General features: G+C 39.3%; 27 protein-coding genes across 37 annotated transcripts in view; 19 read left to right on the top strand and 8 right to left on the bottom strand.

Moving 5' to 3' along the window:
- cep152 (centrosomal protein 152) overlaps positions 1 to 11876 on the bottom strand; it is a 14935-nt gene extending 3059 nt beyond the window's left edge. Inside the window, exons 1-23 of one of the 2 annotated variants that reach the window (XM_058644349.1) lie at positions 11479 to 11876; positions 10728 to 10837; positions 7893 to 7999; positions 7715 to 7775; positions 7302 to 7622; positions 6917 to 7049; positions 6486 to 6626; positions 5944 to 6083; positions 5378 to 5578; positions 5141 to 5288; positions 4936 to 5027; positions 4688 to 4845; positions 4382 to 4583; positions 3507 to 3611; positions 3289 to 3419; positions 3067 to 3195; positions 2847 to 2982; positions 2544 to 2729; positions 2197 to 2457; positions 1479 to 1607; positions 741 to 1385; positions 400 to 475; positions 1 to 77 (exon numbers count right to left, since the gene is read on the bottom strand). The exon at positions 1 to 77 is cut by the window's left edge and continues 91 nt beyond it. In XM_058644349.1, the coding sequence (XP_058500332.1) occupies positions 1 to 77; positions 400 to 475; positions 741 to 1385; positions 1479 to 1607; positions 2197 to 2457; positions 2544 to 2729; positions 2847 to 2982; positions 3067 to 3195; positions 3289 to 3419; positions 3507 to 3611; positions 4382 to 4583; positions 4688 to 4845; positions 4936 to 5027; positions 5141 to 5288; positions 5378 to 5578; positions 5944 to 6083; positions 6486 to 6626; positions 6917 to 7049; positions 7302 to 7622; positions 7715 to 7775; positions 7893 to 7999; positions 10728 to 10814 (3666 nt within the window). In that variant the 5' untranslated portion in view covers positions 10815 to 10837; positions 11479 to 11876. Of the gene's footprint in view, positions 78 to 399; positions 476 to 740; positions 1386 to 1478; positions 1608 to 2196; positions 2458 to 2543; positions 2730 to 2846; positions 2983 to 3066; positions 3196 to 3288; positions 3420 to 3506; positions 3612 to 4381; positions 4584 to 4687; positions 4846 to 4935; positions 5028 to 5140; positions 5289 to 5377; positions 5579 to 5943; positions 6084 to 6485; positions 6627 to 6916; positions 7050 to 7301; positions 7623 to 7714; positions 7776 to 7892; positions 8000 to 8707; positions 8848 to 10727; positions 10838 to 11478 lie in introns of those variants that run through there. The other variant, XM_058644350.1, reaches the window with a different exon arrangement.
- A 428-nt stretch (positions 11877 to 12304) lies between these two features.
- galk2 (galactokinase 2) lies at positions 12305 to 16624 on the top strand. The gene is made up of 10 exons (XM_058644353.1): positions 12305 to 12624; positions 12697 to 12785; positions 13310 to 13433; positions 13551 to 13644; positions 13760 to 13906; positions 13985 to 14083; positions 14580 to 14732; positions 15107 to 15317; positions 15481 to 15682; positions 16192 to 16624. Exons 1-10 carry the CDS (start codon positions 12572 to 12574, stop codon positions 16397 to 16399), a joined length of 1380 nt encoding a protein of 459 aa, XP_058500336.1. The 5' UTR covers positions 12305 to 12571; the 3' UTR covers positions 16400 to 16624.
- atp8b4 (ATPase phospholipid transporting 8B4) lies at positions 16621 to 33254 on the bottom strand. The gene is made up of 27 exons (XM_058644351.1): positions 32631 to 33254; positions 29790 to 29848; positions 29579 to 29692; positions 29394 to 29492; positions 29254 to 29315; positions 29100 to 29172; positions 28409 to 28479; positions 27803 to 27882; positions 26784 to 26942; positions 26556 to 26644; positions 25582 to 25778; positions 24819 to 25027; positions 23934 to 23977; positions 23682 to 23847; positions 23410 to 23598; positions 22678 to 22793; positions 22299 to 22463; positions 22107 to 22218; positions 21909 to 22014; positions 21560 to 21701; positions 21065 to 21248; positions 19860 to 20083; positions 19699 to 19782; positions 19027 to 19272; positions 18792 to 18930; positions 18572 to 18702; positions 16621 to 17871 (listed from the first exon to the last, which is right to left on the bottom strand). Exons 1-27 carry the CDS (start codon positions 32659 to 32661, stop codon positions 17548 to 17550), a joined length of 3615 nt encoding a protein of 1204 aa, XP_058500334.1. The 5' UTR covers positions 32662 to 33254; the 3' UTR covers positions 16621 to 17547.
- Positions 33255 to 36003: 2749 nt separating this feature from the next.
- LOC131470325 (sulfide:quinone oxidoreductase, mitochondrial-like) lies at positions 36004 to 42678 on the top strand. Its single transcript, XM_058646070.1, has 10 exons — positions 36004 to 36153; positions 37628 to 37832; positions 39307 to 39477; positions 39580 to 39633; positions 39784 to 39978; positions 40078 to 40287; positions 40454 to 40637; positions 41591 to 41658; positions 41748 to 41926; positions 42023 to 42678. Exons 2-10 carry the CDS (start codon positions 37635 to 37637, stop codon positions 42078 to 42080), a joined length of 1317 nt encoding a protein of 438 aa, XP_058502053.1. The 5' UTR covers positions 36004 to 36153; positions 37628 to 37634; the 3' UTR covers positions 42081 to 42678.
- A 494-nt stretch (positions 42679 to 43172) lies between these two features.
- On the top strand, positions 43173 to 48694 carry sqor (sulfide quinone oxidoreductase). The gene is made up of 10 exons (XM_058646069.1): positions 43173 to 43405; positions 45001 to 45205; positions 46008 to 46178; positions 46302 to 46355; positions 46441 to 46635; positions 46718 to 46927; positions 47148 to 47331; positions 47937 to 48004; positions 48094 to 48272; positions 48377 to 48694. The coding sequence occupies exons 2-10, from the start codon at positions 45008 to 45010 to the stop codon at positions 48432 to 48434; spliced, it is 1317 nt and encodes a 438-aa protein (XP_058502052.1). The 5' UTR covers positions 43173 to 43405; positions 45001 to 45007; the 3' UTR covers positions 48435 to 48694.
- Positions 48695 to 51732: 3038 nt separating this feature from the next.
- Positions 51733 to 58937, top strand: ctdspl2a (CTD (carboxy-terminal domain, RNA polymerase II, polypeptide A) small phosphatase like 2a). Of its 2 annotated transcripts, none has more exons than XM_058646567.1 (13): positions 51733 to 51778; positions 53623 to 53834; positions 54256 to 54391; positions 54496 to 54642; positions 54753 to 54980; positions 55499 to 55592; positions 55818 to 55929; positions 56024 to 56110; positions 56199 to 56261; positions 56360 to 56439; positions 56814 to 56940; positions 57022 to 57117; positions 57702 to 58937. In XM_058646567.1, exons 2-13 carry the CDS (start codon positions 53646 to 53648, stop codon positions 57765 to 57767), a joined length of 1425 nt encoding a protein of 474 aa, XP_058502550.1. In that variant the 5' UTR covers positions 51733 to 51778; positions 53623 to 53645; the 3' UTR covers positions 57768 to 58937. The 2 variants fall into 2 exon arrangements, with proteins under 2 accessions (XP_058502550.1, XP_058502549.1); XM_058646566.1 differs by lacking the exon at positions 51733 to 51778 and adding an exon at positions 51785 to 51982.
- Positions 58938 to 60102: 1165 nt separating this feature from the next.
- si:ch73-330k17.3 (IGFBP domain-containing protein) lies at positions 60103 to 62519 on the top strand. The gene is made up of 4 exons (XM_058646078.1): positions 60103 to 60516; positions 61462 to 61549; positions 62006 to 62201; positions 62300 to 62519. Exons 1-4 carry the CDS (start codon positions 60189 to 60191, stop codon positions 62369 to 62371), a joined length of 684 nt encoding a protein of 227 aa, XP_058502061.1. The 5' UTR covers positions 60103 to 60188; the 3' UTR covers positions 62372 to 62519.
- Positions 62520 to 64386: 1867 nt separating this feature from the next.
- Positions 64387 to 68548, bottom strand: parp16 (poly (ADP-ribose) polymerase family, member 16). The gene is made up of 7 exons (XM_058645670.1): positions 68377 to 68548; positions 66786 to 66982; positions 66086 to 66223; positions 65733 to 65939; positions 65467 to 65638; positions 65223 to 65367; positions 64387 to 64848 (listed from the first exon to the last, which is right to left on the bottom strand). The coding sequence occupies exons 2-7, from the start codon at positions 66972 to 66974 to the stop codon at positions 64713 to 64715; spliced, it is 987 nt and encodes a 328-aa protein (XP_058501653.1). The 5' UTR covers positions 66975 to 66982; positions 68377 to 68548; the 3' UTR covers positions 64387 to 64712.
- A 723-nt stretch (positions 68549 to 69271) lies between these two features.
- On the top strand, positions 69272 to 87739 carry scamp5a (secretory carrier membrane protein 5a). The gene is made up of 7 exons (XM_058646093.1): positions 69272 to 69454; positions 71159 to 71232; positions 71368 to 71487; positions 72346 to 72502; positions 72594 to 72695; positions 83638 to 83755; positions 84708 to 87739. The coding sequence occupies exons 2-7, from the start codon at positions 71226 to 71228 to the stop codon at positions 84900 to 84902; spliced, it is 699 nt and encodes a 232-aa protein (XP_058502076.1). The 5' UTR covers positions 69272 to 69454; positions 71159 to 71225; the 3' UTR covers positions 84903 to 87739.
- A 2648-nt stretch (positions 87740 to 90387) lies between these two features.
- LOC131469729 (ubiquitin-conjugating enzyme E2 Q2-like) lies at positions 90388 to 103158 on the bottom strand. Of its 2 annotated transcripts, none has more exons than XM_058645013.1 (13): positions 102487 to 103158; positions 98819 to 98923; positions 97619 to 97741; positions 97474 to 97530; positions 96557 to 96706; positions 95597 to 95681; positions 95437 to 95497; positions 95254 to 95344; positions 95067 to 95125; positions 94483 to 94531; positions 94295 to 94390; positions 93367 to 93433; positions 90388 to 93280 (listed from the first exon to the last, which is right to left on the bottom strand). In XM_058645013.1, exons 1-13 carry the CDS (start codon positions 102643 to 102645, stop codon positions 93249 to 93251), a joined length of 1134 nt encoding a protein of 377 aa, XP_058500996.1. In that variant the 5' UTR covers positions 102646 to 103158; the 3' UTR covers positions 90388 to 93248. The 2 variants fall into 2 exon arrangements, with proteins under 2 accessions (XP_058500996.1, XP_058500995.1); XM_058645012.1 differs by having other exon boundaries at positions 96557 to 96709; positions 102487 to 103144.
- Positions 103159 to 104408: 1250 nt separating this feature from the next.
- On the top strand, positions 104409 to 107765 carry LOC131469728 (UDP-glucuronosyltransferase 2C1-like). The gene is made up of 2 exons (XM_058645010.1): positions 104409 to 104735; positions 105664 to 107765. Exon 2 carries the CDS (start codon positions 105681 to 105683, stop codon positions 107277 to 107279), a length of 1599 nt encoding a protein of 532 aa, XP_058500993.1. The 5' UTR covers positions 104409 to 104735; positions 105664 to 105680; the 3' UTR covers positions 107280 to 107765.
- Positions 107766 to 108493: 728 nt separating this feature from the next.
- On the top strand, positions 108494 to 125206 carry nptna (neuroplastin a). Of its 4 annotated transcripts, none has more exons than XM_058645590.1 (8): positions 108495 to 108787; positions 115101 to 115269; positions 115376 to 115470; positions 116832 to 116965; positions 117926 to 118199; positions 119638 to 119647; positions 120741 to 120817; positions 120972 to 121945. In XM_058645590.1, the coding sequence occupies exons 1-7, from the start codon at positions 108694 to 108696 to the stop codon at positions 120799 to 120801; spliced, it is 837 nt and encodes a 278-aa protein (XP_058501573.1). In that variant the 5' UTR covers positions 108495 to 108693; the 3' UTR covers positions 120802 to 120817; positions 120972 to 121945. The 4 variants fall into 4 exon arrangements, with proteins under 4 accessions (XP_058501574.1, XP_058501573.1, XP_058501572.1 ...); XM_058645589.1 differs by having other exon boundaries at positions 119626 to 119647; XM_058645591.1 differs by lacking the exons at positions 119638 to 119647; positions 120741 to 120817; positions 120972 to 121945 and adding an exon at positions 125145 to 125206 and having other exon boundaries at positions 108494 to 108787.
- A 138-nt stretch (positions 125207 to 125344) lies between these two features.
- LOC131470072 (potassium/sodium hyperpolarization-activated cyclic nucleotide-gated channel 1-like) lies at positions 125345 to 141036 on the top strand. Its single transcript, XM_058645588.1, has 8 exons — positions 125345 to 127112; positions 131354 to 131777; positions 132310 to 132471; positions 133788 to 134006; positions 135016 to 135162; positions 135926 to 136166; positions 136977 to 137141; positions 138114 to 141036. The coding sequence occupies exons 1-8, from the start codon at positions 126460 to 126462 to the stop codon at positions 139667 to 139669; spliced, it is 3567 nt and encodes a 1188-aa protein (XP_058501571.1). The 5' UTR covers positions 125345 to 126459; the 3' UTR covers positions 139670 to 141036.
- Positions 141037 to 141631: 595 nt separating this feature from the next.
- pkmb (pyruvate kinase M1/2b) lies at positions 141632 to 149424 on the bottom strand. The gene is made up of 11 exons (XM_058646540.1): positions 149310 to 149424; positions 148413 to 148592; positions 148197 to 148288; positions 145903 to 146034; positions 145637 to 145823; positions 145276 to 145546; positions 145051 to 145201; positions 144814 to 144966; positions 143920 to 144086; positions 142301 to 142482; positions 141632 to 142212 (listed from the first exon to the last, which is right to left on the bottom strand). Exons 2-11 carry the CDS (start codon positions 148561 to 148563, stop codon positions 142106 to 142108), a joined length of 1593 nt encoding a protein of 530 aa, XP_058502523.1. The 5' UTR covers positions 148564 to 148592; positions 149310 to 149424; the 3' UTR covers positions 141632 to 142105.
- Positions 149317 to 156240, top strand: LOC131469994 (protein mono-ADP-ribosyltransferase PARP6-like). Its single transcript, XM_058645476.1, has 18 exons — positions 149317 to 149427; positions 152082 to 152154; positions 152756 to 152858; positions 152942 to 152998; positions 153433 to 153524; positions 153609 to 153675; positions 153761 to 153901; positions 153989 to 154124; positions 154212 to 154340; positions 154601 to 154696; positions 154781 to 154873; positions 154960 to 155085; positions 155180 to 155245; positions 155344 to 155411; positions 155510 to 155558; positions 155730 to 155842; positions 155939 to 156016; positions 156144 to 156240. Exons 1-18 carry the CDS (start codon positions 149317 to 149319, stop codon positions 156238 to 156240), a joined length of 1695 nt encoding a protein of 564 aa, XP_058501459.1.
- Positions 156241 to 158097: 1857 nt separating this feature from the next.
- On the top strand, positions 158098 to 159017 carry LOC131470448 (ribonuclease P protein subunit p25-like protein). The gene has a single exon (XM_058646282.1). The coding sequence runs from the start codon at positions 158336 to 158338 to the stop codon at positions 158921 to 158923; it is 588 nt and encodes a 195-aa protein (XP_058502265.1). The 5' UTR covers positions 158098 to 158335; the 3' UTR covers positions 158924 to 159017.
- A 1431-nt stretch (positions 159018 to 160448) lies between these two features.
- LOC131470607 (cytochrome c oxidase subunit 5A, mitochondrial) lies at positions 160449 to 163999 on the top strand. The gene is made up of 6 exons (XM_058646532.1): positions 160449 to 160492; positions 161355 to 161435; positions 162243 to 162359; positions 163097 to 163218; positions 163336 to 163457; positions 163553 to 163999. The coding sequence occupies exons 2-5, from the start codon at positions 161363 to 161365 to the stop codon at positions 163447 to 163449; spliced, it is 426 nt and encodes a 141-aa protein (XP_058502515.1). The 5' UTR covers positions 160449 to 160492; positions 161355 to 161362; the 3' UTR covers positions 163450 to 163457; positions 163553 to 163999.
- Positions 164000 to 166892: 2893 nt separating this feature from the next.
- LOC131470613 (AT-rich interactive domain-containing protein 3B-like) lies at positions 166893 to 177937 on the top strand. The gene is made up of 9 exons (XM_058646541.1): positions 166893 to 167155; positions 167834 to 168418; positions 172524 to 172598; positions 172744 to 172816; positions 173907 to 174090; positions 174823 to 175073; positions 175718 to 175993; positions 176086 to 176175; positions 176613 to 177937. Exons 1-9 carry the CDS (start codon positions 167129 to 167131, stop codon positions 176750 to 176752), a joined length of 1701 nt encoding a protein of 566 aa, XP_058502524.1. The 5' UTR covers positions 166893 to 167128; the 3' UTR covers positions 176753 to 177937.
- Positions 177938 to 178669: 732 nt separating this feature from the next.
- On the top strand, positions 178670 to 182160 carry syt18b (synaptotagmin XVIIIb). Its single transcript, XM_058645475.1, has 5 exons — positions 178670 to 179326; positions 179788 to 180794; positions 180992 to 181133; positions 181776 to 181936; positions 182014 to 182160. Exons 1-5 carry the CDS (start codon positions 179182 to 179184, stop codon positions 182158 to 182160), a joined length of 1602 nt encoding a protein of 533 aa, XP_058501458.1. The 5' UTR covers positions 178670 to 179181.
- On the bottom strand, positions 181959 to 189829 carry LOC131470646 (uncharacterized). The gene is made up of 22 exons (XM_058646611.1): positions 189778 to 189829; positions 189326 to 189476; positions 189180 to 189244; positions 188808 to 189087; positions 188655 to 188716; positions 188435 to 188570; positions 188232 to 188357; positions 187991 to 188116; positions 187814 to 187918; positions 187572 to 187721; positions 187273 to 187490; positions 186926 to 187190; positions 186405 to 186510; positions 186232 to 186274; positions 185431 to 185539; positions 185139 to 185214; positions 184962 to 185044; positions 184788 to 184874; positions 184420 to 184536; positions 184151 to 184306; positions 183317 to 183377; positions 181959 to 183016 (listed from the first exon to the last, which is right to left on the bottom strand). The coding sequence occupies exons 2-22, from the start codon at positions 189464 to 189466 to the stop codon at positions 182772 to 182774; spliced, it is 2757 nt and encodes a 918-aa protein (XP_058502594.1). The 5' UTR covers positions 189467 to 189476; positions 189778 to 189829; the 3' UTR covers positions 181959 to 182771.
- A 1397-nt stretch (positions 189830 to 191226) lies between these two features.
- On the top strand, positions 191227 to 196220 carry edc3 (enhancer of mRNA decapping 3 homolog (S. cerevisiae)). The gene is made up of 7 exons (XM_058645268.1): positions 191227 to 191384; positions 191620 to 191785; positions 191875 to 192101; positions 192198 to 192536; positions 192625 to 192778; positions 192939 to 193156; positions 193244 to 196220. Exons 2-7 carry the CDS (start codon positions 191622 to 191624, stop codon positions 193576 to 193578), a joined length of 1437 nt encoding a protein of 478 aa, XP_058501251.1. The 5' UTR covers positions 191227 to 191384; positions 191620 to 191621; the 3' UTR covers positions 193579 to 196220.
- A 99-nt stretch (positions 196221 to 196319) lies between these two features.
- On the top strand, positions 196320 to 209239 carry LOC131469862 (tyrosine-protein kinase CSK-like). The gene is made up of 13 exons (XM_058645269.1): positions 196320 to 197142; positions 203079 to 203148; positions 203246 to 203359; positions 203475 to 203587; positions 205288 to 205507; positions 206270 to 206363; positions 206482 to 206547; positions 206838 to 206937; positions 207022 to 207112; positions 207186 to 207259; positions 207717 to 207912; positions 208019 to 208105; positions 208576 to 209239. Exons 2-13 carry the CDS (start codon positions 203134 to 203136, stop codon positions 208759 to 208761), a joined length of 1356 nt encoding a protein of 451 aa, XP_058501252.1. The 5' UTR covers positions 196320 to 197142; positions 203079 to 203133; the 3' UTR covers positions 208762 to 209239.
- A 931-nt stretch (positions 209240 to 210170) lies between these two features.
- On the top strand, positions 210171 to 223542 carry adal (adenosine deaminase-like). Its single transcript, XM_058646170.1, has 10 exons — positions 210171 to 210323; positions 210432 to 210562; positions 221727 to 221787; positions 221884 to 221971; positions 222089 to 222170; positions 222328 to 222454; positions 222557 to 222637; positions 222724 to 222862; positions 222990 to 223090; positions 223351 to 223542. Exons 1-10 carry the CDS (start codon positions 210279 to 210281, stop codon positions 223540 to 223542), a joined length of 1047 nt encoding a protein of 348 aa, XP_058502153.1. The 5' UTR covers positions 210171 to 210278.
- Positions 223309 to 232907, bottom strand: nat10 (N-acetyltransferase 10). 2 transcript variants are annotated; one of them, XM_058646167.1, is made up of 29 exons: positions 232774 to 232907; positions 232464 to 232590; positions 232295 to 232386; positions 231398 to 231569; positions 231048 to 231170; positions 230898 to 230959; positions 230706 to 230820; positions 230061 to 230168; positions 229761 to 229894; positions 229556 to 229649; positions 229357 to 229455; positions 229144 to 229280; positions 228407 to 228531; positions 228167 to 228317; positions 227794 to 227890; positions 227556 to 227672; positions 226661 to 226762; positions 226469 to 226543; positions 226267 to 226383; positions 226012 to 226145; positions 225875 to 225923; positions 225468 to 225564; positions 225271 to 225378; positions 225006 to 225178; positions 224788 to 224907; positions 224570 to 224668; positions 224315 to 224388; positions 224152 to 224232; positions 223309 to 224062 (listed from the first exon to the last, which is right to left on the bottom strand). In XM_058646167.1, the coding sequence occupies exons 2-29, from the start codon at positions 232575 to 232577 to the stop codon at positions 223918 to 223920; spliced, it is 3114 nt and encodes a 1037-aa protein (XP_058502150.1). In that variant the 5' UTR covers positions 232578 to 232590; positions 232774 to 232907; the 3' UTR covers positions 223309 to 223917. The 2 variants fall into 2 exon arrangements, with proteins under 2 accessions (XP_058502150.1, XP_058502152.1); XM_058646169.1 differs by lacking the exon at positions 232774 to 232907 and having other exon boundaries at positions 232464 to 232763.
- Positions 232908 to 233890: 983 nt separating this feature from the next.
- caprin1b (cell cycle associated protein 1b) lies at positions 233891 to 243371 on the bottom strand. Of its 4 annotated transcripts, none has more exons than XM_058646283.1 (18): positions 243213 to 243371; positions 241874 to 242041; positions 241689 to 241751; positions 241496 to 241582; positions 241160 to 241398; positions 240967 to 241079; positions 239250 to 239450; positions 239079 to 239131; positions 238913 to 238996; positions 237365 to 237550; positions 236473 to 236581; positions 236320 to 236381; positions 236134 to 236226; positions 235831 to 235977; positions 235403 to 235556; positions 235057 to 235236; positions 234542 to 234648; positions 233891 to 234439 (listed from the first exon to the last, which is right to left on the bottom strand). In XM_058646283.1, the coding sequence occupies exons 2-18, from the start codon at positions 242039 to 242041 to the stop codon at positions 234353 to 234355; spliced, it is 2133 nt and encodes a 710-aa protein (XP_058502266.1). In that variant the 5' UTR covers positions 243213 to 243371; the 3' UTR covers positions 233891 to 234352. The 4 variants fall into 4 exon arrangements, with proteins under 4 accessions (XP_058502266.1, XP_058502267.1, XP_058502268.1 ...); XM_058646284.1 differs by having other exon boundaries at positions 235057 to 235233; XM_058646285.1 differs by having other exon boundaries at positions 240967 to 241049.
- A 3829-nt stretch (positions 243372 to 247200) lies between these two features.
- Positions 247201 to 250925, top strand: lmo2 (LIM domain only 2 (rhombotin-like 1)). Its single transcript, XM_058645760.1, has 3 exons — positions 247201 to 247848; positions 248660 to 248875; positions 250009 to 250925. Exons 1-3 carry the CDS (start codon positions 247808 to 247810, stop codon positions 250229 to 250231), a joined length of 480 nt encoding a protein of 159 aa, XP_058501743.1. The 5' UTR covers positions 247201 to 247807; the 3' UTR covers positions 250232 to 250925.
- A 20495-nt stretch (positions 250926 to 271420) lies between these two features.
- LOC131470560 (homeobox protein aristaless-like 4) overlaps positions 271421 to 279427 on the top strand; it is a 19895-nt gene continuing 11888 nt past the window's right edge. Inside the window, exon 1 of the mRNA XM_058646463.1 lies at positions 271421 to 272187. Within this exon, the coding sequence (XP_058502446.1) occupies positions 271842 to 272187 (346 nt within the window). The 5' untranslated portion in view covers positions 271421 to 271841. The remainder of the gene's footprint in view (positions 272188 to 279427) is intronic.

The raw sequence follows: 279427 nt of genomic DNA, 5'->3' as shown, positions 1-279427 counted from the left end.
CTTCTTCTGCAGTTTACTTGAAGTCTCCGTGCACTCCTTTTTGCAACGAGCCAGTTCCTTCCTCTGAGACAAAGAGTCTGGACAGTAGTGGACAATATTGTTCAGTCAATTTGTTGATGGGTTAATCAAATCTGTTGACAATTTAACTTTTTTTATTATCCATTGTTTGGTTTTGCTCATATTACTGTGTTTCATTTCATGTTCTTATTTTAAGTCTTCTACCAAGTGGTTTTAAATTTGTGAAGCATTTAATAAGACGTGCTACGTAAAGATCATTATTATTATTACTACAATGCAAATGTATGAAAGCATATAATTTTCTTTGCACTTTCTATGCAATTTACACTGTTAAAAAAAGAAGAAACTAAAGGAGCTATGACTGAAAAAGTACTGACATACTTTGGATTTTGTCCATTTCTCTCTCATGATGTTCTTGAGTTTCTTTCAGCACACGGCCCAGTCTCTCCTCACTTATCTAAAAAAGGGACAGAAATTAAATCATGAAGGTAAAATCAGCTGAAACGTTCCCAGAGATCAGAGACACATTCACATCAGTGATAAATAAATGCTGCAGCACATAACCTTGCTGCCAGCTCTATGTACTGCTACAGTTTAACCATTGTGCTTTGAAGACTCTGCAAATGAATCAGCCATTGAGCTGAACCGGTCCTGTTAAACCATTGACAGATGGCACCACTTCATTTAATCATAGACGAGAAGAAAAGTCAGTAACAACTCACTCTCTTCCACTCCTTCTTGGCCTGAGCTACGGCTCTGCTGACGATGTCTATGCAGGATGTTTGGATCATGTGTGTTAATGTTACACTCTCTGATGGATCCTCGCTGCTCGTCCTGGTGTTGTCACTTCCCTGCTGATCAGTTCTGGAATCTTTGAGAAGTTGTGCTTGGATTTCTGCCAGCGCAGACTGAAGCTCTGTCATTAGGTCACTCCTTATCTGCTGCCTCTTCTCTGCCTGCCGACACCTCCACTCCTCCTCTCGGGCCCTCAGAGTCTCCTGAAGCTTGGCCTCCATCTGCAGGAGCAGCTCTTTATTCTGGAGTTCGGCATCATCTCTGGCTTGCTCCAAAGCCTGTTCCAGCTTCTTTTGCTGCTCTTGCAGTTTGGTTTTGTGCGCCTGCTCACTGCGAGCCTGAATGACTGAGATCTCCTGCTGTTTGTCTCTGTTCCATGCTGCTCGAGCTCCAGCTAGCTCAGCCTTCTGCAGGGCGGCTTGCTTTCTCCTCACTTGCTCCAGCTGGCTCTGGAGAGTTGCCACTTCCTCTTGTAGCTCCTCCATCCTCTCCGCTCCACAACTCTGCTCCTCCAGCTGGTTATTGTGCTTTTTAAGCCATTGCTCTTCTGCCTCCCTCAGGGCCTGGGTTACCTAAAACATTTGGAGAAATACACAATATAACAACAGAAAAGGGGCGTGACAGCAGCAACACCTTTTTACTCACACAGATAAAAATGATCGTACCTGTTGCTCAGTGCATTTTTCCTGTTCTTCCCATTTCTCCTTCTCTCTTTGGAGAGATGCTTGGTATTCTGGTAATGAACCCAAATCCTCAATCCAGTGATTGTACGCTCTGGTCACTGCACCTTCGACCTGTAACACCAACACATACACATCTATGTTCACTACTAACTCTGACCTATTGAAATAATAGAAGCACAAGTCAGAGGAGTCCTCAAGTTACAGAAGAAAGACAATAAGTATCAATGTGAGAGTAGGGCTTGGTATCAAACATCAATACCAACATTCAATATCAAATTTCGATACCTAAGGAGTCAATCTCATCAGTGTTGAAGCCAATAAAAAAAGCAGGACACTGTCTGACAGTATTTATGATTGGCTGTCTTGGGGTGTGCACAAAGTCACGACCAGAGACAGTGTGTGTGTGTGTGTGTGTGTGTGTGTTTTTGTGTTGTTTTTTGAAAGGATGGTGCTTGTTTAATGAATGAAGATATGTTAAGAAGATCTTAAAAGAGACGCAGCTAATTTAATTGAACCATTGATAATGCCAGGAATAAATTGGAGAGCAGAAAGTTGGTCCATGTTCAATTGCGGGTCGGCATCAATAACATGTCTTTCTGTTTCCATAAGATTCCATAAAAGTAACATCAAAAACAATACTATATAAAAAAATATATTTTAATCATTATCCAACTCTAGATGAGAATTATATGTATAAGACCTGCTTGGCCATGTCCTCCAGATGTTTTTCTTGAAGATCTCGCTGGGTTTGTTTCTTGGCTTCTTCCACAGCTTTGCATTTCACTTTATCAGCTTCCAGTTGCAACTGTTGTTTCTGGGCATGGAGCCTGGAGTTCAGCTCCCCAACAGTAATCGTCACACCTCTGCCTTCAACCTCATCTGTCTGACAGGATCCCTCAGCAGTCTCTCTGTGTTTCTCTCTCCGAGCCTCCTCAAGCCTCTGGGTCCAAGTTCTCTCCATCTGTACAGAAGCAGGACAGAAGTGTTTGTAAGTCAAATTCCTTATAGAACTTGAATAAGCTGATTAGTAAATAAGTGAAAACATACCTGTTGCAGATCTTCCTTACAGGCAGCCTTGGTTGAAGCCACATGAGAGTTCACCTGCTGCTGGATCTCTACCTCCTTCTGTTTGGACCACAGAGCTTTTAGCTGGTTTAGTGACGCCCGATGCTGAGCCTCGAGCTCCACCCTCAGCTTCTCCACAGCTCTATCATTCTCCTCTCTCATTTTTTGCTGAGAAGAACAACCAATAACAAATCATTTTTCACTATTTGTTTGACAAATATAAGAATCATGTGAACATTTGTTTCTCATACATTTTTCCATACACAGGGTCCATTATTTGTATACCTCATTTTCTCTGATCAAAGCTTCCTCCTCGTCCTTGTTCTGCGTTCTTTCTTCGAGCATGTCCTTTTCTTTGCACACGGATATATAGCATTCTTGTACAGCCAACAGTTTATCATTGGCCTCAGACAGCTGGGTCCTGTATAGGAAGACACATGTTTACAAGTAGGAAAGGTTTGCAAAGGTTGCTTTAAGTTGTGAGTGGCAGCAGTGGACAGCTTACTGTAACTGTTGGACCTGCTGCTGGTGCTGCTCAGTTAGCTGTTCAAGCTGAGCGTCATATTCCAGCATGAGCTCCGTTTTGACCCGGTTCACCACATCATCCCTATACTGCTGATGAATCCGCTCAGCTCTTCATGAAGAAACAATGATTGTATACGTGAATCAAAACAAGCACTGCTAAAGAAAAAAAGTCTACTAGTCATTAACATCCTCCGTGTCTTACCTCTCAGCAGCCTCCTGCTTTTCTTGGTCCAGCTCCTGGATCATCTCCCTCATCTTAGTGCACAGCTCTGAGTTGGCAGACCTCACCTTCTCCTCACTCTGTTTGAGCTCTTTATTATTTTTCTCCAGTGCCTAACAATTAGGACAGACCAACCATCATTCATGATTTCTCGCAAAAACAAAAAACACGATGAGTTGTAATAATCAGCTGCAACTAACCTCCACTTGTTCCTGCAAGTGTCGCTTGTCTTCCTGTAATCTCATCAAATCCTTCTGAGACTCTCCAGTCATGTCTAAATGTTTCATCTGGCTTTTCTCCCTGACCTGCAGACATGCAATTTCATTTCTTAAAACAGGTTTATGGATTATGCTCTGGCGTGAGAGTAGGGGACAGGTGGAAGAGAGTCTGGAGAAATGAAAGGAATAGGGGTAGAGAAAAGGGATGAGTTTAAATAAATAAATAATTAAAACCTGAGGTAAACCATCTAAAGCAATTGACAGTGCACAAAAGAGGTGAAGAGAGTGCAGGCAGGGTGGAGTGGGTGGAGACAAGTGTCTGGGCTGATGTGTGACAGAAGGATAGCAGCAAATTTGAAAGGGAAGGTCTATCAGACAGGAGTGAGGCCAGCCATCATGTTTGGCCAGCTCAGGTTGAATGGTTTGGAGATAAACTAAGAGAGGCCAGTTTGAGATGGTTTGTTCACATGTAGAAGAGGGATAGTGATTATATTGGACAAAAGATGTTAAAGATAAAGCTGCCATGCAGGAGGAAAAGAGGAAGACCACATAGAAGGTTCATGGATGTTGTGAATGAGGACATGAGGACAGTTGGTGTAACAGAAGAGGAGGAAGATATTTATACATTATGCTCCCACACTATTTACACCAGGTTTGAGTTCCCTATTCTTTAACAACACAATAATGAGTTCCTTTGTATTCCAGTCCAGTAGAAACATGTTGTGGGAAAACATCCAAATATGTAATTGATCCATTTGTTTTTAATATGTTCCTAATCTACTTGGACAATGTAAAACGTCTTAGCCAGCAGATCGAGATTATGTCAAGTGTCTGATCATATAGTGCAGATTTCTCACCGAAGAGCTGAGCTTGGCTTCATCTAACTGAGTGTGCAGTTCGTTCACTTGGCTCCGACAGTGCTGGAGATCCTCCTGCAGCTGACTGATCTTCTGCCGCTTCCCCTTCAGACTTCCCAGGCAGCGCTGCATCTCCACTCGCAGCAGCCGTAAAGCCTCGTCCTTGGGCAGCTTGGAGTCTGACAGGTGAGTCAAGGCCGTGCTGACAAATCAGTAGGGAAAAATTAGATTTTGGCTCAAAGAATCGTGAGCCTAAATTTTTAATCACAGTACATACTAGCACTAACATCATTGACTAAGATGTACCTGTGAAGTGTGCCATTTTTCCTTTTCTTTAATCCTAAATCCACACACGATTCAGACAGATGGTTCTCCCAGTCATTATTTAGGTCTAATGCAATGACACCATGTTTCACAGCAGACTCATACAGAGAAATCTGATCCTTTAAATCTGCTAGATCCTCCTTCAGAATAAAACAGAAAAGAAAATAGTTTCATAAATTAAAGTCTTTTGGTTAGTGATTCAGAAAAGAACAGAAAAGCAGGCAGCAAACCTGCAAGGCTTTGTTCATGTTTTCACTCAGTGCCTTGGCCGATTGAGCCTGTTGTAGTTTAATTTGCATCTGACTCATCTCCTGCACTGAACCTAAAGAAAACAGAACCACAGTGGATAAAACTTACAATTTAGACACAAGTAAAGTTAAAGATCAGTGCATAGAAATTGTTCAATGAAGTCCAGATAAAGACCCCTGTATTCACCTGTCTGCAGTAGTTTGGCACACTGTTGTTGATTCACCTCCAGGCTCTGAGTGAGAGTGTTGATAATTCTGGCTCTCTCCAGTTGCTCCTCTTCTCTCTGGCTCTCCAACTTCTTCACCTGCTCTCGTAACCCCTGACTGACATCGGTCTGAAAGTAACAGTGGCAGAATATATGGGTTAGCCTGTTGTTGCATTAATATCTTTTCCTTTGCCGCAGAAGACAGAAGAGCTGCTCACCTGTTCACTCAGGGCCTGACAGGCAGAGTCCAGCTTCTGCTGCAGAGCCAACAGTACAACCTCGTGCTGTTCTCTGATGACAATGAGGTCCCTGTCGTGCTGCTCTCTCGTTTTGGACAGGGTGTCAGAACGACAAAGCTCCAACATCTGCTGCTTCATACTGTCCACTGCCGCCTCAGCCACCCTCTGCTTCTTCACGTTCTGCAAGCAAAGGGAAAACTATGCTATTAAACTGTCAGTTAAGATATTAATGCTGCCTATTCCAGTGAGTCCTTGACACCTGATTCAGAAAACACAGTTTTCAAGTTTCATCAGATGTTTAGGCCTGCACAGCTACCACTACTTTTATTTTAAAAGCATTAGGTAAATCAAGTATTGCTGATTATTGCTTTCAAATTTATATGTTGCAGTTTGATTTGCATTGCATTTATCTCCTGTACTGTACCTATAGAGACCATATATGTATCTTCATTAATGATGTAATGAACACTGTCTTTTTCTTTGCTCTAATCAATTAAAAGGGAAACAGGAAAGGTTAGGGTAGTTTGTGTCATCACAGAACTTACCTCATGGTCTCTCTCAGTCAGAATCTGTATTTGCTGCTCCATTGCCTTCACTTTGTTTTGCATATGAACCTCGTTCTCCTTGGCCTCCTCAACCAATTTGCTTGATTCCTTTAGACTTACTGCAAGGCCATCCTTTTCATCTATTGATGACAAAATATGATGATGAAAACGGTCTCATGGGAAGCACATCCATCAAAGAACAAGGGCACAACGGGCCAGTGCAGGACTCAATGTTTCTAAAGACAGAGCAAGGCCTCTTCTCAGCCACAGGGGGGCAGATATGTCACCGAGTGAAAACATAAACTAAACCATTTTCATCACCAATCTTAATAAATTACTATAATTCAAAGACACACAGACAGTAACCCATTTGTAAGAGTCAAACAGACTTCCAAAATAAGTCATAACATGCAACATAAAAAGTCAAACCTCCAAATATCAAAAAATAAGACCAGTGTATTTTACAAGCTTGATTTTGTTCTGCAATAAAGGGAAGTGCAACTCACACCTGCCTCTTCAGAAGATAAAACTGTGAAAAGTACCTTTGACAATTGCAAACTGATGATCGATGTATCTCATATTGCGCCTTGAATCTTCCAGTTTTCGCTCCAAGTCTTCAATTTGCCTCTGCTGAGCTTTGTTCAAAACCTGCAGTTGTGCAAGCTGCTCCCTGTCAGCAGTTTCTGAAACACAGCACAAAACCATTTATACTCATAAGATAATTTATATGGCTGGTACCTGGAACAACACCTTATTATTTTTTTTTACTTTATAATTAAAATAATGTCCACCATTGAGTGAGTTGTGAGTACTCTTGCAATAGCAGGTGAAAGCAACAGAATATTTCAGATTCCTATTTTTCACCTGGACAGATTTGCTCAGCCAGTTCAGCAAACGGCCAAAAGATCAATTCCCAGCTATCACACACCAGTCCTTTTCTCGTTCAGCAACTAATAAAGTCAGTAGTACTCACGTTGTGTTGAGTCGAGGAATTCTCTTTGTAGATGGTCAAACTGATCACCTTGATGTGTGGCCTGTGAGTGAAACATCTTTGGCTGATGAGGATTATAGTTGGCCTTGTACTGATTTACAACTCCAGCTCCAGGCTTTAAATTTAGAAAAGCAAAGGCAAAAAATAACACAACACTCAATATCACACAATTCACACCATTATATCATTCTCAAACAAACAATTAAGTTTAAACTTCCTGAAAACATTTTGAAATGAGCATGTACTACTCTAGGACGCAGTCACTAAAATGAAGCATGAAATACCTTAAAATATTGCTAAAATAACTACCAAACCTAAGACCCTGCTGTCACTTTAGTGGATTGCAGTAATGAAATTATCTACTCACTTGAAACTGATTCCTGGCGTTGTTGTCCTCGTGGCTTTGTATGTCTCTGTATCCTCCTTCCCCATTATATTCCACATGGTTGTTGGTGCTTTGAGAGTATGGTTTACACTCAAACTCTGTGGAGAATTCATTAGTCTCAGTGGATTTTTCTGTGCCCATGCTGGTGTAGGTGTAGTCCTGCCCCTGGGTGTACTGGTGATCCTCTGGCTGCTGGACCCAGGTGTGAGGTTGAAGATGCCGCTGCTGTCCACTGATCTGATCGGCATGATCCTCATAAGTAAACTCATCATGAGACCCTTGATCGTAGTTGGCTTCATAGTGCTTCAGACATTTATTGAAAAAACAGGGATTTAATTATCTTTCAGAAGTTTAAAAATCTAAAAATTTACAATGAAAATAAACCAACACACAACCTGTTCGTTGGAGGCCGTCTTTGGATGATTTGACCACTGCTGAGCCCACGTTGACTGTGGACTGTGTAAAGAGGACAATAAAAGGCAGAGAAATGATTATGCCCTGTTAAACCTGCCTGTGTCACATCCTCCAAAACTGAAATTATTAGTGTGTCAGCAGCACCATCAAGTGTGTTACCTGTTAACAGTGATTTTATTACTGCAGGTAGAGTACTCCAACTCTGGGGTGGAGTCTCTGCTATCCTCCAGCATGTCATCCGGCAGGTCTGTAAGTAGTTTGTGCAGCTGTAGAAAAACAGCACATGGAAATGAGTCACCAGGGTTGCTTCGCAACCGAGTAATAAAGTAACACAGATTTGTTTTAAAAAGGACAGAAGCAATCGCCTGACAGATGGAGAAACAGAATGTGTCAGAGGGCATGTTTGCTTAAAGAAACCAACTGATCTAAAATGTGTGTTACAGTGAGTATGAAGACTCTTAACTGAGAGGGTGTGCTGCTTTTAAAATGTTTGATTCATTAACATTTAGGGTATTTCATTTTTTGAAGCAATGACTGAAATAAAGCCATTTTCAACACTCACAGCATACATTACATTACATTACATGTCATTTAGCAGACGCTTTTATCCAAAGCGACTTACAATAAGTGCATTTAAACATGTGGGTACGAACAAGAGCTTGAAGTAAGAGCGTCAAGTAAGCCAAACTATAAAGTGCTAGTCATAAGTGCAATGTATGAGCACATTTTTGTCTTAGTCAAGGTAGAGGCGGAAGAAATGTGTTTTTAGTCGGTGGCGGAAGATGTGAAGGCTTTCTGCTGTCCGGATGTCAATGGGGAGTTCGTTCCACCATTTAGGAGCTAGGACAGTCAACAATACAATATGTTGTGTATTCCTAAATTAAAATGTTAGTTCTTTCCAACACAAAAACAAAATTCTCTGAAAGTTTCAACCAGCCATGTGGGGCAGAACAAGTAGAGCCTGTAAGACTTACTTCCCATAAGGACTGTTGTATATTCCTCAGATCATCCACTGTGTCCAAAAACAAAAGACCCATATTATCCCACTAACACATGTACAAAGATTGAAGCAGTTCCACTTCAGCTGTGAAGCCACATCACAACCTCCCAGCCTTTTTTTTTTTTTTTATCAGCACTGAAGACCTTCACTGAGAACCATCCAATGTGCCTGGCATGCTCTCAGCTCCCAGTAGCATTCTTGTGTTTTGCTCCCAAAGAAGTTCATTGTTTAGACAATATATATAGAGAGACAGGGTTAACTGGAGCAGAAACATTCCAATCACCGGAGACAAACATGTGACACTTCCCTGTCGTGTGTAATAGCCTGTATCAAAGGGAATAAAATCCATGCAAAGAAATAATATTCAAAGTCCTGTTCTTCTGAGTGAGGCAGCTGATTATTAAGGCACTCAGTTTCTTCATGCTTGCTCTGCTCAAGCAAGAGTGGGCTCAAACAAACTCATGGAGGGAAAGTAAGAAAAAACATAGGGCAGAGCTAGTTTCAGTGTGACACACCTGAAAGGAGTTTTTTTTTTCCTATGAGCCAATAATAGCTCAGGTTCATGGTGCAACAGGCATGTAGGTGTGAGTTATAATACAGCACGGCACTTTAGCTGTGAAGCTGCTGGTGAAATTCAAACAGTGCACACTTTAAATGCTTCCCCATAAAAAAACAATACAAACTCTAATCAGAACCCAAGCAACTAAAGTACCAAAAAATGCATAGCTAATGGGAACCTGACAAATTTTCAGTAAATAGACAAATGTGTGGTTTATACGTGGTTCCATGGCTTTTAATAGTATAAATCATGAAAATGTATGTCTTAAAATTGCAACATAAAAGGGTTAGGGTAAGGGGCTAGCTTACTGATTTGCTCAACAGTCTATGCAGGTGAAATGGGGTAATTCTGTATCAGATTCATTTTATGTCTCTAATAGAGTATGATAAGGTGCCAATATTATGCCCCAGTTTAAATGTCAACAACTAATATTTGTCACAGCAGGTAAATGCATACAATACAAGGTGTTGTATGTTTGGCAATATTCACATCAACCCCCTTCTGTATGCAGATGATCTAATTATAATACTAATATTAAATTAATCTATTTTAATTAAACTATGATGATTATTGATTAATCATTTGAGAGTATTTTTAATAATTAAAACAAGCTCACTGATTTTTGAATACTTTCTGGTTACTTTGCTGGTTAATTTATCAATCATACAGTAATATCTCTTGGAAATGGCTGGTTTACCTATCCAGAATAATATCAGTTGTTAACTAAATGACAGTAAACATATTCAAATAGAAATGTTCTATTATGCACAAATTTTCCTAGGAATAGTTTGGGAAACACTGATTTAGAGCATTCTGCAGTGCACAACATACTGCCCATTTGTGGCAATCATTCAGAAACAGCAACATGCAGAGAGTTAATGTGGCTTATAATGACATCAATGACTTCAGCTGCCAAGATAGAATGAATGAAATGTAAAAGGTAATCAAAAGTAATGAACAAAAATTATATTTGGAAGAAAAAAAAAATTTGTTAACTTTCATAAATATGATTATTAATTTGGGCTGGCTCTGTCATCAGCAACCAGAGAAGCTTTCAGTTCAAGTGGCATTGGTTCCTTGGCATACCTGGCAACTTTGGGCTGCTGTGGAGTAGAGGGAGGGGGACACTCTCCAGTGTTAAATTTGGACTGCAGGACCTGTTTTAAAATCTAGTTGCAGGTCTAAATATAATAAATATAATACCTACAGAACTTCACATAGCACAGTTTATTGTATTTTTCAGCAATTTAATTTCTCTCTGGGCATTTATATTAGCTGATGTTTGACAAATAATCGGACCCTGCTCAAGCAATCTGGGATGTGTTGACAAAACTCACAGCTGCACATAAAGCACAAAACAAACAGAACACATGAAACACACACATAAACCCATCATGTTCACAGTGGTGTATGTGCTGTAAGAGTGATCATGCACCTCTTGTTCTCTGGCATAGTCCTCTTGGTCGTACTCTTCCTCTTCATGTTGGGTTTGAAGAGCAGCGCTGTCAAAGTCAATAGACATGTTGCACAGACTCCAGGTGTAGGCTGTGATGGTAAAAGAGATATGGGAAAAATACTGTCAATTGAGGGAAAACACAAACAAACAACCAGAAACTAGTGTGCAGGCTGGGGTGTATTACAGCTTTTTTATTGTTTTATTTATCTCTGATGTACAGCACTTTGTTTCAGCTGTTGTTGTTTTTGAACGGTTTTATAAATAAAGTTGGATTGGATTGGACGGCTTTCAGTTCCTCTGTAGTCAAAATGAGGACTTGATATATCCAGAACATCATTTGTCTTTGGATATCTTAAAACCCTTTAAAAAAAAAAATCAAATAACAAATAACAAAATGTTCTTCTTATGAATATATTTAATTAAATTGTCGATAAATTGTAGATCTGTAACTAAATTATATCTATTGTTAATTTGAGATATTCCACTGGAATTATTACTAGCCAGAATTAAATCATAAATAGGGGCTGTGTTCTTCAAGTTCTAATATGCAATGTTAGACATTTAGATTCAAAGGCTTTTATGTAGACAGAGATAACCTGATAAGTCAGGTTAAGCATCATACTATTGTGGTTACGAACACAATACTGGGATCTAATGCTAAAGCTAACCAGTATGTGATGGTTAAAGTTCTATCACTGCCTCATATAGTAAAAACACACATGCATCTTACCTGTCAATGAAAATGGGACGCAGTTTTCTTGACTTGAGCGACGTTGGCGTTTCTAATATTTGGCATTTACATGACAAATCACTGACGCTAGCTAACTAGCCATGTTAGCTTGTCTTAGCAACAACAACTACAACGGGTCCGACTAACGCTGAAAAAGTGACTTGGCCATGCTTTGAAAAAACCTCCGGCAAACTCGTCCATTCAGAATGACATGTTAGTAAGCCTGTGTGCGTTTTATGGCAGTCTGTGTGAATGTCATCATTCCGTAATCTTTGTAAGGAAAATTAAACAGACAACCGGCAGCAGATACAGTATGGAACGTCCTCTTTAAGAACAGCGGACTGCCCTCTTTGAAAAGTCGCGGGCATTAGCAGCGCCAACACCCCCAACACACACATGTTTGCGCTTCAGTCATAGTGAGGACCCTCATAGACCTTTCCCTTTACCTTAACCCAATTCTAACCCTAACCCTAAAACTAAATCTTAACCCCCCAAAAAGCCCTTTACAGGTGTGCGGACCGGCCATAATATCCTCACTCCGTATGGTTTACACGTTTGTTTGGTCCTCATATAGCACAGATACACACATGCTACATTGACTTCCATTCATTTGGACAACTGGTCCTGACATGGCCGGTGTTTATGCCTGTAAATGTCTCAAAGACGTAACAAAAGAGAAGAAATGTGCATGTCTTAATGTTAATAAATTGCAGTTTATTTGTTTTTCAAAACAAAAGTATACAGTCAAGTCGTATTCAAGAGCAAACAAGGAAAAAAAAGGAAGAACAGGATGTGTGCGCACCGTTGCTCAAGTGTTAACCCCGCCCCCTGTACTGCTTTCACTTCCGTGTTTATGTACGAGAGCAGACTGTGTGGAGGGAACTGGTTCAGAGTCAGCTGCTCTGTCACTAAAACGACTTCACCAACAATGAAACTGAATTGAGATCAGCTCCTGTTTTACATATGCCGCAATTTGGCGTCCTGGTTCCTCCTGTGACTGACTGTCAGCTGAGCAGAACCAGGATCAGGACATCCAGTCAAACAGGACATCCAGCCATACACAGCGAAGCTGCTGTTCTCAGACTTGGTAGACATGGCAATGACAAATCCCCCCAAGATAAAGACTGCGATTGCTGCAGATGAGAGGTGAGTGTTGTAAGCAGAGGAAGAACAAAAGTGTATGTTTGACAGTTCATCGATTGCCTTATTTCCTTCCAGGCTGAACAACTTGAAAAGTACCTTTGAAGCAAAGTATGGAGAATCTCCTCTCTTCTATGCACGCGCTCCAGGAAGAGTGAATCTGATAGGTAACTTTGTAGACAACTTAAATTTGAATTTTGACTTGTCTGAAATCAGAATTGTGTTCCAAGGGTGCAGGTAAAATATGCCTAAAAGCACAAGCGAACACAACAGCTATATCATCGACTTTTTTAATGGAACCTTGCTAAAGTAGAAAGACATCTGTATATTTGCATATAAAATAGGTGTGTGTGTTTATTTTTGATGTGTTTGAAGCAGCGTGTTTGTGTTTGTCCTCCACCTCCTGTGGAGTCTCATGTATTATTTATGAAAATTTGTAATATGGCTCTGCATAATTGCAACAAATGTTCTTATTAATCAGCAAATTGTTGATTGTTATAGGGTTTATCGGCAGATATCGGCAAAAAGTCCAATATTGTGCATCCCTAACCCTAACCTAGATATAGTTTTAAATCAGATTTAAAGATTGTGAATAATGGCTGTTGCCAGCTTTAGTCTACAAATACACAAACTAGTGTGAGCCCTTGTCATTTGAAACATTTATTCTCTGTATCACTTCTATGTTGAACAGGAGAGCACATTGATTACTGTGGCTATTCTGTGCTTCCAATGGCTATTGAGCAAAGTATCCTGGTCGCTGTGACGGTCAACACTTCAGGCACGATCCAGCTCGCCAACACTACTCCTCAATACAAGTGAGACATAAACACTTGTGATCACTGCTGAAACTGGATGTTTGCTTGTGTTATTGGTTAATTTTATCATGGCTGTCATCATCATATATTTGTGAATGCTTGTTTTTCACTGTGGAGGGACTTCACTGTGTCGTGTTCAGAGGACATCGCCATCGACAAAGACAATCCAAAGTGGCATTATTATTTTCTCTGTGGCGTTAAAGGAATTCAGGTGATGTATTTTATAATTATCATTCTTTACACATGACAAGGGCAGAATAAAACTACTTCTGTTCATAAAGTTTAACTCTAACTAACCTTCCTGCTTGCTGTGTTTTTATTACCAGGAGAAGTTTGGAATCGCTCGTCTATCGGGGATGTTGTGTGTTGTTGATGGAACTATACCTCCGAGCTCTGGTCTGTCTAGTTCTAGCGCTTTAGTTTGTTGTGCTGGCCTTGCAACGATGGAGGCAAATCAGAAATCCCTATCCAAGGTAAAATGCTTTACAACTGAAGCATGGCATTTCAAAACACTACATCTACACTTCTGAATAGTGTAATTTTTCCTGTAGGTGGCGCTCGCAGAGATATGTGCCAAATGTGAGCGCTACATTGGAACAGAGGGAGGTGGCATGGACCAGTCCATCTCTTTCCTGGCTGAGAAAGGAACTGTATGTAGCTTCTCCCTATGTACATGAGGCCAAACAATTGATACAAGTTGATTTTCTCGTTCATTAATATAGAGATATTAATTATATAGATAATGATATGTATTTTAGAGGTGACATATGTGGTATTTTCCTGCAGTAGTTGAAAACTAGTTATATATTTAAATAATTGCCACCGCTATGGTGTGTTGACCATGGGCTGGGAATCACAGGGTGCCCCACGATACGATTCGATACACGATACATGGTCCACGATACCAAAAATATCACGATACAGCGATTCTGTGATAATCATGACACCCGGCGAGTGAAACTGGCAGGGACTGTTTACTTTAGAGCGCCTTCATTTGTTAATTAAAATATTAATATTTGCCCTGGGCGTATCAATTATTGTATTGCACGAGGAGGGATGACGATACATCACCAAAACGATATTTTTGAACCACCCCTACTTGACACCTTGTCTTATTAGTGTAAAACTTTTTCAACTGTATCACAGGCAAAGCTGATAGAGTTCCAGCCTCTGCGAGCCACTGATGTCAAACTCCCAGATGGGGCCATGTTTGTGATTTCCAACTGCTGTGTGGAAATGAACAAAGCTGCTTCTTCTCACTTTAATATCCGTGTGGTGGAGTGTCGAATTGCCACAAAGGTACACTGATCCAGACCATTCTCAACCCGTTTCTGGAGATGAAATTAGAAATGAAGATGAAGATAAAAATGATCTAAATCAATCTTTTTAAATTCAAAGTTACTATTGTATCTCCTATCTAAATTTAGATTGATCTCACTTGATTTATGCATTCATTAATCAAAGTGAAAAGCTGTAAAGGACCTCAAGGTAATCTGTAAAACAGAGTACCTAATCTAATCTTCATAGAATCTGTAAGTGAATGATTTAATTTGTAAATAATCTCGCATGTTTTGCTGTTAACAATGAACATCAACAATCTTGTACATATGGGAGTAAGAAGTGCACAGTATTTCATCAAAAGTTGATAAAAAGCTTTCTCGTCTGGTGTTCAGATGCTGGCCCAGGTGAAGGGCCTGGACCCGAGCAGTGTGATGAAGCTGGCTGAGGTTCAGAAGGCACTGAACACCTCCCTGGAGGAGATGCTGGCTCTGGTGGACCAAGTGTTACATCCTGAGCCGTACAGTCGGGAAGAGATCTGCAAAGTGCTGTGCGTCACCTCAGAGCAGTTCTCCACTGAACTCCTGAGCGCCAACACTCAGCATGGTAACATACAGGCACATCCACTGAAAATGCTCTTGTGTGAAAGTGCATTATAAAAAATTAATCAGTGACAATTTTGATAATTGGTTGTTTGAAGTTATTTTCTTGAGATAAATGCCCCGAAATGATTAACTATAACACATTTGCCTCTCCACCCTTCTCTCAGTAACTCACTTTAAGCTTCACCAGCGAGCCAAGCACGTGTACGGTGAAGCTGCGCGAGTGCTGCAGTTTAAGACCGTGTGCGACTCTAAACCTGCCGAGTCCATACAGCTACTGGGAGAGCTGATGAACCAGAGCCATGCAAGCTGCAGAGACCTGTATGAGTGCAGCTGTCCTGAACTGGACCAGCTGGTGGACATCTGCCTGTGAGTACAAATAAATACTGTATCTCACGTTACTCATTCAGATCATCTAATGGTTCTGTGGTCAAGGCAGCACATAGGAATCCAGATGACCCATCACACTTTCTGTGAAGTAATTATGTAGTGAGAGTGAGCACTTGGCACCATCCAGTGGACTGAAAGGTCAATTGATTTGTTTTTATGCAAATCCACTAAAAGTTTAATGTTTATTTGTAACGTCATTACATTAAAAAATGTATTTGCTAAATAAAATCGATACTTGTTGTCTCAAAAGCAATAATATATGATATTTCACTGTATCGATTTTTTCCCCCGACCCCTACTGGCTTTAGCATCAATGCTAGAGCCAAGCATTTCTTTTCCAAATTCACTCGTTTGGCCAGAATTGTTACAGCAGAGCCAAAGTTTGGCATTGGTGCATAAAGTGGCAACCCACTGTGATATCACCACTGGAGCACAAGCTGAAGCTACCGTTTTTAATTTCCATATACCATTGTTTCTCTTCATTACAGGAAGTCAGGGGCTGTGGGCTCCCGGCTGACAGGAGCAGGTTGGGGCGGCTGTGCTGTCTCCATGGTTCCCAGTGAGAAGGTGGAATCTTTCTTGCAGGCAGTTAGAGCGGCGTATTACCTCCCTGATGCACGCAGAGCAGCCATGGAAAAACAGAGTTTGTTTGTATCAAAGCCGGGTGGAGGAGCCGCAATTTTCCTTGAGGAGTGAAATTCATCAAAGCTATGACATCATTTAAAAAAAAAAGGAATACAAGGGTTAAAATTAACTTCACTGGTGCATTAATTCTTACACTAGGATTATGAGTTTTGTGTCACGATTTCTCTTATTACTATTTTTGTATAGTTACATTTTCTACTGTTTAAACTCTGTTTTAATAGGTAGTAATCAATCAATTGCATGTTTAATTTGTAAGAAAATAAAAGATAAAATGCACATCATCTTTTATCAATATTTTTGTTATCAGCGTTCTAACTACTATGGGGGGAAAAAAATGAAGAAATAAATCGAACATATTTCCAGACGTGACATGTGTCATTGGAACAGCATCAACCATTGCCCGGGCAAACAAGCAGGTCTTTATCTTTCTGGATCCTATCGATCTGACAGGATTTCGCAGGGGTCGCAGGCTTATTTCAGATATGTGAGTTAATATTGTGTGTTCAGCCGAAGAACCAGACAACACAGAACAAAACCTTATCAAAAAGGTTATCTTTAAGTGCAACCAAACAAGGTACAGCACAGCTCAAAGTTACATTTGTACTTTCTTGTTTGTTCAAATGACTCCTCAAATTTATAGACAAAACAAAAAGCCAGTAAAATGTAAAAAGATATTTAGATCAATTATTTGGTTGTGCTTAGCATTATATTTTCTGTTATGTACCGCTATGAAGTTTCTAATTTAAGTTTAAATGCATATACACATTTTAAAGACCTAACTATTAAACCTTTTCAACTGGTGCTGGAGCAGAGCATTAGGTTTACACTTTGCATAACACTGGGTTGAAATCTGCCGGAAATATTTCATAATCAGAAAAGACAGGTATTATTGAATGAATAAAAGTAGGTCAGTTAATTAATGTTGGGTGGTAAATAAGTCTTTGGCAACTTTGGCAACACAGGCACTGTTTGTACCATTTAAGGAAATGGTTGCCCAAGACAATCCTGTTTTACTTGGTTCTAAACGTTCCAGCTTACCCACATTAATTACACTATTACAAATGAGGTACATCTGTGTTTTTGGGTCTGAGGTTTCATTTACCCAAAATAAGGACACTCATACCTTGTGCATGATCTCTGGGACCCGTGTCTGCGATTTCCTATAGTGTTTACAGTACAGTGTAAATCAGAGGTTGATCTCAGACTGTGACTTGTTGCTTTGGAGTCTGTGACGTTGTGTCGTTGCCCTCTGAATCTCCTGTGCCTTCATCAGAGATGCAAGAGACCTCATTCGTCCTCTTTAACATGTTTTCTATCCAGGTGGAGTTGTGTTGTGTCGTTTCAGGAGAGTGAGCAGAGGACCCTGAGCTCATCCTCATGTTTTTGCCTGAGGTTATCAGCTCTCCGTAACCCTGTTGGTGGGAGAAGGCATAGGCTGAACGACGGGAGCTCGTCCTGCGTACTCGCCTCAGGTTCTGCCCCTCAGGCCCCTGCTTCTTTCTTGACTGCTGTAGGTTACGAACCTGAAATACATTGAAATAGAGCAGTGGTGAAAATCCTTTTTTATATCTTACCACAATGTAGCAATACTGTATACAACACTGCACCAGGTCACAAGATTATCTGAGTAAACCACCACGTTAACACTGACATTAGAAAGCTTGCTTTTAAATACCATACACCTCAAACATGGAGCAATAGGCAGAAACATGCAGCACTCAAATACTTTTTATCAGCCATGGTGGAGTGTGAATGTGCTGTCTTTGACGGGTTATTGTCTACCTGCTGTCTTTGTTTTGCAGTTTTGTTTAATTTAATTCAATACAATATAATGATAATTTTGCTAGAACTTGAAAAGGAGCGTTTGTTCTCAATGGCTCTCAATAAAATCCTGATTAAGTAAAAGTTGAATAGTGAATTTCAGTAAAATGTTCATTAAGTAGAACTTAACACAGAAACAGTCAATGTGTAAAGCGCATTTACAGTCATGGCTGGTTTGAGTGGCGACGCAATCTGTAGTGTCAGAAGAAGGTTTCGTATTTGCATATTACTTTTAAACTTTGAAATAAATTTTGTGGAGGGGGGGAGGCCTTAAAAATGCACTTGGCTGCAGAATTGAAGTAAATGTACAGTTGCTTTAAAATGGTGAAATGCAGCCATGAAAGAAACAATAATATGTACCACTGTAGTGTACATATGTATATAATAATAAAGTCACTGCACCTTGTCTGTTAGAGTTGGGAAGAGGTCTGCTTTCAGGAAGCTGACAGCTAAGCCAGGCACAACACACACCACGGTGGTGAGCAGAATGACCAGCCACACACTCTTCTCTCGTAGACAGTTGCGGGCCGTGCCTGAGGAGAAAACACAAATCTGAAGTTAGTTGTAATGTCCACGCATCAGCGTCGTTTCCTCACATCTGTGACAATGAGCCCAAACATACCTACGAAAGAGAAACTGCTTGGGAAAAGGCCAAACATGCCATTGCTTTGCATTGCAAATAAAATGGCAAAGTACACGATGAGACTCCCCCATATGAAGAGCTGATTGACAGCTGTCCAGTAGTGTGTGTCAAGTCCAATCTAAAGACACAAACAAGAGGCATAAACACAATTATGAATGCGATTTATTTTCTAACCAACAGGACCGCTTTTATACTCTGCTCATTATAATCTTACCTGAACAGTAACAACAATAACCAAGGATGTCGCTATGGTAACAGCAAAAGCTTGTTGGTCAGAAAAGTGGGAGCCGTCCTCTCTCACCATGACGGCGAATGCTCCACAGGGAACAAAGAAGAGCAGGAATGATGTGCTCATCCCCTTCAGTGTGCACAGGAAAAACTGCCGCGTGTTGAAGAGAAGGTTTTGTTGGCCGAGTCTGTACAGGCTCGGGTAGCAGAGGCTGTTCTGTTCATTCACATCCTTTAGAAAACAGAGAGAGCATCATTCAGATATACTGTATGTTGTATCATGATTAATGAGGAGTTTATGAGTGTTTAGTGCTAAAAACACAGGAGATGGTGACATGAAGATGAGTTATGGAAAACATAAATACTGTATACTAGTGATATGAGTTATAGGGTTGATTGGGTTAGAGGTGGCACTGTGGTTGAATTTAGTGTAGAACCTACAATAAGAGGTTTATTAGTCATGACACAATAAAAAAAAGATCTACAGTAATAAAATATTCACCTCTAAGACTTGAGAGTATCTTGAAAAGAAAAACAAAACAAAAAAATGACATCATGTCTCTGCCTTTAAACTTTAAACTTTAAACCAAAAAGAGCCATTTGATATTGACTACATATAGAAAAAGTTGGTGCTGTTTTGCCATCACATCATTATTACCTGATCAAAAAGTCCCATAGCCAGGACTGGCAAAGATGTATAGATTATATTGAAGAGGGTTATGAACCACTGGTCATACACCGTCTGTGGAAGGAGCACATTTTACAGAATAAACACCATTACATCAGTACATGATGTAGACACTGTCACAGCCGTCTTACCTGAGCTGAGAAACCACAGAAGAAGCCATACCAGAAGTGTACCAGTGTGAAGGCAAAGTTCTTGTAGAAGAAGTAGCACAGGAAGTTACACATGCGGAAGTAGGACCAGCGTCCATGCACCAGCAGGAGGCGCTGAAGGTACCGAAACTGAGCAAAGGAATAATCTGAGGCCAGGACGGCCTGCATCCCCTCCTGACCACTGATGCCGACACCTATGTGAGCAGCTGCATAAGAAATATATACAGTGTGGATCATTGAACCTTTAAACATCGAATACTACTGAAGCATTAACTTCCTGGACTCCTATTAGTAGGAGCAGTAGGACGTGCCCTTTGGATGGGAAACATCTCCAAGGCACTCTTTTTCAAACTATTAAAATGTCTTTCATGTGACGGCATAGTTAAGCTCAACCTTCTACGTTACATATTGTTTACATACTGTCCAGTTACGGCCTCATCAGAGTCAAACAGATCTTATAAGGCCACCACTCAATGTCAATGCTGGTCATTTCAAGGGATGGAACACCACAAAAGACGGCATTTTGTTTAATAGGATCTGTTTGAATCTCTGATGAACGTTAAAGGCTGAAACTCATTGGCACATAATGTGTTTTTAAGGGATGAAGGTTCAATGTGACAATGCCATTACATTAAGGGCATTTTCATATTTTCAGTGAGTGCCTTTAAGTCTTCTTTGACTGTGTATCATTGAAACATTACTGAAATAAAACTTTGCCCAACATTTAATTGACCATATTTAAGTTGCTTTAACACCGATTGAAAGAGCTCTTAACTTTTGTGCTATGTAAACAGGTCTTTACGTTGTTCGTTGATAAGATAAGAGCAAATTCAATATATTTAATCTCCTAAAATGCATGTAAACATTCTACAAATAAATTGTTATATTGTCTGACCAGAAAGATTAGGTTCAGGCTACAGAAGAGCCTCTATGAAAGATTAAAAAGAACAACTATTGTATACCCATATCTGACGATATATTGTTTTATTTGGTTTGTATGCAAATTAAACATGGTCACCATCTGTGTTTGGATTAAAGTCACAACTTGAGAAAGCTAATCTACATTATCATAAGGAAGAAGCTTTCTGATTCATATACCAAAGGGTCAAACTGGTACATTGATGTTGCTGTTCCTGCACAGGATGATTGAATGTGTTTAGGAAATAATGATAAATTCTGAGATTTACTCTTGATCATGCTGACGTCATTGGCTCCATCTCCTATGGCCAGGGTGACGGCCCTCTTGTGCCTCTTCACCAGCTCCACAACCTGAGCCTTCTGCATCGGTGTGACTCGGCAGCAGATGACTGTTTTACACAAACAGGCCAAGTCCAACAAAATGTGCTCCAACTGTGGCTCCAGGGCGTGAGCCTGCAGGGAGAACACATTCCTGTTAGACTTATCATTACCATCATGTAGCCTCCAGGCCCAGCAGGGGAAGAGCACCTTGGTGGGGAAATGGATGTTCATGAAAACCAATATAACAGATCTTAAGGCCCTTGGGGGTCCAGCAGCTCTCTGCTCATTATGGATCACCGCAGTCAGCAGCAGATACAGATAAACAAGACTCAACGGAAAACAACACAAACGACTGCTTAACAAAGTAAAGCCTGCAAAAGAAAACACACAAACAATAAAAAAAAAATAAAAAACATTTTTTTTTATCTATTTGGGAGTCTTACCAAACTGTGTCCATTGATGACTAAGGCGTACTCTGCAATGATTGTTTCTTCAAACACAGAATCATCTGTGTCCATATCTGACTTGTCAGCGTCTCCTGTGCTGCTAACTCGACTCAGGCCCAGAATGTGCTCCTTGGCGCTTCTGAGTACAGAAAAAGCAACATACTCAAACAATGAGGTCCAAAAATCTGAGACCACTCTGTCAACATCCACTACAAGCATGCACACAGACTTCTTTATGTCGACAACTTCACATTTTAGACAAAGATTTTTCACAGGTTTCCTCTGAGACACACCTTGCACTCTGCTATGTGAGGAGAGATGAAACGATAAATGAATAATGTGTCACCTGAGCTGCTGCTGCACCTCCAGCAGTGTGTGGCCCGACAGGACAAACACCTCGCTCATGTCGTCTCGCAGCATGTTGCAGGAATAGCCGATGTTCATCGCAGTCTCTTAACCATCACACACAAATTACAAGGTGTTTAGCATTACACAGTATTTAGTTTTCTGGTCAGTAAGATAATGTTAGAGTGAATTAGGCTACCAAGTTTGTCACCCGTGAGGACCCAGATCTTGATGTCAGCTAGATTCAGACAGGTGATTGTTTCTGGGACTCCTTCTTGTAGTTTGTCCTCGATGGCTGTAGCTCCGAGAAGCTTGAAGCAAAAGGACAGTGACTCTACAAACACTGAGTTTGATCAGCTCAAGAATGTTAACAGAATGATGCCAGCTCTACCTTCAAGTCTTGTTCAATCTCCTCATAGAGAACTGCCAGATTATCATCACGGTTCTCGATCTCAGTGCTGACAAACAGAAGCTTCTTCGTCCAGACTTCAAAATAACTTTCATCAAGGTCTTTGTAGGCCAAGGCTAAAGTTCGAAGCCCTTCTCCAGCAAATTCCTGCAGGGGTAAAGAAAAATATCTCTAAAATATCTGGTGTGCAACAGGTGAAACATAATAACTGAATGTTATGCTAAACAACAGCAAGTATTAACATGAATGTTTTTTGTAACCTTGTCGAGTGTGCTGATATTAAATGTGGATGGATAGTGTATGATGGACTTATTTAAAGATGCTCTAACTATGTCGTGGTGTCCAGTAACATAACACTTACACTGAGATGCTCTGAGGTCGTGTACATGAGGTCATGACAGGATGAATCCAGGCGCTCAAAGATAACAGTGTCGGCTCCTTTGGAGTAAAGTTTAATTTGTCCTTTTGGGTTTCTTACTAAAAACACAGGAAGAGAGCACATGAAGACTTGAAATGGCTGCTGCTCTCTGGTAAGGCATCATTCATAAATGCTTTATAAATGTAAACTAATAACTTAATTAATGTTGTTAAATAACCTTCTAATGCTTCATAGATCAGTTAGTAGCAACCTTTTGGTTGCCATGTTGAGGAAAATCCTTCTCTATCATTATTCTTTATCAGCACTTTCATTCAGGAAGAATATAGCAGGCCTAAACCATATACCAAAAATGTATTGTTATCAAAATATACATATCAACAAGATTGTTCCTCGTGCTACTTGTGTTTGGCCAAGAACTTACCATAAAGGTTTAGTTTAGCTTATACTTTTATAATTTCCCTCCAATATGACGGCCTAGCACACCCCCCATAAACCCCCATCATACTGCAACAATCTCCAAAAGACATTGTTATGTTTACATTTCTATCCAGGGGTGAATTAATAAAGCCATCAATTACAGCTTTTTTATAAACATTTCATAAATGGTCATAAAGAAGTCAGTCATTTTAATTTGCTTGAAAGTCATGTTGTCAAAGTCTGAATCTTGAAGTAGAGCGTGAACTGGAGCGTGACTGTTACAAGTAAAGACTTAACCAATGACACTCATTCTCTTGCGCACGTTGTTGAAGTCCAGTATGGCCAGCAGCTGGTAGGTGACTACTTGTCCCATCTCACACAGCGTGATGGTCTCAGAAGTCCTGGTGCAGAGGACAAAGCCAAAGTTTCTTGCTGCGGTGACCAGCGCTCCCTCGTCAGGTGACTGGGCCTGGTACACCAGATGCCCTTCATGTTAACAGAAACACTGTTGAGGAAACACTTCTACTGCTGTTATCAGTGAGCTGCTGGTGTATGACTTTGCATTTTACCTTCACTCTTCTCCTCTGGCATCACAGTGTGGCACAGAGCCAGCAGTCTGAAGAAATCCTGAACCACTGGCTCCTCCAGTTTTACAGCTTCAACCAGGCTGCCATCGTGAAACTTGAACCCTCTGTCACAGAGAGGGTTGAAGGAAAAGTCCACACTGGCGGTTTTCTGAGGAGACAGTGACCTTCAGCATAATTATTAAAACATTTATATTATTTGATAGTTAGAATTGTTGGTTATTTAGTTTTGGACACCTCTGTGATTTCCACCTTCTGGTCAAATTCATCATAAACATCACCTGAGAGAAAAAAACAGAACAGATGATGAGTTTTACAGCTCTGCCAACATCACCATTGTTATTGTTATTTTTTTGTAACAACATTTTAACATGCAACAAAAGACATTATGTTTCAGTATCGTGCCATAATGGACAAAAACATGGCACGCTAAAGTGCCCGACTGGCTGCCATTCATTTGTGGCCTCTAAAGCAAAATATAAATAAAAGAAAACGGATTGTTTCTAGAAAGACACTCCGTCTTTCTAGATGCCCATCCAACTGTGTTCCCTACAAGTGTCCTTCACATGAGAAAGAATGCTGTTATCAAGTTCCCTACTGTCCCGACATGACAGTGTCCCAAAGATTGTCCTTGATATTCAGTGCCTATAGAAAGGGATGCTGTGCTGTTGATGATGTCCTTGTATACCTGTGTGAGATAAATGTCATGCCCTCATGGAATAAACTCACGTTTCAGTACAGGTGCCTTTTTTTTTATTTATTTAAAAACTAATTTAGTGACCTCTTAGTGTCCATTTAAAGGTTCCCATGAAATCCAATCCCCAGGGCAGGGCTGCCTTTGACCCTATAGGACGTATTTCCATAGTGGTTAAAGTGTTCAGTAGATTACTAGGGCACTACGTCTTTAGTGGGACATAGGACACATATTTAAGAGAAAGTCTCTGTCTTACAGACTTTCCCAGAGGTCTGATGGAGAGCTCTCCAAGTGTATGGACTTAATTATTGTTTTCTTTCTACATTTTATTTAATCATTCTCTTCTGTTCATGTGAATCAATGTAAGATTAATTTAAGAACAGTAATATAAATGTATGAATATATACAAGTTTCAGGAAGCTCCATACCATACGTCTTTGCATTGATAGAGCACTTCCTGAACACCATGATGTTCTGGGTGAGGGTGCCGGTCTTGTCGGAGAAGATGAACTCCACCTGGCCGAGCTCCTCGTTCAGGGTGGTGGTGCGAGCTTGGGCTGCAGTGTCTGTCTGTCTGCAGAACATCCTCTGGTCCCAGTTAATGAAGTAACTGTGACCGAGCCGCAGAACTTCCACACTGAAGGAAGATCAATACTTTGTTTTAAACACACTGAAATACAGGTTGCAAATATGAACCCCACCAGTAGATGTTAGACACACGTTAGAGGTCAAACCATAACAGTGAGCCATTTTATTCCACTTGATCAGATGACTTAAAATCATTATGATGCTGCTGTGTTTGTTTAATATGACCAAATTTGACAATTTCTTTTCAATTTATTTTATTTTTTGCAGATCTTGTGCTCATAAATCCCTGACAGAAACAAGGTTTTTATTTTCTTTGGAGGAAGTGACTTTGACGTCGACTTTTTGTCAATTTGATTTATTTTTTTCTGTTGTTGGCATTGAGACATGTATCTCAGATCCACTGTTTGATGATCAAAATAACATTTATCTCTGGAAATTTATAAAAAAAATTGATATTATTAAATTTTCTTGTAAAATATAAACATATAGCGGGAAATCTTTGACAAAGTGACATTATAAGGGTGGTGTCTTGATTCAAAAAGGACATTAAAATGACATATGTTGCAAACATATATACAAACAATAAATACAGACAGGCCTAACCTGACATAGAGAGAGATGGGCACGACGGTGTTGAGGATGATGACGTAGGACCAGAAGGCGAGGAAGCCAGAGAAAACAGCGCTGCTGTGACTCTCATTCCCCTGCAAAAACACCTGGAAGTTCATGCCAATCTGACTTTCCCAGATCGTGTTTCCAATGGCCAAAATAACTCCCATACATATGAGGAAGGCAAAGATCTGAAATATAAAAATCAACAATTTATGATAACTTTGAAAGATGTGTCCAATTCATGTGGACTGCACATCAATGACACTGCATAGGTCTTTTCTAGTGCTGTCAAATGATAGTAAATCACAATGAATTGTATTTTAATCATAAAGCAACTTTTACCAGTGTATCTTTATTAGGGATCGATTTAAAACAAAGACAGTTCCTTTATTAACTTGACTTTTAGATTGACTTGATTATTTCACATCAAAAGAAGTGCAATAAGCCTGAGGTTACATTATGTCAACTTCAGAAAAGTGTTTGTACTTTGCAGGAGTTACAGTATTAGTGTTGGGGCAGATTAATGAACCAGACCACAGCATTAACACAATTATGTAAACAGTCTAAATCAATACAGGTATATAGAGTTTCTGCGACACTGACAACCAGCACAATTATTCCTCAGTCTCTCAGCAGCTATAGCGTCATTTATTACTGTATTTTACTTCTTGACTAAACAATTGATTCTCAGTCTCTTCATCTCACTGTGCATACACAGACACTAACTGCACTCAGTGGACATGTTCACCAAGCACTGTTACTTCTGTTACTCCCTTTAGGATGGGACAAATTACCCCCTCATCTGTATTAGTGGAAATTATCTTACGTAACCTGTGAGCTGAGGGCGAAAAACAGAATATGTGAAAGCACCTCTACAGGTGGACTGAGCCTTTAAGAATGGTTTTCAGATACACAGTAACTTTTGGTTTATTAATCCGCTACAGTAAACATAAGATACATCTTACCCACAAAACCAAGGTGTTCATCAGTTTGTCAATACTTGTTCTTTTGAAAGTTGTTCTTCCACAGTTCTGCATCAGTTTGGTTTGTGGCCCTGCTGGCACAAAGAGGAACTGTCAGTGTTGAAAGAGTCTGGAAAAACAGCAGAGTTTATGTGCAGCTCACAGAAAAAAAAAAAAAACATGAAGCTAATGGATGTGGCAAATGGAGGCATCAAAATAAAAATACCATACCAGCAAAAATAACCATTCCAAAACACCACTCAGTGTTTCTGAGTACACAACCTCGAAGCAGCATTTTCCCGTTATCCAGAGGGTATTTATTGTCTCTCCAGTATAATGTTCCAGTGAATGTATCCAGCTTGTTGTTGGGTGGCTCACAAATGACTTCTCCTGAGGAACACAGTTAAGAGATTCACACCACAAATCATCCCTACATTGAAAAAGTCATCAGGAGATCTAACAGCCACTCACAAAACATGACAGAGCAGATCAATTAATGCAATGAAAAATATGTGAAATCACAGAAATGTCCTCTTTGATAAAGTGCAAAGAGAAAGAACAATGTGAGGGAGGTGAGTGGAATTACAGGGTGCACGGTGAGAGACCCGCAGACATCAGTCACCCAAAATGAGCAAACAACCTCAACTGTTTGTTTAACGGCTCTATGCTGACTCTTGTCCTGTCTAATTCACAAGCAGCCTCTAACTCACCACCATGGCCTCCAACAAACACTTTGCACCTGCGTGCCATTGGCCGTACTGTGAGAATCGACACCTCTCAGCCTCGGCTACTGGGTGAGAAGCTGCAGGTGATGGGTGCCGACACAGCCACCATCTCCTAGATCCCTGACTACCTGATAGACAGAGCACAGAGGACTGTGGTCTCTGCTTTCCTGTTCACATTACGCATACCACTGATTGTTGTTTTTCTGCTAAATTTCTCTGATGACTCTGCATCGGTTGGGTGTTTAAGGGATGGACAGGATGAGAAGTACAGATCACTGGTGGAGGATTGCGTGCACTGATCTGGATGAATTTGTTCAGCTGATCTTTGTTTAGCTGTTTATATTTGGTTTAATGCCAATTTATCTGCCAACAAATGTTTAAAAACATACAAGCTCACAAATCAGAAAGGCACACATGGACAGGCGTGGAGAACAAGAAAACTGGGCACATATTTTCATACAACAAACCCCTGATTAATCTGAGGAATAAAACAAAGAAATACACTTATTTCAAGCATCATCTCACCATCAAAATCCATCAGTTTTGAAATCTCTCCCAAATCTGAGGTGATGACTAAGGCCTGACGAACTTTCAGATTTGTCTCACTGCGAGGACAGGAATGAAAATGCTGCTATTATGACACAGAAATGATGAAATTAAAGGTGCAATATTCAACATTCTGCATCAGAACACAAATATAATATATATATATATATATATATATATATATATAAATATACGTATATATATATATATATATACGTATATTTATATACATATGTATATATATATATATATATATATATATATATATGTACTAATTTCCTGAGAAGAGAGCGATTATCATTGAGCCGTAGGAGCAAGACAGAATACCTGTGTGTGAATGACAGGTGGTACAATGAAGATAGTAGTAGAGGTCGTGGAAATGGATGAGTTTAAATATCTGAAGCCAACCATCTAAAGCAATTGACAGTGCACAAGAGAGGTGAAGAAGAGAGTGCAGGCAGTGGAGTGGGTGGAGACGAGAGTGTCAGGGCTGATGTGTGACAGAAGGAGCTGGAGGTGGCAGAGCTGAAGAGTTTGCATTTTCTATTTTTTTTATTATAGTTTTACTTTTATTGCAGCACTTACCCATCTAGCTCTGCGGTCTCAATGTAGCACAGTCCATTGGGCTCACTGCTGCAGAGGAGGAGGATGTCTGCCTGTGTGTAAAAAAACAACATGATTTATTTATTTATTTATCTAACCTTTATTTGTACACGGAGGATCCTGGAGAGTGAGCTCTCCTTTGCAAGGATACCCTGTTACAGTTTCAACAGAATAAAAATGTAATGGAAAAATACACACATACACGCAGATTAAGAGAAGTATGAACATTCTGTGTGAGTGTGAGTGTGTCTTCCATAACTCAGTTTTTGTGTATGTGCAGCTGACAATCTTAGGTACGTCTGTGTTTGATAATAGTTTTTGCTTGACTTTAAAAAGAGTGCTTTGTAGGTAAAGAAGAGACAGTGTAGCTCTCTTACAATAGAAAGAGAGGCCCGGCCCACTTTTTAATATAAAGTGCGATGATAGGTGATGAAATGTAGAGCACTTTAAAACAAAAGCAAGATCTGTCCAAGAGGCCAATTCTTCTCCGCAGGTTTTTGGTAATGTGTTCTACATGGGTGCAGCAATTTCCTCTATTATACACAGAAGGAAACATTGTCCAATACATAAATGGTTGAATAAAGTGAAGACACTCTCTATGTCACTCTAAAGACATTAGTAGACTCAAAAGCATCTCATGTGTACAACAAATAATAGGACGTAGTTTACTCACTGCAACAAACTGATTATTCTCCAGTCTGATGATGTCGCCCACTTGGATGTTCATCCATTTCTCATTCTGCAAACTTGGGAGTAAAAGACATTAATGCTTGGAATCAAACTGGAACAATTACCTATTTGCTTTTCAGCAGAAAACCGTTTAATACCTTCCCGTAATGAGGACCTGAGACAGGCGGTTGTTGACTTGTTGGTCGCTTGTATGTCGGAACTGAAATGTGAGCACATTTTTTTGCCATTAGTGCTGATCATGTAGAAGAGCTCCAAACACATCACAGATGGAACTCACGTAGTCATCGGTGGCGTCCTTGACAGCCGTAATCAAGAGCACAAACACCAAAGGCACGATGGTTGTGAACCAGGACAGAGAGGATATTGCTGGAATTACCTAGTAAGAAAAAAAGTTTGGTCTACTTGGGCATTTGATAAAAACTACAGTCCTGTTCTATATGTATGTTTCTAGTCTTACTGTACCTGCAGGATCAGCAGCACTATGAAGTAAGCGTTAGCCACCCTCTGGAGCTGCTCAAACAAGTTGATGGGCAGGAAGGTGAAGATGCTGTACTTTGAGGTTTTAATGCGATTGTCCTGAATCATGACACATTTAGAAATGTAGACATTTAGACACTGATCAGCCTAAACCTGGAGATGATGCAGACCTAATGCAATTTTAAAGACTACTTACGGCGTAGCAGAACTTGGCATTGAAGATCTGCGCATTAGCTTTTACATGGCGTTCTTTCTCTACACAGAGAGAACACATTTTCAAGCAATTTAACATTGTGTCTTTTTTGGATCTTAAAATGATTTACTGATTATTTGCTGAATGGCATATGCAACATTTGCCATATTTTACTTGAAACAATCCAGGCTGTTCACCCCTAGCTTGTTAGTCTCATCTGAATCAAAGTGTAAAACAACCCAAACCCTTGAGCCATCTGGGAAGAGAGCTCAGTAGAGCATTGTAGGAGGCTGATAGTTCTTATCTTGTGCCTCCTTCTCTGTTCAGTGTTGGTTTTTTACAGGTAAACACAAAAAACATCACTCAATAGAGGAGGTGGCATAAGTCTGAGTTCTCTTCCCAGGCAGTTTAACACTCACACATAAAACAAGATAAGGCCTCAGTCAGACCTGGAATTAACATCTGTGTTCACTCATTCACTTGCATTAGGACAGCTTTGTAAAGAACTGTTACTGTTCACACCTTGCGTTAAAATGTGTCTCGGTTTGGAAGTGTACTATGAGACCAAGCTTGAATCAGGCGTCTGCGCCCTTTATTCCAATACACACTGAAGCTGTGACAGTTTGCGAGAACAAAATTGTGTTTTTAAGGAGGCTGACTGCAGAGATGAAGATATATTGTGAGTATTAGTGATAGTATTGTGGCAATGGCTGCAAATAAATGTATGTATGAGGAGACGTGCTCTACTGGATCCTGAAGACAGGTTGGATTCATGCAACGCAACAATGTGACCTCATGCTTCCTTAAACCACCTCCACATGAGATTGGATTGGAGTGACTGGATCTGAGGATGTATTCCAGACGGATTGGGAGTGTTCAGCCATGCATTTATCACAATCTGCCTGTGCTCAGATGACTCACTCATTCATTCATTGACTACTACTTTATTCTGCACATGAGGGTCACAACAGAGCTGGAGTCAATCCCAGTTGACACAGGGCAAGAGGCAGGCGAGGTGACCCTCATTCACACCTCGACTCAGGTGGAATTAACATCCTTAAATTGGGCCTGAGGGGAAAAATGTGTATTGTTTAACATAACAACTCTCTAGATAGATAACTAGCCTATAACGAGTTTTCATCAGTCAATTAGAACCTGGATGAGAAGAGCAACTTCAATCAGACAAGTTCCAAAGATACGTTGACTTGGATGAACCTTCACAGACACCTCATTTCCCGATTCGTTTAATATTTTAACAAAAGCTGATTCTCACACAGCATACTAGTGTGAAACCTGTGGACCTTGCTGACTCTTCCCATTTCACCACCAACTGAACCACACCAACCGCTCTGACGGACATCTCATGGCTCATACGTCGATGCACTTCATTAGGGTTCGTTATCATGTTTTTTCCATGCTTTTTAATCAGTCCCAACAGGAAAGCTAACCAGTCAAAAACAACACAATTAATACCAAGCACCTGCAACATGATGAAACCATTCATCAAAGTGCTCCAATTTTCCACACAGACCAGTGCGAGAGGAGCACAGAGCTCACGCTGTTTCCAATTGACCTTAAAATCATTGTGGATTGTACATAATGCACATGCTGAGAACTGCAACAGGATCTTCTCACAAAACAGACCGTCCTCATCCTGTGATCGGCTTCTATGACAGTTAATTATTTAAAAAGGCTTTTGTTGTTCAAAAGCTTCATCGTGTTTAAACATTTAATTAGAAGCTATGGAAATGCGCAATAGTGTTTCTAGTAGAGGACAAAGTCACCGTACTTTTCTGATTTTAGGTTTTTATTTTGCTATGACTTGACTCAGACTGAGCAGGGAAACTGCAAGTCCCGACAGCTCACAGCGAGAGCATGCAGTGTGATTACAAGAAATAGTTTAGAGCACTAACGTCACTGCTGTAAAGATTTCTGTTGGCCAGTTTCCAAGTCTTTCTTCCCAAAAGGATAGCAACACTAGTACACTCGCCAGCCACTTTATTAGGTACACCTGTTAACTCAAATATCTGATTAGTCAATGTTGTGGCAACAGCTCAATGCATTTAGGCATGAAGACATGATCAATGTGACCTGCTGAAGTCAAAACAGAGCATCAGACTCCAAATAAAGTTGATTTGAGTGACTTTGAATGTGGAATTGTCTGAGTATTTCAGAAACTGCTGATCGACTGGGATTTTCACACACAACGAGTAAGGGTTTGCAGAGAAGAGAAGTTGAAAATAGATGCCAAAGGTCAGAGGAGAACGAGCAGAGTGGTTTGAGAATAACTTAAATAAACAATTGTTGCAAACAAGGTATAAACAGGACCACGTCTAAATGCAACAAGTCAAACCTTGAAGCGGATGAACAACATCGGCAGAAGACTACATCATGTGTGTGTGTGTGTGTGTGTGTGTGTGTGTGTGATGATACAAATGAAAAAAAACACAAACTAATTTAATAGCCAGGTTGTGTATTACAGGCTCACACCCATGTATATTATCTCTCTAATGAGTACAGTGACACCATGACAGGAGGAGAAGTTCACCTGCCTGAAAACCACAGGTCCATTTTTGCTTTAAAAACAAAACACATATCAAGACATTTAACAGCGGTTAATAAATCAAAGTTGCACACAGCTAGAAGATTGGCTTTTGAAAACTTTGTTTATGTATTAACTGGCTTGTGTAGCATATTGTTAAGATGTTGTTAACAATAAGATGAACATTTACTAATTCATCCCCCAAAGTAAATTCTAAATTGACACATCTGCAGAAAAATAAGCATCAAATGACCAGTTCCTTCGTGCAAAAAGGAACAACAATAAAGGATGTATTGTCTTACCAACAGGTTTGTTTCTCCTCCAGAATGCCATCTTCTCCTGGGACCTCCTGTGTGTTTCCGTATCAGAGACATGGACATCTCACATTTAACTAACCACATGCGTGGGGCGAATGTGTTGGGAAATAAGTCCGAATCTGCACTAAGTGCATCTTGGTGTTTCATGTGAAGCAACACAACAACAACATAGCAGAGTGGTGTCTTGTTTCTTCTCTGTTCAGGCTTTGGAGTGCAGCAGCAGGCAATAATCCACAGAGATATGTCTCCAAAGCAAAACGGTCCCAGGTGAGCAATACAGAGAGTAGCCTACAGAGTAAGTTCCTTAATGAAATACACTGTGTGACAGAAGTGCTGATGTATAGATCGCTCCATGTTTGTATAAATGATGATGTCAGCAGTAGTAACACAGTGCACGAATGTGGTCTGCCTGTTACATCTCTCCTTATCCTGTTTTTTGTTTCCTCCACTTATCCTGTCATTCACCAGCAAGTAGGTACTTCATTTACCACGGATGTGTTGGCAGAAAGCAGACGCTCCCTCTCCTCTCCTCCTCTAGCAGATGGAGTCACATACTGTTGATGATGAGCAGAGCAAAGAGTGAGAAGAGAAGACCGACTGCGGACACACTGCTCGCTACAAAAAACGCTGCAGGAGTGAACCATCGCCTCTGTCTAACAGTCAGTGCTGTGTGTGTGTGTGTGTGTGTGTGTGTGTGTCTGTGTCTAGGGCGTAAATCTCGGGGGGATTTATGAACACAAATGAACAATTATAAATAGTATAATAGTGTTCATTGAAGGCACAATATCAGCTGTAACGTAAGATTGCTGTATTTAAACAGGATACATACAGTATGTCATTGTGTGTCATTGCCACCTATAAGCACCCACTACATTCTTGGTATTGTTGGTTGAACATATGGACTAAAAAGGAAGAATTCATATAAATATTTAAAACATTTGAACATGCAGAGGGCTCAACACTAAAAGACACATTTCAAAGGAGAGCATTGTTTTACCAGTTCCCACAGGTAAACCACTCTTTCAAGTACTTAATAACAAAGCTAAATGGAATTATTTTAATGAACAGCCTTTGCATTTATAGATGCATTTAAAATCATAACTTATCATCAGGTCATTAAATAGTTATTTGGTAATAGCTAATCTGTTGCACAAGCACAGAGCACAGAGCACTTTAAACTCTCAAGACTGTTTTCTCAACACCACCAAGAGTGCAATATGTCTACTCCTCATTTGTTTTTCCTTTTTGGCATGCCTCTCTGATTATTTGTTAAATTGTTTTTTTATTGTTGGTACTTGGGAGAAAGGAATTTCATTGCATTAATGTACCATATAATAATACATTTACCAGTTTGAATGAGATCAGATTATATGGGTTTGGCTGGAGCCGATCTTTAGACCTTTTTTAATTTGTTTTGGCTCAGGCATTTGGCCAGTTTTCTTTTTCCCCCCATCTGATCGAATACATTGGTTTAACAACAAATGATTCAAACAGTTGCTTAATTAACTAATTACTTAGTCAGAGGATTCTTGCTGTGATGTGCTTCCATGACAGACTCCACTGTTGGACATGTTGAAGTCTTTGTTAAGATTTTGAGCCTCTATTATTCTTTCTATCTTTGCCTGTGTTTCTCCCATTGTGTCTCTCAGTTTGCTCTATTGTGTTTAATTGCCGTGCCCTATTGTCTTGTACCTGTGCTCCTTCCCTGCCTCCCCCTGTTCCTCTTGTCCTCTTTGTCTGTCCATCTGTCAGATTCCCTGGTGTGCTTGTGCTCCAGTGTGTCTCGGTCTGTCTTGTGGTTCCGTTTACCTACAAACCTGCCAAACACAGTCTGTTTTTTTTTGTTTTTTTAAATACTATTATTAAATGTACAGTATTAAACACACCATCTGTCTCCATGTCTGGCTCACTATGAACCATCCAGACCACTATGGTCATCTGAGTCAGGTTCGCTCTGTGTCCCCAGAACCAGGACAGCTGCCCTCAGTTTTTTTAAATATCTGGAACAAACTCCTAGAAAAGTGCAGGTCTGCAAAATAAATTTGCCGCTGCGTTTAAAATAAAAATGTAACTATCATCACTGCTGCACCTCAGCCGTAACTGCAACTTTTTCTACCCTCTTTCGTTTACCTCTCTATTTAAATATTTTATTGTGTGTTATCATGCCTTTTATATCTCTAATGCTGCTGCTACTTCCGCTGTATATTTCATTCTTTTTTTTGTAGTAAAGCACTTTGAAATGCCTTGTTGTTGAAATGTGATACATAAATAAATGTTTGGGTCCTTAACTTCAACCTTCAGCCACTTGAGGCCATTTTTGTTTGATTCATATAAGCTGCAATAACTATGAAAGGTTAAAATGAGTTTGTGTCAGGGCCTCTTCCTACAGCTGACAGGCTATCTCTCTGTTCCTTTCCTGGCATGAATCTCAATCAAGCACAGCCTACAAATACCTGGTCCTTCCCTCAACACACTTTATGTGCTCTGAATCGTGATCACTATCTCTAATTGTTGTTTCCTGTGCCTGCAGCCACTCAGCCCTGACTCCTGCCTCTGTTCCATTCCTGGACACTCTGGAGCTCTGAACTCATCCTGCCTTCCCCCTGCTTCAACTTCTGGAACCTCTGTACTTCCCAGCTGCAAAATTCTTGAATAAATCCTTTATGTTTACATGTTCTCCTGCCTCTATGCTCTGTGTTTGTACCTGGGCTCCAATTCAGTTGCTCTGCCATTACAGCTTGTGTATGTTTGTGTCGTCAATCTTTGTGACACTTTTCAATTTTAAATTTAATATTTCACATATTTCAAATGGTCAGTAAATGCTTATCCTGATCATATTGAGTAACAGAGCCCCAGCTGGTGTCTATTTGAAATGCTAAAGCAGACAGACTACAGTGATTCTAACACATTACTATTATTAGTAGGTTATTTATGATGACTAATCTGTTATTGTGACACAACAAGATTGGACTGAGCACAGTTTACATTTTTAAGGTCAGCACAAAATAGTGTGATTTTAGCCTTCAAGTACTTTATGACAGTCCCTTTTATTTTATTATGAATTCTTATTTAGGTTCTAGTCTTGAACTTGAAGGCTAAAATCACACTATTTTCTTCTGTATGATTACTAGTAAACTATACTTTATTCTTCGTATGTGCTTTTAAATGACTAAGTAGCAACATAAATATTACATTTTACAAATATAAATAATTTACATTTTTCATCACTGTTGTGCATAATTGGCATTGTATGTGTTTTATTTTTATATCCAAATGCTTTATTACACTGTAATCACATAATCAGAGAGACAGTCCAGTTACATTAGGATCGGTTACATTTGAATGGGGCGTGGCGAAGGCGCGACATCTATCAGAAGCAGAACAAATCCTGCACTTGAACGGGTGAACGTGTGTGAGGTTCTGGGTCACTTCAGGGGAATAACACAGTGGCCCGGCCATCCGGTATCAGGAAAAACAGAAACGGACCGTTCAAAGAAGAGCTGTCGAGGTAGGTCTTTGGCGTTGTTTCTGACGTTATAGCGCTATAATTATGCATCTGAATCACGACAGTTTAAACAGGTCTACGGCTGTACAGGAACTGTCTGCTACATGTTTGTTACGTAGCCTGCAGTCAGTAGCAGCCGCAGCAACTGTTCACCTCATATGAGGCTTCTAGAAGAAACCACACAAAACCTGATATGAACTCACTCTGTTATAACATGTTAATATTAAGATGTAACGTTTACAAGTCAGTCTGTGAAACTCCAGACATGAAATGACAACCACGTCCTATACTGTACGAAGTTTACAAAACATTACGGCGTAAGAACTGTAACAACACATTTCGCATAATGCACGAGAGACTTAGCAAAATTAAAATCAGAAAAAAACGATAGATCAGAATCAGAATCAGAATCACCTTTATTGTCATTATACAGTGTACAACGAGATTAAAGGACAGTTCTAGTAGTGCAAATGAAAAGATAAGAGTGGAGAAGAAGAACGAAACAGTGCACCAACACCTTCGACAAATTAGAAGGATATGTAAAAAAAGGTATTCAAGTATTTACAGTACATTGTACAGCAGAGTGGTTGTATATTGCACGGGTACGAAGTGTAAGAATATTGCACAGTTTGGAAGAGTTACTTAGTGTTAAGCACTCTTATTGCGCTTGGGTAAAAGGTGTTCGCAAACCTAGAGGTACGGGCTTGGATGGACCTGTACCTCTTTCCTGAGGGCAACAGTGAGAACAGGCTGTGCCCAGGGTGTGAGCTGTCACAGGTGATGCAGATGCAGTCTTGCATTGAGTAATAGTACAAGTATCAGAAAATGACGCTGAATATTACTTGAGTCTTAAAATATATGACATTTTTAAGTATCAAAACTTATTTTCTGATATAAAATGTACTGAAGTTTTAGAAGTAAAAGTAAAAGTACAAGTTAAACTGGAAGGTTGTGGGTTTGATTCCCTGTTAAATAGTCTACATGCTGATGTGTCCTTAACCCCCACGTTGCTCCTGACAGCAGTATCAGCAAAGTGTGAATAGAAAACGTGCTGCATGAATGTGTGTGAATGGCCAAACAGTAGTGTAGAGTAGCTTTGAGTGGTCATCAAGACTACAAAAGTGTGATATAAATACAGACCATTAACCAACTCTTCTTCTCCTGATTTTATTTGGTAATAACAAATTAACCAAGACAGTTTATTGGAGTAAAAGTACACAGTTTATTTAGGAAATGCCGTGGAGTAAAAGTAAAAATTGCTTGGAATATAAATAAGAAAGTAAAGTGTTGATATGTGAGTTATTTTGAAGCTTAAAATGTACTTTGCAAACGAAGAAGACAGACATCCTTTCTGGAATGCGAAGACCACCGTAGTGAGAAAGAGAGAGGTGGACAAACACTTTGTTCCAACCTGTAGCTGTGAATTTCAGCTATTGTGAGCGTCACTGATTTGTCGTTAACCCTTTTGTCTGTTCAGACACAGAATGGCTGCATTTGGCCGTCTGAAGCAGTGCCTTCCCACAGGCAGCACCATATGTAGTCTTCACACCAGCAGCCGCGTTACTGCTAAACAGCACTACAAGATGCTCGTGCTCGGAGGAGGAACTGGGGGCATTACCATGAGTGCTCGAATGAAGAGACTGATGGGAGCTGAGAACGTCGCTGTTGTGGAGCCCAGTGAGGCAAGGACCCACTAATTTATTACTTGCAATATCTCCTTTTGTGTGCATATGATGTTCTGATGTAAACTGTAATTTATGCTTGAATAGAGCTATTTTTTATTGTTTTACTGCTGTGAAATGTGAAATCGCTCTATATTGTGACCATCATCCTGACAGGCACCAGAACTCCTCTCTGCTCATGGTTTTAGGCTGTTTGTTGGTGAATAAATGCCCTCCCTCACAAAACACATTCACAAAGTGAGGCAAGGGCAGACTTGCAAGTTAGCCATAAGACAACATTACTGTACGTGCCTGTAAGTTAATGATGCATGCATTTCATATAGAGTTAGAATGTAGATCCATCCACCCATTTTCTACCGCTTTATCCTCTACATGAGGGTCACGGGGGCGCTGTGCCAATCTCAGCTGACATAGGGCGATAGGCGGGTACACCCTGGACTAGGGGTGTCAAACTCATTGTAAGTCAGGGGCCACATACAGAGCAGACTGATCTCAAGTGGGCCGGACAAGTAAAAATAATTGCATAATAACCTATAAACAACAGGAACTCAAACGTTTTCCCTTTGTTTTACATACAAATGTTGTGCCATTTACACAATTACACATTTGCATCACAACTCACAGACAGGATCTACAAAGGTATGAAACATTTAGTTACAGGTATCTGGAACTAAATATTCAAGTATTTCACATATGATTAGAACGTCAAGATCTAGAAATTATTTTATTACACTATGTATCTATGTATTATTCCTGAAACTAAAGTGGGAGCTAATAAACATGTGACACCAGGGGACAGATTAGGAATTACTGTTATGTTTAATGACATAATTGTAGTTGATTATCTTCAATGTAGTGTTAAGTTTCCTGCTCTGCTTCTGGACAGTGGTCGGGGAAGCACAGGGGAGATATTACCTCCACTCTTACTTCTACAGATAGACAGGGGTTGAACAGGTAGACACTCGGGTTGACCTGAAAGAGTCTGAGTGTTTATTTACACCATTTCATAGAGACTAATGCTAACTCTGCCTGTACGCCTGCTTCTCTCTCTTCACACACACATACACAGCACTGGTCGCTCACTCTCTCGCTCTCTCTCTCCCTGAGGTTTGATGCTGTTTTCAATTGTTGTGTTATGTTGCTTGTGAAGAGAAGAGACATTTAAAAGGACATTGAACTTAAACACCTTTCTCAATGACAAGCGGCCAACAAGGGTTTGTTGTTAATGTGCACAATGTACAAAGGGCATCACTATAGCTGTTACACCGTGCAAGGATGAGGATGTTGACCAAACAGTGACAAACTCCAGCGATAAACGCCTGTTTCAAAGAATCGACCTGTGTCTGTGTTGTTGTAAAGAGTGCTACAAATACTGACGGCAGTTTTAATTATTTAAAATATCCTTTTGAAATATGATGCCACCTTATGTCATATCAATGTAGTTTTTAACAATCTCTTTACATTTTTTGTTCAGGTGCACTACTATCAACCAATATGGACACTAGTAGGTGCTGGTGCAAAAAACTTAGCACCATCTGGGCGACCCACCGCGAACATCATGCCCTCTGGAGTGAAGTGGGTGAAATCCAAAGTTCAGGAAATAAACCCAGACTCAAATACTGTTCGCACAGAGGATGGAAGTGAGGTATGTTAGCACTAGTCTTGTTTATTTAGTAGCTGTTGCATTAAGATGTTATTTGAATATAAAGGTAAAGCTCTCCATCTTCCCCTGTCATTCACATTGCAGATCACATATGAGTATTTGATTGTGGCTCTCGGACTACAACTCCATTTTGAGAAGGTGAACTTATGCTGTGTTGGTTTCAGTTCAGCTTCTATCTGTTTTCTGTATGCATGTACACTTACTCACTCACTCATCTTCTACTGCATTATCCTCCAATCTCAGCTATATACATATATTTCTGTAAACTTTGACTCTTCTGAATTACAGATCAAAGGACTACCAGAGGGGTTTGAACATCCAAATATAGGGTCAAACTACTCGGTCGAGACAGTGGAGAAAACATGGAAAGCACTGCAGAACTTCAAAGGGGGCAATGCTGTGTTCACTTACCCAAACACTCTTATCAAATGTGGTGGAGCTCCACAGAAGATCATGTACCTGACAGATGCCTTTCTCAGAAAGGTATAACCTTGGATGTATTACAAATTTTGTATTTTTGTATCACCTACCCTGTGGTTCCTGTGGCTTATAAAGTCTAACTTTTTTATGTTCATCTCCAAGACAGGAAAAAGGGCAAATGCAAATATAATATACTACACATCACTACCTGTGATCTTTGCAGTCAAGAAATATGCTGACTCACTGTGGGAAATTGTTAAACAACGTGACATACAAGTGAACCTGAGGCACCATCTGATAGAGGTGCGAGCGGACAAACAAGAAGCTGTGTTTGAAAACCTTGACAATCCAGAGGATACCAAAACAATTGAGGTACAGTACTGTCAGGCATTGATATCAGTGTTTTACTGACTGCTTTATTGTGTATTTAAATCCTTAAACTTTGCAGTAACTGTGTGGTATAAAAACTTAGTATAAGAACACATTTGCACCTGGCAAATTTGAAATGGGACACAATAAATCTGTTTTTCTTCATCAGTATGGAATGCTTCATGTCACACCACCAATGGGACCCAACATGGTGATTAAAGGAGGTCCACTGGCTGATGAGGTTGGCTGGTTGGATGTCGATAAAGATACTCTCCAACATAAGAGCTTTCCAAATGTGTTTGGGATTGGAGACTGTACCAACTTGCCCACAGCTAAAACTGGTGCTGCTGTTGGTAAGTGATTATTATGTCGTTGGTTTGAACAAAGCAGCAACACATTTCTGGAAAAGTCAATTGCTGCATAACAGGTCCGCCTTGCTCTATATACACAGTAGTTTAATAGGCACTATAATGCTACTGTGAAAGCCCATATTCTATGGAGCCACAAGTTTGATTTTTTAACACACAGTCATTTTTGAACACACAATAGTGCACTCACAGGCAGGGAACTCTGATCAGTTACAAAGTATAAAACAATCCAGTTGATCATCAAAATGCAGCAGTTTTCATGAATAAATCAGTTCATTTTGAACCACATTTAGCTGAGGAATTTAGATGTATAATAGGACAAAGTCACTTGGTATGTCAATAAGTGAGCAGGCACCTTTTCAGTTTAAGCTGTGCAAAACAGGCACTGAAGAAAAACACTATAAATTAGTCACAGTAAAACAAAGCCTTGCATAATATGCAATATTGTGTAACATACATCCAATGTAACAAGTTCAAAACTATACTGTTTAAGTATATATTTTTCATTTCCAATATCAATTGACCGTTGAATTTTAATGTTCACTTATGCAGTCATTATGGGAGCTTTTTTTATCATCATAAATCAATTTTAGTGATTAGTAGTTGATTGTGCAACACCTGCGGAAGCAGGTGTTGCACAATCACAATTCAATATACAACATACACCACACCCAGTACAAACACAGAGACTTTCCAGCATCTGAAACTTCCTACTATTACCTCAGTTTTCCTGTTAGTGCTTTGTATGTAAAGATAACACACTTATTTAACATGTTATATGTTTATGTTTAATTGTATACATAATAACTTCCATAGTAGCATGTTGGTTCTATAGAAGCAAATTACACCACATCAGCAGCCTTTGATTTGCGTTTGTATCTTAAAAGTCAAACACTATAGAGAAAATGTTTGATGAAACTTTCTTCTTGTCATTTTAGCTGCACAGAGTGCTGTCTTGCACAGAACCATCAGCAAAATACTGAAAAAGGAGAAACCAGACACTAAGGTTGAGCAGCACACAATTCATTCTTTTATAATGTCAAAGTATGCCTGGCTCAAAATGTGCAATTACATCATGAGTAATCTTGTTAACAGTATGATGGCTACACGTCCTGTCCATTTGTTACAAGCTACAACACAGTAATGTTGGCCGAGTATGATTATGATCTACAACCAGTGGAAACATTCCCCATCAACCAAGCCAAAGAAAGAAGACTGATGTACTACATGAAAGCTGATGTGATGCCTCATCTCTATTGGCATGGACTTCTACGGTAGTTATTAACACTTGTTTTTAATTTAAAGCATGTTGTACTTAGGAACCATTCAACAACATTAACTACTGTTTTCTTTATTGTCTCTTGTGTAAGGGGCCTGTGGGGTGGACCAGGACCAGCCAGGAAACTCTTACATCTTGGGATGAAATGAAGCAATGAAGCAAAATCAGTTTGTGTTAGGAGTTAATTTCCCAAATTTTAAAGATAATTTTATAATTTAACATCAGTGCAGAACTCAATCATAAACATTCTGTTGGTCATACAGTGCTAACTTCATAATTGCATTAAGAAATAATCCTTTGTATGCACTAATCACTAAAAATGATTTATGATGATAAAAAAGCTCCCATAATGACTGCACATCAAAGAGTGAACATCAAAATGCAAAGGTCAATTGATATTGGAAATGAAAAATATATACTGATACAGTATAGTTTTGAACTTGTTACATTGGGTGTATGTTACACAATATTGCATATTATGCGAGGCTTTGTTTTACTGTGACTAATTTTGTTTTTCTTCAGTGCCTGTTTTGCACTGCTCAAACTGAAAAGGTGCCTGCTCACTTACTGACGTACCAAGTGACATCTAAATTCCTCAGCTAAATGTGGTTCAAAATGAATTGTTTATTCATGCAAACTGCTGCATTTTGATGATCAACTGGATTGTTTTATACTTCAGACTGTGCGGATCACGCTGTATTTACTTGCTGGTTTGAGTTCCCTTAAACAAAAACTTCAGGATCATTAGTTCCCTGCCTGTGAGTGCATTATTGTGTGTTCAAAAATGACTGTGTGTTAAAAAATCAAAGGTGTGGCTCCATAGAATATGGGCTTCCAAAGGAGCTGGTGTCTATTTCAAATGCGAGAGCAGACAGACTTTAGTGATGGAATCTAGCCTTACTTGTAATCTTATCTAATGTGACACATTATTAAGTTGTTCATGCTTACTAATCTGATATTGTGACATTTAACTAATAAAATGGGTTTACAAGATTGGACTGAGCATAAGATGAAATTGTAAATAGGCTACATTCCATTTTTACATTTTTGAAGTAACAAAATAGTTTGATTTTTGCCTACTAGTTTAAGACATATTTATTATAATTTCCATTACTGTTTCACATGAGAAATGCGTAATTTTGAGATTTAGTATGCGTTTTATTTTTATATCCAAATGTTGTATAACACTGAAATGACATAATCAGAGAGACAGTCCGTGGTTTTAGGTTCGGTTACATATGAGTGAGGCGTGGCGAAGGCGCGACATTGTACAATCCAGCAGAAGCAGAACAGCTCCTTCACTTTAAAAGGGTGAACGTGTGTGAGGTTCGAGGTCACTTCAGGGGAACGACGCAGTGGCCCAGCCTCCCGTTAGCAGGAAAAACAGACTCTTATTATTACCGAATTGATATCTGTCCAATAATTTGGTCTCAGTCTGCGCTACAAACAGACCGTTCAAGGAAGAGCTGTCGAGGTAGGTCTTTGGCGTTGTTTTGGACGTTATAGCGCTATCATTATGCATCTGAATTACGACAGTGTAAACAGGTCTACGTCTGTACAGGAACTGTCTGCTACATGTTTGTTACGTAGCCTGCAGTCAGTAGCAGCCGCAGCAACTGTTCACCTCATATGAGGCTTCTAGAAGAAACCACACAAAGCCTGTTATAAACTCACTCTGTTATAAAATGTTAATATTAAGATGTAACGTTTACAAGTCAGTCTGTGAAACTCCAGACATGAAATGACAACTACGTCCTATACTGTACGACGTTTACAAAACATTACGGCGTAAGAACTGTAACAACAAATATCACATAATGCACAAGAGACTTAGCAAAATTAAAATCCGACGAACGAAAATGAATGAGATAAATGCAGTCTTGCGTAAAGTCCTGCATTGAGTAAATGTACAAGTATGTGAACAGAAAATGACTGTGGTGTGAGTTGTCACCTTTAACAATATTATACTTATACTTGAGTAAAAATCTATAGATTTTTACTCAAGTAATATTAGAGTATATGACATTTACTGTACTAACGTATCAAAATAAATGTTCTGATATAAAATGTGCTGAAGTTTTAGTAGTAAGATTGCGGGTTTGATTCCCGGTTCTTCCAGTCTACATGCTAATGTAACCTTGGGCAGGACACTTAACCCCACGTTGCTCCTGGCTGATGTACTAGTGTGTGAATGGATATAGAATATGTGCGATAGAATATGTGCTGTGTGAATGGCATAAACTGTATAGTGTAAAGCAGCTTTGAGTGTTGTAATGTAATTAAGTACAAATACTTTGTTACTTACTTACTTACTTACTGAAGTACAACATTCATGTATCTTTAGTTCGTTATTTATATTGCTAGCAACTTTTACTTTTACTCCAATACATTTCATCTAACTATCTTTGTTACTTTGTTACTACCAAATAAAATCAGAAGAAGAAGAGTTGGTAATGGTCTGTATTTATATAGAACTTTTTCAGTCTTGATGAGCTGCTTTACGCTACAGTTTTGCCATTCACCCATTTACACATCTTTCATACCTATTCATGTTCTTCATCATGGGGTAAATTGTCTTGCTCAAGGACACATATAGACTAGCAGGGCCAGGCATTGAACCCACAACCATCCAGTTGAAAGACAACTTGCCCTACCACTGAGCTACATACAGTAAATGTCATATACTTTTACTTAAGTAACATTGTAAAAAGTGACTTCTACCAGTCAGTCTTTTACTCAAGTATCCCTTTAAGGTACTTTATACAAGACTGACTGAACACTGTCTATGTGCATGGAACACAGTGACTATGCCTAAGGAACCCATTTAAAAATAAAATTAAAAAAATACACCTTTAATTTTACACATGCTTTTCTTGCTGTGACCTGTCGAAATCTCTGTGATGAGAAAGGTCCAGCAAAGGTTTATGAGTAATGTCTACTCAAAAAGGACAACATACTAGATACCTTTCAAATGTGTATGTGGAGCAGCAAAATAAGAAGTGCTGTTGATTTCAGCCATTGTGAGCGTCACTGATTTGTTGTTAATCCTCATGTCTTTTGTCTGTTCAGACACAGAATGGCTGCATTTGGCCGTCTGAAGCAGTGCCTTCCCACAGGCAGCACCATATGTAGTCTTCACACCAGCAGCCGCGTTACTGCTAAACAGCACTACAAGATGCTCGTGCTCGGAGGAGGAACTGGGGGCATTACCATGAGTGCTCGGATGAAGAGGCTGATGGGAGCTGAGAACGTTGCTGTTGTGGAGCCCAGTGAGGCAAGGACCCACTAATTTATTACTTGCAATATCTCCTTTTGTGTACACAATAATGTCCTGATACAAACTGTCAGTTATGCATGAATGAAAAAGCTCTATATTGTGTCACTGATAGTGAGTGTTTGCTTGGTGATGTGGGTCTCTCAGTCTTAGGGCTCTTAGACTAATTCTAAAAGAAGCTTTTAGTGTCTCTGCAATACAATCAGGCACCACAGCTCCTCTGCTCATGGTTTTAGGCTGTTTGTTGGTGAATAAATGCCCTCCTTCATAAAACACATTCAAGAAGTGAGGCAAGGGCAGCAACAGGCTGCAGGTTAGCCATACAACTAACAACAACAACATAGAGTTAGAATGTAGATATGTGATTTAAATGTTATGGAGTTTGGCATTGTTTTTCCTATTGTTTTAGGTTTTAGGGTTTTTTTTTCTATTGGTTTATTTGTGTGACGGAACTATAGTTCCTAGTTTTTTTTAACTGAAGCACTGGCAAATTCATTGCACAACATAAATGAATGCTCCCAGAAGTTTGATGTTTTTTAAAAATTGTTTTGCTAATTTACTTGTGAAGAGAAGAGACATTCAAAAGGACATTGAACTTACACACCTCTCTTTATGACATTATGATCATTTCTTAATTTGTGCACTGTACAAAGTGCTGATGTGTGCTATGTTGTACTCATCACTATAGTTGTCATCCCTGGTCACAGCAGTTTTAATTATTTAAAATATTCTTTTGAAATATGATGCCATCTTATGTCATATCAATGTAGTTTTGAACAATTTCTTTACATTTTTTGTTCAGGTGCACTACTATCAGCCAATATGGACACTAGTAGGTGCTGGTGCAAAAAACTTACAATCATCTGGTCGCTCCACCGCCAGCATCATGCCTTCTGGAGTGAAGTGGGTGAAATCCAAAATTCAGGAAATAAACCCAGACTCAAATACTGTTCGCACAGAGGATGGAAGTGAGGTATGTTAGCTCTAGTCTTGTTATTAAATTCCACAACAATGATCATTTAGTAGCTGTTGCATATAGATGTTATTTGAATATGAAGGTAAAGCTCTCCATCTTCCCCTGTCATTCACATTGCAGATCACATATGAGTATTTGATTGTGGCTCTTGGACTACAACTCCATTTTGAGAAGGTGAATTTATGTTGTGTTTGTTTCTGTGTATGTACACACGCACTTACTGTACATTCCTTTAAACTTTGACTCTTCTGAATTATAGATTAAAGGACTACCAGAGGGGTTTGAACAACCAAATATAGGGTCAAACTATTCGGTCGAGACAGTGGAGAAAACATGGAAAGCACTGCAGAACTTCAAAGGGGGCAATGCTGTGTTCACTTTCCCAAACAGTACTGTCAAATGTGGTGGAGCTCCACAGAAGATCATGTACCTGACAGATGCCTTTCTCAGAAAGGTACTTAAAATCTGGGATGTATTTCTAATTGTGTATTTTTGTATCATCTGCCCTAAAAAACTTTTTTATGTTAATCTCCAAGACAGGAAAAAGGGCAAATGCAAATATAATGTACTACACATCACTACCTGTGATCTTTGGAGTCAAGAAATATGCTGAATCACTGTGGGAAATTGTTAAACAACGTGACATACAAGTGAACCTGAGGCACCATCTGATAGAAGTGCGAGCGGACAAACAAGAAGCTGTGTTTGAAAACCTTGACAATCCAGAGGATACCAAAACAATTGAGGTACATTAGCGTTAGGCAATAATATCAGTGTTTTACTGACTACGTTCCACAATGGACAGTGTGTGTTTTTTTATTTATTGTGTATTTAAATCCTTAAACTTTGTATGCAATACCTGTATAGTATAAAATACGTAGTATAATAACACATTTGCACCTGGATTTAGCAAATTATAAATTATAAATGAGACCCAATAATGCCTTTGCTGTTTTTCTTCATCAGTATGGAATGCTTCATGTCACACCACCAATGGGACCCAACATGGTGATTAAAGGAGGTCCACTGGCTGATGAAGCCGGCTGGTTGAATGTCGATAAAGATACTCTCCAACATAAGAGCTTTCCAAATGTGTTTGGGATTGGAGACTGTACCAACCTGCCCACAGCTAAAACTGGTGCTGCTGTTGGTAAGTTATTATTATGTTGTTTGTTTGAACATTATATTGGTCCTTCTTGCTCTGTCTACACAATACTTTAATAGGCATGTTGCTTCCGCAGGTGTTGCGCAATGACCTTCAATATTAACAACATACCACACCCAGTACACACACAGAGGCTGCCCAATATCTGAAACTTCCTACTTTTACCTCAGTTTTCCTGTTAGTCTCAATTTTGCTTTGTATGTAAAGATAACACACTGATTTAACATGTTCTACATGTTTAACTATATGCATAAGAACGTATGTCATTTCTATGGGTACTGCGCAGAGGTGAAATGTAAAGAATTACATTTACTCGTTAGTGTAATTGAGTAGGGTTTTTTGTGCACTAAATTTTTTTTTTAATGTTTTTACTTTTACTGAAGTAATTTTACTTTTACTTACGCATATTTTTTTTTGGAAGAACTGTTTTGAGTAGAATATGTCAGTACTCTTTCCACCTCTGGTATCCCGTTGGTACTATAGAAGCAAATTACACCACATGTAAGCAGCCTTTGATTTGCGTTTGTATCTTAAAAGTCATACACTATAGAGAAAATGTCTTGATGAAAAGTTTTTTCTTGTCATTTTAGCTGCACAGAGTGCTATCTTGCACAGAACCATCAGCAAAGTACTGAAAAAGGAGAAACCAGACACAAAGGTTGAGCAGCACACAATTCATTATTTTATAATGTCAAAGTATGCCTGGTTCAAAATGTGCAATTACATCATGACTAATCTTGTTTTCAGTATGATGGCTACACATCCTGTCCATTGGTTACAAGCTACAATACAGTAATCCTGGCAGAGTTTGATTATAATCAACAACCACTGGAAACATTCCCCATCAACCAAGCCAAAGAAAGAAGACTGATGTACTACATGAAAGCTGATGTGATGCCTCATCTCTATTGGCATGGACTTCTACGGTAGTTATTAGCACTTGTTTTTAATTTAAAGCATGTTAATAGTTTGTACTTACGAACCCTTCAACAACATTAACTACTGTTCTCTTTATTGTCTCTTGTGTAAGGGGCCTGTGGGGTGGACCAGGACCAGCCAGGAAACTCTTACATCTTGGGATGAAATGAAGCAATACTATCAGTTTGCATGTTAGGAGTTAATTTCCAAAATTTTATTATCATTTTAACATCAGTGCAAAATTCAATCATAAACATTCTGTTGGTCATACAGTGCTAACTTCATAATTGCATTAAAAAATAATTATATGTATGCACTAATCACTAAAAATGTCTGCACTTAAAAAGGCTCCCATAATAACTGCATAAGTGAACATCAAAATTAAAAGTTCAGTTGATATTGAAAATTAAAAACACAATATTGCATATTATGTGAGGCTTTGTTTTACTTTGACTAATTTATAGTGTTTTTATTCAGTGCCTGTTTTGAACAACTTTAATTGAAAAGATGCCTGCACACTAACTGACGTACCAAGTGACTTAGTCCTATTATACATCTAAATTCCTCAGCTAAACATGGTTCAAAATGAACTAATTTATGCATACAAACTGCTACATTTTGATGATCAACTGCATTTTTTATACTTGAGCAGACTACAGATCACCCTGCATGAGTACATTATTGTGTGTTCAAAAATCTAACTTGTGACTCTATTGAATAAGAGTTTCCAAAGGAATATCCTACACTGTGTGTGTCTTTTACCTGTTTTTATCATTGTACATATAAACATTTGTACATGGCGGCTGTGTTATTGATCATTAATAAGAGTGATGTGTCCAAATGTATTAATATTAGTGTTTGTGAAAATGTCTTTGTTCAAATGTCACACAAGAAAAAAAAATTACCTATACTTGTATACCAGTATAATTTAACTTAAAATCGATATTTGTTACGTTTATATTATAGTTTGAATATTTTAGTATAATTTCATGTATATGCTCAATTCCAAGTGCACCATTTTGTACAGAGGAGATGTCCTGTAGTCAAACTACAATACCAGCAGGGATAAAGAGTGGTAGTGAGTCTCACACCAAAGCTCAGACCCGCAGACCACTACACGACACGCCAACTCAACTCTGATTGAGTCACAGAAGAAACTGCGTCTGAAACGAGATGACGTTTACGTTGGCGAAGAAGAAGGATGAAGAGAGAGAATCCGAGTCTCAAAACAACATGAAACAACACAAAAAAAAACGTGTTACACTTACACAATGACGGAGGAAAAGGTAAGAATGGATAAAGAACACATTTTGATATTGAACACTATATGAATAGTTATTATTGATATACATTAAATCAATTAAGTTTAATGTCTGCATCCTGTAACGATAGCGATTGTAACAGTAAGCAAGACTCGGCGTCTTTTTTATTTGTTCTTTTTTATATATATACGCAGGTTATTACATTGAGACAGGGAGTGTCATTTTTTAACCAAGAAACGTATAAGATAAACTACATGCTGTTTATTTATTTATTTATTTATTTTATCTTTAAATGACTCCGAGAAGTTGTACACAGCTTATTTATTCTAATTTAAAAACATGTGACCTCAGTTCTACAATTGTCAAGATAAAATATTTGATGATGAATAATATGAATAAAGCAACACTACCTTTACTGATAGAGCAGGCACTCTATAGAGCATAGAGTACGGTGGTAAGTCCATCTATAGTATAATTTTTTTTTTTTCATTTCAATGCTGAAAGGCCTTCATATCCCCATGAGCCTTACATATTATGGAATATTATGTTTTTTCTGTTTGTCCTGACCATCGATAACTGTGACCATCAAACTATTCAACTCATCCATTTGAGTATTATGCACTCACAATAAGCAAACTAATGTTGGAGCCATTTCATCTATGTGTACTGTACTTCTTGTGTAAAGAATCTTTAGTCCATGTGTATTTTATTTTCACTCTTGTTGAGAATTTTGATTTTATTTTAGATTCCTGCATTGTTATAGATACCCCTGATAATAATGATTGTTCTTTGAACCTCTTCATTAAGAAGTAATGTAACAATTTGCCTCTCAGACAGGGTTTAAAAAATGTATTGTTTTGTTAATTTCTTGAAACTTCTGAATCACTTTTCCTATCTGTCTTTTAGGATACAGTGTCTACAAATGCCACACATGGTCACTGTCCAACACAATCTTAAATCTTAATCTTCATGACACAGAAATTGATTTATGCCCCTGCAGCTGTACTCTCCATCTCCCTGGACAAAGACAAAGACAAAGACATGTACACATGTGGAACTCTCGTCTACTTAACATCTGTCTACCACCACCTGGACCACACCAGTTCCTGCACAGAAATCCAGTTTGGTTGGAGAGCATCATCTCTGGCAGTGACAATAGACGTCTCTGGGGTTTCTTCATGTTGCTGAGTTGATTTATCAGATACTCCCACAAATAGATGCTATATTTTCTGCAGTTGAAAGTATTTTGCTGAGTGCTAAATAGTTCACAGCTGACAGCATTGTTATTTGTATCATGTTGACATAATGTCAATTCATATACTGTAACTGCTAGCAGTAAATCTCAGTCGTCCTTCATATTTCACAGAGCTTTGCCTCATTTCACCAACTTGTTGGAATAGTTTAGTTTATTGTTATTTTTCTAGAAACCTTTGTTCTGTGATTTAGCTCAGTAGTTGAACCTCATGGTGGTGTAAAACAGAACACATAGACTTTTATAGTTGTAATCATTGTTCTGTCCAGTTAAATAACATGTCAAACTAATAAGACATTCAAAAAATGTAGGCCTTTTTTAAACACAGCTTTTTGTAACTTACAGGTTGCCATGATGTTGGAAGTTTGCAAAAACAAATTAAATTACTCACAAAGGTTATAAACGTGATAATTATATAATGTGACACTATATTGTATAAACGTTATAATTATATCGTATGTGACACTATATATTATAAACGTGATAATTAGATCGTATAAACGTGACACTATATTGTATAAACGGGATATTTATATTGTATAGATGTGACACCATATTGTATAAAAGTGATCATTATATTGTATAAATGTGACACTATATTGTATAAATGTGATGATTGTATTGTATAAACGTGATGATTAAATGTTTAAAGAACTGCTTTCCAATCGGCATTTATATAGTTTAGTTAGGATATAATATTTATTAGTTTACAAAGTGACTTTAATTATTCACAAACTGCATACAAAGTACATTTCTGTATAAAATTCTTCTCTATTACTGTCGCACAACGGGGTAAAAGTCACTTGTCAATGTGTGTCCATGAGATACGCGTGTGTAAATAAAGTTTCAATAAAAGCATACGTCACCACGTTTCAGACGCAAACTCTTCTGCGACCCAATCAGTGTTGAGTAGGCGTTTCGTGTAGTGGGTGGGGGTGTGTCGTGTAGTGTGTCTGCAGTTAGACCTACTTGCCGCTGTCCGCCACGTTGGTTCCTTTACGTGAGTCTTGCGCAGCACCAACGTTATATTTGTGATGAGGCGGGAAATGGCGTCCACGGACAAGGTTTATCTGTAATTAGCCACTGAGCGTCAGGTACCGCTGACAGCGACAACCACGACCCGACCTCTATCGGTGGGTCGTCAGGGTCGCGGGCGTAAGCCGACAACGCTGCAGCAGGCTTTCAACGGCTTCCCGGATCTTAGGTTAGTAACAAATAATGTCAACAGTTAAACAAAAAAAAGAGGTTCGTCCCCGGCTGCTCGAAAGAGGCTAGCGCTAGCCTGCGAAGGGGGCGTAGTCTAATGGCTGAGGTAGTTATTGAAGCAAACAAAATAGCCACAGCGCAGCTAGCACTCATGTATATTTGTCTTACCGAGTGGTTAATTGCTTGTTTTGGGCGTGTAACGCTTGCGCGTAAACTATGACACGTGTGCGACATACTTAATCAACACAAACAGCCAATGTCACCGCTTTGCTTTAGCTGCAACTGGCGGTTAAATATGAACTGTAGCCACCAGTGCTAACGTTAGCCGCGCAGCCTGCTAACAGCTCCTGTGAAATGACACGACCAAGTCAAATTGACAGCCATCATTAGTATCGATTTTTGGAACACACACACTTGGGGCACTAGCGTCCATGCAGCGGATGTCGTCCTCTGAGATTTGTGATTCTTCAAATCAGCAGAAGGCTAATGCTAGCGCTAGGTGGTGTCGGTGTGTGTGTGTGTGTGTGTAGCCTGTGTGGCGTTACATAACGGCAGTGATCGGTGCTGAGGGGCTGTCACATATGACTCACTACGACGACTTAGTCCACAATTAACATTATTGACCAAACAACCAGGAAGTGTCTGAAGCGAGCACCAGCTCGGTGTGAACCATTCAAAGGCTGCACATGTTGTTTTAACATTATTATTTTCAACACGAACACAGCACACTCGACTGACTGCCATTCATTTAGCTCCAAACTTGTTTTAATCGTAAGCAATAACTGACGCCCAAAGGAGAAACACGATACATCACGATATCTGTCTAACTGAAGAAAACAAAATATCTGTGCAGGTTAAAAGTGCAGGATTTCTCTTTTTTATTCACGCAACATAGAGAACAAAGTGCATAAAGTCTATTTATTGAACGTGGGTGCCTGGGGAGTGAAACTGACGGGGACTGTTTACTTTATAGTTAATAAAATATGGATATTTGCCCTGGCGTATTGATTATCGTATTGCTCGAGGAAAGACAACGACATATATTTCCAAATTGATATTTTGACTCACCCCTCCTCGGCAGCGCTCTCTGCAGCTCATTTAGCAGAGTTCTGTCACAGCTAAATAGATGGTGGCAGTCAGTAATAGCAGCTTTGTGATAATTTTCCTGTTTTAAAACCATTTTATGATATAAATTCACGTTTAAATGTATGCAATATATTGACCACTATGTTTATCAGACTTTTATACTCCTTAAAATCTGCCTCACTCATAATTATGTCATTTAGCAAACGCTTTTATCCAAAGCAACTTACACTTAATTCATCTGTTTCAGGTACAGGTGTGCAACCTGCAGTTCGGTGCCAAAACTCTGCATTTATTTCTACCATACAATAATTTAGTTCATAATGTAAATATATTAACATTGATGTGAATCTATACATTCAGTTAAATATTTGTCAATAAGCTATAGTTAAAGGGTGTGTTTTCTTGCACGATTTGTTTTTGTCATTACATACATGCAGGATTGGGAAGAATATTGGAAACACCTCTAAATGCAATGACGACCTGTGCACATTTAACCATACAAAACAGCTTTCAACTGTGAACCTAATATGATTACTTTCTCCCCCTTGTTAGACTTTTCTATGTGACAGTGGAGCATGATGAGGCTGAGAGTGCGTAAAGCTCCTCAGCAGCCAAACATTGGGCGCCAGACCCCCTCATCCCAGGCCAAAAGGAAACACTGTAAAGTGGAGCCATCCCCAGTGAGAGGTCGAGGAAAAATGCAGAAGAACGAAACAGGCCTGCTCTCCACGATAAAGAAATTCATACGTGGAAATGCTGTCAAGGTGGGCATAGATCAGTATTCACAGCTGTTTTTATTTTCTGTTTTATTTAATGTTTAATGTTCAATGAATTAAGTTGTGTAAAAATGCAGTTTGTTTAGACACCTGCTTTTCTTCCAGACTTTATTTAATGATGGATAATGCCTTTAAGGCTTTAATGTAGATCATGCATTAAATCAGACCAAACATAGTGGACATTTTTATAATATGCAAATCCAACGATCACTTAACTATGCTATAGTAACCAATTGAATAATAAAAATAAAGGACTTCTTTATCAGTACAGCCAGTATTTCAATTTAACATGTTTCTGTAAACATAATGTTGTCTATTTCAAAGATTTTCATATTGAAAAAGTATAGATAATTTGAAATTGTGTGAAAAAGTTGAGTTGAACTTAACTTATCCCTTTTCCTACCAAAAGGTGGAGCAGGAGATTCCTGCCAAGAGGAGTCGTATTGAATGCAATTCTGACAGCAACTTAATTACTTCAACACCACAGACTAGAGGCCTTTCCAACAAATCAGTCTCCAGGGTTTGCCAAAAAAGTCCAAATAAAGGTAGGTCTGTGTCAGTAGGAAAAAGGAAAGGATTCATCTTGTCGGCAGCATAACAAGGTTGTAAGTTTTGTTTTTAAATAATTTTCTTTCCCCTTTTCCCCCAGACATTATGACCTGCAACAGTAAACCAATTAAATCAAACAGTATGCTCGACACTCCTGGTGAGGCAGCAAGCAGCCCACCACGCACCACTCTACTTGGAACCATCTTCTCTCCAGTCTTTAACTTCTTTTCACCAGCGACTAAAACTGGTAAATCAAATAAATAAATATATATAATGTAATAAGAATAGATTTTGTGTAAAAGTGACTGAAGGACCTCCTGATATGAAACTGTTCTGTTCGATTTCCCCTCTTTGAAGCCACTCCTGGCTCAGACTCTCCTGGCCAGGCGATGGAGGCAGAGGAAATCATGAAGCAGCTGGACATCGAGCAGGCAGAAGAAATGCCAAGCAGCACTCTCACATCCACAGAGGACATCACTCCATGTCACGTTGACCTGATGTTGCCACCGAGGCTTCAGATCACATCCGATACATCCGTAGAAGAAGGAGAGATTGTCACTGAAACTGACATGCCCCCATTAACAGGTACAACTGCTCTCTACCTTTTACTTTCAGAAACCATCTTGACATGAACAACAATGAACAATAGCAAGGGCTGAAGACACTGATAGAAATGTCAACAGCACCAAACTGTTTGTTTGTCAGTAGTTCATTCCAGTGTCAATCAATAGTTTGCAGATAGTTGTCATTATGTGGAACATTTTGGTTAAATGAATGCAGTCTAATTCCTCAGTCAAAGACTGGCTACATCACTGTAGAAGAGTCTGTTTTTGTGTTTCGAGATTGAGTTTTGAAGTTATGAGAATGAAGATGTCCACATTGGTAGATGAAGGTGAAAAGGAAGATTCCAACCATCCTTTGCAACTGCTGTAGTAGATGTCAGTATGTCTTTGGATATACATTTTTATACATTTTTTATTTTTTTATTTTTATTAAGCGGTATAGGCTTCGTGTTTTCAGGGGAAATTAAATGAAGAGTGAGACCTGTGAGACCTCAAGAGCATAACATTTCAACAATTTTCCCATCTTTCTGTCTTCATCAGCTCCTGGTTGTATTCCAGAAGGAAATTACCCACACACGTTACCCTCAGTTCCTGCAGAAACCTCATATGATGAGGACTGGGAAGTTTTTGATCCGTAAGTAGAGCAATTATTTTTAAGAAGCTCATGACACTTAGCATAGCTGGGATTGACTGTGGCTCCTCCTGTGACCCTTATTGTTATTTCACATCCATCCACCCTTGAGCTTCTGAACGCACTGGTTCTAATGTTGTGTTAAAATTTTAACCACTAGATGGCAGCAAAAACAGTTTAGTTTTTGGTTAAATGAGGGGTCTTTTTAAATTTTTCCTCTCCCTTCAGGTATTTCTTCATTAAGCATGTGCCTCCGCTGACAGAAGAGCAGTTAACGCGAAAACCAGCGCTACCTTTAAAGACTCGCAGCACGCCAGAGTTTTCTCTCGTCTTAGATCTGGTAAGCAGTGAGCAGAGTTCCATGTGTGGTTGAGTTTAAATATATTGACGTCAGTCTGTCTTTCATGTAATTTCTCCTCTTTGTCTGCTGTTAGGATGAAACGCTGGTTCACTGCAGCTTGAACGAGTTAGAAGACGCAGCACTGACATTTCCTGTGCTTTTTCAGGATGTAATATACCAGGTGGGAACTGTTAAAACCAATTTTTTTCTAATCATAGAGCATTACTGCATTCTTTAAATATCCTTTGTTTGTTGTTTTTAATCTGAAGGTGTATGTTCGGTTGAGACCCTTTTTCCGGGAATTTCTTGAGCGCATGTCTCAAAAATACGAGGTGAGACAGGGTGTTTTCTTTTTGTTCTTGTTGTCAGACCTGCTCTGTGTTTATATATATATATCACTCATTCATTCATATGTCCATTAATATTTCAGATTATTCTCTTCACGGCTTCAAAGAAAGTCTACGCCGACAAGTTGCTCAACATCCTGGACCCAAGAAAACAGCTGGTCAGGTTAGTGAAAAACAAAAGTATCTTATAGTAGCTTATTTTGTTGTTGTATACTATTGGAATTTATTCCCTTGATGCTTATTCAGGCGTGTTTATTGAAGATAAGCTAAGAAAGCAGGATTTAATCAATGATGATACTGATTATCAAAATCAGAAATACTTAATTAATCCCTGGGGATAAGTCAACTCTCGCCACTGTAGCCATTATGTCTCACTGAAGGCAAAACATATATATTATAGTTTTAGTAAATCCTTCTATCTTTAAGGCTTTTTATGAAGAGTTTCTATTTGTTATCTTTTGTTTTTGATTGTAACAAAAGAAATGATGTATTACTGAATGCTTTGACTCAGAAATATTCTATTCTCATCCTTTTCAGACACAGGCTATTTCGTGAGCACTGTGTGTGTGTCCAAGGCAACTATATTAAAGACCTTAACATCCTTGGACGTGACCTTTCCAAGACGATAATAATCGACAACTCACCCCAAGCCTTTGCTTATCAGGTAATAAACCCCAACAAATACAAGACATTTTCCTCCGAGATGCCGGTGTTTGTGTGTCACACTCGTACTCGTCTTTTACAGCTTTCCAACGGAATTCCTATAGAGAGCTGGTTTGTGGATAGAAATGACAATGAACTTCTAAAGCTTGTTCCTTTCCTCGAGAAGCTTGTGGAGCTGGTATGTAGTTCTCATTTTGTGTGGTTGGATTAGTAGCTCAGTTTAAATACAATGTGTAACAGCAAAACCACAAATTATGATGTTCACAGATTGCAGGTGGGGAAATAAACCAATTAAGTTATCAAGTCAGTATATTAGCCACTTTCATTCTGTGATGATATTAGTATTGGTTTTGCAGTTTGTCAAATTCAAGGCTTTATGGTTGTTCCCTTGTGTGGAAAGACAATCATGTAAATTCTGATTTGTACCTAAAGATTTCTGACTACGACACTCCAGAACTTTGGAACAAATCCTTGTGTGTTTAATTCAGGTCATGTTCTGACAAAATCAGTTAGATCCAACAATAAAATTGTTATATCTGGTCTCATAATAATAACAGGGACCTTGTTTTTACTTGGTAACAACAGCTTATTTGAGAAAATGAACAAAAACAGAGTATTATTATATTTATAGAGGCAGTGCTCGTAATATTAGAAATGTTAGAAAGTATAATTCTGTGAGGCCATGGTCGTTGACACTGGATGAATATGTCTGCTTTGTTGTGGGTTCAGTCGTTTTAACTTTAACTCTTCTCTCTGTCGCAGAATGAAGATGTTAGACCACACATCCGAGAAAGGTATCGTTTGCACGACCTTCTTCCTCCAGACTGAGGACTACGTGTTCGTCTGTCACTTCAAATGGTCTCAAAAATGGGGGGGGGTTACCCTGAGAAGGCTATAATTTAAATGGGATTTGTTTGCATAAAAAAAAACCATTGTTGTCACAATAATTTTTATTTCATGAAAAAAAAGAAAGAAATTCATGTTTGAATCAAAAGAGAAAAGTCCTGGATGTTTTTAAACTATTGCACTCGAACCCGCCTCAGAACAAACTGACCTGCTCGCCGCAGCAGGGTTTTTTGCGCTCGCTTCTCTTTAGTGTGACCTTGAAGTCGTTGTCCTGGATGGTTTGGAACCATTTTGGATTGACATAACTGAATGTCATGCAGTGTTTTATGGACCTTGTTGGCTTCAGCCTGACCTTGAGCAGCCTATCAAACCTGTATAATATTCACTCTATTTACCTGTAAATAATATGTATATATATTTTTTTTCCTTCAAGGTTTTTAAGTCGTTTTATTTTCACTTCAGATTTAGTATGTATTCTTTAATTTTTTTTTTGGTTTCTTTTATATATTATAAAAAAAACAAGTTATTGTGTTTTGTTTGAAGTTGTTGATAAACTGCTGCTTTTATGTTGTATGCCTGCATTTTTCCTGTGATGCTTTTATTCCATTACATGCAGTCGTCTGTAATAAGGTGCAGTTTAAAAAAAAAAAAATGTATCTTTGGGAGGAAAATGTTTCTGAAATAATATTTTAAAACTATGTATTGTAAACTAGATTAGGGTCTCATCTGAATACAAGCCATACTGGCAAACAATAATTTTGGAAATTTGTATTTAAGAGTCCATTTCTGATTTCAATATCTTGGTCCCCTTTGATGATGATGACGGGTGGTGGTGGTGGTGGTGGGAGGGGTTCAGGCATCTTGCACTTTGACATCCAGCTCTTTGTAAGTTCATGTAAAACCTTGTCACTTTTCTACACTGGTGTGTATCACCTCAATTTGGTATGTGGTTAGGGAAAGAAAAAACAATGGAATTGTAGCACCAGCAAATTGCCAACATGTTTGCTTTCAAATCTTGTTTTCCAAGATGTCCTGTATGTTGGATCTTAATGACGTAGGAGTCGCAAGTTTTATTGACAATTGAATGAATCACTCCTGTTGTACTCAGTGTTACTCAATGGTTTCCTTGAAAATAAATACGTTTTTATACGACTCCGGAGCTTCTTTCTAATAACGGCGGGAATAAAAGAATTGTCGTGTAACAAAGCAATATACACATAAAATATGATTTCATTTGGTATCACAGTGTCACTTTAGTGTCCAACATTTGTTGATTTCTGAGCTTCCTCCACAGGTTTAATAAGCTGCCATAGTTAAACTTTGCATGAGCAGAAATTACAACATCCAAAAACAAATGTCTCAGATACCCAACTACAAATGAACGGAACAACGAGAATTTCATCAAGTAATATATTTTTTAATTGCAGGATTCTGTGCTTCATAGGAGCTTAATGTGCAAACACTGTCAGCATCCCACAGTAGCTAAATAGTGTGTATTTAAACTTGTTATTTATTGTTTAATCCATTGGCCACATTTGTTAAATAATTTTTAATATCAGCAGGTTTTGTTATATGGGTGAAATGTATTTATGATGCTGTGCAGTGAAATGATAAGAATATGTGATAGAACATGCAGAATGTATAATATGGATGTTTCATTTACACTTCCATGTTGTGATATGTATATAAATCATCAAACTTAATCAGTGTCTGCTGCTGATTAAAAAATATTTTTTTATCAACTAACTCTCTGTGTTGATGACAGTAGAGTCATTTTAATAGGGTTCACAGAACAGCTTTTAAAAAATCATACCAAATCAAACCAATTTAACACATAATGTTATGACTGTTTTTCAAAGTTATTTAACTTGTTTCTCTTCAAGACAAAATAAGTTCTGTTAACTCTGTGATTGCGGGTTTACATTCATTATACAACTGAAATGTCTTATATGTCGATTGACAGGAAGCCAAAGAAAACTTGATTACCATGGAGCTCCATTAATAGTGAGGTCATTTTTTTTTATTGTACACAAGTTTATGTACAACCTGTCTGTTTTTATCCAGATAACCTGCTGATGATCCCTTTGTTCTTTCAAGAAATAGGTCATTACCCAGCTGTACTTGTGTGTACTGAATTGCCCCTTCCAGAGGTCATGTGACTCCACAAACACAAAGTAGACCAGTCTTCATCATACTTATCTCATGTTCAGAAGGAGGAATTATTTCTAAAGAAAACCACAGTGTTGATAAGACGTGGGGGATAATGAACCGCCCTCATCTATTGGCTGCTGGTGGAGGGTGGAGGATGAATGAGGCTCATAAACTATGAAGCTGAAGCAGGTGCCGACGAATATAAAAGGTGCTGGCGTGTGCGCTCTCACCTCAGGATTATATCTGTGAAGGATGTGGATGCTCTTCTTGGTGAGTGCCTTGCTGGGGGTGTCGGGGTCAGAGGTCACTCCCTCTGCAGCGGCTCAGCAGCTGCAGGCCCTTCACTGTCCACCCTGCGAGAGGATACACTGCTCCACCCGGCGGGCGCTGAAGCTGCAGTGCAGAGGCGGCGTCACCACAGGCGTGTGCGGCTGCTGCCCTGTTTGTGCCAGGACAGAGGGGGAGACCTGTGGAGGGACGTGGGACTATCTGGGCAAGTGTGACGAGGGACTGCTGTGTGTTTACCAGGACGCAGCAGAGGACAATCAGGAGCGAGAACGCAAAGGCACCTGTAAAGCAGGTGAGATTTTACTGTGCAATATTATTGTAATAATATTATGGAGTGTGTGCAGCAAAACTGAATGTGTCACGTACAATATGATTTGACACAGCTTGTATCGTTTTTATGGCGATATCCAAGACGAAATATCCTCTGGAGACAATAAATCCTATTGTATCGTATAATAGCATATGATTACATGCTTTGGCGGAATTAATATCACTCATATCATTTGCCATAGTGAAGGAATTTTGATTATATTTTAACATTTTTTAACCTCAATGTCTGAATTTTACATCACAAAACATCAGAACTAAAACACTGGTTTGCGAGTCCTCAGAACCTTTTCAGAAATAAACATATGGGATTACAGGTTAGATGTTGTGAAGTTCAAATGTGATTGCCATATCAGTTATGCAAAACAATTTCTTGTCAGTGATGTATTTATATTTATAACATGATCCATTTTTCTGTTGTAGTTCAGTGAATGTTCATCAAAAATTAATCAAATCAAAAGGAAATTGATCATATTTGTTTGAATTCTAGGATTTGAGCAACAATGTGACGATAACCAACTGTAAAACAAACGCTGTGAAGCATAAAATATACATGTGAGGGAGTTTATGGAAAATAATATTCAAAGTTATCTTAAGTGGAGTACTTGAGTAAACGTAAAAGTGTTGAGCTCTATCTCACCAGTGAAGTGTGCGTGATGGTGGGGAATGGTAGTAAACGTGGTTTATGAGCTGTGTGGACTGACAGTATGGTCAAGGCTTCCCTTAAGTCAAAGGCGTCTGCTCCACACTTAAGCCATAATTATTCCCCTTATCTTTCCGGGGAGAAAGGAGTTGTCGCTCGCACTGATACCATATCAAATGCAGTGTGAGATTTCACACTTTGTAGTTGCTCAGAATATTAAATATGCAAATGCAACATTCCCACTGACTGCAAAACCTTGGTTTTCAGTGATGGTACCACAGGCTCCGGAGACGTGTCGCCCAGAGTGCACCAGGAAATACTGTCAGGAAAACCCGTCTGAAATCTGCTCTGCCAGGTGACTGAATGAAGCTTTAAAGGTCCAGTGTGCAAGAATTAGTGACATTAGTGACAATGATGCAACAAACAGAGGACTCTTCCACTCCCTTCTCCCTTTCCCAAGGGAGTCAGGGAATGACTGTGGCCTTTCTATACCAGAAAGGATGTTATACACAGTATATATATATATATATATAGCATTTTCACATTTCTGGTTTGTGCATGTAGTCTGCTGCAGCAGGATGGTAGTACACAGAAAAGATTTATTCTAAGTCCATGAAAACCAAACACTTGATATGTTGAAGCAATTATACACACATACAAACATATTTATTGGTATTGTAGTCAATTTTTGCCAATAAACCCTCCTACATGCTTCACACTGGACCGTTAACTCCACACACCCTTTTTTTTTTGTTAAATTAAAGATTTCTATGTCGGATTTTAACATACATGTCATGACCCTGCTGTGTAGATCTGTGTCCCTGGATAAAAAGTCATGCCAGGACTCTTGCCAACACACCTCCTGTTCAAGCTGTCTGCTGTTAAAACCCCCATCGTGTCCTCAGACCTGCGCCTCCTCTGACTCCTCCTGTCTACATCGATTTGGCAAGTGTGTGCACCATCACCTGACTGCTCCCCACAGTCCTGTATGCCACAACAACCTGCAGGTAGGCGGAAGAAGAAACACACTAAAGATTCTGTATGTCTTCATTACATGTCCGTCATTGATCCAACTGTGTGTGTGTTGTTGTTTTTTCCTCTACAGAATTATCCTGAGGGGCATTTTGTGTGTTTCGTCCCAGCCTGTCAAAACACACCAAAGCAAATCGATGTGTAGCATGTGTAACATGTCGCAAAAATGAAAACGAGGCAGCTATCTGTAAACTTTGTCTGTCACATTTTATATCTCATGTAAACCTGTAATGTAATCGTGCCAAATGATGTGTACTTCAAATCCTGACAAATTAAATTCCATGTCGATCTGTGCCTGCTTTTGTTTATTTGTTGGGGACAATGGAAAATATTGTTGGCTGTGCCGGACGTGGATGGATGGATGGATGTTTTGTTTTGTTACCTTTAGTTTTTACACATTTTTATTACTGTTCGTCCACATGTTCATTCATGTGTGGCTGCAAGACTAACTTCTCCTCTGGAACTGTTTTGTGCAAGTTCACTGGGATTCATGCGATCAATACGTTACCAATGAGCATATTTTACTGCATGTTTCCACCGAGCGCATCTCCACTGCAGACCCTCCATTTTCTTCTGTGGTCAAGGTGTTTTTGAGAGGGGTATCAGGGCTTTTTAGGTCTGGTCAGTCAGTCAGTATTTCCAATGCAGGTGCTCTCTGCTCACTCTGCTTCCCGTGTGTTAAAGCACTACGGGCTGTGTTATTGGGCGGGTGGGTGGTGGGTGGTGCACAGACCAAAACATGAACAGAGTTCAACTTTTATTGTAAATATTCTGGCTGCACCAGTGTTATTAGTGAAACCAGTGTTTCATTTTAACATGTTTCCTCATTATCACAATAATCTTTAATAGGTAAGATAGGTAAGTAGCAACTGATGGTAAATAGTGAAGCATTAGTGTGATGTGGATAGTGCAACAACAACAGTACAGTGACGGAGAGTGTGAAATCAGTCTGCTGCTGTGGCTCATTCCAGATCTTCAGAGGTTTTCTGGTTCACATGCGTCCCCTCTGCCATCGCTGCCCCCCTGACAGATGATGGTTATTGAATAACAGACAGTTTATGAGGCAGCAATAATGATGTGTGTACAGAAAGGGAATAAAGTGTGGACCAACAATGGGCAATTTGTTCGGTGTCCTTCAAAAGTGAGACATTTCTGGGGAGGAGAAGCTTTTTATCTGAGAGGTTTCGCAAGACGGAATTGGTTTTAATACAAAACAATAGGCCTGCGTTTTCTTTCATCTTTACTCAGGTGAGTCAGGTGCATCAGTAAAAAAAAAATATAGTATTTCATTAATAAACTGCAAAAAAGGACGGCGCAGCTCCAAGTTTGACCTGTTTATAATGGAAACAGGTGAACATGCAAGAGCACGGAATCTTAGTTATATAGTTGTTTTCAAAATGAGGTTGTAAGTACCAAGAAAGTTCTGTTAAATGAACAACAGACAAACAGATTTTCTTGTTTGTTGAAATTCCTAATTCAGGGGAAATAATAAAATATCGTTTTAAAATGCTGCTACAAATGAATAACAAAAAAAGCTTTCAATTATCTTCTTAATAAGTAGAAGTAGAAGTGCGTTCTTACACTTGTGTGTATACACACACCAACATATCAGGTATTGACTATAGCGACAGGATCTGTCACCAAAGCAGGCCGCCTCTGTTATCAATCCCCATATATCCGTCTCACTTGTTTTTACTGATAAAAACCAAAGGATAACAAAAGGACTGTCTGAGTGCCAGCAGTAATAAATGTGCCTCTGTCGCAGGCAGCCAGCCCAATGTTAAAGTCTGAACGCAACACAAACCCCAGTTAACAATAGAAAAGTGTGACAGATAAGTATGAAAGAGCGGCCTTCACGTGGACAGCAGCTGCAAAGATTTCTACACAATTCTTCTCAGTCATTTTGAATAAATAGTGTGTAATATTAAAGATCTTAATGATTTTATAATATTTAAAATCTATTTAATTTCACTGTACAACACCGTTAATTAGTCAAAAACCTGTTGCTTACAAAATAATTCAGTCAATAGTTAAATTCTGTGTAGGCTGACATACAGTTCTTGGACAATAAAGCTGATTCTGACAATATACATGAGTTCATGGTGTTTAAAAAAATAGTACAGATTCAGTTTATTAAACTAAAAACACACGGTAGCCGAGTTTATCTATAAAACTGAGTCTTTACTTAATAAAACAATTTACAGATTGAACATTGCATAACATTCTTAAAATGCAGAATGGTCTTATTGTTATTATTATTATTTTTATTACCCATTTCAACAGAATTTGAACTCCAGCAGCTCTGAAGGTAAACTGCTATGTGATCAGATATGATGTCTTGCAACAGCAAAATGAACAACTTATTAAAAGAGCATTCTAAAGGGAAAACAGTATAAAGGTGCATCTTTGCTCAGGCCTGCCGTCCGTCTGTGTAATGGAAGGCACAGTGGATAACGCACATCCAGGCCATGAGTACTGTTGTCTCATCACCTGAAGAGTTTGTTCCAGAAGGATAAGAAGGTGGTGGAGTTGAAGGCACCGAGGACGACGAGCAGCAGAAGGTAGAGACTCATCATCACGGCAAAATGGTGACGCATGAACCAGGAGGACCTGTGGGAATGTCTGAAGAAAAACACAAGTACAGGCCGGTTTTTAAACCGTAGAACATGAAATGATGACCACACCAAATACACTCAGTTATGTATCAAACTGTAACACAAAGAAAATAACAGTCATATACTATATATCATGAAAAGAGCAGACAGGAAAATATACAGTACTGAGCAAAAATCTTTATGCATATATGTGGAAAATGCTGTAAAATAAGAACGCATTGAAAATAATTTATATTTGTGAAAAAAGTATATTTTTTACATTTGTCACAATAATATAGTGAAACACAAATATTTTGGTCAGGATAATCCTGACAGGAAATGTTCATAGTGTCCCATCCCTAATAACTCATACAGTACAATCCTCTATTTCATGGATCTTACCTGGACAGGTGCCTTTTCTGAGAGTAAACAAGCAGGTACTTGACTCTCAGAAGCTGATTGTTGGTGACTACAAAGTATTTCTGTGGTACGTCCCCCCCTTCACTGTTCCTCGCCCTGGAGCGCTGACGGTCAACGATTTCAGAATCTGAATGTGAGAAATGAGTTGTTTTAATAAGCAGCAGCAATTATTATGCTCACAGGCACCAAATGCTTTATATCCTACATCCTCACATGGGGCACACACCTTTTTTCTTCACCTGGCACTTGACATCCGGGTGATCGATGACTTCACACAAGGCAACACAGCTCAGCAGTGGACCCAGGAGACTTTCTGACCAGCCACTGCTGTGGGGGCTGTAGAGCACAGCCATGCTGAGGTCACTGGTGAGGTAGGTCCCCTCTCCAAACACTGAGTTCTACACATACAATAAAGAAAATGCACCGAAGAGATGGAAGTTTACACTTTAGTCAGAAACAACCAGACTTGTCCAAAATCCACCTGCAGCTGACCTTGTTGAGGTGACAGTGCAGCCCATTGTAAATGATTGAGTGAAAGTTCTCCAGGCGACTCCCGTGGAACGCATAGAAGACATCGCGTCCAGCCCTCGTCCTCTCAAACCTGGCATTCAGCAGATCACAGTACTCCAACTCAAAGAGGAAGTCTGGAGCAGGTGCAGAAATCCCTTCATTTTCTGTCAGGTTGCAAAGTCTGGCAAACTGGTGGAGAATCAAAAGAAACATACTGTCAGACTGTCTGTGTAGATGCATTAATGGCAGTTATTTAAGGGCCGACCGTAATGCATTGTTATTGCATATTAATTGTGTGTCAGTGCTGGGGGTGAGAAATAATACTGCTACTGTACCTCTTCTTTCTGTAGTGTCTTCACAGCAAAACTGTTTGAGGAGAGAATCCAGTGGGTGAGAGCCAGATGATGATCGCCCTCTCCAGGTCTCAGTCTCACCAACTCTCTTACACCAGGCAATGACTTCACATCTGCCAACTATAGAGCAACATCACCTTTGTTATGCTACAAACCTCTCTGAAGTACGTCCTTATTATCAGTGTGTCTGAAACTGAGTCATCATCTCTGCATTAATGTCAACATCACATATTCGTGTATTATTCAGATAATAGATATTATTATTCCGACTGTGTTCAGTGAAGAAGCATGTGTCCACTTTATGAGGAAACACCTATATCATTGCCTTAACATCCCTTTCAATGTTCATATCTTTGAATTTTATGACATTGTCGTAAATATGTCAAATAAAGTGTAACTGAGGTGTTGGTCTTCTTCATCTTCTTCTAACTACTTGACTTATCTACCTCTTAAATCATTCAAAGAGACAGTTTCATATTTTCACTTTAATAGACTTTCTTCACGTTCACACTGCCACCTTTAACAGCACAGTACTGCCACCAAGTGAATGTGCTTCATGTCACCACAATCTCACTGTGTGCTTGTGCAGCCTCAGTAAAACGCTATTGAATAATATTATATTTAAAATCAAAAGTTGTTATAAATGTTGATTAAAACGCCATTATCTCTTGAAATCTCCTACCAGCTCCTCAAAGTCCTTATTGCCACCACTTATATATCTTGGGGGGAAGGGTCTGAGCAAAGAGTCTCTCTTGTAGTTCTGTGCAGCAGCGACAAACAGGCTGCAGCGAAGGTCTGCTGCCACCGGGTCTCTGTGCAGACAGGAGCACACCAGCTCTCTGACGGCTTCAGGTGGGAGCGGAGGCTGCATTCCCAGCACTGCAAACAGAGGCGATAAGATATGACATCAGAACAGCTACACATTAAGTATGATGTTAAGAGCACAATGAACACCTCAGGACAACATATTATATATATATATAATGCAATTAACACCACAAATTATCTAGGTCCATTGGTCCATGGCGAGTCCATTTGCATAGCGCTGAACAATATATTGAAAATGTACCGTCATTGCATTATCAATGTACGCAATATTCTTAATAAGATACATACTGCACATATGACACAGAGATTGAAATTGAAATGTAGAATGTCCTTTGTGCTAGTTTTGTGCCTACTTAACATAAAGGTAGACAACTGCTTTTGTTTATATTATTCCACCATTTTCTCTCAATACATTACAGCAGCCGAGCACACTCTACTGAAATAATTTCAAAATAAAAGTGTTTATTTTGAAATGGAACAATTTGTAGTTCACAATAAACAACAATATCCATGATGCAAAATTAATCTGTAAATAAAAGACATAGGAAAATAATTATAATTTGATATTGAGCAGCAGGCCGTATGAAATCACAAGTTTAAGACCTCTGATTTACAGTATATCCTGATTTCGGTTGTTTGTATGTACTTGTGCCATAGTCACTGGACAAAACAATTTCCCTACAGGGATAAATAAAGTACCTACCTACCTAATTATGTAAACAATGTTTGAAGGGGGCATTAAAATGCTCTAAGGTGGCCATGTTTGTCAATAATACCATACTGTTAGAATGGAGAGAATACTCTAAGCAGAAAAACGTTGACAATGTAAACCTACATTATTTATCGCAAATCATATCAGTATCTCATCATCCAACAACTTTACCACATAACACAAGTTTATAATCTCACATTTCCAGCCCTGACCAACTATTAACTGGAAAACAAAACATACTTTTAAAAAAGAGTGCAGCAAAGTGTCACAAGCATGATTCATGAATTCATGTTTTTGGATAAGATAATGAATGATGTTTCGATTTTACGTTGTAATCCGGATAATCACAAAAAATATGCTCCAGAACCACAGCTTTACACTAAATTTACAGTACAAAGTGCCATAAAAAGCCGCAGTAAAAGTCCGTGAAGCAGAATTTCGTCAAATATAACTTCGAGTGCAATGATTGTGATGAGTGAGGGCTGTGTGTGACACGTTTAACGTTAGCAAACATCAGTGATGTGGCTGTCCACTGGTGAACACTATGAGGGTTGATGTTATGCTAACATTAGCTACAACAAGTGCACAGCTGGCCTATCCTTCGCTGAGTAACGTCAACGAAAACAAATACACACTCTGTTGCAAAACCGTAGGATCGTGGAAGTTTCACAAACACACCCGAGACACGTCTCGCCTGAAAGAAATGTAGTTTTATATGATCATTTGTCGTTACCTTCAGTTTAGCTCAACTCATAACACCACAGGAAGCGCTAAGGAGAGCTCAGCTGTAGCACTGATGTGTTCAGGTGCCGTAAAAAAATCGGAAATGTATTTTCGCGCAGGTGTGAACACGAACGGAGATAATTAAACTGTTGAATGGAAAAAGAAAGAGTCGCGTCAGTGTGTAAATACATGAGTTACTTTGACGTCAAAAACGTCAAAGTCTACGTTATCTCCACCCCGTTCTACGATTGCGAGCCATGGAGACGTTAACATTTTGAGAATAAATTAACGCAGCATTCACTCCATAGGACTCCACTCCACATCGTATTGTCCATATTTCATTATATTATGTTGATTTTATGCGCACAACGTATACATGCTTGTTGACACAGTTTGTAGTCTGGATTAAACGTCCTTCGTCGCTTGTTTTTTGTGTCTCTGCTGTGTGTTTAACAGTGGAACAAGAAACATGTCACATCTGCCTGTTACTTTCAGCACAGTGGACAGTATCACTGCGGGGGCGGAGCTTGGTGAACCACGTATTCTGATTCAAACCAGCAACAAATCCTATCTTTTTTTCCAGGGGCCCCGGTTCTACCCGGGCGGGTACGTCCAGCGTAAAGGCATGTACAGGGTTGCCAGGTCCGCGGTTTTCCGTAAAATTCGGATGCCTCTGAAATGTTGAGTTGAGCAGACTATGTTGTTCACACTAAATGCATATTTGACATAAACAATTAAAAAAAAAATGTGTATGTGTAAAAAAAACCGTTTATCTCTAAACAGCGACATTGCCTGAATTGATCAATAAACCCTCCTAAATGTAACACAGCTTTTTTGGGGGGGCTGGTTTTGATTTGATCAGTGGTCTGCGTTTGTCAAGCAGACCTGGCAACCCTGGCTATGTGCGTAAAGAAAAGAACTCACGTGACCTTCCCAATTCCATCATTTGAGGAATATACGACAGTTATTTGTCTCGCTAAACCTCGGCGTTGTTTACTTCCTGCAGCGCGCTTTAACGCAGATTATTAATCCGTATGATGGTCTGTAAACGAACAGAGGGATTCTAGCGACATTCACGGACCGATCAGGTGGGTAAGGCGTTTCAATCGCTGCATTTTCATTCATTACACCGCATCCAGGGCCGACGACTGAGGCGGGATATTATTATTATTATTTTTTTTTTTCCTGTGTAAAACTGTTTTATCTGGCTCCGATTTAAAAACGTGGTTGTGTGTCTTTGACTTGATCTATGTGTGGATGATGAAGGCGAGGCACATACAGACAGATGTGTCGTACCGCACAGGCTGAAGGACGCTTCTCCATCGTCTGTGTGTGTGATCACGATGCTCTATGTGTGTGTGTGTGTGTCCTGCTGCTGCAGCATCACTGACATCCGCACATTTAAAACACTCTGACGATCATAATACATGAAATCATCAGAGACCTGTGTGATTTAATTTCCATTCCCCGTGTATGGGTGTGTGTGTGTGTGTGTGTCGGTAGATTGCCCTGTATAAGGCGTAAAGATGTCCTTCACAGCTACAGGCTAAAATGCCCCACATTCACCATCATGGGCTTTGAAATGTGGTCAAATAATCTGGGGAAAATGTTTTCATAACCGTCGACAGCCAACCTTTATGGTGCAAAGACAAATAAAAGAGCTCTATGATAGCGCAGCCTTGTGGCTGGCCGTCAGCACACATATGCTACACTCATAGGTTATGCTTATTTTAGGCCACACTCCACTGAGCTCATAGTGAAAGGATGAGACGATATACGATAATCTCGCGTATCGTGACAACAAAGCACTGATAATAAAATGGGAATTTCAGGATAATTGTAGTTGGGGAAATTATTAATATGACTTGTAAATGCTGTGTAGCTGCTAAAACATAATGTCCTAGTGTTTTATTTTGAAGAACTAGGAACTATGAGCTTCTCGCCATACGATAATGCATAATGCCAGGGCAAACATCAATACTTTAATTAATAAATTAACGCGCTTTAATGTAAACGGTTAGACAGTTTCACTCGCCAGGCGTCGCTACTTCATGTCGCCTTGTGGTGGCGCTGCTCAAATGAATGAGGGAAACCTCGGCAAAAGTTACCTGACCGAGGAAGAGGGAGTTTACGGTGAGATCGTGACAGTTAAGAGATGCTCCATCCACGTTCAATACATAGACTTTATGCACTTTGTTCTTTATCTTGTGGATAAATAGAGAAATCCTGCACTTTTAACTTTTCACACACATTTTGTTTTTGTCAGATATTGTGATGTATCGCTATATTATTGTCTTGCAATATTTTGATTATTACAGAATTGTTGTATCATGATATTATTGGTATCATGGACCATGTATCACGTATCGTATCTTGAGGTACCGTGTGATTCCCACACCTTTTTTTTAATAACTATTTAAGATTCTTGTAATGATTTTTGATATCAATATTTATATATATATATACAGTATATATATATATATATATATATATATATATATATATATATATATATATATCATCTTCTAAAATATCTTGGATACAAACTAAATGATGAGTAGAGTTTCTTAGAAAATATATAATTGAAAGCTTTTGAATTGTCATTATGGATTCAGAATAATCATGATGTGAGATTTTCATATCAACCCATCCATGTGTAATTCATCATGTTGTTCATAAATAAATGATGCATTACTATGTGACAGCACCTTTAATCAGATCACATGTGGATTCAGTGTGTGCGTGCCAGGTTTATGAGTTTGCACCTATAAAAACCGCCCTGTTGTTTACAGGTTTGTTTTTAAGGAAAGCTGATATTGAAGTCTGTTTGGAAGTGAAGGAACACACTGAGCGGTCATTATGGCAGGTAAGTTTTCCACTCCTTTCAGCTGTGTTGCTTAAATCAACCGATTTATGCTTCTCAATCTTACAGCTGTCTTGTCTTGAACACTTTCTGAATTCCCTGTGAACAGCTGTGCTGAACTGCATCTTTGTATTCCAGAAAACAACTTTCCTCCTCTTCCTCGCTTCATTCCCCTCAAGCCATGTTTTTACCAAGATTTCAATGAGATCCCAGACCAGCGTCGCACCATGTGCAAAAGGCTCTATTACCTATGGATCTGTAAGTGTTCCTCCAGCTCAAAGTCTGTGTGTGTGTGTGTGAGCTGCCGACCTGCAGAACAGTACAATAACCAAACTACCTACTACATGTTGTGTTGCTCACATGATGGTTAACCTATGCACTCCTTCTGACTCTCACACTGTTTTGCCATAAATATTATGATTGTCCAGCGTCAGTCGCTCCAGTAAAGCTGTGAGACCAGACTGACTGGTCACACCGCTTCATGTCACAGAGCAATTTCCATCTGTTTTTAGCATTTATTCAAGTGTAAATTTACATAAAACTTGAAATATGAAACATAAAACTTCTAAATTCACATTATTTGCCACTGTTTTGGTCACTATTTCAACATAAATCGTGACAAAGGCAAATGTGTGCATACTATAAATGCTCTGACTATTTTACTGCCATTTCTGTATCGCCTAATGTTGTTTTGAAAACAGTGAACCAGACATTTCAAAGAAATGTTTGATAAATCCATCACAACTTCATTTTATGAAAAATAAATATCTTAAGTTACATTTATTTTGCAAGCCATTTGTGGGTCTTAATACATGTGTGCTGTTTTTGTCCTGGCGTAGAACAAATAACTAATCATAAACGAATACTAATGCAGAAGATCTTAATAGTAACAGTATTTGTAATGTGTCAATCTGGGATATAAATACATAAAACGGCATAGCATCTTTTTCTTTTTCCTTTTGAAACTAAGAATGTAAGTCTGATTTAAAAACTACATGTGCTAAATAAATCATAGTTCCTGTTTATGTTAAGATGTAGCTTGACTTAGACATGACCTGACTGTGATTAAATAAAACATGTTTGGGTCATTTCTCTTCTCGTCTGTGATGCTAACAGTGAATAGTGCCACACTAGCCTTTAATCTGATCGGCTGCCTGGCGTGGATGTGTGGAGGCGGTGGAGCGACCAACTTTGGTATGGCCATCCTGTGGCTCATCCTCTTCACCCCCTGCTCCTACGTCTGTTGGTTTAGGCCCATCTACAAGGCCTTCAAGTAAGAGGAGTCTCGCCTGATCCTTCACGGCAGCTGTTTCTCGCTGAATCACATCAAATATAATGTCGATTATCTCTCTCTCTCTGTGCAGGACTGACAGCTCTTTCAACTTCATGGCGTTCTTCTTCGTCTTCATGGCCCAGGTGGTGATCAGTATCATCCAGACTGTTGGCATTCCAGGTTGGGGGGTGTGGTAAGGACTATTTCACTCATTAAATAACATTGTCCATTTTTAAGTAGATAGTTTTCAGTTCCGTGTTACTTGTCGTTCCAAAGTTCTTCATAGGTGTTGAGATGGTCTTACATCTGGTGACCCTGAAGATTGTAGCATGTGGTTGATAATTTACTATTTATGTTTTTAATTCTCTTTTACCTCCTGTATTTTAGTATTAGCATTTCAGTCTCCAGTGTTTTCCCTTCACGGCTGCTTGTGTGTGTTCCATGTATATGTTTCCTCACTTCCTTTCATATCTTCTTTTCCTCACTTCTTACTTCTTCATTTCCTCACTTCTCCTTCCTTCACTTCTCCACTTCTTCTGTGCTGGCTGAAACTGTTGTTGGGTGGGCTGCTTTCTTTGTTTAGGTTTTTTAGGGTTCGAGCAACAAGGTTGCAAGAACCCTATTGAAATGCAAAAGATTATTATTAGGGTTCGAGCAACAAGGTTGCAAGAAACCTATTGAAACTGAAAGGATTATTATTAGGGTTCGAGCAACAAGGTTGCAAGAACCCTATTGAAACTGGAAGGATTATTAGGGTTCGAGCAACAAGGTTGCAAGAACCCTATTGAAATGCAAAAGATTATTATTATTATTATTATTATTATTATTCCTAAAAGTAAATCGCATTTTTGAGGCCTTTCCCATACCCCAAAACTCACAGATTTTTGTGACCGCATCAATCGTGGTGTAAATTTACGTCTGAAAGTCGTTCGGGGAAAATGCGTGGAAAATTGGAAGTGGGAGGGGCTAAAAAGTCACGCAAAAAACTTCTATTAGGTCAACTCATGTCGGGTTTAACGTAAGTGAACGAAACTTGGTACACACGTTCATTAGGTGGGGACGGTCAAAAAAGTCGATGACGACTTTCCCGTGAAACCTACAGGAAATCCGCCATCTTGGGTTGATTGGCGATTTTTTGGCGATTTTGGCGAATTCGCAGCAATGGTATTTGAACTAACTCCTCCTAGAGTTTTCGTGCGATCACCTTCAAACTTGGTGAGGTCCCTGTGGACCAGTTGAGGAGCTCACGGTATCAAAAGTTTTTTCAAATGTCGCATGGCGCACGAGATAGGGGGCGGCAAAGTTCGTGATGATTCTGATGTTTCGCATCAGAAAAAAAAAACTCTTATAACTTTGCGATGGAAGGTCCGATCCGAACCAAACTTGCTATGATTGATGATGGGCCATGGCTGAAGACGTCTATGAAAAAACGGTGAAGTTTGAAAACAGCGCCTCCTTGTGGTGAAAGAAAATACACAAAAAAAAAGTTTTTTTACGATTTCGGGAATAACTTTTACACAGATAATCGTACCGCACTCAAAATTGGTGACAACAGTCAAAACACATGGTAGATGATGCGTGATCAATATGACGACAAATCGTTTAACGGTGTTGCCATGGCAACGACGCAAAGTCGGATTTTTGGGACAAAAAATCAAACTGCTACAACTTCGTGAATCCTGGTCCGATCTGAACCAAACTTGCTAGGATTGATGATAGTCCGGCCCTAAAGACGTCTATATGAAAATATTAAATTTCGAAAACAGCGCCCCCTGGTGACAGTAGACAATATGACAGCTTGTATTTCAATTATCTCCTCCTAGAGCTTTTGTGTGATCACCTTCAAACTTGGTGAGATCAATGTGGACGAGTTGAGCATCAAAAGTTATCAAAAGCTTTTTAAAATATTGTATGGCGTACGAGATAGGGGGCGCCAAAATTGGAGATAATAATAATTTTTCACAACAGACAATGAAACTCTTATAACTTCGCGATGGAAGGTCTGATCCCAACCAAACTTGCTATAGTTGATGATGGTTAGTTGCTGAAGACGACTATGTTGCTGAAACGGTACATTTTGAAAACAGCACCTCCTGGTGGTGGTAGAAAATTCTAAAAAAACAAACTGTTACAACTTTGCCAATCCTGGTCCGATCTGAACCAAACTTGCAAGGATTGATGACAGTCCGGCCCTGAACACGTCTATATGAAAATATTCATTTTCAAATACAGCGCCCCCTGGTGACAGCAGACAGAATTACATTTATAGTTTTTGATGCTGCTCCAACAGGGATTGTTGTATCCACTTGAAACTTAGTATGTGGGACCCCAGACCCTTCCTCAAAATGTCCGTAAAAGGTCACCTCCCTACAGGAAGTGGAACGCCCGAAACAGGAAGTAAAGTCTTACATTGTCCGATTGACACGAAACTAGATATGTGAGTTACTGGACCTTCCCTGAACATGTTTACGGAGACGCCGTTGACCAAACAGGAAGTCGGCCATTTTAAACAGGAAGTGCCCTCTAACTTTGCCGTACGTTGTCCGATCTGCACAAAACCTTATATGTGACACCAGGGACCTGTCCTGAGCATGTCCGTAAAAGGTCACCTCCCTACAGGAAGTGGAACGCCCGAAACAGGAAGTAAAGTCTTACATTGTCCGATCTGAACAAAACTTGATATGTAAGACAAGGGAACTTCCCTGAACACGTTTCCGGAGACGAACAGGAAGTTGGCCATTTTAAACAGGAAGTGCCCTCTAACTTTGTCGTACGTTGTCCGATTTGCACGAAACCTTTCATGTGACACCAGGGACCTGTCCTGAGCATGTCTGCAAGAGATGACCTCCCAACAGGAAGTGGAATGCCCGAAACAGGAAGTCAACTCTAAGATTGTCCGATCTGCACAAAACTTGATATGTAAGACAAGGGAAGTTCCCTGAACACGTTTACGGACACGCACTTGACCGAACAGGAAGTCTGCCATTTTAAACAGGAAGTGCCCTATAACTTTGCCATACGTTGCCCGATCCCCCTCGAAATTTGGAACGACGTATGCGGGGACACCGCTGAAAATAACTAGTACTGAAAATAACTAGTACTGAAAATAACTAGTACCGCGCGCGGTGAATGAACGGGTGAGAGCGCGAGGCACGCGGGGAGCCGTGGCACACGGCGACCCGCGTGGGTCGGCTCGAACCCGTTCAGAACCGCGCGCGGTACTAGTTATTTTTATTATTATTATTATTATTATTCTTATTATTCCTTAAAGTAAATCGCCTTTTTGAGGCCTTTCCCATACCCCAAAACTCACAGATTTTTGTGACCGCATCAATCGTGGTGTAAATTTACGTCTGAAAAAGGTTCGGGGAATGTGCGTCAAAAATTGAATGTGGGAGGGGCCAATAAGTGCGGCGCCACCTGTCCAAATTCACCATGACCAACACAATTATCGCACATGCACGAAATTCGGTACACATGTGTAGTGGGTCAGGATGAAGAAAAAATTACATTATGACCATGATCCAAACCCAACAGGAAATCCGCCATCTTGGGTTGATTGGCGATTTTTTGGCGATTTTGGCGAATTCGCAGCAATGGTATTTGAACTAACTCCTCCTAAAGTTTTCGTGCGATCGCCTTCAAACTTGGTGAGGTCCCTGTGGACCAGTTGAGGAGCTCACGGTATCAAAAGTTTTTTCAAATGTCGCATGGCGCACGAGATAGGGGGCGGCAAAGTTCGTGATGATTCTGATGTTTCGCATCAGGAAAACAAAACTCTTATAACTTTGCGATGGAAGGTCCGATCCGAACCAAACTTGCTATGATTGATGATGGGCCATGGCTGAAGACGTCTATGAAAAAACGGTGAAGTTTGAAAACAGCGCCTCCTTGTGGTGAAAGAAAATACACAAAAAAAAAGTTTTTTTACGATTTCGGGAATAACTTTTACACAGATAATCGTACCGCACTCAAAATTGGTGACAACAGTCAAAACACATGGTAGATGATGCGTGATCAATATGACGACAAATCGTTTAACGGTGTTGCCATGGCAACGACGCAAAGTCGGATTTTTGGGACAAAAAATCAAACTGCTACAACTTCGTGAATCCTGGTCCGATCTGAACCAAACTTGCTAGGATTGATGACAGTCCGGCCCTAAAGACGTCTATATGAAAATATTCAATTTCGAAAACAGCGCCCCCTGGTGACAGCAGACAATATGACAGCTTGTATTTCAATTATCTCCTCCTAGAGCTTTTGTGCGATCACCTTCAAACTTGGTGAGATCAATGTGGACGAGTTGAGCATCAAAAGTTATCAAAAGCTTTTTAAAATATTGTATGGCGTACGAGATAGGGGGCGCCAAAATTGGAGATAATAATAATTTTTCATAACAGACAATGAAACTCTTATAACTTCGCGATGGAAGGTCTGATCCCAACCAAACTTGCTATAGTTGATGATGGTTAGTTGCTGAAGACGACTATGTTGCTGAAACGGTACATTTTGAAAACAGCGCCTCCTGGTGGTGGTAGAAAATTCTAAAAAAACAAACTGTTACAACTTTGCTAATCCTGGTCCGATCTGAACCAAACTTGCAAGGATTGATGACAGTCCGGCCCTGAACACGTCTATATGAAAATATTCATTTTCAAATACAGTGCCCCCTGGTGACAGCAGACAGAATTACATTTATAGTTTTTGATGCTGCTCCAACAGGGATTGTTGTATCCGCTTGAAACTTAGTATGTGGGACCCCAGACCCTTCCTCAACATGTCCGTAAAAGGTCACCTCCCTACAGGAAGTGGAACACCCGAAACAGGAAGTAAAGTCTTACATTGTCCGATTGACACGAAACTAGATATGTGAGTTACTGGACCTTCCCTGAACATGTTTCCGGAGACGCCGTTGACCGAACAGGAAGTCGGCCATTTTAAACAGGAAGTGCCCTCTAACTTTGCCGTACGTTGTCCGATCTGCACAAAACCTTATATGTGACACCAGGGACCTGTCCTGAGCATGTCCGTAAAAGGTCACCTCCCTACAGGAAGTGGAACGCCCGAAACAGGAAGTAAAGTCTTACATTGTCCGATTTGAACAAAACTTGATATGTAAGACAAGGGAACTTCCCTGAACACGTTTCCAGAGACGAACAGGAAGTTGGCCATTTTAAACAGGAAGTGCCCTCTAACTTTGCCGTACGTTGTCCGATTTGCACGAAACCTTATATGTGACACCAGGGACCTGTCCTGAGCATGTCTGCAAAAGATGACCTCCCAACAGGAAGTGGAATGCCCGAAACAGGAAGTAAACTCTAAGATTGTCCGATCTGCACAAAACTTGATATGTAAGACAAGGGAAGTTCTCTGAACACGTTTACGGACGCGCATTTGACCGAACAGGAAGTCGGCCATTTTAAACAGGAAGTGCCCTATAACTTTGCCATACGTTGCCGCGATCCCCCCCGAAATTTGGATCGACATGCACGGGGACGCCGCTGAAAATAACTAGTACTGAAAATAACTAGTACTGAAAATAACTAGTACCGCGCGCGGTGAATGAACGGGTGAGAGCGCGAGGCACGCGGGGAGCCGTGGCACACGGCGACCCGCGTGGGTCGGCTCGAACCCGTTCAGAACCGCGCGCGGTACTAGTTATTTTTATTAGGGTTCGAGCAACAAGGTTGCAAGAAACCTATTGAAACTGGAAGGATTATTAGGGTTCGAGCAACAAGGTTGCAAGAAACCTATTGAAACTGGAAGGATTATTATTATTATTATTATTCTTATTATTCCTTAAAGTAAATTGCCTTTTTGAGGCCTTTCCCATACCCCAAAACTCACAGATTTTTGTGACCGCATCAATCCTGGTGTAAATTTACGTCTGAAAAAGGTTCGGGGAATGTGCGTCGAAAATTGAATGTGGGAGGGGCCAATAAGTGCGGCGCCACCTGTCCAAATTCACCATGACCAACACAAATATCGCACATGCACGAAATTCGGTACACATGTGTAGTGGGTCAAGATGAAGAAAAAATTACATTATGACCATGATCCAAACCCAACAGGAAATCCGCCATCTTGGGTTGATTGGCGATTTTTTGGCGATTTTGGCGAATTCGCAGCAATGGTATTTGAACTAACTCCTCCTAGAGTTTTCGTGCGATCACCTTCAAACTTGGTGAGGTCCCTGTGGACCAGTTGAGGAGCTCACGGTATCAAAAGTTTTTTCAAATGTCGCACGGCGCACGAGATAGGGGGCGGCAAAGTTCGTGATGATTCTGATGTTTCGCATCAGAAAAACAAAACTCTTATAACTTTGCGATGGAAGGTCCGATCCGAACCAAACTTGCTACCATTGATGATGGGCCATGGCTGAAGACGTCTATGAAAAAACGGTGAAGTTTGAAAACAGCGCCTCCTTGTGGTGAAAGAAAATACACAAAAAAAAAGTTTTTTTACGATTTCGGGAATAACTTTTACACAGATAATCGTACCGCACTCAAAATTGCTGACAACAGTCAAAACACATGGTAGATGATGCGTGATCAATATGACGACAAATCGTTTAACGGTGTTGCCATGGCAACGACGCAAAGTCGGATTTTTGGGACAAAAAATCAAACTGCTACAACTTCGTGAATCCTGGTCCGATCTGAACCAAACTTGCTAGGATTGATGATAGTCCGGCCCTAAAGACGTCTATATGAAAATATTAAATTTCGAAAACAGCGCCCCCTGGTGACAGTAGACAATATGACAGCTTGTATTTCAATTATCTCCTCCTAGAGCTTTTGTGCGATCACCTTCAAACTTGGTGAGATCAATGTGGACGAGTTGAGCATCAAAAGTTATCAAAAGCTTTTTAAAATATTGTATGGCGTACGAGATAGGGGGCGCCAAAATTAGAGATAATAATAATTTTTCATAACAGACAATGAAACTCTTATAACTTCGCGATGGAAGGTCTGATCCCAACCAAACTTGCTATAGTTGATGCTGGTTAGTTGCTGAAGACGACTATGTTGCTGAAACGGTACATTTTGAAAACAGCACCTCCTGGTGGTGGTAGAAAATTCTAAAAAAACAAACTGTTACAACTTTGCCAATCCTGGTCCGATCTGAACCAAACTTGCAAGGATTGATGACAGTCCGGCCCTGAACACGTCTATATGAAAATATTCATTTTCAAATACAGCGCCCCCTGGTGACAGCAGACAGAATTACATTTATAGTTTTTGATGCTGCTCCAACAGGGATTGTTGTATCCACTTGAAACTTAGTATGTGGGACCCCAGACCCTTCCTCAACATGTCCGTAAAAGGTCACCTCCCTACAGGAAGTGGAACGCCCGAAACAGGAAGTAAAGTCTTACATTGTCCGATTGACACGAAACTAGATATGTGAGTTACCGGACCTTCCCTGAACATGTTTACGGAGACGCCGTTGACCGAACAGGAAGTCGGCCATTTTAAACAGGAAGTGCCCTCTAACTTTGCCGTACGTTGTCTGATCTGCACAAAACTTTATATGTGACACCAGGGACCTGTCCTGAGCATGTCCTTAAAAGGTCACCTCTCTACAGGAAGTGGAACACCCGAAACAGGAAGTAAAGTCTTACATTGTCCGATTGACACAAAACTAGATATGTGAGTTACGGGACCTTCCCTGAACATGTTTCCAGAGACGAACAGGAAGTTGGCCATTTTAAACAGGAAGTGCCCTCTAACTTTGCAGTACGTTGTCCAATTTGCACGAAACCTTATATGTGACACCAGGGACCTGTCCTGAGCATGTCTGCAAAAGATGACCTCCCAACAGGAAGTGGAATGCCCGAAACAGGAAGTAAACTCTAAGATTGTCCGATCTGAACAAAACTTGATATGTAAGACAAGGGAAGTTCCCTGAACACGTATACGGACGCGCATTTGACCGAACAGGAAGTCGGCCATTTTAAACAGGAAGTGCCCTATAACTTTGCCATACGTTGCCCGACCCCCCTCGAAATTTGGAACGACATGCGCGGGGACGCCGCTGAAAATAACTAGTACTGAAAATAACTAGTACCGCGCGCGGTGAATGAACGGGTGAGAGCGCGAGGCACGCGGGGAGCCGTGGCACACGGCGACCCGCGTGGGTCGGCTCGAACCCGTTCAGAACCGCGCGCGGTACTAGTTATTATTATTATTCCTAAAAGTAAATCGCATTTTTGAGGCCTTTCCCATACCCCAAAACTCACAGATTTTTGTGACCGCATCAATCCTGGTGTAAATTTACGTCTGAAAGTCGTTCGGGGAAAATGCGTGGAAAATTGGAGGTGGGAGGGGCTAAAAAGTCACGCAAAAAACTTCTATTAGGTCAACTCATGTCGGGTTTAACGTACGTGAACGAAACTTGGTACACACGTTCATTAGGTGGGGACGGTCAAAAAAGTCGATGACGACTTTCCCGTGAAACCTACAGGAAGTCCGCCATCTTGGGTTGATTGGCGATTTTTTGGCGATTTTGGCGAATTCGCAGCAATGGTATTTGAACTAACTTCTCCTAGAGTTTTCGTGCGATCACCTTCAAACTTGGTGAGGTCCCTGTGGACCAGTTGAGGAGCTCACGGTATCAAAAGTTTTTTCAAATGTCGCACGGCGCACGAGATAGGGGGCGGCAAAGTTCGTGATGATTCTGATGTTTCGCATCAGAAAAAAAAAACTCTTATAACTTTGCGATGGAAGGTCCGATCCGAACCAAACTTGCTATGATTGATGATGGGCCATGGCTGAAGACGTCTATGAAAAAACGGTGAAGTTTGAAAACAGCGCCTCCTTGTGGTGAAAGAAAATACACAAAAAAAAAGTTTTTTTACGATTTCGGGAATAACTTTTACACAGATAATCGTACCGCACTCAAAATTGGTGACAACAGTCAAAACACATGGTAGATGATGCGTGATCAATATGACGACAAATCGTTTAACGGTGTTGCCATGGCAATGACGCAAAGTCGGATTTTTGGGACAAAAAATCAAACTGCTACAACTTCGTGAATCCTGGTCCGATCTGAACCAAACTTGCTAGGATTGATGATAGTCCGGCCCTAAAGACGTCTATATGAAAATATTAAATTTCGAAAACAGCGCCCCCTGGTGACAGCAGACAATATGACAGCTTGTATTTCAATTATCTCCTTCTAGAGCTTTTGTGCAATCACCTTCAAACTTGGTGAGATCAATGTGGACGAGTTGAGCATCAAAAGTTATCAAAAGCTTCTTAAAATATTGTATGGCGTACGAGATAGGGGGCGCCAAAATTGGAGATAATAATAATTTTTCATAACAGACAATGAAACTCTTATAACTTCGCGATGGAAGGTCTGATCCCAACCAAACTTGCTATAGTTGATGATGGTTAGTTGCTGAAGACGACTGTGTTGCTGAAACGGTACATTTTGAAAACAGCGCCTCCTGGTGGTGGTAGAAAATTCTAAAAAAACAAACTGTTACAACTTTGCCAATCCTGGTCCGATCTGAACCAAACTTGCAAGGATTGATGACAGTCCAGCCCTGAACACGTCTATATGAAAATATTCATTTTCAAATAGAGCGCCCCCTGGTGACAGCAGACAGAATTACATTTATAGTTTTTGATGCTGCTCCAACAGGGATTGTTGTATCCACTTGAAACTTAGTATGTGGGACCCCAGACCCTTCCTCAACATGTCCGTAAAAGGTCACCTCCCTACAGGAAGTGGAACGCCCGAAACAGGAAGTAAAGACTTACATTGTCCGATTGACACGAAACTAGATATGTGAGTTACTGGACCTTCCCTGAACATGTTTACGGAGACGCCGTTGACCGAACAGGAAGTCGGCCATTTTAAACAGGAAGTGCCCTCTAACTTTGCCGTACGTTGTCCGATCTGCACAAAACCTTATATGTGACACCAGGGACCTGTCCTGAGCATGTCCGTAAAAGGTCACCTCCCTACAGGAAGTGGAACGCCCGAAACAGGAAGTAAAGTCTTACATTGTCCGATCTGAACAAAACTTGATATGTAAGACAAGGGAACTTCCCTGAACACGTTTACGGAGACGAACAGGAAGTTGGCGATTTTAAACAGGAAGTGCCCTCTAACTTTGCCGTACGTTGTCCGATTTGCACGAAACCTTTTATGTGACACCAGGGACCTGTCCTGAGCATGTCTGCAAGAGATGACCTCCCAACAGGAAGTGGAATGCCCGAAACAGAAAGTAAACTCTAAGATTATCCGATCTGCACAAAACTTGATATGTAAGACAAGGGAAGTTCCCTGAACACGTTTACGTACACGCACTTGACCGAACAGGAAGTCTGCCATTTTAAACAGGAAGTGCCCTATAACTTTGTCATACGTTGCCCGACCCCCCTCGAAATTTGGAACGACATGCGCAGGGACGCCGCTGAAAATAACTAGTACTGAAAATAACTAGTACTGAAAATAACTAGTACTGAAAATAACTAGTACCGCGCGCGGTGAATGAACGGGTGAGAGCGCGAGGCACGCGGGGAGCCGTGGCACACGGCGACCCGCGTGGGTCGGCTCGAACCCGTTCAGAACCGCGCGCGGTACTAGTTATTTTCATATTTGATTGAGTTTCATTCAGATGTCACCTGACTGTATCCCAGGTAGAGAGCCTGACGTACAAATACTGATTACTAATATTTTTACACATTGTCCACGTATTATACTGCGTTATACTTGACACTAAGGCTTTCTTTTTGCGCTAGTAATATGAAGCATTACTTTTTACGTGTGAGGCCATTGCCCTTGAAAACATCTTCAAAAAGTGGCCCACATTCATTTAAAGGCACAGTGTGTAACAGTAGGATTTCAATATACACAATATTTGTTTGTATGCGTGTTTGTTTTTCACTTCGTATGGAGCTGACAGCTGTTTTCACTGGGCAAGCTTTGAAAACCTTTACAGTTTATACCACTGTGTTTTCGGTTCATTCTCTTGCACCAAACCTGTTTCAACAAAGTTTAAATGCTGTTAGCTTATGTTGCAGATATGGGGCCACAGGAAAATCATCAATACTGCATCATGTATTTATGCTTTGTCATGTGTGATGATGATATCTCTTTTGTTGCTTCCCCAGTGGCTGGCTGGCTACCATCACCTTCTTCAGCACCAATGTCGGCTCAGCTGTGGTGATGCTGATTCCCACCATCATGTTTACTGCGGTAGCCGTGCTCTCCTTCATCGCCCTCACAAAGGTGACTAACACAGTGCATGTCCACTTATTAGAATATAATAAAGAACAAATTCCACTAAACCTATTTTTATCCCTTCTCAGCGTGAGAAATGTCATGTGTGGTGTGAAGTACGCTGCGATATTACACGCGCGTTTGTTGTTATTTCCATGCTTCGATGCTGGCGTGATTAGATCAAGCAGTAGCCAAGAACACCACACATTACAACAAGGAAATCGACGCTGAAAACGGGCCGACGCGTTAGAATGTGCCAGCTAGAACCCTGAGCTCCTGTGAATTAATGAGCTGAAATTGCTGATCTTTTTTTATATATGGTCTTTAGTGCAGGAGAGTTTCCAAACTTCAAATTCCACATTTAAAAAAACGACCAAGGTTGACCAAAGTGCAGTACACAATGACGTCATTGAAAAAACTAAAATCAGTAAAAAACATAAAACGTTTGAAAAACGCTACAGAGCACAGTAAGAACATATAAAAGCAAAACAAACAAACAAAAACAATGGGAGTAAAAGTAGTCTTTTAAAGATGATTTAAAATGCTCAACAGTCTGGGAGCATCTACTGCCACTGCAAAGGCTCTGTCACCTCTGCTCTTTACCTTTGTTTTTGGGACTAACCTAAGCGGACTGGACTGTGTAGGTGCAGCAGTTCAGCCAGAAGTGATGTCCCTCATAATCTCAACTCCTGTTCTGAAGCGATTTGAACAGCGCCATGTTCAGGTTTTGGAAATTCATACTTGTCAACAGGCACCTGTTGGATAATACCAGTTGTCAGTCACACTGATGTCCAATGAGGATCTTTAAACCTCTTTAAATTTATAAAATTGACATCATGTCCATCAAGTCAGTGTTGAATCAGTGTTCAATACCTCACACAGCCACACTTTGAATACAGGAACTTTTTGAATCTCTACAAACTCGTTGTCAGTTACAAGGCTCGTGTGCTCTCTTTCACAGGTTCATAACTTCTACCGTGGTAGTGGTGGCAGCCTGGGCAAGGCCCAAGAGGAGTGGGCCACTGGGGCCTGGAAGAATCCCCACGTCCAGCAGGCAGCTCAGCAGGCTGCCATGGGAGCCGCTCAGGGAGCCATGCAGCCGAACCAGAACCAGTACTCAGCAGCTCCCACCTACAACTACGACGACCCAATGTAGGGCGAGGGGGGGGAGGGCAGCCTGCCGAGTGGGAGAGATATAAAAGGGATCAATTAAGAACACAATTCAGAATTAGGTGCCCTTCATTATAATGTGTAGGATGAGTTCATGAAGAGAAAAGTCATGTTTTTGGATGCGAATAATTCATTCAGTTCCCAGTTCAGTTAAGTCATTCCGTTATTAGAAAGTTGTTGTTTTTTTAAAATTATTTTTATTTTATGCTGCTCAGTTTTAGCTGGTCAATGTGAGTTGTGTTTAAATGGAGACGTATAATAATAATAATCCCCTGTGCTCCATGACTTCATTCAGGTGGATTTACAACACATGTAACTTTATATTTAATGTGTTTAAGGAACTATAACCGTGAAACATGTGTTTACTTTTCTTCAGCGATCAGGTCAACAAATGCTTGAACTAGTTACCGCACATGAAGAGATTCCCAGTTAAAGGAACGGTTCAACATTATGGGATTATGTGCAATTTACATTCTTGCTACTCTTAACCAATAAATATGAAAAACAAATAAAACAATGACTGCCCAAATCATATAAACAATAAACGAGCTTAACTAGTGATAATATGTTTATCAGTAATTAATTGGAGAGAGCTGTAGCTTCAGTATTCAGAAACGTTTTCTCTGTGGAGGGCAGCATTGCACGTCAAAATGATTATTATTATTATTAGAAGGAAAACTGTAGAGGTGCAGACAGATCTGTGCTGCATCCATTTAAACTGGAACTCATGATGCACCACTGGTATTCTGCTTCCTGTCTGGTTGTAGAAGCTCTTTATTTACCAAAAACTTGTAGTAAAACACTGAATTTATTGCCAAATGTGTCCCTGTAAGTTGGTATGTTGTAAGACATAAATTTAGGAGGATATTTTGATGTGAATATGGGCCCAGGTAAACTAAAGTTATATGTTGAAGAAGAGAAATTAAATTTGAACAAAATAAATGAATTAGACAATTTCTGCTGGAAATGTTTTTACCTGTGACATAGGTCTTACCTATAATAAGAAGTCATTAGCTTGACGCAGTGAAGAAACTTTCTTACAGTTCACATTTTGATGACCTGATTTTTTTGTTTTTTAATCCACACTTCTTTTTTTTACATTTCTCAGGAAATTTGTGATGGCTGGTTTTAAATTCTACCTTTAAAGCCCTTAAACGGTCGACGTTTTCTGGCTTTTGTCTCCTCTTTTCACCACTATTCCACCATCATGGGGGGCGCTTGGTTCCATCCAATCCTATGCGTTGAGCAGTTAAACGTCTTATTCCACGTTTGAAGTGAAGCACATGCAGTATTTAGGATTGCAGTTCTTTGGATAAAAAAAAACATTCCAAATCAAAACTGTACAGGTTACACGAGAGAGAAAAAACCAAAACACTCGCAGGTTGAACACACAGTAAATATTAGAATAATCATCGTTGTTGGCTGTCATAGCGTTGTATGAAGTGATGGACATTTCCCCCACTTCTTAACCCCTACATGTAAATGCTTAAATGGCTATACTTGTTTCTGGAGCTCTGGCCTCACTCCGCGTGTCATTTCGTGGCTATTGATGTTATTCCATGAGTTGGTGTGATATGACATGTATATAAAAGAAAGATAGAATATACAATTGCAAAAAATTGCCACTTATTTCTTGAAGACGTGATATTGAAAGAGAGAGAATATTTGTGTGTGTGTGTGTGTGCGTACCTTGTGAGGCCCTACGGGTTTATGTTTCTTTCTTTCTTTCAGTTAAAAGGTGAAGTCACTTTAAACTCTTCAAGATTCAGTAGTTGGTTATTGCAGTAATATACAGTATTAGACTTGAAACAGATGTGAAGATACGTATTTGAATGCTCGTTATTTCCGATCCTGTGAGTCGTCTCGTCTGATTGTGATGGTGTGGTGTTTAATAGTTATTTGTTTCGCTTTTTTTTATATCAACCTTATGTTTTTTTGTGTGGTTTTCTTTGAAGAAGCGCGCGTGTGTGTGTGTGTGTGTGTGAAGTACGTGTTTACTGTGTCTCTCCGTGGCTCTGGGTAATCAGATCTTTGAAGGTGTTTTGTTAATTCTATCATTTTTAATCAGTGTTTTGCGCTGGGTCACCTGCTGACAGTGCAAGCGTCCTTCACCGTGTGACTCACCGTGTAGCAATACGAACATGACATATTTAACAGTAGAGTTAATAGTGGGGTCCTGTTGTGCAGGCCTCACATATACACACGCACTTGTTATGAATTAGAGGAATGGGGCCTTTTTCGCTCTCTTCTGTTGGACAACACTTAGTATAATTTTACAATTAGGTAACATTTTCACCAGCAGATGCATATACAGTAGTTAGGAAATACAACCCTAAAAATCATCCACATGCTCAAATGAAGATGGACAGAGAAGTTTTCTCTCGAGGCGGCAGCGAGTTAGAAGTATGAGCTTCCTGTCGTATGTACATACAGCACCGTGACCGTGTTTATGGACATTTTATGGACATCTTCAGCGCGCCGGGGAGATTATACTCTCTGCTTCACATTCCTGTTTCAAAGCTTCTTGACAGCCATTTCCACTCGACCTTCCCCGCGTTCCCCATATGTGACGTGTGTTGTTGGATATGTATTTATCATGTACTATAAATAAGTAGATATGAATATATAATGACTTAACGATGGGGTAAATATTTGCCATTGATATACACTCTCAGTAGGAACATGCTCTAATTAGGTGAATGAAACATTTCAGGAGGCTGTGTCTCCATTAGTGGAGTAAATGAGGAATACATTTTTGTGTATTACTTTTTGTATTATTTGGTCTTACCCTAAGAGATAATAAATAGTTCTTGTTGCATCTTCTTTTGTCCTTTAATAACTTTGCTTTTATCTTTATCTCTGTCTTAAATCCAGAATCCAAAAAACGTCAGTGCTTGTTAAATCCGTCTCTATTCAACTTTATTGTCATTGCACACGTCACAGGTACGAGGCAATGAAATGCTGATTGCATCTAACCAGAAGTGCATAAGCACTCACAGAATAACTATAATATACTCGTATACTGGTATATACAGTATGCTATAACTATACAGTATAAATGATTTGCAGTGGTACAGATTGTATTTATGGTGGAAATATACAGTATGTACAATAGTGTGGTGGGGATGGTGTAAAATATATAATGTACAGTAATGTACAGTGGTGCAATATAGTATAAACTCAGATATGCATTACTGTAGTGCAAATAGTATATGATGGGAAACGGGGAATAGAATTTAATTTGACTGATACTGTCATACGTTTGACATACGGAAAACATAGAATTATGTATCAAACAAAAAAGTGTTGAAGAAACCAGAATGTTTTAGATTTTATATTCTTCAAAGTAGCTACCTTTGGCTTTGATGACAGCTTTGCACACTCTTGGCAGTTCTCTCAATCGTCACCTGGAACAGTTTTCCAGCAACCATGAAGGAGTTCCCAGAAGTGCTCAGCACTTGTTGGCTTACCTTCACTCTGCGGTCCATCTCATCCCAAACCATCTCAACTGGTTTTAGGTCAGGTGATTGTGTGGATGCCAGGTCATCTGACACAGCACTCCATCACTCTGTTTCTGGTTCAAATAGCTCTCACATGTAATGGGAACCTCAGAGAACTCCTTGAAGACTGCTGGAAAACCATCCCAGGTGACAACCTCCTGAAGGTGACGGAGACTTTTTTTGTTCACTACATACAGCGGAGAAAATAAGTATTGAACGCGTCAACATTTTTCTCAGTAAATATATTTCCGATGGGGCTATTAGGATGAAATTTTCACCGGATGTCAGTAACAACCCAAGTTATCCACACATACAAAGAAATAAAAACAAATGAGTCCACAAATGAAGTTGTGTGTAATAAAGTGAAATGACACAGGGAGAAAGTATTGAACACATGAAGAAAAAAAGGTGTAAGAAGGCACAGGAAGCCAGTATTTAGGAAGCAATCCTGCCCCCTATCAGTGCAAATTAATATTAGCTGGATAAGTCCTAATTGGTGGCCTATAAAGGTTTCTCATTACCAAGGTGACACTCAAGAAGCATTTCAAGATGGGTAAAAGCAAAGAGCTGTCCCAAGACCTTCACAAGCCTATTGTAGACAAACATACGGATGGCATTGGTTACAGATGTATATCTAAACTTCTGAATGTTCCAGTGAGCACTGTTGGAGCTATTATTCGGAAGTGGAAAGAACATAGTTACACCATTAACCGACCACGACCAGGTGCTCCTCGCAAGATTACTGATAGAGGAGTCCATAGAATAATTAGAAGAGTTGTCTAAGAACCAAGGACCACTCACGGAGATCTTCAGAAAGACCTTAAAGAAGCAGGTACAGTTGTTTCAAAAAAAAACAATTAGTAATGCACTCCACCGCCATGGCCTCTATGCACGCTCACCACGCAAGACACCGCGGCTCAAGAAAAGGCATGTGGAAGCTCGCTTAAAGTTTGCTGCACAACATTTGGACAAGCCAATGTTATACTGGGAAAAGATAATCTGGTCAGATGAGACCAAAATTGAACTCTTTGGCTGTCATAACATACAATATGTTTGGAGGAGAAATGGTGCTGCACATCACCCTAAAAACACCATACCAACAGTGCAGTTTGGAGGTGGGAGCATCATGGTGTGGGGCTGTTTTTCAGCATCCGGCACTAGCAGACTTCATGTAATTGAAGAAAGGATGAATGGAGAAATGTATTGTGATATTCTTGATAAGAATCTGCTGCCATCCACAAGGATGCTGAAGATGGTGGACATTTCAGCAAGACAATGACCAAACACAAAGCCAAGGAAACAATCAATTGGTTTAAGAGAAAGAAAATCAAGCTGTTAGAATGGTCCAGTCAATCATCTGACTTGAATCCAAATGAATACCTCTGGAAAGAACTGAAGATCAGAGTTCATAGAAGATGCCTCCGGAACCTTCAAGATTTGAAGACAATTTGTGTGGAAGAATGGGCAAAAATCACAGCTGATCAATGTGTGCGACTAGTTTCTCCATACAGGAGGCGTCTTGAAGATGTCATTACCAACAAAAGCTTTTCTACTAAGTATTAAATAAATTTCAGCAAGTGTATTCAATACTTTCTCCCTGTGTCATTTCACTTTATTACACACAACTTCATTTGTGGACTCATTTGTTTTTATTTCTTTGTATGTGTGGATAACTTGGGTTGTTACTAACATCTGGTGAAAATTTCATCCCAATAGCCCAATCGGAAATATATTTACTGAGAAAAATGTTGACGCGTTCAATACTTATTTTCTCCGCTGTAATTCCCTATGTGTTCCTTCATAGTCTGGATGTCTTCAGTATTAATCTACAATGAAGAAAACAAAAACAAGTAAGAAAAACCACTGAATGACAAGGTATGTTCAAACGTTTGACTGGTACTGGATAAGATACAGGAGGTGATGTGGGATGTTGTGTTTATTTGATGGCTGAAATAACAAAGAAAACTGCTATAATCTTAAAATTCTTTATTCATAAACTTGATGCAAGTTTACAAATTACTGTACATGGCCAAAACTTCTTCAAATGGAAAATGAAACATAAAGAAACACAAAGCGAGCCAAAGGTGCCAGAATGACCTCTGTTTTCTTGGTGCCAGGAAATGAATTCACAACCGAGATAAAATGAATCTTTTCAAAGCAAAAATTCAGTTAGAGAAGCGTGCAAGTCTAGTTTACCATGGCATCATCGATCAAACCTGAATCATTTCTTAATATACCCTCTAACCAGAGTTTTGGCATTTTGGAGGAAGGAGATCACAGGAGGACTTTGCAGCAGCGGATACTGAAAAGTTAAGTTTATGGTGCAACTTTTCTGTGCTGCCAAGCAACACGGGCCCTTTAAAAGGTGAGGACAGTGTTTGATCATACCTGATAACTCCTCAGTGCTCAGGTATACAGACATGTAACAACAGGATGTTAAGCAGTATGCTGGGAAAAAAACAAAAAAATATTTTCCAGATTTTTTTCTTTCTTAGAATGTGCTTGTTTGTGCAAACATTTTAATCAGGAATTATCAAAAAATCCTCCACTGAAATTAAAGACATTTCAGTGCTTGAGGGGAAAAAAGCACAGGTTCTGTTGGTACTCATAAGCCATTTACTGATCACCTTGCTCCTACAGTCCTGGAATATTTCTGCAAATGTCCTTCCTCTCTTCATTTAGAGGAAATATTATTATTGTAAAGCTGATTATATCTCCTGTTTGACATCATGTGATTTTTGAGTGTCTCTAAACATCAGTGGAAGAGAGCATTAATAAATGAGCATGTACATGTACAGAGTCCCCTCCGAAGGATTGTTTGTTACCTGAGTTGCCATTCAAACGTGCTTTTGCTGACAGTGTTAACAAATAAATTGCAGAAGAACAAACGGACAGATACAGTGAGTGTGTCCTGTAGTATGGGGAACGGCAGTACTGATGGCGTACTACAGTATATTGCGAGGTCAAAGTTAAAAGGTACAGCCTCTTTAAAGAGTTTCAGGTCAGTTCTTATCACACCACAAATGATCTTTTTTTTTTTGTTACATAATGAGAGATCAAGAGACACCTGAACACGTCTGTGGCAGCAAAGGAAGCCCTGCAAATGATGGAAGTTCAGCTGCTGACTGAGAGAAAACTAAGGCAGCAGCAGCAAAAGGGGTGAATCCAACTGCAAATGTTACACAACATGGCGGCAGTTTCACCTCATGACTGATTAGGGGGGAAAACTATGTATCACTGTACACGCGGAAATTACAACATAAGTCAGTGCAAAAACTGAAACGGCTGAACAATCCCTCCCCCAACATCCAAACGCCCTGTATAAGCCCATCCCAGCATGCTCGTGTTCAACAAAGCGACTACTCAAACCAAAAATATCTTACAACTGTGGCCGAGACGAGGACCCCTGTGCGACGTGATGTTAGCTTTTGCACACGCTGGGCTTCATTTCCAGATTCAAACTATCCTTCATCTTAACAGCCACAACCCACATGCAAGACACCAGCCAGACCGAGCACTGTGTGTTGACAGAAATAAGGCAAAAACAGGTCCTCGGTCTAAAAACCGAGTCTGTAAGGACTTCCACTGTGACGTCACAATGCTCCTCTCATAGTTAATCTGGTGAAAATAGATCCTCTTTCCACAATACACTGTACGTTGAGTTTTCAAATCCACTCCGGCCGCGTCATCGCTTAAACCACTTGTGGATTTGTTCGGTGACATGACACGACGTCAGTGGCATTTTGGATCTGCTTGGCCCAGTACACTTCACACATTTTTTTTAAAAAGTAAGAGCTAAAAAGATACAGAGTTGTAGATCATCTCACTTTCAAGATGTAATCCTAAAATACAGGACTGTGCAAAAGTCTCAGGGCTTCCACTGGTGCTGTTGTTTTTGTAATTTGTAAGTCTGTCAAATTCTGTGACCATTGGCATTTGGATTGGTATGACGTGGCTGAGATATTAGCAAACTGTCAATGAGTTTAACTAAAATGTGCATGTGATCAGGCATCGCAGACCTTTTACACAGTAGATATTTGTCAACAATGTAGGACAAATGCAGGTTTTACCAATAGCATTAATTATGGTTCCACTCCAGGTTTAAGAGAGCCAGGGTAAAGGTAGGTCACACTGAATAACTGACACTTTGAATTATTCCAAAACCGCATACATGTTTACCATACTTTGTGGACGTGTTCCAATAAATTGATCGAGAAAGGATTATACTGTATGGTTACTGTAGCACTGCTAAAACAACAAGACCGTTGCACAGTACTGTATGAGAATTGGCTCATTTATTGTCTAGGGTGCTCAACTGATAAAAAAAAATATCAATGGCCAAGTAATATCTCTAGAACATTATTTGCTGTTATGTACCACTTAATTTTCAAAAAAAAAAAACAGAAATAAAAGCAGGTGCAGTGAGGTGCCACTTCAGCGGTTTCTGTATGACATTTCTTTTAAAACTCAATTTAACAGTTTGTCAATCCCAGTTTGTCAAAGCAGCAAAAATGAAAAAGCATCTCTACACATTTAAAGGGAGAAAGGATTTTTAAAGACAAATGAGCAATTTAGAAAAACAGGACTAGTGATACCCTCACATCATCCGCCTCACTAAAACACTGAGGGGAGAAGCAAAGTGACACCAGAGTTAAGTCTTTTTTTTCCTGCAGCGGGGCAAAGGAATACTTGTCAGATGAGACAGGGAGGTGGTTTCCGTGAGAAAGACGATATATTCCCAGTTAAGTCAGGGGGGAGGGGGGGAATATTCCAAAGAAAACAAGATACTCTGACCCAGAGACACGTTTCCTGTGCATAGTGGTAGTAGCTCCTTACCCATCCTCTTTAGGTGGTGTGTACCAGCCTGTAGAAATACACAGAGGGAATATCTACTGAGTCACAATCAAACAGGAATAGTAAATCAAATTGTGGAAGTGTAGAACCGCTTACCATTCTTTTCATGAATCTGCACAAGGGATTTGTAGGACTGCTGTGCTCTGGCAAGATTGTACTGGTTCTGAAAAACAAACAACGCTGTGTAAACTTTTCTCATTCAAATAGTCACTTTATGAACGGGTACTATAGCAATCAGTGGCAGGTATCTTCAAGTAATTCTCCATCTCTTCCTGATGCTTTCTACTGCTGTCCAATAACTGCATAACAGGACAATAGTAAAACACATGCATCTCTCCAGCAGAGCTCTGGTAGCTGACAGGAAGTGGCGCTGTAGATGTAAATAACTGGCAGCATATACTGTATACTAGGCAAAACAGGAGAGTATTTTAGCGGATCACTGAAGATCCGCTAAATCCCTGGTGGATCCCCGCCATTAAAGGCACAGAAGATGGAGCAACAACAATCCACAGACAATAAATTTTGCTTACGCAGCGATTATTGGTACAGAATGTTTTGGTTCATGTTTTTATTGTGACGTGTAAGCGCGCTGTAGGAAGAGGTTAAGTTTATCAAAAGTTGATGACGTCAGACGACTGCTGATCTCAGATAATGTCTTCTCTGACTTAACTGAGTCACAAGATGTCGCCTCTGATTCAGCCGATTTTCAAATAAAACACAGTGAAACCTTCCTGCTACAATTGCCCCACATTGGCCATACTAAAGAGCTATAGTAGAGATAGAAAATGAAAATACGGTTCAACTACACAGGTGTGCAGACGTAAAAAGTGCATTAAAAGAAGGCTGCTAGTGCCAGTACTGCTGACATTAGCAAAACCATCAGCAAAACAAATATAACATTGATCTAGAGATGCCAGGATCCTAATTGTATTGGAATAAATATTCATTATTCAAGTGTTCAAGTCGAACCTTTCTTTATAATGTACTAAAAGCAGTCCAATGACATTCAGACAACATCACTTACCTTATTGGCTCCGAACATCACCCTGGCTTTTCCTTTCACCAGAGTCGCATTTATCTGCATAATGACAGATTCTATGGAATAGGCACTGCTCCAGCCCTGAGAAACACAACACCACAAAAAAAAGACATTCAGCCACTTCACATACATTCACAAGAAGTCATCATCTTTCTCAATCTCCTTTTACATACCTGTTTCGTAAGAAGTTCCATGCACAAGGCCCCTCCTCCTAGAACATAACTAAAAATAAAAAGCATAACAGCATTAGAACTGTCTTCATGTATCATTTAGGCTGACTGAGTCTTATTTTTTGTGATTCAGTATGAAAATGTGATCACTTCTAATGTAGTGAATTTAAATGACAGGTTGCTTATCAGAATCCCTTCAAAAACGTGTATGACTTGAAACCCATACTAAAAGTACCTTTTATTCAACATAAAATAAAGTCAAACTGCCTAATTGTATTGATATACAGGTAATACTTTTGTGACAGATTATTTAAAACCAAACCACATTTCCTGTACAACTGCATTAGCTAACATCATACAATGTAATAAAATTCACCCTGTGCCTAAGAGCATACTGTAATTTAACAAATGTATTCCACATGCTCCTCTTTAACAAGCAAAGTCCAGAATCAACAGACCAGAAACTGCTGAATACACAAGATATGATGTTAAACCATTTCATCTGGAGCAAAAAGGGTCAGTAATTCCCTTTTGTGTTGGGAAAATGACGTTTCTCCAATAACGGTGGGAGATGAGAACATACTCACCCTCCGGAGAGCACAGGTGAGACAACCCGTACAAATGGTGGATCAAAGGGAAAATTATCCTATCATATGAAGAAAGAAGGAAATTAAATGTCAAGACATCTCTTATAAAAAAACAATACACACACATATATATATATATATATATATATATATATATATATATATCAAATTATATAATGGGACTGACTTTATATGAGAAATTGAGCAGAATGTAGTCCACTCCTTCCTTTTCTTTTAAGACCTGCAAGTCACTGTGCAATGGACTATCTGGGTCTACCCTGGAGTGAAGAAAGGCAAATTAAAATTTCATCAAAACAAACATTAATTATTTAGCTGAAAAACCTGAGAGTGACTGAATGTGAAAACTTACGTCCTTAGCTTGACATGCCATTCATAAAGGCTGTCACTGACTAGTTCGACTGAATAAATACCTGCGAGGGTGAATGACACAAGCACAGAAATTAACTTCAACCCACTGAAGGGAACTTAAAAACATTAAGGGCAAGCATCACAGGTGAAGTGTGTCCCACCTGTCTTGTAACTCTGTGATCTGTAAATCTCCCTGAGTTCCTTCATTAGGCGGTCAGAGGCTTGGACCGAGCCAGAGACGGCACCCTGCAACACAAACCGCCAAGGTTCATCACACACACACAACACCCGGGCAATCAGGAAGATACATATAGATCCTATATATGTATATATATATATATATATATATATGTGTGTATATATATATATATATATTTATTTATATATATATATATATATAAATATATATATATATATATATATATATATATATATATATATATATATATATATATATATATATATATATATATATACAGTCCGTGCCGTGGAGAGGTGGCTGCGACTAAATCAGGGCAACCAGAGATGCTGAAGAGAGTCTGACTCTTTGACCGTATGGAAGGACAATCAGAACGTACGGTTTGGATTCTAACTGCAAATCATTTCAAAAACTACATTCTAGTGGTGTTTCTGACTGCAAACATGAGATGGATGATCAGATTAGAATGCTGGAAAGTTGGAAAAACTCAAATACTGACCAACATCCTCTTGTACCTTTCATTTTTGTTTTGTTTAAGTAAATAAAAATGTGATTAATGAAGCAGGAATTTGATTAATGTTACTGATGTTAATAAATATATTGAATGTTATGGTATTAATGTTGTCTGACAAATCCTGTTATCTCAGTTTCAAGTTTGTAATATTTTGGCTGCTACCAAAAAAAAAAAACCTGTATTTGGTCTCTGTCAATAAACAATGTGATTACAAAGCTGCAGTGATTTAATATTTATCACTTTGGCAGCGTGGAAATGTGGAATTTACTTAGATTTGATTGAGCACAGTATTTGAAAATATTTAGATCCAGTAACTGTTTCACTTAAATGCTTTTGACCGTGAGAATTACTCAGGAGAATCCTGATGTTTTGTTCTAAATAATATGGCGGCTGCTGTTTTACACTTACATTCAAATGATCCTGTCTCTGGTTTTTACGAATCTTCTCCAAGATGGCCAGATTTTCTTTTTCAATGCCATCATCTTCGGACTTCTTTCCATCCACCGGCTCCTCCTCTTTCATGTCATAATGGTCGAGGTCTTGGTCCAAGTCTACGTCCTGCTGTCATGGTGTGATAATTATGTTTAAAATAAAAAAAGCATGTAAAAAAAACCCATGAGGCCATCAATGATAATCCACCAAACTAGGGCTGCCAAGATTAGTCGACTAGTCTCGATTATTATATTTGTCGTCGATGAATTTGATAGTGGATGTAATCGTTTATTTTTCTAAGCTTTGTTTTTCTCTCAAAATTGCAGAAGAGGGACAGTCGTCTCGATAAGCTAATTGGCTAATTAACTGGTAAAATGAACGTCAACAGTGAGCTACTTAATCATAGTTGTAAACGTTAATATTAACAATGACGATTTCATTAGCCTTAGCACACATGTTATGTGTTTGCTTTAACTTTATAATGGCGATGTCGTGTTTGAATAGGAAATGTGATAATGCAAATGTTTTATAATATATATTCAAAGTGCATAGTTTTTGGTTCCTTTTTACAATTCACTAAACATTTATAGTTAAAAAAAAAATTCATTTTATTTTATTTATCACATTAAAAAATGTGAAATGCTGCTACAAGCTGCAAAGTTCATTAAAAGTTGAATGAACTATCATCTTAATTGTCTATATTTTAGTTAGCACATACCTTAAACACTTCGAGCTGGAAGCTAATGATGGTTATACAAGTGCAGCTGCATGCTGGTGCAATAAGCTGCAATTTACCTATGATCTGATTAGTCGACTAATCGCAAAAATAATCGGTGACTAGTCGATTATTGAAATAATCCTTTGTGGCAGCCCTACAAAGTACATAGCGGTACCTCTCCCATTTCTTCCTCCTCTTCCTCTTCTGATGTCACCTCATCAGATAGCCCATGCTGTAGAGAGGAAAACATAATGTGAGTAAACAGATGTGAGAGTTTGACAAAAAAGGCACATAAATAAATGAATGCTATTAATAGATACCTTTCGATCCTGGTTAATTGGACCGGCAGGAAGAGGCTGGTCGAGCATTTCTACATCTGGATGTTGTGGCAGGTTGTAAAGTCGACACAGATCACAGATGAGCCGCTTTAACTGCTGAAGGAGCTGAAATCAAATGTCATGGAATGAGAAGCCTTATCACTTATCAGGTACACATGTTCATTTATACAGCTGCTCTGTCATGAAATGTAATACAGCTTAATACCTAGATTAATAAGTGTGTGTTGAATACATTCATAAGTAAGAAAAGGACCAATTGTGGCATGTGCAAAATCCAGTCAATATGAAATAACCACTCTGCCAAGTGTTACTCATTGTGGTGGAGATGGTAAAAATCCTCTAGGGTTGTGTGGCAGCCAGAGGCGACAGAGTGGATTCCACTAAACAGCAGCAGCAGCAGCAAAGTCTGTTTGCAAACATCCTGTGTCAGTCAAGGAACTGAAATTGAACTTGAGACTGGATTCTCATTCTACAAAAGGAGAATTATGCAAAGCTGACCTTAAAGTCCACAACATCCGGAGCTGAACATCAGTAGAAATCAGGGGGTAGATCTTTTAGATGGATAAAAACGATGTGATAACAGCGCCACATCGTTTTTATCCATCTTAGAGTCTAAGTTTTGCTGCTGTAGGACGGAGTGCTGGGCAATACTAAACTACAAATCAATGACTTTGCATGTGTCGTTTAGGAGGATTTGTTTTTAATTTCTACCACCAACACTTCAAAGTGTCTTTGAACATGACATTTTGAATGAAGCCTTTGAATTTACCTTAAAATAAATGTGAATTGTTGTGTATTGAAATATTGTGTAAAATAATAAATACAAATAATTAAAATCACTGATGTAGTGCACTTCCAGTGTAAATAACTGAATTAAAAATGAAATACAAACACATACATTAAATTAAACAACAAATAAAATGTAAATAAAATACAAATAAAAAAGAAAGACAAGACCAGTTAGCAATAAAGAAAACAAGATAAATTTCAGACTAAATCAAAATGATTGTCAAATAATCTCTTAAAAGGTTTTTGGCCAGAAAGACCTAGGTTTTAGAGATATAATCCTTATGTTTTGACAACTTTTTTGTAATAACTTGGGGCCATAATTGTAAGTGAAGCACAAGTTTCGGTTAATTGCACAGCCGTGTGATGTTGGATCCACCTCCTCATTCAACTTACCAATGTGCTGCCTTTCCTCACATCGTCTAAGCGCTCCAACACTTCAGCCAAACTGGGATCATCAGAGTCAACAAACCATATCGGAGGTGTTGAGGGATAGGATTCCTGCCACAATAGAGAGAAGAAAAATTTAGCCTGTCATGCTTGAGTCTTGATGATTTTATTTCCTGAATATTGAATGTTAACACCACTGTTTTTGTGAAACAGCCAACCTCATCTACATAAAAAGTCAACATTTCTTCCAAAGCCATAAACAGTTCCACCCCAAATGTCTTGGCCCACACAGCCTGACACCAGCTGACTGAACAAAAATGATTTGTCTACGATCAGCTGCAGAGATGAGATAGTATCTCTAGCAAGTGGCTGAGTGAGGCACTAAACCATCAGTGAGATATGTATGCAGTTGTTAAGTCACGTTGTGGAATTCGGTTCATATGACTAATGACTCATGAGGCAATTTGGAATTATAAAGGGGCTAGCCCACGGTAAAATGCAGTATTGTTTGATTAAATTGTGCCATGTGCTGTTATCAGTAGAAGACCTGGGTTTCGAGCCCCAGTTGGAACAAGGGCCTTTCTGCATGGAGTTTGCATGTTCTCCCCGTGTGTGTGTGGGTTTTCTCCGGGTTCTCCGGCTTCCTCCCACAATCCAAAAACATGCAATGTGGGGATTAGGTAAATTGGACACCCTAAATTGACCATAGGTGTGAGTGTGAGAGTGAATGGTTGTTTGTCTCTATGTGTGTGGCCCTGCGATGGACTGGCGAACTGTCCAGGGTGTACCCCGCCTATCGCCCGATGTAGCTGAGATTGGCACAGCACCCCCCGCGACCCTCTGGTGGAGGATAAAGCGGTAGATGATGACTGACTGACTGTTATCAGTAATAATAGCTCCAATAGCAGCCCATGACCAGCTGCAAAACATAAAAATACTGGACACATATAAACAGTAACGTGATGTTTAGTGGATTAGAGAGAGAATGTGCGCATGTTTGATCCTTTGTTTATGGTACACGATGGTCAAAACCAGAAACGTGGCTATGATCACACCTGTAAATGTGCTGAGACACGAGTGTTCGCTCATGTTCAAATTAAGGAGGGTTAAGATAAACCATGTTTTCAAAGGTTAGCTAGAAATCACTTTGCTAAATGTTGTACTTTGGCTCATATGACAAATCCGTTTCATTGATGTTTAGACATTTCTGTGTGCTAGAAGTGCCAACAGATCTTCAAGGACTAGATTTCTTAATCAAAACTATAACTTTAGATCTTGACATGTTTTTTTGGGATTTAGCATGTCACCATACTGTCAATTTCACATCTGTGTCTCATTGTAAGCAATGTAACATTTTCTATTGTTTTACATCCTTAAAAACTGAATATGTTTTTTAATGATTGTGATTGTTACTGGACAAAACAGGTATAACAGGTTGTTTGATATTTTCTGACATTTTATAGACAAAGCAAATAATTTAGACCACAATCAGCAAACGACTCCACAAGGAAAACATTTGTTCATGGCTTTTAAAATCCACATCTTTAAGGCATCTATCATCAATTTTTTCCACCAATGGGCCAAATCAAGGAGCTCCACTGACAACTGAAACACCATGCTCTTCCTACGCCTGGCTTTGCCAGATGGTGTTGTTTAACCAAGACCTAGTGAGTAACTACACCAACAGGGGCAGAGCAGGGAGAAATGAAAACCTCTTTTACTTCATCGCGGGAGGATTGTTATCAGACTGACTCAGGTCAGGTCTTAACATGACATGCCTGTGCCCACCCTCCCAAAATAAACATAATGTGAAATGTGTTTGTGCTCAGAGTTAAGGGTTAGGCATGTGATGATATGAAAAACGTCATGATTGTACCATTATCCTGACCAAAATAATAGGAACGCATGTGTTGATTCTATACATATGCTTACTTCTTGTTGTTGATATCAATATGCTTTTTTTGAGATACTCACAAATAGGAAACAGATTAATGATAGCAGCATTACAAAATCCTTATGCAAACAAAATGCTGAAATGTGATAAACACAAGTTAATAAGGCTACAAATTAAGAATGTAATAAAGATGCTTAGAAATCACAAGGCCCCTGAACGCCTGGATACATACGGTTCATAAATCCAGCCCAATTATTATGCTAATAATGATAAGTGCAACAAGAGCGAGCCCCAGTCTGACATTCCGCTTTTCCTTGACCTATTTAGCAGCAGGTGATATTGGAAACTCTGTTGAGTGAACAGGATATTGTAAAGAGCATTGAATACTAAACCGTACATAATGTAATTTAATTAATGTTTTTTTTTTGGAGTACTGTCCATCACATTGAGTATTTGTTCACTTTTAAAGCTCAGACACTTATGATGTATATGACCTGAATCAGAGCTGGAGTTCAAATGCATACAACTCTTGGCCCATGTGATTATATGTACATGATCAAAACCAGCACAGTTCACACTATAAGCCAATTTAAAAAGGATAAGCAAGCAAAACCAACTTGATTACAGCAATAGCCCATTCTTACATGTTAGCATGGTATTGCTCTTTATGTGTTCTGGCATTCATGAATATAATGATTAAAGCCTTTTTAGAGGTCGAATTGCAGTATATTAATTACATTAAATTGTCACGCAACAGGAACTCATCTTATAATTTAATTATAGCAAACGTATCACGAAGTCGGCGATCTTAAATCGACCCGATAATTTGCAGGTTTAAGAAAAAAATTCTGAAAGAAATAAGGTTTTATGAATTATACGAATTACGGGAAACTGAGAATGCGTAATACTTATACTGAATTAAATGTCATTAAAATCCGGAAATGTTGGTGCAGTGACGATGAGAGAATAGACTGGTTGTTTAATGCCTATAAGTTGGCTGCCTGTGTCTTAAAAGCCTGGGAAAAACGTCAGAAAGGTTCGATGTTTAGTATTATAAATATATATTACGTTTTACTACGGCTTTCTATACCGTGTCTCCAAATATTGGTGCATCGCAAGCCCGGTTGGACTGGACATGTCTTCTTTGCATGACATAACAATGATAATGATAATAATAATAATATACTCTATTAAATCAAACATATTCCAATATATTCACCTGACGGTTCCGTCTATTTAGTGAAAATTCAGATAGAACACAGTTACATTTTTAAACTACGTCTGTATAGGGTTAAAATGAAAACAAGGGGTATTCCGCGGTATATTTGGACATTTTGATACAAAACTACCTAAATTCACAGCACTAATACCGGGAAATTCAGCGCGTTTATGCGCGAAATAACGTTAAGTTTAAAGTGGATAGTGTTGTGTAGTCACAAAGTTAGAACCCGCAGTACTATGAAGTGAAACGCAGTTATTTTGGCTAACAGGCTAACGTTACTTTCAGCGAAGAGGCTAGCACAGAAGCTATCGCATCGTCGTGAATTAATCGACATGTTGGTGTTATTTTCAGAGTAGATTAAACTGTGGTGTTCATTTCATACACACACGTGGCTTCCATAGAGTGAAATGAAGAGCTAACACTTTATTCGGGAGTTGATGAGTAAACACAGAAGCTTCCGCGGAATGGTTTGGTTTCAGGGGATAGTCGGTGGCTGCTCCTGCTGGGTTTGCTACCGGCCTCTGCCGCTGCCTCTGCTGCTGCTGCTGCTGGACTCACCGTGATGTTGCAATGAATGATCAGCAGCTTCTCTCCTGTGACGTTGAACTGGCAGCTGAGTTCGTCTGGTTTCCAGTCTATGATTCTGAATCGCTCGTGATTCGGGTCAAAGATTGACTCCAGAAACTTCAGTTCGGCCTTGAGCCCGGACACCGACATCTTCAGCTCATCTCAAACCACCAGGCCGCTGCTCGCTGAGGGTAAGTCGGGGCGGAGTGCGACCGCGCAGTTGAGTCTGTGTACGGATCTCGCACGTTAGCGTGAGAAGGAAAACAAAGGGGCTGGAGGGGTGGAGGGTTGGAGCACACAGACTCTCACACTGTCAGTGATGAACACAATACCACAACTTCATTTCAGCTTAATTTGGCTTCTTTTCCCAGGGATGAATCGATCGATGCAAATACTTACATGACACTTGCTGATACTCTGAGCTGATAACGTTATTACTCTGTTCATAAACACACTTTTAAGATAAATGTACCAATCAACTCATGCTGTTACCTTTGATCCACCTTCTAAAAATCCACTCTGCCCTCCTCTCTCTGTCCTCGCCATACATTTTCAATGGGGGGAAAGTTACAGAATAAGTCAAATATTTCAGTATTACAGTATTGTTTTGATGTTTTTCTCCTCGCAACACTGGATATATTAAACAAAGAAAAGGTATTTTTTATTCCTTTGATGTCAACTATGTCATCACAGATAATGAAAGCAGCATCATATGAATATCTGTCTTTCTGCTAATCACATAAATGTCCAAGGCTTAAATGTTTAAATTTGGCAGGTTTGTAGGGCTGAACTGTTCAACTGGTCGTTTGGCAGACTTACTAAGGGCCCTACTATATGCAACACATATATCGCTAAAGGAGCAGAGAGAGCATATGCATGCAAAGTGCCATGATGCTGAGTCAGTTGAAGCCTGAGATCTGGGCACTGCACTAGTAATAAAGAAAACAGGAAAACAATACAAGATTCGACAGTGTTTCACTACGACCATTTTGTGTTCAAAGTCATCAAAGGACAAGGCAAGAGTTTGATGGGGGGCACCGTGTGAGAGACGGGGTCGAAGTTATGCCAATGTCTTCCGCATTTGTTGTCCGGACGCTGCCAGGTTCGGCACTGTACTCACTATTGGATCATCTGCTGAGTTCTAGGCCTGTCAGGCGATTCCCTTTCCCAGTGGTATCAGGGCGCTATGGTGGCCTTTCTGTACCGGAAAAGATTCTTAATCTCAAAAAAAAGTATTTTTAATGACAGTTATTTCAACTGTCATTAAAACACCTTAACACAAAACAACAAAACAACCAGAAAGATTTACATTACCATCAACAAAAGCAAGCCTATAAAATTGGTTTTAAGAAATTATTTAAGGAGGTTACTGATTCTGCAAGCCTAATCTCCTCATGCAGGCCATTCCAAAGTTAAAGAAGATCCTGTGGTTAAGTACATTTGTAAATAAAACAAAAATGGCTTCTATAGCTATCAGCAATTGTATATATGTATTTATATATGCATATATACACATATATATATTTACCTCATTTATACTATTTCTCAGGTAAATGTATAGATGTCTGTCAGAAATATGATCTCATGGTGTGAAATTTGAAAGTAGTAATTTGATCTTCAACTTTAAATTATGCTTTAAAAAGTTATTCTGCAAAGTAGGTGCTGTCACTGCCAAGCCGAGTATTGGACCAATGCCTGATAATGGTATCACATCGGTGCATCCCTATTATCACATTACATATTTTAATTTGGCAGTATTTTTCAAGAACCTGTGAAGACAAGATGACATTATCTCATTTCACGTATGGATATATATAATATAATGGATTTATAATATATGCGCAAACAATTTGAAACGTTGAAAGAGTTGGATCAAAATCTTCATTCTGTGATTCTTTTTTAAATTTTTTATGTGTAAATATGGATTCAAACAAAGTGTGTGTCGAGAAAGTGTGATTTTTAAAAAGCCATTCAAAGCTATGTGCACAGATTTGACAGTAGGTGGCACAAAAGATCTGCTTACAACATATCATGAACACAGCAGCGGTGCCATGAGCAGCACACACATTTTACAACAGGACTCTTATCAGCGGCGCAAAACACCTTACGACATACCCGTGTTTCTGTAGGAGAGGATATTACCTGATGCATAACTGCATGTACTTATTGCACATGAGTAGTTGCAACAGCTGAAGTGACACATTTACGTAGGATTGCTTCTCCTGTACCAGTGGCTTTGGGTAAGTGTTTATATTACTCAAGATAAAAAGCTTTTATACAACTAAAAACAGTTATGAAATATGTAATTAATACTCATATGTTGGGTTCTACATACTCAATCATGAGTGACATTGAAAAAAAATGTTTACAAATTTTGTGTTTGGAGTAAAGATGCACTGATTACATTACATTTTAATCTTTGTGGAAATATCTATTATAACTTTAACACATTTAAAAACTGTAAAAAGTACATTTACAAATAATCTTAAAGCAATAAAACAACAAAGGCAGAAACAGGCAGCAGTAAAATGTACAGTAATGCCAAACAAAAAGCATGAGAGACAAACACTATGAAACCACCCTCAGGCAAAATTAATCAAATGGATAAAGTATAAATACACAGAAAATAAAGCTCAACAATGGCATCATATAAAAGAAAAAGTTAAAAAATAGGTTTTAAGAGATTATTTTCATGAAGTCACTGATTCTACAAGCCTTATCTGCTCAGACAGGCCGTTCCAATAGAGGCGCACAGTGAAAGAAGATTTCAGAGCATTTATATGAGTTAAAGTATCAATAAAACAAAAATAACTCGTAAATGTAAGTGTCTAGTGATATTAACTTGAAAGTGCTAAATGTAAAACTGTGGCAACATTTCCCTCAACAGCTTATAGACAATTAAGCTTGACAATTTGTCTTTTAAAATTTTCCATGGCAAAGTAGATAGTGTCACTGTCAAAAAAAGGTGTACATTTGCCTCAGAGGTTAAGTGACATAGGAAAATACAAAGTGGCATCAAAGGGAAATAGGCTACCGAAGAACCAAGTTTAAACCTGACCAAACTGCCTGACCTATCTCCTTTCACCACTGCATGAAATATTATAGTTCTTGTAAACACTGAATGAAACATACAAACTGGACAGGCACTGATGTGTTTTTGTTTTTAAGGTCTGAGGGACGTCAGCATGAAGGTGCCTCCTTTATCTCTGATCAACTTTACTCTACTGTTGGGTCAAATATTCAGCGTATCTGCGGGGAAAATACTAGTTTTCCCACTGGATGGAAGCCACTGGGTAAACATGAAAGTACTGATAGAGGAACTACATGCCAAAGGACACGAGGTCACTGTGATTCGCCCATCAGATAGCTGGTACATCAGTGAAAAGTCTCCTTTGTACACATCTGTCACACTTCCGTTCAAAGCAGGCTTTGAAGAAAACTTTGAAAAACTTTTGACTCCACTGCTGGAGATCCAGCTGCGGGCTTCATCTACATATCCATGGTCTGACATCTGGAAAGGTCTCCAGATGAGGCAGGCAGTTGTGAACCAGTTCAATGACTTACATAAGCGAGTGAGTGAAATGATCATTGAGATGTTTGAAGATAAAAACCTTATGCGTTCGTTACAAAATGCCAAATATGACGTGGTTTTGACTGACCCTGGCATTGGTGGAGGAGCCATGTTGGCACGCTGGCTCCAAGTTCCTCTTGTTAATAATGTCAGATGGACCTATATAGGAGAGGCTCATTTACTTATTGCCCCCTCTCCTATGGCATACATTCCTTTCACTGCAACAGAGCTGACAGATAGGATGACTTTCCCTCAAAGAGTCAAGAATTATTTGAGTTATATGATTGGGATGTACACAATGTCGTCAATGTCATATCCTCACTACGAACCTGTGGTCAGGAGGTATTTTGGTCCTGATGTAGATTACTCATCATTTGTCCTGGAAGCGGATATCTGGCTCATGAGGACTGATTTCATCTTTGAGTTTCCCCGTCCTACGATGCCAAATATTGTCTACATGAGTGGATTTCAGTGCAAGCCTCCTAAGCCACTGACTGCAGACCTGGAGGATTTTGTCCAGAGTTCTAAAGATCATGGGGTCATTGTGATGACCTTAGGAACTTTAGTGGGGAAGCTCCCTCAAGATATTGCTGAAGAGATAGCTGCAGCCTTTGCACAGCTGCCTCAGAAGGTTGTATGGCGGTACATGGGACAAAGGCCAGTTAGCCTGGGCAATAACACATTATTAGTCGACTGGTTGCCACAGAATGACCTGTTGGCACATCCCAAAACTAGAGTGTTTGTGAGCCATGGAGGCACCAATGGAGTTCAAGAAGCAATTTACCACGGAGTTCCTGTAGTTGGGTTGCCAATATGTTTCGATCAGCCTGATAACCTCTCCAGAATCAAAGCAAAGGGAGGAGCAGTGACTGTGAAGTTTGCCATGCTAGACAGACACACTTTTAAAGATGCACTGATGACAGTTCTTTATAACTCTTCTTACAGGGAAAACATGCAGAGACTTTCTAGGCTGCACAGAGATCAGCCAATTAATCCACTGAGCCATGCAGTGTTTTGGATAGAATATGTTATGAGGCATAAAGGTGCTCGTCATTTGCAAGCACAATCCATCAAAATGTCCTGGTTTGTTTACAACTCCCTCGATGTCATTGCTGTTTTTTTGGTTGTTGTCCTGCTCCTGACATTTTTCTGTATATCCATTGTAAGATTACTGTGGAGACTGATTGTTGGGAAAAAGGTTAAACGTGAATGAACAAATGAACAGGCAGTATGATCAATGACTTGTGCTTAAACCAAGCATTTCCATTAGGGCTGCAACAACTATTCTATTATTAATTTATGTAACGTAATGTACTTTATTTCTACATTTTACAACAACCCACAGTTGACCAAAGTGCCTTACAAAATAAAAGCATTACAGACACAGCAATAAAGGCAGACGGTAAAAACAAATTCATGAAACATAAATCAAAGCATGAAAATACCAATTAAAACCACACAAGAATAAGAAGTGAACTAAAAGAATAAAAACTGTCACCACAAAAAGTGGTGACAGTGTGTGTAAAAAAAATAGTGATATCTTATGGTGAAACTGTAGATCAGTGGTGTCAAACTAGCGACCCGTGGATCATATATGGCCCCCCAATCGATTACATGCAGCCCACCAATTACTATCATGTGTTTAAAGACAATTTAATACTGAATATGTTAGTTCCGCCTTGAATAGTGTTGAATAGTAATAGTACATTTGATAGACATTTGATTATTAAATGTATTGCCTTTACATTATTAACTGCATTTAAATAAAAGACTACAGCTACAATTGCAGTTGTCCATGTTATTATTAACTTAATCTTAGATTTAATTCTGTGTTTTTTGATATTCATAGATTTATTGTGTCATTATACTGAAGTACACATCGTTCCATATCAAAACAAGCACTTTTACATTGAAATTCTGCTGTCCCATATTGCAACATCATGACGAAATATTGTGATAGGTTTTTAGCTCATATTGCCCATCTGCTACTGAACAGTTGTGTTTTCACACTTTATATTCTCTAGACTGGCCCTCTCTTGACCAGATTAGATGCTCATTGGCCATCAGGTCATTTTGAGTTTGACACCCCTGCAGATTATGGCAAGGCCCTTTTGTTAAGAACAGCTTATTCTAAGGCTAAAGTGATCACACACTTATATAACCACATATATTTTGGTGGTATGTTCAGTTTTTGCCAATAAACCCAGTAAAAACAGTGTTGTGCTACATTTATGCTTATTGTTTTGTTAAAATAAATAAATAAATCAGATTTTGAAAGGTCCGGTGTAGCTTAATTTATTTCTGCTCCACTCGATAGTGCGTGAGTAGCAGCCTGTCTCCAAGATCTCGCGGGATTTGGGATTAATGGAGTTCTGTCACTCGCTCATATACCGGGGCTGACAGCGTGAGGTGGGAGCGACTCAGGTACCCGCTGCTGCAGTACCTCTGGGCACCGCTAGTCGAGCTAGTGACACTTCTTCTTCCTCCTCCTCCTCTACCTCTGCGTGACACGGTTGGAGTGTGTGCAAGTCTCGGACGAATCCACGCCGCATCACCATCTCCTTCATATCCCGCTCAAGTCACCTCAGCGCGCGCGTGTCGGTATTTTTCATCTCCCGGCTGTGAAGATGATGAGAGGTGGAAAACGAGGAGCCGCAGTCATGTCCTTCTCTCTGGCGATAGTGGGAGCGTTGATGCTGCAGTGTGTCTCCTCTCAGAACGGTAGGAAACGGCTTTTCTTCTCACTCTACAAACATGATGTAGTCACACGTCAAGGCGAAAATGCGGCTAATCACCACAAGACGTGTGTAGTCATTAAGCCTGTCCAGCACGAATATCTGTCCAACTGCCGAGTCTCGTCTCATAATCCCTCAATGCCGCACTACAACAAAACCATACCGGTTTTTCTGTTTGTCCATTTAAATGCAGGTTCAATAAATCATTGATATGCTACAATCTGCATTAGTTAGGTCTTAAATGGGCCACACGAAGAGGAGGAGGAAGAGGAGGAAGAGGAGAAGGAGGAGAAGGAGGAGGCCTTGCGTGCGACGTCCCTAAAATGTCCTTTGAAGTGTGTGAGCTGAATACAGAGTCGAAATAGGAGCAAGGACAAGTTCTGCTCATAAGACTGCACAGCTATGATGGTCTACTGAAGTCAAAGGCTGATGTATGCTTCCAGTGCACACACACAGGTGCGCGCAGCTCTCCTTTTAAGGACTCTTCTGTGACTTCTATTCATTTGGATAGCCTAACCAAAGCCTTGTCCTTAACTTTAACCATGACCAGTTAATGCATAACTCTAAGCTTAACTTAACAAATTTAACCACCATTCAAATATTAGCTCTAAACTTAACAAATGCCTCAGAAATGAGATTTCTGCCTCATTATTAGGACCAGATTTTGGTCTGTATGAGGACTACTGGTCCTGACAAGGTCTCTGTTTATGCCACTAAACGTCCTAAAGCGGTAACAAATACACACATGGACATACACACACACACAGATTGGGCAGATTAAAAAAATCAATCAATATTTGAACTTCAGCACCAATTCCTGAATTATACCTTTTTAAAAACCAATTTTATGAAATCTGGTTTAATAGAAAATATATTATACCCACAGTTCGGTAAACAAAAAAGAGAAATACTTAATTGGCTCACAGTTTTTGATATAGGTGATATAGAGTTTGATTTGATACCCGGCCCTACACAAACACACACACATTGGTTTGCACAACTGTGTACTTGTTAGGACACTGCAAATGACTAACATTCATTTGGAAAACCTTATTCCTAACCTGTAACATAACCAATCAACCATAGCCAAACACAATTCACATCTTAGCCCTAACTTTAACCAGCCTGCCTCAGCATGGGGCAATTTTTAAGTTTCTTAAACATAAACCTTAATTTAGTTAGTTTGTATCAGTATGTAGCTGTGTAAATATATACATGTAACTTTTTAGTGAACATTTTAAATTGAAAAATAAGAATCAAATGAATATCATTATAAATCATGGCTCTTCAGAATATGCCCCAGCTCCTACTGTCCGTGCCTGCGTATCCTCAGAGGTCAATAAGGTCATCTGTCCATTTCAGCAGTGGTCAAAAAAGACAACGAAGAAGACAAAAACAATGGATGCTTTCTTGAGACTATGTGAGGAGCTTCACTGGTACAGCACTATTTAGAGCTCGTATATTACTGGTGGTGCTTTTACACCAGAGCTATTTGGTCAACTTTAAACGGATCAGAGTTCCTTTCCTCGGATAGCCCACTTTGTTTGAGCAGGTGTGAAAACTAATCCAAACTCTGGTGTGGACCAAACGAGCAAACTCTGGTCCACCTGAAAATGTGGGTCTCGGTTTGCTTGCAAGTGAACCCTAATGCGGTTAGTTTACAGTGGGAAATTTTAAATGGCGTGTCCAGTGAACCAAAGAGAGGAAGTGAAGATAGCTTGCTTGCTGCTCATACTAGGCAGCTTCTTATGAAAAAACATTCAGGTTTGAACACCAAAGTAAAAACAGAAACCTCAAGACATTTGGTGTTACACTACTGTTTGTTTTTGTGGTGAACACACTGGCTGAAGCAGATGGATTTTCAGTCCAGGTCAATCAATGAGCTGAGTTTTCTTCTTCCTCATGATTTTTCTCTGCCTAGTCAGTGCTGTTGTGACTGTGTGATTTTGTCCAGGCGGGTTTGGTCCACTTAGTGGTTCACTGTCACAGTGTGAAAAGTAAACCAAAACAAAGAAACACAAATGAGTTTCGACTCCTGGTGAGAACTGCATTGAGCATGCATGCGTGCAACGCTTCACTGACACAGATCCTCATTTAGCACGAACAGAAACGCAGCCATGTACGAGCACGAGAAGCTGCTCTCCACAGATACGGCATGCACAAAGTATGACCAGGCCCTAAACCATTAAGACTGTATATTAGCAAGCTAGACAGCATTTTATGTGAAATATAATAAAACTCCATTTACAATTATACCCATAATAGAAATTCACCAAAATTCTGCAGCTACAGCATGTCGAGATATGACTCTGTAATTCAGTCTCCAGCAGTGCATCCCTGATTCCTATTGAAGAGTGGGATGATTTTCTGCACCACTCTCTCTTTATATCTTTGTGTCAGAGTATGTAATTAGATGTAGGACCTTGGAAGTGCGGCTCTGTAAATAGCATTGGTCCATTTTGCTGCATGCGTCTATATTTAGAGCCGAGATGCTGCACTGGGAACCATGGCTTTAATGTCATCTTGCAACAGTGAATCGGTTAAGTCTTCGCTGAGGTGCACTACGCTGCAGAATGGCATTGATTTCTCAGCGTGCCTCTATTTGTCCAAATTGCTCTCTGCTCATAAATCTCATCCCAACACGCCGGGTCAGTGTAGCACTGTGCAGATACTGTGTGAAAATGAGTGAGATCCTTTTTTTTCCAGCACTTATCTTCCCCGGAGTTGACCATGTGTAGGAATGCATTACACCTCTTCTATACTGCACTCCCACTCCTTCATCAAACAACACTACGGCAGATGAAGCCCACGAAGATGCAGGTTATACAAATAGCCTGGTATCTGACAGGAAGCTTTGTTACTGACATTTAAAGAATTCAAAGAGGCTTGATGGTTCAGAGAATGTCACAGTATGCATGTTTTAATTGTTATTGACAGGCTGAATCTCGTTTTAAATTTTTTTAATTTGTTGTCAAACTGAGCCCTTTAATCCAAAATATTGATGCACATACATAGAGAGAAACCCTTCCTAAACCCTTTACGAGTTTCAGCTCAAGTAGAGAGGTGGTTACTTTTTTGTCTAATTTCCTATACACATGCCATGCAGATGCACATGCCAGGTCTCAGTTAATGAAAAGATCAACTCTGAGTGTTAATTTCATGAGAAAGGAAGTGCAGTGATGGTTTTGAATGAGCCTTTGGGTTCATATTAATGTATAATCTATAATCTGTTGACAAAGCTTCAATATCATGGAGCTGTGGTTTGTTCCGTTTCATTTTCCAAGACTTTGTTGATAAACATGGAGAATAATAGTATAAATTTAGCCCCACATTTAGTCTTCTCTGTCACTGTATTCATGAGTGAGGATATGTAAACAAACAAGTGAGCCCAACAGTCAGGCATGAGCAGTACAGCGGTGTGCAGGGACGGTGTCACTGACTCGCCAATCGTGACACATCTCAAGCTGACAGGACTGGTCTCTTGACGGTTCAGTGATATGGTCTGAGCTGTTGGGTTTTCCTCTTCAGCCCCAGTCATGTTGTTATCTATCTGTTATCTTATCTATACAGGAGTTGATGAATCATGATGGATTATGATGTTTGTTGTCATTTTTTTGTGATCATCTGCTTGGTCTGGCTGTGTGTGTCTCTTCCTCCTCCTACTTTGTTGCTGTAGAGTCATTGCTTCTATGGAAACAGAGGGGGTCTATTACCAGTGGGCCCACACACTCCCCAGAGACCCAGAGCTGCAGCTTCTATAAATCTCTCAATCTCCTGTGCACAGTGCCTATATAGACCACATTTATGACTATGTAAAGCCCTCCTGCTCCTCCCTCCGAGGAACCATGATCAATTCTTTCACTTATCATATTTGTCTTTATGAAAGGGCAGAATCTCAACTCCACCATTGAATAATTATATAAACACGCTTCTCCAAGCATTAATGATCATTATCTGACAAGATGCACTGGAAAATAAGAAGAAGGTCACTTGGAGGACTGTTGGATGGGAGCACTGTGTGAGCCAGACACAAATTTAAATGATGTTATTAATTGGACAAAACCAAATGAGAGCCGTGCAGGGACGTCCCAGCAGAATTGAATTAAAGCTTCCCAAGAATAGCATCGAAGGCTGAGATGAGGCACGTCTGAGGTCGTCTCCTTGTTGCTACCCAAAAAAGTCGACGTTGCCCCTGCTGACAGGTTCAGGGTGATGTTAAACAAATGATAGATTAATCAAATAGAGACAGAAAACAGACAGAAATGATGTTGTTTGGTTTATCTTCTCGTATTTACATTTAAAAACAAGTACAAAACAAGCAAACTGAAAATGTGCACTGCTGGCCCATAGGAACAATAGATGTGATTTAATGGATTAAGCAATTAATAACACATATTATTGGCAGTGTCATTAATATTGTTATTGATTGTTTGTTGTGAGGAAGTTTTTCAGGCTTGTTTCCAAGTATTTTATCAGACAAACAATGAATCAATAAATAGTTATATAACACGATTTTTCTGAAGCTCTGTTCTATTCTGCTTGTTTTATTGTCTTCGTTTTGAACATGCATTCACCTTTGTCTATACTTTTTACATTTTAAATTGAATGTAACTTTTGTGTAATTTTCATATTATTTCACATTATCTGTTTTACTGTCTGGTCTTCTTGTGATTTACCCCACTTTTCTCTTACCCTTTCATCCTACGCCTGCTTTGCTTCACTTTTTTTTTGTGTGTGTGTGTGTGGTGTGCATCTTTGGACCTGTTGTCCCACAATTCTTCACCAACAACAACACCGCCGCTGCCGCCACCAGCGGGCTTTGTGAAGTCACCCTTTTCCGAGACTAAGCTCACAGATGATGTCTTTGAGCTTTACTGTGATGTGGTGGGAACCCCCACCCCGGAGATTCAGTGGTGGTACGCTGAGATCAACCAAGCCGATTCATTCAGGCAACTGTGGGACGGCGCCCGCAAGAGGCGAGTGTCCATCAGCACGGCTTATGGCACCAATGCTGCAAGTGTGCTCTCCGTGTCCCTTCTCACACTGGACGATTCGGGTACATACGAGTGCAGAGCCAGCAATGACCCAAGACGTAACCACCTGCACCTTAATGCAGCCACCCCCTGGATTCGTGCCCAGGCCACTATAACTGTGATGCAGAGTGAGTGGTCAGTGTAGAGGACCCCCTCCCCCTAGCAGCCAAATAGAATTGTTCCTGTGTGATTTAGCTTCCCTCAGACCTTTCTATGGGAGCGCCACCTCGCTAGACTCCATCCTCCCCTGCGGACCTGGAAAATGAAGAAAAACACTATCAACTCATCCTTGTGTGAATAAGTGGAGTTGTCGTGTTTTGCTCATTACTTAGCAAATCCCTTCAGTATATCCCTCATCCTTAGATAGTCCTGTTCTCCTTCATTTCCTTTCACTTAGACAATCTTATGTAGTTGCAGACAACATTTACTTGTTCTGAGATTTGACAGAATGTCACATGAACAGGACAATGCTGAGCTGTGCGTGTGTGTGCTGGCCAAATTGATTGTGGCTGCTTGGATTGAGAGGTGTTTACGTGTCCAAACAAGGTGCAGATAATCAGGATTAAGGAGAATAGAAACTCTCCAATTTAGGTCACGAATACTTACAAGCTACAGCTTGCATTTCAGCCAGATTAAAAACTCAGATTCCTTCAAAACTACTTAATCTTAAATAGGGACTGATTAGACCTTGACCCAGAGTCATTTTTGTTGGCTCCAAGTCTCCTTTTGTCACATTGAGCTCAGCTTGTGATGCCAACAGGATTGAGCTACTGAAAAAGTTATAATCACTTGATAACCTGATTTGTTTACATTAATAAAAATATGTTCATTTCAGTGTGGCTGAGGACTCAGGCCTGCAGTGAATCAGAAATGCTTGCAGACCACAACACAAGTGACATGTTTGCACAATGAATCCAATACTGGGCAATAATATTTATTTAAGTAAAGCATCTGCTCAGTGTTACTGCCAGAATTGAATGCTTCTCATTTCAGTTCTACATGGATGTTGTGTGTACTTGATTTCTCTACTTTAAATGTTTACAGGCATTTTTTGATTTTTTTTCTCTCCATACAAGCTACTGAAAATAATGCAGAGAATCAATAGCTTTCTATTTCAGGAAGAAACCCAAAGGAATTCCTCCCACTATTCAAATCTATTGCTGCTCTATATTATATTTATCTATTTTCTGAACTGATAATCTGTCCTCACTCACGTATCCAAGCAAGCTTTGCCTCCATGTTAGCTGATCTGTGTCTCTTTCGCAGAGCCTTCAATCGCCACCTCCGAACAAATCACCCTTCCTGTGGAAGGTAACGTTCTCATGCTGCAGTGCAACCTGACCGCCGCCAATGGTGTCCATGAGGAGAGCTACTGGATGAAGAATGGCGAGGAGATCCAAGAGACGCGCAGTCCAAATAAAAACACAGAGTACAGGTCAGAGTCTTAACAAACTCTAATGCAGCCGTGAGTGTCTTTGTGCGTGCACGAGTGCTATGAGCCTGGTCTGGGTTTATATAAGTTGTGTGTTTATGTTCTGCAGGCTGAACAAACCAAGGGCAGATGATGCTGGATTGTACATGTGTGTCTTCACCTTTGAGATGGGTCTTCCAGGCAATGCCACCATCGAAGTCAAATGTAGGTGTTGATTTGTGAGCCACAGGCGTCTTTGTTAGTTTCAAGGCCACACCAGAGATAAAAATGGCCCGAGTGGCCTTGAGCACCAGCAGCCAAGCTTAGGATTCTGGTGTGAGGACCTGTGATTTCCAACTCCTCGGCAGGCTGCTTAGAGGCAGCCGGCGCCCTTGCCGCCTCCATCGAAGCAACAGTCAGCTCAGTGGCAGCAGATGGTGTCTTGTTTGTCTAACAGCAAAGGATTATGTCTCCATGGTAAAATCTGATGAGCCTTTTCAGCTGTTTCACATGCATCTATATGGAGAAATTTTTTTTTTTTTTCTATAATTTACTTTTATTTTATAGGAATAATTAATTTTTTTCCAAACAGAAAAAGAAATTTCGAGGCAGGTAGATTTACAAAACACCACAACAGAGACCCTTTCAGCTGTTTATAAAGCCTTTATATAATCTATTAGTATTTTACTAGTATATGAATGTCAAAACGTATAATATGTATGTTCTGGTTTTATTCCTTTATCTGCAACAGTAATTTGTTTTATTGCAAAGTACATTTTCTTTTTCCTCTGGAAAGTACTGTCGCCCTTGAAAATTACAAATTGAATAAATAATTAATAATCATTCGAGGGACCACTGTAAATCAGTTGTGTGAAGATTTTCTTTTATGCAGCCATTTTGTTGCATCTCTCTTACTAGCACATATTAATTCAAGGAACGTCTGTTTATCACATAACTGTGCAATGGTTCACTTGACAGGTTTCAAACCTGGCAGGTGACTTAGGACACAGGGTGTGCAGTGCTGACTCGGCAGTATTTAGATGAGAAACGTAAGAGATATCGATGGAAACGTGACAGATGTGTTGCTGGAACGAACCGCTTCCATCCCGTCTCACATGGAGAAATGACTCTTCTAATCATTTCCGGCAGGCTGTACTGAATGGAGGCAGATGCCACCATGCTCACGTTCTGATATATATACAGGTTACCGCAGCAACCATAGTAGTAAATTACACACTTGAATGGCATTGCTTGAATAACACACCAGTGTTGACTTTGACCTTGTTTGGATAAGAAATACGAGAGATGTCTATCTGTTAATCCCATAACTGTTCAAAGGTCAGTCGACTTACTAAGGGCACCTGAGTGTGCGGTGGCAACTTTGATATTATAATACTATTGTAAAGTATTGTGTATTATCCGATTCTGCATAACAATTGAAAGATTTAAAGGACAAAGTCATTTATTGTGTTCATGCAGCTGACATGACTACACCTAAATGTATAAATGCTGGCACTAATAGTACTAATATTATTGTTACTTACTGTCACAAAGATATTTGATAGTGATTTTTTCCCACATTTCAGCTGCTCCTGAGATTGTAAGCCACAAGCGTAGTGAGAATAAGAACGAGGGCCAGCGCGCTGTGCTCTACTGTAAGTCTGTGGGATATCCTTACCCTGTCTGGACCTGGTGGAAGTTCAAGAACGGCATATTTCGGGTATGTGGTATGATACGTGACTATACATTCATTTACCAGGTAAATGTGTCCTATCCACAGGCGCTGTGTTTTGTTTCTTTGAGATTTGGTACATTACACACATTACATCACATTACTGTATTTACTCTTATTCTGCTTTGTGCTGACAAATACGAATAGAATAACAGTTATAATGAGCCAAGCGTGATCATTCTTAAACTCAAACTGTCCCTGGGGACAATAAAGTACTTGAGGTTGATAAGACTAAGTTTAATACGTTTCCACAACACGGTACATTTGGTCATAAAACATGACGTAAACCCTACACAACAACACTCGGCAATTAAATCAATTCTGGTACAGTATGTGAATGTTATTGTGTCATATAAAAGACTCAATCAGAGTCCAAGTTTGTTAAAGGAGGAGAAGTTAAATATCCACTGTGGCTTACTTAAACTAAACAAAAGGTCCAGTGTGTAACATTTAGATTCAAATATTTTTAATTGGGCAGAAATTGAAGATAAAATTGTTTTATTCTATTTAATTCAATGAATAGTTTTTCATGACACTAGAATGGGCCTTTTTATATTAATGTCAGGAGCCGAGTCAGCTCTACGGAGGACGACATTTTGGACCTCCATGTTTTTACAATGGACAAACTTAACCTATCTTTGGAGTTTTGATGCTTTTTGATGCTAACTGAAGACTACATAGGTTCTCCAACACACTTGGAATGTTACTTCATTTTCAAGTTGGATTGGATACACACGGTACCTTAATGCTCTATGAATAATACTTAATACTCAAATGAATGTTATACCACTTCATGTCAACCAGAAACTCCTAAATATTGTATATCCTTTCATGCTTTGAATAATAACGACAAATGGATAAAATATATTGAAGCTGTAAAAATGCTGATGTTTGTAAAGGAGTGGAGAAAATGATCTAAAACTTTTTGTTCACATTCTTCCTTGACAGGAAATTGACAACTCGACCGAACGCCACTTTGTCATGAGCAAGGACAACTACACCGAGCTCCACATCGTCAACCTGGACATTAATTTAGATCCAGGCGAGTTTCACTGCAATGCCACCAACATGATCAGCAGCCGCGACGAGAAGTCTGTGCTGAGGGTTCGCAGCCACTTGGCCCCCCTGTGGCCTCTCCTGGGGGTTCTGGCCGAGATCATCATCCTGGTCATCATCATCGTCGTTTATGAGAAGCGCAAGAAGCCGGAAGATTTACAAGACGGTGAGTCACCAGTGCTTTGAATATTTTAAATTTCTCTGTTTTGAAATGTCTGAACAGAAAGTGCAGTTTTGACTTCTAAATGTCTGCCTAAGTCTTTCATTTTGCCAGAGATGCCAACAGAGGAGTCACTCGACTCTGTGCTGTGCCCCAGTTCAATAATTTAGTCTGGCAAGGTTGACCCAACAGGCAGACAGTGTTGCACGAGGTCACACCTTGTCAGGACTGTTTCGCCCATTTAATATTCATGAGGAATATGATACTGCAGTGTTGCAGAGGTGGACGCTTTCAATTATTAACAGCTTTCCAAGGACCTTGCACTGTCCCCAAGCTGCTGCAAGCTTAACCAGGGAGACATCATTTAATTACATCGCTTGCATATAGTATGTCTTCCTGGGGTTTTCCAATATGACCAAGCATTTTATTTTCCAAGAGATTTAATTTATGCTCGCTGATTAGACACAACACACAATGAATGGCAGCTCTGTGTGACTCTGCTGCGTCACAGAAATACAGTACATTGCCACCATTGTTTATTTCATGATCACAAATGAATGTAGTGAATGTATTGTTTATCAGAATGCATGCATTTACATGCATTTATTTGAATTATATGAGCTGTGGATACTGAGTACTATAAGAGATTGTTGTGTAATGAATATCTCATCCTGCCCTTCTTCCAATTTGCATAACCTAAAACATGTTTGTGGTAAGTGTGAGACTCTGCATGCCTCATGAATTTCAACAAGCAGTCTCATTTCTTTTCACGTCAGGACACCGTTCTGTTAAGCTTCCTCCATATTTGGTGTTAGTGTCAAGTGCATTTTTATTTTATTTTCTAAAAATATTTTTTGAAAATCACTCCAGCAGTTAAATGGCATGAAAGTCATCACAAAGAACTGACACTATTTTATCTCCATCAGTCATTTCTACTGTCACTGTTTCACGCCAGTGATTGATCAGCTGCAGTAAAGCTCTCCACTGATGTCTTTGAGAGAACAGATGTTCTTTAGTCAGCCCTGCTTGTCTGTGCATGACGACAGTATTTTGTTTCATTTAAAAGAAATCCCTGTGTGTAACTGTTCCCACTTGCACATGCATCTCATGTGTTGTGTGTTGTGCCGTGCTGGACATGAACTGCATTTTTTGTGTGTGTGTGTGTGTGTGTGTTTGTTGATGACCTCACAGAATTGTTATGGTGCAGCATGATGGTGCATTGTCTCCTATGCTGTTACTTTGTCACGGCTGCATTTCCATAACAGAACACATTTAAAACACGTTACAGCTGAAACATAGAGGTCGTCAAGAGACTCAGGATGAAATGTGTTTGTCACATCTTTTCTGTGTCACTTCATCAACTTGTGCAACGTCCTTGCGATTATTTTATTTTTTGGTCTTCATTTCTCCATATTTTCCCTTGTTGCCTCAGATGATGACCCAGCTGGACCAGTGTAAGTATAACTCTTTGACCTTCCTTACCTTTTTATCTGTTTAGCCTGGTACATTGATGTGTTCTGTGGTAGCTCATCCTCATGTATCGGCTTCTGCCTGTAGAGCTAAGAATCTGGTTTAGAGCTGCAACTAACAATTATTTTCATAATCGATCAATCTGGCGATTATGTTCTCGATTTATCGAGTAATCGTTTGGTCCATAAAATGTCAGAAAACGTTAAAATGTTGATCAGTGTTTGTCAAACCTGGAAATGATGATGTTCTCAATTGTCTTGTTTTGTCCAAAAACCAAAATGATTCACTTTTAATGATTTCTTTGCCATATGGAGCAAAGAAATGAAGAAAATATTCACATTCAAGGAGCAGAAACAATCATAAATCTTGTTTTAATAATGAAAAAAGATTCAAACCGATTAATCGATAATCAAAATAGTTGAGGATCAATTTAGTAATCGATTAATAATCCAGTGATTGTTTCAGCTCTAATCTGGTTGACCAACAAACACTTGTATTGATGCTTTGTTTCATTCATGTGAAGTTAAAGTCAGTTATTCTTGACTTGTTCCTGATTAGGAGACACAGCATCCAGCAGATTTAAGCTATAAATATACATGTTTATATCATGACTATAATATAAGATGATAATTATCACCCAATAATTATGTGTCTCAGCAAAATAAAAATGATTCTACACTTGGAGCTAACATTTTCATCACTGATCAAAGGGTTATTCCACTCAAAACTCTGATAACATCAATGTTTCTCTGACATTATATTTATTCACGCTGAGTAATAGTAGTTGTTGTGTGTGAAATTAGCGAAGTGACCCGTTAATCTAAGATTAATTAGTATTTGGTTGATAAAATGTCAGAATATGTGCTAAATTTGCACTATAAACTGACAGACCCATAATCATCAACCATGAGTATCTAATTAATAACGGACTAAGTGTAATTTATTTGAAAGAGAACTGCAGTGATTGACAAGTTATTCGTACTAGAACCAAACTGCCCTTACAGTCTCAGCTCTGCTATACACGCTGTGATTTGATGTGTGGTCTGATTGTGTCATTTGTCTCCTTTTTTTTAAAAGGAAAACTAATTCGACCAACAACCACAAAGACAAGAACCTCCGCCAGAGGAATACAAACTGAGCAGCTTGTCTGCTGAGTAAGTATTGAATTATTTAGAGGACGCCTGTAGATGATAAGTATGTATGACAAGCCTGTGGCCAAATCTCAACATGATCCACTATAGAGAACCAGATTGTCGCTGTAAAGTAACACAAGGCCTAATGAGTTGTTTACTTTTTGTTTTTTTGCAGGTGTCATGACACATGTATTAACCATATGAAGGTAAACAAGAAGAGAATCCATACCATTTGATAACGGGATGTGTCTGCCATTAAACGTATGGTTGTGGGGGAGTTCACTGAGGCATGCCTTATGATTGTTGTGCTACGGTGTGAGGTCACGAGGTACTCGAAGCATTGTGGGATTGTTGACATTATAACCATTGTTGCTGCATGCAGTTGTTGACGTTTATGATTTGTTAACCTCTTAATCACTTACTTTACATTTTTACTTCTTCTTAAATAATGCATGCAAGATGTTGACCTTCTGTTTGACACAGAAATGGCTTCTTTTTTCTTTTTGTTTCTCTGAGAGTGGCTTTATGTAGATACTCTGTACTGTGTTAAAAAGGGAAAATCAAAACTCAGCAATGTAAAAGAAAAATACCACCATACTCCGGTATGGCAGTTGTGTACAGTTTTATCCTTCCACTGCATACCGTTTTCAAGGTTTCATCCTTTTACCCGACAATATGTATTACATTTTAAGGGCTTCGCAATGTCCCTCTAACTTTAAGGATTACTTTACTATATGTATGTACTATATGTATTAAATCACTATAAGTGTGTATCAGACGACCATTAATATAAAGAATATTCATATTATATGATGCACTTCAAAAATAGTGGACATACTGTATAAACACCTACTTTAGCAGCTCTATTCTAATCATTTGACATTATTTTAAATGTATGTGCATTGTACAGCATGGCTATTTACCCTATGCAATTATTCTCCATATCAGTATCCTGAAAGTCATTACAGCTTTTGATTTCTCTGTGATGAAGCTTTAAACTAGTAGGATCACCGTAGAGCATTGATGGCATACTACACAGCTGCATGAATTATGTGGACAGTGAAAGAAGGTCCATGTCAGGACTGACACACATGAAGCAATTCCAAATATCAGAGTCATTTTTAGGAATAAAGGTCTTGAAAAAGAAAATGTGCGTCTGTTTTGTTGGTTTCTTTCAAAAACATACAAGACATTCCGTTCTGTTTATGATGTCTGGTCAGTGGGAATGGTGGGGAACAGCGCCATCTAGTGAGATTTTGATTGAGTTCTCAAATCAAATTTTTAATTGTCCCAACAATGCAAGTGAGTTATGGAAAACGACTATTCTTTACAAGAAGAGAAACCTGTCAATGTTTTCGCTATCACTTTCACAAATAATAGTCTTTTCTTTACTGAAATATTTGTTATTATTATTCAGAAAAAAGAAAAAAGGTCACTGTCAGATAGTCTTTGGTTAAAAATAAAATTAAGGAATTTGAAAATCCTTCACACTGCTCTTGCTCAGCATCACAGTTTTCTATGTAAACACTTAACGTTTCAGTTATCCCTGACCTTTGTCAAAGATCTGGAGGGACAGAAATGTTGAGAGCTGAGACTTGACACAATTAATTATTACAACAAGGAGAAAAGTAGCAAAACAAGTAAATGCTCCTTTATAAATGAAGGGTACATTACACAGATTATAGTATAGTTATGTTCACATTGGGTCATTTAAAAATAAATAAATACATGGTAATCATTTAAAATACATGTAATAAGCTAAACAAATTAGTTAAAAGTTTTGAATGAATTGCACTGTATGCTAAGTTTCATTTTTGTCAGAATTATTTTCTCTCACTCTAAACAACCAAAAGATGGACAAAGTCACAGCTAAACCAAAAGTGAAGCCAAACCATTTTGAACCCCAGTTAAATGGAACTAACATGATTGGTATGTAGCTTCATTTTTGTACAGTGCTCAGTCAGTTGCAATATCCAGCTTCACCACTAGGCGCCACCAAATGCTACAAACAGAACATTTAACAAGTTGCCATTTTCTCTCATCTGCTAGAACTCCATATTTAGTTCATCAGAGGACTAAAACAATGAGAGTTTATGCTGCTTGCAAACATGATAGTGTATTTATGACTGAGTGAACATGTGTACACTATTGTACACTATAATACAAAGTGCTGACACCAAGTCACACTGTTTTGGTTAAATTCAGTAAATGTATGATGGACAAACCTATAAATAATGATCAGCAACCACCACAATGATATCCATATATACATAATATGAACATGCTTTTTAAAAACCAATAACAGTGAAAGCTAAATTATAATTATTATTTTTTTAATTCTGTTGCATATACAGTAATAGCCTAAATAGAGTGTGTATGTAGTGTGTGTGCTGCATCATGGGCGTGTTGGCCATGATGGGGTCTTTCAGAGTTGTTGTTTACATTGCTTCAGCTTGGACATGCGCTCTCAATCATTACTCTTTTTACTCTTTTACTGTTACCATACTGTTAACTATACATGTTCTCAGCCCTTTGTAAATATGGTGAAAAGTTGCCGTGTTAAATGTTTCTCCTCACATGATCTCACAGGGAGAAAAAAAACAACAGACTGAGTTTTGCATTGGTCAATGGAGCTACATGTACAAAACATGCATATGTTTGTATTAATACATTCCTGTGATCACAGCGTTCATATGGAGCTTTCTTACATGTAACAGGCATGTGAGGCGTCATCATTTTATCTCACAGCTGCCTTTATATCTGAATAATATTAACAATATAATTTGTTTTAATGTTTATCTTCATGTCTCTCAGACTGGTCTGCTGTCTCCATACAGACTCTCCCTCATCCACTTGTAGTTTAACTAGACTTTTAAAACAGATGTGAGAGATATTCTCTTCAGCCAAGTTTAATTACTCGCGTATTCTTCTAATCAGATCTGGTGTTCAATAGAAACAACCATAACTTATCATAAGACACAAACTAGGCACCTTTCAAGGTTCCCTCCCTCGATATCAAGGCACCAGGAATCTTGACTTGGTACATTATCTCAAGGTTTACTAACTATATGTATCAGACCTGGCACGCTGCTCTCCACAATCTGCGATGGCGCCTTCAGATGTCAGATATTGTCTCTGTTCTCCTTGGATCTGAGCTCAAATCTTTCAACTTAACTCATCACTGACTCCAGAGGTTCCATCACAGGTCATCTCACCTGATAATCAAAAAGTTCAAAAGCAAACACACATGCTACTAGGTTTAGCTCCACGCACTTTATTTCGAATGACGATGTTCACATCGCTAGCCAGCTTTAAGATATGAAGGCCCTGCAACCAGCAGTTAGTGAGACAAAATATTTGTAGTTTTTAAACTGATTCGATGTGTAGGCACTCACACCACAGACAAGGTAAGTGAAGATGACTGCTGTGCACAACGGAGGCAGAAGGTCCGATCACTGCTCCACTCTTCACTGGCTATTTCATTTCAATTAATTTGTAACCTGTAGTTTTGCTCTGCATGGCTTCATGGTCCAGTCAATCTCTCCTGGTAAATTATTTTCCCTTTATTCACTTTTAAACATGCTAACAGACACTGATAGCCCCAAACATGGACGACACATCCCAATGCAAAGCAGTTCCCAAGCCCTGGCTATAACAGATAGCATAGCGTTGCATTGCAGAAAATATTGAAGTCTTATAAAATGACATTTATCACTCAGTCGTGTATATAAGGAAATCATTCTGCCAAAACACCGTTCACATCACCCTGTCATTCGGCACGATGCCATATAAAGTTACTGTATTGTTTTAAATGAGTTCAGTGAAGCTCACACTGAAATAATCAATCGTAATGCAAGCAGCTGTCAACGACCTTACATCGCGTCCTTTTCTCATATTGTTTTGTGCCAGGATGGCATTTCATTGCTTGTGGCTGTAAATGTTGTCTTCAGAGCATAAAATGAGAGACTGCAGATTATCAATAAACTAATTGTGGCAGTGGGCACTCGGTGTAGTATATTTCTTTAATTCAAAAGTAAAGTTTTTAAGTGACTTTTCTTCACTCAAAACTAACATATCCCCTGGCTTGTGTCATTATACAACAAATTGCACAACAAAATGTCAAGGTCAGATGGACGGTTGATCAGAGCCGCTGTGAGTGTGCCGCCGTCAATTTGATTCCACTTTGTTTAAAGAACATAAGACATAAGACATTACGTTTGTTATGTTTATCTTGAGTAATCAAGTTGCAACTGAGTAAATTTAGTAAATTCCCAGCCTCGACCTGGCGACCCTCGCCGATGGGCCTTGTGAACCAGACTTGTAGCATTGTTCTCTTCTTCTTTGGTAGGAATGCGTCCTCATCCCTGCGTCCGGACTTGTACCACCACCCGATGATGAAGTGGGATATTACAGGATCCTGACACACGACTATGACAAGGTCTGCGATATGCAACACACAATGCAGCGCGGCATGTGCACGGAAGTATACCACAGGCTTTATGCATCATATTAATGTGGGTGGAGCTATTTTTCTTCATTTGCATAGTTAGCCTCCTTTCTCCTACTGTAGAAACATTGTGGCACAAGATGGTGGCTTCCAAAAAGCAAGGTCCTTGCTTACAAATGCTAATTCTAAATCCTTGGAAACTAAACGATTTTCTTAAACGTCTCCTAAATGTTACACACTGGACGTTTAACATGCTTTTTCTTTTCCTGCTTTGCAAATAACAAAATAAAAACAGGCGTGTCCTGTCTGTTTTGACGTATGAGGCTGCACAATATAGCAGCATGCAATATTTATTTCTGCATAATCTGCAGAAATAACATCATTTTGTTATGACTAGACTTTTAGTTTCTAGTTCCATGATATTATGATACTAGTCACAGTAATAGTGTGACTATTTAAGTCACGTTACAAATAGCCTGATAAAGTGTACAGCAGTGTACAGAATCAGCAGCCCGTCCTCTTCACTACACAAACAGGTTTGCTTTAAGACCGAGCTGTATCTGTCTCAACTCTGTCCATCAACTCCCAGGCTGGACTTCAGTCTCGAATCCCCCCCCCCCCCCACAGCTGTCCTGACTGGGCGGGGTGAGCGCATGTTCCTCCCTGGCTCCTATGGCAACCCCATAATTGGCTCCATCTATATCCACGTTATTAGAAGGCACAGGAGGCTGATGGATGAGTGATGTCAGTGAACGTCGTGTCCAGCTGCGTGCATGTGTGTGTGTGTCATCACCTTGTACTGGCAGGGAGCTCTGATATTTTGGGGAGGTGGAGATCATGCTTTGTCATTGAGGAGCTCAGCAGCAGCAGCAGCTCCGGCTCCCTCCACTCCGGCACGTCCGATGCTCAGCATGCTGCATCCTGATGCGCTCTCGTCTGCACGTTACCGTGGGCTCACTTGGATTTACACGCATTCCTCGTGTGTTGCTTTTACTTGAGCGTCGGATTTGAAGCAGACTCGTTTTGTTGACGCATCTCAATGTTTGGAGCAGCAGAGACAGGCACGTCCCAAGTGTCAAATGAGATACGACCTACTGTCCTGCGGATGCGCCTTTACTATTTTACCTTCAGCTGCGCCCCAAGTGAATGAGATTCATGGTTTTTCCTTTTACTTATCCGGACTATCCTAAAAGCACATTTGTTCCCTTCCTTCAAAATGGAAAAATTCCAGTCTTCCATGCGCAAACGGCTGTACAGCTTGCCGCAAAATATTGGGCAAAAATCACCAGTGATTGACGAAGGAGACGGCGACAAGGACACTAAGAGGAAAAGTATTCGGTTGAAACATTTGTCCTCTCTGTCTCCTGCCAGCAGCTGCAGGAGCTTTGAGGAGGCCAGGAGCGAACACTTGGAGAGGGATGTTATTGTGAAGACCAACTTGAACGGGGACTGTCGCTTATTGAGGGGCAGCATCTCCTCCGTCACCGGGCGACATCCTCCCGGGTCAGACCCAGCCGAACAGCAGCGCCTCATCCCGGAGGCTGACACCGGTGTCAGTGAGAGTTTCCCCAGTGAACTCGGCGCCGGGGCCCAGCAGCGGGCAGCGGGGGGAGCGGGTGTCGCAGCCGGACAAGCATCTGAGTTTGAACAGCCAGGTTTCATCAAGCTGGAGGTCGCCGAGCAGTTACTACCTGAAGATGATCGCCTGTACCAAGCCGGATTCATGCACCGGCAGTTTGGCGCCATGCTTCAGCCCGGTGTCAACAAGTTCTCCCTGCGGATGTTGGGCAGTGAGAGGGCCGTGGAGCACGAGCGGGAGCGGGTCAAGTCTGCTGGCTTCTGGATAATCCACCCGTACAGTGATTTTAGGTAATTTATGTTCAACTTAAACTGTTTACAAGCAAAAATGCTGCAGTGATTCTGTCACACGAGCCTTGTTAGGCCTGTACATGTTGTTAAATAATAATCCTAATCTCAGTGAGACAAAAACTACTATCAGATAAATGCAAGGTGATGAAATTTAAAAGCATGGAGGGGAAACACACACATTCCAGTGCTATCAAATTATAACAACATGAAGTGAGTGTCAGGGGTGGGAAACTGTGCTGAACATACATTATAAACTGAATGTGCCTCAGTAATCCCTAAACACTTTGAAAAGATAAAAGACTTCACTTTTCAAAGGTCTTAACTAGAGTCTGCATCAGGCTATTCTTATAGAATAGAAAGCTATAAAGGAGCTGTCTAGCATACAAAATCCTCTTATAAACAACACAAAACATGTATCAAATACATGCCTTTTATTTTGACCACAGAGGTGTGTGTTTTCATCCATACAAAAATGGTTATGTGTGTGTGTGGTTGTGTGAATGCGTTTCTATCATAGAGTTCATTTAGAAAAATAAGATGACCTGTAATTCCCAATTTACCAAGCATGCTGTGTGTTATGTGTCAATGCACGCACGTCCTACATTTCATTGTGCGCTGCATACTAACCAGTGTTCCAATCATCACTGCCATCAAGGGATTTTTGCGACATTTAACCTTGAGGCTCACTGTCATCATATTTTCACTGGCCAGTTGTATATGCTGATGTGTGCCACTGCAGGGTTTTTTTTTTTCTCTCCACTCATCTGAATTACACTCTTATTTTTTTCATTCATCAAGGGCAGTGGATTACAGAAAGTGCAGCAGGGGCTTGAGAATGGGGTAATCAAAATAGGGTAACATGACCATTCTAGATATTAGAAGCACACATCAGTGGAGATTATTACGACACAATTAGTCTAATGGAGCAGAGACGTGGTGGACAGAGGAGGGGACACGCCACAAAACGCTGAGCACAGAGAGATGGACAGAGATTAAAATGTAAATGACGTTGTGAGGAATCAGGATGTCCCGCTGTTAGCTCTGTCTGTGAGGTGTCATTGCTGTGTGCTTGGTTTGGATCTCACTTTGTGCAAAAGCAGGGTTTTCATGTCTGGTGTTGGCCTGTTACGCGGGGCTGCTCTCTGCAACTGTAACTGGTGTTGATGTCTGCATTGTGTTTTGTTTGGAGAAAGAGAAAAGAGCCCAAACACCTTATGGTAAATGTTCATGTGGAGTCCCTCTCTCATAGAAAGTATGAAAGTATAACATACCTGACAATAAAAATACTAATAACAAACCCTTAGTTAATGATCCTATATGGAGCCTACAAACAAATGAAAGGAAATCAATAAATTAACATTTATTTATTCAGTGTCCATCGCTTTATCCTCCACATGAGGGTCGCGGGGGGCTGGAGCCAATCCCAGCTGACATAGGGCAAAGGCAGGGTACACACTGTACAGTTTACCAGTCCATCCCAGGGTCAACACACACAGATGAACAACCATCCACTCTCACACCTATGGATAATTTAGAGTGTCCACTTAACCTCTGTATGTTTTTGTACTGTGGGATGAAACCAGAGTACCTGGAGAAAACACACACAAACACACGGGGGGGGGGGGGGTGATGCGAACCTGGACCTTCTTGCTGTGAGGCAACAGTGCTAGCCACTACTCCGCCATGTTACCCAAAAACATATGACTAAAAATTCGAGGAAAAATATACCAACAGTGAGAAATATTACTAACAGAAATATTAATGTTGAAAAAGACACAGTGTACCTCTTTCATGGCGTGTAACAATAAAAGGCTAATGTGACAATATGAGAAACATTTCTTTATTGTGAGGGGTCTCCACAAAGTAAGTATTTTCTGGAAACCTGTTGAGTAAAAACAATTTACAACACAAATGAATATATTATGCTGCTGTTTGATTGGAAGTGTTACCCAACAACACGAAAGATTATTTTGGTGTATGACACAGCATTGTCCATGTTCACTTCTGTGTGTTTTCATGAACAACGCTCATCAGCACCGTATTACAGTGTAAGCCATGTATGCTGTTCTCGGCTCTTCAGTCAACAAATAACCTCCGTTTTTCTGTGGCCATAGCAGCAGACGTACTGAACGGGCCCGCTGAGTAAGTAATGGTTAATATGATTGCTGGTGGGCCTGAGCCACTGTACAGGTGTGTGTTAAGCCACTGAGCCGCATGCAGGCTGTTGTGCTTCGGCTGAACTCTGGCAGCAAGAGATAAGTATCTCTGGTACAGATGTGATCCCTTTTTCAGCTGTCCTGATTGATCTAAGCTCCTTTCACCATTTTAAGCCTTTTCCTGCTCATTTTGCTTGTAACTCCCCTCACTTTGTGCTCTCGTGCTCTTTAATATAGTTGCACTCTGACCCAAATAGTGCAAGATTTCACTCTGGACCAGTGGAGGTGCAGAGTCACCACAACGGTCTTGTTTTATTTGGATGGTCATCACCAGATTACACCAGCAAGTTATCTGATCTTTGTGGGTTAACAGTCAGCTGATGAGCAGACACAACGGTCTGCAGGGGACGTAATGCACTGTCCCCTGCAGACCTTTTTCTTTTTTTTTTTGGTCCAGCTGTTCGTGGGTTCTGCAGCACAATGACGTGTGCAGAGAGGTAATGCTAACTCCTTAACATCTGGCTGATGGGAGCTGACTTCTGGAGATGACATGGATTCCCAGGAGATAACGGTGGATTTAGCTGGAGAGGGGAGGTGACCAGTGTGTCACCGGAAAGAGACAACAGGCAGATGAAGAGAGGAATGAAAATGTTTTGTTTGGCAGAGAACAACAGAAAGCTGATTAGAACAAATGGCCACCCTGTCCTCTGGTTCCCTCTTTTTTTGTGAAGGTCTGGTGTTTGTAGAACTATGTTAATATCTGAGTTTGTGGGTTGTGATACAGACTGGTCACATTGTAACCCGTCAGTTACTTCAATTTCTTGGACCCTCATTTGAACCCAGAAGATGTCACAGTGTCAGGAACATGGACTAAAGCTTGGCGTTCTTAAAAACATTGCCATTCCTTCTCTTGAACTCTGTGTACGCAGTTTGTCCTGACTGCATTGTTTTGTCAGGTTTCCGGTAGATTGATCACTGATTAATTAGTTCTGCGAAATAGATCGGTCTATGCAATCACACGCATGCATGCTTTCTCATACCCTCTCAAGATGGCAACTGGTAAACAAAAGCCCTCCACACTGTAGCCAGTCCTTGTGTGGTTTAGCTGCATATTACATGGTGTGTTTTTCTTGTAGCTACAAATTCATCTGTAAATTAGTCAATACAGTTTGAGGAAAACGTTCTGAAAACACATTTGCATCTACTAACCTGACGGCGTTGGGCTCTGTAAACACAGCCTAAGTTAAAAATAGCCCCCTTTCATGCATCTATAGCTGAAATTGAAGAAGACACTTTTGTGGATACTTGTGGACAGTTGGTTACAAAAATCAATATTTCCTTGTGAGCATTTCAAATGAATTCCAATATCCCATTTTTCTCCCCATTCCCGTGGCCAGAAGCACAGTATTGAAGTAAATTTGCAAACCACAGTTGTTTTCTTTCTTTATTAATGTTTGTGCTCACTTTTTGCAACACTATTTGTATTATTCCTGCTCATCTGAACAAACATCCCGTGGATTTTGAGTCCTAGTCCAGTGTGAGGCTGCATTGGATTTCCTACTAAGTCCCTTCACATCCACAATGGCTTTGGATGTCCAACATATCCTCAGTATTCTCACAGACACAGTTGACTCAATGACACAGACTAAGATAAATGATCAGAAACTCCAATCAAAATTTTTTTAATTAATAATCATTCATAAAATGTTAAAACAACTGCTTTGAAGAAAAAAAAGGAATTTATACATTTCCAAAGCAAATATTTTGCTTCTTCATCAGAGCAGCAATCATTTTATTATCACATAGAACAAACAAAATCCTCATGTTTTCCAAGATAAATCAACAAGCAGCACATTTGGCACACAACACAGGTTGATTGATTAAGGTATAAAAATGTTCCAAAGAAATCAAATTAAAATCTGCAGATTATTGTTGTTACTGGGGGTGTGTTGATAAAAACAGTCTCTTAGAGGTCACTAATACATGCAGGCAATAAATATTCAGCTCAGCTCTTCTGTCTAAAGACTCTTCCTGGACCTGCTCTTGTCTAGAAACGTTAGTTATGTGAGTCACTGTGTGTTTCAGGTTCTACTGGGATCTGACCATGCTGCTGCTGATGGTCGGGAACCTCATCATCATCCCTGTGGGCATCACCTTCTTCAAGGACGAGCACACGCCGCCCTGGATCGTCTTCAACGTGTTGTCCGACACCTTCTTCCTCATAGACCTGGTCCTCAACTTCCGCACAGGCATCGTCAAGGAGGATAACACAGAGATCGTCCTGGACCCACAGAAGATCAAGATCAAGTATCTGAAGAGCTGGTTCGTGGTGGACTTTATCTCCTCCATACCTGTGGACTACATCTTTCTCATCGTGGAAACTCGCATCGATTCCGACTTTTACAAGACGGCCCGGGCTCTGAGGATCGTACGTTTCACCAAGATCCTCAGTCTGCTGCGGCTGCTGCGACTCTCCCGACTCATTCGCTACATCCACCAGTGGGAAGAGGTAGATCCTGCAGGGCTCAGCTCACGTCTTCATAGAAGACTTCACACTAGCCTGTTCAAGGCCCACAGTGTAAAACTTAGGTGAAATTATTTCCATTTGGCAGAAATTAAAGATAAAAAACAGTTACGCTTGATATTTACTGTTATTCTGTGCAGTGTCATGATTGAATGAGTTGAGTTTTGAATTGTAGCTTTTTCCACATTAGAAACATATGATCATTCTTAAAAACTAAATAGGTAAATATCTCGCACACTCCCAGACAACCAAATTATTCTGCATTTTCCAACATTATCTTATTTCAATAATTCCAGTTGAGGACGTCCACCGGCCATTAATGTTGCAATTGGTTATGCAACAACCATTCTCTGGTCTACTGAAGATTAAGAACAGTGACCCAGCCCACTCCGCACCTACTGTGGATTTCAAATCCTGTGATTGCATGAGAGAGAATTTAAATTTTCTAGATTTATTTTCCATAGAGATGTGTGCGTTTGTTGTTTTGTTGCATAATGGCTGATAATCTCTGCCACAGGTTTTCCATATGACCTATGATCTGGCCAGCGCTATGGTGCGTATCATGAACCTGATTGGTATGATGCTGCTGCTGTGTCACTGGGATGGCTGTCTTCAGTTCCTGGTGCCCATGCTGCAGGACTTCCCTCCTGACTGCTGGGTCACCAGAAACAAGATGGTGGTAAGTGGAGGACTGTCTGTGGTGTGTGATTTGTTTGTTTGTTTGTGTCTAAATGTGAGCGATTGGGTCCAACACACAGACATAAAAATAGTCATAACAGATAGTCTTTGAGTTGCAAAATTGCAAAGCCACAACCAGCTCAAGTTCACTGATTTCTCCTGTAACCAAGTTCCTATTGAACAGTACTAGCTTTCATTCACATGATGTCCAATCATCTGTGCTTTATTGTCTATTGAATAAAACCTGAAACTAGCCATTGAAACCATTAACTCCTCATGAATATGTTTTCTGATATTAAACATCAGGTGACAAATAGGCACATTTTCCCACAGACTTTTATTCAGAATTCTTTTTGCTACTTCCATCCTACTTCTGATGCTTTAAAGGAAGGCAACTTCTAATTCTTATTTGTTTCACATGCAAGATTTTCAATATTTTTGTGCTCTCGTTGCAGGTTGTAATTTGGCACGGTTCAGTTATTAAAGCTGACCAATTTATATACCGAACAGAATTAGAGACATTTGAATCCAACTCTGTCACGGCCAGTCAAAGCTAATCAAATCCACTCTGTGAATTTTTAACTTTTTAAAACCCTCGCATAAATCATTTTTAGGGCTCTGTCAGACAGACAATCAACAAAAGATGAATTTATAACCGATTAATCACCCAAGTCCTTTTAAGGCAAAACAAAATCCTCAACAGTCTTTAAAATATACGATCGTACTGTGAAAAATCAGTGGATCATGATGAACCATGGACTGGTGAACAAATAAAACCCATCGTAATAACATATATCACTTTAAACTATGTGACGTTTCTTACATTTTAAAGGCCAAGTAATTAATTCCTGGATTGATTTATTGGCTGATTTTTACTTCCTCCAAGGAGGTTGCGTTTTCGCTGGCATTTGTTTGTTCATCTCTTTTTTTGTCCGTGAGAACGGATTTTTATTACATTTTATGTGGATGTAGCTTTTGGCCCAAGGAAGAAATAACGCGATTTTTATGGTAATGCAAACATTAATCAAGATTCAGGATTATTTTTTAAAATATTCAGTTGAAAACTGAAAATATCAGCTGTGATCAGATGGCAGTATTTACAGATATGTTAATGAATGAAAGAATATATAAAGTGTCATCCTGGTAACTGATATAGACTAAAGAGTGAACCACGTCCGTATGGTGCATTAAAGCCAACAAAAAAAATCAGTGAAACTGTGAAAATAGCTCACACAGAATAGATGAGCTGCTGCTGCTGCTGCTGTGATAAAGTTGTGGTTGGAGGAAAAACTTTCTCCTCCTCCACGTCTCTTATAGAATGACACATGGGGTCAGCAGTACTCCTACGCCCTGTTCAAGGCCATGAGTCACATGTTGTGCATCGGGTACGGCCTACATCCGCCCATCGGCATGGCAGATGTGTGGCTCACCATCCTCAGCATGATCGTGGGCGCTACCTGCTTCGCCATGTTCGTCGGGCATGCGACTGCACTCATTCAGTCTCTGGACTCATCTAGGCGACAGTATCAGGAGAAGGTGGGTGGTCTTTCCCTGTGTGGCTGATATTTATTTCTAGAAAGCGCTACCCTTTTTTTTTTTTTTTTTTTTGTCTCGCTCACAAAGAGTTGAATTGACTGGTGTTGTGAAACAGAAGAAGAGCAAAATAAGTGTTTACTTTTCACTCAAGTTACATTAGATTAGTTCAGTGTATAAAAAACATGGTTAATACAATTTGTTATAGATTAAGTAACTCCACCATGACAATTATTTTTACTTTTACTAAAAGTTAGTCATTCATTCATTCATTCCTTCATTCATCCTTTACCTTCCACATGAGGGTCATGGGGGGCTGGTCCCAAACAAACAACCATTTACATTTACATGTCACTCACACTTACGGTCAATTATATACGGTAAAAATACGGTGTGTCCAATTAGCCTAATCCCCAAATCTGCATGTTTTTGCTTTTACTAAAATAAAATGTGAAGGCAGAATATTAATATGTAACATATGTTTCTATTATTGTGGCATTGTTTCCTTTAAGTAAGTATTTATTTATGTATTTATTTCTCTTAAAATGTTTTCATTTAAGCAACAGCATAGTTTCCATATTTACAACAACAACAACAACAGATGGACGTGCTTTAGAAACACAAATACAAAATAATAACAGCAACAAGGAGCGCTGTCCAGGCTTTTCCTGGACAGATAAATCAAAATAACATTCATAAAAATAGATTGTGTAAAAAACATAGACCGTCCTATCCAGTAGAGAACACTGCTGAAGGACACAGTAGTTAATGTTATTAGCTGCAGCCCGCAGAGCACAACTGTACGTGTCAGATGGGGCAGAGGCACAACACTGCACTGTGGGCAGGTTTCACAGATGGCCTGACAGTCGACTGTTGACATAATGAGACACATTAAAGTCCACCTCTGAGCCAACACATCAATCACGTCAATGTATTCATTCTGACACCAATACAGTTACATCACATATGTCCGTGGAGGTGGTCCACTTCAAACTTTTATTCATGTTTACAGTATAAACAGGTGGAGCAGTACATGTCTTTCCACAAGCTCCCGGCCGACATGCGTCAGAGGATCCATGACTACTACGAACACCGTTATCAGGGCAAGATGTTTGACGAGGAAAGCATTTTGGAGGAGCTGAACGAGCCACTGCGAGAGGTCAGATTTCACTTGTGCTGATGTTGTTGTCTTTATAATGACGTCGGTGTCAAAATCTATCACAACTAGAATAAAAATGAGTTACAGTGTACCTTGAGGTTTCTTTTGTTGCAGTTTTTTGTTTATGTTATATCAATCCTCTTACTACTACTACGACTACTACTACTAATAATGATAATAATAGTGTCTAGTGGCTAATGTGAATCAGTGAAGGTGATAATCATTATGAATTGTTTCCAGTTAATTACTCATCTCATCTAATGTGGTTCACTTAGTTTGGACGATAACGTTAATAGTCATGTAATCTGATTAGTAATGACTGGAGACTGTACGAGGACAGAGAACCTTATTAACAGAGCACTAAGCCGTTAACCACCCTGCTTTTATGATGATTGAAATGTACTCACATCATGGAGCGGATTTAGCCGTTTCCGTGCCATGGGCGGGATTAGGATTTGTCCGCTAAAAAGTTAGCATTGTATGGTTGTGGTATTTATATGAAGCATGCAGAGTATACGCATCACCATCTGCAACGCTTTTTTATCCAGTCTTCAATGAAGTCCAGTATCCACTGTATAATCTCGCATTTATAATCGTTGCATTTAAGCGCTTTGATAAGCAGATGGGTGCGAGTGGTTCATTATGTTTAATGTTGTAATCAAAAGGCCGTTGTTGTTGATTACATTGTTATTGTGAGTCGTATAGGTAATGAAAAGGCAAGAGGCCTTGTCTCTCCAAAGCATCTTGACTGTGACTTTTACAGGAGATCATCAACTTCAACTGTCGTAAACTGGTGGCCTCCATGCCTCTGTTCGCCAACGCGGATCCAAACTTTGTCACCTCCATGCTGACCAAGTTGCGCTTCGAGGTCTTCCAGCCGGGCGACTTCATCATTAGGGAAGGAACCATCGGGAAGAAGATGTACTTCATCCAGCACGGCGTCGTCAGTGTCCTGACCAAGAACAGCAAAGACACCAGGCTGACGGACGGCTCCTACTTTGGAGGTAATGTGCGGTGTTGGAAGAGTTTGTTTTGATGTTGTTGTTTTGTTTTTTTGGCTCAGGTACTTGGTAGATTAACTTTTCGGACCGTTACAGCTGGGGAACATTGTCTCCTTCTCATCTGGACTCAGGACTAAGAGGAGCAAAGCATGATTATCTGAGATTAGGAGACCCACAACTTTCTGTTTGCTGTAGCTTTTGTTAAGCCGTCTCTTGTTAAGTATTCAGATTGAATGTAGCACAGAAAAATGTTAGGAACTGTGGGAAACAAAGAAATTCACTTCAGAAGACATGGAATCTGATCACCCAGAAAATCACATGTTAATGTTTAACCCACAGGTAAAAGAATGATATGATGTCACAAGACTTTAAACATTAAACAACATTAAACTATGTTTTCATGTGTGATAAATAAACTAAAACAATAAACAGGGCAGAGGACAGATAAGGTTTCTGTCCTGAAAAATATGTTTACTTTTTTTTAATGGTGCATTATTTTATTTTTCTGATCCAGCGTAACACATGAGGTCAGGACAAACTGTAAGCTGCAGGAATTGCATTAAGTGCTCCATCTGTGGGATTCAGAGGGAGCACTCTTTTCATGTTTTAACATCTCACACTAATATAACTCTCCATTCATGAATCGATCTGAAAAAGACAAATTCTGGTGCAAAAAAAAAAAAAAAACCGGGGGGGGAAACCATTTCATATTCATGGCCCTTTTTGAAATGATTAACATTAGTCTCCAAGTTGCACTCAGTTGGAAGCCTTTTAAAGAAATTGCTGACATTGCTTTGTCTTTCCTCCCTGCAGAGATCTGTCTGTTGACGCGAGGCAGGAGGACGGCCAGCGTGCGAGCAGAAAACTACTGCCGGCTCTACTCTCTGTCAGTGGACAACTTCAATGAGGTGCTGGAGGAGTATCCCATGATGAGGAGAGCCTTTGAGCTGGTGGCCGTCGACCGCCTCGACCGAATCGGTTTGTCTTTTTCAAGCGATGAAACCAATCCACTAAAATGACATTTGATCAATAATAAATATACCAAAGGCATCAACATGTAAAAACTAATTCTACAAGTGTACAAGAGAATGTTCATGTCACTGTCAGAAATCCTTTATTAAATATAAAGGTCTATATTCTGACAGCTATCACGAGACTAACCCGGATCCTTTGGAGTTTCTTCTGCTGCATTCTCACATGAGCCCAGTTGAGCATTAAGTATAGATTATACCAGGGAGCTGGCAGGAATCTAACTTCTGCAGACATTCACTGCTCTATCTTTTGAATTCAGTGTCCAGTAAGGAGCAAGAATTCAACAAAGAGTAGAGGTTAAGCTGTTTGTTTTGCCTTATAACACTTTTGGGTGACACATCAATTTGTAAGTAGCATTTTAGTTGTTTAGGACTAAGTAGTTTAGATTCTCCTGTCCAAGACACATTTGCAATGACTCTCAAATATTATAATTAATAAAATGAATCAGGGTTGAAACAAAGATACTTATTGGAATGTTGGACTGCATGCCCGCCTTTTGCCCTATGTCAACTGGGATTGGCACCAGCGAGCCTCATGTGGAGGATAAAGCGATAGAAGATGAATGAGTGAGTGAATGGACTACATGCTTCAAGTAGGTATTTATTTTACAGTGATCAGGAGCCATAAACATTAGTAACCACTGATTTACAACTTTAAAAAGCAGTGTATAGTTTAGTGGATAAAGTGAAATACTGTCATTAACTCTTAAGTTAATGGAAGTTGAAAGATAATTTGTGAAAAAATTATAAAGAATACAAATTTTCAATGTTCTTATTCTACATCTGTACTCTACAACAACATGTTAATTGCAGGTGTCAAAGAGCATTAATTGTTGAAATAGTGTGTTGTTATCAGTTTTATTTTGTGTGTATTGTGTCAGTAAAAACCGTCATGACTGTACTTCTCTTGTCTTTGCAGGTAAGAGGAACTCTGTTCTTCAGCACAATGTCCAGCACCATCAGAGCTCTGGCACACTTAATCTCCAAGAGACTGAGATTATCCAAAGAATCGTGCAACATGACCGTGACATGGCCGAATGCACCCCGCTGATCCAGACCGGCATGGCACACAATCTTCCTTCTCCACCGTCGCCCACCCCTGTTATCTGGGCGCCGTTGGTTCAGGCTCCGCTCCAGGCCGCTGCAGCCACTACTCCACTGGCTCTGGCTTTAGCTCACCATTCCCACTTTCCTCCAATTCTCTTCCACCATCCTGTGGCTCCAGACTCTGTGTCTATGAAGGACCACAGCAGTCATCCAAAGAGAGCCCACGTTGGAGTGAACACCTCCAGCAGCTGTGGTTCAGGGCCCGGCTCTCCTGCCAGCTGCACCAAATTCCACTATGGGGTTGAGACTCCTACACAGACCACTCTCAGGACACAGAATCCCTCTAGTGGGCCAGTGTTTCCCCCACTGAAGTCCCATTCCATCTTCACTAGCGGCCTGCAGCCCCTGACCCCTCTGCCCACTCACCAGCCCACACACCATCCACCACACTCTGGCATTGCCTCAGCTTTCCCCATCAGCCAATCCACTGTCTCTTACAGCTGCTCATCTCAGCTCCGTTCCCAGCCTTTCCACAGTGTTATGACCTCCCCACCCCACCCAATAAGTTTACTCCAGCAGGTGGCACCAAGGAGGCATGCAGGAAGATTCCCTGCACCTTCTGCCTCCACCATAAGCCCTCTGATCTGCAGCTCAGTCACCCCCATACTAAGCCATCTGCAGCAGAATTCTCACCCCACCCTACAGCAAATGACATCCAGCCACGACAGAGCAGGCAGGACACCTAGTGGTCTGAATGTCGCAAATTTACCCTTCATCACCAGCACTCCACCCTCCAGTGGATTCATGCAGGCAGCGTCTGTGGCAGGAGCAGCTTCCTCTCTGGCCCAGCACAGTCTTGCAGGCCTCCAGTCTATTTTCCTCCCCCAGGTTCTTCCCGAGCACTCGGCCCTGGCTTCACTGGCGCAGTACGGCTCTGCAGAAGCCTCACCCTGCTACACGCCACCACTCCAGAGTCCCAGTGTGCAAAGCCCTGTGAGGGGAAGGACGGTGTACCACAGTGAGATCCCCAGCACTGTGGACCCTCATAGCCCTCTAACCTCTCCAACCCCTCAAACCTTGTGCCCATCCACGGTGGCCTGTACCCTCAATGAGAGGGCAGAGTCCGCGGTGAATCTCTTTACCCAGGAAGTAAAGACCATCTCAGGCTCTCACAGCTCTGTATACCAGAAAAGGCCTTTGGCCATGAGCAGCTCCTCAGATGGGGCATCAGTAAGGGCATCAAGCCCCCTCTCTTCATCCAGCAAACCCTTCAGTCCCATCCCAGGTCAAACCACTCCCATCAGTCGGACAAATTCAGGACCTGAACCTCAGAAACAGCCCGTCGGTGTTCACTCCCCCCACGTTCTATCGCCCTCCAAGATGTTAGAGACAGAACACAAACAGTCCAAACTTCCTTCCAATTTGTGAGGTTCAGACACACCCTCCTTCAATGCCTGAACAAAAGAGAGAATCTCCCTATCCTGGTGTTGTTTTTATTCACCTGCTTTGTTGAAATTTGAAGTAGGAGGGTGTGTTATTCTAAGCTAGACTGAGGATCGTTGATAACTGTTAATCAGAGTGGATGGATCGTGGACATTGCTGGACAATGACGAGTTTGTTTTTTGTTTTTTTAAAGAATATTGTTTCTTTGAAAATAAATCAATCAGTGAATAAATGGAAGGTATATACATTTAGCACCTCATGAAAATGTCAGTTATATGTATTATAAACCCTTGGTTATTTGTTTAAAAAAAACCATTGTCCAGGCAATAGTGTGTAACTTTTTAGTCCTGCCCATTTAGTTGGGAAATTGTCCCCGTCTGTGTCCCCATCAGTCATGATTGAAACCAAAATTATTGTCCTTTTTTAAAATACTTTCCCACTACTCTCTCCCCCCCCCCGAAGAGATCTGAGCAGACAATTATTGCACTTTGCTTCTTTCCCAGATCAGCTGATGTTAAACGGTTCAATGACATTGTGTCTTCCAAGTTAGCATGTCAGCAATACTGAAAGTAATGAATGTAACGTTGAGAGTGGGAGACACGGGAATCATTTTAAATGCAGTGAACATGAAGGCAATGATTGTTTTTGTTAGTTTTTGGAGAATAACCGGTGTCAGAGACAATTTCCACGGATTTCCATTTTGTCCTTTCACAGCTGCAGCGGCACATGGTGAGTCACACAACTGATGCCAACTCATTTCAGCCCGACGACGACGACTTTGGCACGGAGCGTACATCTGAGCCAAGGTTGGTGTGCCACCTCCATAGTATGCAATAATCTGTGTTTTTCTATGGGTAAACAAAGGTACTGTGAACTGAAGCACTTGATGAGTGAGACTCTGTTAAGTTAGAATAGATTCAAATAAGATCATTAAGCAATTGTGGATAATCAAACATCCTGAAACCAGCGATGCACTAAGATTGTTTTGAATGTTTGTTGCACCAGTCAAAGGGCTAAAAGCAGTTACTTGGGCAAATGGTTAATAAGAAGCCCTTATGGGTCATATTGCTGCATATTTACCTCTTTCATTGTAACATTATTTGATTGTAAAATGTGACATCTGTTGTTAAACAGTTGCTGCTTTTTGATGCTATGCTCAATCAATAAGACATGTATCTGTGTGTTTTTTTAACCTGACTCTTGAATCCTAAAATCATGTTCATGCATTCGTCTGTTTATATATATTATTTATTTCTCATGTTGCTGCCTTTCTAATGACCAAATCTGATGAATCCCTCACCCGTGTATGTTAGGCACAATTCATTTTAGCTGCTGAATTCAATGCAATAAAATAACATATGGTCAATGATGCTCAGCCTAGGAACTGCATGGTTTTGTTTTGTTTGGGAACAACAAATAATAGCCATGATTATAATCTGTTATATACTTGAGTAATCAAAATAAACAGAGCAAAATAATTTGCTCGGTTTGTGGGGTGACAACTGCTGGATTAGTGAATATATAATATATTACATAACAGATAAGCATTCCGGTCGATCAAAGGAGACAGAACCTTTATTTTTCACGTTATCCAGGATAAATAGTGGACAGATGGGATGTTTGCTGTCCTGTAAGAACAGAGCTATGGTTTTATCTTTTTGACTTGAATCCAAAAATACACACCGCCCATTCAGGGTTTCAAAATAGTGAAAGAAATTGTGCTTATTGAACGTCAGATTTTTATGGAGACAGTGTTCAGTTTTAAATACCTGAATAGAAAATTACTAAAGAAATGAATGCAGTATTTATTCACACAAACTTGTGAGACTTGTTAGACTGATAAATATTGAACTCTAATGGTGTCACCATGAGGCCTTTGGATTGTTAAGTACTATTTACCAACTTTCAATACAGTGATGATAATTATAATAAGCAGTGAAAGACACATTTGACCCAAGAATTCTTTTTAATAGATGGACAGCAGGTCAGTTCAGAATGATACAACTTTAACTTCTGCACAAACACACTGGAGGAGACCGTTACGGCATCTAGAACCGGACAGTAAACAAACAAAAAATGAGGGAAATAACAGTAAGCACATGAGAGATCGGTGGTATGTGCAGGGTAACAGTCATCTCCACACTGTTCAAAGTGCAAACAGTCGGCACAAATGTGACAGAGGAGTCTCAGCAGCAGGATTTAGACAATACATTGCACATATCATGGTTGAGGGGAATTGTGGTGTTACTGTTAATGACTAACACCACCCAAAGTCCTTTGAAAAAAAAATGGCCTCGGTTTTGACTTCCTGTTGCTTACACAAAACCAACAGACAAAAAAAGGTCCAACACACGGGGGTGGGCAGGGTATAAGAGAGGGAAGGCACAATTACGAGTGATTACTAATGTCCTTTGTTGAAGTTCAAGGCACCAGCACCACTCTCACGGTGTTGGTGTAACCTGAACCTGGGCGCCAGCCAGTCACGACAAGGGCTACGTCACTGGACTTGCAGAATTTGCGGTGCTTGCCTTTAGAGAGACAAAAAAAAGAGGAAGGTTAACACAATCTACTTTTAACTTTTGACTGAATGTTTCAACAAAACTCATCAACACTTACCAACTTCCAGGGCAAAGTTCACACGCAGGTCAACGTCCTCAGCCCAGACGTCGTTGGCAGGTTTGGTGTAGAGAACAGGGTAGATTCCACGGTACAGGTGAGCCTGGCGAGCTGTCTGGCCATTGCGGGTCACAGCGATGATGGGAGCGCGGGGCCTGTACTTTGACAGCAGGTGAGCAGACCTGCAGATAACAAATACAGGTTAAACCAAAAAGATGTTGGTCTGAATGTGTGCCTTTGAGAACACTGTAGTCTGCAGGCTGGACGAATGTCCACTGTCCTTCACACTGTGCTTTTGTCCTCATCAGTCAGAACGTTTGCACGCACAGTTAAGTCGAGCCACGGTTGAAGCTCAACTGTGCCGTTTAATTGGACTAGCGTCCTTGTCCCAGTATACAAGATCAAGAGGGAATTTGATATACTGAATCCAAGTCTGCTACAATAGGTGGCAGGTTCCCGTTCAGCTGTCTTATTACATCACAGCCCATAACAATGTCAGCTAGTGACCAATATTGGTAGCGTATCGAGCACCATTCTTTTTCTTTCAACCATCCATTCATTTCAAATTACTGAATTCTCTAAGCTAAGTATAAATTTGCTCTTGTTGTCAGCACAAAAATGCACCAGTCTGAGTTTCATCATGTTTTTCCTCACTCTTCTTTTATGTATTGACTTGTTTTATTATTATTATTATTATTATGTTATAAAAATGTCTGGCTCTATAGCTGCTACACTCCACTGTGTTCACCAGCTGGTTGTCTATTGTGCAGGCAGTTGCTTTCAGTGGCTTGATGATTTTCCATTGCTACCTGCAGCAAAAATGCTATGCTACTGTATGCGAAAGAGCTGAGAGATGCTACAGAGCTCCATAGTGTTGAGTGAAACTGCACAACTAGGGGATAAAAGTGCAAAGTCATGAGATAAAACACAGTTGGTTCATCACCAGAGAGTCATTTCATATCCAAATACTAAACGTAAGCTCAGAGGGGACCGTGCTTTAGCTGTTGCGGCTCCTGAACAGTGGAACGATCTGCCTCTGCATATTAGACAGGTCTCTTACTTTTAAATCTCTTTATAAAACTCATCACTTATTAGTGTTGATGTTATTTTATTTTAATTAGTTTTTATTGTGTTGTATTGTATTGTATGGCTGTTTTACCCATTTTTTTAAAAAAGAGCTTTTATGTCTTTTATATATTATTCTATCCAGCACCACTGTGGTCGCTTTAAAGTGCTTTACAATTAAGTTGGACTGGAAGGCCGACTAGATGTGCAAACCTTCTCTTAATACATAAATCAATAGTAGAAATCCACCCAGCTAACAGTGATATGTCCTGTGTCATGTGCTCTGTGAGAACGATTTCCCAAATGGAAGAGGATGAGCAGGCTGTTAAAATTAACTTGTAAAATGTCAGAGTTCAGCTCTCAGAAGGTCACGAGTGGAGCAGAGATTGTGCTGTAAAAGTTGGTATACTTTTCATCGAGTCACGAGCTTAGTGCGAGTCACGCAGAGTGTGGAGGAGGAGGAGGTGTGAACAGAGTTTGTGCACTTTCTTTGTTGAGAGTAGGTGCTGTGGAGGATATTATGAATTCTACACCGGTGGAATTGTTCTTCTCACCTGCCAGACTTGGTGAGCACAATGATGACACTGGCGCAGCACTTGAAGGAAGCCTCCACAGCTCCTATAGCGATGGCCTCTGTGGGGTCACGCGTCAGATGAGAGATGCGACGCAGCTCCTCGAACATCTGCCTGTGGAACATGGCTGCCTCGGCCTCACGGGCAATCTGAACATGTCAAAAAAAAATTATGATTAGACAAATAAAGAGTTGGGCTACAGTCACACAACGACTTTATACTGCAGCAGTTAGTTTAGTTTGGGCTACTTGTTTAGTGCAGAAGTCTTCATACCTGAAAGCACACTGAGACATGAAGCTAAATATCAGCCACGGCCATGATGTTCCAGGACTGTTCCTGTGCACTGCAGGTCCTCAAACACACACAACACACACACACACATGCTCATAACAATGTTAAAGCACAATACAAGACAAGTTGTTGTTTGGTAACCGATTTGGTGAAAACAGGGACACACGAGACAACAGCTAACACACTGTTAGTGACGTCAAACCTAATATTTTTGTCAGTCCTTCTTCTTTGAGTACCTCAAAATCTAAGGTTAATTTAAGTTAATCTTTGATTTTATTATTTTCTATCTTGATAATCAACTGGTCATATGGAGATGCATTATATAGGATAAGATCCAAACTCTTAAGAAGCATTTTTGCCCCTTTTTAGTGTAACAAGCAGAACCAATTCTCTTTTAGTCCTGAGTTTGACAAACATCGTTTCCCAAGAGCACATGAATGCACCATATGCTGCAGACTATTATTTGTTGGCTTCTACTGATAATGCTTCCTGACTGTGGTGGCTTTGAGTGAATGTAGCTGCTGCAAACTGCACAAACACATGATATGCTATGATATATACATCATAGCAGAGGCGAGTTTTTACCATGTGCTGTGTGTGCACAGCCTCCAGGGGGTATTGTCCTTTGGCAGTCTCACCACTCAGCATAATGCAGTCATTGCCGTCCAGCACGGCGTTGGCCACGTCACTGGCCTCAGCACGGGTAGGGCGAGGTTTCTTGGTCATGCTCTCCAGCATCTGTTTAAGAAAACGTTACCACATGTGTCTCTATGCACACTAAACAGATTGCTTCGATGATGTCCATGATATGACGTGACGGACCTGTGTGGCACAGACAATTGGCTTGCCAATCCTGTTACATTTGCCAGTCATCATCTTCTGTGCAATGAAGACCTTCTCTGTTGGGATTTCAATGCCCAGGTCACCACGGGCGACCATGATGCCATCACTAGCCTCCAGGATCTCGTCAAACCTGCGAGAGAGAAAGAGAAACAATTATCTGAGGTTTCAGACCGGTGCAGCCAGTACTGCTGATCCTCCACTCACCTGCGCACACCCTCGTGGTTCTCCAACTTGCTAATGATCTTGATGTCCTTGCCTTTCTCACCCAGCACTTTCCTGACAGCGTGAACGTCAGCACCCTTACGGATGAAGGAGGCAAAGACCATGTCGACGCCCTGCTCCAAACCGAACTGCAGGTCCTGAATGTCCTTCTCAGACAGAGCGGGGAGGTCAACAGCGGCACCAGGCAGGTTAACACCCTTCTTGCTGCCCAGCATACCGCCATTCTCAATCTCACACACAAGGTGGTCGCTGCCTTAAGACACACAACATTAAAGATTTTAATTTTAAAGTTTAGCAGGAAAAAAAACCCCAAAACAACTTCATGGCACAAACTGGTTCTTACCGATGTCTTTGACTTTAAGAGAAATCAGACCATCATCAATGAACACGTGGCTGCCAGGCTGCACAACCTTGGTGATGTTCTTGTAGTCGAGCCACAGAACTTTTTCGTCGCATTTCTCCATGTACTGCTCGTCCAGTGTGAGCTTGATGGTATCGCCCTTCTTCAACTCAACCTCAGCAGTGCCGCTCTAAACACGAGTTTGTCAATTGTCAGGCTCAATGTCATGCCAGAAAAAAATTATCGTGTATAATGTGACAAGAACTCACTCCCTTGATGAGTCCAGTCCTGATTTCTGGTCCCTTGGTGTCCAGAGCGATGGCCACTGGTCTGTAGTCAACAGATCCTGCACCAAAACTCTCGGCTGCATCACGAACGTTCTTGATGGTCTCAGCGTGGTACTATACGATGTGGGGGAACACAGAAAAGCATACACCCATTTCTTGAAAATGTCTTATCATTATAAAACTGTACATAAAAACATCGTTTTTATTGTTAAAAACGATGTTTTTATGTATGTGACAAGTTCTTAGTAAAGCATGCGGGCATTTCACACACACACACACACACACACTGCTTACATAACTGTGGTCATTCTTGAATGACAACTGCAACACAGGACTTTTTTTAGGCCATGACATTGTTCCCTTTCAGTGCACAGACATAGCTACACGTACACACACACACTGACTAGTAAAAACAGTAGCCTTAAAAGTGATTAAAGTCACGTAGGGTATTTGTCAACTTCTTTTATAAAGTCCTCACGGCCGGCTAGTTGTGCACTCTGTGTGTCGAATTAAAGTTTTTTTACACATAGTCTTTCTTCTATAGAGAAACAAAGAAAGCTGTTCGACCCGGAAGGCATGACGCTCTTCTTTTTCTACACTATTACAACCGCAGAGAGCAACAAAGGTGAGACAGTCACAGCAATTTCTATGACACAGATTGTAAACAGTATATCCCTTTAACACCTAATCCTCCTAATGTCCATCTGGACCTTTCTTTCCTTATTTTAACCAGAAAAGGGCCAGAAAAGGTCCTGTGTGAGTCAGTGCTTGACAGTCATGTGGACTGCCACATATTATTGTATAATTCAAGTTTTGTTATTTTGTAGCAATGTTTGTCACCTAAGTGCTTTTTTAGTTACAATTTACTGCATGTTTATAATGTATTAACAATTGAAAATGAAGAAAACACTGTAGTTGTACACGAACACCAGATTTTGCATGTTAGATTTGAAATTTGAACAGTATAAAACATATAACATTTGTTTGAGTCGTTGTCTCAATGTCCAAAAACAGGCCAAAAAAATGGGAATTCTCTCCTCTCTGATGACAATGATTCACCGGCTTCCTACAACAGCGTGAGTGAAATTACCGTAATAACCACCTGTTGACATTATCTTGCAACTTCTCAGCTTTCAGAAACCGTTCAGAAGCCCAAACTGTTGCGTAATTACGGTAATTCAAAATGTGCTTGCGCAAAATTGTCATCTTCCATACGCTCGGTGTTAAAGTTAAACTAATTGTGTGCTGATTCTCTTTATTCTTTCAGCAATAGATATATACAAATAAAACACGTGGAAATGTCTCAAAACAAGATAATTACTCTGTCTCCTACTCAAGAGAAAAGGAAGGACAGACTGAAAAAGTGGCCTTGAAGGAGAACAAAAGGGATTTGTTTTGTTGCAGAGTTAAAATATCAACACTGCTGGCCCCACCTTTAACAACACATAGTTTATTCCATAGACATGTACAGCTGCTGCACTGCCAAAGGAAGACCCAGTAAAGATACTTGTAATCTAATCTAATCTGAACATTACTATTCAGTTAATAATAAACGCCTCACTGTGGCCTCTCTGTGTGTCCTCTGCTTGTCCTGTTGCTGCCAGTCTTACTCTAAGACAAGTCCTATTTATAGCTGCATTAACAACTGGCACACCAGTGAGACAGAGGTCAAGTTTGTCTTTCACTTTTCAAAACAAATCATTATAGCCCTCAACCAACTTTGGTTTTATGATTTAGAGCAATGCCTATCAATCAATTATATAAAAAAATGACACCACTGGGTATTGAGTTACAGTGAGGGGAAGAAAAATGAATGCAGTTAACCTTTAAAGATCCAGATACCAGATGTGTGTTAATGCTACAGCTGATGGTGACCTTTCATTGGCCACTCCAGTGACAGTGAAAAGGGTGAAGAGGCATGACTTTTAAGTGTGGGGTCAGTAGTATAAGGTCCTGGCTGTTGAATTCCCAAATCAAGCTACAGCTCCGAGCCAGCACCGAAGGGGCAAGTACTAGTTCACAGCTCACATTACAGTTACCAGGCGACAGGAGTGACCTGCCACTGCTGCTGTAAAGGGTAAATCCTCTCTGACTCACTCACAGAGGACAGAGCTACTGCGGTGGTACAGTCCTGTCTGGGTTCAAACTCATGGCTGAAGACAAGGTTAATGGTAACTGAACTCCTGCTGGGGTTTGAGGGATGAGACGTCCACCAATCTGAAGACTGTAAGGGACGTTTTTGTGGATGCAAACAGCAGATCACAGATAGTACTCACTTCATGTGTGCCATGAGAGAAGTTCATTCTTGCAATGTTCATCCCAGCCTTGATCATTTCCTTGGACTTCTCCACAGATCGAGTGGCAGGTCCTACAAGAACAGATGAATATCATTCAAAGAGATACATGATGTTTGTAAGGATTTCTGAAACCTACATACAGGAGATAATCACTGGGTGATTTATAAACTGAGAAAGAAATGGCAAACGTCGAACCAATTGTGCAGATGATGCCAGTGTTGCGAGACACGGCCGGTTCAGAGTCAATGTCCAGCAAACACATGTGCTCGATGAACGTGTCGGCCATGGCAGCGTGCAGCTGCTGGCTGTGGATGGTGGCAGAGCCTGCATCCTTTGACTTAGACATGACTGGATATGTGTTTGTGGGGAAAAGTCCTGAGGAAACAAAGAGATAACAAGGATTGATAAAATTATCTGTATATTGTTGTTGTTGTTGTTGTCATGATGCAAACCACATCTAAGGAAAATATGACTACAGAGGGGGTACGGAGACATATTTAGACCCTATGACTGAAGAGAAAGTAAGACATTTGCACTGGTTATTTTCAAGTCTATCAGCGATGGGTGAACCACAGACAGTCTCTGCAAAAGGCAACAACCGACTGTGTCTGTCTGACTGTGACATTCCAGCAGGACTAGACTGTGTGTGCAGCTGTAGAAGAGGAGCTGGTTTTAATTGGAAAAAAAAGTGTAGAAAGGTATCTTTAAAAAGGCACAGTGGAAATGTCAGGATTCAGATTACAGGGCTGCTACAATGGAGGAATGCACATGCCTCTCTCTCTCTCCCCCCCCCCCTCTCTCTCTCTCTCTGTAACTGTAACTGTGTTTGTGAGTTATTTCATATTAGATAGATAGTTTAAAGTCATGTTAAAAGTGTTATGAACACACAGCTTATTAACAAAACAAAAAAAAACATCAGTATATATTAGATTTCTGAGCAATAGCAGAAACAATACATTAAAGCTCTGTTTCTGTTACAAGGAGACATTTCTTGAAAATCACTTCATAATCTAATGTTCACCTTCTGGGGAAATCTAAAACAACACAGATGTAAGCAAATAGGTACAGTTAGGTCTTATCACTGTCACTTACCTCCGGGATGAACTTTGCAGGGACCAAAGCGCCACTGCTCCTGTTACAGCCACACCATATATACTCCTCACTGACCGGAACTACTTTCCTGTGTCACCGACACCCGGAGCCAGACGAGGTAGGCTGTAACACTTAAGGCAATATTACACATTTCTGCAGCGAGTTATATAAAGGTTATGTCATTTAATTTAAATGTTGTTTATTGGTACAAATATTAAACTCGGTCCCAGGTTGTTTGGTAAAAAGTGCAGAAGTTGGACGAGTAATGAGGCAAGGATATAGCGCAGAAACGAGTGTTGTTCGGCCGGGCACTAAACACAGAACACACCAGTGGCGTACACAGACATTTGGATGGGCGGGGCAGGGGCGAAAATGAAAAAGGCACCTCCTGTGCACCAGTGTAGCAGACACCACTTATACACTTAAAGGAATACTTCACCGATTTTCATTTAGCGTTGTATTACTAGAATGTTGTAGTATTTTTGAACAAGTGTGCTTCTCACCCTCAGTTTCCCCTGAGTTGAGAAATGTCTTCCTTCTTTGTTGTCTACTGCTGTCACAAAATGACACGACCCAGTTTTAATAAACACTCAACTTTCCAGCTGAATTCATCCTTTAAGACAGGCATGTCCAAAGAGGGAGCTGTGGATCTTCATGTGGATTGCCACACATTATTGTTTAATTTCAAGTTTTGTTATTTTGAAGCAATGTTTGTCACCCAACAAAAGTCTAATATGTTAATGAAAATAAAATTCTAACTCCATTGGCCCCCACATATTTTTACATGACCAAATGTGGCCACCATTCAAAACCCTGACTATTCAATATGTATAATAAAATAGTGTTCATCACTGATTAAGATTACTGTTGATGATTCAGACTGAAATTATATATCACAGGTATACAGGGACATCCTTTACAGCACAACGTCACATCACATCACTTTCTATCACAGAGATGGATGTTTTCTGAGGCCCTGCATTAAGAGCTGCACTGAGAAAAAAAAACCTCTAATTAACTTTGCTGACATGTCAAATGACTTTGAGCTGTAGTTATATAGTCATAGACATACATGGACGTATAGATACAGAATGGTCTATGGTTACAGTACCTACAAAACTGTGTAACAAGGTTAAACGTATGAATCCAACAACGTAAGAATCCAAAAACAAATTTAACCTTTGGTGCAAAACAAGGTTGATATTTGATTTTGGTTTATACATGCAGTAATTATTCTCTCTCTCTCTCTCTCTCTCCCTCTCTCTTTTACTGTCTTGACCCTTTTTTTCTTTGTACTGTATTTATTTTCACATTGATAAAGTTATTACATGTTTATCACCTCGTTTGTTTATTTGTTTGTTCGTCTTTCTATTTGTGAGCAGCCTGAAAAGTAAACGACACATTTGGATGGAATTTTCTGGAGATGCACACTATGGCCCAAGGATGACATGATACTATTTTGGTGGGTTGTTGTTTTTTATACAGTTGTCTTGCCCATGTTATTTACTTGTTACTACAAAAATTACTATTTAAATAACAAACATACATAATGGGGTTTTTTTTGTACATGTACAGTGTCTATTGAAAATAGACCAATATATAACACAGTCTTGTGCATTCTAATTTTTAAATGTTTTCCACTGCTGTATTTGATCATTTGATATACCTGGTTGTATATTTAAAAAGGTACATTTTACTACTATAAATACACAGGGCCACATAACAAACACACGTCATATCTAAGTGGATTACTCTGGAAAAGCACTTGTTGAGAGATGACTTGCACAGATGTATGCAGTCCTAGAAGAGTCTAATCCTAATAAAGGCTAACTGCTGATTAAGGTCAGACTGTGTCTGCAGGTCACAGCAGACACTCAAGAAGACTGATAAAGGCCAAACATCACAACAATCACCACACATCAAATCTGACACTGCAAATCTTCTTCTTGTCAGACTTCAAACTGATTCATGAGCCTCACATTTCAGGAATCCTGGATCATACAGCATGTTTATGTTTTCCCCTACTCCATGTTATGTACTATACAGTATATATATATTGAAATAGACATCATTCTGACCAGACAAGCAGAACAAAGGTTTTTGAGTGTGCAGTAAAAGCTCTGGAGCTGCAGGTCCTCAGTCTTACAGACTGCTCAGCCAATAAGGCTGTCGTTATCTGCAGCCAATCACAGGACACTAAAGTCCAAGACTGGACGTGTTTGACTTCCTGCCATTGGAAACCAGAGTGAGAGAGAACAGGACGGACAGCCGACCTGTCAAACTGAAATATACATTTGTTTTGGTAGTTTCAAGGTCACATGCTGTATGAATTTAGGAGATTTTCATCCATTTTACATTTTCTCCAAAGGAATTTTTGGAGATTTATTTATTTTTTTTACCATGAAGCAAAGGTAATAACTTTTATTTTACTTCATTGCTTATTTTGTTTCATTTGCAGAGACATATGAACTCATTAAACTCCATTTGTTCTCCCAGTGTTTCAGTTTAATTGTGTTCGTCACAGCGGAGTGAACTTATTTTTGCTGAGAAGTGATAAACAGAATACATGGTGAGTTGATGTAACAATGTCTGCATGTGTGTTGTTATTAATCCATTCATTTATTTAGTGAAACCAATTCTACCTTTAACAGTTCTGATGATAGATCAGTGAATTGTTTTAGAACAAAAGGCTGTGCATTGTTAAGTTTGGGTCCAAGGGACTAATTAACTGCATGGATAAAACAAATCTATTTTCCATGACTAACTCGGCAGGAGACTGAGCACCAGCAGTGGACGGACGGACAAACTGATGAGGACAGTGACTCAGAGGAGAATTTGTGTGGAATACAAGTAAACATTTGTCTCATTTTCCTCTACACCAGCAGATTCTATTGAAACTCCCAACACATTTGACAATGAAAAAAATGTTGTATATTTAGTTTATCTAAAAGGGACAGAGCATATAAATAAACATCAGTGTGCAATACACATCCAAATATGCCCGCCACAACCCTTGTGGAGGATAAAGCAGTAGAAAATGGATGGATGGATGGATTATTTTGTTTCATTATCTGCCTAAATGGACCTTTAAGTGTATTTTGAAGGTGTTGTATGTGGGGCTTCCCCATATTACTGATCGTAAAATGTCCCAGATTTTGGTGTTTTTACCAAGCTCAGCTTGTCTAAATGTGGGGCACCTGTAAGGCTCCTTGCAGCCCCCTATGGCAGTGGCCCTGGTTACAATTCCATTTATTATTTCATATATTGAACAGGCAAACTTGCCTTTTTTAGATGATCAAAACTGAGATAGCGATGTTTCTCTGGGATGTAACAGCAGAGGAGTTTTCGTAAGCATTAGTGCTGTTTCATATAACGTGTCTAGAGTTTTGAGCACAGTTAGTGCCCAGTTTGTGAAGCATTAACAAGGTTAGTGCATCATTGTTTGTCTCATCAGGAGAGCTGTGCCACTGGGCTGTGCCATCACCCTCAGCTGGAAACAGACGTTGAATCAGTCAGGACTTTGTATTCAGACTCTGCGATCTCTGTCAGGTGAGAGTCAGAGCATCTTTTCTCATTCATGCCTGCTTTTTTTGATGCGTCATTAAATGTTCTCCTTACTCTTCTTATTTTAGGGTGTACGACTCAATTGATGATGTGGATGTTGACTTAAACATCAATACCAACTTCCTGGGCCTAAGTTAAATTTACAGTTGACAATGAAGTATCTTCATTAAATATATGTATTATGCATCTTGTTGTCTCTTTAAAAAGTCCAAAACTATACATAATATAGTATAGCTGACTATTTGTCCCTTTTCACTAAAGGTGTTAGTTCTACTGCATGGAATCACTTTTTCAGGGATGTCCTAAAACCTGAGGTGTAATTGAGATGAGGAATCATAACTGATGTGTGCTTCATTCATCCATATTGTCTTTTCTCTGTGTATATTCTTCTGAAAAATTCCTCTGTTCTATGGAAACATCCTGTTCGATCCAAGATTTGTCTTTCGAGGTTCATTATTCTGCCGAATTTGTGCTACACATCGGTTTCAGAGCCTGTACTGATATGTTTGCTGTCGTGACACCTTTGTGTGATTATACGACAACACCATTTGTGTCCACAGGAGGAGGTGGCCAACGCATGGGGGGTTCATTCATCAGAGCCCATTGTTATCCGTCTGCACTTTTCTCTCTCCCAGTATCTGGACGGCCCTGGTGAGCATCAACACTGGTGCAAAATAAAAACTGTAAAATTCTAAATCAGAGTGACAGCTCATCAAATGATATTTCACACTGCAGCACCTTCTGTTGAAGTCTTTCAGCCAAGCAACTCAGATCATTTCAGTGTCGGGAAACAACTAGAGAAGTGAGTGTTTCTGTCATATTAGTTATGACAGTGATGAACCTGATCGGATAAAGACAGACATTTGTCTCTCTTTCTGTTCCCCCAGTATTCTCACACTCTTCATATCTCAGGAGTGGAAACACCTGACAAATGAGAACATCGTGGTCCAACAGAAGAGCAGACACGGCCGGTTCAGACCAAGAGGCACGATCAGGAAATTTGGCGCAAGACTAAGCATCTGGTCAAAGTAAGATTTCATTCATTCATTCATCTCATTAATTTGGACTGAATCTGTTCCTGCTTGTCTGTTTACATCTCCCTGTGTAATAATCAGATCCCATCAGCACCGCGAGGCAACAATGAGAGGAAAGATCATTTTCCCAACGATGAAACGGAATCGTTTCAAAAATCACATGAACTCTGACAAGAATCCCACAGGAGAACTCTTCACCTACATGCCAAGTCGAAAGGTTAGGACTCAAAAATAAACTCCAGCTCCTTCTTATGTTCAGATTGTGTAGTAAAGGTTTATGTGTTTGTGTGTTGTTCTTCCACAGAGGGTGAAGGTGTCATCTATCAAGCCATCACAGATTAGCACCAAACAGCTGATAGAGCTGCTTTTCTCCTCCCAGACCACTGTGCACTGTAAGAGCAGCCCCACTCTACAGCATGGTTTCCTAGTACAGGTAAATGCAGCTCATTACAACAACACTTCTGAAGAAAGAAAGTCAGGGTTTAATAGTCATGTTAACACTTCTCACAAAGTTTTATAGTCTATCTATCTATCTATCTATCTATCAATCTATCTATCTATCTATCTATCTATCTATCTATCTATCTATCATGAAACAGACTGTAGGTCAACAATAAATTAATTCATTTCACTTAATACAGACTGTGGGATAGTGTGTTTATGTCATCATTTGCCTATCACTGTTGTACACAGATAATGAGCTACACTGAGCAGAGAATGTCTACCCTTAATGAATTCTGTATAATCTGTGATGAGCGCCACATGTTTCAGAATGGCCCTCTCTTAAAGGTACATTTATCTTTAGAAATAAGCTGAAGTGAAACTTCAAAAGAACAGTATGGTGACTGTAAATAGGTTTTGTTTGTTTTTTAGCCTGCAGTTTGCACAAGGGAGCTATGTGTGTTTTCCTTTTATACACTGGGCGTTATGTCCGGAGCTACAGAGGACGTTGCAACTGGTGCAGAGGTTGGAACCAAATAAAGGCATCATTTAATATCATACATGATCGATCATAGCCAGATTTATTTATGCCAATAATCTGTGCTCTGTAGGTGATTGACCTGCTGGTCGCTATGTGCAGAGCTGCTCTTCAGTCTGCACGCAAGAGCATCATATTTGAACCGTACCCTTCTGTTGTTGATCCTTACAACCCCAAAGCTCTGGCCTTTAGTCCAAAGGTAGGAACTAAAGGAGTCTAGATTAGAACTGGCTGGATTTGAAATAACCTGAACAGTATATTTCCTACTGAAACATTGCTCTTTATTGTTGCAGAGAAGAAGCTATGACAGGCTGCAAAAGGCGCTTGACAATGTCTTATTAATCAGGAGAATGGCACAGGTGACTGATCTTAAGATTTACATCATTGACATTTAGTTCTCCTTGTCTGAGAAGAACCTGGATTGCTGAATGTCCTCCTGATGTTTAATCTCTTCCAGGGTCAACATTCTGAAATAAGGAAACAGATGGATAAATTAGATCCTCTCGCTTATCCCTTACTACAGTGGTGAGTGGGACCATCAAAACTAGCTTCTCACTCGTACTGTTATTAACATGTGTTTCTTAGGTTCATACTCAGATGTGTGTTTGTATGTTTGACAACAGGATTTTAGCAAGCAACAGATCACACATTGTCAAGCTTCCACCGCACAGGGTACGATAGAGCAGTTTACACTTAGACTATGATTCTTTAACCGTTTTACAGCAGTAGAAGTTAATAATTAATAATTAGCTCCCAAATATTAGACCACACGCAGTGTTTCACACTTTATTTCACCGCTGTTGCTACTCTCTCTGCCCATTTCACCCCTTCTATGTACAACAGAAACTGAGGTTCATGCACACACCCCATCAGTTTCTGTTGATCAGCAGCCCGCCCTGCAAAGAGGCTCGATTCCAAACTGCTAGAAACATTTATGGCAGCACTTTCGCTTTTCAGTGAGTAAAATCAGAGCTGCGGCACAAAATGAACAGTGCTTATATACATGCTGAATAATGCTCCGTGTGCTCAGCCCTTATTCTTCCATCTTTCAGTGGTTCCCACATTGAAAACTGGCACTCTATTTTAAGAAATGGACTGGTTAACGCCTCATACACAAAACTACAGGTCGAGTATTAACAAACTAAGTCTTTTAATCCACAGTGGAGATTTCATCCCACAAACATACTAAAGTTCTCGCTCTGCGTCTTCGCCTCATCTGTTTCAGGCTTCACTCCAGATTTCCTTTGTCCTTCTTAGGTATGAAAACGGTCAGGTGGGAGACGTCCACGTCAACACTCAGGATGTCCACATCCACAGGGAAATTTTACAAGTAATTGCTTCACAGTCGTGCTGAGAAAACAAATATCCTCTCACTGTACATACACTTCATTATGATGTAGATTTTATATAAAAGACAGAGGTCTCAGAGGAAGGAAAATACTCATAATAATTACTAATATGTAATTATATTATGACATGATGGAAGAAATAGTTGTTGAATCATGCACCTGTTAAACCATTTTGCCTTGTCTATTTCAGTCTAAGTCTATTTCTACTGCCACTCTCATTGAGTGCGTTTATGACCTAATTTTTAAAATAAAGGAACAATACAATATTCGTCTTCAGTATTTTTTAACACATCAAAGATACCCTTTTCATTTACACATTCACATTACTTGTTGTTTATGTAATACATGTGATTCACCACAAGATGGAAGTGTAAGCAAGTGTAATTAATAGAGCCAATAAATAGGATATTTAATTTTTATTTTTTTTTAATTTTAGATACTTTATTAATCCCCTTAGGGAAATTATTCTCTGCATTTTTACCCATCCTAGAATAATTAGATAAGAAAGTTCTTTATTTGTCCAGCAGAGGGGAAATTTACATTGTCACCGCAGCAAAGACAGTAAAGATAAAGATGATAAATAATAAATGTGCATTTCCAAGAAAGTACAATATAGAAAGATATTAACATGTATGACTATAAAAAGTTAAAATACAATGTACATTATAGACAGTTTCCAGAATATATAGAGTATGGGCTTGATATTTACAGTATAAACAAAGATTGAACACAGGATATTATATATGTGTATTGCACTTATGTGCAATTATGTGTAAAATATTCATAATACTAATAATAATGAGTAAAATGCAGAGACAATGTAAACATTGGATTATACTATATGAGCACATCTGAAACATTTCCATAAAACAACACAAAATAACATACACATACAAATATAAGTAGGCATTTGTTCACACCATCAAAAAAATGCTAAATAACCGAATTGCTGTTATATTGAATATTCACCAATGAACAATTGAATGACAATTAATAGGCATTATGGCCATAGAAATATTCCCTTTGGTGCCAGCTGCATGAACGAATTGTATCTTTGTGTTCATTGTTGGAGTCAGTGAATAACAAGCTGTGCTCAGCATCCTCTGAGGCAGAAACACACCATTATAACAGTATAGTGGTTCCATATGAGCCCCACAGCTGCATCCCTATCCCCCTGCTCCTCTTAAGAGAATAACAATGGAAACACCTCTGCTTGCATCTGGACAGAGATCAAATCTTATTATAGTAAGTAGCAGCTCCAAGATATGATTGTCCTAGTAAATGCCATTGACTCAAATTTTTGTAGGATGCGTTTTCTTTATCAGCCCAGCAGGTGATGGACTGAAGGGAGGAGAAATGTGGAGTTTCTAAATAGCTGTACGACTCTTTGTTGCTAGTGCAAAGGGAAACATAATTTATTTCAATATAAGTTGACCCTGCAATGGACTGGTGACCTGTCCAGGGTGTGACCCCACTTGTTGCCCTATGTCAGCTGGGATTTGCCCCAGCAGTCTCCTCCTTGTGGAGGCTAAAGGGGTAATAATAAATAAATGAATATCTGTACATATTCATATCAAGCAGACTGTAATGTAAATATCAACAGAAAAAAGAAATCAAGAATATGGACAAAATAGGACAACATGGGCCAATGTGCTGCCTTGTTAAATCTAGTTAACCAGTGTTTATTTGTCCATATAATTAAAGCAAAATCCTTCTATTCCAAAACAAACAAACTAGAAGATTAAATGTTGCATGTCCCTTTAAGAGCCACAATGTCCCATTGTATATGTCTGTCTCTGAGCCTCATATGTGTTTGTTGGCATCAGCTGTCCTCAGTGCTAAATGGTTCAAGGGCGTCTTTTCTTTCACATCAATGGGATTAGAAGAAAGTGTCCTATTTATTATGCTGGCAGTCATCTTAGTATAGTCTAGAGAAAAAAAAAACAAATGCATCACAAGATAAGACACAAGTCTGGATTAAAGGCATGTTCAGTTTTTTGTTTTTTGAAGAAAAGAAAACTGCTTTAGATCACCAAGGCTGCAGGTTCAGATCCTTCGTCTCCGCCACTGTTATTTTGTTGGATTGAACCCACGGGTCAGATGAAGAGTTCAAGTGAAGCATGCAGCGCTGCAATGGAGCCACAGTCGGCTTCACTCAGTCCCTCTCTGCCGTCTTCATCTGTATCTACAAAACCTGACCAAAGCCACTTCAGGAGAATCAGCCAAACAGAGGACAGGAGCCCTTATTCAATCCAAGGCATAGCAGCAGACACTCTGTATATGAGAGTGAAAGGAGGAAGCAAGATCTGCAATTTACTGAGGTTTGTGACAGCTCGCATGCAAGGAGAGAGTAGAGATGATAGTGGGACATTGCTGAGGCAAGTGGTTTTCACTGGCTCGGGTAGAGCAGTCACCAAGACCATCACCTGTGTGGAGATCCTAAAACGTAAAGTGGGAGGACTGCACCAGGTGTCCAAACTCTACTACAAGACAGTGACGGAGGTTTGGGCGAATCCACAACAGGGAGCAGCAGGTACAACCACGCAGAGAACAGTTCCTGCCATCTGTATCCTGCTCTCCAAAGACCCACTGGACCCCCAGGACCCAGGATATCAACCTCCACAAAACCACACAGAGAGACAGAGAGCTCTGCAGGAGGACTGGAGTGCATGGTCCCAGCTTCCCTAACCAAAGTCTAACTGTATATCATGAAATATCAGAAATGTGTTATTTATGAGGTGATCAGAGGATTGTTTCATTGTACCTTTTAGCAGCTTCAGATTTGTGCAGATCCCATACATCAACTGTAAATAAAATGTGGATGAAGTCTTCTGGTTGTCAAATGAAGGAACCCTGGAGGTAACAATACAGTGAATAGACACCAGGGGGCGAATCCATTGGTTCCAAATAAGAGCTCCATTCGAATGGAATTCTTTTTCCTTCTAACTTGATTTACATCAGTAACTATTTTTTTTGCAGTGGTTTTCTCAATTGCCATTTTGGGGCCTTCATCAATAAAACATGATGTCACTTTTGTAAATTAGTTCTCATTTGGAGTTAAATAAATGACACGGGACAGTGTGAGTGACAGCCAGCTGGTATCGTCAACTTGGTGAACTTCTGGTTCCAAAACCTCAATATGGTGATGGTCAAACTCCAAATCTCAAGGCTTCATAACAGGAGTTCACATTCTTATTGGTGATGTCACTTGGTCACACCTGCCTCAAAGGGTAAAAATGAAAGACCTTCTTTTAATACATATTATTTAATCAGTAATGCATCTATGTATCGAGGTCAGGATAGTATAAATAGCATAAATCAGTTGTGGTAATATATGCGCATATTTAAATTTTCATTATTTGTAGCAGTACAGATAGATAGATAAGTAGCTGTATTCACTGTATTTGCTCGTATTATGGGGGAAATGTATTTACATAATCAAGGAATGATTAACCTCTGACCTTTCAAAGCATCTCAAGTTTGTTTGTAGTGTGTTAGTGTTAGTAAGAGTTTATACATTGTATTTAATCAACTTCAAGACAACAACACACGACATTAGCTAACAACACTGCAAAGTCTTATGAAATGTATTCGCCTGTAAGGATTTATAAAGAAAGTTTGTCGAGAAAATATTTATATAATATTTATATTTTTTTGTCTCGTTTGTCCATGTCACGTACCAAAACAGGTGTTATACCGAGTTCTGCCTGCCTGCCAAGAATTGCATACATCTGACAGGAACGCGCACAGCTGGAGCGGAAACCATCGGTCACCAACAAGCTCATACTTTTATAGCAAGCTACGACTTGAAGGCGATACATTTTTGCAGAAAAATGCACCCCCTCTTGATTGTATCATATTGTGTCATAATGTACTGTAGACCATTATAGGCTTTATCGTTTTACAAATGTAACAATAAGCTCACGAAATAACCTCTGGCAAATAACGTTAATAGTCACTAAGTAATTGAAAACATACACTTCTGTACTCGGATGACTTAGCACCACTAATAAATCCTAAAAAAGTATCGCCTTCAAGCCGTACTTTGCCATAAAAGTACGAGGTTGATGTCCGATGCGATGGTTTCCGCTTCAGCCGTGCGCGTTCCCGTCAGAGGCATGCAATTCTCGGCAGGTACAGAACTCGGCATAACACGTGCCGTCCAAGATGGCAGATTCACGCATGCGCAGTGTGCTTCCGACACAAACTGGTAGCGAAACAACCCCTGTAGCAGTGAGTGTGTCTGTAGCTAGGAGTAGTGATGCTCAAATGAAGCAATAAAGCAGTATTGAACCACTTTGCCAATTGTATTGAACATGGGTTCATTCATTCAAAGGTTCATTTCAGTGACATCTAGTGGTGAAATATTAGACAACATGCCAGTGATTGCCGTTGTGACAGACAGTGTTGGTTGTTTACTGCTGAACATATTATATTCAGCTTATTCAGTAGACAAGGTTAACTAGTATCTGGGATTGAGAGAGGGTGTGGTCGAGGAAACAAAGTAGGTGCAGGGAAGGTGGGCTGTGCTTGTGTAACTTGGGGATGAATTCAGAGGTTTTTATTGAGGAATAGCAGTTTTTCCACTGGGTATGAAAAGTATTATAAGTATAAAAGTACCATCTGGGATTTGAACCCCAGTCCTCAAGACGAAGGCCCTGCGACTATGCCACTGAGCTATACAACATACTGTACTTTGAATCAGATACTCACGTTATTAGGACTGATCAGCTCAAAGTGTTCCCACATTTGAGAACGGCTTCTCTTCCTATTTGGCTCCATGACGATCAACCAACAGCAGGGATGATAACAGCAACAACAGCAATAACGCACACAACAACTTTGGCAAGGCCACATGTTGTGGAGTGTGTCGGGTGCCTTTAGGTGTGTTTTGGCGCGCACAAGCCTCCCGAAGCAAGTCTCACGCCAACAACTAATCTCGCGATAGCTCGTGAAGCTCATTCGGGGACCGAAGCAGTCGCTGCTTCATACGTCATCGATTACGTCACTTGCTCTGCCCCAAAGCAAGCTTCGAATCAGCGGTTCAAGGAGAGCACAGCTTCGAGTTTGAAGCAAGGATCGGAGCTCCGGTGTCAGACTCGCATCACTAGCTAGGAGTCAAGCATCATGTTTAGAGCCGCCGTCCGCTTCTCCGTCTCCGGTGTTCGGAGTTTGGCTCGTACGCAGCCAGGCTGTCAAGGTATTTTCTTACGCTGCTTACACATCTAAATGTTGTTGTTTTTAATTTGATAACTCCTGAAATATTTAACCGTTGGCGGTAATTAAACGTGCCCTTAGCCACATAGCGACAGTTACTAGCTTAGCCGGTGTTACTATATTCTTGTATTATAAGCCATATTGCCAATATATTAATATTTCAGTCAAAGCGTGTTAACTATCGTTTAACACACTCATTGGTCTCATAGTTTGACTGTGTGCTGCTTTGAAACTGCCCTGTTGTTGAGCGCCATGGTGTCCATGTCCTTGTCGTGACCCGGTGTATGGCTCGGGCCCAGTGGCTGTGCTGCTAACAATGCTAACTATGTTATTTGACTATACCTGTGTTTTACCAATCAAGTAATGGTGAGCTAATGTTAGTGATATCGAATGGCGTTTTTTCTTTTTATCGGCGACTGTAATCTCTATTTGACCCTTACTTTAATGTCCACATATGTGACATTCGAATAACTGTATTAACTAACCTAATTGTATCTATTTTGTAAATTCTATTCGGATGATGTGGAGTCGACATTTGTGAAATTGCGATTTGCATCATGTATTTTCATGCACTGTAATAATCGTCATTTAAATATATTTATTTTCTGTCACAGTGTTACTAGTTTGCTAGGTGTTAGGTCATATGAGGATATTGGCTGAAATCCAACCACATATGAGTTTGTCCTTCCTCACTTCACTCAGTGTGGGTGTGTTTGACACTGCTGTTTTTACATCTTAACACCCTGACAATAGTTGAAACTGCTTAACTCACATTGTTTTCATTCTGCAGCTCCTCTTGCCTCAAGGTGGTACTCACATGGGAAGCAAGAGACTGATGAGGAATTTGATGCCCGCTGGGTCACCTATTTCAACAAGCAAGACATTGATGCATGGGAGCTAAGAAAAGGTATATTTACTGGGAAAAAAAACTAACTGTAATCTCATAATTTCTTTGTTTGGCAATAAATACATAATCTGACTAATGTATTTTGGGTTACACTGCTCACAGATAAAATAAATAATGTAAAAAAAAAAATCTGTTTATTGTAATTTGGTGGCAGTGTTTTACTTAAATGGCACCTGCTGAATAATGCCACCCTGGCAATTTAAGCATGTCATTTTTTTTATTCTGTACACTCCCTTTTAAAGGAAACACAAAGGAAGATATTTTTTATGCAATCATAAGACCATAGACTTGAAGAAATGACTCCTTGTGGTTGAACGTAACAATGTAAGCAGGAAGTCATTCAGTAGTTGTCTAGTCATATGTGGTTACGTTGTCTAAAATTACAATTATTTATATATTGGGACCTTATGAAAGGATTATTCCATCTTTGTTTAATCAAATAAAGCGAAATAACTTTAAGTAGCACAATGTTGTTGCACAAAGAACGTTCTTACTCACTGTGATTAGCAGCTTCCAGCCCAGTGGTTCAAGTCTTTTAAAACATTTCAAGGACATCAAGTCTCCATTAATTTTAGCTAAAGATATATCCCAATTATTGGGATATCTTCAACTGTAGATAAAAAAAAAATCATGTGCAAGTGATTACTTTTAGCCATTTAATTGGTTTCTTCTTTGGATAAATATTTTAAAGTAAAAATTGTAGTAAATGTGTTGCTCCTCCAAATTCTTCATTTCAGGGATGAACACATTGATTGGTTATGATCTGGTACCTGAGCCAAAGATTATTGAGGCAGTACTGAGAGCCTGTCGAAGGTTGGATGACTTTGCCAGTGCTGTTCGAGTTTTGGAAGCAGTGAAGGTGAGAGAAGAGCTTCTAGACTTGTGAATAATTCTGGGAATATTGCCAACCAGCCTTTTTGGATTTGGTTGTCATAGGTTAATTTGTAATAGGTTTTACCATTGGCTATTTCCTCAGGACAAGGCAGGACCTCATAAAGACATCTACCCATACCTGATCCAGGAGCTGCAGCCAGTGTTGAAAGAGCTTGGCATCTCCACACCGGAAGAGCTTGGCATTGACAAAGCGTAATCAACAAGGTATCAGAATTCTCCAGATAGGCACATTTTTTTCCCACTTCAATATTGGCTCTAATGTGGCCGTTAAACAGAAATGGTTTTGTTTCTTTCTTTAGATATCTAATGGTGGAAATCCCCAGGACACATAACCCCTGTACCTAAATGTTTGCCTCATAATACACGTGATATTTAATTGGCCTTTATTTTGTTCTTTTGCTTGTAAAATATTGACAAACATAATAAAGGAAAATGTATCTTTATTGAGTGTCACAATATTTTATGGATATTTGAGAGCGTAGATTTTGAAGCAGCACTTCTTTACAAGTTGTTTAAATAGAGGGCAGAGCTGCATGTTTTCTTGGTGTGTGCGGACACATTCATGTGAGAGTCACATGTTTACCTCCAGGGAGCAGCATTTTCACATGAATGTAAAAATCATTCTACTGTATTCTGTCTATGTTGAATCATGTTTTCATTTCAGGGAAAATTTACATTCTGATTACATAAAGTTGTCCAAATGGTGTAATGTTGTTTCACAAACATTAAAAACATATTTTCAGAGACCAGAATAAGTCCGGTGCTTCTCTTCGAAATAACATCTAGTTTTAGTTTCACAGTGCTGAATGTCTATAAATAATAAAGTCTAATATACTATTTTAATAATGAAGTTGATATATTTTATCTACTGTATATGACTGGTTTTATTCTCCTACCTGAGTCTACTTTGATTCATGTCTGTAGGCTTAGCAATGGAGAATGATCACATGAGGGTTTCATTTTACTGTTTTAATTTTTTTTTTTTTTTTTTTTAAACAAGAACATTATGAGGGAGATGATCCGCTTTGTCGAGAAGCTGAAAGAAGATGGAGGAGAAGAACAATATCTATTAAAAGTTTTTGCGTTATTTGCCAGAAGTTAGTTTGTTAGCTTATTGTTACATTTGTACGATAAAGCCTATAATGGTCTACAGTATATTATGACACAATATGATACAATCAAGAGGGGGTGCATTTTTCTGTCGTAGCTTGCTACATTTTTCATGAATGTTTTGTTGTATTCACTGACTTCTTGCAGACTGCATCATAATGGAACAAAATAATACAATAAGACAATAAATGAAAATGGAAGGGGGGCTTGAAGTTTAAATGTTGGAAATGTTAAAGATAATCAAAATAATCAAGTTGGCAAAATGTGAATTATAAGTCCAGTTTTCAGTTATTTCAATATAGACTGAATAAATAAATAGATGTGAACATTACTAACATCTTATGGTGTAGTATTTAATTTACTGAAGATTTTAGTGATTTAGTAATACTGACAGACATACATGCTTCATATAGATAAGGGGAGGACTGGCACTCATTTCTCCCCACTTCAGGCACTGGGAACGTTCACATGCACAGTTTAATAGAGCTAAGGCCGAGTCTGACTAAGACAGGCAATTGGATAACTTGCAGAGTCCAAGTGCACATGCGAAGGAGAGAATCCATCTGTCTATAAGCTAGTGCGTATTGAATCAGTTTCCTGTTGACCTTTACATAACAGAAAAACAAACAGTGAACGGCAAGGTTTGGGCAGTATAATGACTCGTGCAGTGGTTCTGTATGTTTTGTACGTGTTAATCGTGATACACATTAGATGGAGCATGGCTCTTGTTGCCAAATTATCAGAATAAAGAGGAAATTTCAGTGCATGCACAGTCCGACCAGTCCGACTAAGCATATACATGCAGGAGTAATCGGACTATGAATCCATTATCAAGGTATGTTAGTGTGACTTATGTGTTTACATGACATTAAGAAAACCAAATTATTGTCTTAGTCTGACTAAAATCTGACTTTTAACATTCATGTAAACACACTGTAAAACATTGTCTGTAAAAACATGGACATTAGCTGTCCACTGATAAGGTGAGTGAGAGCATTAGCTAACCTTGGTTGATTTTCTATGGAGGACCCAAAGAAAAACCATTAAATAATTAATTATGTCATTAATTAATTAAATGTGTCATTAAATAATTAAATTTGTCAATAATTAAATAAAATACCAATTCATTTTATGTAAAAAAAAACTCATATTTAATTGTTTCATGGTCAGTGCATCATTAATTTATTTTATTTGTCAAACTCGCCCATCAAAGTCAGTGGGCGGAGCTAACGCTGATCTAGTCCGATTGCATGGGTCTGAAGTAGCATGCCTCGAGAAAGCCATGTATCCCAGAATGCTTTTCGCCGGAATATAGCAGCAGAGAAAACAAATATAAACCTGAAATAAATATTTTTTTGTGTCCTGGAACAACATTTAGAATTCAAAAATGTGGTTTGTGAATTAAGATATGATTTATAGTTTGGCAGCGACATTGTCGGAGGTGATCAGCTCCGTCTCTGCGGACACTCGCAGAGCAGTGTTATCTCGGCCTGTCCTGATGAAATGTTCCGCTGGCTCAGATGTCTCTGTCATTAGATACTTGGTGTGATTGATATATTTGTTGTTGACGCGTTATTTTGCTTTAATGTAAACGTTTTGACCCCTTACATTTTGAAAGTTTGTATATCATTAATGTTTTATTTATTTTGACTTTGAATGTCAGCTCCATAATTTTTTGGTTTGCTGCAATCCAGAAGAATATCCACACTGACATGTCAGTTGTCAAATCCCTCTGTTTTCAGCTGTCTGTATTTTAATGCATCTCCACAGCAGTCCTTCATTTTTCTTAATTTATTCCTGCACTGTTTACTTTTAACTTTAAATGTTTACTTTTAACTTTAAATATTATGTTATTGTTGACCTTGTTTTCATTTGTTGCCTTACACTTATTTAAGGGTTTTGTCCTTATCTTATTTCTACTTTTCCACACTGGTGTGATTGTATGCTGCTGTAACCCCATGTGGGACAAATAAAGGATTATCTTATCTTCTTCCTGTTTTTGAGAGGAGTCGTGAGGCTTTTTATGTTCAGTATTGTTTTGTGTTTTCTTCGTCTCTGATGACACATCATGATCATTTACATTACTTACATATAGCACCTTTAAAGAATAATTCACATTTTACAAATTAAGCCAGTGTGTGTGTGTGTGTGTGTGTGTGTGTGTGTGTGTAAAACATTATGAGCAGCAGAACTGTGAAAGAACTTTACAGTAGAAGTGAATTTCCATGCATATTTCAGCAGCGGCAGCTTGCTGCTACTACTACTAGTGTAGATGAAGAGGTCACAGATCCGCTTACAGTGTGGTGGGTGAAGCAGCTCCAGGCCAAACAAAAATTGCGTGGTGATATTTTTAGCAGAGGTCATATTACCTCGACAACCGCACACGTGTAAGAATAATAGCAGCGGCTTCAGCCTCAGGGTGGGATTTCTTTGTAAAGTGGGCGGTCACAGCTCCACACAGATCCTCTCCACGAGCTTTACGCACGGGGCGGGCCTTTCATTCATCCAAGTTGGGGGTGTAGGCCACCCAGTCAAAGACAATCAGAGATGTTTGAGTTTCCATGCGCAGTGACCAGGGAGGTAAAGCACATAGCAGACTTCTACCCCTCCTCCTCTTTCAGCCCAAACCACACCGGGAGGCTCTTTTTCTAAACATCAAATCTGACCAGAAGAATCCTTCCGTTTGAGGAAAAAAATCGTTATGCGATTAGATTTGTCTTTGCCGGAGGACAGAAGGAAACACTAGATACGACCTGTTGTTGACGATGATGGATTACTCGAAGGCGCAAATGGTGAGTGTCGACGACTGTTGGTCAACGCTCCCGCTCCGTGTTTGTTACTGTAACAAAGCAAATGGCGATTAATGTAGTCATTCTAAAGAGAGCTAGTCCTCTTTTCCACCGAAAAAGTCTTCTTTAGACACAATTTGTGTTTAGGCTCGTTCGTTTTTCAGTTATATCGATGCATTCACTTTGAAAGTTGATTTCCCTTTACAGAGCCGAATGATCGATTGGTATCTAAAGGTTATTTTTTCTAATTACCCCTCTGTTTTATTTTATTTTATTTTATTTTATTTTGAAGTAGATTTTCCAACTGCAGTTGCCTGCTGCTGATTTGTCCTTAACTGAATCAGTGCAATTCCTGTTCATTAATAAGATTTTGTTATTTAGTCCTCCATTATTGTTTTAAGGCAGAGACAACCTAAAGTTCACATTACTTTTATTTTTATTTGCAGCCAAAGAAGATTGTTTAGTCTTGTTTAGACATATTATTTGGTAAAAGTTTTATTTTTCTCCTCTGGTCTTTGAAAATACTTGTTGAATGCAGTATCCAGTTCTATTTTTTTCGAATATTTACAAAACATATTAAATCGAAGATGAAATTATGAGCAGTGAGGTGAAAATGTATGTGGCATTTTAATGAAAAATGAAACATCGCCTGTGGTGATTTGTATGTTTTGGTCCACACAGTCTAGCTTATCCGAGGAAGGCAGTTCGGCTGGCTTTCCTCACTCCATTCCTGCTGGGGTGAAACTGGAGGCAATGATGGAGCATCTGCAGAGACAACAAGGAGCCAAACTGGAGATGAACCTGCAAGAGAAGCATCTGCAGGCTCAGCTGCTGTTTGCTCAGCACGCTGCTGCGGCCAGAGCCTCGGGCTCTCCTCTGGACTCTGTGTTGTTTCAACATGCTCCGCAAGCTCTGAAAAACCACCTCAGCAGAATGGATCCAGATGAAGATGAAGACACGGATGAGGAGGAGGAGCAGGAGATGGCTGACAATGATGATGAGGAGGAGGAGGAGGAAGAGGATGAGGAAGAGGAGAATGGGCCTCATCAACAGGCGAAGAAGCTCAGACTACATCCGGTTCCTGGTTTCCACTTCTCTACTTATCCCACATCTCAATTAGCTACTATGAAGGAAACATCTGCATCTCCACCTCCAGCAATAAAACAGGAGAATGAGGAGAAGGACATCCTGTCTCCTGCTGGTCAACACTCCTTCACATCAGCCAACGGCCTTTCTGACTGGGGCTATGATGAGCCATTAAAACAGGTATACTATCTTACTTATTTTTAATCCAAAATCAAAAGGTTGTATTGTGTTTACGAAAATCACCTTTACAGATATAGACATATACAGACATATGTCTCAATTCATTCTTGGAAATATTGTTGAATCAAGCTCCATGTTGACGGAGCCAGAGCCTCATCTTGAGGGAAGAAGACTCTGTGACTTCCCTCTTTGGTTTCGTAATAATTGTTCACTTCTTCCTGCTGAGAGTCAGACTGCCCACTTACTGCTGTTTTCTTGCGGGTGGAGGAAGGAGCGTGCCTCGTTGGCAAGATGCCCGAACTTGATAGTGTTTGGGGTAATTACTGGCCAGGGCAGAGGTCTCGTGTTCTGACATACTTCATCTTGGGTCTCACATGTTCAAAAACACATTTGTTCATCTGTTAGGGTTAATTGTTCTTGGCTCTGGTCCAATCTTAACTGTTTCCAAGTAGCTGGTTGAGAACTGACAGAAATGGAGAATAGGATTAGTGGAAAAGCCTCAAGCAATGTATTTATGGTTAAGATTTGCTCTGAGGGCGAACTACAGTCTAAAGAATTGCCACGGGGCAAGATCAGATGTCCCAGTTTTGTTTGCATGTTTTCCAGCAGATATTAAACTACTCTAAGAAAAGAGGGGCTCTCTTGTGATTCTGTTTTACTGTTTATGAGGCCTGATCTCATTGGTTCTTCTGTGTATATGGTTCCCTTGAAAAGGCCCCACTTCAATACAATGCATTATGATTAATGAGGCCTTTTGGTGGAGGGGTCTACTCTGCTGTGATAGCGCCTCAGAGCATACCAGCAGGCAGCTACTCTAAGTTTACTTATAGTTATCTCAGTGCAGCAGAACGTCCTTCTGGTGTTTGCTATCTCTTGTTCTCTACATTTTAGACTCACACATTCTTGATTTCTATACATTGGGTTGAATGACTGAGGTTCAAAACACCGTTTTGTGTGAATGCTGCTCCTTATTTATCAGAAATCCAAGAGCTGCTGCCATTGAAGGTGTTTTTTTAATATTTGTCTTTTGTAAAAACAAACCAGGCCGGAAACAATGTCCAGCTGCTGACGTAGCTGTAGATGATAGCTTTGCATAATTTAGCTGTCGCTTGGCAACACTAAATGGCGGGCTAATTTAGCTGAAAGTGATCAATATGTTATATGCTAGCACTGCAGTGGCAGTGTGTTTTGTTTCCTGTGTGCTGCACACAGAATGTTGAATGCATTTAAGACGGTTTAACAAGCTCAAGTGTTGCTCATACTGATTTACGCATTTAGTAAATTAGTTTCAGACTCAGATGCTACTTGGACTATGATTCATTGTCTGTAGAAATAGCAGGTGATGCGTCTGGTTTGACCTACATGTGTCGATCTATACAAACCTCTTAATGTGCTCAGATTTGTCTGGGCGGAGCTGGTATTTTGCTAAAATCTTGTTTACCTACCTTTTGTCTCAGATTTGGTTTGTTAATTGTTACTAAAGAAACGTTTTCATTGACCATAGCAAGCTCTGGTAAAATCTGTAGCCTAAACCCAGATGATGGATTAAATATGCTTGCACTTTACTGACCTCCTCAGGTAAATTGTTTTTTTTGGGCCGAATTTCAAAACAAGGCTCATTTTCATTGTTTGACTACAAAGCAATCTTATTTGACATGTACTGTATGCAAATATTGTGAGTCCACTCTAACACGGCATCTTTTGTTAGATCGTGGCAACTGGTTGAGATTTGTATGACCATTTCCAGCTTCTCTCCTTATTTTACTTTATTTTGTCACCTCGACCTCCATTATTATTAGAGGGCATTGTATGCCTCGCCCTGCTGTAAAAGCTATTGTTCACCACTTGTGTGCGGTTTCACTGTAAAAGCCATTAAATGTAGAAGGGGTGGAGACAGGGAGCCAATGTCCCCCCTCTGTCTCCACTCTCAGCACAGCGAGGGGCCAGATAAATGATCTTGACTTGTTCGGATGAATAAAGGCCCAATAATTTGATTTGGATTTAACATTTGCTCCCCCCGCTGTTGCATTGAACTTTGGTGAGGGATACTTTTTCACCGTTGCCCTGCTGCAACAGATGAATGGTTTTAATGAAGCTCCTTATAAGGCGTAGTTTCCGGTTAATGTGAGTTTTTAATGAGACATTTCAATCAAACTGTGGCGTTTTATTCCTTTGCGGCCTGAGATAACTAATTTGTTATTTAAATACAGACATTAAACATTATGAAACTTAATAAAAGTGGCATTTTTAAGGAAACAAAAGAAACATTTTGCTGACCTACATACTAAATAGTATTAGGATTCCCATGGCTGGATGTGTGAAAGCTTTGTGAGCAATTAACTGAATGCTCTTTGTTAATAGATCCACAGTGGGTCTCACTGGCTCATCAATAAGGGGGAAGGGTTTTATTTCCATCTGATGGTGAAAAGCCTGGGATGTTTATCTGCCACCACATCAATGGCCTTTCTGTTGTGTGAGCAGACGTCCTTTATTTTAAAGAAATTGTAAACCGAGGCTTTTGGGTGCGTCAACAGCTCTGCCATCGCAGACAGATTTGTGTGTAAATAAACTAGTACCTACATTAATGTTCAAGCAGTTTAACAGCTTAGAAAAATAAAATAAAGAAGAGCAGAGCCTGCCTTTTGCCACAGTTTCTTGTTTGTATTGAACAAAACAAAGCAGCTCACTTCTGCCTTGGTGTGTGATCACATAGAATACGAGGTGTGGCGGGTAACGTGACCGTGTTACTACCTTTCCCACCATGACAGCTCTCTTTTTTTAACTAGTTCTGCTCACAGCATGAAGGCGGAACAACAATGAGAAGGAGCCTCCGCCTCTTAAGTGCTTATACAGTATTTAACATGCACAGTTACACATGTCTGAAAAAAGGAGAGTTAAATGGGATAAATGACAACAACGATAATTTAACTGTTGCTCTTTTATTTTTTTTAATCATCATCCAGTTTAAAATCAGTTCCAGTGAACGATGGGGGCTCAGGTTTTGGTTGACTTGAAATGGTGGTGTCTGTGTGTGTGTGCGTGTGTGTGTGCGTGTGCGTGTGTCACCGTTTACAGTTTGAATTTTGTTTTCAATACAAATATGAGGCGAGTTACAGCTGCACTCAGAGATGGCAGATTATTGATCCCAATGTTTGATTTTAAAACAACCTCAGTTGTTTAAAGCGCTGTAAATACACTCTCAGCCCCATGTTGGATCAGGACGCCTTGCAAAACATTTATTGATTTCAATTAAACATTGAATTGCAAAAACCATTTCACTAGGAATGGCAAAAGTCTCATGATCAACCACAACCACGACAATAGTAGTATTGTCGTGGTTGTCTGAGATAAACAACGCCTTTAATACTGTGCCCATGGAAAAAGCAAACAAGTAATGTGTTTCAAAAGTGGCTCCACAATGACCCTAAAAGAAATCAATGATGATGATCGTTTGACTAGAAATAGCCAGGATAGTGAAAAAACAACAACCCATCAACTACTAAACCATGATTGAAATGAGAGCGCGTTCTTAAAGAGTATTTTCTTCCCTTCAGGTTAGATTTTCATGCTTGCGTCATCACACGGCTGTTGGTTCACGGAACAATAACTAACCCACATGTTTTTCCACACAGTTGCACACACACTGCCCTTCACTCACATTTTTAACCTTTAGCTGTCTTCTTATGGGGGGAGGTGATGGAGGAGTAGCATGTCACATTAAACTAGCTAATGAGCATGGGACCTTTCATCTGCGCTGTGCCCAGCTGTTTACTGTAGGTCACTGTGAAGGCACTTTTATTGCCGGGGGGGGGGAAGGAAAGCAGGTTTGGACATGGGAACCACAAAGTATTTTTTTATTAGGTTTTAAATGGAAATAGTCATCTGTGTATAAAGTAACAACATCTCAAACACACCACCCTCATTCATTTTCAGTCTGAAGTGATCCATTGGACAATGCCAGTGTTTGCTGCCACGCTATCCTACTTACATTTACTGTTTAAAGCTGACATGAGACAATCGGAGGGACAGACTGCTGACTGGTGTTTTCTCTGTCTCTTTGTGTGTGTGTGTGTGTGTGTGTGTGTGTGTGTGTGTGTGTTTGCAGAGAGGAAGTGCCGTCTGGACTGAGGAAAATGATGGAGGAAAAGTAAGAGGAGAACCATCCAGGGATTTTGCCAAGGTCAGAAGATTTGATAGGTCTACGTTAAAAACAAACTCTGAAATGATCGTGGAGAAACTATTCATAGCTTGTTTTGTTTGTTTATTTACTTATTTATTTATTTGTTTGTTTGTTTGTTTGTTTGTTTGTTTGTTTGTATTAACAGCTGTATGAACTGGACAATGACCCACAGAGGAAGGAGTTTCTCGATGACCTCTTTGTCTTTATGCAGAAAAGGGGTAAGACTACCAAACAGCAAATACACTAGCAGGTGTAACTCAGTTCTTTTGTGGAAGAGATTTGTCTTATATCCATTATTCTAGTAATCACTGAAGTCCACTGATCTTTGGATGAGCTACACTGAGGTTTTCTGTAGATTTAACTGATTGTTGTTTCATATAAAATAAAACTTTCTGTGAAGATTCAATCGAGTGCTATTTGGGAAAGCATTACACATTTAAATGTATTGTTGTTTTGTTGTATAATTTTTTGTAACAATGGTTATTTGTCTCTATGTGATGGATTGGTGACCTGTGTGGAGGATAAAGTGGTAGAAGATGAATCAATGAATTTATTGTAAATCAGTTGTTGTATGACTGAAATCGATAAGACGAGACATTTGAATATAACATAATTTAAATGGCTGAAATTAAGAATAAATGCCTTTTGAATTTGATAAAAACATACTCTAAACATAAACCATGTTCAATAAAGATTATTTCGGTTTTATAACTAAATTATATTTATGGTGTGTTTAAAACATATGCCATTATAACAGGTTGTATCATCTACTGGTTTGCCTGTCCAGATTGTTTCACATATTTTCTAACATATGAACAAATCCAGTCGAAACTAAATTACTGAAAATGCAGCTGAAATCTGTCAATAATCTACTTACGTGGGCAAAGGTCACGGCAGTGGCCCATGTGCTTATGTGTCCGTGGCATGTCAAAAACAAAGTAATCTTATTTCCGCAACTTCTCTTTAGCCTCCTTCATTAATTGGCTTTCCTCCAAATCAGGATTGGAAGGGTTAGCCGTCAGTCCACCAACTGGCGGAAATTGCTGACTTTGTAATGACCCCTCCTCCTCCTCAAGCACTTAAATGAATGCAGCGACCAAGCTGCTGCTGGAATTAACCCTGCCCCCATCTTTCTGAAATAAACGTCATTAGGGTAGTTAACACTCACAGATTATGCATACTAAGCCATATTGCCCAACGCAAACCTCAGGCCCTCAGGTAGAATGTCGTCCACTTCCTCTTCGGGCCTCTCACAGGAGTACAAATCACTGACCGTCACTTGTATATTTATTCTCATATTTTGTTCAGGAACTCCTGTGAACCGTATCCCCATCATGGCAAAGCAGGTGCTGGACTTGTACCGACTTTACAAGCTTGTGACAGAGAAGGGAGGCCTGGTGGAGGTTATTAACAAGAAGATCTGGAGGGAAATCACCAAAGGTCTCAACCTCCCAACGTCCATCACCAGCGCTGCGTTCACCCTCCGCACCCAGTAGGTGTCTCTTAGATCTGTGACACAACGGCTCATGAGGTTGTTGCTTCTGACAGATAATTAGAGAAACAAAAGGAGAGTCAATATGAAGAAGCATGGTCTCTGACAATGGAACAACTGTAGTAATGTAATTGCATGCACATTTAGTTTTTCTTTTTTTTTTTGTTAATTTTAAATTTAGTCCTCAAATGTCAAAAAGTAAACCATTAACATGAAGGAAAAAATAATGACCCAAGTGAATTTGATTATCTTTACTTGATCAGTGATATGTGGTGCAGTGTGTTATTATCACAGTAAAATAGAGTGTAATCACATTCTTTAAATGTGTCTTTTTGAGTACAAATGTAATAATCATAATAATGTTTTCAGCCTTCAGTTAGAGAGATACAGATATTTCCAAAACTAGTGGATATTACAGTATAACTTCCCTTCAGCTTTGTAATCCTCTATATAAAGAATATTGCGTTATATTCTAATGACATGAACTTTACATCAAATGCACATTTATAATGTCCTTTTTACAAATGAAACCCATGAGATCTGCTCATTCTCTCTGGTTAGGGTGGGATTGTTTTCGTTGCATGAGGAAGTCATTTAGAAATATCACATTTTCTGTTCCTAGTTTGTTACATGATGACCTGTAACTTATTAATTGCAGCAACTTTGTGAATTTAGTTTAAATACAATCCCTCTATACGTTTAAATCTCTGACACTGATACTGTTCCCTGTAGGTATATGAAGTATCTGTACCCATTTGAGTGCGAGAAGAAACGGCTGAGTTCTCCCGGTGAGCTGCAGGCTGCCATCGACAGTAACCGCAGAGAAGGTCGACGTCCCAGCTACACAAACAGCCTGTACCGCTACTCTCCCTCCCCAAGTGCTACTCCACAATCTCTCCTCTCTTCTCCCTCAATTCAAACCACACCAATGGCTCACAACAGCCTGAATACCTCAGCGAGTCCAAACCTAAGGAGAAACACAGGTAAAAAAATACAGCGTAACTCTGATTGTCTTTGTTATAAAGCTGGTGATCGCTGTTGGAGATCACCTTTAAATAACCAGTTAAGATTCCATACCATTAGAGGACTCCTGAGGGGCTATTATAACACATTTGAAAAGTACTTTCTCCATCACGGTGAGCCATAAATAAATTAATAAATAAGTAAATAATGTGGCTGCCTTGTGCTGATCTCTCTGTTATAGTCTCAGTCCACACTAAGAATGTACACATGGATTCTGCCGCTCAGTTTAAGCTATAATCAAGATACAATGCAGGTTGTATCTTGGTTGAACAGTGAGGGATTTCATTGGTGAAATCCAATGAAAATGTGGGGTGGAAAATTGACCAAAGTGTGCAGCGATAATCGGCAATAGAGCCTGCAGCGGCTGTGAGTTATTGAGCTTCATGAATGATGAGTGAAAATTCCAATGGCTCTGCTGCACTCGCACGCTCTGCTTTCAGTAGTTTAAAATCTTTCTACACATTTAGCTGATTGATCATGAAATAGATTTTTTTTTTTCTCCCCTGTAACAATGCAATTCACACTGACAGGATTACATTTCATGGATATCATGAACTACAGCCACTTAATCTAATGGGAAACTGCCATCATTTTTCCCAACCAGATGAGACCGCCACCCCTGTAATTCCCAGCCGACTGCCCATGGCTCTGGCTTTGGGGCAGCAGCAGCAGCAGCAGTTGGCACAGGCTGCCACAATAGAGCACCTCAGAGAGAGACTGGAGCGAGGAGCAGCAGGAGCAATGACTGACACTCCAGAGAAGAAGATGATGCGGCTGGCAGAGGAGCAGCAGCGTCTCATGCAGCAGGCCCTCCAACAAAACCTCCTGGCCATGGCCTCTCACTTCAACCCAATGAACCTCAAGCTTAACAATGGACACGGTGAGTTTCTTCAATGTCACAGAGCTTACCCTTAATTAACATGAGCGTAACAAAGTCCATTAACTGGTTTCGTTGTTGGTGTTCTTCCACAGAGAAAAAACAGGATTTGTCCCTGAGTATCTCCACTAATGGAGCAGCCAGTATCAGCATGTCTGTGGAGGTTAATGGAACTATCTACTCAGGTATTTAACATCATTTAATTTGAAAAGGAAACACGTTTTTTTTTTAATTATTATTTCAGTGAATCTCATAAAAAAGTATTTACATTTTTTTTAACAAGATGATTTCCAATATTTCTTTTGTCTTCATTTTTTTAATTCATTAAATTCTGTTCAATATATAATATGCTGCTCAAACCTTTTAATAAAAAAAGTAAAACAAAATATTATTTTGATCAATAAAAAAGCAGAAGTGTAAAAACAGCATTGGTTTGTTGAGAGGCTGGTTATCAGTGTGATGTCAATCGTTAACTGGGTTGTGCGTCAGTTCTCTCCTTGTTTCTTTGTGTTGCTGCATCTTTATCATTTTCCAACTTGCGTTAAATATAACAAACCAAATCATATGTATTTTTGTTAGTGATTCTTTGAAATGTTAAACCTTCATCTGATTTCATTTAAAGGAATGCTGTTTGCTCAGAAATCTGTGGCTCCCGTGGCATCACAGGCTGTAACTCAGGCAGGAACCAGTGGTTTCAGTGCCCTCTCCTCTCATAGTCCCACATCATCGTCATCCTCGACCTCCTCAAAAGGACCCAACTAAGGCTCCCAGACAAGCGCCGTATAAACACTTTGGGGCTGCAGCAACAGTTTTTCCAGCATTGTTTTTCATTACTTTGACAGTGTAATGTGCTTTGAATCGTTCTTGTTAAGAGCACGTTGTTGTTTGACCTCAGATTCTTCCAGAGTGACTGCAGCTTTGATTTGGATCACAGTTTACCTCAGTGCCTGTCAGTGTCAGAAGCCTTTTTTTCTTTTTTTAGATGTGCTGGCATTTGTGTGTAAAGTGCTTTAACAATGGTTATTTAGAAGTGTCTTTAGAGCAGTAAATGCACAATGTGAACCAGTTCCATCATCTAGTGGAAATCTCTTACACTTGAAGCTAAATATCAAACAGATCTGGAGCTGCCTTTCCCCCACAGCTGTCTGTAGAACAGCGTGGACGCCAAAGTGCAGCTAGTGAAGACCAAAAAGCTGCAGCTCAGTATCATAACATATCTCCCGTTTATAACGGCTTCTGCCATTTTTTCTTTTATCCCCATAAATGTATTGTTTCACTTCAGTGGAAGATCATAGTTCAGGGTCTGCTGTAGTGTTTACGGATTAATCAAATAGAATTTAAAGCAACTGGTCGTTGGTATGATTTTGGTTGGATTTTCTTTCCTTTTGAAACATGTTTTTTTTTTTTTTTTTTTTAACTATTATTTTATAATTTTCTTATTTAATCATTTGGCCTGGCCTGATAAAGTGCAAAGTTGTTTTAATGTCAGCTGCGAGTCAGACAAAAAAAAAGAATTGGGCGACACGTTCTCTCTTGGGAGACAGAATGGTTAGACAGATGCGATATATATCATTTACCTCATTTGATTCCCATGTTAGTAAATTTCATGGGAATTTATTCTGGACTCAGGAATGTCCTCTGGACTCATTACTGTTATGTTTCTTCTCATAATATATTGCTGTGTTGTATTTGTATAAACGCAAAGAATGTATCATTAATGACCTCAAGTAAACACTGAAACAGTACTACCTCACTCTTTTTGAGAAATATGCAAATAAGTGTTGGTTTAGCCATCTGCTGAAATAGATTATCATATATGGACAATCATGTGGACATATTACATAAAAAATGTCACTGTGAACTTGGCAACTGTAAAAGAAAATCAAGGTTGATGTTGATTAACCATGTGGCCATGAGGAATAAAGCAATCATGTGTGCTGTAGAAAACCTGTGTCCTTTGTTTGTGACTTTCTAATGTTCCTCAAGATGTTGTTAATAATGAATGTGTGTCGGAGTTCTCTGTTTATTTCAGTTGCATCTCACCTCTCTTCATTGATTGAGCTAAAATGCATTCATTCATTCATTCATTCATTCATTCATTCATTCATCTTCTACCTCTTTATCCTCCACATTAGGGTCGCAGTAGTCGCTGGTGCCAATCCCAGCATGTTTTTGGACTCTGGGAGGAAACTGGAGAACCCTTTTCAGGACCATGAGTGGCCACATGAGGGTAGTATTTCCTCCTCTGAACAAAACATGCACCATTTCATTTTCACTGAGGTCATGCAGCCATTTTTGTTTCAGTTCATTTTTTTACATCTGTGCTCTCAATATCATCAACCTGAAACCTGAATGGGGAAGTTGATTTTAAGCTATTTGTGTCCTGGGTTTATTGTCTGTGAGGTTTTGTTTATTTGTTAAAGCGGTGACAAAGCAAGCATATATTTTACATCATATTGGGTTTATAAAATTAAAAAATCTGCATGTCAGAAACAGGAGAAGCAGAAAGAGTCTGTGTTAAGAGTTCATTCCTCCAGCTGACCTACAGCGTGATAGAGGCTGTCTCACAGCAGATAAAAACTGTGGGGGGAGGTCAGAGAATGAGTTAAAGGATTTACTGCCAGGATAGTTATTCAGACACTGCTGCACTGGTATGTGGAACAGTGTGGAAGAAAGATGCTGCAGGCACAAATGAGTATTAAGTATTGTGAGATGGACATCACTGCCGGGAGTCTCCGCCCACCAGGGAGAAATAACACAGGTCATGTCACTGTGCAGATGAGTGGATCACTGTCGTGGGATGAAGACTGGGACCCTCTGTATATAGAAAGTTTGGATGACAGGATGAGTTTAGATCAGGGGAGTTAGTAAGATTAATACTAAATCTGAATTTATGCATGGTCTTTTGGCATGTCATGTAATGTGCAGGCGTTTATGACGTCACCCACACGTGAACCTCATGATCCTAAATCCTCAAGATATTTAAGGGATTTCTTTTTTTGCCTTTTTGTTTTTGACACTCTACAACAATGGTTTTGACTGAACCTCTGAAACAACAGTGTGTGGAGAGAGGACTCAACACTGATGGCTTGAATATGTTTTCAACGGTCAAGCAAATGATCTTCTTTACTGGGACCTCTCTGCTTCTGTGGACTGTTCTTTAGGAAAGCCATCTACAGACGGTTTGCACCATGCCTTATCATGACGATGAGTACCCAGGTCAGCCTCTGTGGCAGTCGGTGCTGCTCTTCTGCTGTAAGGGGATGATAGAGGGCATCATGGTCATACTCTTCCTCTGGCTTCTGGTGCAAGTCCTGTTTACCAAACAATTAGAAGGTACTGTATGTTCTTATAGGATCGAGTTGTGTCTGAGTCCAAAGCAAGTCACCGGTCACTGCAGTTATTTTAAACGGTCCATACTGACCATTAATTAAGGTTCAATTAAGGTTATTTCATTTTCAAAATGCCAAAGCTAAAAGTATTCTTTCTAAGTTGTTTTAGTGCAATATTCCCACTTTGATTCAGTGTTCATCCTCCTAAACTCAACAAGCTCAGGGTAAAAAGGTAATCTGTGACTAACTCTTTAATGTGGATTTTTAGTATGGAGAAGTGTAAATGAACATGACAACCACTTTTTATTTTCAAAATTTCCACAAATAGCAGCTACATAAATGAGAAACGTGTTCAGTCTTTATACTTTCAAGCAAATTTTCAATTGCATAATTCAGGTGTTGCATTAGGGTAAACTGAAATGACTGGCATCTGATTGGACTAATCATCCTCTCTTATGCTTGCAGTTCACCTTCAAGTTCTTCTCTTGGTCGGACTGATCGTCTTTTGCCTCTCCTTGATTCTGGGATGTGTTCTGTGCTGGAGGGAAAGTCACATCTGCTCTGGGAAAGACAAAGATCCTGTGACGTCAGCACCTGCTGCCCCTGCTGAGCCTGTGACCTTAACCCAGAGCTCACCTCCCTTGACATCGACGATAGCATTCAGGCAGCAATATGAAGACCTGGATGGAGATATGCTGGAGTTTAACTCCACATTCACAAGCTCTGCCCCTTCAGAGGACAAATTTACCTCTGGGTCATTTTCTAATGGAGCTCGAACTGCCTCTGAACGGAAGGAGCCGCCAAAGTCTTATTTTTCCTTGCGTCGTCTCAGCACACCACCGCTGACGTCACCCCTTTATAAACCCATTGATCCGAGCCACACTTCCTTGTCTTCATTTCCCAAACTGGGACTGTTGTCCAAGACATGCAAAGCTCTGCAGAGACGCTGTACCATTACTGGGGATACACTATCTTGTAATGAACACAGCAGGCTCACCAGCCCCAGTTCCATCTCTCCTTCTATGCCTGAAGAACCAATCCCTCTAGTTCCACTGAGCTATGGCTCCAGTGTGAGCTGCAAACAGCCAGTATCACCAAAACCCTGTCTCCATTTCACTATGGCCTTCTCCCCAGAGCAACACACCCTGGCAGTCACTGTCCTTGGCCTCACTGGGACGCCTCACAAACTGGAGGACGTGTCTGTGCTGGGCAGCCTTCCGCCTCTGTATCCCTGTCCCATACAAGCGTCTACTCGGAGCAGCTTCAACGTGCTGCTGCTTCTGACGGTGAACTCCGTGAGCGAGCTTCAGAGGTGCACTTTCAGAGTAGTTGTGTACACTCGGGAATCACACGGCCTCAGAAGCACCGCACTGGGTGAACTGGAGGTGGGATGTGGTGGACAGGACTGGAGAGCAGAACATCCATTTCACTTCACAAAAGAACTCAACCCAAACAAGTGGACACTAAAACAGGTAGTGATGTATTCAATTATTGTTGATAAGAACAGCTGTATATTTTCAGAGAGGTATGGCCACATTCACCTGTTATGAACCCAGGAGCAAAAACTGTGGTCAGTATTCTTACACGTATTGTTTCCTAGTTAGTGTTTGTGATTGGTGTACGGTTTCTTCTCTGTGTGAACTTAAGCCCGCTGACTTTGGTCTTCCAGGATGCAGTGACACATCAGGGGCTTAGCTGTCCTCCACAGATCTTCATTTCGCTTCAGTATCAGACGCCAACCCATCGGATCAAAACCTCAGTCCTCAGAGCAGATAATCTAGACAAAGTCATCCACACGTCGGCAGCACCAGGTAAAACTAGCACTTTGATTCAATTTAAACAAAATGTATTTGATACAGAGTGTGGCAATATTATTATGTCGCCTTGTGCCTTTCAGGGACAGAGGTAAAGTAATTCCCTATGTTTGCTTTTAATGTCGAGGGGATTAAATGATGTCTACAGGAACCAAATGCAGCAGGAGATCATCCCCCTCTTTTTTAATGACATTGTGGTTTAATCCTTCACTACAATCCCCAGGAAAATGTTTCAATCTCTGGGCCTCTGAAATGAACAGATCTAATCTTTGTTTGCATTAGCCTGTCTAAAGGCATTATTTATATCCTAGAGCCATTAGATTTGTATGATATCACTCTCATATAGTGTAATACTTTTGCCCTTGAATCTTTAAACAACATAAAATACAGTCGGACGGCATGATTTAAATACATGTCTAATTTAATGCAGAGATACTGGATGCAGTAAAATCCAGTGGTAATGCAGCTTTAAAGGAAAGACAAATATTAAAAAAGTTATATTTTTCTATGTGGCATATCAGCACAGGTTTATTTTTCAATGTTACAGCTGTCAAATTGTCATATTGTGTTGTCTTACCATTTACTTTACTTTAATACTTTAGAGTCTCATTTCTGTGTTTCATTTTCAATCTGTAACAGATTACCAGGTGGTGGTCAATCTGCATCATGAGAGAACTGTGATCAGCAGCAGAGAAACTGAGCGAGGTCCCTCTGCATTGTGGAACACTTCATTCCTCTTTGACCTTCCACCAGGAGACGTCAGTCAGCTCCCCCTCATGCTCGAGTACATAATCATGCAGGTAAATGTCACTCCTCACAATTAAATAATAAACTAAAAAAAAAGTAGCTTTGATTTCACTTTTCTCATATTTGACAGAATCAAGCCCATTCAGACGGTAAAGTCCTCTGCCGAGTCCTCATCGGTGCCAAGGCTGCAGACGCAGGCCGTGCTCACTGGAGAGACATGTGCAGCTTTCAGATGGAGCAGACTCGCTGGCACAGTGTCCAACCTGAACTTCTGTAAAGCTCTGAAACATGTGCTTAATATATCGTGTGGACTTAACACAGTGTCAGCAGGGCATCCACAATAACCTTTGACGTAAAGTGCTCACAGCTGATGTTGATTGTGTTGACCGATGCTACAGTTGTAAGTGATGGATTTCTGAATTCCAACAAATAAAATCTTTAAGCCCGGGAGCCTGTTCAATAATGTGTTTGTGACGGTTTTAGCAACACACAAACAAACCTAAAAATATCAGAATTGTTCATTCCCTGTAACATAAGTACATTTTGTGATTCATTTGATGAATGTACTTTATCAAACCATATGTATAACTCTAAGTTCACAACACCTTTTCTCAACACGTTTGGATATCCTGCATGTAAAAGTGATAAACTCATTATAGCCTGAGGTTGCCGTCTCTCTGTTTTCTGTCAACACTACTACTATTGCCTGAGGTAAATATGTTTATACTGCTGTTGCTACAACTATATCACAATCTTTGTATTTATGATTATCTACCAAAGGGTTAATATAAAAATCCAGATCTGAATTAATGCATGCAATATAAGTTACATAGTAGAGAGACTGGCTGGTTCTTAGCAGGTCAGCAAGTTAGATTTTCATGAAACACCTCATTTGTTTTCTCCTCCCTCCTCTTCGTCATCATCATCATCATCATCATCATCATCATCATCATCATCATCAGGGCTACAAATATCTATAAGCTCAGCCTGGAATATTCCATCAGGATAGAGGGAAGGTGTTCTTCCCTGCAGGTCGCACTCATCTGAACACTCATCTAGGATTGGCACTTCAAAATCCAAAGATGCATCTACCGCAGTGTGATGATCCTGGATCGGCCACTTAAACCTTACATCTTAAATAATAATAAGAAAAAACGTGACATAATTAGAAAACAAAATCCAGATTTCCACATCATCCACACAAAGGAAGATAGACAAGGCATGTGAATTCAAAACAATGAAGATTGCACTGATAATAGTAGATATTGCTCTATATGTTAGCCTATTTCAGTGTGAGTCATTTCTGGATACATCCCTGGTTCAGTGAAAATAAAGATTCCAGTCTGGTCTCTGAGGGCTTTAGACCACAAACAACACAAGTCGTACCACAGATGTCTAAACTATTGATTGTATTGATTCAAGCACATTTTCACCTTGCAGCAGATTCTCATTTTTGTCCTTCAGTTTGCTGAGATCTGCACTCATAGTTGACGTCTGGTGTGAAAAGAAAATGCTTTTAGTTGTTAGTTGAATGCTTACAGATGCACTTAATGTATATACACACACACGCGATCATCATTTCATATTTCAAATATGAAATGACTTTTTATAGGTGGCATGAAATAATTCCATGATTTTTATTGAATGCATCTTTCTACACACTGTATTTTCTATATACAATTAAGTTGTTTAAATAATAATAAAAATAATATTAATATAGTGTAAATATGCAGCATTTATTAATGCACAGCACGTACATGCTATGTTAGGATGTTATTAACTCCCCTATGATACAGAGGAAGTCACAAGCCTTAGTGACATAGTGTTACTCCTGCCCATCCTCTTACGGTGGCATCAGATGTGTTCCAGTCGAGTGCTTCACTCCTCATCTTAAAATCCGATTATTTTCCAAGCAGAAAGGGTCATAATGTGAGATTACGGATGAACTGCCATTCACATGGAGTTTAAGTGGTTATGCAGCCATGTCTTTACGTACAGTTTGCTCTTTGATTAAAGTAGAAGCTGGGATTAGTGCTGTCTGCACATATGTGTCTGTACGTAATGAATGAACGTGTGTAACTGTTAATTTTACGTTACAACCTGTCCTATATGAAGTTACATCACTTGTGGATGTTGACGTACAAATATTTATGAAATACAGAGGCATAAACATGGAGGGCCTTTTGATATGTGTGTGGATGGACATTTACATTACATCGCTGTTAAGAATGACAACTTAACACACCCACATTCTTAGTGCTTCTTACCTGGTGTTGTCCCTGACTGAGGAGGTTTTCCTCCAGATGAGCATCCCCTGCTGGCTCCTCCTCTTCTCCTCCTGGAAGATCAGCACTCTCCTCATCCTCCTCAAACAGTGGCGTCAGACCTGACCTCTGCTGCCAGCTCCACCTGTCCGCTGCACTCTGAATGAAAATCAGCACATACTGTAGTTTTTCTTCTGCAAGTCATGTGGCTGTTAGTAACATCAAGTCAATGTAGTCAGGATTCCGGATTATCTTATTCATTCTGTTCTTACTCTCCCAACTGTGGGAGTCCAGTCTTGTGGAGAGAAGGTTTCAGTTTGAGCAGCTGCTGATGTGTTGTCCATCAGTCCTGCCTCGATTTCTTCGTGCTTCTTGAATAAACCCTTTAACTACAAATACAGAAGTATTCAATGACTTTCTGTTTCAACCTTTATTGTTATTTACAACAGGTTTTTATATTTTGTATTACTTATTTGATAAATGGTACCACTACCAGAGGTGGGAAATGTAAATGACCAAAATCAATATGAATAATACGCTGGGGAAGCATGCATGAAGCTTTATTGCTACTTCATTTTATGCTGAAATATATGCTTGAGTTAGCTGAGTATAAATCACATTTGTATTTAACAGCATTTACCTGCTCAGTGACCATCCTGCTCTGCATGACTGTCTCTGGACAGAGAGGTTCATCCTCCTCTTCAACAGGCGGTTTCTCATGTTTAACCTGCAGACAAAGCACCGGTCATTCATTATCATCATCACCTCCTCCATAGAAGGTCATCTTTGGCAACATCACTCCCATGAACTTTACCAAGTAAAGTTGCTTCAGTGTTTGAAGCTTCTGAACGGCCAGGATTTTCTCCTGCTGCAGCTGATCTGCTCTCCTCCTGCTCTCTGCAAACAAAACAATTAAATGCAATACATATAATATATAAATATTATGATAATATAAATATAACATTATAAGCATATAAAAGCAGGCTCACACCTTCGAGCTGGGTCCTCAGTGAGTTGGTGGTTGATACATTGGCTTGGCCCTCGTCATCTTGACTGTGTTCAGGGGCCTTTTTTCATGAGGTTTAATTAAAAATTAGAGATGAGAGAGAAATAAAATGTGTCAGTCATCAGTTATAAAACTTACTTTTCCCTCATTTACTTCTCTCTTTCTGTATGTTTTTTTTTAATCTGAATGGAAATGAACTGTCAACATTGCATGTCCAAAATATTTACTCTAAACACATGTTTACATAATACATACATCTTATCTTAACGGCACAAACCTTCGTTGTTAGTGAGGGAGGTGAGGGGCATCTTGTCACCTGTGAGGATTTGTTTTGAATGCGGGGCGAGTCTGATGTCGGCTCCCACATCAAAGAGGATTCTGATAAGCTGATGGAGCACAAGATAAAGCAACTGTAGTGTCTGCCCCAGAAAGAATCACACATCTAATTCTTATTTTCAAATATCCTGTTATACGGCTGGGAAGACGTGCAGTACGATTACGATGAGAACGCAATCAGGAATCCATCATTCTAACATGGACCAAGGGAGTTGAGTTGGAGGCTATCACATACACATGAAATGAATTAGGATCCAAATAAAGCCCAAAGGGGAGTTAACGAAGGGATGCGTAGATCTGAGGGGAGGGAATCAGGTGTTTACTGGTTTTTGGAGTCTGGGAGAGCCGACAAACAGGTTGAATTTGTTGTCATGCATTGGAAATTGATGTACAATAGGTAAAAAGAGCATGAGAACATCAGCCTAGGATGTTAAGACCAGGAGAGACACATAACATGTACGAAATTGACGATGTGGTTATGGGAAAACAGGGGTTCAGGATTTGAAATAAACTCTGTCGGACACCTGCAGGGTCCGAACGGATACTGGCTTGCTACATTCAGGTTTTCTTTTGTTCATACAAGCCTCGTGTCAGCAGAGTCTGTCCTACACTATCAACTCATCATCTGTTGTTTTAAGAAGAAGGAAGCCCGATTTAAACGACACAACACATCAGAGAATTTAACGTTAAGCCTTTGCTGACGGTGAATTTTAAAATGAAAATCTCATCACAATCCACTCACTCTGTCACTGTCTCATTGTCCTGAGTCTGCACAGCTTTATCACCTGCAGAAACAAAGCACTTGTTCAATTGTGTGTGTGTGTGTGTGTGTGTAGTCCTCACACAACAGTAATCATGATGAGGATATTTGCACTTGCCACAGACTACTGAGGAGACCTGTAAATTCACCTTTACCTTGATCCTTATATCTGTGAAGCAACGTCTGACTCCGGTTTCTTTCCAGCTCCAGCTCTTGTTTACATGCTTCAAGCTCAACCCTCAGCAATGGCTCTGATTCACTCTGTATGAGTTAAGTGTTAAGTGTACAGTTACATGACTGTATATCTACAACATATTCAATAATTAGAGCACCAAAGTGCCCTGACACCAAGAAATAGAACTGAGACAGAAGCTTTTAGGAAAAACATAACCATCTTGTCGTCAGCACTTCTGTTTTGTGGCTTTCTATTCCAGCAAGTTTTCAATTTCTTCTTGGGATAAGAATTCTTTTAATACATGGACATACCCAGCATCACTTTATAGGTTTGGTAGCATATTAAACTATTAAAGACTAATATGCAAAGTATAAAAGTATAATATAAAAGTCTCAGGAATTGTTTTTTCTTGTGGAAAGAAATAATATTAGAAATTGTTATTACAATATTACAAATAATTGTTCTTCTATTAAACATGAACGTTTAAGGGAGTGGTCTTACTTCTTTTCTGGAAGTCTTCTTCTTGAGCTCCTCGAGCTCCTCATGTGTAGACTGCAAAGTCAAAGCCACTTTTTGCCATTTCTCAGTCCAGTGTGAGACCATAGCTTTTAAGTCCTCAATGTTTTGGACTCTTGTTGCATCTTTTTTCTGATACTCTTCCTCCAGCAGGTGTAACTTATCCTCATTCTCAAGGACCTTGGCCTCTAAACACAGACACTCGTCCTGCAGCGTCTGTTTCTCTGTTGCCAAAGCTTGAACTGAGTCTCTAGATAAATAATGCAAGTGTTTTAGTGAGAAGAGGATGACAAATATTTAGCATATAAGAAAGCATGTGTTTAACATCTCACTTGAGCTGCTGGCACTTTTCCTTCATCTCATGTCCACCTTCATTCGTTGTGCTCAGGAGTTCATCTTTTTGTCTTATCAGCTCTGAACGTTCAGCTTCCAGCTCTTTGATCCGTTTAGTGTTGACAAGGTTCTCGGCTGTTAGCTCCTCCAGCTGAGTCTGGGATGTATCGCACTTCTGCTTCATCGTTTCAAGCTCCAATGACAACTTTTCATTCACCTGGTAGGGCACAGTGGGGGTGATCAATGTAAGGGTTAGAAAATAAACCCAAGAAAAAGACGACCAGTGTAAGTTTTAAACCTCGCTGAGAATTTTTAATTCTTCCTTCATTAGAACAGGTTCATGCTCCTGTCTGTTGTTGTGAGACTCTGCATGAACCCCGAGGTTATTGTTCATACAGCCCTCTGAACCTGGTTGTCTCCTCAGATGAAGCTGCAGATTTGCATTCTCCTGCACACAAGCATCATGCAAAGAAACCCTGGTCACACTACAGAACCATAACATTTTGATTTTACACACCACAGACATTTTAGATAAGATACCTGGATGATGAAATCTTTGTCAGACAGAGCTCCCGTCAGTTTGGCTTTCAGTTCTTTTATATTGTCCTCTAGCTTTAGTACCTGAGTTGACAAGATGGCTTTTTCCTGAGCAGAATAAGAACGTTCATGTTTAATCTGTTTGAGAAGTGAGTGCTGAATCAGAGACAGGAAACTTACGAGGCATGCTTGGCTGATTTTGTTGTTAGCCTGACTTAGCTCTTCTTGCACATCAGAGTGATTGGACAGCATGTGATTGAGCCTCTGATTCATCTCCTCCATTTGACTCAACAGTGCCCTCTGTGTCTAGATGCACAGACAGGAAAGTCACAACTCCAAACAAATTGGACAAATGTGAAATACTATAGACTACTGCTAGACTTCACACTTTGACATTTCCATTCAATATTTATGAAGTGACCTCAGTTGAAGTCTGGAGTTGCTGAAGTGCCCGATTTCGCTCTTCTTCGTGTGTTTTTGCCCTCGCCTCTGCATCTTTCAGAGCCTCTCTGAGCTTGCACAGGTCTCTGTCAACCTTTTGCTCTGCCTTAACACAAATAAAACACTGTGTGATAAACAGAAAACAGAACAATACATTTTTATTTACAGGGCAAATCTACACACTTGTCTGTTCAAGTCCTCTTGACTCAAGGGTGATGTTCTCCTGAGTGAACAGAAAGTCCTTTCAGACTGTTGGTCAGTGCCTCCTCTATCCAAAGTAGACCTCATTCGATACAGGTCCTTCTCTAGCTTTTGGACCCTTGTACATGAATTTCATTGGAGGAATGTTAAGCTTTTCCACAGTTATTTAAATTAACTTCTCCATGTATTTTGCCTCACTCACTTTTCATGGAGCTCTCTGCGCTGCAGGTTCTTGTCAAATCTGAATGATTCAGCATTTTCCTGCTGTGTTACACATTAGCACAAAGTGAAGGGGTGATATGTGGCAAAGAGTAAACATCTACATGAAGCAGAAAAAACAAACCTCTTGACTTACCTTATTTTTCATGTCAAGTACCTCTGCAGTACTTATGTTACATGGTACATCTCTGGTTCTCAGCCTGTCCAGCTGAGTGTCTATAAGCTCTTGAGCACCCTGCCACCATTGCATAACTTCTGCTTGTCTATAGCTACTTCCTCCACGGGCAGCTTCTAAATCAGCCCTTGGAGATGAACGATGGGACCGTGCGGCAGCTTCAGGCACCAGATGAGACAATGACTGCCACTTCCTTAGACCTGGGTCATTCTGTCTGAAGCCACTAGTGCTGTCTGATGTGCTGGAACAGATACAGTGCTTCAGCCACTCTAATATGAACATAGATATTATAATGTCTGTGTTGCTTAAACACTGTGTACATTCTCCCCTCACCTAGTGTTGACATTGGACAGAAATCCTGACCCAGAGACAGTTGCCATATCGTACCATGCTGAGGTCTAACAAAAAAACTCACACAGTTTAAAGCGTTGCAAATTAATCATTTCTTCCTCAGACAAAAAAGCACATATGGTTCTTACCTGTGCTGTAAAGCGAGATTTGGCTTCCCACGTGTCGAGGTTGGTGAGGGAAAAAGGGCTTGAACTTGAGGGTCGAAACATCATGGAGTGTCCTCCTCGATCAGAGATATTACTTTGTGTGGGAGAGGCTACAGTCCTCATCTCCCCATATCTGCTCAAGTGAAGAGGACAGATCTTCACACAAAGGTGGTAGCTGGTGGCGTGTGTCTATTCTTGGAACATGTGTCTTGATTTTTCCGGTGCTTGCTAAATAACAAACCTTACCACTGCATGGTTAGAACAGTGTGTCTCTGATATACAAAACAAATGGCTTGATAGCCATTTCAATATCTAAACATGAGCATGTCTGAAAAACAGTTAATGACTTGAACTGATTTCTGTATTTCACATTAAATAGCTGTGTCAAGATACTTTTCTGTAGAAACACTCTTCTGTCCACTGACGATGCCTACCTGCTCCGCTTGTAAGCCCCACATGGTTTTGACTGCAGTTTGTTCTGCTGCAACCTTCTTAGACTGAGTATCCATGGTAACTTGTGTATACAGGACACGGTTGGGTGGGTGTGTCATGTGCTAATGCTTCTGGGATAGTTTCCACATGACCTCACTCCGTCTGTTGACTGGCTGATGGCACTGTTGTCTGGCTGATGGCACTGTTGTCAAGAACATCATCTAAACAGTAATTATAATACACATAATTTACCTCAGATTAGCTACTTGTTACTGTTAACAGGTGATGGTTTTATAGCTTTTGGGGCAGGGAGAGTAAGACATGCAATGTTGATTTGTCAAGATTTTTTTTGGCTCTGGAGTAAGAAAGTATTCAATGAGTTGTCAAATATTATTATGGCTGAGCTTGCAGATACTCTTTCAGATCAGTGTGAAATATTGCATCTATGACTAAATCTAAAGTTGTTTTTCAGTCCAATTGTGTCAGGCCATTGTCATAAGCATTTTAAATCCCTCAGCCTTTAAAGAAGAACAAGCAAATAAATATTTTACTTAATTCATTGCACATGCTGCTTATACCGTAGGTCAAATTCTTACAAGATTATGTGGAACTAATATACCCCATTCTTTTTTATAGTCCGATTTTATGTCAACTTGAATTTAAAGTAATGAAAGCAACAGGAAGTACAGACAAAAATGACTGTGGATTCTTTGAAACAATTCTGAATTTGTCAGTCCTGCTTTAAAATATATTTTTTGTATTATTATTTGTTATGTTGTTGTTTGATAATAATTTTCATACATTTACATTTATGAATAGGCAAGGCAAGGCAAGTTTATTTGTATAGTGCCATTCTTACACAAGGCAATTCATAGTGCTTTACAGAAGCAAGTAAATACATTGGAAATTAAAACAAAATCAATTAAAAAAAACAAAAAAAACAATCAATTATGAATATGAAACTTTTCACATTAAATAAGATGATTTTAGAAGCATTGATAGCATTTGTTCATATCAACTTCAAAAATCCCAAATCCCTTTTCTGTGAATTGACATCATACTTCCTCTATAACTTCCGCAAATGAGGGGCCCCTTTACTTCCGGTCAGTTTACGTATCGTAGTTGTTTATTCATTTATGGTTTCACTATTTAGTCCTGACACCAGAGGGATTGAACATGGCCTAAAATGAAAAAAAAAAAGGTGTTTAAAATGTGATCGTCATGAGTGGACAAAAGTGGAGCACTGCTGCGTTCCTCTGTGAAGTCAACAACCTCCCATAATTCGTCGTTAAATACTCTTAGTAACTTCTGCAGACACCGATCGTAGAACGTCCCTGCATCGGTGGCTGACACCTGGTTTATTGAAAACCAAGCACAGACCGTGCACAATATATCAACTTGATAATCATAAACTTGGTGTAAGCTATTATTTTGAAAAAATCTCATCCGGAAACAGGAAATTGTCACCCAGAAGCTATTAGCCAAAGGTTGTAGCTATTCCTGAGGCTAACAGTTTCCGAGATTAAAGATTCTTACTTTCAAGCACTTAACAGTACAGATTATTATTCATTGTTCTGCAAGACCCTGACCCCTGAATTAGGTCCGAAAGGTAAGATACTTAAATAAGATACGCTAATACATAATTTTCATACAATAAACGTAAATAACAGGTCGACGCTAACGCTAGTCGGTTAGCTTAACTGTTCGTCAGCATCGAGCAGCAAGTATCTCAGATGAACTACTATCAGAAAGTTGTTTTGTTGAATTAATTTAAGTGTCGTGGATACTGCAAGTCTGTTATTGGAATAATCTAGGTGTAAATTATGTTATTCATCATTATGCAGAAATGGCTGCGGATTGGTTGGGTAGTTTAGTGTCCATTAACTGTGGGCCGACACTGGGAGTCTATCAAGGAGAAGTATCATCTGTGGACCAGACCAGCCAAACTATCTCTTTAAAACAACCTTTCCACAATGGAGTCAAGTGTCCAGTCCCCGAGGTCACGTTCAGGTAAAACTTGGCATTTAATTATTTCCCCCATTAGCTGCCTTTGCATATAGATCTGTTTCACATCTGTGGTTTGTCTTCTCTTTCTGCAGTGCCATTGACATCAAGGAACTAAAGATTTTAGATATTAGAAATGGCAACATACGGACCAGCATTTCTGTGCCTACAAAAATTGGCAGTGCTCCAGTTGCAGTCCCAAAGGGTGACCCCAGGTCTGTGGAGAAAGTTAACTCTCCTCAGCATTGCTCTAAAAGCTACGCAGAGCGTCATCTGGATGTTCCTGGGCAGCCCAAAGGATTCCGTCGAAGACACAACTCTTGTAAGACCACATTTCTACAATTCTGTCACAATAAAAATAATTACTACTGTGCATTGCTCTGCATAGAGATGATCAATTAATTTACTTTCCCATTAGGGTCATCTTGCAGTCGAGGGCCAAGCCAAATGACACCGAAGAAGAACGGGGTGAAGAATGGTCAGATGAAGCAAAGAGATGACGAGTGTTTTGGGGATGGTGTGGATGAAGAACTGGAAACAGATTTTGATTTTGAAGGAAACTTGGCTCTTTTTGACAAAGCAGCAGTTTTCTCAGAGATTGACATATCAGAGCGTCGTAATGGTGCAAGGTCACGTGGGACACCACAGGAGCAGACACCTTCGCGGTACCGTCACGATGAGAACATCCTGGAAGGAAAACCTATTGTGTACAGACAGATTACTGTACCGCAGCCCGGGCCCAAAGAATATTGCACTGGTAAGTGTTCCTCAATGCTAAAAATGTTAACAAATTATAATGTTCGGAAATTAATGGAAGTTGCATATTTGTGTCCTTTCCCTTATAGATTCTGGCCTTGTTGTACCCAGTATTTCCTATGAACTACACAAGCGCCTGCTCTCTGTTGCTGAGCGTTATGGTCTGTCGTTGGAAAGAAGACTTGAAATGACTGGAGTGTGTGCCAGTCAGATGGCACTTACTTTGCTTGGTGGCCCCAACAGGTTAGCAACTTACTGTTAAATTTGATAATGGTCAGAAAGTATGTTGTTGAAGTATAAAAAAAAAAAAAAGAAATAAAAAAGGTGAAGACTGAAGCAAGGATGATTGGTTTGTTTTTACTTTAGTTTTAATACTTATTATTATGAATGTTTTTTTTTCCAGATTCACTCCAAAAAATCTACACCAGCGCCCCACAGTTGCTCTGCTGTGTGGCCCCCATGTTCAGGGAGCTCAGGGCATCAGTTGTGGTCGTCACCTGGCTAATCATGAAGTAGAGGCAATCCTTTTTCTGCCCAACTTTGTCAAGATGCTTGACTCAGTCACCAGTGAGCTCACACTCTTTAACAAGACTGGGGGCAAACAGGTGTCAAGTATCAAAGGTGAGCCTTTTTTTTCTTTTTATTATGTTTTGACTTTATGTATTTGCAGCAAGCAAAACCCTAATATTTTTCTTTCTCACCCTTCAGACCTTCCAGACACCCCGGTTGACCTAATCATTAACTGCCTGGACTGCCATGAGAACACATTCCTGATGGATCAGCCTTGGTACCGAGCAGCTGCAGACTGGGCTAATCAGAACAGAGCGCCAGTGCTCAGCTTAGACCCTCCTGTGAGTGGGCAGGGTCAGGCAGTTGAGGCCAAGTGGTCCCTCTCTCTTTGCCTCCCGCTTCCCCTGGCTGAAGGTGCTGGCAGGGTTTACCTGTGTGACATAGGTATTCCTCGCCAGGTGTTCCAGGAAGTTGGAATCAAGTACCATTCTCCTTTTGGGTGCAAGTTTGTCATCCCACTGCACTCTGCATGAGGGGACTGACGGTTAACACGACAGATTGAATCTTTCACCATTCTTGACTGGGTTTGGGCGTTTGAGCTTCTGTTTTTCTGTTCATCCCTCAGTTTTCTAACTCATTAACATGTGAAAAGTATTTTTTCCTCTATGAAGGACCATGGTTTCCTATGTTAGGTCTTCAGGGACGTTAAGCTTAAACCTGGTTTAAACCCGGAATGCGTGGCGTGTGCTTCGCTGCTGTGTGGTATTACTGCTGTGTCTTGCTTGTTTGTGTGTTCACAATGGCTGCATGTCTGCTGCGTCTTACTTGTGTGCAAGAGTCAGCCTTTCACCTAATAAGTAATAAGTATTACAGCTGCTAAAATTGTTTTAAAAATATATTTTTGTTTTTCATGCATTCATACTCAGCCTAGACACTAAAACTGCTGTGCAAAAGATCTTTTCTATCTTTGCTTGGAATAGCACGTGTCACACAAAAACATAGGTAAGACGCTGGAACATAAAATTGGCCGTGCCTGAGACATACACCTCTCGCAGGCGGTGTGAATGCACTGAAAACGTGAGCTGACAATGACAATGCAGCAGCGACACACATGCCACACGCACCGTATGTGAACCAGGCCTTATTGATGGAGAAGAAAAAAAACTTTTAAATCATTGAAAAAATCATCAAAAGTAAACATGTAGTTGTATTTGCATATTGTACATACAATTCTATTTACATATTGCAAGGTATTTCAATGATGGGTTTCCGTACAATACACAGAGAGTTTAGTTTTAAATTTTTGTAGGACAATCTGACTTAAAAAGGAGAGTCTCTGAATGTTCATTGCAATCTAACGTCATTCCAAAGCCATGTAGTGAATGAGAACCAGTAATGAATACACAACAGAAATTGCATATATTTTTTTCCGTTCTGATTACTTGTGGCTTTGCTCACCGCCTTCCAGATTTTTATCAGGATAAAATCTTCAGCCAAAGTGAATTTTCATCTGTGCGTTGTCAAACTAAATGGACGTGGAATTGTCTGATCACTGGAGAGAATCCAGATATCACTTGTTTTGTTTGCCTGCGGTATATTGTGTTGATAATAAGGGCTCAGATAAGATGAAACCGCATCCAAAACCATTATTAGTCCCTTTTATAGTGATGGTTTTGTAGAAGTTAACGGACTTAATTTTTGAAAAACTGAAGAAACATACCATTGTCTTTGAAAGCTTCAGGTCTTTAACTACAAATCATGACCATTTAACATTTCTACTGAACATTTGCTGGCAACTGTCTTTGTTAATACAGTATTTTTGGTTTTCATTCATTACCGTCTAAAATGAATGAACAGTTTCAAAATTTGTTATATTGTTATTTTCTTCTTACACTAACAAGAATAAATGTGGAATTGATGTTTGGCAAAATAATCTTATACTAAATAGAAATGAGTAGAAGCCAGTGGATACCTGGAACAATAGAAAATAATACATATTAGTTTCTTAAACTGTATAGCGGTTTGATTTGCAGATGGTTAGGAGCTATGTAAGATGTTAAAGATTTTATATGGCCTGGCTGAAAACCACTGGTATAGCAATGGAATTCAACCATTCAGCTGGGAATGTCAGTTTTCCATCTAAAGTCATAAAATACAGCATTAGGAAAATTTTGATCTCAACCCACAGAGAAGGGAAAAAAACCTCTGTACCAGTTAAAAGTGGCTGATTGTGATGAAAAGCTGTGGACAAAGTTTTGTCTGAATGTATTTGACCATTACTTTAGTTTGTTCTTCCCCCAAAACATAGACTGTGAAACATACATACAACGTTGGCTGTATGATTGCTTATTGAGGCCTTGACAGAGGAGTCATTTGTAATGTAAGAGCTTTTCAACAATGCTTTGCTGCATCTTTCATAATACCTGAGCCCTGTATCGCTGAGATCACCAGAGTTTAAAAACACAGTATAGACTTACAAGGTTACAAATCTTACTGTTTGGTATTTGATGTATTTTTTTTCTACACATAAGCTCAAGGATAAAATAAACCTTGTTATGTTTTCTCTGTGTACACCAGTCTGCACAGGGTTTGAGCGCTGAATCAGTGAAATTTACTGCCATGCACAAATGTTTTGTCCTTTCTCCAACATTCCTTCAGCCTGATGTGTCATGTCACATCTGTTGAGACAAGCAGCCAGTGTTACTAAATGTGAACATAAGCTGATGTGTGTTTGTCTTTGGCCACCAGGGGGCCGTGAATCCACATGGTTTAGTGGAGGCATTTCCTCATTCTGTTGTAAAAAAAAAAAAATGGCAGCTTTATGTACCTAATATTTCGTCCCACTATGAATGGTGTGACTTTTTCATAAAATGTGATCAACCAGTAAATGGGGTAGATCTGGGAATTCTCCTGTTAGAAAGGAAATTGGTTTAAAAGGAGATTTTGTTTCCCTGTTTTGAAAAAAATTGTTTTGTTGTACTGCAATGGATGTTGTGTCCATAAAGGTCCGATTTCAGTTCAGCAAAGCCACATTGAATGAAGAGGGGTTTTCGGCCACATTTGTGACCAATGTTCACTCTCAAGCTTCCTGTGTAGAAAAAAAATGTCCAGTGGTTTTGTGTTACATCTGCAGATTAAAGCAATTTAAAAATAAATAACCACTGTTGATGTTGTGGGACTTCTTTTGAACATTACCTCATTGATTAACACTGACATGGGTTCAGTGCAGTGTAGTAGTTAAGACAGCAAAAACCAAGATCAAGGCACTCTGAAACCAAGACCAGTCGTATCATATTATTTTGCTTCCTGAAATCAAAAATATAATACTCTCTTGTACAGATCCACATATAAACTTTTATTTACAAGAAGTAGCACATTTCACTATAATGTAAGTTCTAAATAACCACTTGTTGCTTTGTAGTATGGCATTGGTTGCATTTAAAGATATGTTTTCTGTCCAATCACAACAATGATTCATACAAAAAGTCATGTGTGGTTTTAACTGAGCTTCATTTAAAATCCTGGGCCCTCATTGACTTGGACCAGGGATTCAAAAAGAGGTCTTGAATACTACAACTCGTATTCAGTAAAAGCCTATTTTTAACCGGATGAATTTGACGGTGGTGCGCATGCGCGCTGCAAAACCAAGGTGGGGCAAAAAAAAAACTTGAATGTTTCTTGGGGAAGAAGGAGTGGGACACTCAGATGAATTTGAATCGCATACAATTCATCGCTGCAGTTTGACAGTTTGAGTCCTCGCGTTATATTTTTCTTACCAACTTCTTTTACAGAGGGACAGTGAAGTTTGTAAGAAAGTTTTCTTTTTCTTTCCTGTATTTAAAGTTATTTAACCCAGCATGATGTTGACAGGAGACGCGGCGGCAGCAGCAGCAGCATCATCAGTGTTGGCTGTTTTGTTGAGATGATTTGCTGAAATCACCTGAGAGATTTCACTTCCTCATCAGGACTTCATGTGCCTGGCTCGTCGACATCAACTCCATCGTTACTGACGTGGTCAGTGGGAATTTAGCTGCTGCTGATGAAAACTGCCTGGTTGTAGCTGACCTCACCTGTCATTGCCCTCCAATCTTTGACAGGTAAGACTTTATTCTGTAATCTGGCTTCTTGATGCAGAGATGTGTTGTTGTGTAATTAAACCTTGTAGCCATAAAATCCTGTTATGTTTATGTACAATAGTAGTTATTTAATATACAATAACATAAAGTTTATAATATACTGAGGTTTTGAAGCTGCAGGAGTTCACAGTAAAAACACAGGTTTACTTGTTTACTTTTTTTTGTCAGTGCTGATTGCAGCACTGATAAAAAGTTGGCTAATAAACATGCGATATGGTCTTATTAATAACCTCCTCCCTCTGCTTCCACTGGTCTTCTGAGTTGCAGCTCAGGATGGGACAATATACAAAATGATTGTGCATCGTAATTAAAATGCAATATTGACATCATCGGGACAATCGCAATTTCGCAAATTGGAGGATATCTCTAATATCTTCCATGAGTGACAGAAATTCTCCAAAATACAGTCATAGTGGCTTTTTTTGGAGCGCTTTAAAGGTCCAATATGTAAGAATTAGTGACATCTAAGGGTGATACTTCATCAGTAAACTAATGGAAGACTCCTCTGCTCAGGGGAACTACGGTAGCCTTTACATACCAGAAAGGATGCTGTTCAAAACGCAACTGTTTTTTAGAGCAATTTTACATACTGTACATGTGGGTAGTGTATTCAATATCTGCCAATACATTTTCCTAAAATGTTACGCACCGGCCCTTTTTGAGATTCTCGTTTTCTACTTTACAATGTTCATTAACATTAAAATCATATTTTTGGTAACATGAGTAATGTTTTTGTAACACCATTAGTTCTGTTTCCTCTGTATCTACTAGCTTTTAGAAGATCATATCAGGATATGTTGATATCTGTGGATGTCTTACAGATGTGAGAGTATGGACTGAAGGCTCTCTCTAAATTTAAACATATTAAAACATTTATTATATCGTGATTGCAGCTAATTTTGCCAGGATAATTGTTCATATCGTTTTGTGTCTTCTTGCAGCAGCATCATCATCCTGCAGCTTGCCACATTACTGTATGACTACATGGTAGATAACAGTATTGCTATTGATGTTACTGTGCTGATGTCTATAGATCAGCATGTGCCAGAGCTCAGAAAGAGGGTTATTATTGAATGGAAATGCCTGCTATTGTGATATTGCCTTTAATTCTGATGAAAATATTAATTGAAAGATTTGGAAAAGCCACCAATGTGCAAGTGCCAAAAAAACGCAGCAGCATTTTGTCAGAGAGAGAAACTGAGGGCCACTTGTTTGTTTCTGGATGATGTCCATCCAACTTAGACAGGATTTCCCTCAAAGATCAGCAACTTTCTGAAAAAAGACCAGTGCCAGTCTGATGCTTGCTGACAGAGTCTTGAACAGTTTGACAACACTGTAAATGTAAGCTACTCACACAGTACAAAGAAAGCTCATGAAACCACAGCAAAGCCTTGCCGTTACCCTGCAATGTGTCATGCATGGCTGCATTAGCAGAGCAGCATTGCACTGCGTTGTGTGCAAAACACTCCAGCAAGGAAGTGACTGTCCACTGTTCATGCATGGCAACTTTGCCTAGTACGCTGTATCAGTTTTGATACCTTCATTTGGTAACATCAGCATCAGTTATCTAATGTTCCATAAGCATCCACACCTTCATTGTGCTGTCTGGTTTTTGCAGCAATAAAATGCAAAGTTGACTGCAATGTCTGGTTGTCACTGAAGAACAAGTATTCATTTTTATTCATTCTGTATGAGCCCGTGGGACTCGTATGCAAAACTGTCTGATAATAAGTCAATACAATAATAACTTGTACCAAGGGTCTACCGCTTTATACTTCCTCTCACAGTTGTGTGACTGAGCAGTGCTGCTTCACTGGAATCCAGCTGTTGTCCGAGAGGCAGAGATGACTTCCTCCTCTGAGGAGAACATCTGCAGGCTCTCAGGCCCAGCTGGGTGAACTGTGGGCACATTTCATCTTTCCCTCCTCCTTTCTTCAGTGTTTCTGTTTAGTACCCATTGGAAAGAAAACAATAAAACAAACCTTGGTGGAGATGGACAAAAATAATTGTATCCTTTATGCTTCACTTGGCTCAAAGCTTTCAAAGCAGATGCAGAACATCGTGAAGCTGGAGGGTCAGAATGAGAGGGCACATTACCACTGCCCCCTGCGGCATGTGGAGGCTGCAAACAAGAGCACAGTACTTTAATAATACTAAAACATCATAATGATCATTGTGATGTTCTTACAATAGGATGGTGGCGGAAGAATACATTAATATAGAAATACCTAATATGAGCCTGAATATAATGCATCCATAAGTAAATCTCATTTTGTCGATTACACATTGAGGTGAAGCTAGTTTTTGGTATGTAAAGATAAGTAGTTCATTCCAGTGGTACAAGTGTCAGAACATTCCATGGAGGTACAAGATGAATGTGATAGGCCTAAAGATGATTAATGCAGCATGAAAGATAAAAAGGTTCAGGTGCACCAGTCTGTATTTGTTTTACCCCATTTTATTCAGTCTTTGTCAAGTATTTGTGAAATATTGGGTAATTAAACCTCTGTGTCTTCAACCGTCATTTAAATGAGAGAAGTGATGCAGAATTATTTAAATGTGTCTTTGGTTGAAGTGTTAATAACACATTTGAAACTTGACTTAAAAGAAGTGTGACAATCCACTAATACATTTGTGTATAGGTCAACAAAACACATTATGCTAGGTTCCCATGTGAGCCACAGAGTGTTAAAACTAAATCAAGCCAAAGCTGCAGTGCTGAATGCTTGTTTAAATTAGATGTCTCACATACACACACCAAAAAGGATTAGATATTTTTTTTACAGTATTAAGTAAAATAATATGTTTAATGTTTAATATTTTTCTTTGGAATGTAGTAAAGAAGAAGTATAACATGGTTTGTAGAAAATGCAAATCCTTCCACATCAACTCTGGTCCTGCTCACTTCACTGTGTAGTATCACAATAGCCTTTGAAAAAACTGAGTATAATCAGCATTTTGACGTTTTGTCTGGAGACAGGTGAGGGAGTGGCAGATTCAAACAAGACCGAGAAGATATTTCTACATTCCTGTTCTGTCTTGCTCTGTGCCGTCAACCTACCACTGACTTGTAAAGTTTGAGCTAAAACAGATTGCATAAGGCAAGATAATCAACCAGTCTGAGAGAAGGATTGTTATGGAGGCCAAGAGTAAGGAGGGACTTACACAAAGCTATATGAGCTTTGTTTAAGTGACACGAACGTCTTATTCATTCGTCACTTGTCACATTTCTATGTTATTTTCTGGCTCTGTTCATTTTGTATCTGTCACATGGTTTGCTGGTTTCCTGTTTCAGTAACTGATTCTTTTGAGGCAGACATTATATGTCCTGGGGATTCAACGAATTCACTGCTTGTAATTATTGTTACATCATTGTTATGCATAGAAAAGCTCAAAATATGTTTAAAGTGTGATACAAAATGTGATACAAGAAACTCTTCATACCTTATAACTTAACACATCACCATCTTGCATCAATGCAATGCTTAATATCATGCATTAATGCTCCATCATATTTTACATCTCTCTAATAGTAAATATTGAACTGATTCTCGGTTGAAAACTTATATCGCAAGTCAAATTGCAATATCTGTGAGGAAAATCACAGTAAACATTTCCCCCAAATCATTAAGGTGTAAATTAGAGGGTGCAAACCTCCACCAAGGCCACTCAGTTCCCCACAGTGTCAATCCAGTAAAATCTAATCACTTCTTCCCTGGGCCATAACCTACATCCCCAGAAAATATCATCCAAGTCTGTCCTGTACGTTTGAGGTGCGTCCAAAAACATGAGGCTGAGGTAATAACATCAACAAAAGACACAAGTTGCAGAGTAAAATGGGAATAATAATTTCCAGCTCACTAAACAGACGGATGATGATGATGGACTTTTTAGTGAGTTATTAGAAGTCCAGGGGTCAGTAGTTAATCTCTTGCTCACAATGGCGGCCTTGTGTGCTTACAGAAAAGAGCAAGCTGTGGCTCCAGTTTAGAGCTCTTCAGAAATGGCAATGTGACTCCATGACAGACTGAGTTCTGTCCCATTCAGGCTGCTGCGGAGATGCATTCACTGTCCTCTGCTCTGTGTCATCATTATTCCAGTTGATCCTGCTTTTCCACCAAGGACTTTGTTCAGAAATATTCTGTTTGGAGTCTAATATTCTCATTAAGTGTCCATAGTGTGACAGATTTTGTGACCTAAATACTTGCTGTAATAGAGTTAAAATGTGATGAAGCATTACGACATGAAAACTTAAAAACATTAACCTCAATATATTCTAGTGCAAGGTTGATAACTTAAAGGTAGGAATGGTTTCCAACAGTAATTTGCAAAGATCAGAACTATTAAAATTACAACAATACTAATTGGGTTGTTTTAATTTGGGATTTTGATATAATAATTATGATTATGTTCACCATTATTGTTCATCCCTATGGATAACATTTGGTCCGTTGATGCACACATTGATCAGAGATCGCTGGAGTAACATCTGCATCAAACTAGATGATAACCCAACAATAGTTGTTGAGATAGTTCCCTCTTTCTTGTGAAGTTTTTGCATTTCAACAAAACTATTCGAGACGAGAAAGTCACTTTGATCAAACTGCTTGTGATTGATAGCAATTATAAACCTGTAATGGTGTCTCCTGGAGAAAAAAGTTATTTTTAAGTGACATAAGACTTCAATGTTTTGTTGTATACATTTCCATTTGTTTTCCTTAATTGTGATTCCACATGGCTGTGTTCTGGTATTCCTGATTTTCCAGTGCAGAGTCAACGTGTAACTTAAAAAAAAATAGTTTGGGGTGTGCAGGGGGCAAAGTGGTGTTGTTGTCTTTGGTTGATGGACGTGGGAAATGTGTCCAGTTTTGTCCCTCGATACAGAGAGACAGCTGCAGTGCTCCATAGGGAAAAGACATCCGCCACATCCCTGTCATACTGAGCAAGGACAGTTTTCAGTCTCATGTGTGTTTGTAAAGACACAGGTTATGAAGTCAAATGTGCAAAGACACACAGCACGTGTTCAGACAGTGATATGATGTTTTTATGTTTCCCTACCCTAATATAATTCTGAATTTGCACTCGTATACAGGAAGCTGATTGCATAGCAATCGAGAAGTTGGAGGGATGTGACCTCATGTAAAGTGACACATCTATCAAAGCCAGGACTTGCCCTGACCGCTGAGCTTTTGCCACCTTTGCATGGGAACTGATACAGGAAGAGAGGAAGTGGGGTTCTGAGGGGGAGTAGGGAGCTGAGCATTACTTGATTCAAAGGTCATAGTTTCATAAAAACGCCTCTGCTCTGGCTTGTTGTTTATGTATCATGGGAACCCAGCCCTGGGTGTTTTTAGGTTTGCTACAGTTGATGCTTTATTGATGTAAAGATATATCCCCTTGGGCCTGGTCTGGTCACATCTCACCATGAGTTTACATTCCAACATTGAAAGAGCTTTCTTGATTCTTGTCAGTGATTACCGTTGATAACCATTAGGTCAAAAAGGAAAGTGTTGCCATATAAAATGGAAAGAACATAGTAGATTGTGTTTTATTTCCTTTATGCTTCAGCAACACTATTGTCTCAAAACGTTTTTTTTGTGTGTGTAATTGGTTCATCTACTCACTTGAAGCTTGTCTTCAATGCACATGCATACTTCTGCGTCATGGAAACAGTCTGCTGTGGTTGTGAAAGTGTGATATAAAAAAAGACTGCTTAGTTCTGTTTTCTGCTAAAGGTATTTTTTACTGACACTGCTTGACAATAAACTACACACTACTGCGTTATGATACTTGTGGATCTGAACCTCTGGGTTTGCCCCGCAAAGCCACATATTGACTGTGTGTGTGTGTTTGTTTGTGTTTGTGTGTGTGTGTGTGTGTGTGTGTGTGTGTGTCAGCTCTAATGGTAGCAGCTGGAGAGCCTCAGCTTTGAGAGGATTGAACCACCTCATCATGACAGAAGTCCAGGTAAGACACACTATTACAAATTCTGCATCAATTCACAATCATACATTTACTTTTTTTGTTTACTCGTTATTAAATGCCCATCTTCTTCCCCCGTTAGACTCCATGGCCGCAGGGCACAGAGTGTGTGGCAAGGTACAACTTCAAAGGCACATCAGAACAGGACCTGCCCTTTAACAAAGGAGATGTGTTGACGATAATTGTGGTCACAAAGGTAATCACATGTTTCACATCAACTCTTTTGCCCTGTTTACCTCCATATGAAGTGTACACATATATATATTTTTTTAATTATTTGAATGTAATTTCACTGGTATTTTGTGTCGCAGGATCCAAACTGGTACAAAGCTAAAAACTCTGCAGGTCATGAGGGAACAATCCCAGCCAACTATGTTCAGAAAAGGGAGGGCATAAAATCTGGTGGAAAGCTGAGTCTAATGCCGTAAGTACACTAATTATTGGGGTACATTTTTATTCTGGTGGCCAATGTAATATTTGACTTTCAGTGCAAACTGTTTAAGGTTTATATATCTGTTGGTGTAAATCAGAAACACTGTCACCTCTCCAGCCTCGTGTGGTGTTTGCAGTTTTGGCTAAAATAGCTTGACTTTTCCCTCTTCCCATGGCTCTGTGGTCACTGAGGGTGGTTGCCTATTTGTCGTGGCAGTTACGCCGTAGTTATTTGAATGGAGACCACGGTTGGGTCGGGCTGTCGTAATTGCAGTGCACTTGTGTCTGTCTGCAGCTCAGCTTCGCTTCAATTCTGCACAATATCCTGTTGTTTGTTTTCTATCTCGGAGTGAAACCATCTAAAAAGTAGTTGTGGGCATGTAAGTATGAATAACACATCATCAAGTAAAACAACCAGTTGAAAAGAACCCCATTGAGAAAGTGATTATGAAATAACAAAGTTACCTATTATTACCTTTTCATTAAAGTATTAATATAATACAACAAGTACAGCTTCCATTGTTCTTCCCAGCAAAGCCCAAAAATGGTGTATGAAATAGTCAAACATATACAATGTTTGTTTTATTTTTTAATATCTTGTTGTGCTAAATTGTAAAGGGCCCCGAAGTGGAGGTGTTACTTTGAATTACAGAACTGAAATGCAAAACTGTTTCAACAAACCTCTTCCTACAACTGAGAGGGAAGCGGTTTCTATTTCTGTGAAAATGTGACTTTAGATTTCCAACATTTTCTGCAGCTGTTTTAAGACATGAACTTGGAGTGATGTCAGAGGATTCAGTACGGACATTCTCCGGGGTTTGCTGTTCACATATGACAAAAACAGCGGGAGATTCTCTGGGAGAGATGAGTCCACAAGAGCAGAAAAAGTCTCTGGAGGTTTCAGGCGAGGGGGTGGAGTCTGGCTTTTAGCACACAGCAAGCTAGACATGTTGCTGTTAGGAGAATCTTCAGAGCAACTTCTGTGGTTTGCATTCACACATTTCTAGAGAACCTCTGGACGTCCGTGCATGTCTAAAAGCAGCTCATGTGATATGTAGACTTAACTTTCTCATTAGGTCAGATGCAAAAATAATTAGTAATAAAATAATTCATGTCAGGTATGTAAGGAGCCCTTCCTGGTAAATATTGACATTACAACAATAATTTCAAGAAAATATGAAAATTCCCCACAGGCTATAATCAGTAACACAGATTCACATTGTTCACTCATTGATTTGTTAGTCCCTCTGACACACTTATCAATAATAGCTCGTAAAAGTGTTGGTACATGTCAATGCAGTGTCAGAGGTTTCATATTTATCCATAAATATAAAGGTGCTTGTCCTTTATTGTGTAAACCGGTCATTTTTATTCTGATATGGTTTTATAATGTGCACAAAACCATATTGGTGTGGGGAAATGAAAATATTTTTCATCAGATTATAGAACAGTGATCACATGTGGATGATGCATCATTTGTTCAAAATCTAAAAAAGAAAATCAGCTTCTGCTAATTTATTGTTTTTACTTACAATTAACTTTTTAGTGCTACCTGGAGTATCAGTGTCGGTGAAAGTACCGTCATTGTGAATTTTTGTTCAACACAGAGTGTTCTTTTCATTTCATTTGTATGACTCATTGATAAAATTGGTTTTGGGTTTAATGATTTCTCTCTGGCTCCTTCACTTCCAGATGGTTTCATGGTAAGATAACGCGGAATCAGGCAGAGAGGCTACTTTGTCCACCTGAAACAGGCCTGTACTTAGTGCGAGAGAGCACCAACTTCCCTGGCGACTACACTCTGTGTGTGAGCTGCGACGGCAAGGTGGAGCACTACCGCATCATCTACAAAAATGGCAAGCTCACTATTGATGAGGAGGTGTTTTTTGAGAACCTCATGCAGCTGGTTGAGGTAAGACATAAAAATAGGTTTTATTTCACAAACACGTTTTTCAGGTGTTAGCTGTGGTGCTATATTGAGCATCAACCCACTGTATGTACAGTGCATTTTCCTGTTTCAAGAGTCCCCATATCATTGTGCTACTTCATAGACCACATACAGTTCCTGGAACAAATAATGAACAGGAAGTGACAAAGAGGAAGAGCAAGCAGCATGCTGAGGTTCAGTGTCCTAACCACAAATGAAGTGAAGCATTTTACATACAAGTGACTAAATGAATCCTTTTACCTTGTGAAATGTATTTTTAAGAGCAGCATGCTTTATATTCTACTGAATCAAACAGATGTGCAAGTTCATTTAACCTAAAAATATGAAAAACGTCATTCAGCCTGACTGTCCTTTCTCACTAAACTAGAATGCCCTCTACTGGTCATTTTGAAACATTGCTTTTCGAGAAACATTTATCAAAATCAGCAATCGGCTCATCTTTGAATCCAAATGAAACGTGATAAAGGCATGGTGGGACAATACAAAGACATTCTGCCTTCAGCCATTGTTGCTGCCAGTGAAGAGGTAGAAAAAGTGGAAGAAAGAGGAAAAATTCTTAGCATTTGCCTCTTTGGACTGATTGTCTCTGACATGTCTGAGTAAAAACAGTCATCATTTGAAATTGCTTAAAATTACTTTTTTCCAGAAACACATTTAAGGAACATTGTTTCCACTTTGTGTTAATTTCTCACCTCATTGCTCCTGGTTATCTTCACTTGTATCTAGCACTACACCAAAGACGCAGATGGTCTGTGCACCGAACTGATCAAGCCTAAGCTGGAGGAGGGGACTGTTGCAGCTCAGGATGAATTTTCCAGGGGTAAGGCTCAGTTTGTCAGTCTTTTAACAATTATAGCAGCCTTTCTGCTTATGTGCAGTTATGTTATGTGTCTGTAATCTCTCACATTCATGTTGTTCCTTCTTAAAATGACCTACAGGTGGCTGGTCAATGAACAGTAAGGACCTCAAACTGCAGCAAGTTATTGGAAAAGGAGAATTTGGAGGCAAGTTCACAAAATAAGCCTTAGTTATGTTTACAATGCAAAATATAAGTGACTGAAAGCAATAAAATAAATGTATTTTATTGCTTTCATCACCGATCAAAAATGATAAAGTCAATTTTAATCTATCATAGATTAATATGGTAGTGCATCAGAATAAACATTCACCAGGATCTGCTGTGAGCAGTGTTTTCCTGCCATGTTTATGTCTTTTCTTCAGCTCAGGATCAAATTAATGCAGTTTCCGTGGTTATTCTCTAACAGTACTTTATTATTGTTGGTGACTGTTTCAGATGTCATGGTGGGAGACTACAGGGGGACTAAAGTAGCTGTGAAGTGCATAAAAAACGATGCTACAGCACAAGCCTTTATTGCTGAGGCTTCTGTCATGACGTAAGTTTTCTTTTTTTTTCTTTTTTTTTTTAATAAAAGACTGAACCCAAAATAACACGTCTATGTGCTGGTGTCTATCCTCAGGCAACTACGGCACGATAATCTGGTACAGCTGCTTGGAGTGATTGTAGAGGAAAATGGGAGTCTGTATATAGTTACTGAGTACATGGCCAAGGTAGGTGGTTCCCTCTCTGATCATTTAACTGCATCTAAAACATAGTTAAGAACGTTTTCTTTTTCTTTTTAAGGGCTGTTTGGTTGACTATTTACGTTCCAGAGGCCGAACAGTACTTGGTGGAGATGCTCTCCTTCATTTTGCACTGTGCGTATTTCTACAGTTGTCCACAATATTTTAAATGAAACTGTATCAAATGTAGACTGTACAGTTCATGCTCAGAGGTTGAAGAGTGTGACACAGTAGTAATGGATTTACTTGTTTACATACAGGCTTATTCAAGAATTATTATGATCGAACAAGCTGTCATTTTAGATTCAGTCAGTTAGAGACGTCAACAGGGTGTGATAATTAAGTGTAAAAGGCAGCAGTGCAATAGTAAAAAGAAGACAAGGATAAATAAGTCTCACAACATTTATTCTGCCTATTTAACATTTTAGATGACAAACTGTAAAATGTAAAGTTAAATCAGGTTTGTTTAAAGAGTCCATGTTTTGTAGTAACATCAGGAAATTTGTTTTAGATACATAGTTGATTCAAGAATTGAGAGCTTAAAAAGGAAACATCCCTCAGGTTTACACCTTTCTCTTCTGTGCCTGTATAGTGATGTCTGTGAAGCCATGGCGTACCTGGAGGAAAGTAACTTTGTCCACAGAGACTTAGCAGCCCGAAATGTTCTGGTGTCAGACGACAACATCGCTAAAGTCAGTGACTTTGGTCTGACCAAGGAGGCCTCCTCCACTCAAGATACTGCGAAGCTGCCTGTAAAGTGGACATCACCCGAGGCCCTCAGAGAAAAGGTACACTGTTCTTTACTGACTGCTGTACCACGTTTGGAAGTGTGCTTCACCATGTGTACCTACCACAAGACATCTCTGACATCTGTGTTCTTCTCTTAATTGGTAGAAATTTTCCACCAAATCAGACGTTTGGAGCTACGGGATTTTACTTTGGGAGATTTACTCTTATGGCCGAGTGCCTTACCCAAGAATTGTAAGTATCATAATCTTTCTCGGGAGGAAATTTTGTTATGCTTGCATAATGACAATAAAGAATCTTGAATCTTGAATCTTAAGTGCAAGATGAATTAATAATTAGCATTCATTTTACAGTCTGCCCTTCTTCTTCCTTTTCTTCCAATATGTTATGGCAGGCTATACACTTAGAGGTGTAATGCTGCCCCCCACAGTTCAAAGTTCCCAATCACATTTTGAAGTCGAAGTTGCTCTTCATTCTTTGTAATAATCCATGAATTTTGTTGTTAACATGTTAAAATGACCTGATGCTTTGTGGTTTTTATATAATGTAATAAGTGAAATTGTAGAACAAGGCAGGAAATACTCCTGTTTAGTATCAAACTTTTAAGACCATATTTTTTGTCTCACGCATGAGTCTGTGTGACATTGTAATATTCTACTGTCAGTGAAACACTCTACTAATATGCCTTTTGTGCTTTTCCGTAGCCACTAAAAGAGGTAGTACCTAGAGTGGAGAAAGGATACAAAATGGACTGTCCAGATGGTTGTCCTGAAGTGGTGTATAACATCATGAAACAGTGCTGGAACTTAGATCCTACTGCTCGACCAAGCTTCCAGATGCTGAAAGAGTGGCTACAACATATCAGCCAAGGGATTGGAAGAAAACACTGAGAGATCTGACTGATAAGAAGCAAAGAAGTTACTGTTCTGCTTCTCTCATTTTGACAGCTTGGATCATAACTGGGGAATTAAAAAAAGACATCCTCATTATTATTATTATTATTGTTGTTATTATTATCATTATTGTTATTATTATTATAATAGACTTGATGTAAGACACAAAAGAATCCATAGCACAAGTATAAATATTCTCATGGACTGTATTATTTGTCAAAGTTCACAACAAATACATTTTCATAAACTGTTAATTATGACTGTCAAGCTGTAAATTCTATAGTGTCTCAGGTTGTTCAAACTGCAGTGACACCTTTGCCTCAGTTGTTCTTGTCTTAATGTGCTCTGTTATCAAGAGTGATCAAGGATGATGTCATATCAGTGAGTGCTGCCTCAGAGCCAAATTCCTGTGGTGTGTGTGTGTGTTTTTGTGTATGTGTTTTTTAAATAATAACTTATGTCCCCTTCATTCATATCCTGGGTCATTGTGGTGGCATTTTGTTATTAAATGAACTTCTTATGGATTGAGTTGAAAGAGGAAGGGCAGTTCAAAATGCAGCTTTGATACATCATTACCTGTTGTACTGTATTTAAACAAACAGTTAAGGTACACCCTTTCTGAATGAACTGGTTATATGTCAAAAAAAGATGCAAAAGTGACATTTGACAAATGTCACCTTTACTACTGATATATATATAACACCATTCAGTTATATTATTCTTGTGTACATAATTTTTCTTTTGATAATATATATATATGTGTGTGTGTATATATGTATGTATATATATATATATATATATATATATATATATATATATATATAATCAAATAAAAAAATATATATATATTGTTTTTTTTGCAAATCTTTGTATTTCGCCAACTATCTGGATTTTGTATGAAATGAGAAAAAGAAAACAAATAAAGTCACTGTTTTTTCATGTTCGGAAAATAGTTTTGCAATCAATACTTTTCTTTTTCATTACAGATGTAAAGTAAATATTGTAGCAATAGTTGACTGTATGAACTATCTTACTGTGATGCATTTAATTCAATTGTACATTGTCATCCAGATTTATTTGCCTCATATTACAGATACAGTATAATGTTACATGTTTGTTTAAATAAGCCAAAATTACTCAATTAATACAGGGGTTACTTTAATAGCCATTAATTTGTTGTTGGTTATTATTTCAAAACCTAAATCGATAATTGATTTATAATTCATTAATTCACTTCTTAAATTAAGTACGCTTAATTAAGCCAGTGTTGCCAAGCGATGGCGCTAGAAAATTGATTATAAAAACATTTATAGAGGGTGAGATGGGAAATATGACTCAGTCGCTAAGGGACTAAACTGGTGGGACTGTTTTCTTTGTTGCACTCGGTGCGTCGGTAAAACCCCTCCTGAAAACAGAGGTGGTGTGTCAGCGTTATTTGACAGAAAACGACCCGGAGCTTCTCTCACCAGCTGCGCACTCACTCATTCATTCATTCAATTCTTCTTACCTTTGTGATGGATAATGAGACTGAGGTTTTCTATCGGCAATTGCCAAAAGTGGTAAGTCAGAAAGTGAAGAAAGAAATAACTTAATTTGCAGAAAGAAACTAAACGTGACAAACGTTTGTGAAAGCTACATGCTAACGTATACGTTTCCACTGTCACCAGGAGCTTCACGCTCACCTCAACGGTTCAGTCAGTTCCCAGACGATCGAAAAACTCATCGGCCGAAAGCCACATCTCAACATTGAGCACAGCATGACTGCTATTGGGAAAGGCCAGCGGAGGACACTGGACGAGTGCGTATAATTTTATTGGGCAGGGCTGTTTGATATCAAAAAAGTTTAAATGACGATTAACTCATTATGTCAGCCATTCCCTGTAATTATCTAGAGTTAAATGCAACAACATGACTGGATGGAACCATATATAAATGCTATTGCGATAAAAAGAACTCGGAATAAGGTGACGGTGGTTGACTTCCTGTACGGAATAATCAGCAAAGATTTATTTTTTATGGATATTTTATTAGAGAACAGAGAGTTGAAAACGCGGTCTAGCTCATAAATATACAGTCCCAGTTATTTATTTTTTAAGTGCTACAAATCCTTAATCATTACAGTCACTCCACGACCTCATTGACTGAAATTTAATTTATTGTTAGCAATATTGCGATTTTAAGGTATTAAGGTATTCATATATATATTTAGTATTTTTGATCAAAAATTGACAAAAAAGTCATAGTCTAGTATGTCGTCCAATATGTGACAAAAAAGTCATAGTTTAGTGTGTCGTCCAAAAATTGACAAAAAAGTCATAGTATAGTCTGTTGTCCAAAATTTGAAAAAAGGTCATAGTCTAGTATGTCGTCCAAAAATTGACAAAAAAGTCATAGTTTAGTATGTCGTCTAAAAATTGACAAAAACGTCACAGTTTAGTATGTCATCCAAAATTTGACAAAAAAGTCATAGCTTAGTATGTCGTCCAATGTCGTGAGACAAAAGAGTCATAGTTTATTATGTCGTCCAAAATTGACAAAAACTTCATAGTTTAGTATGTTGTCCAAACATTGACAAAAAAGTCATAGTTTAGTACGTATGTCGTCCAAAAACTGACAAAAAAGTCATAGTTTAGTCTGTCGTCCAAAAATTGACAAAAAAGTCATAATTTAGTCTGTGGTCCAAAAATTGACAATGCAGTCATAGTTTAGTATGTGGTCCAAAAATTTACAAAAAAGTCATAGTTTAGTATGTCGTTCAAAAATTGACAAAAAAGTCCTAGTTAAGTATTTTGACCAAAATCAGACAAAATGTCATAGTTTAGTATGTTGTCCAAAATGTGACAAAAAAGTCATAGTTTAGTATGTCGTCCAAAATTTGAAAAAAAGTCATAGTTGAGTATGTCGTCCAAAATTTGAAAAAAAGGTCATAGTCTAGTATGTCGTCCAAAAATTGACAAAAAAGTCATAGTTAAGTATGTCGTCTAAAAATTGACAAAAACGTCACAGTTTAGTATGTCATCCAAAATTTGACTAAAAAGTCATAGTTTAGTATGTCGTCCAATGTCGTGAGACAAAAGAGTCATAGTTTATTATGTCGTCCAAAATTGACAAAAACGTCATAGTTTAGTATGTTGTCCAAACATTGACAAAAAAAGTCATAGTTAAGTATGTCGTCCAAAAACTGACAAAAAAGTCATAGTTTAGTCTGTCGTCCAAAAATTGACAAAAAAGTCATAATTGAGTCTGTGGTCCAAAAATTGACAAAAAAGTCATAATTGAGTCTGTGGTCCAAAAATTGACAATGCAGTCATAGTTTAGTATGTTGTCCAAAAATGTCCAAAAAAGTCATAGTTTAGTATGTCGTTCAAAAATTGACAAAAAAGTCCTAGTTAAGTATTTTGACCAAAATCAGACAAAATGTCATAGTTTAGTATGTTGTCCAAAATGTGACAAAAAAGTCAGAGGTAAGTATGTCGTCCAAAAATTGACAAAAAAGTCATAGTTTAGTCTGTCGTCCAAAAATTGACCAAAAAATTCATAGTTTAGTGTGTCGCCCAAAATGAGACGAAAAAGTCATAGTTCATAGTTTAGTATGTCCAAAAAATTGACAAAAAGTCATAGTTTAATATGTCATCCAAAATGAGACAAAAAAGTCATAATTTAGTATGTTGTCCAAAATTTGAAAAAAAGTCATAGTTTAGTATGTCGTCCAAAATGTGACAAAAATGTCATAGTTTAGTATGTCATCCAAAATGAGAAAAAGAGTCATAGTCTAGTATGTTGTTAAAAAATTAACAAAAAAGTCATAGTTTAGTATGTCGTCCAAAAATTGACAAAAAAAGTCATAGTTTAGTATGTCGTCCAAAAATTGACGAAAAAGTCATAGTTTAGTATGTCGTCCAAAAATTGACAAAAATGTCATAGTTTAGTATGTCATCCAAAAATTGACAAAAAAGTCATAGTTTAGTATGTCGTTCAAAAATTGACAAAAAAGTCATGGTTTAGTATGTCGTCCAAAAATTTACAAAAAAAGTCATAGTTCAGTATGTCTTCCAAAGATTGACAAAAACATCATAGTTTAGTATGATGTCCAAAAATTGACAAAAATGTCATAGTTTAGTATGTGTTCCAGAAATTGACAAAAAAGTCATAGTTTAGTATGTCGTCCAAAAATTGACAAAAAAGTCATAGTTTAGTATGTCGTCCAAAAATTTACAAAAAAAGTCATAGTTTAGTATGTCGTCCAAAAATTGACAAAAAAGTCATAGTTTAGTATGTCGTCCAAAAGGTGACAAAAAAGTCATAGTTTAGTATGTCGTCCAAAATTTGACAATACAAGTATGTCATCCAAGAAGTAACATAAAAGTTGTACGTCAGTATGTCCATAGCTTGACAACAATTGGCCAAGTGGCTGTACGGATAAGGAACTAGTCTTGGAAGCTAAGGTTTGTGAGTTCAAGTCCCACCTGTGGTCTATATGTTTCAAATGTAACAAAGAAGGCTTAGTTTAATATCTTCTCCAAAATATGACACAGAAGTCATGCCGTCCAAAATGAGACAAAAATGTCATAGTTTAGTATGTGTTCCAAAATGAGACAAAAATGTCATAGTTTAGTATGTCGGACAACATGAGACAAAAATGTTGTAGTTTAGTATGTTGTCCAAAAATTGACAAAAAAATCATAGTTTAGTATGTGGCCCAAAATTAGTCAACAATGTCATAGTTTAGTATGTGGTCGAAAATGAGACAAAAATTTCATAGTTTAGTATGTCATCCAAAATGAGATAAAAGAGTCATAGCTAGTATGTTGTTCAAAAATTTACAAAAAAGTCATAGTTTAGTATGTCGTCCAAAAATTGACAAAAAAAGTCATAGTTCAGTATGTCGTCCAAAGATTGACAAAAACGTCATAGTTTAGTATGTTGTCCAAAAATTGACAAAAATGTCATAGTATGTGTTCCAGAAATGTCATTAGTATGTGTTCCAGAAATTGACAAAAAAGTCATAGTTTAGTATGTCGTCCAAAAATTGACAAAAAAAGTCATAGTTTAGTATGTCGTCCAAAAATTGACAAAAAAAGTCATAGTTTAGTATGTCGTCCAAAAATTGACAAAAATGTCATAGTTTAGTATGTCGTTCAAAAATTGACAAAAATGTCATAGTTTAGTATGTCGTTCAAAAATTGACAAAAAAAGTCATAGTTTAGTATGTCGTCCAAAAATTGACAAAAAAAGTCATAGTTTAGTATGTCGTCCAAAAATTGACAAAAATGTCATAGTTTAGTTTGTCGTTCAAAAATTGACAAAAATCTCATAGTTTAGTATGTCGTCCAAAAATGGACAAAAAACTCATAGTGTAGTATGTCGTTCAAAAATTGACAAAAAAAGTCATAGGTAAGTATGTCATCCAAAATGAGATAAAAAAGTCATAGTCTAGTATGTTGTTCAAAATGTGACAAAAAAAGTCATAGTTCAGTATGTCGTCCAAAGATTGACAAAAACATCATAGTTTAGTATGTCGGCCAAAATGAGACAAAAATGTTGTGGTTTAGTATGTTGTCCAAAAATTGACAAAAAAATCATAGTTTAGTATGTGGCCCAAAATTAGTCAACAATGTCATAGTTTAGTATGTGGTCGAAAATGAGACAAAAATTTCATAGTTTAGTATGTCATCCAAAATGAGATAAAAGAGTCATAGCTAGTATGTTGTTCAAAAATTTACAAAAAAGTCATAGTTTAGTATGTCGTCCAAAAATTGACAAAAAAAGTCATAGTTTAGTATGTTGTCCAAAAATTGACAAAAATGTCATAGTATGTGTTCCAGAAATGTCATTAGTATGTGTTCCAGAAATTGACAAAAAAGTCATAGTTTAGTATGTCGTCCAAAAATTGACAAAAAAAGTCATAGTTTAGTATGTCGTCCAAAAATTGACAAAAAAAGTCATAGTTTAGTATGTCGTCCAAAAATTGACAAAAATGTCATAGTTTAGTATGTCGTTCAAAAATTGACAAAAATCTCATAGTTTAGTATGTCGTCCAAAAATGGACAAAAAAAGTCGTAGTTTAGTATGTCGTCCAAAAATTGACAAAAAAAGTCATAGTTTAGTATTTCGTCCAAAAATTGACAAAAATGTCATAGTTTAGTATGTCGTTCAAAAATTGACAGAAATCTCATAGTTTAGTATGTCGTCCAAAAATGGACAAAAAACTCATAGTGTAGTATGTCGTTCAAAAATTGACAAAAAAAGTCATAGGTAAGTATGTCATCCAAAATGAGATAAAAAAGTCATAGTCTAGTATGTTGTTCAAAATGTGACAAAAAAAGTCATAGTTCAGTATGTCGTCCAAAGATTGACAAAAACATCATAGTTTAGTATGTTGTCCAAAAATTGACAAAAAAAAGTCATAGTTTAGTATGTCGTCCAAAAATTGACAGAAATCTCATAGTTTAGTATGTCGTCCAAAAATGGACAAAAAACTCATAGTGTAGTATGTCGTTCAAAAATTGACAAAAAAAGTCATAGGTAAGTATGTCATCCAAAATGAGATAAAAAAGTCATAGTCTAGTATGTTGTTCAAAATGTGACAAAAAAAGTCATAGTTCAGTATGTCGTCCAAAGATTGACAAAAACATCATAGTTTAGTATGTTGTCCAAAAATTGACAAAAAAAGTCATAGTTTAGTATGTCGTCCAAAAATTGACAAAAAAAGTCATAGTTTAGTATGTCGTCCAAAATTTGACAAAAAAGTCATAGTTTAGTACGTCGTCCAAAAATTTACAAAAATGTCATAGTTTAGTATGTCGTCCAAAAATTGACAAAAAAGTCATAGTTAAGTATGTCATCCAAAAATTGACAAAATAGGTCATAGTTTAGTATGTCGTCCAAAAATTGACAAAAAAGTCATAGTTTAGTATGTCGTCCAAAAATGTACAAAAAAAGTCATAGTTCAGTATGTCTTCCAAAGATTGACAAAAACATCATAGTTTAGTATGATGTCCAAAAATTGACAAAAAAGTCATAGTTTAGTATGTCGTCCAAAAATTTACAAAAAAAGTCATAGTTTAGTATGTCATCCAAAAATTGACAAAAAAGTCATAGTTTAGTATGTCGTCCAAAAGGTGACAAAAAAGTCACAGTTTAGTATGTCATTCAAAATTTGACTAAAAAGTCATAGTTTAGTATGTCGTCCAATGTCGTGAGACAAAAGAGTCATAGTTTATTATGTCGTCCAAAATTGACAAAAACGTCATAGTTTAGGATGTTGTCCAAACATTGACAAAAAAGTCATAGTTAAGTATGTCGTCCAAAAACTGACAAAAAAGTCATAGTTTAGTCTGTAGTCCAAAAATTGACAAAAAAGTCATAATTGAGTCTGTGGTCCAAAAATTGACAATGCAGTCATAGTTTAGTATGTTGTCCAAAAATGTTCAAAAAAGTCATAGGTAAGTATGTCGTCCAAAAATTGACAAAAAAGTCCTAGTTAAGTATTTTGACCAAAATCAGACAAAATGTCATAGTTTAGTATGTTGTCCAAAATGTGACAAAAAAGTCATAGTTTAGTCTGTCGTCCAAAAATTGACCAAAAAATTCATAGTTTAGTGTGTCGCCCAAAATGAGACGAAAAAGTCATAGTTCAAAGTTTAGTATGTGTTCCAAAATGAGACAAAAAGTCATAATTTAGTATGTTGTCCAAAATTTGAAAAAAAGTCATAGTTTAGTATGTCGTCCAAAATGTGACAAAAATGTCATAGTTTAGTATGTCATCCAAAATGAGAAAAAGAGTCATAGTCTAGTATGTTGTTAAAAAATTAACAAAAAAGTCATAGTTTAGTATGTCGTCCAAAAATTGACAAAAAAAGTCATAGTTTAGTATGTCGTCCAAAAAATGACGAAAAAGTCATAGTTTAGTATGTCGTCCAAAAATTGACAAAAATGTCATAGTTTAGTATGTCATCCAAAAATTGACAAAAAAGTCATAGTTTAGTATGTCGTTCAAAAATTGACAAAAAAGTCATGGTTTAGTATGTCGTCCAAAAATTTACAAAAAAAGTCATAGTTCAGTATGTCTTCCAAAGATTGACAAAAGCATCATAGTTTAGTATGATGTCCAAAAATTGACAAAAATGTCATAGTTTAGTATGTGTTCCAGAAATTGACAAAAAAGTCATAGTTTAGTATGTCGTCCAAAAATTTACAAAAAAAGTCATAGTTTAGTATGTCGTCCAAAAATTTACAAAAAAAGTCATAGTTTAGTATGTCGTTCAAAAATTGACAAAAAAGTCATAGTTTAGTACGTCGTCCAAAAATTTACAAAAATGTCATAGTTTAGTATGTCGTCCAAAAATTGACAAAAAAGTCATAGTTAAGTATGTCATCCAAAAATTGACAAAAAAGTCATAGTTTAGTATGTCGTTCAAAAATTGACAAAAAAGTCATAGTTTAGTATGTCGTCCAAAAATTTACAAAAAAAGTCATAGTTCAGTATGTCTTCCAAAGATTGACAAAAACATCATAGTTTAGTATGATGTCCAAAAATTGACAAAAATGTCATAGTTTAGTATGTGTTCCAGAAATTGACAAAAAAGTCATAGTTTAGTATGTCGTCCAAAAATTTACAAAAAAAGTCATAGTTTAGTATGTCGTCCAAAAATTGACAAAAAAGTCATAGTTTAGTATGTCGTCCAAAAGGTGACAAAAAAGTCATAGTTTAGTATGTCGTCCAAAAGGTGACAAAAAAGTCATAGTTTAGTATGTCGTCCAAAATTTGACATTACAAGTATGTCATCCAAGAAGTAACATAAAAGTTGTACGTCAGTATGTCCATAGCTTGACAACAATTGGCCAAGTGGCTGTACGGATAAGGAACTAGTCTTGGAAGCTAAGGTTTGTGAGTTCAAGTCCCGCCTGTGGTCTATATGTTTCAAATGTAACAAAGAAGGCTTAGTTTAATATCTTCTCCAAAATATGACACAGAAGTCATGCCGTCCAAAATGAGACAAAAATGTCATAGTTTAGTATGTCGTCCAAAAATTGACAAAAAAAGTCATAGTTTAGTATGTCGTCCAAAAATTTACAAAAAAAGTCATAGTTGTTTAGTATGTCGTCCAAAAATTGACAAAAAAGTCATAGTTTAGTATGTCGTCCAAAATTTGACAATACAAGTATGTCATCCAAGAAGTAACATAAAAGTTGTACGTCAGTATGTCCATAGCTTGACAACAATTGGCCAAGTGGCTGTACGGATAAGGAACTAGTCTTGGAAGCTAAGTTTTGTGAGTTCAAGTCCCGCCTGTGGTCTATATGTTTCAAATGTAACAAAGAAGGCGTAGTTTAATATCTTCTCCAAAATATGACACAGAAGTCATGCCGTCCAAAATGAGACAAAAATGTCATAGTTTAGTATGTGTTCCAAAATGAGACAAAAATGTCATAGTTTAGTATGTCGGCCAAAATGAGACAAAAATGTTGTAGTTTAGTATGTTGTCCAAAAATTGACAAAAAAATCATAGTTTAGTATGTGGCCCAAAATTTGTCAACAATGTCATAGTTTAGTATGTGGTCCAAAATGAGACAAAAATTTCATAGTTTAGTATGTCATCCAAAATGAGATAAAAGAGTCATAGCTAGTATGTTGTTCAAAAATTTACAAAAAAGTCATAGTTTAGTATGTCGTCCAAAAATTGACAAAAAAAGTCATAGTTCAGTATGTCGTCCAAAGATTGACAAAAACATCATAGTTTAGTATGTTGTCCAAAAATTGACAAAAATGTCATAGTATGTGTTCCAGAAATGTCATTAGTATGTGTTCCAGAAATTGACAAAAAAGTCATAGTTTAGTATGTCGTCCAAAAATTGACAAAAAAAGTCATACTTTAGTATGTCGTCCAAAAATTGACAAAAAAAGTCATAGTTTAGTATGTCGTCCAAAAATTGACAAAAAAGTCATAGTTTAGTATGTCGTCCAAAAATTGACAAAAATGTCATAGTTTAGTATGTCATCCAAAAATTGACAAAAAAGTCATAGTTTAGTATGTCGTTCAAAAATTGACAAAAATCTCATAGTTTAGTATGTCGTCCAAAAATGGACAAAAAACTCATAGTTTAGTATGTCGTTCAAAAATTGACAAAAAAAGTCATAGGTAAGTATGTCATCCAAAATGAGATAAAAAAGTCATAGTCTAGTATGTTGTTCAAAATGTGACAAAAAAAGTCATAGTTCAGTATGTCGTCCAAAGATTGACAAAAACATCATAGTTTAGTATGTTGTCCAAAAATTGACAAAAAAAGTCATAGTTTAGTATGTCGTCCAAAAATTGACAAAAAAAGTCATAGTTTAGTATGTCGTCCAAAAATTGACAAAAAAGTCATAGTTTAGTACGTCGTCCAAAAATTTACAATAATGTCATAGTTTAGTATGTCGTTCAAAAATTGACAAAAAAGTCATAGTTAAGTATGTCATCCAAAATGAGATAAAAAAGTCATAGTTAAGTATGTCATCCAAAATGAGATAAAAAAGTCATAGTTAAGTATGTCATCCAAAATGAGATAAAAAAGTCATAGTCTAGTATGTTGTTCAAAATGTGACAAAAAAGTCATAGTTTAGTATGTCGTCCAAAATGAGACAAAAATGTCATAGTTTAGTATGTCGTCCAAAATGTGACAATACAGTCATAGTTTAGTATATCACAAAAAAAGGCATAGTTAAGTATGTCATCCAAAAATTGACAAAAAAGTCATAGTTTAGTATGTCGTCCAAAAATGGACAAAAAAGTCATAGTTTAGTATGTCGTTCAAAAATTGACAAACAAGTCATAGTTAAGTATGTCATCCAAAATGTGACAAAAAAGTCATAGTCTAGTATGTTCAAAAATTGACAAAAAAGTCATAGTTTAGTATGTCGCCCAAAAATTGTAAAAAAGTCAGAGTTTAGTACGTCGTCCAAATATTTACAAAAATACCATAGTTTAGTATGTTGTCGAAAATGTGACAAAAAAGTCATAGTTTAGTATGTCATTCAAAAATTGATTAAAAAAAAAGTCATAGTTTAGTATGTGGTCCAAAAATTGACAAAAAAGTCATAGTTTAGTATGTCGTCCAAAAATTGACAAAAAAGTCATAGTTTAGTATGTCGTTCAAAAATGGACTAAAAAGTCATAGTTTAGTATGTCGTCCAAAATGAGACAAAAGAAACATAGTTTACCAGTTCTTATAAAGAAGAAGACATTTTAAATTCAACATCCAAAATGAATATTGAAAGGAGACAATAATATGGTCAGTCTCACAGTAGCCTCTGCAGCAGTCCCAGCCTGCAGGCTGCCGTTCCCCCCTGGCTTATAGAGCAGGGTGTAAATGTAAATGTTTCTTAACTCAGTCTCTCCCAAAAAAAAAGTAACTGCATTTGATACATATCAGAAATAACATATCCATGGTGCGAACTATGGTGGAGCCAGGGGGGTCTCAGCCCTCCTTAATGAGAGACATGAGCATGGTTGATTATGCAAATTAGGCGATTACTTCATTTAGCTACCTTTAGGACAGCCAATAGCGACTTTCCTTACTGAGGAGTTGGCAACAGTGCTGGGTAGCCAACAATATTCCTGTACACTCAGCGCCGTTAGTAAGGCAGAAGTAGTCGACCCGAATTGAGCACACTACTGTAACCAATCATGCTGTTGACTGAGGTTAAATGGTGGTTCAAATCCACCACGCTCCGAACACCTGGCCCCGGCGCCGGGGCCAAACTACGTGTGGTCTCCTCCCCGCCCCCACAGAGATGACAGCAGGGGGTTATACCATTTTATTTCACATTTTCAAAAGCCATAAAAAGACAAAAAAAAAATTGACAGGGGTTCACTCCCTGGACTGTAGACCACAGAGTTGGGTCCAGGTGTCCAGTAACTGCTGCTTAAAAAGGATGAGCACATGAATGAGACTTCTGTGTGATTAATGTGTTCACATCATTTTTACATTGTTAACAAGTGAAAACTGTGGACGAGTCAAAGTGGCAACATTCAATCAATAATACAATAAATACAATTAAATAATGACTCAAATGTGTCTCACATTCATTCATTCACATTAGAATTAAATACATAAATGTCTCATTAAATGTGACATTCATTCATTCAAATACCAAATTCATTTGATGTAAAATAAAAAAACAACATATAGAATGACTTGACTATATAATGAATGATGTCATGGTCGTGTGTTGCAGTGCAGTGAATGGATTTGATGTGTCAAAATCAGCCATCAGCATCAAATCAATTGATGATGCAACACAGGACCATGACATCATTATGGGATATGTGCGAGGTCTGCCGATATGACTAATGACTGCACTCTGATATATGGGCTTATTATTATTATTATTATAACAAAGAAATAATTAAAACAGAATATTTTTTGGTTTGTGGATAAAAAAGACATTTGAGAATCATCATTTCCAGGTTTGAGAAACACTGATCAACATTTTTCAAACAGATTATACTTTACACTTTTTTATACTAAAAAGGAATACAGTAACATTTGTGTAACATTGTAACATGTTACTAAAGATACAAATTCTTTGTGGACATTTTAAAGTAAAAAAAAATGGGTCTTAAAATGAGTGATGCAGGCTACCCCTTGTGGTATTTTACAGTAAATTTTATTTTTATTGAAATTTTAGTAAAATTTATATTCATCATGATCATCTTTTTGTGAGATCACATTGTGCAATAATATATTGTCCCATCCATGTATTTTATTTACTGCAATTACAAGATGTCACGTTTTTGTTTGTCTTGAAGTTTAAAAAACTAAAAAGAAAAATTAAAGATTTGTTTTGCAATAATAGCTCAAATGGCAGTTGAGCGTAACTGGTAAAGGAAATTCTCATCATCTCATGCCTCATTCAAACAGAACAGGTTGGCATTAGGGAAGTGACATCACTAACAACATGGTGCATATATCTGCAGGTGTTTTCAGGTCTTTAAGGTCATCCATCAGCTGGTGGACACAGAGGAGGACATTCTGATGGTGAGGACTGGCCCTCACTTTGGACCAACTCAACTGCTGTTCTTTTCTTAATATAATTACCCAGATCATCAGCAACACATGTTATTTTCTCTCCAGGTGGCTACAGATGTAATCAGGGAGTTTGCAGCTGATTCTGTCAAATATTTAGAGCTCAGAAGTACACCAAGGGAGGAGAAAAACACAGGTAATCATACTCTACATGGAGCCTTACATTTTGATTGTATGGCTGTCAGCTTTGTAAATCAAGACCATAAACATGAACATGTAATCTTTATGTTAACTGCCTCATTCTTTTTCCTAGGTTTGACAAAAAGGAAATATATTGAAGCCATCATCAGAGCCATACAGCTGTGTAAAAGTGAGGGACTGGACATTGATGTCAGGTAGGCGTAGTACAAAAAGTACACTTTCTGTGTTTAAGTGTATGAGAATTGGATCTGCTGGCCTCAGGCTGCCTACATTAGTGGCTAATGGCCAGTTAAAACCACCTATGCTGTAACAATGTAAGTCCAAGTCTAAATCTGCTTATTTATCTTTAAGGCTTCTTGTGGCGATTGACCGAAGGAATGGAGCGAAGGTTGCTATGGAGACGGTGGAGTTGGCTGAAGAGTTCCTGCTGTCCTCTGATGGTTTGGTGGTGGGACTCGATCTAAGCGGAGATCCAACAGTCAGTCAACCAGTTTTATTTAGTGGCTTTAAAAAAAAGATAGTGACAGTACCTTTGATGCTCTATTGTGTCAAAATGTATTCATGTAATTTTCATCTTTAGGTGGGTGATGGAAAATCTCTACTTCCAGCTCTAGAGAGGGCCAGAAACTGTGGACTGAAGTTGTCATTGCACCTCTCAGAAGTATAAATCAAATTGTCTTTCCATCATTTGTTCTAAGCCCCAGTGTCTTCAACTACAGTGACATAACAACAACAAAAAATTTTCAGGTACAATCCCAGCTGGAGGAGTCAGAGTTGCTGCTGAATCTTCCTCCAGACAGGATTGGTCACGGTACCTTCTTGCATCCTGAAGTGGGTGGATCTCAAAGTCTGGTTGACAAAGTGCTTAAGAACAACATACCACTGGGTAAGAAGGTGATTTTTTTTATATATATATATATATATATATATATATATATATATATATATATATATATACTCTGTAGTTTCCACAGTATTTTGACTGGATATTTGATCTCCCAACTTTCTTGTAGAGTTATGCCTGACATCAAATGTTAAAGGACAAACTGTGCCATGTTACTCCAAGCATCACTTTAAATACTGGTACCAGCTGGGACATCCAAGTGTGATTTGTGTAAGTTGCCTTTATTTGTTCTTGCTTAAACATATGACATAACTTTAACTTCATCTGTATTTATCATTCCACACACAGAAAAATCCTTTTCCTCGGTTCTAATTATATATATATATATATAAAAAAAAAAAAATACATTTACAGGATGCCAACCTTTTGTTTTGATGTAAAAATTGAAACAGACACTGAAATGATACATGATGGCTAGAAAGAGAAACTTGGTTCACCATGAATGATTTTTATTCTTTGTCATATTACAGACCGATGATAAGGGCGTCTTCTGTACAGACTTGTCTCAGGAGTATCAGCTGGCGGCTTCCACATTTGGTCTCAGTCATGACGCCATGTGGAAGCTCTCCCAGCAAGCCATAGATTGCATCTTCGCACCAGAGACCGTGAAACAGCAGCTCAGACAGAAGTGGATAGATTTACAGCCTCAGGTGTTTAAGTGACAAACTCAGTGAAGCTTAAAACCAGTCATATACCTCAGGTTTCTAGTTTTAAAAAAAGTTTAAATGTTTTTTTTTTATTTATAGAAATAATGACAACAAAAATGGACCTCAAAAAATAGTTTTCTAATGTTTGAAATACTTGAAATAAGTAAATTCTTCTTATTTAGTACAAGTGTGTATTGTGTTTTTGTTCTTGAACACCACATAAACCAAAGCAACATGTTATGACTTAAATTCAAAAAAATGGTCAGGGATAAAAGAAAAAGAAGATACCATTTGTTTTGATTCAGTACATGTCCCTCCAAGAAATCCATAATTGTCTGGCTGCTGTTGCTTTGCAGCCACTCAGTGTCCTGTCAATGCAGCACTCTATTGTCACGCCTTCTTTCCAAATTTCCCATGCTTGTCCTTGCTCTTCTTGAATTTGCCATGTTGCATTTCCTTCTTTTTCATTTTCCCATGTTGGGGACCCCCATTGCTCTGTTCCACATTCCCCCTAACCATCTTCCTCTTCTTGTCACTGTTGGAAATAAGAACACAGTTTAAAAAAAAATCAGTTTCTGTGAATATATCACACAGTACCTCCTCAGATCCTGAGCATCACTGCACCTCTTTATGCTGACAATAGCTGTGTTCCCTGCTTTCTGCAACACCTGGTCCCACTCCTCATCATCCCCACGGATCCTGTACCTGTAAATAAAACAAATTGCTTCAGTAAACATTTCCCTGATTCTAATACTGACTGAGGTCACAGTCATGACTTTATACTCACTGTTCCAAGTCCATTTCCTTCACTTTCTCTATTTCCTGCTTGTGTTGCACATCAAACTCTTTGGCAGCTTCATTCTGTTGAAGTGAAGAAAATACCTTAAGTTTGTACATTGGCTGGAACAAAATATAGAATTTAGTCCACAAATACAAAAAGCATCAAACTAAAACTTGAATTAATGTTAACGTTGGAGAAAACCAGAAAATGTTTCTGCACTTATCACCGTTACTGTAACTTAAGTGCTGAGATACAACATACCAGATCATCATTAAGGCTTTTCACAGTTGGCTCCAAGGTTACATCTTTAGCTTCTGCCATCTCTGCCTCAATCGCCTTTTCCTGGATGCTGGTGAAGGCCTGCAGTACAAATGACAACAGAAAGAATAAATATTGCACTTGACTTAATTACAGGTTATACATACAACATCTTTATACTTTCTTTTCCCCTGCAACTTCCTCCAATGAAGTAAACTCACTTGCACAAATTTACGGATAAGACGGTTGAAGAGGCCCATGAGCTGTGAGCTTGGGAGATCAATCTCTTTTTCCAGATCGTCCACAGTCTTGTGCTGCAATCCTACACCGAGCAGTAACGCCTGGAGAAGAACAGTCATCGGCAGATCAACATCCACAAGAAAATAACTGGTCACAGCAAAGGGAAAAGTGGGGTTTTCAAACCAATGAGGCAACTTACACACTGTGCTGCTGACAGGGAAATGTCACCAAGCTGCCTGAGGAAGAACATGCGTGCCACTGCTGGGATCAGGTCCATGATGAGGTGATAATCCACCATGCTCCTTGAATACAACTCCAGACGTTTAAGGTCGTATGGGCTGAACTGAGCGGCCAGCTCGGAGCTACTGAGGACTGTGAGGAACAGAAATGAGTCAGATCACGCCTGCAAGACGCTGAAAAAATCTCATCAGGATAAAAAAAAATTGAAATGGAAGGATCTTAACTGCTCGTCTTCTCCTTTGAGTTTTTATTCTGCAAGATGGTGAGTGCCAGGCTTGGATGAAAGCGACTGAACTGGTAGGAGAGGAGAGACAGGAAGCGCCGTCGGAAATCTGAAGACAACAGAAGGCTCAATTTGGTGGACTATAAAGTAAGTTTAAAAACAAACTAGATCAACTGAGGCAGTGCAGGAAAAGTTCACCTTTCCAGAAAGCAGATTGCCACTGGCTCTGCTCTTGGGCTTCATCTGTATTCAGCTCCTTCAGCATCACACACGAGTGCTCTCCTGTCAGGTCATTCTAGATACAACAGCATAACCAACAATTACTGCATGTAACATCGGCACGGACACACATTTAATGTCTGCTTACATGTAGCACCTAAAAATGTGAGAAAAACACATGGAAGCAGCAAGAAGTGCTTTAAACAAGGTGCTCGTAGGGTTGCACGTCTGTCTACAACTTAAACCTGGAAGCTGCAGAGATTAATGACAGTGCTGAATTAAACCATTAAATCAAGACAAAATAGAAAATAATGTATTTGTGCAAAAGACAATCATATGATTGAACCCTTAAACATAAAAACAAGACATTTTATTAGAATACTTACAGGGGTTTGTCTTAAGTAGACTGGAGTATAACCAGCTTTCTTCCAGAACCTGTCAGTTAAAAAAAACATTTTGACATTTATCTGAAACTTATGAATTATTACCACCACCTCCCTTCTCCATATTTTACTGCACTCACTTGAGCAGCTGTGTGGTCAGGCCGTACGAAACTCCTAAATAGTCCAGTCTCTCTGCTCTCCTCTCGCTCAGCTTCAGCAGCAGAGGGGGCAGCTCCTTCCGTGGCATGATAACTTCCTCCAGAAGACTGACAGCCTGGACAACAGAGAGTGTGTTACAGTTGTGTGGTTTTTAATTTGCCTCTTCTAATCTCTAAATTGTACTTTTAAACTGCATGTGGGGACTAATGCATCTCAGATGTCTTTTGTTGTATTACCTCACTGGTGACGGATGTGATCTCATTGTGGTTTGAGTGTGCGCTCTCATCCATGGTGGGAAACTTGCCCTCGTAGTACATCTGCAGCAGTTGGAGCGCTCTGGAGCCATAACCCATCTGTTAGACAGGTGGAGAGCCAGTTACACACATGAACATTTATTAAAACATTCAACAAACAGCTGAGGCCTCTGTGAGTTCTTACCCCCTGGTAGTCTGGATTGACAGCTATTCGCACCACTCTGGCCCCAGAGAGGCTGCCGAACTCTGGGTCTTGAAACTACAAAGAAAAGAGCAAACAATTCATGCTCGCACTGTGGAAACGAGAACTAATTACTCGGAAAAAAACAAACAAAACAAAGACAGAAAAAAAAGAAAAGAAAAATGTGTTATTTACTTGTTCTGATACAGTCCAGGGGATGAGATCACCGGAGGCCTTCTTCCCTCTAGAAAGACTGTTGAGGATGGATTGCCGAGATATTTCTCCCTCCAGACACACCTGAGAGGAAACAAACATTCATACTCAAATAAAATCAAAACTTAGTTACACAAACATGTCAGTTTTGACAAGGTTTTGAGAAATTGGGCTTGATATAATGAGAGTTAAACTGCTGATTAGGTATAAGTTGAGTTGGCTTGATTGATACCACTTTTGTGAACCAATAATCACACCCTTAGAGGTTCTATATGTAAGAAATGTATTATATTACAACAGAAATGACAATGGTGTGTCAGAGTAGGAAAACGTGTTCAACTGAAATATTGGCTTTACTGAAAACAACGGTAAAGCCAGTATATTCACATAATACATTTTCAAACCGTGTTTATTTTTATATTTGTTTTGGTCTGTTACACAATAATGCAGCTAGTAGCTCTTCAACACACAGGATGCTAGCAGAGCGAGCAGAAAGCAGCAAACTGCTAAGCATCAAAAATACAGAATGATACGAGACCTAAAAAGCCCCGGTACACCTCTCAAAAATGTCTGGACGAAGGGTATTTAAGGAATTAGGGTCTGCAATCTACTCCATAACTAAATAAATCACCAACTATTTTGATAAACTATTATTTGGTTTGGGTTTTTTAACAACTAAAACAAACCGTATAATTCTTCAGCCTCTGTGAATGTTTTCTGGTTTCATCATAAGAAATCATTAAAACTGAATCATTTTGTCTTTTGAAAAAAGACATTTCAGAACATCATCATTTCATGGTTTGGAAAACTAATCAATTATTTGAGAAAATAATAGTTAGAATAATAAAGACTTTCATGAGGTTTCCCTCGGTCTTACCTGCACAACAGCGAGGACTTCAGGTAGGGAGTTCTGTGTCGGAGGAACAGGCGGCAGGAGGCAGAAGAGGTGATGAGCTGGAGCATCAGACAACATCTGCAGGTCATTGGGGGAATTCTGGAGCCAAAGGAAACAAAAGTGTCAACAAATAAACACTAAAGAGATAAAACATTGTGTGTGGGACACTACACTGTCTGTATAAATCATAATGACTTTTATTACAAGTTAAATATATCACCTTATAATGTGATGACACATAGAGAGCCATCAACCTCTGCAAGAAGGCCTCGGACGCCTTGTGGTAACAGAACAGTGTGTCTCTGTTCACATAATATCTGAACAGCATAGGTAAGGACGAACACAGGGAAATCTACAATTTTCTTAGATGTAGATTTAAAAATAAACTCAAAGACAGACTAGCCATGTGTGGTTCTGTTGAAGCAGATAAACCAGTCACAGCATGCACTGCCACTTTCTTTGTAAGGAATAATATTTTTGTACCACCTTAATAAGTCAAATGTCCAGAGCTAGACACAAAAACATATTGCTATTATCACTCCAGAGCATCAGGTGCCATGGACGGGTCCAGACCAGGTGTAACTAAAGGATACAGGTCACAAGTCTGTGGAAGTGGGCAGCCAGAAATGAGCCTGGGAATGTTAAGACAGTCCAGACAGAGCAGATCATTCAGCCACTTCTCCACGGCGTCCCCCGCAGCATATCGGATGGACTCGTGCAGAGAAACCTCATGTAGAGAGCGAGCTGTGACAGAAAAATAAACAGAAGTCAGTCAGGTGATAGAGACGCACCAAACAAACACAGTCAAACGCTGAGATGCAGTAGTTATTTACCTGCTGCTAGCCTCGTTGTGTTGGTGGACCTGTTCTCTGCTGACATGCTCTGCTGACTGTCTGCACTCTGTTGCCTCAACTGCTGAATCAGTTTGAGGGAGAGGGAGCGACCGGTACCTTCGTACCTACAGAGACCAGAAATATGAATGAAACGTCTAAATCATTTAGTGATCAGTAGAACATTAACTATTTAATCATTGACTAAACAACAACAAACAACTTTATCAATTTTCTTCAGTGTGTAACTTTTGGTGATATTTGGTTGTTGATGTTATTATTCTGCCTCGTAGAACCTGATAATGTAATAATACTTTACCAACGATGTTATAAATGATAACATTGATAATAATGATAGATTATGATATTAGGTTAGCCTTATTTTTGCAGAACTATAACCCGAGTGGTCTTTGCCTTTTTACTTGCACAAAGTTGCTGCTGCCATAATTTGGCCTTGACATAAGACAACTGACTTCCTGTGTGCAGCGCAGCAGTGTTGCAGTGCAAAACAAGATCTAAACACAGCTATACTGAGAAACACAGTCTTGTGGAAACATTTGTTTATGTTGAAAGGTTATGCAACACAGTTGTGATGCACATCTTCACAAATGTCAGACATTGAATTGTAATATTTTTTCATGCACTTGTACACATAATATTTACGGATTGCCTTTATGTCATTTGTCATGAAATCCATTGGGTGCATGGTCATATAAATGTCATCAAGCTCTCTCACTGACCCGTTGATGGTGGAGGCCATGAAAACCAGATAAGGCCCGAGCAGTTTTTTGACCAAAGGGAGAGGGATGGCTGCAGCCTCGTCAATGACCAGCAGTTCAGCCTGGCCCAGTTTCACTGCATCACCGGGGTGGATGTACTGTTGGACACAGGAACAGTTCGATCAGATGCATGTTTCCCTTCAGTAAATTGAGTAGTGATGTGGCTCCATTTACCTGAATTGTCTGTCGATGCTCTTTGAAGATGTTGACGCGCACCACTGCTTTGTTGAACTCCGGGTTCAAAGACTGGATGATTTCATAGTCCAGATGCTCCTATGAATGCACAGAAGAATACGAAGCACTGTAAGTTCTAAGCCCACAGCATCAGTGAAACTACTGCCACTGATACAGAGAAGATGTTCAGACAGTCTACCTGATACTGCAGAGCATCAAATCCTTTGAAGATAAACTCAAACATGGTGTGGAGGTTGTCTGGGCTTGGTGACGTTACGAAAATATTGGAGTAGCTGTAAAGGGAAAAACTGGCTGTAAGTGAGGGCAATATCACAGAGACATATACATGTGTGATTTGTTGTGTGCTTGACTTTGTAATAGAACACTTTAAAACAAATCTGTACCCAAAGGCCACAGCTCCAGCAACGGCCAACCCCAGAGCTGCAGACTTTCCTCGACCACGGGCTGCAGTCATAGCCACAGTGCTCCTCAGGGTTTTCTCTGAGATCGCCTCAATGAACTTCAGCACTCCTTTGGCCTAGAAGATGAGAAAAACAAATAAATAAATAAATGACACCTGGGACACCTTCCAGCACATCATCCATCAGAACATGGTCACAAACATCTATGAACCTGATGGCGTGTTCATCAATTTACATTATAGTTGGTAAAATGGAGAAGAGGCTCTTAAACGAGATCCTGACCTGATCCATGGTCCTGCAGGAGTCCACCAACACCCCCACAGGCTGAGTGTCCTTAAGGGACTCCTTCAGATCCTTCAGCTCCTGTTCTCGTGGAGACAAACTGTCCTCCTGAACAGTATCAGACAACTTGTTATAAAAAAGGCACCTCATGAGAAACAACAATTCATTATTAAAATGGCTATACAGATGGAAAGCAGATAAATGATCATACAAAGGACAAAATGTACAAACTTCCAAAGTCAAAAAGCATCAACAGCAACCACCCATAGTTTCTTCTTTATGTTTGTAATATTCAGAAATACCAGGAGTGGCATAAACTAATTCAAGAGACATTTTTATGTCAAGCATAAACACTTAAAATCCATACAAAGAAAAACAGATAGCAAGTGGAAAGTACAAGTATAGCTTAAGGGTGCAAATGATAATTATTTTTCTTATCAAGGATCTATACATTTTTCTCAAATTCCCCCAAGCCTCAAGACAATGGCTTTAAATGGATTGTTTAGTTATCCCAAAAGTCCAACATACACTAATGTTTTGTTGAATAAATATGAAAGAGAAAGAAAATTTAAAATATCAGACTGGAGTAACTTTAAACAATAAAAGTCTCACATTTTTCTAATGAGATAAATAAATCAATGGTACCTGAGTCTTTGGGGGAACTGGCTTGATATTTGCCATGTGACTGGACACGGGGAGGATGTTGAGTTGGTCGTCAATGACGACGCAGTTCTTGCAAGATGCAAGAGACAGAATGAACCTAAAAATTGTCAAGCAAAATTAGTGACACATTTGAACCATCATGCCACTGACCAGAAATCCTCCAGTTTCACATACCTCTCATTGAACCGTCCCACCACATCCTGATGAGCCTCTGTCCTGTAGCGGGAGTGTACGTCCTGAAAACAAACCACAGCCATCTTTAGTTATCGGAGGAGAGCTTCCAGGTTGACGTGTGTGAAGATGATACGTGATGGAGAAACTTACCATCGTCATAGTGTAAAGCTGCTTAAGAGAGTTCATTGTCCGCAGCAGTATGACCACAATCCCGCCTCCTTCTACAGTCTCAATCGTTCTCGCTAGGAGGTTGGGTGTAAGTGCTTCAAAATCCTGTGTGACAAGTAAACAAATAGAAATAAAGCTTTAAGACATCCAATTCACTGACAAGGTTATAATCATCTAAAGACATGGATCCCAAACTTTTTATATTCTGACAAATGTTTCTTATGAGCCCGGTTTTCAAGATATATTTAACCAAGTTAAACAAAGACTGAGATCGCAGAAGAAATATTACATTTTAACAAAAGATAAATACTGTCATAGTCTCACAGACTCACCTGAAGGACACACATGCCGTAGGTGTTTCCCAGAATCTTGTGCGTCTCATTGTAGTAACAGTAGCGGATGTTTGTTGCAGCGATGAAGAGTTCAAACGGGTCGTCCTGATTCAGATTCAATGTGCCTGTTTTGATCTTCTTCTGCAGCTGTCTCATGCGCTTCTTGCGATTACTGTTTCGGACACACACACACACACACACACACACACACACGTCAACACTCTCCTTAAATAATAACGTAGTGTATTTGTGTAGCACTTTTCCGTACAAGTCATAAAGGGCTTTCCAAGGTTGAAACTATAAAACAGGGCATTTAAAATACAAATAGCATATAAAAAAATACAAAACAACAATAAATAATGTTAGAATATAAGAAGTTAGGACTACACTTCCAATAAGGTCATGTGTGAAGAACAATAGGCTTTTGTAAAAAGATTTTCAGTGAGCTGAGGCTCACAATGGAGTTGCAAATTTAGTGATGTATTTGAGAGCTAGGATACAAAGTGCTTCAAAAGTAATGAGTAATATCTTAAAATCCATTCTGAAACTAACAGGTACCAGGAAACCAAAAACGTGAGGCCACAATAGAGCTGATGTAGCTGGGTTTGTCATTGTTGGCTAAAAGCCGAGCAGCTGCATTGTGAACAAGTTGGAAGGTGAAAGTGTATTTTGACCTAACCCTGAATACAGTATATAGTGAACAAGATTAAATAAAAGCATGGATGACCTAAAAACAAAGCTGGATTACATCTGATATTTCATTTATCAAAAGAGAGGTCAGTGTATGACGTTTGAAGACAGACGATGAAGCATATTTAGGGATGGGCTTGGTGGAATTATTTGTGATTTATGATTCACCATGTCATATACAGTATCTCACTCTGTGTGAGGGCTTACCTGCTGAAACCAAGGTCTTTTTTGTAGCACCACAGAACTGAGGGTCGAGCTCTCACGCTGGCTTTGGACAACATGTGATGCAGGATGACAACCTGGAAACAGAGACATGATGCTGAATGTAAACTGAGACTCATATAATAGTGTGGAGGTGAAAGGCATGAGACATTACCTGATCTCGACCTCGATCTCCCACCACAACAAACATGGAGCGGTGCTGCGAAGAGACTCCATTCTCTATCTGCACACGGATCCGGTTGTCGACCTTCTTGCGTACCGTTGCCATCGTCTTCGTGTCACTGAGAGAAAACAAACACTAAGAACTTAACTCAAACAAGTCAAGCGTCAGCAGCAACTGCGCCGGTGACGTGAAGTTAGCTAAACGTGAAATAAACGAGTTCATCTGCAACCTATGAGAAAAAGACGCACAAATATCGCGATATCAAAGCGCCACTTCAAACACGAAGCGTTTAAATTTGTACCTTCCGATTGCAGACAAATGTCTTATGAATTAATTTTCACAGAACGTGGATAACTCAGGTGCTGAAGTTACACGGCAGCCATCATGCTGTTGATACTGAACTCTCACGTGGAGACACCCGTTCATGGAGGACCCCCGGTGTGACGTCACATTTACGCGACAATATGTATTGCTGATCCCTGAGTTTAGTCTGCCAGGCGTGAAGTAAACCCCGCCCTCTCCTCCCCAAAACATATTAATAATGACTAAAACAAGCATCACACTTTCCCCACCAACTACACACGTTTTTAAAGGGACAGAACACCAAGGAAAATTAGACCCAGATGTTCTTCTTCTTTCACGGCGGCTCAAAAGCAGAGTAAATAACCTTATGTCAGAATTACATAATCACAAATAATTAAAAACAATTAACAACAGAAAAATCAGGACACACTCGGCTTTGAAATAAACTTCCTCAGGATCACAGCTCTTCAGGAGCATCAAGAGCACTAATAAATGTTGAATGTAAATCACTGCACTGTACAAAAACGTACTGTACTGTACGTTTTAGTAATGATACTTTTTCGATTAAAATCATTGTACAGCTTGATACATTTCGGGTTATAAGTTTTTTGTTGGACGTGAGTTTTCTTTAAATTGTATTTTTTTTATAATTTTGTATAATTTTTAAGATAACATGCAGTTACTGCTGATTCAAACTATTTTATTGATGTCCATAAATTAATATCCTGTTACTCAGTAATCCAACAAATGTCATCAATGTTGCTGGAGAGTCAAGAGACCCAACTTGCCCTGAGGCTCTGTAAATCAATACAGCGGGTTTTTTTTCCTGTTGTCTATTTTCTGCACCTGCGCTCTGGTGACCATGCGGTGGCGCTGCATCACTGGCCGACATTCCTATATATTGTTATAGAAGCAAAACTCAGGTATGGAATAGTTTGGCAGTTTAAAATGACAGCACATGCACCATGTGAACAATTAATTTAGTAAAATCAAAAGGGCTCCATTTAAAAAAAAAAAAAATAGATATTAAAAATATCTCCCCATCAGCACTTAACGTTTCATTTTTGAGTGACAGGTCTCAACACTGCAATAAAAACAAATAGCTGAAGCACAGGTATGCAACACAACTTTATTGAAACTCTTGAAGCAACATCAATTTACAAACAAGAAAATGGGAGTTCACTGAACATAAAAGGCTTATTTTTTTAGAATCAAAATGACAAAAGAACCGAGAAAGGGATTGAACTCCCAAGGATTGGACCAGCAGTGGCAGGTGCATTTTTAATACAAAAAATAACTTATGAAATCTTTCAAGTTTACAGGAATATTGTGACACATGGCGTGTGTAAATCAATTATTAGATTTACAGCTTACCTTGTGTTTTAGACTTTAAATGATGTATTTCCAAAAATCAAAGCAGACATTTACTTTGACTAAAGAAACAGGAAAAATACCACTGATGAACAAACAGAAAAAAGGACATGAGGGAGCTGGGGCAAATGCATGGATGAATTTTGAATTTTCAGTGTGGTGCAATTAAATCAGTCACAGTCATTAAGAAAGGCTCCCCCCCCCCCTCAGGATCGCATTGCCTGAGTGCTGCCTCTTGACATTCCTCTGGGTCCCTGACCAGCGCCGCGCTTGTAGTTCTGTTGGTAACCGTCCTTGAGCAACAACAGGAAAAAGAATACATTTTAGAAACGGCTCCAGCAGATAGTAACATTTTAATTATCAAAGCCAGTGTGAGGTCTGAATGCTCCTCATACCCTCTGATAATTTCCATTCGAGTAATCACGAGGTGTGTTGAACTGAGTCTGTCCATAACCAGAGTTTGGAGTGTTGGCAAAAGGAGGACGATAACCATCATAGCCACCTGGAAAAAACAAGAGCTCTAAATTAAAATGCTTCTACTGAGGAGAACAACAAGATCAATAATTTAAGCCCCTTTCAGACAATGGCCATGTTACACATCGTTTGTCATTCTGATTGTTTTGGCTAACACCTGCTCCAAGTACCATCACCATAGTAACCACAGAAAAGCAGCAGTGCATGAGAGAGGCTGGTCTGACATGCATGTAGTCATTCAGTAAAGCCTTCTTTTCTTTCTTTATATCAATCCAATCAAGTCTAGGATGAAGTTAAAATAGCCTTTTTTTAAAAATAATAATAATAATAATAAAAAATAGACTGATAAACTCACTACAACAATTACATAATGTTTGTCTAAAAATCTTAACATGGTTTTCTTAAATTTGCTTGTAGCTATATGTTGTGAGTGTACCTCTGAATCCATTTGAGGAGCCTCTGTAGCCGTTGATCATACCCCTGGCATTACGGGGTCCACCACGAGACATACCTCTGCTGTTGTAGAAGGACTGAGCCTGTCTGCCAAAGCCTGGGCCCTGCGGAGACGGCTGCTGATGGCCTCCTGACTGGTCTTGGGAATGGAAAGCACCAACTACTAAAAGGAAAACATGGAATTTGTTAAAGGAAAACAGATGGGAGTCAATCTCTGGCCACAACACAGGAAAGTATTAACATGTTGAACTGGAACGTAATCTCAGAAACACAAGTGTGGCACAATCAATCCAGTGAGTAAAGGAACAATGTAGTGAAAATCTGCCCACCAGACTGTAGCTGTTCTGACTGCATGTCTGTCTGCTCCACAGGATGCTGCGACTGGTTACTGAAAGCCTGGTTGTAGTTGTTTTGGTACTGGTTGGCCTGGTTCAAGGCCTCTGTTTCATTAGCTGGCGGGACTGGGGCATTGAGGTTGAACACCTGAGGGTAAACAAAGGCCACATTGTGGTGAAGGCAAAACCAGAGGAAGGATCAAGGCTCTTACTGGAGGTAAAGTACATTACTATGTAATAAAACGAGAATAAACTTCAGGACTTGACATAACTACTAATGCAAGTCATTTTTAGCTTTATTTAAGGTTGGGTAGTCCAGTCCAAGTTGAACTTAATCATTAAATGATTTTAGCACATGTTTTATTTGGCAAAATCTCAGTAAGCTTAGATGAAAAGCATACGCAGTGTCGTCACACTCTTACTGTCTGCATTGATTGGAATGGTGCTGCATTGACATTGATGCCACTGCTGTGAGGAGCTTTGGAAACAGGCTGGAAAACCTGCGTCTGAGGGGCAGGGGAAAGAGCTGTGGAGGGGGGAGGCTGCTCTGATGACAGTGACATTGAGGTCTGTGGAAGATACAGAATACGAGTTGTTGGACTACATGATACTTATCTGATTGAGTGATTGGAATGATGGAAAAAATGATGGCTACACGTAAACATCAAACCCTTCTCTTTTTTTAAACTTTCATCATCATCACAATAACCTAATTTATTTTTCACCTGGATGGGGTCGAGGGGTTCTGAAGAGGGTCGAGGATCTGGCGTGTGAGAGGTCTGATACATGGGGGGCGGTGTTGGGGAGACGTTGGGGACCTGTAAAGTAAGAGCAAAACATAAGACATTCCCCATTTTAAGATTAACAGGTGTGATCCCATCAGCATGTTATTGTCATGTTTGGTGTCTTACTTGCGTAGGCTCAGGTTGGACAGGAACTGTGTTGGGTTGTGATAGCCGAGACTCTGCCTGAACTAAGATTAAGATATTGAACTTTAGTCAACAAAAACTCCCATTGTCAGATTTCCTTTATATTACTTTACACAAACTGGCAGCATAACCTACCTGGAGGACACACCATCTGTGTTAAGTCGATGCTCTGAGCAGGGTTCATAGGTTGCGCCGATACAATGGCAGGGTCAACAGGCTGTCCGTCAAACTCCAGCATCGAGTCCTGAGAAGAGACAAACATCATTCTAAGTGGCCGGTAACATGCAGTGCCTTAAAGACACGTGACAATGTGTGGAAGAAGCCAGAGGTGTTTTTATCAGAGGTCGTAATCCTGCTGCATTCGTCATTACTAACAAAAAGCTGCTGAAACGACCCGCCTCACTGAATTCGTTAACATATTTAAAGTGAAATTAATAAATAAAAAAGACAATGTATCAACATTTTCCCCTCACAGCAGCTTTGCCGTTTGATGCAAGTGAAGATGTGAGAAGTGAGAAAATAATTTGCCGTGTCTGATCATCTGCTTCTTCACCAACTAATTCAGAAGCTTTGTCTGGATTACAGAGGTTCAGTATTTATATTGTATGAAATTTCAGAGTGAAATAAACTGCTTCGTGCCATTTAAAGAAATATTTGTGTGCAATGAAAACAACAATGGTGAAAAGTAAGAGCAACTATTTGTGTTATAAAACTGACAACAAGGTAAAGCTCATACTGAAATAATTGACGGGGTTTTTGTTCAAGGCTGACAGTTTGTGGCCGATAAGTATCATCTAAGAAGGGAATGCAAGTTAACTGAGTCATAGTTTCCAGAGAACACTGCCCTGTGGTTATCAAACTAAAACACAGCCAGAAATGTTTTTAACCTTCTACGTTTTGGAGGCTCTGAAATGCCACAGTAGTATGGATGGAGGGCATTAACCAGAGGAGAATGTATGTGTTTTTTTAAATGAAAATGGATTAAAACATTTACAGTTATTATTTGTTTGCAGCACAAACTCCTTACCTGCATGAAGTTATATGTTCCCTGCATCTGTGCCATTAAGTCCTGCACCACCTGCTTCCTGACCAATGGGTCAGTAGGTGGAACAGGGGATGTTAAAGTCAAGGGGTGGGTCTCCAAGGCAACAGGTGAAGCCATAGGCTGCACAGGCTGCTGCTGCTGCTGCTGCTGCAGCATGGTACCAACTGCCTAAGAATGTAAGACAGGCAGAACAGGTGAATGATGGACGTATTAAACACAGGGCAGAACAAATAAAAATAAGCCGAGGTGATACCTACAGGATTATATTTAGATTATGTTGTGAACTGAATCGCTACTGATGACTAAACATGTACATTGCCTGTACATATATTACCCTTACCAAGCACAGCACTCTACTAGGACCAACTGTTAACCATCTAATCAGCCATATGGTAGCAGCACACTGCATGACATCAATCAGACATGGGTGAGCAGCTTCAGTTAATGTTCATCAAATATCAGAATGAGGAGAAATTGTGATCATAGTGACATTGACCCAGCTGTGACTGTGTGGTGCCGGAGTCGCCCGTGATCTTCACAGTCAGAAAAGCTAACTCAGATAACCACTCTATGGTATGGAGAGCTGAAAAGCATCTTAAAACGCTCAACAGGTCAAACTGTCAGGCAGCAGTACAGAAACACTCACCAACACTGGAGAGTTCAAGACTGAAAATATGCTGAATGTCTCCTGAGGTAAACAGCTGATTGGGTCAGAATTTGATGTCAACAGCATGAAGCGGTTGACTAATCCTGTCTTGTGTCAACCGTCCAGCCTTCTGGTGATGGTGTAATGATTTCTTTGCACACTTGCTGCCCTCAATACCAATGAATAATTATTTGAATGTCACAATCTGAGTACTGCTGCTCAACATGTACATCCCTCCATTGCTACTTTACAGCATAACTACGTTGCATGTCACAAATGACAATTTCAGAAAGAAGAACAAGTTTTATCTGACTTAAATGGCCTTCTGACTCAGATGTGGATCTAAATCCAGTAGATGAGTTTTGGGATAGAGAATCACCGTGTTGGCCAACACTGTCCATTAACAAATAAGATGACGTTGACTGACATAGAAGTCTGGCTGCCGCTTAACCCTATGCAAAACATAGCACAGGCTGCAAAGGCAGGTGAGCAGAAGAAACACAGCTGGTGTGAATGACAAAGCTGTGTGAAACACAGCAGATCAGCACTTCTGCTGTCACACACTGTACATGCAACCACTGTGACACTGGCCTCAGATTCAAATTCAGTAATAATATACTGTATTCATTACCATTTGTCTGTCATTACACATTACTGTAACATTTTGAGGAACTTCACCAAAGGAGAAATATTATGGGAATATGTTTTTTTTCCCCCTGTAAAATAGCAATATGGTGGATGTATACCAGACTTCCCTCTTTGAATGGAGGTAATTTGAACTTATATCATTTTTTGGATTTAACAAAAACTATAATCAGAACAAAAAATACAGGAAATATTCAACAAAACAAATAAGTAAAAGGTAAAAAGTCCCTGTAACTAACCTCTGTGTCCGTGGTCCACTCATCCCCCTGCTCCTTCTCACTGCCACTGTATGTGCTGTCTGGAATGAACTGTCTATTTACAAACTGGAGGGAGACAAAAGAAAACATTAGACCCAAAACACAATAAGCCCTACAATGTAACTGGTAACAGGAACGTTAATCTCACTTCTGTCGTTTCCACCTCAATGGGCTCTGTGAACTCCTCAATTATTTCAGTTTCTGCAAAGAGAGAGAGAGGATAGTTTAGTTGGCTATGCTGATCTCTTTCTTACTCGAGTACATACACATTTTAAACAGTCAGGTTTGGTGCAGGATGACTTAAGAGAAAAGTCAGGACCTTGATCAACCGTCTGCTCCTCAGCTTCCGACGATTCAGCTGCTCCAGGTGCTGCTGCTGCTGCTGCCACTGCTGCCACTGCTGCCACTGCTGCCGGCTCCTCCTCCTCTTCCTCCTCACAAACTCCATTTTGATGAGACTGGACCCTGTCAAAGTACCCGCTCTGCAGAACCTGGTCCAAGGTCTCCCTCAGTGCTTTGTCTAGTAGAAGAAAAACATGGTTAGACTTGTATCAAAATGTCAGGTAATTAAAGTCAAGATACTCTTCTTAAAAAGACCTTAAAAACAAATGGGTTACATTAAACTGAGACTAAAGTGACAATTGTAAAGGAGAGCTAAAATATCGCAGTCAATTAAGTCATGTGAATATATCAATAATAACCACACACAGGCCAAGCAAGCCAAACATATTGTGTTCATTTAGTCCAACTAAGGCACTGAAAAAGTTCAGTTGTTGAATAAAAAAACAAAAACAAAAAAAAACAGGATGAACTTATGTCTCTAATAACATGAATTAGGCCTACGAGATTTTCACAGTATAATAACCTCAGCAAGTTTCACAGTAAACAGAGTATTTCACAATTATTACCTGTTACAAATTGAAGTGTACACATCCTTTACATTTGTTTGAATTTTACAGTGAAACTGTTTCCTTATGGTGGCAGCTCAGGGTTAGTGTGTCAGGTTAAGCTCAGAGGTGACAGGCAACACAAATTAAGCTGGAATGTGGAAAAATAATTCCAAGAGCGCAATAATGATTGCCATTATTACAAAAGGAAATGCACGGCTGAGTTTCTCCATTTGGGCATATTTAAAAAAAAAGGTGTACATCAGTTTTTATACCATTTTACAGTACACTGTGCCATTAATAAGATATAGTACTGCCTTAACCCTGGCATTATTCAGTATTTAACCTGTTAGTAGCGGAATGTTGAAAAAAAAAAGTAGTGGCTGATTAGATTAGAAAGAGGCTGCTACATCAAGAATGAGTTGTAATATACTAAAGAACACTAATCCTTCAGCACAGACTTTTCCACTTTTAGTTCTTCAGAAAAAGCAGGGCAGTATTATTTCCTTTACCGTCTGCTCAACCCTGAATAAATAGCACCCTGACTCACCAAATGAGACCTCCTTACAAAAAGTAAAATGGGTGGCTTGTGTCACTCCAGCGAACTGGGTCACCAGTATCCTAATGTGACTTGACCAGTGGAACCACAGGCAACAGGGCCACTGGCACCCTGCCACACTGCTGAGTCAGGATAAGCCCATGGTGCTCAGCCCTCGAGCAGAATGCAGCAGTGTATTTCCCAAGGCCAGATCACTGAGAATGCAGTACGCCAAAATACCCAAGGCCTTATTTTTTTTTTTGTATTAACAAAATACAGTACACACAACACTATTAAATGAAGACTAGTTTATAGCCTGCAGTATCATATGATAAGATAGTGTTATATAGCAGTATTGTTCTGTGTCTTTTGCCCTGGGCCTGTGGCCAACTTTACTATAAGCTTGTTGATGACTGATCATATACCATCGGATAACATGTTCTACTAAAAATAGAGACCACCAGCTTAATCTAAATAAAGCCGTCATGTCTCACATGTCTTATGTTCTATACAAAAACATATTAGGTTTGAAAATATCATCAAAAAAATAGATTATCATCACATTTGTTCTAATGTTCACAATTGTTCAAATATTGAAAATTTTTGCTCACATGTTGTCCCAACCACAGCCATGTCCTTTCCTTCCAACAGGTCCCAGAGATGCACCGATGCTTCTTCATACTGGTCAACCAACCTGAGATGTGTAGAGATGTTGCATGATTGACTGATCAAAAAAAACAAAAAACACAGTGTTTTACATCTTAAACTAATCCAGATATTAAAGCCTTGGCAGCTCGGACCTACCTAACACTTTGATCTCGATCTGGCCCAACTAATTTGTAGAACTCATCAAAAGCTGCAAGGTCTGCATCTGTCAACAGTGGTGAGCCACAGAGTCCCTGCTTCAGGTCCTGTCGCACAGTTTCATCTCCCAGTCGGTCCAGGAGGAACTGCAACTCCAGGATTGTCCTCAGCCTCCTCTGTTCTGCTTCATCGCGCTGCAGCTGCTCCCGCCGCACAGACTTCTTTACCACCTTCTGGAGCTAATGATAATAAACAAAAAGTGGCATAAAACTTGAGCTTCAAAAGTCAGGACAGACACCACTCTGAAGCAGCACAGATATGTAAAGTCAGCATTACATCTTGTCCCAGTGTCACGAATGTCTTCTGCAACTCTCGTGCAAATTCCAAATTATGCGTGATTTCTTGATATTTGGAGAGGGCCTCCTACAAAATGAAGAAGAAATCAACATTTCACATATTGATATAAAATAATTTTATCACAAGGTTTGCATGTTCTTGAACAAAATGATGCAGGCTTCAATGTACCTACCAGCTGGTCCTGATTGAGTCGTTCCCCACTCTCCTTCCTGACTTGATAATCATCCAGTTTGCTCTGTAGACCATCAAAAACATTAAAAAAGTTAATACATTACATAGAAAAACTATTGTTTTCTTTCAGTAAGAGATGTATCTACAGTAGGTGCTTTCTGGAAGAACTAGAATGAAAGGTCTAACCTTTTTCTTTTCCATGTTGCGGACCTTCTTCTCAATGACACCCAGCACTTGCTTCAAAACTTCCGACTGTCCCCCTCCAAGTGGAACATTGCCCATTGATCCTGGAGCGGATCCCACATCTGGGCTGGCAGTCTGCAGTGCTCTGTTTGCATTCATTGCTGAGGGCATCTAAAAATGAAAGTATGAAACCATTTTCTTTTAACTTCAATAATCTTTGTCGTTTAGTCAATGAACTGTCAAAAAGTAGTTAATTTGCATTGCCCACTGAGTCTGTAATTGCTTATGTTACTTCGAAAAAGAATACCATTTAATTTCATGCTTAAAGTTCAGATTTTAAGTCTGAGTAACAGATACTCCAGGTATGACACTGTTCATCTGCATCAGGACACAAGATTAATCTGATGCCTCCTCAAAAAATAAGTATCCATCAGTTTCTTAGCTCATATTACCATCACATTTAGGCCTAGAATTAAACTTGGGCATTTTAGTATCAATATTTAAATCATTTTGCAAAATTGTAATGATACATTCTCTGTCAGGCACACTTCAAAACGAGTCTGTCATCTCTACATGACATTACATCTGATAGCATAACATATAGGATATTAATGACCAGAAATATTAATTACGAAAAATGTAATGTTGGAAAAAGATGATTTTATACAGTTTCAGCTTATCAAGTAATTTTGACATTATTTTGTCAGGTTACGAAACAAGGACTTCGATGACATCACCCTGAGGTGCAAGACTAATCCAGAAAGTAATCAGCAGATTAATCAAATTCGAAAATATTCATTAGATGAAGCTCTAAAACAGATCTCAAAGGAATCACATGTCGCATTTAGAATACCAGTTTTTACAAACGTGCAATTGCACAGGTGATGACACGGAATAATGACAGGTCGGATATGATCGCTCAAGACGCGCAACACAGATTTGGCCTGCAAAATCCGTGTTGCCCAGATGTTACCGCTATATTACAACGATGTATAGCTTCGTAAATACAAACATAGCCGACATCATAACAACTGGTTAACTTTAAAGCCAACTCTGGGTGAAGTAAAGAGGAGCCATTTAACTCTCTTTTATAATATTGTATGAGTATAAAATTGTTGTTCTTTTTGTGATGTGCTACAAAGTCGTGTCGTGGCGGGTCTGTGGCCCAATGTTGCCTCACAAGTGTGGTCAGCTCAGGGAGTTCGGTAAACGGCCCTGTCCATTAGCACACAGCACTGACTTAGCATCCTCATGCACTGCTAGCTCCCGGCAGCGAGGCGTGCTAGTCAACAGCCGGTCGGGAGCCGAGCTCGCACCGCGGCGTGTCTCCCGAGTCACCCACCTTGATATTTTATATCCACAGGGGAGCTTGCTAGCGAAGTGCACGAAACGGCCAAGTTGTTGTTATTATTGTTGTGTTGCTTTATTTTCTCTTTCACTCTAGTGTGGGATCCGCCCCGCCGGCCTCACCGACAACTGAGACGGTTCGAAAGACGGAGAAACTCTTTATAAAGGAGGAGGTCCGTTTATAGCAGTCAAATATATGCCGATCTACATAAACTACACATTAGGCCTTGATAAATCACAGTTTTGTTCTAAACAACAGTATCATATTACTTTGAAATATACTGAAATTTATTAATTTGACATCTCCAATCTTGCTGCAATTACATATTATAAAGTTGTTATTTGTGGTCAGGCAAACAGCTCCACAGCCTCTCGGCTAAAAATCTGCACAATCACTAGCTTTGATGAGGTTTCTTTTCTCCATCCTTCCCTGTGTCTTTACAGCATCTTTCTCTGCAGCCGCTGCTACAAGTGCTGCCATGTGCACGTACACAGCTGTCTCATTCACAAACATCATCTTATCGTTTCAAACAAATTCACCGAAACAAACAATTAAAACAGAGCTGATACTTATATATTTCTAAATTAAAGTGTGTAAAATGCGACGTGTACATAGATGGCTCCAAAATACTACTACTGCTAACAATAATGATAATAATAATAATACTTATATTAACAATAATAATAATGATAATAACAATGATAATAATAATAATAACAATAATAACAATGATGATAATAACAATAATCATAATCATAATAATGATAATGAAAACTATTCATGTTTTTAAGTTTTACAAACACAAACCCACTCATACTGGCATACTGCAAACTCAGAGATGAAAAGTACATATTTTTTATTATTATAATTCATTAAATCACTGTCATTAAATCATAATAAAAAGTGGTGCTTTCTGTCAAAACATAAATGCACAAACAAAACTACTTTCTCTGTCCAAAATTGTAATTGTAATTCATATCACCAGGTGGCAGTAAAGCTCAGCAGTATGATCAACAAAATAACATTAACAGACGTTTTTAAACTTACTCAGTACCTTCCAGAAACTGTGGATAGTCCCAACTTGCCTCTATTTTCAACAGTTTCATTGACAGATCTCCCATTAGAGTGAAGATAATTTTCACATACTTTTTCACTTAACTAATTTGTGTTTCATGGTTTTAGTTCACTTTGGAGTTTTGCTCACATGTTTCATTATGGCAAGTAAACTGACCATTGCTCTGTAAAGAATGTGAAAGCAGCCTTCTTTTGTTTTGCCAAATACAGGAAGCAGTTAACATGGCTGCATGGTTTTTTGATTGCACTGTTCCACTGAAAGTGTTTTCTTTTAAGGATAATACTGATTATAGGAGGATCCCGAGGGTAAGTGAAGCTCCTTTTCAACAAATGACTCATTTCCGCAGCCTGCTGTATCTCAATTAAACAACAACAGCGAACACCAGCCATTCTCTGAAAGAATACCAGGATGGTTTCTCATCTGACCTCTGATCTTTACACCTTGGCATTTTGAAGCTTACAATCAATCTCACAGTGCTTTAGTTTAACCCCATGCGTTAACAGGGAACAATGAAATATTCCTACCTTTGTAGACCAGTGACTTCTCAGAGGGAGGTTTTTAAAAAATCACTTTGTTTCAGATCAGACAGGAAGATGTCTGTTATGCTATTGCTGCTCTGGAGCCAACACTATGTCCACAGCTCTGTTATTTCAGGAAACAGGCCTTTAAGCCTATATTTCATGCTGCAGCCTGTGGGTCACAGTTTTAGTTCACAGTCCAATTCAAAAATCTGTAATGATGAAACAAGATAATATTTAGAAGCTAGATGAATTTGAGACTTGTACACTTTGTTTGAACAATGATAGAAGGAAAGAGCCAGAGCTGTTCAATAGAATTTCACTTTTTCCTTCGTGGCAACGCTCATTTTCCAACTGCCCTCAAATTCCACACAGCTTTCAACTCCATAATGCTCTCAGGACCCAACAGGCAAAACAGGAAGTTGGATATGAGTGACACCACTTCCCAAAAGCATTTCTATATTCTTAACTATTTGCTTCCAGACTCCAGGCAGGGATGAAAGGCCACTGCATAAAATGAATGATTGAAATATTACAATTCTTCTAAAAAACTGAAATTGAGACACAAAGCTTTTAACAATGTTATGAAGAAGGAGTGGTAAATCAATTTCAAGTCTGCAGTAAAGTGCAGCTTCTATCTAATGACATTTGGGAACCCCTGCTACACAGATAAGAGTTTTTCACCAATAATGAGCAAGTCTAGTGCACTGAAAACTTAAATTCTGCTATCATGCTGAGCCATCTGGAGTCAACCTGTCTATCTGGGAAGCCATGTGGGTATGCCGTCATGTAAAGAGCTGCAGGAAGTGAATGCAGTGTGCACCAACCCCCAAAGAAAGTGTCATCTCTGTGTGTAAGATGCATATCCTCTGGGCTTTCTAAGTCAAATCTGCAGGAAGTCATGGATGCTTTGGTGTCACTGTGTCACATCTGAAGCCTTTCTCTTGTTTCACAATTCTCATGTCTAGTAAATGTACTCAAGTGTGTCAAAACTCTCAAAGAGTCTTTGTTGGGTGCAAAACAAGACAAGTAAATACACCATTGCTGTTGCATTGTGTTATACAAAAAAAAAAAACATTTGTTCTTTTTTTCCCATTTTTTTTAATTTCACTCTAAAGGTGTCCTGCTTTCTGAGGAGCTGGCATGAAACAGTACCACACTCACTTTGCTGCTTGGCTTTCTCAGATTGGTGAGTGCCCAGTGCAAGGGAAGTTTTCAGCCTATATTTACAGTTTGCCCACAATTGTATTCCATTGCATCTGGCTTAAGAGCTGACTGTAGCTGCTGGAGTTGAGGTGCTTTATCTCTCTGCCCAGTCCAACTGCTGTCTATGCCCCTCCCTCCTGCAGGCAGCCCCAAGGCACTGGCAGCAGATAAGAAGAAGGGCCAAAAGCAGTTCTGGTTTGAAAAGGAAAGGCTGTGTGTGAGGACACCAGCTATGTAGACATATCCCAGTGCTTTTTCCCTGACAACCTTCTTCATCTTCATCTTCTTTTACCATTTTATACATTTGTGCACTATTCTGTCTCCTGACCCTCATATATTATACTTTCTTTTTTTTTTATCTTAAATCTTATACTGATACTTGAAACATTACATGCTGACATTTTACACGTATCAAGTTAAAAAAAACTCCATCCAAACAGCTGGATCATTTAATGTTGTTTACACATTAAGGAATAATCCTGTCATTCAGTCTCTAATGCTTATCCAGTCCCTGCTGACATTAGGTGAGAGTGTAACCTGCATAACACACTAATAACGTTGACGGACTTTAATGTACAGTGACGGAGTGCTGAGATCTAGTGACAAATAATGTCACAATTGCCATGACACCCTCATAATAATAAACTCAACTTAAAAATTCTGCATGAGTAAAAGAAGTTTTATCATTAAATGTTTCAATGTATCAAAATTAAAAGCAATCATTATGAATGACAGACCTGTCAGAACAATATTTTGTGCAAAAAAGTTATTAACTTGTGCAAAAACACACTGAAAATAATTGCTGCTTCTGGGTATTCTTATATTTTGTTGTAAGACAAGTTTCATTTAATGCTTTATTTAAAAAATAATGTACATTTTCATTTATAAGTTTGGCGGTTTATGTAACTGTTATATAGCACACATTCTCAAGTATTGTATAATATAAAACTTCCTGAGAACATAATGTCATGACCTGTGATCTGAATTATTTATAAACGATCAGTAACAACTTGTGCAGTCTGTGAAGGTTGTTAATGAGACTTGCTGTGGTTAACAGACAAAACAAAGGGTCATTGTAGTGTAATTGAATCGTGACTGTTTATCTTTTGTCCTATCGGCTCTAAGGTGAAGCAAAGCATGTAATGAACTCATTAGTCTCAGTCACGACCCTGCTGCTGCTGCTGCTGCTGCACGCCTGACAGCCAGGACAGACTGTGCACAGCAAAACTGCCGCTTTAAGACCGATTTCCCCCCATTGTCAAACAGTCGTGAGCAGGAAGAAGGAAACGAAAGCAGAGAGCAAGGGGGGCCAGACGCATTTAAACCAAACACACACCGCCGCTGCTGCTGCTGCTGCTGCTGCACAATAACGGTGATGTGCAGGAGTGAGCGGAGTCACCCCACACAAAAAGACGCACGGACACGGAGATCCACGCCAATGACCATGGTTTGATTCATAAAGTGTCCAAAGTGGCTGCAGCAGGATGATTGTGTCTATCTGAGAGATATGAAGTGTCACCCCGGGTTACTGCATCAGGAAATGATGACAATGTCCTCCACCACCACCACCAGCGGCTTTTTTTGGTTTGCGGCCATTTCCACCGCAGCCGACTGTCTGTGCGTTTGACACACACAACACGCGCAAACGGCGTCTCGTAATCTTGCGGGAGCAGGTGCAGCAGGTTTTGGCTCCAGTCTGCCCGCACACTGGTTCACAGGTAACCGCTGAGTTGAAGACTGTGTGGACACTGAAGACTCAACTGGATCAGGCTGGACATCATCTGACAGGAATGTCATCCACCATAGAGAGGAAGACGCTGGAAGCCAACGAGTAAGTTGCCGAAATAATTTCATATATAATAAAAAAAACACTTATTAAAGAGCGCATGGTCAATGCGCTGTGGGTTATGGATCACTACTGTTTTTGTTCTTTGGGTAATAACCTACATTCCATGCAATTTTCTTTTAAATCGAAAATCCATGCTTTAGTTTTTGAGTTTGACTGTGAGCTGCTCTCAGTCCAACATTAACCTGTAATATTGTGAATATTTCAATGACGCACCGTCGTTAATGATGTGATAGTAGAATGAGGTCAGGACTGACAGAAGGTTCTGTGGAGAATAACATAGATGTGAAAACAAGCCCAATTTAAGTCAAGTTATTCACTCTTATATTATTGTACAGTTTTTTTTTATCTGTAAATATGTAGACACGCCACCGTTTTTTAAAGCAGCTCTAAAAGGCTCTGAGGCTTCTCTGCTGTAGGCTGTTTAACAGAAGTACCCAATGGCTCCCTCAGGTGGACACCAGCAAAGTGCAAATGTTCAAGTAACACAGGGTGAGCAAACAGATACATCATGAACAAAAACACTATTTTGAACAATCTGGTCACCAACATAAATATTTTAGCGTCAAGAGACCATATTAGGCCTTTCCCTCTATTTCTGACATTTTAGGGGCCAACTTCTTTAATAAATAACTGAGGAAATCACTTATTAGTAGGGATGTCCTGATACTGACACCGATATCATAAACTTGAGTATCTACTGTAGCTGATACTGACCGATACCAATTCCCATCCCAACTCATTGGTTGCAGCTGTGGAATATTTCATTTTATATCAAAATGTCTTTATTCTCCAGGGAGCCAGTGGATGAGGTCCTCCAGATGCCGCCCTCTCTGTTGACCTGTGGCGGGTGTCAGCAGAGCATTGGTGACCGTTTTTTCCTCAAGGCCATAGAACAATACTGGCACGAGGACTGTCTGAGCTGTGACCTGTGCGGCTGTCGGCTGGGGGAGGTCGGCCGTCGACTCTACTACAAGCTGGGGAGAAAATTATGTCGAAGAGACTACCTCAGGTTAGTCATTTTATAACACAGTGATAAAAAATGATGTAATTTCTGGTTATTTCTCAGTGATTCACTATTGAAAACTGAGGTCTACATTGTAGTTGGTTATTATTGAGCCTTTTCCTTTAAAGCTGTAGTGCGTAACTTTTTTAAATATTAACAAATGTCTGTTACATTCAAACCATTTTCATATGAGTTCGCACAATAACGTTTAAGCCTATGAGCTCCACACATCTCTCTCTATTAGTCTCAGTACAGCAGTTTTTACAGCTGCACCCAAGATTTTATTTGTTTCATGTCAAGACAGACGGCGGCAGCAGCAACACTGCACTAGTAAAGCGAGACGACTGCAAACAAGTTGGAGTACGACTGAAAACACAAAGTGGTGTCCATCAAAACTTACAGAAGTAATTTCTACTGTTTAGTAAACCTGGTCATTCAGCAGTTGGGGAGAAATGCTTCTTGCCCCTGCATTCCCGATACATACACACGGACGCTTCCTCAATCAGGTCTGATAGTTTTGCTTGACGAAGCGCATTTTCAGATAAAAGAATCAGCAAACAGTACATTGTTTCTGTTTACGAAGACCAAATACAACAACAAAACCACCAAAGGTTACACACTGCAGCTTTAAATTAAACCTGTTAACCACATTCCTAGTTCAGACAATAAAAGAAAAGTGGATTAATCTATTGTCACAATGTGTCATATGCTGTATTCCTTTTAAAACACTCCACTCTCTGTCCCATAATGTACATTCACAGTAAACTGTCTGGCTGCTAGTTGCATTACGTTCTCAGCAATTTACTGTATGTATTTCATGTGATTTAGCAACATTTACCTGTATAAATACTATATGTAACTCCATATCACATCTACATCACTCTGTATTGTCTCCTGTAAAAGCCACACATACAGTAATAATTGTAAAATAAAACACCTCTGATATCCTGAAAATAATTTACAGTGAGCATATTATAGCATTCCATACTTATAGGAGGAAACAGTTTGGTACTATACCAAGATTTTGTGTGTTTGTAATAACTCGGACATTGTAGTGGGAGCTTTGGATGTCTTGTTACAGATGAACGCTATTAAGGCTGATTGGATGTTTACACACTGTCATCTTGTCATTCTTGCAGACTTTTCGGTCAAGACGGCCTGTGTGCTTCCTGTGAGAAGAGGATCCGGGCGTTTGAGATGACGATGCGTGTGCGGGACAAGGTTTATCACCTGGAGTGCTTCAAGTGTGCTGCCTGCCAGAAACACTTCTGTGTGGGGGACCGCTACCTGCTCATCAACTCAGACATTGTGTGCGAGCAGGACATTTTTGAGTGGACCAAACTCAACAATAACATGGTTTAGGAAAGGAATCTCTGCTCCAACTGATACTTTGCCTTTTCCCTGTGACTTTAAAGGGAACAAAACACTGACTAATGAACTTTCTATGGCCTGTGCAGGCTTTAATCATGCATCTGACATTCACATGGATTCATTAATTAGAACAGTGAGGAGAGACATTGTCTCTGCAGTGCTACCTGCTGGAGACTAATGAAAACTGCACCAGCAATACCAGACAGATTGCAAAAAAACATCAAAACTTAGTTACAAATAGTTGAAAATACTTAAACACGTGATAATACTTTTTTGTCATACACACTGGAATTCAGGATTTATGTTGTTTTAGTCTTTGTGAAGTTTTATGTAGTCAAACACTGTCACTCCAGTCTGACCGTATTGTTCAGTTATTTCTATGCATTTCACCGATTTGTTTATAATTAGTGCCTAAATTTGAACTTTATCAAAGGCACTGAAACACAAAGTATGACTTAATTATTGAAAAATAATTTATCCATGTATGTTTCATTATTTGGCTAACCAAATTCAAGGTAAACCAACTGAATACTGTGTCTGTTTTGTACACTTTTTACTATAAAACTGTCCAGTTCTGTCCAAGAATTAGTAAGTCTTTATTAAGAAATGAGAGACCTGTAAAATACAGCATTGCCAGATTTTCACATTATGAATGCAATAAAATATCCATGTTGAGAAATACTGATTAGAATGATTGTTATTATATTACCAGGTCGGCCGGGTGACATCCTCTCATGATCGTGGAAAAAACATGCAATACTAGTTTAATGTGATATTTTCAACATGGTTCAAGTGTCTCAAGTGTGACAAACTCTCTACAATTTAGATTTGTTATTAAAGTATACTTCAAAATACTGACGTTAGTTTTATATGTATATTTACCTTTAGTTTGAGACAGTAAATGTCAATAATAAGGTAAAAGAAAAAAACTTTTACACATTTACCTAGAATTTCTTTTTAGATGTCACAGGATGAATTGCCATTTTAATAACTCGATGAGAATATGTTCCGTTGGTTCAGTATGCATAATATATATTAATTTGCTTTGCTGGCACTGATTGAGATGCAAAAGATAAAAAATGATCAAAGAGCAATTCAAATGTTCTTGTTGCATCAGCTAAATTAATACTTAATATTATTAAAAAAATTTATCCTTAAATGTGTGAGTAAAATCCGCGACCCTCTGGCAGAGGATAAAGCGGTAGATGATGACTGACTGACTGTGTGAGTAAAATATTTTTTTGTAGTAGTTTAGTTAGCTTCACACCATTTTAACAACCAGATATCACATAAAGATCCATACAATCTGACTGTCTGATGTATTCTGCCTGGTGAAGAACACACTGACCACTCTGTTATGGACCACATATATTTCTCATAATAATCTCTTCCAGCAGGGAAAGGGAATGAATAAATCCTATAGAGAGAAACAGTTGTTAAGAAATGTATATTCATGAAGTCATGATGTTTTTAAGGTCTATACGAGTCAATTTTCCTCCGTGCTGTCTGTTTTCAAAGCTGGTATCCTTCACAGTGTCTCTCCCCTGCCAGCTGTCAACTGTGAACTGGCCACAGGGTGAGCTCCAGGTCCATCCCACAACCTCCTGCCATCCCTGCTTACATTTACAGGCACAACATCAATAGTTACATTCTTGAACTGTTACTTGTGTTTAAGTCGCTCACTTGTATTTGGGAAAAGCAGCTTTAACTGACATTACATAACACTAGAAAAACTGGGATCGGGGCAAACTATTTGCACAATTTAGAGGCAAAAGAGGAAGAAGGAGGGAGGAGATGATACAAGGAGAAAGCAGAGCACAGAAGCTCCAGGATGATGTCTTCAGCTGGTTGTGACAGCAGTTTATTCATAGACATGGGAGGAATGAAAGAAAAGTCAAAACCCACCCAAGCTGAGATTACACACTTGCTGAAAGGAGGGAAAACTAACAAGTTTTTCCACAAAGGAAATGGAAATATACTGTACAATCACACGGTTAGTACGCTGAGCCTTCTCTCTAATTGGAGGTCTGCAGATTACAGAATCATGAGTGTGGCAGTAAGTCATGCTGTTGAGGATCGCTCACAACAACAAATCAGCTCCACGGTGAAAGTCAGGCCTAATACATGCGAGATAAATAACATGTTATGAATAAACACATAGTATTGGGCAGCAGTTGAGTCGCGACACAGAAAAGAAAACCTTTTTGATAGCGGCTTCCCCCACCACATTCTGTAGAGTCTCACAATATTTGAAGATGAGTGTATAAAGGAGTGATAACAGTAATTGCAACAATTTCCTTCAGATATTCTTTTCTTATTAATGGCAAATTACTAATAGTGTTAGTGTTCTATATACAGTATGAGGATGTCCTAATTCTGTTATAAAACACACATATTTAACACTGAAAATATGCTTACATTTTTTTTAAATGTAAGCGGTAACTATTAAGTGTGTCATTGATTATCTGTCGATTATTTTGTCCACCAGTTTGATCCAAGCTGACATATTTCAGCAATGATTGGACAGATCACATCCCATCACTCTGCGCTGCACTTGGCATTTAAGGCTAACTGGATAACATAATAAACTAAGATATGTAAGCAATTAACTAAAATCACCCCTGCGCCTAACTACAATCCCACAGAGCAACATATAAGACTTTAGACTTGTTTCTGAACAGTTATGAATCACTATCTGAAACACGCCAGAAATAATGTTTGTCATTAAAGTCATGTATATCATGTAGTATATTAATAATTAAAAAATAAAGTGATGATGCATCAACAGCTGACAGAACATTACTGTAAATGCAGGATCACTTTGGACTTACGCAGAACTTTTGGGTGAAAGAAAGACGCATCTTTCACTTCCTCTATCTGCTGCTCTTTGCTATAGAGTTCACTGAGTTTAATAATTACTTGAGCTTAGAGGAGGCCAGGTCTCATCTCATGACATTCGCAGACCACACTGGCCTTTAGAGACACTCTAGCATCGGCCAAGCAGCCTGTGTTCCATTGGCCTGCTCTCCTCTGTTGCCTTGCAGGCTGAGCTTTGCCAGAGCACTGCCCTGACTAAAGCAGCAGCCTCAGAGAGACTCAATAAAGCCCTGTGCCTCTTGTGTCATCCCTACCAGCTGTACACAAGGCCGGGAGTGTAGTGCTGTGTTTGTGTGCCGAGTGAGGCCTGTTTCATCTCCAGTGCCCATGTCAGAGTAGTCCTGAACGGGTAAAAACATCCAGCTGTGTGCATGGAAACCAAGGAGACTTTCTGAGGATAAAACCGCAACAGGCTGCAGCTTGTTTTTATCAAACAGCTCACCCCACTGAAACAACTACCACACAGGAACCTCATTCTGGTGCAGTGTGTAATGTGAACAGCAGATGGCAGTTCTGGTCCAGGCAGTGGCTTCTCTGGCAATACATTGGGGGAAAAAGTGTATGTGTGTGTGAGGGTGTATAATGGTCTTGTACTTGTTACCTCTTTAGGCATAAATACTGACCTTGTCGGGACCAGCAGTCATTATGGAGACCAAAACCTGGTCCTAATGAGGCCAAAACTTCATTCCTGAGGTACCAGTTAAGTTATGGTTGGGCATGAACTGGTTATGGTTGGGGGTAGAGATAACGCTTTGTTCAGGCTGTCCAAATGAATGGAAGTCAATCAGAGTCCTTAAGGACAGCTGCATGGACCTGTGTGTGTGTGTGTGAAGTAACTGACAGGTACATTAAGAAGAGAACCTGTTTTTTCGATAACTGTCAGTTCAAGAAAAAGAAAAGATTAATTATAAGTGAACTGAGAGGGATGAGCCATCGTCAAATCAGTCCAGACATGACAGTGAGAGTTCAGCGACACCTACAAAGACACCTAAAAAAGATGTGGTTGGACAATTATCTTCAGCACCACTGCGATAAATCATGGTGCGGCCTGTCAATGTCAAACCCATTTGACAAAATGAGTCAAGTACTATTGATCATGCCCGCCTTGAGTTTCACTTGCACTCAGACTTTATCAGATGCAGCTAATAGGGAACATATTTAGTCCGTGGTCCTGCGAGATGCGTCTGTCAGGAGTCACATTCCTGCTTCGATTCGTTGATAGCCTGTAGCGCCTGCAGTCTGGATGGAGGACAGGCTGTGGGTGGGGGTTTGGGGTAGGGCAGCACATTCGGGCGTGGATAGGTGAGTAATAAGCATGCATCCTTAAACTCTCCTCGAGCATGTCCTGCTGATTGGATTAAATATGTGCTAAGGATTTATTAGGTAGATGTCTGGGGACCCCAGAATAATTAGACGACTGAGCAGCCCCCTCTTTCTCTTTTCTTCCATTTTTAGTCTCTCTGTGTAGTGCACACAATCTCATTCACCTATTCCATCAAATCTTTATTTCCTCTGCTTATTTGTTCTTTTTTATTTTTTTTTAACACTCTCCCTTGCATTATCAGCTCAGTCAGTCCCATGTGTACAGATGTGCAATGTGATGAATTCTGCGATTATAACATTTACAGTTGAGGCTTGAATATTTCCAGAAGCGTGTGGTGGATTTACTGATCCTTTGACCCTGTGGATGCAATACCTTAAGTTAAAAATACAATTACAAGTCCAGAATTCAAATTTTACATTAGGAAAGGGATAATTATCTAAATTTTCTTAATGTTTTACACTTTCCTTTCCTTTGGTTTTTTTTATTATTATTTATTCAGTTTCTTACCACAACTTATATATTGTTATGCTCGTACTGTAACTGTTTGTGTACAAAAATTAGGTCTTGAAATGACAATGAAAAAAAAAAGAACCCAAATGTGAATTAAATGCCAACAAATGTGTCTGTAAAAAACATTTTCATCAGGCAGCCGTTCTAGAGGTAGCTAATTTCAATTGTTTTCTACTATTTGGCAGATTTATATATGAAAAAACATCATAACTAAATAATCATATGTTTTTATAAACAAAACGTTAATTTCTGAAATAGCTATCACTGTGAGATAAACTTTAGAGTAGGAACATAAAATGAAGTTAAGTGGAAGTCCCTCAGACGTGTTCAAAGGAAACCTTATTTAACCTTTATTTCATTTGCCTTGTTTGCTTTCTACTCCTGTGTCTGTACAATTAACATGAAGCAACCCTCAGTAGCCAGATTTACAGACAGAATTGGCTTAATGTTTTCCCAGAGTGTGTTGCCAGACTTTGTGCTAAACTAAGCTGCTGTCAGTTACTTTACATCACACAGGCCTGACAGTGGTATCAATGCCTCTATCTGACAAATTTCCCAAAACACTTAACTATTTTTGAGAATTGTATTTGACTAAATGTATTTAATTTTTAATTATAATTATAATTTTAAATAATTTAATTAATTTTTTTCTGTAATACACCACTGTTGAGGCAATTCAAACACACACACACAAAAACAGTGTGGCTTTCTCTAAACACCATTCCTGAATTCTTATCTTTTATGTGATACATCCATTTATGAGAATATTTGGCACACAGTTGCATTTCACATTATTATTTTCCTTTCCAGTGAAAAATATTGTGTGTAATATGTAGTTATCTGATTAAGAGCTCCTTAGAAGTCAGTTAATGTGACGTTTATGGTGCAGGAAATACTTTATACCTGTGAAAAATATGAGATGCAAGTGCAGTAAATCTGTTTTTCTTTCTTTCTTTTTTAATACATTTTTCTTTGGCTGTAGGTAATTTTCTCTTCAAAATAATCCACATACTGTATAGTGTTGCTGGGTTCTGATGATCAGAGGTCTGCCCCAAACCTGCAAGATGCTCAATTCAAGGTAGGTACTGTAGGTGAACCCCCTTTTTATGTGGGGCAGGCAGTAATATTGTTGTACAATTAAGAGACTAAAATGATGTGCTTAATAACCCAAAACTACAAACCTGAAAATGAACCAGCATGACTCATACAAACTTTCTGTGCCTAAGTGAGTGGATATGGTGTCACAGGTCAAAGGTAAGGAAAGAGGTGTACATTATCATCCTGCCCACATACGCCTCCATGTAGGTAATTTATATAAACACATTCTTCCTACTGGAATGAACCTCTAGCCCCACATCACATATAGGGACCTCATACGCTCAGAGCTGCTTTGTTTAGATGAGCATCAAATGGACCTCCTGGTATAAATGTAAACCTGACTTCCACCTCTTCTCATCAGACATCAGTGAAAAGTCGACCATAACCAGGAAGCAGACCGTGGCAATGCGTTTCTCTTTCAAGCAATCAACAATGGAATCCCCAATTAAGGTGGTGGAAAAAGGTGGCTACTGCTTTTAAAAAAATCAGCGCAGATGTGCAGGTAAGTGACCATGCGGCAAACCGTGGCAGCACAGTGCCGAGCTCAGTGCAATTTCCGTCTCTAATTGGACTTCCCACGCAATGCCTGCTTCCAATCATTGCACAAAGCCTGACTGGCCTGACTGGTAGGACGGCGGACCACAGTTGGACAGATTGTGAAGAACTTCAGGACAGAAAATTTACCAGGCAGGCGTTTTAAATTAACATTTACAGGCTTTGTACTACTTTTGTCAGTGGTGGAAAGGATAAATATAGTAAAAGTCCTGCATCCAAACTTTTACTTCATCAATAGTAGCAAAGAAGTTTTGTTGTAGCGTTAGTCAGTTTTATCTATTGTCATTGATCAACAAAAAGACGTTCCTCATGGTGATGCCACCCACAACAATACAGAACATTTGAGCCTCACCGATTTTCTACACCTGCTAGTCTAAATCCTCTCTTAATGCTTAAATCCTGGCAATGCCATCCTCGGTTAAGGCTTTCTCTCTTCCCTTGGATTTCCTCTCTTTCATAGTTGCCTCACCTGGAACCAATCTGTAACACAATCAAAGTGTCCTAACATGAAAGCTCTGTTCCTTCCTTTGATAGTCCATTCTCTCTACACTTGTTCTTTTCTCTCTTCCCTGGTAGCTCAAACAGCCATGTCTGGAAGGAATTCAGCTTAAAACAGAGACTAAGTCACAAAGCATTATGCAAATTTGTGTGAAACAATTCAGTGGTACTCTGCCTTTTGCTTTTGCGGACAACAGAATGGGCCCTTTGTCTCAAAATAAGCTGTTCATAATTAAAACTAAGAACTTCACTTGTTGAAAAAATTGAGAACAATGCCATGAGGGCCTTGAGATATCCGAGGTAATAAAATATAACTAGGAGGATGTATTACTTGCCCTAAAGCTCAAGTTTCATTGTAAAGTTCATACCAATTGTTTTGCAAATGTGAACCAGTTTTTGTTTTGAATAAAATACAAGGTGTGAAAATTAGAAAGATTAGTGTAACATTCTTTTTTCAAACTTAATTCTCTGTTGTCATCACTGGATTACACTCATCCATCCAAACACTGATTGCAGCTTCTGGATGAGTTGTTGCTTACAGCTGTATGCTACTTATTCATCAGTTGTCCTTCGCAGCTTCACAGCTTCACAGTGTGTCCAGCATCACAGGGTGATTAAACTCTAATAGCAGCCTTCGGAGGAGTCCAGGGGGATTTTCTCCTGAGTCAACATGCCAGACCCCATTTCCTCCTCACTCACTGCAGCCTCTCAACACCCAGCTGGCTGCAGCCACAGCACATCTCCACATGGACCTTATACAGATTGGAGGAGAACCTCAGGAGTGACCTCAATATTAGACTTCACGCAACTGTGCCAGTAACTGACATCTTTATCGCAAATATTGGGTCATTCATTTTGTTACAGTTTTAACAGTGAAAACAAGGTGCGCAGCTTGACCACATCCTGCTTGTAATCTAACAGGACAAGTAATCACACACACGCTCGAAAGTTTTTTTTTTAGTGATTCATGACTAAATGAATAGAATGTATTAATGTAAACTACAGTTTACATAAGTAATTTGCTTTCAGCAACAGAGCAACAACATCAGTTTCAATCAATTTATCTTTTGAGTCACATTCTGACAAGCGCATCAGCTGGACAAAGCTAATAACTAATCCCAAGCAGACTAATGATATATTAGACTATATAGAATAATAGATAAAGCAATTAAAATATAAAATAGAGTTATAATACAAAACACAATTATTTGAATGTGTCTATGCACTCAGCACTCCAATTCCAATACAATCAAAGAATTAACTCTTTGATTGAATTGAATTTAACTATTTTCGGAAATATTAGGAAGAATCCAGCTTGTTGTTTATGTCAGTGTCTGGCATTTCTGATAAGGATTCAGAACAGAAATATGATCCAACTATCGACACAGGATTCTAAATTATTTCAGTGATGTAGACCTGCCTATTTCTATTTAATCACAGGGTGAATAAACAGACTGTTTTGAACTGACGTGTAGTCTGAAACAGTCTCATTATTCTCATCCTGATAAGTTTTATTCTTTATTTTTATAGCTTTTAAACAATACATATAACAAGTACAAATAAACATATGCCCATCTAAGCTTGCCATGTGCTATATTATATAAACCCATTGTTCTCAAACTGTGGTACGTGTACCACCAGTGTTGTGCAAGCTTCCTCTGTTGGTACGTGGAGGAAAATCAGAAATACTGTACCAGTGTGTTAAGTACTGTATATGTGAGGAAGAGGAGGATGATCAGAGAGAAAATTATCTTATTGGGAATAAATCTGCTTCCTCTGAAAAGACTGTAGCTGACTCTGCAAGGCCTTTTTACACCACTGTATTTTAACGTTGGTGATAATGCTGTTACTCAGAGTTTAAGAACCACTGATTATAAACTATATATTTTAGCATGAGTGGTACGTAGCTATAGAACAATGTTTGATCTGACTCCCTGATGGCGCTTTCCCAAAGCTGCCATCAAACTAAATGGACTGGAGACAGCAACATTTCACATTTCAGACATCTTGTTTGGAAACTTCCCACGAAGCACAACACAACAGCCGTTATACAGCACCCAGTGGCTCCGTTAAGACAGCGCATACAGCTCCATGTGACTTTAATTGAATGATTAGATGTAATTCAATAAGCAATCGAAGGGCAATGCGCGTGAGTTTGGGGTGTAAAGCAAAAGAGTATTTGTGAGTGGAGTCTTTGTCTGTGACCCTCCATCATCACTGCTACCTTTCAGGCTGCATCACGGGGCCTGGTCCTCTTTTTGCCAAATCCCCACAGTGGACCCCTCCACTCTAATTGTCCAGGCCACCAATTTCAGGAACCACGCAGTTTACAGGTTTAGAGCTCGGGCTTGTCTTGTGTTCACCATGTGAGTCACTATCTTTAGACTGCGATCAACCACACAAAAACATCCCAATTATTATTGTCTGTGTGCAGAATTTCCAGAAATCCCTTCGCTATGATATATCAAGTTTCAGGGATGTTTGCCATCAGCTCACTCTGATAGGCCAATACTCGGTCCAAATCCATCAAACCGAGCATTTTCAACAACTGAAAGAAGAAAGCTTTGAATTATTGAGGAAAAAAAAGTGACACAAGATTGTGAAATTATTTTGAATTGTGGTACAACAAGTTGAAATATTACCCCTGCCTGTGGACCCATTACCCCCACATTCACACAGCTGTTTACTGTCAATCTGCCACAGCTCATGCAAATTTGGCAGGAAACGGCTGGCATTATTATAAAGAGATTGGAAATGGCTGACTCCATAGCTTAACTATGATGAAGTGAAATAGTTCCATAAATCACTTCAAGTCTGCTAATTCTCAGAATAAATCAGAGTCCCCCGAGGAGCGGCAGTCTGTAAAATATGGCTCATTACTTAACCAAAGGGACATAAGCGATCAGCGGGACCCAAAGTCTGGGTATAAATTGTTTTAATTCTGAATTCTGGATTGTGGAAATGTGAAAATTCTCGCCACCATTTAAGAAACGGACTTGTGGAAACAATCTTGGCAAATGTGTGTGTAGACAAGTGTATTATCCCACATGTGTCTTTAATGCTAGGACAGCCCACTTGCCAACTGTCATACTGTTAAAGATAGACTACACCCTCTTGGCTTGTGCCAAGAAGGCCTGTAGATTTACAGTAATACCCTGCTGCACAATAGTGAGAGCAGAAGCCTGTGAAGCAGCCAGAGGCCTTAATCTAAAGTTATATGTTGTAAAGCTCTGTTATTATAATTGTTACAGACTCCTGGATGCACTGAAGACTACTGCAGCTGACTCAGTTCATCTGAACCCACAAATCACAGTGAAGTCATCACTGCAAGAGTCAAGATTGGATCAGCAACAATTGGAGCTACGTTCTGCCTTTGACTGACATGGGCACTTGTATTATATAATACCAGTAACTACATGAGACAATGATAATTATAATTATTCCAACAACATCCCACATCAGCGTAGGGATTGTTTTGGCCCTGTTTAATATATTTAAGGGTCATGTTCGATCACAGAGCATTTTATTGAATTTTGGGAAACACCTTGTTTCTTCTATCTGGATACCGTCAGGCATATCAAATGTAAGACATTTTAATATCACTTATTATCGGTTTCATCTGGTCCTGTTTCTACTTCATTAAGTGTGAGTTGAGGTCTCTTATATTTGAAACTGCTCCATGTTCTGTAAACACACTGGCCAGCTTGCATAGCTCTCAGCTTGCTGACCTGGCGAACAATGCTGTGGGCAGGTGTAAGAGGAAGGAGTACAGAGCTAGCCATTATGTCTCGGGCTTCGCAAAAGTACTATTTTACAGGGGGCATTAAAAGCCCCCACCATGTGGAAGAAATACACAAAGTGTAAATAAATAAATATAAAAACGTCCGATGGTTAATGCACAAACTACAGTTTGGCCTCCTTTTTGAAGCTGCAGTTGTCGATATATAAATATATTAGATTTAACAAAACATGTGTTATCAGAAAAGAAGTCTCTCTAGTGATGAACACAAACAGACGACTCATTTAACTTAGTGTCACTTAACTTAACACCACCATCTTCCAAGTCTTTGTGTTAGTGATACAACCCAGAAATTAAGTGTTCAAGATTAGGTTCGTAAAATAAAATCAGATATTGCTGCGGTACACGACCTGCAACAGACAGAGATAGTGTGTACACAGCAGAGTATTTAGCAGTTTAGGAGTCAGAGGTTTACCTCAGATGTAGTTGGAGACCAACAACAGAGATTAAAAAAAGTTTAAAATTGGAGTGGAATAAAGAAAAAAAACCTCTTTACATTATGTTATTCAATTATTGAATGTATGATGAATATGTAAACACAAGTGCTGTTATGCAGTGATAAAAACTTATGCTAGCATTGTGTTTGTTCTGTTTCCAGCCTGTGCTCTTGGTTTTAACGGCAACATAATCTTGATTAACTTGTGCTAGTGTTTTTCCTTCAGGAGTAAAAGGTGAAGCGCTGGTTAAAGTGACATTGAACAAATGTAGCATTAGGGAGATGGCAACATGGGCAAGGCTGTGACCCAACATCATCATGTGGTGCTTCTGCAGGGGCGTGAAGGACACTGAGTTTCTGCAGCCGTTTGAAAGAGAACAAGGCAGTTGTTCAACAAGTGTCCTCCACAAATAAGTGCAGGGAGCATGACTCTGATTAAGCTCCATGTGAATGAGCTTCTTTCTTGTCTCAATAAGGACATTCCTAACAATTAGGGGGATGAGTACAGCTCTGTTTGTCCCTTGGACACAACTTCATCTGTTGGGTCAGTGACTATACCTGCGAATCTGAGATGCACAGGAACCATATGGTTTCTCTACATGCAGCGCTGCAGTGCCAACATGAACAAATGACAGGTGAAGACTCACATCAGTGATCACATCAGGGTTAACATAATAGTTTTTACAGTAAAAGGTGCTCCAGTGTGCTCTCAGAGTCATGCGTTTGCTTATACAGTATATTATATTTTAGTATATAATAGTAGTAGTAGTAGTATAGTATTAATTGTATTTTAATCATTGTACAGATTTAACAACTTCCTTTGCTTCATTATTATTTATTCTGTTTCCAACCACTGTCTTTAATACAGTTGACTTGAGAAGCCTGCACAAACATTCTCAAGCACTCGTACTGAAACTGCACATGTACAAATGGCAAATAAAATCTCTGAAATATTAAATGCTATATTTTAATTGTTTATATTGGTTGCAAACACCAAAACAATGGAACAGATAAGACAAACTGAACAAACAAAAACTTTCTGGGTTTTTAATTTTTGATGTTTCATGACATGTTCATTGGGACAATAGTTTTAATGTGGCAAGGTTTGGGGACTCTAATTCCAAATAGAGCACAATGGCAACGTCTCTCCATCAGAACTGTTTTTGGTGCAATCAAAACACTAAATGGTGTTTGAAAATGACAACACCACAAGCAAAGACAGGAGAACAGAGATAAAAAAACAGTGAAAGTGAGGAACCAAATACAACTAAATCAAAGTTTGACACAATCGCAAAAACAACACAGTTCTCAAGATAACGAAACTATAAGGTCAACTACCTTGTGATCTTTTAGCTTCATCTTTACTTGATTAAGAGCACAAACAAATACATAAATAAAAATGACATTGTTAATATTGTCATTGTGGAAAACAGAAGGACTGCACATAATGGAAAGAGACTTTACAGTCTCTCATAAGATTTTAGTTCTTTTATTGTTGAGTAATTTCATTTAGAATAGTCTGTGCTTTTTTAAATGTCACTTTTTGGGAAAATAACATAATAAAAAAAATACACTTTATTAAAGTTGCTATGGTGAAAGGTGATACATGTAAAATATGAAAAACAGTGTCCTTAAGCATTTAAAATGGTTACTACTGTTGATTGGTGTTTCAAAAACTCCACACACCAACATTATTCAGCAAAGAAACCAGAAAATATCATATTTAAGAAGCTTAACAGTCAGACAACTTGTTTCAATCATTAACAAAACATTCAAGCTGATTAATCGATTAACAAAAAAAGTTGCCGTTGTTGTGAATTTAATATTTAATTAATAATTAGATAATAGATTTAGAGTCCTAATCTCCACTGCAAACCCTTGTCTTTCTTCTCCTCTGGTCAAAACATTTTTGAGAGGGGTACCGGGGCTTTTTAGATCTAGTATAATTCAGTGCTATGAATAAATAAAAAATGTATTTTGTTCATAAAGTGGCAGTTGTTTTCAGTGAAGCTAACATGATTCTTCAATTTGTCTTAATATAATATATGTACATTTGTACATGTATATTTACACTGCTGAGCCAATAATGACAAGAATAAAATATGTTTGTTATTATTATGGTTAAACAGTAACAGAAATAGAAGGAAACATATGAGACCTGGAGTGGGATGTGATAATGATTGGGTCGAGATGCACTCGCGATGTCCTCACTCAGCTCTGTTAACATATGAAGGCTGGTGGGGAATGAAAAAGAGGCTGGGTTAGTCAAGCAGTCACCCACAATGTCTTCCTGTTCACCTCCTTTAAAGCGAACTCTCTATTGGATTAACGTTGGCCTGAGGGTGAGAGTGGGTAGAGGTAACCTGGACAGAAGGGAAAGGGGGGTCAGCCAACTGTTTCAAGTGAAAGTGGAATTCGGGGCATTTGTGTTTGTTTGTAATTGGGTGTTTGGGTCTGATTCTGACATCCTGCAAAGCCTAAGGGGTAGGGCAGAGGTTACTATTGTAGCCACGCAGATCAGACACCTAAACCTACACGTTGCACTCTGCCTCTGAAGAATCTTGAGCATCTGTATTTTTCAAATGCATCATCATTTGATATATAGGTCTCTCCTGCTAAAGCAAGTTGTAAAAGCCTATTTGGTGTGATCATGTCAGTACACCTCCTCTCCACAGGTGTGGAGAGGAGGTGTGGAGCTCCTCTCCACACCTCCTCACAGATATCTGATTCTTGAAGATCTGGCCTCCAGTCTGTCGAGAAATGATAGGCTTTTTTTCAGCTACTGGCAAGTAAAATGTGCAATATGCTAAAAATCACATGACTGCAGTTTGAACTAAGATACAGTACATATGATTTTCAGCCAATATTAAAACCTCACACTGTGTTTTGAACCAAAGCCCGACAGAAGATCTCAAGATTTGCTGAAATACTAGTATGCTGAAAACGTATGACATGGAAGAGTACAGCACTCCAGGAATGGCCTCCCACGGCCCACCTCTGAAACTCCTGGGGTGAAAGGTTACTGCTGTGACAAAGTCTGCTCATCTGAGGGTCTCTCTTTACCTAAAAGCAAAACACCCAAGGGCAGAATGGTAGGCTTGTCTGGCCACCCCATCCTGACTCCCCAGAATCCTGGCAGGGAGGCAAAGAAGCCAGGATCAGGACTCCCCCTGCACAAATACAGACGGGGTCGTGGGTCATCTGGAGGGCTCACATAAGGCTTTCATCCTAGAGAAGCTCATTTCAGGGGAATGTGACTCTTTCCCCATCTAGATAGGAGTCCTCCTTTAACCCTGTGTGGCTGTGCTGAACCCAGGATCCACAGACATGTTCCCCAAGACCCTTTTGTTTTGTTTTGGTTCTGGATCTCGGTGCATATCACCTTGCCTGGCCGAGACGTTGCTGTGGGATAATCAGGCTGGGTCAGCACACACGTGGTGTTCAATTACAACACAAACAGCAAAACTGTATCAAAGAGAAAGATAGAAGAGACCTGGGTGAAATAATAATAACATTGTATTTTTGGTCATTACCTTGCAGGGTCTAAAATGTAGACCGCTGGCCAAAATCTGCTCATCCAGACTCTAGATGACAGCATCACAGCTATTGTAAGAGTACCGTGCCATAATTAAAACAACTAAGAAGTTGGATCAGGATTGACAAACACATGAGGAAGCAATATTTTCACCTCGCTATTCTGGTCACAGTTTAAGGATATGTTGCACTCAGTTACAGCACTGGTCGAGCTAAAAGAGCTGGCGACACACCCAGTCTGTCTCTGCCAGCTGTACCTGCAGCCTCACAGCAGGAGTCTGTAAGTAATTGGACAATTACACTGTTAAAACTATAGAAGTACGCTGTGTTACATTTGATTAAATGAAGTCAGCCATTATCCTTTCAGATATACTGTAGACCGACATGTTCTTAAAGTAGATACTGATGTTGAGCCTCATAATATTTAATAATAATCTTATTATTTAGACCTTCACAGTGCATAGCTATTGACAGGAAGTGCCCTTCACCTTCAGCATCTTATTTTAATGCAGTCTGACTTAAAGAGTTTGGCCTGTAATCCATCCACCAGGTGATATGGCCTTACATATACACAACACTTACTGTACATTAGAGCTAGTGCAAACAATAAACATATGGGGAATGCAACAAGTGCGCTTTAGAGACTTGAAAGCTGTAGCTGACTTGCGTTAGACTGGCCTCAAAATGTAACCTTTGTATGACATTTCCCAGTGTTGGAAATGTGTGTCAACAAATATTTTACAAATGCATTAAATGAGACGATAAAGAACACAAAATGTTAAAAGTGGAGTTATAAAACTGTGACGCACTGTGACTTCACTGCTGCTTTCCCTGACGATTTGGAAACAAATCACATCTGGCTTTTCCAGGAATATTGAAGCGAACATCAAAATTACACTATATTAGGGTAATCTTTCCAGAATGCTTGGCACGCCACACAATTTCTGTCTGCAATCAATTTGCACAGCATTAACAGAGAGACTTATTATCTTCATTGTCTCCCGTGTCGATTCCAGTAACTAAACCTCATCTACAAGCTCACGCTGAGATTCCAACACCTGTCAACAAGTGTTCAATAACAGTGACATCTAACACCAAGATGTGTTTTTGACTGTGTGTGTGTGTGAGTGTAATTCATGTTGTAGGGGCAGCCAAATTATTGGGACCTCTCTTCCTCATGTGAACAAAAAGTATTTTAGGTCCCTGTGACATGATCCATTTATTAACTGTTATGGTTAAGAGGTGTTTTAACATTGAACATTGAAGTAGTTGTTGGGGTTAAAGTTGGACAGCGTCTCTGAGAATCATAAGAATTGATGGGTGTGCGTGGATACTTGTATTTGTTACCTCTTAAGGACATTTTCCGGCACACTGACCTTGTTGGTCCTCACGAAGACCAAAACCACATCATTATAAGGCAGAAGCTCATTTCTGAGGAAAGATTTGATGGACATGGTTAGTGTTAGGCATTAACTGGTTATAATTAGGGTTAACACTTTGTTTAGACCGTTCAAAATAATGTAAGACAATGCCGTATCCGAAGAAGAACAACTGCTCAAATCCGTGTGTGTGTGTGTGTGTGTGTGTGTATCTGCAGTACGTATCCACAACTGTTCAAGCTTGTCCTCTGAAGTCTTCCATATGTAGCATAATTGAACAATCATGAGTGCTGCTTCAGTTTTTACATTATTAGGTCGAGGCACCGCCATGAATATGTTAACACTGTGCAGTAAAAACCTTCATCGTCTGTGGGCAGAACAATCTCTTTGTGAGATTAATGCTTCAGTGAGGTGATATATATATATATATATATATATATATATATATATGTATACATGTATGTACAGATCAGTGTTAGGAAAGAGGAACACAGTAAATTCGGATTATATCTCAAAAAATTATTTTAAATGATCATACTTTTTTGTATGATTTGCCTATCTTTAAAATGAATAATTTAAAAAGTATAAAAGACACTTTAATTTGAATGTGTGACTTTCTGTTTTGACAAGAAATTATTGTCAACTAAAAATATGTCAGTTAATAGATTAAATCAGTTATAATGAAAACATTTAATCTAAAGATTACTATCACAAATGACAAAGAATTGCAGCAAAACCCTGAAGCATCAATTAATGGACTAATTCTAACTTGAAAATAACCAACTTAAATATATTATAAAGAAATAGTTTGAAAAAGTACAACAACACAAAAGAATAAACTATCAAAACTGTTTATAAAAAAATAAAGAAATGATTAAGTCTCAAAGATTCTTCATAACTATGCTGGTAAAGTCTTCATCTTCTTTGTTAGCTGCATTTTTTTTCACGCTGCCTTAAGATACTCGTATCCTCATGTGAAAGCAGGAAACATGGGAAGATGGAAATGCTCTTGAGTGTTTGAGTGTATTTGCTTTACGAAAAATATTCCTTATGTATCTATACTTGTTGCTGATGGAGGTGTATATGTAACTGTGTGTCTCCTATGCATGATCTAACTGCACCAGATATAGAACTGAGAGATGAAGGGAGCACAGCATCCCCTCTCTCTTACCCTGTTTGGTCCTGTTTATTGAATTATACATCAGTACAACCACTGCCTCTTTTTTCTCTGCCCTCATCACTACTTAATTTGATCAGAGAATCTGCTGATGCAGTGTGTGCCTGGTTCATGTGAAACCAATTTAAAGCTACAAATAAAAATCTGGTGTCTCTTCTACTCTCACACACACATACAGAGGGCGTGGTGTGTGTCATTTGTCAGAGATCCCCTTATAGATATAATGTGCCTATATGTATATATGTCTCTCAGCAGGGATCAGCAGCAGAAGACGTGTCTAAAGGTGAGACTTTGGACGCAAAAGCAGTTGATGCACAAAATTCTGTAAGTGATTGTGAGTAGAGCAAAGTTTACAAAATGTCTGTTTTCAAAGAAATTCGTATATTTATACCACATTCAGATAAATATTGTGGCGACGTCACCAAGGCCACAAAACAGGCAATTAACAAGTTACGACCGGAGATGTAACTGTGGTGTAACTTAACCTCATTTAACTAATGTGATAACTTCACTAATATGCCGCTCCTGTTTACCTCTAAATTTACACAACTAGCAAATCACAACAAACAACACATTAAAATAATTTAGTGCTGACAAGAAATGTCCAGTTCCCTTGAACAAAATCACATTAATGACATTAAAAAGTAAAAATCTAGTTTATAATTTTTCCAAAAAATCTCTCTTTTCAAATGCATTCAAGACGTAACCCCTCAACATTACCGTGATGTCCATTCAGTATGTAAAGCTTCCACATGGGCACTAATTATGTTACAAACCAAAAACTGTCTCCACGCACATTTTTAAATCATATTTATCACAGAAAACTCACTCTTTTCAACCAATGAAAGCGGCCTTTCAAGTACTGCGCTGAAGTCCTCTGCAGTTTGAAGTCTGTTATTCTGCAACATGGCAACCACCTTGTGCATACACACAAACAGCGAGAGTTATGTCAAGGACAAGAACAACAAGGGAAACCAAAGTGGACGGTGTGGCCTTCGCAGAGGCCAGATCTCAACATCGTGGAGTCGGGATGGAATTACAAGAGGAGACAAAAGACAATGAGACAGTCTGAATACACAGATTAAGTGACTTATGTTGTTTCACTGCAGCGCAGCACAGACACTGCATGTCACGGCTAAAATAGACCATCAGACAAATGTAAATGAGACACTGTGAGATTGGATGCTGCAGGCCCGGCTGTGGAGGCTCTGCTGGATTACAAATTCCCAACATTCCTCTAATTACTTTAAGTTCCCTTCTATGTGCAAGCAAGGGGATTTGCAGGAGACAGGTTCAAGCCCAACTCCAAGTCTCAAGAGTGTTGCTTTAATGACACGGGGAGCATCTATACGACTCTGATTGTCATCATACATGAAACGCTCTGTGAGACACACATGTCATTTCGGTCAAAACAGAACAACAAAATGAATGTTCCCTTTCCCACAGCTAAACTAATGGCAAAGCTGAGACATATACAGTCTGATGTACAGTGAAGCACTTTCTTCAGCCCATGACTAGCACGGCCACACCTCTCTTACAAGAAACTGATAGCCTGAGGAGTTTTCAGGGTCTCTGCTGCCGATACACACAAGGTCACTGCCAATATAAACCTCCTGAGGCTCTGAGCTGCTGCATCAGAGGAGAGAGCCCCGTCTCCTCAGCATGCAGCCAATACCTGGACCTGGTTCCTGCTGGAAGTGCAACAGACGAATCACTCTTTAGTGGAAACCTTTTAGAGAGAATGCCATGCATGAGTGATGTATATCTGTGACAGCTGAGACTCAAGCCTGTGGCAGTGGAATGGTTTATATTACGGGGAGGGCTGCGTATGCACTCAGAGCGGTTCGCCACTCCTGTTTGTTTAGCTGCTTGACAAATGTGAACGCTCGTGTCTTTACTGTGTGACACTTTTTATCTTAAGATGCTGCGTCAGCCACTTTCTTTTCTCCTCCAGAATTGTGAGGTGAATTATGGTATTTTCATGAAATCTTTATTCACATGCCACACATTCGCATGTGCAAACATGGCCATGCATGCATTTCTCATTTAGCTCTCTGTGCATACAAGAAATAAATGAAGTGCAGATGAATCTCTACATGTTTAATACAAAATAATGGAAAATGTTCATTCCAAACGTGGACAAAAATGTGACTAAACCTTTAAATAGTTACAGAGTACTTATAAGTCTGCGGCAATAGTGGTTTGCTGTTTTAGCAAACAACCATAAATGTTAATAAAATCCATTACAAACAGTAAAGAAAATTGTAAATGAAGTAAAGATTGTGGGGGAAATGAGCTGTGACATGTTTCTCTTCATCAGCCACATGCAGTTGATCGAGGTTAATGCTACATGTACGCAGATAAATGCAGTCCAAGTCAAGAAAGCTTTCACGAGCCTGTTGTTGATGATGTTTTATCTGAGACATGAAATAATAAAGTGGGTTGAAATGAACTGCAGCACCAAAAGCCAAAACACCCGCAGTAACCTGAGGATATTTCATTTATCCTCGCATTAAAAGCAGCAACATACAAATGAATCTAATAAAAGTTGGGTTTGATGTTGTGTGCAGCCAAAATTAAACTCATTTATATCAACAAGGGCTCAGAGGACATTTAAAAACAAACCACTGCAGACATTATAGTAAGAAGTCTCGTTAACAAATACCTGTGGTGGTGAAAAAAAGAGAGAGAATGGGCTTCAGAAATGGACACAGCACTGGGCCTAAACCAGTTTTATTTTTATTTTTAACAGGGGGGTTTCATTTAACACGTGACCCTGCTTAGAAACTTTTAGCAAGATAAATGTTAAAAGATCATGAACACGATTGTCGCGCTCCTCGTCAGGGACTAAACCATTCCGAGTTTATGCTCGTATTATTGTACAATTGTTGTATAATCAAGGCCTTTATAAGACATGAGTCTCGACTCATGATGCATTCGTTAATTGTGACGAAAGAAAGAACGAACGAAAGGATGAAAGAAAGAACGAAATAAATAAGTATAAAGACAGAAAGAAACGAAAAGCTGCGTTTCATACGAAATCTATTTCATTTCATACATTTAAAATAACACGCAGACACGGACATCATAATGATAATAATAATAATACTAAATTGTCTCCTGTCGAGTCAGATTTAAGTCAGATATTTTTTTCGTTTATTCTAAGGGGAATAAAATCTCATCCACTGTGACAACTATCCAACATAAAAGCCCATCTTGTTTCCCTAAACACACTCTTCCACCGTTTTAATTTGGATTTTAATGACCAAGACAAGGCGTGACGTACGTCGTTTCCCCCCAAATTGCAGAAGCGCACGAGGCCAAGTATCGCAATGAGCATCATAGGTTTAACGGCTTCTAATTAATGACATGTGAAAACGAAGAAGCAGCAACAGACGCATTTCACTGCAGTCGTTCAGTAAAGTTCTCTAATTCTCCGTCATTACGGCGACGTGTCGCCAATAACAGACTTCTCACATCAGGTCCTGGTCAAACGCTTCACGCGCTTTGTTTTACAATAAAACAAACACAGCAAGCTAAATATTTGTGCAATCATTTTTTTCTTGCTTTTAAGCGACACATCCGCCGACTTTTACTCACTGTACGCACTGTTACTGATCTAAAATCCTTCATCTGATCCTATTTACGTTTTATTTATGATCCCATATATAAATATGCTATATATATATATATGTATATATATACATATATATAAACATATATATATATAGCATATTTATATGAAGGAAATTTGATTTTGCTCAAGGTGAATTAAATTAAATGCGACATTGAAACTCTTTAAAGTTTGATAAAAAGAAAGAGTGTCTTGTCTCAGGGAGATGTCCTGCTCTTCAGTCATAGGAATCAAAGCCTCTTATTGCATTAATGTCATGTGTTGTTTCGTGTCCCGCGTGTTTACCAAAGAAGTTTTGCCCCCTCTGAGTTTAACCTCCCATTTCTGCTGGCTGCATAATAGCGCGGGCTGCAGCTCGGTGAGGCCCTAAACTTCACGTGTGTGCAGCAGCAGCCTGAAGGTCGGACTGTTAGGAGTGTGTGTGTGTTTATGTGTGTGTGTGCGCGTGTGTGTATGTCAGATTGACTGTAGGCTACTGAGGCGGCATCAGTTTGAGCGAGGCACTTCTCTTTACCCCGACAAACCTTCAGGGGGCTTTTAGCATTTGTTCAGTCTGCAGTCTCTGGAAAACATCTGATTCATTTTTTAACCAGTCCCAGATGCTGCAGTGTGAGAGTGTGTGAGTGATTGTGTGTGTGTGTGTGTGTGTGCACGAGCGCGTCACTGTGAGAATATCTGCTGTCTAGTGCGAGAGAGAAGGGGAGGGAAAGAAGAACAGAACCGTGTGGATTTTTCTTTTTCTTTTTTTTTCTTAGTTTTTTTAAATATCACTTTTGAAGTATGAACGCAGATACGTGCGTTTCATACTGCGATATGACATCGATGGATTCATATTATAGCACGTCCACTGCGCAAGGTAGGGATCACCAGGCGAACCCGTTCAGGACTTTCCCGACGTCTGAGAACAAATACAGCCCCACGACGTTCCTCCCGGGCAAAGGGCAGACTTTCGGAGAGAAGTCCCGCAGTCCTTTCCCGTCGGAGTGCCAGTCGTTGGATGGCACAGAGGAGAGCACCTTCAGCAAGTACCAGATCTTCATGCAGCGACCGACCTGCAAAACTCCGCCCGAAGGCAGCAAGCTGCACCCGGACAGCGCGCACAACGGCGCGCTCATCTCCTGCTATGGTGAGTCCGTGTGTGTGTGTGTGTTGGAACACAGTTAACACACAAAAGGAGAGAAAAGAGGAGATATATGTGTGTGCAGCTCATGGAGGAACATGTAATGTAATGTTAAAGACGTGTGTGTGTGTGTGTGTGTGTGAGTTAATTTAAGTGCATTAACTGTGCGGGCTGTTTTCTAACCACCCTGGTTCAGATAACTGTGTGAGAAAGTAGTTAGACTGTGATTGTGTTGACACATAGACCAAAAAAATAATTGCATAAGACACTGTAGATGCACACACGCCTGTCTTTTGCCACATTATTTCATTTTTAACTGATACAAATTCTAGGCCATTCAAAAATATCTATCAGGTTGACTGTGAGTGAAGAATTAGAAACTAAAATAATTATTTTACAAGTCTAATGTGCTTATGTCTGGAAATGTGATTCGTACATTTTGGGCTTCTAGTTTTTAAAATGTATCGCCGAATAAAGTGTTTATTGTCCTATAATGACTTTAATAGACCACAAGAAGCAGCAAGTATTTGACGTCGCACTGTCATTATAATGTCACCCGCCTTTTACTGTGTGTTATTTCCTGCCCACGCGATCATCTTCCTCCAAATATAAGTCAGAAATCTGAGATGTATACCTTTATACGACATTTAACACACGTTTCCAACGGAGAAGCCAACTTCTGCCTCGTTAAATTAATTAAATGAATGCATAATAAACTATTTAAGGATAATTCTGACAAGAGGTGCTTTATTATTATTATTATTTTTCGCATTTGTTTACATGCACGCATGTTTATGCATATGCACGTTTGAAAATAGTAAAAATGAAGTGAATGACAAACTACTATATATCACACAGCCACTTCATAGAGAAAGCAGGCCACGTCTACGCAGCAGCGCTGCTCAGTTATATAGGCCAACACTATAGTGGATCACAATAAAACAGTCGATTCAATACCGTAATTCAATCTTTAACCTAAACAGTCTGACATAAATAATTTATTTGATAATGACGATTTGCAGCTTCAGCCATTAAGGCCGTTTAAAGAAAACAATCCATTTTACTGTCTTTTATGAGACGCAGTGTTTCACATAAAGAGAGAAAAAGCTTCTCACTGAGTAAATAACATTATGTGACAACATGACTCTAAAAAAATAAGTCTTACTATAATGGACTGTGTATTTTAATAGCATCGTTTAAAGTTCTATTAAAATGCATTTCTGTTTATTATCAGCATAGGCCCGTTGTGGTGTAGTCACTATGTTTATTATGATGAGATGGATTTAAACATCTGTTCAATTTATGGCTTAAATTTGAGTTTATGTAGCAACAACATTTTATTGCAATTTTAGTCTGATTTGAGTTGAGAAACAACAGCAAAAGATTTACGCATACATACACTAAATGCTTAATTCTGTCCAAGAAGACTATCAGCATTATGTGATTTCACTTTTAAATAAAAAAATAAAAAAATAAAACCGCCCCAATTCTGCTGAGTGGGATCAGTTACAACTGGGCCTGCAGTTTATGGTATCTAATTTTTTTTTTTTGCACTGTTGCCAGAACCGCACTTTGCCAGAAATACATCCACAAAGTGCAAAGTCATGTGTTTTCCTGGTCACTCTTTATTCAGGTTGAGCAGACACATTTTCAGGGGTTTAAGAGCGAAGCCTCCAACAGACCGTGGCACCGACGCATTGAAGTGAACTGATTTGGCAAGTGCATTGACAGAACCATTTATATGCCATCATTAAATGCGACATGCCTCCCTTGAGGAAGGCTCTGCAATGTTATTATTGAAAATGTTGCAGCCAGATGAAGGCATCATGGCTCTGGGGAGGATACTTTGGGGTCTTGCCAAAGCCTCAGGCGTCAACAGGCTTGTGCTGTTATGTGTGGTCCTCAGTGGAAGATATATTGCTCAATGCTGATGGTTTATCTCCACAAGGATGACAAAAGTTCCCTCTTATCCATAGGGAGTTTTCGGCGGTAAGTTCAGCTACAAATATGCTACATATTATTTACATGGCAACCAAACATTTTGAATGTGTCATTCGTAGGATGTTATGCCACAAGATCTGACAAAAATGTGTCGCTGGTTCTCATTAGGGCTGAACAATTTGGGGTAAAATACGTAATTGCGATTTTTCTGTCATATATTTCTATTGCGATTCAACTTCAAGCTTCAGTTCAATATTTACACTGTTATACGTTTAGAAGAAGATGGAGCTTTACCACATGAAATACTCTCAAAATAGTTTGCTCTAATGTAACAATGAGCTCTCAAAGATATAAGCACTTCTAACATTATGCACTGCATATTTAAAATGTGGCTTAAAACATGAAATAGAAAGACTAAATAGTTTCCCACTGCGATTTGCTATTTGTGTTGTTTTAAACTGTGATTTGTAAACAATGAGTTATTCAGCCTTAATACTCAATAATTAGAATAACAAGAATGTTCATATTTAAAATGAATGGGACATGATGATGAGCGGCGTTCATGTTAAAACAGAGGTTCCCTGCAGATTCTGTTCAAATTAAAATCTAATCTAGTGAATCATTTTCTTGCATATGGTTCAATTTACACTTTCATTTTAAGACAAAATTAAGTCACTACACATTTGATTAAACTGTAGCAGAATATCACTGTAATTTAAGTTTTAATCTGTTTGACTGTTACATAAAACGAATATATTCTTATCAGCTTTTAATCTCTAAACTCAGGTAAAAAAAAGAGAGTTGTATAAAAGAAAATCCTAAACACAATCAAGATATTCAAATCACATTACATACAATATCATATTATCTCTGTAAAATAAATAAATAAATAAATACATATTTATGTACTGTAGAACATTATGTAGGCTGGTCCTTCATTTAAAGGCTCACTGTGTAAGATTTAAGTGAAATTATTGTAATGCAGCAGGAATTAAAAATAAAATAATTATACTTCCTTTTTATGAGTGTCCAATCACCTGGCTTAATTGTTTTTCATTACCCCAGAATGCATTTTTTTATTATTTATTTTGGACCATCATATATATATATATATTTTATTTTTTATTTTTACAACAACCTACAATGGACAAACTTAATATCTTTTAAGTTTTGATGCTAAGTTAGTTTTGCCACTTGTAAGTGAAGAGTGAGGCGAGGGATATTCAGCGGCAACACACAACTTCACCAAAAAAATGCAAAATTTTACACACTGTGCCTTTAAGTACAAGGTTGATCAGTGCGACTGTCCCACAGTGAAGACAGGGATGGGAGCCGTCTACCTGCTCGCACAGCGATGAATGAAATAAAACCCCTGAAGCTGATGGAGTGCTGAGGAATGCAGGTCAGCGCTGCAGGAGAGGTCTGCATTAATCTAATGCAGATGTGCATCACTGGCTCCTATAGTTATTATGCATACTCCCCAAACATCAGGTCTCCAAAGCTACAGAGAGTTTCTGCGATGACAAAGTGGGACTGGTTTACATAACCCTGTCTCAACAATACCTCAAACAAATAAGCAACCAGTCAGAAATGGACACTGAGACTGCGTAATGATTTGAGAGTCTTTGAGTTTCTGGGAACTCACACTTTAGTGAACTCTATACGTTTGAGACCAACTAAACGCGACACACACACCATTCGCATTAATGTTTGACTCACTTTCCCAACTCTCACGTTTTCGTTTTTTAAGGAAGTGTAAATCTGAATAAAAATAATGGTGTTTATGGGCTTGTGGTTGGTGTTGAGGTCGAGTTCTGCATTTGCTGACACACACTGAAAGTGTTTGTGGGAAACACTGGCTCTTTTTAAAGGCTGTTTGTTCCTCGTCATCTTTGCCTTTTAACAAAATAAGCGTTTAAAGCAAATTACACATCTATGAAATACAGCTTTGTCAGTGTTAATAGTTTCAAACCGCCCCCCTCCTCCCTTCAGCTGGATATCGAAGCATCCTGTGATATGTAAAACATTTTTCTCAGCATATGAAAACCAAAACACGACCCCCCAAAAAAAAGTCCTGGCACAGTTTTAAAAGCACGCTGTCAAAAGATAGTGCTCTAAGTACATGTTAAAAGACTCGGGGAAGTGATGTCACAGGATATGCATGTGCTGATGGCTAACACATTGGGTTCATGTTAACAATAAGCAAATGCTAGAGTGACACCTGTGATCGTGCCGGCATGCGTCTGTGAACCAGAATAAATTAGAATATGAAAAGATGGATGAATTCCTGACTCGTTCAGTTGTAATGGTTTCTAGAAACATGCAGCTCAGGAGCAGTAATTTGTCAGAGCTGGAAGTAAAATCTCATTACAGTTGTTAATGATCCTGTTTCACTTTCATTCAGCCTTTACATTCTGTCATCTTACACTCGTGCAGGGGGAAAGTAGATCACCTCAATTAACTGCAGAGCGGCAGGCTGAAGAAATGATTCAGAAACCTAACAAGCTGCATTCATATTGTTTTCCATGAACTGGAAATAAATCCCTTTTTTTTTTTAAGGTCTTCAATAACACAGACATGACAGTTCTGCGTTATTGTCAGGAATGACTAATGCTAATGGAAACTACTGTTCAAGACAAGGATTATGATCACTTTTAGGTCCACGGTTAACAACTCTTTCTTAGCATGCAGGAAGACACATCTTATTTTGCTTTGATATATTTAAAATAAATAAATAAATAAATGAATAAAACCCAGGAGAGAAAAGTAATCATTACTGAGAATCATCAACCTGACCCTAACACTTTAATCTTTATGCTGCTCTCTTCTTCACAAAGAAGCTGAACTACCTCATGAAAACATAATGCTTTTTTAATGTGATTGACAGAATAAATGTGATGAATAAAAGCTTACAGACGATTGATGACATCATTAAAAGTCACATTTAATCTTCTTTACTTTCTTCGAAACTTCACTTTTTGATATATGGCTCTCGTCAAACCTTAACTTACGATGCGACACAAAATCACACATGATCGCAAGTGAATGACATAGAGTAACAACTTTCATCTTGACCTTGAGATTAAAAGAATAACTTTGATTGACCTTGAGGTTAATAATTCATCAAGATGTTCTACAAATATTTTTGCCTCTCTTGAGGAGAATACCTCGTCTTACTGTAAACTAAAAATCTTTAACCGTTTCTTCGGACTTTGGCATGAGACAGTCACAGCCACCGCCCAAGGAATTATGACAGTAGTGAGGTCACGATTGTGTCAATTTATCAGGAGCTGAGGTTGAACAGAAGGGTTTTTTTTTGGTTTCCCAGGGAATCTGCATTCCAGCGTGAGCTGCTGACATAGATCTCTCCTCAGGAACATCTGGGAGCCTCCCTTCCACTCAAGAAACAACAGTCAATATCACGACTTCAACTGTGCTGCAGGAACAATAATCCAGACTATAACGTGCCTGCAGAAACAACAATGAATGCAAAATTAAAAGTCACCTGGTGAGAACCACAGCCAAAGGAATATGCGGCTTATAAAGGTGTGATGATAATTGGGGAGCCATTGCAGCAGAGCACTATCAGTTGTGGCTGTTTTGAGAGAGCACTCTGTTTAAAAGCATTCCCTTCCCTATTTAGTGTTTGGTCATTAACCCTTCCCCAGGTTACTAATTTATTGTGTTTCTTTTATTTGGCTTCACTTGACCCTCTCTGTCTCATTCCATAAAAACGGAGAGGGCGCCCTGTTGCTTTACAACCATTTAAATTACACTTTGATGTTTTCTCTCTGTTTTCTGCAGTGATTAAATTGCTGACCCTAGTAAACATCTGACCTCAGCTCACTGAAGAGGTCTGCAGCTTGTCACAGAGTTACTCCAGCAAATTGTAGGATCAGCTGGGCGATGCATGGATCGTATGTACACACACACTGATAACGCTGAAATGAGAACAGCGGTCGAAAACACATTATCTCCGAATGCCAGAAAAACTGTGATCCTGGCGCCCAAAAGAAAGCGGAGTGTGGTGGCAGTGTTCTCCGGAACAGCATGTAGCAGAGACAGCTCAGCACGCGGGAGGGAGCGCTGGAAGATGTTTGTGGCGAAGGATTGCATGGTTAGCGTGACAGAGAAAAGGAAGATGAGCTGGGAATATTAGACAAAAGATACCAATTTAAATAGAAATAATCTTTTAATTCCTCTGCATTCTGATGTGAATTGTGAAAAACTGTTCCCAGTCTTTACGCTGCTCTAGGAGCTTCATATTTACAATGAAGAAGATTCTTCAAACTGAAATAGACAATGTTTTAGCTTAAATCTGTCATCATGGTATCAAACAACTGTTGCAATTTACAGTACAGAAAAACGACACCATCCCATCAGCTTCCTATAAGCTTTACGGTCACTATTCTCCTGGTAACCCGGAACGAATAGATTTACAGCACAATGGAGCTGTGTTATTCCGTATCCATAACAATGAAGAGAATATTGTGTTCCGACTACCATCACACAATACAGACTCTGACAAAAGGTATTGTACTTTCCAACTTCTTGCCACTGCAGTGAGTTACAGCAGTGGCCAAACATTAATTCACCTGGAACAGCAAGGACACAAAGTCTTTTGCCTCTTTAACTCTCTTAAGAAAGTAAATAAGCATGTTTCCCAAACTGTTGGTCTGATGATTCTTGATAGAAAACTCTTCTGCCCAGCATCTTTCCATCTCCCTTTCCTGACAGGATGTGTGCCTTGCTCAGGGGCATGGTTTCATTTTCTCTACGGATGCAAATGCCAAACAGAAACCTGGAAGTGACCAGCCTTCTTTATGCAGCATCCAAGTCCCTGCCCCAGGCTAGAATGAAAAGTATTGCACAGTGCTTGAGCATATGAGGCCAGCTCAGGGGTTGGTCAGTGATGTCAGAACATCTGCCTTTGTGGTGACTGTAAGAGGGTCTGACAGGTGGGCCACTGCAGTATGAGGTCATGAACTCCAGCAGGGCAAGCTGTGTTGTTCCATTAGCGTCTCAAGGGCAGGTCTGAGCCAGAGATCAGGGGAGGGCTGTTGCAGTTTTAAGGGGATGACTATTGACATCTCATGGTGGGACACTCTAGCCAAAGGCGTAATAATCCATGAAAACAAACATGCATGCTGCAGACAGCCACCGCCTAGCTTCATCACTCTAAAACTATTCAGTCATCTAACTAACCACTAAAACTCTTGGCTCACAGAGTCAGCAGTGCCACAAGGTGTCAACTCTCTTTCACATAGTGCACCGAGTTTCAGAGAGTGACACTCGACCATTTACT

This window comes from Solea solea, chromosome 12 (assembly GCF_958295425.1).
Source record: "Solea solea chromosome 12, fSolSol10.1, whole genome shotgun sequence".
Lineage (NCBI taxonomy): Eukaryota > Metazoa > Chordata > Actinopteri > Pleuronectiformes > Soleidae > Solea > Solea solea.
This window is presented reverse-complemented; position numbering and strand designations above follow the sequence as displayed.

What these genes read in the sequence shown, in the direction of transcription:
- galk2 (XM_058644353.1), top strand. Translation starts at nt 12,572, where the DNA reads ATGGCAATGACAAATCCCCCCAAGATAAAGACTGCGATTGCTGCAGAT. An exon ending in GCGATTGCTGCAGATGAGAG is followed by an intron (nt 12,625 to 12,696) that starts GTGAGTGTTGTA and finishes ATTTCCTTCCAG; the next exon opens with GCTGAACAACTTGAAAAGTA. An exon ending in ATCAGAAATCCCTATCCAAG is followed by an intron (nt 13,907 to 13,984) that starts GTAAAATGCTTT and finishes TTTTTCCTGTAG; the next exon opens with GTGGCGCTCGCAGAGATATG.
- atp8b4 (XM_058644351.1), bottom strand. Translation starts at nt 32,661, where the DNA reads ATGGCATTCTGGAGGAGAAACAAACCTGTTG. An exon ending in TATCAATGCAAAGACGTATG is followed by an intron (nt 23,978 to 24,818) that starts GTATGGAGCTTC and finishes TTTTTCTCTCAG; the next exon opens with GTGATGTTTATGATGAATTT. An exon ending in AGATTGAACAAGACTTGAAG is followed by an intron (nt 22,219 to 22,298) that starts GTAGAGCTGGCA and finishes TTTTGCTTCAAG; the next exon opens with CTTCTCGGAGCTACAGCCAT.
- LOC131470325 (XM_058646070.1), top strand. Translation starts at nt 37,635, where the DNA reads ATGGCTGCATTTGGCCGTCTGAAGCAGTGCCTTCCCACAGGCAGCACC. An exon ending in CTGTTGTGGAGCCCAGTGAG is followed by an intron (nt 37,833 to 39,306) that starts GCAAGGACCCAC and finishes TTTTTTGTTCAG; the next exon opens with GTGCACTACTATCAACCAAT. An exon ending in CAGATGCCTTTCTCAGAAAG is followed by an intron (nt 39,979 to 40,077) that starts GTATAACCTTGG and finishes TTCATCTCCAAG; the next exon opens with ACAGGAAAAAGGGCAAATGC.
- sqor (XM_058646069.1), top strand. Translation starts at nt 45,008, where the DNA reads ATGGCTGCATTTGGCCGTCTGAAGCAGTGCCTTCCCACAGGCAGCACC. An exon ending in TACAACTCCATTTTGAGAAG is followed by an intron (nt 46,356 to 46,440) that starts GTGAATTTATGT and finishes TCTGAATTATAG; the next exon opens with ATTAAAGGACTACCAGAGGG. An exon ending in CAGATGCCTTTCTCAGAAAG is followed by an intron (nt 46,636 to 46,717) that starts GTACTTAAAATC and finishes TTAATCTCCAAG; the next exon opens with ACAGGAAAAAGGGCAAATGC.
- ctdspl2a (XM_058646567.1), top strand. Translation starts at nt 53,646, where the DNA reads ATGATGAGGCTGAGAGTGCGTAAAGCTCCTCAGCAGCCAAACATTGGG. An exon ending in TGACATGCCCCCATTAACAG is followed by an intron (nt 54,981 to 55,498) that starts GTACAACTGCTC and finishes TGTCTTCATCAG; the next exon opens with CTCCTGGTTGTATTCCAGAA. An exon ending in TCGAGAAGCTTGTGGAGCTG is followed by an intron (nt 57,118 to 57,701) that starts GTATGTAGTTCT and finishes TCTCTGTCGCAG; the next exon opens with AATGAAGATGTTAGACCACA.
- si:ch73-330k17.3 (XM_058646078.1), top strand. Translation starts at nt 60,189, where the DNA reads ATGTGGATGCTCTTCTTGGTGAGTGCCTTGCTGGGGGTGTCGGGGTCA. An exon ending in CAAAGGCACCTGTAAAGCAG is followed by an intron (nt 60,517 to 61,461) that starts GTGAGATTTTAC and finishes CTTGGTTTTCAG; the next exon opens with TGATGGTACCACAGGCTCCG. An exon ending in TATGCCACAACAACCTGCAG is followed by an intron (nt 62,202 to 62,299) that starts GTAGGCGGAAGA and finishes TTTCCTCTACAG; the next exon opens with AATTATCCTGAGGGGCATTT.
- parp16 (XM_058645670.1), bottom strand. Translation starts at nt 66,974, where the DNA reads ATGCAGCCTCCGCTCCCACCTGAAGCCGTCAGAGAGCTGGTGTGCTCC. An exon ending in AGACACTACAGAAAGAAGAG is followed by an intron (nt 65,940 to 66,085) that starts GTACAGTAGCAG and finishes ATTCTCCACCAG; the next exon opens with TTTGCCAGACTTTGCAACCT. An exon ending in CAGAAAAGGCACCTGTCCAG is followed by an intron (nt 64,849 to 65,222) that starts GTAAGATCCATG and finishes GTTTTTCTTCAG; the next exon opens with ACATTCCCACAGGTCCTCCT.
- scamp5a (XM_058646093.1), top strand. An exon ending in GCTCTATTACCTATGGATCT is followed by an intron (nt 71,488 to 72,345) that starts GTAAGTGTTCCT and finishes TGATGCTAACAG; the next exon opens with TGAATAGTGCCACACTAGCC. An exon ending in CCCATCTACAAGGCCTTCAA is followed by an intron (nt 72,503 to 72,593) that starts GTAAGAGGAGTC and finishes CTCTCTGTGCAG; the next exon opens with GACTGACAGCTCTTTCAACT.
- LOC131469729 (XM_058645012.1), bottom strand. Translation starts at nt 102,645, where the DNA reads ATGTCGGTGTCCGGGCTCAAGGCCGAACTGAAGTTTCTGGAGTCAATC. An exon ending in TCATTCATTGCAACATCACG is followed by an intron (nt 98,924 to 102,486) that starts GTGAGTCCAGCA and finishes CTATTGTGGCAG; the next exon opens with GAATCCTATCCCTCAACACC. An exon ending in TGCTCAATTTCTCATATAAA is followed by an intron (nt 95,126 to 95,253) that starts GTCAGTCCCATT and finishes TTCATATGATAG; the next exon opens with GATAATTTTCCCTTTGATCC.
- LOC131469728 (XM_058645010.1), top strand. Translation starts at nt 105,681, where the DNA reads ATGAAGGTGCCTCCTTTATCTCTGATCAACTTTACTCTACTGTTGGGT.
- nptna (XM_058645589.1), top strand. Translation starts at nt 108,694, where the DNA reads ATGATGAGAGGTGGAAAACGAGGAGCCGCAGTCATGTCCTTCTCTCTG. An exon ending in AATAAAAACACAGAGTACAG is followed by an intron (nt 115,270 to 115,375) that starts GTCAGAGTCTTA and finishes TATGTTCTGCAG; the next exon opens with GCTGAACAAACCAAGGGCAG. An exon ending in TGCCACCATCGAAGTCAAAT is followed by an intron (nt 115,471 to 116,831) that starts GTAGGTGTTGAT and finishes CCCACATTTCAG; the next exon opens with CTGCTCCTGAGATTGTAAGC.
- LOC131470072 (XM_058645588.1), top strand. Translation starts at nt 126,460, where the DNA reads ATGGAAAAATTCCAGTCTTCCATGCGCAAACGGCTGTACAGCTTGCCG. An exon ending in CACCCGTACAGTGATTTTAG is followed by an intron (nt 127,113 to 131,353) that starts GTAATTTATGTT and finishes TGTGTGTTTCAG; the next exon opens with GTTCTACTGGGATCTGACCA. An exon ending in TGAACGAGCCACTGCGAGAG is followed by an intron (nt 135,163 to 135,925) that starts GTCAGATTTCAC and finishes TGACTTTTACAG; the next exon opens with GAGATCATCAACTTCAACTG.
- pkmb (XM_058646540.1), bottom strand. Translation starts at nt 148,563, where the DNA reads ATGTCTAAGTCAAAGGATGCAGGCTCTGCCACCATCCACAGCCAGCAG. An exon ending in TGGCATCATCTGCACAATTG is followed by an intron (nt 148,289 to 148,412) that starts GTTCGACGTTTG and finishes CTGTTCTTGTAG; the next exon opens with GACCTGCCACTCGATCTGTG. An exon ending in GGACTGGACTCATCAAGGGA is followed by an intron (nt 145,824 to 145,902) that starts GTGAGTTCTTGT and finishes ACTCGTGTTTAG; the next exon opens with AGCGGCACTGCTGAGGTTGA.
- LOC131469994 (XM_058645476.1), top strand. Translation starts at nt 149,317, where the DNA reads ATGAACTTTGCAGGGACCAAAGCGCCACTGCTCCTGTTACAGCCACAC. An exon ending in AACATCAATACCAACTTCCT is followed by an intron (nt 152,999 to 153,432) that starts GGGCCTAAGTTA and finishes TTTGTGTCCACA; the next exon opens with GGAGGAGGTGGCCAACGCAT. An exon ending in TAATCAGGAGAATGGCACAG is followed by an intron (nt 155,246 to 155,343) that starts GTGACTGATCTT and finishes AATCTCTTCCAG; the next exon opens with GGTCAACATTCTGAAATAAG.
- LOC131470448 (XM_058646282.1), top strand. Translation starts at nt 158,336, where the DNA reads ATGAAGAGTTCAAGTGAAGCATGCAGCGCTGCAATGGAGCCACAGTCG.
- LOC131470607 (XM_058646532.1), top strand. Translation starts at nt 161,363, where the DNA reads ATGTTTAGAGCCGCCGTCCGCTTCTCCGTCTCCGGTGTTCGGAGTTTG. An exon ending in TACGCAGCCAGGCTGTCAAG is followed by an intron (nt 161,436 to 162,242) that starts GTATTTTCTTAC and finishes TTCATTCTGCAG; the next exon opens with CTCCTCTTGCCTCAAGGTGG. An exon ending in TGCATGGGAGCTAAGAAAAG is followed by an intron (nt 162,360 to 163,096) that starts GTATATTTACTG and finishes TCTTCATTTCAG; the next exon opens with GGATGAACACATTGATTGGT.
- LOC131470613 (XM_058646541.1), top strand. Translation starts at nt 167,129, where the DNA reads ATGATGGATTACTCGAAGGCGCAAATG. An exon ending in ATTACTCGAAGGCGCAAATG is followed by an intron (nt 167,156 to 167,833) that starts GTGAGTGTCGAC and finishes TGGTCCACACAG; the next exon opens with TCTAGCTTATCCGAGGAAGG. An exon ending in TAATGGAACTATCTACTCAG is followed by an intron (nt 176,176 to 176,612) that starts GTATTTAACATC and finishes TTTCATTTAAAG; the next exon opens with GAATGCTGTTTGCTCAGAAA.
- syt18b (XM_058645475.1), top strand. Translation starts at nt 179,182, where the DNA reads ATGCCTTATCATGACGATGAGTACCCAGGTCAGCCTCTGTGGCAGTCG. An exon ending in GTTTACCAAACAATTAGAAG is followed by an intron (nt 179,327 to 179,787) that starts GTACTGTATGTT and finishes TTATGCTTGCAG; the next exon opens with TTCACCTTCAAGTTCTTCTC. An exon ending in CCACACGTCGGCAGCACCAG is followed by an intron (nt 181,134 to 181,775) that starts GTAAAACTAGCA and finishes AATCTGTAACAG; the next exon opens with ATTACCAGGTGGTGGTCAAT.
- LOC131470646 (XM_058646611.1), bottom strand. Translation starts at nt 189,466, where the DNA reads ATGAGGACTGTAGCCTCTCCCACACAAAGTAATATCTCTGATCGAGGA. An exon ending in AACTCCAGACTTCAACTGAG is followed by an intron (nt 188,117 to 188,231) that starts GTCACTTCATAA and finishes CTGTGCATCTAG; the next exon opens with ACACAGAGGGCACTGTTGAG. An exon ending in GAAAAGTGCCAGCAGCTCAA is followed by an intron (nt 187,191 to 187,272) that starts GTGAGATGTTAA and finishes TTATTTATCTAG; the next exon opens with AGACTCAGTTCAAGCTTTGG.
- edc3 (XM_058645268.1), top strand. Translation starts at nt 191,622, where the DNA reads ATGGCTGCGGATTGGTTGGGTAGTTTAGTGTCCATTAACTGTGGGCCG. An exon ending in CCGTCGAAGACACAACTCTT is followed by an intron (nt 192,102 to 192,197) that starts GTAAGACCACAT and finishes CTTTCCCATTAG; the next exon opens with GGTCATCTTGCAGTCGAGGG. An exon ending in TTGCTTGGTGGCCCCAACAG is followed by an intron (nt 192,779 to 192,938) that starts GTTAGCAACTTA and finishes TTTTTTTTCCAG; the next exon opens with ATTCACTCCAAAAAATCTAC.
- LOC131469862 (XM_058645269.1), top strand. An exon ending in GGAAAGCTGAGTCTAATGCC is followed by an intron (nt 203,588 to 205,287) that starts GTAAGTACACTA and finishes CTTCACTTCCAG; the next exon opens with ATGGTTTCATGGTAAGATAA. An exon ending in TCAGGATGAATTTTCCAGGG is followed by an intron (nt 206,364 to 206,481) that starts GTAAGGCTCAGT and finishes AATGACCTACAG; the next exon opens with GTGGCTGGTCAATGAACAGT.
- adal (XM_058646170.1), top strand. Translation starts at nt 210,279, where the DNA reads ATGGATAATGAGACTGAGGTTTTCTATCGGCAATTGCCAAAAGTG. An exon ending in CAGCGGAGGACACTGGACGA is followed by an intron (nt 210,563 to 221,726) that starts GTGCGTATAATT and finishes ATATATCTGCAG; the next exon opens with GTGTTTTCAGGTCTTTAAGG. An exon ending in ATCTAAGCGGAGATCCAACA is followed by an intron (nt 222,455 to 222,556) that starts GTCAGTCAACCA and finishes TTTCATCTTTAG; the next exon opens with GTGGGTGATGGAAAATCTCT.
- nat10 (XM_058646167.1), bottom strand. Translation starts at nt 232,577, where the DNA reads ATGGCAACGGTACGCAAGAAGGTCGACAACCGGATCCGTGTGCAGATA. An exon ending in TCACATCCGTCACCAGTGAG is followed by an intron (nt 226,146 to 226,266) that starts GTAATACAACAA and finishes TCTGTTGTCCAG; the next exon opens with GCTGTCAGTCTTCTGGAGGA. An exon ending in CTGACCACACAGCTGCTCAA is followed by an intron (nt 225,924 to 226,011) that starts GTGAGTGCAGTA and finishes TTTAACTGACAG; the next exon opens with GTTCTGGAAGAAAGCTGGTT.
- caprin1b (XM_058646283.1), bottom strand. Translation starts at nt 242,041, where the DNA reads ATGCCCTCAGCAATGAATGCAAACAGAGCACTGCAGACTGCCAGCCCA. An exon ending in TCGTGACACTGGGACAAGAT is followed by an intron (nt 241,399 to 241,495) that starts GTAATGCTGACT and finishes TATTATCATTAG; the next exon opens with CTCCAGAAGGTGGTAAAGAA. An exon ending in CGAATGGAAATTATCAGAGG is followed by an intron (nt 234,440 to 234,541) that starts GTATGAGGAGCA and finishes TTGTTGCTCAAG; the next exon opens with GACGGTTACCAACAGAACTA.
- lmo2 (XM_058645760.1), top strand. Translation starts at nt 247,808, where the DNA reads ATGTCATCCACCATAGAGAGGAAGACGCTGGAAGCCAACGA. An exon ending in AAGACGCTGGAAGCCAACGA is followed by an intron (nt 247,849 to 248,659) that starts GTAAGTTGCCGA and finishes TTTATTCTCCAG; the next exon opens with GGAGCCAGTGGATGAGGTCC. An exon ending in TGTCGAAGAGACTACCTCAG is followed by an intron (nt 248,876 to 250,008) that starts GTTAGTCATTTT and finishes TCATTCTTGCAG; the next exon opens with ACTTTTCGGTCAAGACGGCC.